A 288,358-nucleotide genomic window follows, 5' to 3' on the forward strand; every position below is an offset into this window, starting at 1 on the left:
TTAATTTAGTGTTCCCTGTACATCATGTGGTGATTAATCGGTTGTTGTTTTTGTTCAGGAATGGATATGATGGATAAAATTAAGTGCACAGGTGAAGGGAAGTGTTTGATCGCAGTGTGTGGCTGTGTATGTTGATATTGGTATCTGGAGATGTTTTTGAGCTGTATACACCAAGGGAAGTGTTTGATCCTAATTTATGCGATCGGGAGCTGCTGTTGAGCTATATAGGTCAAGGGAAGTGTCCGATTCCAGATGATATTGTGTTTAGTGGTACTTAGGGAGTTTTGTGATGTCAGTTTTTTTCATCGTTTTGTGTGGTTTTGTATGGGGGTGGGCGTCTAAATTTGTATATATTTATTTTGCCCCCACCCAAAAACACCCCATTTCCCGCGCATGTCCCGTTAGTGTAATTATGCGTTTTGTGGAAAGTGTGTTTGTTTTTCGATGTATTTTCGTCCTCATAATGTGTACGTACCGACTTTATATGCGCCATAAAGGAATCGTGGTTTATGGTCATTTCCGCCATATTTGTGACATCATGGGTCAAAGCAGACGGGCGGGATCGTACACTTCCGTATTTCCAATAATTTGGTAACAAAATTCTATGTGGCATGAAGAAAGGATAGAGTGGCATAGCCAAGTAAATATGTAACATGTGTAGCATATCTAAGCAGAAGCAGACATACTAAACTTTAGCATGAAATTTAGGTTGAACGGTGTAGCCTTACACCTGTTCCCGGTGGCTCGATTTGGGATGAAAGCCATATTACAGATCAACCTGCCGAACACGTGGAAAGACAATATACATAAAATGGCTCATGCTATTCATATTAAACTGCATACGAAACGGAAACCATTTTCTCGATCTTTATTTCACTGGGTAACACTTCTGTTCCGCATCATGCTTAAACTCTTTCGGTCCTGAACATATGTAAGTAGTAGTGCTAGAATTCTACATTATCCTAAATCGGAAATAAACCATGTGTATACCTATGCTGCTTTACAGCTAACGTACTGTGCACAAAATGCAGGCGTCTGTTCATGGAAATACGTAACTACAACTGACGCTACATAAAATACCAGATGCATACTACTTAAATCTACTAGCAATGCATTCTCCATCACTAAACAGACTCTGCTGTCTAAACTATTTGCAAACCATTACCATCAGCCATCACAAATGCGTTATTCAGTTATCAAACACTCAGACAGCAACTGCGCTCCTTTCCTCGCCTGAGGTAATTGACTCATCTTTGTTTCAGCTGTGCCAACATTATGACTTCCTTACGCCATGTTTTGTGGTATAATCGATTACATGCTGGATTATTTTGCACCAACAGTAAGTAATGAGCATAATAGACAAATTCGACAACAGAGCAAGGAATAACTGATGACAGGAAATTCACAGAACATGAAATTCTGCTTTAAAGATATAAATCCCTATCCGCAGCGGTAACGGGATAATAGTGAAGTATTTTGTCGATTGTTCAACCTGTTCCCGAAATATGGTACAACTATCAACATTTCCTTAAAAAAAAAAAAAAAAAAAAAAAAAAAAAAAAAAAAATTGGAATGCAACGGAAACAATACCAATAGTAAACCATTTGAACAATGAGCAGTGTACGAAAGATAATATTATGGCCCGATTAAATTTTATGTACCGCAGCCACGGCGTAGTGTGATTAGGCCTATGTTGTTAGCAACCTTTGAATGCAGGGAAATATGTGGCATTTGTGTTAATTCTTCGTATTACCGCAAACGATTACTTATAAGATGTTTCATTGACGAGAATAATTAATTTACTGAGATGATGATGGTTTGCCTAATGAGCTATTTGTAAACTAAAGCGAGAGTGACAAAAGAAAATTGTGCATTTTCTTTTCTCGAAAGCTCAACAACGACCAACACGGGTGTAATCGACAGAGAAGCACCATAGTTGCCACTGACAAATTTCTTAAATACAATCCGGCGTGAGTGTCATATGATAGCGTGAGAAGGAAGTTTATCTGAAACTGGTCACGTGACAACCCTCGCGCTGCGGAGAGAGATCTTTGTCTAGACCGCCAAATTCACGAAAATGTTGCTAAGAAATAAGAATGCTATGAGAATCGCAATGTATAAGTTCTCTGACACGAAGTGTGATATAATTAACAGTTAACTGTGTAGTTTTTCTGGTAAAAATGAACTGACACATGTAGAAGACCTCTTAACAATGTTGGTCTTCTGCGTTTTGTTTCAGATCATAGTCGAAATACGGATTTGTGGAAGGCACTGTGCGGAATATGTTGTTTCAGTTTTAGAATCAGGGTGGATTTGTACAGACATTTGAAAGCTTTCCACGATATCGACGTAAATTAAAAAGCGAATAATGAAATATGTAACATGCCAATATATGCCAGCTCCTCAAAAACTACTAAATAAAATGTGAGATAGTATTATGGTGTAATGTTTTTTTTTTTTCCAGATTTATATATTATAAATTTTATCAGAACGTGTTACCCACTCATTAAATAACATGCTTTTAGTTTTACATTTCTTACCGCACTTTTCCTCCCCCCATGAACCATGGACCTTGCCGTTGGTGGGGAGGCTTGCGTGCCTCAGCGATACAGATGGCCGTACCGTAGGTGCAACCACAACGGAGGGGTATCTGTTGAGAGGCCAGACAAACATGTCGTTCCTGAAGAGGGGCAGCAGCCTTTTCAGTAGTTGCAGGGGCAACAGTCTGGATGATTGACTGATCTGGCCTTGTAACATTAACCAAAACGGCCTTGCTGTGCTGGTACTGCGAACGGCTGAAAGCAAGGGGAAACTACGGCCGTAATTTTTCCTGAGGACATGCAGCTCTACTGTATGATTAAATGATGATGGCGTCCTCTTGGGTAAAATATTCCTGAGGTAAAATAGTCCCCCATTCGGATCTCTGGGCGGGGACTACTCAGGAGGACGTCGTTATCAGGAGAAAGAAAACTGGCGTTCTACGGATCAGAGTGTGGAATGTCAGATCCCTTAATCGGGCAGGTAGGTTAGAAAATTTAAAAAGGGAAATGGATAGGTTAAAGTTAGATATAGTGGGAATTAGTGAAGTTCAGTGGCAGGAGGAACAAGACTTTTGGTCAGGTGATTACAGGGTTATAAATACAAAATCAAATAGGGGTAATGCAGGAGTAGGTTTAATAATGAATAAAAAAATAGGAGTGCGGGTTAGCTACTACAAACAGTATAGTGAACGCATTATGGTAGCCAAGATAGACACAAAGCCCATGCCTACTACAGTAGTACAAGTTTATATGCCAACTACCTCTGCAGATGATGAAGAAATAGATGAAATGTATGACGAGATAAAAGAAATTATTCAGGTAGTGAAGGGAGACGAAAATTTAATAGTCATGGGTCACTGGAATTCGTCAGTAGGAAAAGGGAGAGAAGAAAACATAGTAGGTGGATATGGATTGGGGGGAAGGAATGAAAGAGGAAGCCGCCTTGTAGAATTTTGCACAGAGCATAACTTAATCATAGCTAACACTTGGTTCAAGAATCATAAAAGAAGGTTGTATACCTGGAAGAATCCTGGAGATACTAAAAGGTATCAGATAGATTATATAATGGTAAGACAGAGATTTAGGAACCAGGTTTTAAATTGTAAGACATTTCCTGGGGCAGATGTGGATTCTGACCACAATCTATTGGTTATGAACTGCAGATTGAAACTGAAGAAACTGCAAAAAGGTGGGAATTTAAGGAGATGGGACCTGGATAAACTGAAAGAACCAGAGGTTGTAGAGAGTTTCAGGGAGAGCATAAGGGAACAATTGACAGGAATGGGGGAAAGAAATACAGTAGAAGAAGAATGGGTAGCTCTGAGGGATGAAGTAGTGAAGGCAGCAGAGGATCAAGTAGGTAAAAAGACGAGGGCTAATAGAAATCCTTGGGTAACAGAAGAAATATTGAATTTAATTGATGAAAGGAGAAAATATAAAAATGCAGTAAATGAAGCAGGCAAAAAGGAATACAAACGTCTCAAAAATGATATCGACAGGAAGTGCAAAATGGCTAAGCAGGGATGGCTAGAGGACAAATGTAAGGATGTAGAGGCTTGTCTCACTAGGGGTAAGGTAGATACTGCCTACAGGAAAATTAAAGAGACCTTTGGAGAGAAGAGAACCACTTGTATGAATATCAAGAGCTCAGATGGCAACCCAGTTCTAAGCAAAGAAGGGATGGCAGAAAGGTGGAAGGAGTATATAGAGGGTTTATACAAGGGCGATGTACTTGAGGACAATATTATGGAAATGGAAGAGGATGTAGATGAAGACGAAATGGGAGATAAGATACTGCGTGAAGAGTTTGACAGAGCACTGAAAGACCTGAGTCGAAACAAGGCCCCGGGAGTAGACAACATTCCATTTGAACTACTGATGGCCTCGGGAGAGCCAGTCATGAAAAAACTCTACCATCTGGTGAGCACGATGTATGAGACAGGCGAAATACCCTCAGACTTCAAGAAGAATATAATAATTCCAATCCCAAAGAAAGCAGGTGTTGACAGATGTGAAAATTACCGAACTATCAGTTTAATAAGTCACAGCTGCAAAATACTTACGCGAATTCTTTACAGGCGAATGGAAAAACTGGTAGAAGCCGACCTCGGGGAAGATCAGTTTGGATTCCGTAGAAATGTTGGAACACGTGAGGCAATACTGACCTTACGACTTATCTTAGAAAAAAGATTAAGAAAAGGGAAACCTACGTTTCTAGCATTTGTAGACTTAGAGAAAGCTTTTGACAATGTTAACTGGAATACCCTCTTTCAAATTCTGAAGTTGGCAGGGGTAAAATACAGGGAGCGAAAGGCTATTTACAGTTTGTACAGAAACCAGATGGCAGTTATAAGAGTCGAGGGGCATGAAAGGGAAGCAGTGGTTGGGAAAGGAGTAAGACAGGGTTGTAGCCTCTCCGCGATGTTATTCAATCTGTATATTGAGCAAGCAGTAAAGGAAACAAAAGAAAAATTCGGAGTAGGTATTAAAATTCATGGAGAAGAAGTAAAAACTTTGAGGTTCGCCGATGACATTGTAATTCTGTCAGAGACAGCAAAGGACTTGGAAGAGCAGTTGAACGGAATGGACAGTGTCTTGAAAGGAGGATATAAGATGAACATCAACAAAAGCAAAACGAGGATAATGGAATGTAGTCAAATTAAGTCGGGTGATGCTGAGGGAATTAGATTAGGAAATGAGACACTTAAAGTAGTAAAGGAGTTTTGCTATTTAGGGAGTAAAATAACCGATGATGGTCGAAGTAGAGAGGATATAAAATGTAGACTGGCAATGGCAAGGAAAGCGTTTCTCAAGAAGAGGAATTTATTAACATCGAGCATAGATTTAGGTGTCAGAAAGTCGTTTCTGAAAATATTTGTATGGAGTGTAGCCATGTATGGAAGTGAAACATGGACGATAACTAGTTTGGACAAGAAGAGAATAGAAGCTTTCAAAATGTGGTGCTACAGAAGAATGCTGAAGATAAGGTGGGTAGATCACGTAACTAATGAGGAGGTATTGAATAGGATTGGGGAGAAGAGAAGTTTGTGGCACAACTTGACTAGAAGAAGGGATCGGTTGGTAGGACATGTTTTGAGGCATCAAGGGATCACAAATTTAGCATTGGAGGGCAGTGTGGAGGGTAAAAATCGTAGAGGGAGACCAAGAGATGAATACACTAAGCAGATTCAGAAGGATGTAGGTTGCAGTAGATACTGGGAGATGAAGAAGCTTGCACAGGATAGAGTAGCATGGAGAGCTGCATCAAACCAGTCTCAGGACTGAAGACCACAACAACAACAACCGCACTTTTAAGTAATCGCACACAGAGTGGTGTTTTTTTGTATGCAGTACCAGAGAAGAGTTAAAACTGTAATGGATTGTGAACATGGAATGAATCTGAAAACACAAGAAATGTAGTTTGATTCGTTGGGACAAAAACGGAGAAATGTGCTCTGATCTTAGGCCTTCAAAGATGATATGCATAGGGCAAACTGACTGAACTGCTTCAGAAATGAATATGCTGGGTTCGCTTGGCTTGTTTAGGGAAGGAGATCAGACAGCGAGGTCATCGATCTCATCGGATTAGGGAAGGACGGGGAAGGAAGTCGGCCGTGCCCTTTCAAAGGAACCATCCCGGCATTTGCCTGGAGCGATTTAGGGAAATCACGGAAAACCTAAATCAGGATGGCCGGACGCGGGACTGAACTGTCGTCCTCCCGAATGCGAGTCCAGTGTGCTAACTACTGCGCCACCTTGCTCGGTGAATATGCTGGGTATCCAGTACTTTTAGTGTACTGTCACAAAGCAGATCTAGGTCTTTTGCAATCAGATGGGGCACATTGAACCATAAAAAAAAAATTCTCCGTGTTACTCACCCAATAATTTTACTACAGAATTGTGATTTACAGATATTACAGTTTAATCATTCAAGTATCAAATGGCCTTATTTGATTGCATTGTCATTAATTGTTTTTTAGCTGCATGCCTTTGAAGAAAATTTGGTAAATGGTTCATTGTGCCCCACATGTGGGGTACAATGAACCACTTTAAACAGGTTCCTTGAGAGAACCTATTTAGCATACAGAGTAAGTGTAAATGTACTTTAAACATAATGTTTACATATATTCCACGCGTGAATCATATTGTCTCTTTGTCACACCATCAGTAGCAGGTTGTGGGAGCACGTAAAGTGTGTTGCTAGCTGGAACAAAAACTTCATTGTTTACCTGAGGAAAATAAAACTTCCCTCTCATTTTTCACTTTTTCTCAAAAATGTCTCCGGCGTCATGCTTTGGTTTGAAAATCTTCCCCTCATAGTAAACCGGTGTTTTGTTTTTCAGTTCAAATTTGGTCAAAACGAAATCATCTGTTTCTGGTAATTTGTCCAAGTCTTCAAAGTTGTACTCAGATTCATCAGACACATCCACGTTGGTATTGCTCTCTTCATAATGCGCCTTACTAATGTCGTCATCTGATTCCTGCTCATAAAGCTTCCGGTTGACCTTTTTATTGGGATGTTTTGTGGCTTGCAACAAATCTTTCTCCGGTGTATCAGTTGCAATTAATCTTTGTCCTCTCTCACATTTATTGTTCTCTGCTTTTGGAAATCCTCGAATTATTTCAGGTGAAACTCCATTAGGGAATAGATGTTTGTGTGTTAAGCACTGCAGATGGTCCTGCTTGCTGCAGATCTTGTGACTGGTTGGCATCGACTGAGGCTTGTCCTGCAGATGGTGCATCCTTGATATGATGGAGAGAATTAACATCTGAAGTTGTTCTGTTTGCCTCCATGACCCTGTCTGTTACTTTGCTGCCCATAAAGTCTTCGTCAGTGAAGATGTTTTCATCAGATGGAAATACACTCCTCGAAATTGAAATAAGAACACCGTGAATTCATTGTCCCAGGAAGGGGAAACTTTATTGACACATTCGTGGGGTCAGATACATCACATGATCACACTGACAGAACCACAGGCACATAGACACAGGCAACAGAGCATGCACAATGTCGGCACTAGTACAGTGTATATCCACCTTTCGCAGCAATGCAGGCTGCTATTCTCCCATGGAGACGATCGTAGAGATGCTGGATGTAGTCCTGTGGAACGGCTTGCCATGCCATTTCCACCTGGCGCCTCAGTTGGACCAGCGTTCATGCTGGACGTGCAGACCGCGTGAGACGGCGCTTCATCCAGTCCCAAATTGCTGGCCAGGGTAGTTGACTTACACCTTCTAGAGCACGTTGGGTGGCACGGGATACATGCGGACGTGCATTGTCCTGTTGGAACAGCAAGTTCCCTTGCCGGTCTAGGAATGGTAGAACGATGGGTTCGATGACGGTTTGGATGTACCGTGCATTATTCAGTGTCCCCTCGACGATCACCAGTGGTGTATGGCCAGTGTAGGAGATCGCTCCCCACACCATGATGCCGGGTGTTGGCCCTGTGTGCCTCGGTAGTATGCAGTCCTGATTGTGGCGCTCACCTGCACGGCGCCAAACATGCATACGACCATCATTGGCACCAAGGCAGAAGCGACTCTCATCGCTGAAGACGACACGTCTCCATTCGTCCCTCCATTCACGCCTGTCGCGACACCACTGGAGGCGGGCTGCATGATGTTGGGGCGTGAGCGGAAGACGGCCTAACGGTGTGCGGGACCGTAGCCCAGCTTCATGGAGACGGTTGCGAATGGTCCTCGCCGATACCCCAGGAGCAACAGTGTCCCTAATTTGCTGGGAAGTGGCGGTGCGGTCCCCTACGGCACTGCGTAGGATCCTACGGTCTTGGCGTGCATCCGTGCGTCGCTGCGGTCCGGTCCCAGGTCGACGTGCACGTGCACCTTCCGCCGACCACTGGCGACAACATCGATGTACTGTGGAGACCTCACGCCCCACGTGTTGAGCAATTCGGCGGTACGTCCACCCGGCCTCCCGCATGCCCACTATACGCCCTCGCTCAAAGTCCGTCAACTGCACATACGGTTCACGTCCACGCTGTCGCGGCATGCTACCAGTGTTAAAGACTGCGATGGAGCTCCATATGCCACAGCAAACTGGCTGACACTGACGGCGGCGGTGCACAAATGCTGCGCAGCTAGCGCCATTTGACGGCCAACACCGCAGTTCCTGGTGTGTCCGCTGTGCCGTGCGTGTGATCATTGCTTGTACAGCCCTCTCGCAGTGTCCGGAGCAAGTATGGTGGGTCTGACACACCGGTGTCAATGTGTTCTTTTTTCCATTTCCAGGAGTGTATTCCACATTTCTTGAAAGGCGAACTTATGTCAGTGGGTGTCATTGATCTGTCATGAGCAATTTTGACACATGCAGATATATCATAAATAGTGAGAGGAGTGCCTTTCCTGTGTAGGAGTTTTGAATTTAATGCTGAGTAATAAGTTCCCAACACCTAGAGGCTGCAGTTTGTTTAAGGTATGTGGAGGTATAGTTAGCATAACCACCCCATTGGCTTTTGCTACATCTATTATCTCAATTGACAGATGGCTTTCATGATTGTCTAAAATTAGAAGTGCAGGATTGTCTTTGCTACTACTGCATTTGTGGATGAAATGTTTCACGACATCCACAAAAAGGTCGCTGTTCATCCAGCCAGTCTTTGTTGCTAATCCCAGGGTGCCTGTTGGTGCATTAATTGCCATATGTTGTTTAAAATGTGCTCAAGGAAATATCATTGCTGGGGGCAGGAAAGTACCACGTGAACTGATTATGCAACAGGTGGTCACTAAGACACCACATTCTCCACTAGTAGCTTGAGAAATCTGTTTACTTTTCTTTTGTGCCACTATCTTTGGAAGCAGTACAGTTGAGGTAATGGTTTCATCCAGATTGAAAACCCTTGTACCATCAGCGAAAGTAGGGTATCTCTGATAAAGGTCTTTCAAGTTTTTGAAGAAATACAAAACAGTATACCGATTAAAGGATGTTGCTCTGGATAAGCTCTAGCCCTCTGGGGTTTTGATACATAAACTGGGGTTTTGTTTCATGAACCCACAGAACCGGTCTACACCAGCTATTCCCTCCATCCAGTTCTCAGGACATTTCAGACCATTTTTCAAAGCCAGCTCACTTGCTGAGTGCCTGCATGTTTTAGTGTCAACACCAAAGCATATCTTACAAGAATGCAACAAATAATCCACTAATTCTTTCTCCTGCTCCACAGAAAATACCTTAAGATTGTCATAATTTGGTGTTAATCTTTCACTGGAACCACATTTAATGTTTTGAACATATCGTCAAAGAGTAGGGTAAGGTACTGAATGAGATTTAGTTGCTTGGCGAACTGCCATGCCCTTATTAAGAACATCCTGTACAGCTTCTTGCATAACATCGTGGTCAGTTTTACCTCTGTCTGTCTTCCTGCGGTATGAACGAACCATCTTCAAACCTGATAATATAAAACAGGACTGCTGAATGTCTGTAATTTAAAAGCCTTAAATAACTACACATATGTTTTTACCCATGCTAAGGAAACAAAGTACTGAGTGCTTGTACTGGATAATTAAAAGATTCCTGGGGCACAACGAACCATGGCTCATTGTGCCCCGGGAGAGCTTGGTTCAATGTGCCCCAATAGTACATATTTCAAACAAAGCTCATGTGAGGTTATGTATGAACATTGTTAATATTTGAAGGTCTATATAATTAAAATACAGTACTGATATTGTTATAATGACTTACTTTCTCTAAAATTTGGTAACAAAGGACTAAACAAAATTCAATCTATCTACGTATCCAAAAATTACTTCACTGTCGCGAAAATAACATATTACCAGTACAACACTAATGGTGGAAACTATATCCTGCAGAAAACAAATGGCATTCGGTAGAGCAGTACTGACAGCATATGCACAGAGGAAAAAATAATTACCACCTTATACTGAAATTATGCTACCTGATTCATTGTGCCCTGTGGTTCAGAGTGCCCTACTCTCCCCTAAATCAAGCTCACTAATGACTGTGTCTGTACCAAATGTTTTAAAAGAATATTCACATTGTAAGGCTAATGTCCTCCCTCAATGTTAATAATTGGTGCTACAAAAATTATAAGATTTGAGTAAGTCCTAGCAAGGCTATAAACTTCTAAAAATTTTTATCACCTACTGGCTGTGTCAGAACATCAGCTTGTTGCTCATTTGTGCTAACATACATTAACACAACTTCTTAACAAAAGCTTCCCCCCCCCACAAGCAAAATTTTGACATATATATGCTTAAGTTTGATGGAGCTGTGGGTTCTTGCAAAATCTTGTTATAGGCATATTATCTTCATGCAGTACAACAGCTCTTTGACTGCCAGAAACACTGTGTTACATAGTACTGTGCTGACAGCCTTCACTAGTTGCCATATTTAAGGGTAAAAATTCTGATTCTGTTGATGACAGAGACATTGTAGGTTGTTTCTTAGATGCCCAAGAAACTCTGCAATGCAAAACTATGAAAAGATAACCACTTGTGGACTTCTATGTCCTCTGTGACCAGCCCAGTCAGAGTGCACATAACCAATTATGGTATAAGTATATTTGTTATCCCTGGCACACAACAAGCTCATTTTATGGTTCACGTAATTTAATGCAACACAAATTTTAAAACATTCCATAGACACAGACTAGCTTATGGTTGGTACCTGATCACAACACTTATTGCTACACGAATATCTGGTGTGGAACCTAATGTGACATACATCAACGATCCCATTAACTTCTTACATCAGTTCTCAATGTCTTCATTTTCATATTACTCTCTTTCTCAACACACTTTGCTACATGGTAATTGAAACAGAATTACATTGATATATATCAAACACTTTTAATACTTCATCAAGACAGGAAACTTCATGATAGTAACAGTGCCCTTCATTAAATTTTGAAAAATTTTCATTCCCAGATAGTTCCTAATCAGACCTTAATCCTTAATTCTGAAGTTATCATTTAGTAACATCTGTAAACCATCTATTCCACTTTGGGAAGTTGAAGCTACCAGCAGATCATCAATTTAAACAAGTACGTTTTATTGCTCTTTTCAGACTTAAATACAAGCAATCCTCATAATCACTGCTCACAGATCCTAAGTCAGCTATTACTTTGTCAAATTTAACATTCATAATTTCAGGGAGTGCTTTAAACCATACAGAGTCTTTCTAAGCTTACAAACATTACCATCCATTTTATTGCAACATACAGTAGGTAATTTGAGGCAAGTCTTCAACTATCTCCCCATATTGAAGAGCAATACAAACATCCAGGAGATACCTGGTAGAGTTATTCTCATTTGTAGTGTCTCTACAAAAGGGTTCACAGAAGTCCCACAAAACTACCAAAAAAAATTTTTGATGTCCTTTGATTTACAGAACGTACAAAAAATCCGTCAACTAGTCTTACCTTTAAATAATGTTAGTCACATACATATAATTAACTCTGAAGTAAATTTGTAAGCTCTACAGTTACTATATCCTACATATACCACATCAAAACTACCACAGGAATGAAACAGTAAAGGTGAATATCAGTTATGGAATATATTCTGAACAAAACATGAGGTACAATGACTTTCTCTGTGCCAAGCACCATTTTCGAAACCATCAGTTGCACAAAATCTGATGTGTGCTTTACTCACATTGCATCTTGAAAGCCATGAATCGAAGCAGCTAAGCCTAAATCACAACAGGTTTTTCACCCAGGAAAAACTAAATTGAAATGGGCATATGTGTTGCCACATCTGAACAAATTTATGTACAATCTTGAATGAAAGTAGCAGGAACTTTTGTTCATGTATTCAGAGTTGATTTACATGTATTCCTGAGGTAACTGGAGTAGTTGAGATACATTTATCCTGTAAAATCTGGATTCTTCTTAACTGTCAGCCAGCCAAATTTTCCTGAGTTATATAACCTTGTACAGGTTTTTCTCTCTAAATTTTACAACAGAGATCATGTCACGTATGTGAAAATGGGAGAGGGAAGAATAAGATGTCATGTATAAATCCATCATTCAACCATCACTTGAATATTGTTTCTTGTTGTGGGAACTTTTCCTAAATTAACTGTAGAGGCAGAAAAATTCAGAGAAGAGTTGCTGTGCTTGTCTCATGTTTGCTTGGACAGCATTTCAGTGTCACAGGAATGCTCAAGAAACTGCAGAGGGAGACTTCACAAGAAAGACATCTAAGCAAAAGAAGCCTTACTCTTAAAATTGCATTACTTCATGCTCCAAAATGAAAACAGAGGTGTGCTATTCCAACATAAATACAACATAATCAGACTGACCTCAAAATTAAAATAACTCAGGCTCATACAGTGTTGTAATGACACTCTTTGTATATTACAGTAATATTACTTTTCCGGTCATTCAGATAAAAGGATTGATTTGAGAATATTGCTTACCACTCAGAACATGACTTGTAATGTTAACTTTCCACCAGAATTACGCGGAAAAGCAATATAATAATATACAACATTTTCATAAGTAAACATTTAATCAGTGACATAAATGTTATCCAATAGTGAATGATCTCTCTGACCATGATGCACAACTAGTCATACTAAATTGTACCATACAGAACATTCGAATAAATGACCAAACAACAGAAACTTTCTATGCAGTCTTACAAAAGATTCTTTAGAAAGATGTATATAATGTGAAAGACATCAATTCCAGTGAGTTGAATGTATTTATATGCTGGATTCGATCAAGCTCTAGCAGCTGCTTTCCCAATGAAATGACAGAGTATGGTTCAAATAAGCCCTGGATTATAAAAGGAATCAAAATATGAGCAAGGGAAAGTGTTTGAAATGATAAAGTAGAGTGACTTTGTATTGCGAGAAACACTATACTGTACTCAAGAAAGTGATCAAAAATCTCTGTATACTGACTAAAATCAACTCCTGAGATAATAAAATTAAATCTACATGAGCAATAGCTAAAGGAGAAATCAGTTGAGCAGTATGGTGACTTTAATAACAAAGAAAGTAGTCCATTAATACAAGATAGCCAGAGAGGGAATGTTCTTAACAATCACTCCCTTGAAGTAATGAGGGTTGATCGAGAGGTAAGGTTCCCTTCATTTTTACAAACAGACAACATTGATTATTATCATAGAAATTTACACAGTTCAAAAGAATAAACTTTTTAGCTCTATTTTTCCACACAAATTCCACTCTTTCTATTCTTGTAGATGGTGCTTCAATTTGTGATTCCCCATGCCATAGAGCACTGCCACCAACCCGCTGAGGCATTTCACCTCTTCTTTCACTTCATTGTCACTCCAATAGTGGTGGCCATCCACATGTTCCTTTAACTTGGGGAATAAGTGTTAATCACAAAGCACATGGTCTGCACTCTAAGATGGGTGGGGCAAGAAAGTCCAACCAAAGTTTGTCTTATGTTCCTGTGTTCCTGGGTTTGGTGGGAGACATGAGGTCGGGCATTATTGTGAAGCAGCATTGCACCCTCTGCCAGTTGTCCTCTCTGGTGGTTCTGCATAGCTTGCCTGAGTTTCCCTACTGTTTCAATATAACTGTATGAGTGATTGTTGTCCCAGGTTCCTTGAAATCCATCACCAGTATTCCCTTACAATCCCAAAAGACAGTCGTCATGAATTTCCCAGCAGAAGGAGTTTGTTTAAACTTCTTTGTGTCTGTTGACCCTGAGTGATGCCACTGTTTGGATTTTTCTTTCGCTTTGGGGGTGAAATAAGCACCCACATTTCCTATTCCATGCCTATGGAGTCCAACAATCCGCCCTTATCTTCTTGACACTGTTGAAGAAACGGGCCATCACAGCAAAGTGATATATCCTTGAGTTCTGCTGTCAGAATACATGGTACCCATCGAGGGCAACAATTGTGATACCCCAATTTTTACATCAAAGCTCTTTCAACTGTCCGTAAGAACTCCCAGGAATCTCAGCAAAAGGTTCACGCATGGTGAACCTCCTGTTTTGAAGCTTTTTGCGTTGGACCATCTTGATAACTGCCTCAGAAGCTGAAGCTCTTCCACTTTGTTCTTCATTGTGGACCTCCTTCTGACTGGCACTAAACTCCATGCACTATTTTCAAATGCATTGAACAAACATACACTTGTCACCATACACTTGCATCAACTGATGATGAATATGCATGCATGGAGTCCCTTACATGTGCATAAGCGAATTATGAATGAATATTGCACTTGCAGGAATCAATGGTGGGCACCACCTTTGCTGACGGCTCCTGAGCCAATACAGCTGCACACAGCAGTGTTGACAGTGTTTCCTAGCACCTTCCAGTGCAGCTGGAGATCTTTGGGAATGTTACTTCAGGATCAACCCTCATAGTTCGTAAGATCTGCATGGAAAGTTCAATACTGCAATTCCATCTCCAAATTTCTTGTTGCTTCCCTATATCCCTTGCTCAATGTACAAACTGAACAACATACAGGGTAGGATACAATGCTGTCTCACCCCCTCTCAACCACTGCTGCTCTTTCATGTCCTGTGACTCATAGCTACAGTCAGGTTTCTGTACAAGTTATAAATAACTTTTCACTTTCTGTATGTTATCTCTGTTATATTCAAAATACCAAAGAGTGTATTGAAGTCAACATTATCAAAAACTTTCTCAAACTCCACAAATGCTATAAATGTATGTTTGCCTTTCTCTAACTTGTCTTTTTAGACAATTGTAGAGCTGGTATTGTCTCACATGGTTCCTACACTTCTCAAAAACCCAAATTGATCTTGCTGAAGGTCGGCTTCCATCAGTTTTTCCTATTCTTCTGTAAATAACCCGCATCAATATTTTCCAAAAATTACTTATTAAACTCGTAGTTCAGTAATATTAACACTTGTCAGCATCTGAATTCTTTAGAATTGAAATTATTGTAGTCTTCTTGAAGTCTGTCTTGTATATCTTGCACACCAGGGAAATGAATATTCAAAGCCCTTATCATCACAGTATTATTTCATATTGTAACAGTACATTACACCTACATCTCTGCAAAGCACAATGGGGTCCACAGTGAAGGATATGTCCAGTTTACCAGTTATTACCATTTCTTCCTGTTCCGTTAACATGCAGAGTGTGAGAAGAATGACTGTTTGAATGCCTCTGTGTGTGTGCAGTAATTATTCTAATCCTATCTTCACAATCCCTATGTGAACAATATGTAGGAATTTGTAATATGTCCCTGGAGTAATAATTTAAAGCCAGTTTTTGAAACTTTAGGCCGACTCCAGCAGTGAATCATTGATATTATACTCATAGGATGACTCTCCACCCAAATCAGCACACTGCGTCCTCCCTACCAAAAAGTCCTCAATCCAGTCACAAAATTCACTTGATACTTTTGGCAATAAGTATAGATGTGGTACCAAGTGAAATGCTTTTCAGAAGTCAACAAATACTGCATCTACCTGATTGCCTTGATAGAAAGCTTTTAGTACGTCATTGGAGAAAGTGTGAGTAGGGTCTCACACGATCAATGTTTCAGGAATACATGCTGGTTACATTGAGGGGATCATCCTGTTCAAGACATCTCATTACGTTTGAGCTTCAAGATTCTACAACAAATAGATGTCAAGGATACTGCATGGTAGTATTGTAGATCACTTTTACTGCCCAGTGCATTTTTCCAAAAAAGGGGGGCACTGTTCCTTGCTTGAGTGAACTGCAATAGATTATAGTTGGAAGAGTGGTGTTGTGTCAGCAGGGGGGAGGGGGGGGGGGGGGCGCAGGAAATAATCTGAAAATTCAGTATAGAATCCAACAGGGATTCCATTGAGCCCACGATCCTTGTTCATTCTTAATGATTTCAGCTTTTTCTCGACATCACTGACACTAATACTTATTTCACTCCTCTTTTCATTGGTACTAGGATTATAATGGGGTAATTCTTCTGGGATTTCCTTTGTACAGGAACATTTGCATACAGAGTTAAGTGTTTCAGCTTTTGCTTTTCTTCCCTCAGTTTCAGTTCCTGTCTCATTCACTAGCGACTCGACACTAACTTTGTTGCCACTAACAGCCTTTACATATGACCAGAATTTCTTTGGATTCTGTGAAATATCACAGGTCAGTATTCTGCTATGGCACTGAAGGCTTCACACATTTCCCTCTACACTACGTTTCATTCCGTATCTCACTATCTATAGCCCTAGGCTTTGTTTTACACCTATTATGCATTAATCTCTGTTTCCTTCTGATCTTTTATGTAGTTCACAGGACATACATAAATCTTTCTGCTTGTTTTAGTTGTTATTTGTTCTTTGGTAATCATTGTTGACACAAGTGCATGACAGTCACTGATACAATTTTTGATGTGAGTATCCTCAAAGGGGTCAGATCTACTTGTTGCCATTAGATCCAATATATTGGCATGATGAGTGGGGTTCCAAACCATCTTTTCTCAGTAGGTTTCAGAGAAGGCATCAAGTAAAATTTCACAGGACATCTTATCATGCACACTGCTAATTAAACTGTAATTTTCCCAATTAATTATTGGGTGATTAAAGTGTCTGCCAATGATTACAGTATTATTGGTGAACTCATACATATATAAACATACAACATATCTAACACAACATTAGTACTCAATATTATTTTGTGGACCAATATTAAATTCTTGCATTGAATAAAATGCCTGCTGTCTAAGCCAGTTCTTTGTGGTGTTTTGAGTACACTATCAGACCTCACACATGTGCTGGCAGCCTGTTAAACATTAGTAACTGTAAACCTAAGTGTATGTACCCAAGTCTGGAAGCTGGGATGTCCGTCTGCTGCTTTTAATTCCTCTGATGTTGATGAATTGTCATTGTTCATGATGCTGCTCCCTCCCTATGTGTGTACTGAATAATTTAGAATACACGAGAGAAGAGAATACTAACAGTGTCTTCATAACTAACTGTGTACTGTCTGCTCCAAGGTGATTTTCACTTTGATACTTGAGTGTGGCTAAGTCTTTTCCAGGTATAACATAGATATTGTGGCATATGCGTATAGAGTGGACACATACAAAATACCACTTGACAAACAATTTGCACTATACCCCTCGTGACATCCAGAACATTTGGCCTCCTATTGTTGAACCATAATTTTTTTTTTTTTCTATCCCTCTTGTATAATCATGGATGGTGCGAATATCCAAAGAAACCATCATTTCAAGTAGAAGTAACTTTATTTCTCGATACAATAATGATACCCCTCTTCTCACTAACATGAAGTTTGTGATGGTTGCCCATTTATATACTATGATCTATGATGGCAATGGACTTTCTGATCGGTCCAGTAATTTTACTCAGGATTATTACTGAGAACACCACAGAAAATCTCGTATCCTCTCACTGTGTTACTGTATTTTTGGAAATCTATTATGGTCAATCAAGGGAAAGTGAAAATGAAATAATGTTAAGTGGAAGTGGATTGTTTAAGATAGTGAACAGTGTAGTAAGTGGCATTTTAGTGTGTTATGCAAGATTAAGATTTATCCGGATGCTGTTATGTAACAGTGGAGAAGATACTGCCTGTGGTGAACTGATAGGAAAGAAGCAGAGCAGTGAAGAAATGAAACAAATCAGGAGTGAGAAGTGTGTTTAGTTTCACAACCTAAGAGAATGAATGGGCTGAGAGAAAACAGATGAACAAAATGAAATTAAGAATGAGGATCAAGTGAGACACTCAGCAAGCTGACACAGAAACTGCTGAAGAAACAACATTATGAAACAAAATATGTATAGTTACAATGAGTTAAGTTCATGAAAAGCATCAATCCCAAGCACAGGAGCAGAATATTAGTGTATGAGAAATCAAAAGGAGATGTGGAGATTATGGTTTGGCAGATGGATCATTCCATTATGATACCACTGAATCTCAAGTCAGAACATTTTCTACAAAATATAGGAGCATACAATACTTCCTTTGAAATGGCATAATTTTGTGTTACTTACATGATCAGTGAAGAACATCCCTCTGTTTTCAGTTATTGGGGAAGTGTCATGGAGTGAGATCATACCACTGCCAAACAAATATTACACATTTTTGCAAGTATATACCATTGGCAATGACCAAATGGAAATTCCACAGCCCTATTTCACATTTTTACATTTCCTGAATGTTTTAGGATGATCTCAAATATTTTGTAATATTCTTGTCATTCTGTAAAGAAATGTGTAATAACCAAGTAATACACAAAAACAGTTGAAGAAACACAAATATGGTTTTGTTCATAACCTCACCGTACAACATACTCAGATCCCAACAACCTCCTAGACTTCACATCCATTTACTCCCACTTTATTTCACTATGCCTCCTTTCCACTCACCATCCATTTTTCTTGTCCTTCCTCAAATCTCTCTGTTTCTTTTAGATTAGAGATTAGATTAGATTAGTACTTGTTCCATAGATCATGAATACGACACTTTGTAATGATGTGGAACATGTCAGGTTAATAAAAGGTGTCTATATGAGATATTAGACAAAATATTACATGACACTCAATATTCTCTCTCTCTCTCTCTCTCTCTCTTTTTTTTTTTTGTGGGTTGGTAAATTACCCACTTACTATATACAAAAATTCATCTAATGAGTAGAAGGCGTTGCCATTAAGACATTTTTTAAATTTCCTTTTAAATGCTATATGGCTATCTGTCAGGCTTTTGATGCTATTAGGTAAGTGACCAAAGACTTTTGTGGCAGCATAATTTATCCCCTTCTGAGCCAAAGTTAGATTTAACCTTGAGTAGTGAAGATCATCCTTTCTCCTATGGTTGTAGCCATGAACACTGCTATTACTTTTGAATTTGTTCGGATTGTTAATAACAAATTTCATAAGTGAATATATATATTGTGAGGCTACAGTGAAGATTTCTAGCTCTTTAAATAAGTGTCTGCATGATGATCTTGGATGAGTTCCAGAAATTATTCTGATTACATGCTTTTGTGCAATGAACATCTTTTACTGAATGATGAGTTACCCCAGAATATGATGCCACACGAAAGCAGAGAATGAAAATAGGCATGGTAAGCTAATTTACTCAGATGTAAATCACCAAAATTTGCAATGATCCTAATAGCGTAAGTAGCTGAACTCAAACATTTCAGCAGATCCTCAGTGTGTTTTTTCCCGTTCAACCCCTCATCAATGCATGCACCTAGAAATTTTGAATAGTCTACCTTGGCTACCGATTTCTGGTCGAAGTCTATATTTATTAATGGGGTCATTCCATTTACTGTGTGGAACTGTATATACTGTGTTTTGTCAAAGTTTAATGAGAGCCCATTTGAGAGAACCACTTAATGATTTTCTGAAAAACATCGTTTACAATTTCACCAGTTAATTCTTGTCTGTCGGATGTGATAGCTATACTTGTATCATCGGCAAAAAGTACCAGCTTTGCATCTTCATGAATATAGAATGGCAAGTCATTAATATATATTAAGAACAGCAGAGGACCAAAGACCGAACCTTGCCTTAAAACCCACATCCTTTCGTCTTTCCCTCTCCTTCTCTCTTTCCCGATGAAGCAACCGTTGGTTGCAAAAGCTTGAATTTTGTGTGTATGTTACATCTTCTTTGTTTTTAAATATATTTTTCCCACATGGAATGTTTCCCTCTATTATATTCATATCATAAATTATTTAACAGTTACACTGCAGAACCATACACATTCCCTGATACACTTACACATGGAATAACTTATCTGAAACCTAAAGATTAAGCAGACACAGCAAACCCAGCTAAATATCACCCCATAACATGCCTACCAACAATATACAAAATACTAACTTCAGACATTACACAAAAATTAATGACACATACAACACAGAACAAAATTATAAATAAAGAACAAAAAGCCTGTTGCAAAGGAGCACGTGGATGTAAAGAGCAACTGATAATAGATGCAGAGGTGACATATCAAGCTGAAACTAAACAAAGGTCGCTACACTACGCATACATTGATTACCAAAAAGCTTTTGATGTGTATCCCACTCATGGTTACTATAAATATTGGAAATATACAAAGTAGATCCTAAGTTGATACAGTTCCTAAACATAGTAATGAAAAATTGGAAAACCACACTTAATATCCAAACAAATTCAAATAATATCACATCACAGCCAATACAGATTAAGCGTGGAATATACCAAGGAGACTCATTAAGTCCTTTCTGGTTCTGCCTTGCTCTGAACCCACTACCCAACATGCTAAATAATACAAATTATGGATACAATATTACTGGAACATACCAACACAAAATCACACATTTGCTATACATGGATGATCTAAACTACTGGCAGCAAAAAAATCAACAACTCAACCAATTACTAAAGATAACAGAAGTATTCAGCAATGATATAAATATGGCTTCTGGCACTGACAAATGTAAGAAAAATAGCATAGCCAAGGGAAAACACACTAAACAAGAAGATTACATATTGGATAACCACAGCGACTGCATAGAAGCGATGGAAAAAACATATGCCTATAAATATCTAGGATACAGACAAAAAATAGGAATAGATAATACTAATATTAAAGAAGAACTAAAAGAAAAATATAGACAAAGACTAACAAAAATACTGAAAACAGAATTGACAGGAAGAAACAAGACAAAAGCTATAAATACTTATGCTATACCAATATTGACCTACTCATTTGGAATATTGAAATGGAGTAACACAGACCTAGAAGCACTCAATACACTTACATGATCATAATGCCACAAATATAGAATACATCACATACATTCAGCAACAGAAAGATTCACATTAAGCAGAAAGGAAGGAGGAAGGGGATTTCTTGGCATAAAAAATCTATATTATGGACAGGTAGACAATTTTAGAAAATTCTTTATAGAACGAGCAGAAACTAGCAAAATACACAAAGCAATCACTCATATACACTCCTGGAAATTGAAATAAGAACACCGTGAATTCATTGTCCCAGGAAGGGGAAACTTTATTGACACATTCCTGGGGTCAGATACATCCCATGATCACACTGACAGAACCACAGGCACATAGACACAGGCAACAGAGCATGCACAATGTCGGCACTAGTACAGTGTATATCCACCTTTTGCAGCAATGCAGGCTGCTATTCTCCCATGGACACGATCATAGAGATGCTGGATGTAGTCCTGTGGAACGGCTTGCCATGCCATTTCCACCTGGCGCCTCAGTTGGACCAGCGTTCGTGCTGGACATGCAGACCGCGTGAGACGACGCTTCACCCAGTCCCAAACATGCTCAATGGGGGACAGATCCGGAGATCTTGCTGGCCAGGGTAGTTGACTTACACCTTCTAGAGCACGTTGGGATACATGCGGACGTGCATTGTCCTGTTGGAACAGCAAGTTCCCTTGCCGGTCTAGGAATGGTAGACCAATGGGTTCGATGACGGTTTGGATGTACCGTGCACTATTCAGTGTCCCCTCGACGATCACCAGTGGTGTACGGCCAGTGTAGGAGATCGCTCGCCACACCATGATGCCGGGTGTTGGACCTGTGTGCCTCGGTCGTATGCAGTCCTGATTGTGGCGCTCACCTGCACGGCGCCAAACACGCATACGACCATCATTGGCACCAAGGCAGAAGCGACTCTCATCGCTGAAGACGACACGTCTCCATTCGTCCCTCCATTCACGCCTGTCGCGACACCACTGGAGGCGGGCTGCACGATGTTGGGGCGTGAGCGGAAGACGGCCTAACGATGTGCGGGACCGTAGCTCAGCTTCATGGAGACGGTTGTGAATGGTCCTCGCCGATACCCCAGGAGCAACAGTGTCCCTAATTTGCTGGGAAGTGGCGGTGCGGTCCCCTACGGCACTGCGTAGGATCCTACGGTCTTGGCGTGCATCCGTGTGTCGCTGCGGTCCGGTCCCAGGTCGACGGGCACGTGCACCTTCCGCCGACCACTGGCGACAACATCGATGTACTGTGGAGACCTCACGCCCCACGTGTTGAGCAATTCGGCGGTACGTCCACCCGGCCTCCCGCATGCCCACTATACGCCCTCACTCAAAGTCCGTCAACTGCACATACGGTTCACGTCCACGCTGTCGCGGCATGCTACCAGCGTTAAAGACTGCGATGGAGCTCCGTGTGCCACGGCAAACTGGCTGACACTGACGGCGGCGGTGCACAAATGCTGCGCAGCTAGCGCCATTTGACGGCCAACACCGCGGTTCCTGGTGTGTCCGCTGTGCCGTGCGTGTGATCATTGCTTGTACAGCCCTCTCGCAGTGTCCGGAGCAAGTATGGTGGGTCTGACACACCGGTGCCAATGTGTTCTTTTTTCCATTTCCAGGAGTGTAAATACATCGGCTACACCACTGCAATTTCATAACCACTTCTACAACCCTTTAGATCACATAACATCAACAGATACGAAGAAAGTAAATTGGAAAAAGAAAACACTACATGGCAAGCACCCGTATCATCTAACACAGCCACACATCGATCAAGACGCATCCAACACCTGGCTAAGAAAAGGCAATATATACGATGAGAAGGAAGGATTCATGATTGCAATACAGGATCAAACAATAAATACCAGATATTACAGCAAGCATATTATTAAAGATCCCAATACCACAACAGATACATGCAGACTTTGCAAACAATAAATAGAAACAGTAGATCACATCACAAGTGGGTGTACAATACTAGCAAATACACAATACCCCAGAAGACATGACAATGTAGCAAAAATAATACAACGACTTGCCATACGACATAAACTAATAAAACAACACATTCCCACATATAAGTATGCACTACAAAAAGTACTGGAGAATGATGAATACAAATTATACTGGAACAGAACCATTATAACAGATAAAACACCACCACATAACAAACCTGACATCATACTCACCAATAAAAAGAAGAAATTAACACAACTAATCGAAATATCCATACCCAATACAACAAATATACAGAAGAAAACAGGAGAAAAAATTGAAAAATACATCCAACTGGCTGAGGAAATCGAGGACATGTGGCATCAGGATAAAGGTGACATGGTGACATTGTACCATACTTTGAACTACAGGAGTAATACCACACAATATCCACCAGTACATGAATGCAATACAGCTACATCCAAACTTATATATACAACTACAGAAATCTGTAATTATTGATACATGTTCAATTACCCAAAAGTACCTAAATACAGTGTAACATATACCATACAGTTAATAGGAAGTCACGCTTGATCAAGGTCCGCGTCACTTTCCATTTTTAACCAGACATAACGTCTGAGAAAGGAAAGAATAATAATAAATGACGTATAATTAATTTGGAAAAAATTAAAGGATAGTATAATCGCATTATTAGTAAATGAACTGTGTGTATGAAATTGTGCTATTCTTCCTTCACTTCCATCACTGTATTATGTATATTTGTCGTCTTCTGAAAATTGTTACTTCTGTTAATCTTATGAAATAGGACCAAGGACTTGCTCTCTTCCATTTCAATTGTAGATGCAGGCAGCTGACTCCAAGGACACCAGTGCCTCTCAAGGTGAAGGAAATCCTCCCAACTTGGCTCCACTTCACTTCAATAAAAATACTTAATACTCTTACTAAGTCTTCTCTTATTCAGAATCACATCTAATACACAACACTTGTAGCATGCCATACTTCGAGCAATACATCTCAACCATCCTTCTACATATGAGAGAGTGAAATAAAATCATGTAAAAAGAAAAGTGAATGATGTTCTTTGTTCGTTTGTCTGCTCCTTGTATTGCTAATGCCATTTACTTACCTTCCCACCTTCATCTTGCTTAAGGTTTTGCGTGATATTACTCCATCCGCGATCTTGCTGTTGTTTAATTTTGATTTGCTTACAAAACTTATGGTAATCATATGGTTGTGTTGTACCTTGACTTTATAACATTTTTAATTTCTTTATCTTGCTCTGTTAATTCACTAAATTACTCAAAATCTTGTGGTAACCTAGGCATCTGCATCAACATCCTTTAATATAAATGATCCTGAAACCGAATTCTTGTAAAATATAGACACCACCTAGTAGACACCATGTAGCTAATCTATGGTACAATTGTTTACATGTTAAAAGAAATGACAGTGACTTATCACAGCATACTTTGGTATTTGTACCCCACAAAAAATATTCACCTTCTTCTAAAATCTGGAACAAGCAGGCCCCCAGTCCCTGAGATGATGCATCTGTGCATAGATAAAAATTATTGGTCATGTAAGGGTTACTAAGAATGTTTGCATAAATTAATGCCTGCTTAATGTTATTAAATTCCTCCTGACACTTATCATCCCATACCCAAGGCCAGGATACTAGTCCTAAATAAGCTTTTAGTAGTTTTTTATTCCTTGGAGCTGGACAATTGCATATGGCATGAAGTTTTTCTCAGGTCAAGTAATAAAGCTTGTTCTGACAACACGTCCTAAAAATTTGACTTGTTCCTTACCAAAATTAGACTTTCTTAAATTGGCTGTTACTCCATAATCTGCCAATCATTCAGCTACCAGTTCAGTCTGCCTGATATGTTCTAACCTAGTGGGTGTGGCTATTATCATGTTGTCTACATAAACAGTGACATTGCTAAGCAATTCTGGTTCTAAGACCTTGTCCAGTGCCAATATAAACATGCCTGCACTGGTGTTCGGTCCAAAAGATACAACACAGAATTCATACCTCCTCCCACCACAAACAAATGCTGTATCTTCTCGACTTTCTTTGTGGAGCTTTGTTTGCCTGTAGGACACCTTGAGGTCAAGTATACTATAGTATTTTGTATTGTAATACTTTAAAAGCAATTTGTCCAAGATGTCTGGTCCCATACACACTGTTACTAAAATCTTATTGATACCTCTAGGATCGAGGACTAACCTTCAGATCCATCTGGTTTAATTACTGGTAATATAGGACTCCAATACGGTGAAAATGAAGAGTATATAATTACCCATTTAATCATCTGATTGATCTCTTCCCTTACTGCCTCTCATTTTGCCCATGGAATAGGATTACACAAAATGTTTCATGTGGATAAACTTCAAATTTATATGCATAGTGTTTGATTACTCCAGGCTTCTTACTGAAAACATCTGCATACTTCATCTGTGATTTACACAGTGTCTGCTCTACCATTTCGTTACTAACATCAGTGTTTGCTTCTCATTCACGATCAAATTTGTGAAATTCACTGTTGGAAATGAATATTGTACTATCACATTTGTTACTTTCCTCAGGTGTTTTCACTAAATCAACAGCAAAAACTCTAATCCTTTACATAAATGTGGCACTTACCATTACCTACGTCAATGTGTGTTTTGTATGTTCTAAACATGTCTGTGCCAATATGACAACTATAAGCTTGTTAATTATAGGGAAGTTGTACTTGTCTGTAAAATGTTCAATTTGTAATGGAATAAGTGCCTGATGTGTCAGCAGTGTATTCTTAGTGCCCGTAACAGTCGCACCTTGCAATTTTGGACAGGGTAGGTTGGAAATTTGCCTCTCTTCTTCGATTCACAGAAAAATGATTTTCACATTAGGTTTGTATATGAAGCTGTATCTAAAATTAACTGTGTGTCAATATTAAATATTTTCAGCTTAATAATTGCTTGTACTTGTTCTTCCTGCATATTATTCATTGTGTCTAACTCGTGCTGTTACAGATCATCCTTGACGTCGCCTCATTCGTCAAATCTTATGAAACAAGTTTGTAGTTTTCCTTAGCAGAAGTCAATAGCTGGTGCTTCACAATGACCTGTTGGGGTTTCCCCGACAGCTTACTGTGACTCACTTCATTACCTGGAGTGCCAGTTTGTGTTGTTGGCTGCTCATGACGTTTCTTTGTGAGTGATTGTGTTACTAGTAGAAACTGCTGTGCCGTTACTTTGCTGTCTAGAAGTTGGCTGTTGTACAGAAAAAGCATCTCGTTGTTGCATGTCGGCCACTGCTGTGGCTGACTGTTTCTGTTTGTATTCAGCGTATGACCTTGTGGTGGTGAATTTTAATTTGATCATGTATTGAATTTAGTCTTGTTTTCAAAAATTCTTTTAAATCTTTTGTATTTTCCATTTCCGTATTCATTACTTCTGGGTATGTAACTGTACTGTTATGCGTACCATCACTGCTATGTGTTTAGATCATGTTCCATGGCCTAATTTATGTAAGCTATGCTGTTGTGCCCGATTTTCTGTTGCTCTATTCAGAACAGGTCTTCCTTGATATATTAAGTCGATAGAATCAAGCACTGATAGAAAATATGCAGTGTCATGCTCTGGCATTGTGACTAATTTTTCTCTAATGTGCCATGGTGAACGACTTCAGAATTTTTAATGAGGCTACCTGTGATATTGGGTTCATCCAGTAGTGCGTCTTGCTCAGGTATTGTTCAAAATATTTGTGTAGACTACCTTGTTTGCCAATGAATCATGCAGGGTTGAAAACCTTGTGTCCGAGTCTGTCTTGTACTGCCTCGGACCAGTATTTGTCAAGGAAAGCTTATTCAAATTGCATGCAAGTGCTGCAACGTTTGGCCATTTCAGTTGCCCATGAAAGTACATAACCTCATGTATACCCCACAACAAATCTGATTTTCTGTGCTTCTGTCCAGTTGCATGGAAATACATGACAGAAAACCCTGAGAAATACTACCTGATTCTTTCTTTTACCTTTGGTAGTGAATGTAGGAAACTGTTGATGTCTCAGCAAACCATCATCTGCAAAAATTGTTGATAGACATGTGGCATTTTCGGTCATATTTATGTTGTTATTGTAGTTACCTGTAATTCTGGTTGGTGATTGCTCAGGTGTTGGAGTTGTGGTTAAGTTTACATTTTGCACTATACAAGTGTCACAGGTATCTGCTATAGGACTTAATTTGTGGATAAGTACCAATTGGTTGTGGTGTGCTCCCTAGCCTGTGGCTTATTTACATGCATATTGCAAGATCTGGTAATATTTTCTTCTAAAAGATTGCCGATCCTACTTTCCATGGCTCATAGGTTAATGGTTAATGTTTACCTTGCTCACTATTTCATTTTATTTTATTTTTTCTGAATAGCTTTTCCTATTACATCTATGTATAACTTACAGTCGGTTACTGACTAATGTGTAGACGTCCGTTAATTGGTAGGAACATTTTGTATTATATGATTCTTCCGTAGTTAGTAAATATAGTGTTTAGTCCCCCTTAAACATCCCAACAACCACCACCACCACCACCAAAGTAAATACATCAAGTGTATTGTTAACATTTGATACGTAAGTGTTCATACACATTACAATTAATTTATGGACTAGAATTCACTTATGTGTTTAATATAGAAGAATCTAGGTAATCACTGAAATGTGTCATTTGTTTTAGGATGAGAGTTTCATTTGTTAATTAATCAAATAATCATTTTAAACAATTCTGAGGATTGTTTGGGTTTGTTAAGAAAGTATAAATAGTTACAGACATGTTGGCAATGTAGGTCAGTCTGGTTTTGGTTTTTGAGCAATGAGCATGTAGCTGTTCCTCTTGTATTTTAAGTATTGTAGGCTAATGCAGTAATACTTTGATTTTCCTTTGAAAGTATAATAAAAATGATGAAAATTAATGCAGGATTGAACTAAATTAACTCTCCAATAGTTAATTTACGGTGACTGTCAATCTACTCAGGACGTTGACTGCGGCAGATGATGGGTAACTATGAACAACCCCATTATTACAAGTAGTTAAGAATGTTATAACTGGTGGAGGAGCTGGGATACAGTGTAATTCTGTAAACTAATCTTGTATTTTGTTTCAGAATTGGCCTGTGTGTTGAAATAATAGTCCATTTTTTGAGACCAGTACAAAGAAGAAAGTGAATAACACTATGAAGGACGTAATGATGCTTATGTGAAATCACAAGTAGGAGGAAGAACTGTAGGTACAAAAATTATTTGTATTTTTGCTTTTTGAAATTGTTTTTCGCCTGCATTGTCATTATGGAGGACAATAGGGAGGTTAACAACAATAGGGAAGTTGAGAATAATGGGGAGGGTAATGGAAAATTGCAAAACAGTGTAGACATTATTGATAATAATGAAGTAGATCGAGACAATGAATTCGAAGAGGAGAGTGATCATAGTAGTGGATGTTCACCTTTTCATGGATTTGAACCTAATGTATTAGCCTTGGATAGGGTAGTTCAACTTATGGAAGACAAAAAGATCAATCGAAGAACAGAAAAAGACAATTGAAAAATCTTTTGATGAACAAAAATGGTCAACTGACGAGCATAGAATCACTCTTGATCAAGAGGCTGATTCAATCGATAAAAATTAGACAAGTATGGAACCCAGATTTGTGAGACAAAAGAGTTTAGAGAGATGCTGAGAAAAAGTAGACGAGAATACCAAAAATGTGTCGACTATAGCAGGGAAAATTGTTTTACCTTAAAACAGAAATACCAAAAATTCAAAGAGAGGCTAGATTCCATGGAAAATTTCGAAAAAGTTTTTACTGTAGAAGTGTTAAAATTGGAAAAGCTCAACAAAGATTTCATAAAGAAGTTCACAGCAACTGACCAAAATTTCACTAAAATTGCAAATGAGAATTTCGCAGAGTTAAAAGATGAAGGCACTTGTTTAGACAAAATTTTGAACTTCAAATCTAAATTTCAAGAAATAGAAGATTCCGTTGCTGTGAAATCTTTCTGTAGTTACAGTCCAATGTCGAACAATGTTAACATAAAAACATTTTGAGGGGAGGGCAATATACATACAGTTGATTTCATGTACCAGATGAAAGGCAATTTCAATGATGAAATGAGCGATAATCTGAAAATTAAATTTTTTAAAAAGTTTTTACATGGGCGAACCAAGCAATCAAACCCGAAATGTCGTTTAATGAAGTAGAACGAGATTTCACGAACAAATTCTGCTCAGAAACTAAACAAGCCAGAATTAAGTCGGAATTTTTGAATGGGCCAAATTTCAAACCGGATAGTGGACATATGAAGACCTTTTGTGAACAACAGTTAAGAACTTTAGTACATCTTGATTAACCACTCAATGAAATGGTCCAAATATATGCATTAAAACGTAGATTGCTGAGAAGGGTACTGTGGAGTCTTGTCTACAGACCTGATGATACAATTGAACAATTTCTTAGATATATAGATAAATTGGATTTAGCATGGGAGAGAAATGACAGACCTAATGATAGCAGACGTAACAATAACAGAGCTTTCAATGATAATTTCAAAGGCAGATTCAGAAATGATGACAGAAGAAATGGGGAAAGGAATGATATGCAGAGACCTGCGAACAGGAATTTCGAACCAAGAAATATGCAGTGGGGGCAAAATCAGGTAAACAATAGCAACAATATTGAAAATAGAAGAAAAGATTTCGTAAACTAAGACCTGCCCCTTTCGGAGCCTGGCAAAATGGGGCAAATAGACATGGGAATTACAATCAGGCACACTGCAGTTATTTCAGACAGGGAAGGGCAGAACAAATCAGGACATACAAAAATTTTGTACCCAGAATACAACCTGAAGTGAATAGAATTAAATTTGATAGGGAATTTTGGGAAATTTTTTATCTGAAAACAAAGATGAATGAAAACGTAAAAAATCTGAATTAGAAGAAAACACTTTGACAAATTTCCTTAATAATCGTAATGCAGTAGTAGTTGCTGATAGTGATGAGAACAGATCCAATGAGTTTGGTTTAGTGAGAATGTTGAGTGACTGAAATGTGCTGTATGTGTGGAAGCTGATGTTCATCTTCTTGGTAATGGAAATGAGAATGACAGTATTTCCAGATGAAATTGCAGTAGATAATAGGCAGGAAAATTAGGATTTTTTTTTTTTTTTTTTTTTTTTTGTGGTTTTAGGGCGCACAACTACAGTGGTCATTAGCGCCCAGACTAAGTTAGGAATGCACCGCGAGGCACAAGGTTAAAACAGCAACTAAAAGGGACAACACTATAAAAGACATTAACAGGCATAGGACTAAAAATAGCATAATCAAATGTCCATAGACAGGTTTGTCAAGTGGATAAAATGAAGAACGCGAACAGCTGCTCCTGGGTCATCCGCTAAAATGGCATCCAGACTACATGGCAGGCCAAGATCAATGCGCAGTGTATTAAAATTCGGACAGGACGTTAAACTGTGGCGTACCATCAGCAATTGCCCACATGGGCAGAACGGCGCCGGCGCCGGCGCCGGCGCAACCGTTAGCAGATGGCGATGGCTCAGCCGGCAGTGTCCAATTTGTAACTGGACCAAAACAACCTCCTCCCACCAAGAAGGGCGTGAAGAGGTCGTCCAAGCCGTGGGAAGAGGTTTCAACGCTCGAAGCTTGTTGTCTGTAAGTGTAGCCCAATCGCCATGCCACAGCAATAAAATGCGTTGATGAATGACCCTGCTACAATCTGAGGAAGGGACACAACAAGAAGCTGTCAGAGGCTGGAGGACCGCAGCCTTGGCCACGGTGTCTGCAGCTTCATTCCCAGGGATGCCGACATATCCAGGAACCCACATAAAGGTAACCGGAGAACCGTCATCCGCCAGCTGCTGAAGAGAGCGTTGGATCCGGTGCACGAAAGGGTGAACTGGATACGGATCACTGAGGCTCTGGATGGCGCTCAGGGAATCAGAGCATATGACATAAGCAGAAAGTTGATGGCGGCAGATGTAAAGACCAGCTTGGTGGACGGCAAATAGCTCAGCTGTGAAGAACGAACAATGGCCATGGAGCCGGTATTTGTAACTGTGTGCCCCGACAATAAAAGAACACCCCAACACTGTCATTGGTCTTAGAGCCATCTGTATAAATGAAGATCATATTAAAGAACTTCGAATGAAGTTTGACAAACCGGGAGTGGTATACCGAAGCTGGGGTAACCTCCTTTGGAAGCGAGCTAAGGTCAAGGTGAATGCAAACCTGAGCCTGGAGCCAAGGTGGCGTTTGGCTCTCGCCCACTCGAAAGGTTGCAGGGAGTGAAAAATCAAGGTGCTGAAGGAGGCGACGAAAGCGAACTCCAGGGGGTAGCAGGGCAGAGACATGCAACCTGTATTGATGGTCGAGAGAGTCGTCAAAATAGGAATGATAAGACGGGTGGTCGGGCATTGACAATAGCCAGCAGGCATACCGACAAAGCAGTATATCGCACCGGTTGGTTAGTGGCAATTCACTCGCTTCAGCATGAAGACTCTTGACAGGACTAGTGTAGAACACTCCAATCGCAAGACGTAAACCCCGATGTTGTATACAGTTGAAGTGGCGTAAGATGGATGGCCATCCAGAGGAGTATACAAAGCTCCCATAATCCAGCTTTGAGCTGACGATTGACTGATATAGGCGAAGTAGGATGATTCGATCTGCTCCCCACGACATACCGCTGAGAACATGGAGGACATTTAGAGAACGGGTACAACGGGCAGCCAAATACGACACACGTGGAGACCAGCTAAGTTTCCTGTCAAATCTAAGATCTAAAAAATTTTGTTGTCTCCACGAATGGGAGAGCAACGGGACCGAGATGTAGGGACAGTGGGAGAAACTGTTTGTAGCACCAGACGTTAATACAAACCGTCTTTTTGGCAGAAAAATGGAAGCCATTGGCGACACTCCAGGAGTAAAGATGGGCAAGACAATGCTGAAGACAGCGCTCCAGGAAACAAGTACGCTGCGTGCTGCAGTAGATGGTAAAATCGTCTATGAAAAGGGAGCCTGATACATCAGCTGGAAGGCAATCCATTATTGGATTAATCGCTATGGCGAAGAGAGCGGCACTCAAAACTGAGCCCTATGGCACCCCATTCTCCTGGCGAAAGGCATCGGACAGGACAGGACCCACATGTACCCTGAACTGTCGATCCATGAAAAAGGCCCCATGTATGGAGGGTGTGGAGAATGACTGCCCTCCAACAGGTGTCTATGCTGCGAATGTTCCAATGAAGAAGTGCCATCATGAGAAGAAAAAGAAAAAGGAGAAGCAAGAAGGGGTCACCTCGAAGGTCACTGAGGGCCTGGCTTCTAGCGAGCACTACCGCTGCTATCAATAGTAGAGAGTCATCGCCCATTGGTTCAATAGGTTCGTCGGCCATCTTGTTAAGATAGCAGGGAGGGGGAGCTCCCTCCGCCACTGAACGGTCAGATGTTCAGGTACCAGCAGTGCGGCCAAGCGAAACTGATGACGGCCTGGGGCGGCAATGGCTAGGTGGCGCAAGAGAAGAAACGCGCTGTGGCGGAGAAGGAGAAATTTGCTTCCTATGAGCCTTCTTGGAAGGTCGTTTAGTGGAAGTACTGGTTGATGGTTGGGAGTTCGAGGTACATAGGAAGTATACATGGGATGGTTCCTTCTTGAAGGCCCGTGCATATGACTTCTAGGTCTTAGTCTTGGCAGAAGCTGATGAAGGTGCTTGTGTCTTATGGGTGATGGGAGGAATAGGAGATGTCCTAGCACTACCGAAAGGACGACTGTAGTGCTGAAGGTCAGATCGCATGTCTGCATCACCACCTCCCTGGTAGTCCGAGGAGAGGCGAGGACAGTACTGTATTTCCCCACTGGGAGCAGCGTGGGCTTCCTACTAGCATATAGCTTGCGAGCAGTCGAGGTGGACACTTTCTCTTTGACCCGAACTTCCTGTATACAGTGTTCATCCTTGTAGATGGGACAGTCGTGGGAGGACGCTGCATGGTCACCCTGACAGTTCACGCAACGTGGAGACGGAGGTGGACAGTCACCCTCATGGGCGTCCCTGCGACAAGTGACCCATTGAGCCACATTAGAACAAGACTGGCGAGTGTGATTAAAACGCTGACACTGGTAGCAGCGCGTAGGTGTTGGGACATAGGGGCGAACATAAATAACTTCATAGCCCACTTTGATGCGCGACAACAGCTGAACACTATCAAAGGTCAAGAAAATCGTCCGGGTCGGTACAAGGTCATTGATGACCTTTTTCATGACCCTATGGACAGCCATCACGCCCTGCTAAGCGAGGAAAGATTGAAGCTCCTTGTCAGTCAATCCGTCGAGTGATCTAGTATATACCACACCATGTGACGAATTCAAAGTGCGGTGAGCCTCCACCCGGACAGGGAACGTGTACAGGAGTGTGGCCCAAAGCAGTTTTTGTGCCTGAAAGGCGCTCTCAGTTTGTAACAACAAGGTACCATTACGCATCCTGGTACAAGACTTGACATCTACGTCCTTCTGGATAATGAAAGGGTTTACAGATGAAAAATCCTTTCCGTCTTCAGATCGAGAAACTACGAGGAACTTTGGGGCAGGCAGTAGTACTTTTGTCACTGGTGGCTGATCAAGTTTCCGTTTTTGAGCAGAAGTCAAGAGAGAAGAAGAGAAATCCATTGTGGAGGAATCCCCCATGATTGCCAGTGTCTCTAATGGCGCGCTCCTTCCTTGTGGGGACCCTCTCAGAGGGCACTCCCGCCTTAGGTGAATGTTTACACCTTAGGTCACACCTCCCGAGAAACGGACGGAGGGACCAATCGGCATGGTCGGAAGGTGTCAGCTCAGGCAATCACCCCTCCCTGGGCCTGGCCTTTACCAGGGGGTATGTGCGTGCCTTACTTGTCTACCCAGGGCGATAATGATGATGATATATTACTTATAGAATTAGTTGGGATGGTATATGTAGAAGTTAAAGTTGATGATTTGATGCTGAATGATTCTGCAAATTCAGAGGTGTGTTCGAGTAATGAGTTAGAAACCTGTAGAGCAGTGCCTGATTGATTAATGTTACCAGTTGATGTTAGTGATGATGTATCTGAATGTGTTTGTGAAAATGGAAAAGAAGATCTAATTAGTGATAGAGTAATGAGTGTAGTCAATGACTATAGTGATCGAAAGTGTAAGGTCTTAAGTGAAATTTGTCGAAGTGTGTACTCAGATGATAAAATTGCCATGAAAAATATGGAACAGTCTCCAGGTGGTAATAGGATTAGTAAATGTGTAGAATCTGTAATAAAAGCTAGTGACGGAAATAAAGGGACGAGTTTTCAGGACATAGAATAGGATTTGTTATTTGAAAGTGGGGTCAATGAAATGAGTAAAGAATTTGGTAGTCCATATATTCTAGTACAGATTAATTATTGGATAAGAATCTGTCTTCTGGATACAGGCAGCCCAATTACAGGAATATCGAGAAAGCTAAGAGGCAGAATCAAAAATAATAAAAATTTTACAGAATTTCCAGTAATAGGAGTAAGAATGAAACGGAGCAACAGAAAAAAGCAGTAAGTTGATTACTAGACAAGTCTTAATTCAATTTAAGATTAATGATGTACAAATTATACAAGGATGCTTAGTAATTGATGATTTGAAAGAAAACTTGATACCAGGTATGAACTGGATTGTTGAGGCTGAAGTAAATTTTATCAGGGGTGACATGAAAATAACATTTGTAGAACCAAAAAGTGGAATTCACGGTGAAATGAGTATTGTATTGGAAGATCATGGTCTAAGTAGTCTGATTAGAGGAATGCAAGAGACTAACAGTGATGGTTATTGTGAGGAAGGGGAAGAATTTGGGATTGATGAGGGTAGTGTTAATTATTCCTGTAAATTAGTAGCTAAAAAGGTATCTGAAACAAAGCCTTAATGCAGAGAACAGAAGAGAGCTTGAATTGTTTTGTGGGATTATAATGACATATTTGATATAAAACCAGGGAGACTAAAAGGGTATCAATGTAGACTAAAATTGAAAGCTCATGACCCTTTATTCATAGCATGTAGCTGCTCCTTTTGTATTGTAGGCTAATGCAGTAATACTTTGATTTTGTTTTGAAAGTATAATAAAAATGATGAAACTTAACACAAGCTTGAACTTAATTAACTCTCCAGTAGTTAATTTACAGTGACTGTCAATGTACTCAGGACATTGACTGTGACACATCATCAGTAACTACGAACAACCCCATTATTACGAGTAGTTAAGAATGTTATAAGTTAGAGGTACATCTTCATAGTTGTTTATTTTGTTTAACAACATGGCAAACGTTTTTACTATCGAACACAACTCATTTTGTGTTGCTTCGATATCTGTCTTCACATCTGCGATTTTCTTTATCTGTTGCTCTACTAGTCATGATGGTCATTAAAAGAATCCATCTTCTGTTGTAAATCCGTAATGTTATCCTTAACTTCATAAAGTACTTTAAGCTTTGCTTGTCTTTTGTATCATTCAATATTTTGTCAATTTAAGTGTGAAAATTCTTGGTTAAGCCATTTAACTTCTGCGAGACTGTGACTCGCAAATACTTGTTTTTGTTCTTGTTTCATTGTATTACATCACACTTAATTGTAATTTACAAAATGTCAAAGCCTGTTTTACATCTATTATGATATGCAAACTATTGCGTTGCAATTATTAATGTTTTACTGACAATGTGTATCACACATGCGTATTCCGGTACATTTTCACAGTAAAATTCAATGAAGAGAATAATAAGGAAAAGCTATGCATCTACATCAAAAGAGATGCTACCAAGCCTAAGTATAGATGCAACATGGAAAGCCATCCTATCTTTGCTGCATCGAACAAAATAGCTTACTATGGAAAATTTTACATAACCTGGGTCCAATTCTTATTTCTTTTTAAAATTTTCTTCCTTCTTGCTTTACTTGCTCCCCATTGTGATTGATGTAAACAGAAAATACAGATGATTAGTCTTTATGACTAATAACAATATCATACATTGAAGAAGCCTGGAGATACTGACAGGTTTCAGATAGATTATATAATGGTAAGACAGAAATTTAGGAACCAGGTTTTAAATTTTAAGACATTTCCAGGGCCAGATGTGGACTCTGACCACAATCTATTAGTTATGAACTGTAGATTAAAACGGAAGAAACAGCAAAAAGGTGGGAATTTAAGGAGATGGGACCTGGATAAACTGAAAGAACCAGAGGTTGTACAGAGTTTAAGGGGAGCATAAGGGAAAAATTGACAGGAATGCGGGAAAGAAATACAGTAGAAGAAGAATGGGTAGCTTTGAGGGATGAAGTAGTGAAGGCAGCAGAGGATCAAGTAGGTAGAAAGACGAGGGCTAGCAGAAATCACTGGGTACCAGAAGAAATATTGAATTTAATTGATGAAAGGAGAAAATACAAAAATGCAGTAAATGAAGCAGGCAAAAGGGAAAACAAACGTCTCAAAAATGAGATTGACAGGAAGTGCAAAATGGCTAAGCAGACATGGCTAGAGGACAAATTTAAGGATGTAGAGACTGATCTCACTGGGGGTAGGATAGATACTGCCTACAGGAAAATTAAAGAGAACTTTGGCGAAAAGAGAACCACTTGTATGAATATCAAGAGCTCAGATGGAAACCCAGTTCTAACCAAAGAAGGGAAAGCAGAAAGGTGGAAGGAGTATATAGAGGGTCTTTACAAGGGTGATGTACTTCAGGACAGTATTATGGAAATGGAAGAGGATGTAGATGAAGATGAAATGGGAGATAAGATACTGCGTGAAGAGTTTGACAGAGCACTGAAAGACCAGAGTCGAAACAAGGCCCCGGGAGTAGACAATATTCCATTACAACTACTGACAGCCTTGGGAGATCCAGTCCTGACAAAACTCTACCATTTGGTGAGCAAGATGTATGAGACAGGTGAAATACCCTCAGATTTCAAGAAGAATGTAATAATTCCAATCCCAAAGAAAGCAGGTGTTGACAGATGTAAAATTACCGAACTATCAGTTTAATAAGTCACTGCTGCAAAATACTAACGCAAATTCTTTACGGTCGAATGGAAAAACCTAGTAGAAGCCGACCTCGGGGAAGATCAGTTTGGATTCCGTAAAAATATTGGAACACATGAGGCAATACTGACCCTACGACATCTTAGAAGAAAGATTAAAAAAGGCAAATGTACGTTTCTAGCATTTGTAGACTTAGAGAAGGCTTTTGACGATGTTGACTGGAATACTCTCTTTCACATTCTGAAGGTGGCAGGGGTAAAATACCGGGAGCAAAAGGCTTTGAGGTTCGCCGATGACATTGTAATTCTGTCAGAGACAGCAAAGGGCTTTGAAGAGCAGTTGAATAGAATGGACAGTGTCTTGAAAGGAGGGTATAAGATGAACATCAACAAAATCAAAACAAGATAATGGAATGTAGTCAAATTAAGTTGGGTGATGCTGAGGGAATTAGATTAGGAAATGAGACACTTAAAGTAGTAAAGGAGTTTTGCTATTTGGGAAGCAAAATGTCGAAGTAGAGAAGATATAAAATGTAGACTGGCAATGGCAAGGAAAGCGTTTCTGAAGAAGAGAAATTTGATAACATCAAGTATAGATTTAAGTGTCAGGAATTCGTTTCTGAAAGTATTTGTATGGAGTGTAGCCATGTATGGAAGTGAAACATGGACGATGAATAGCTTAGACAAGAAGAGAATAGAAGCTTTCGAAATGTGGTGCTACAGAAGAATGCTGAAGATTAGATGGGCAGATCACATAACTAATGAGGAGGTATTGAATAGGATTGGGGAGAAGTGGAGCTTGTGGCACAACTTGACTAGAAGAAGGGATCGGTTGGTAGGACATGTTTTGAGGCATCAAGGGATCACAAATTTAGTATTGGAAGGCAGTGTGGAGGGTAAAAATCGTTGAGGGAGACCAAGAGATGAGTACACTAAGCAGATTCAGAAGGATGTAGGTTACAGTAGGTACTGGGAGATGAAGAATCTTGCACAGGATAGAGTAGCATGGAGAGCTGCATCAAACCAGTCTCAGGACTGAAGACCACAACAACAACAACACAACAACAACAAACGTCATAGCAGTCTCTTTCTATAACAATAGTTAACAAACCCTACTTACAACTGGTGGACTGAAGTAGTGGCACTTATCTCACCAGTTTTATTATAACAATAATAGAAATGGAATAAAATTAATCGATAGTACAATTTGCATTATTAGTAAATGATCAATGTGTATGAAATTGTGCTAGTCTTCCTTCACTTTACCTTGCTCCCTTTTTTTATTTATTTATTTATTTTTATTATGTCATCTTATGAAAGATCTTATACTTCTGTTTATCTTACAAAATAGGACCGTGTACTTCCTCTGACATTTCATTTCAATTGTAGATGCAGGCAGCTGACTGCAAGGACACCAGTGCCTTTCAAGATGAAGGAAATCCTCCCAGCTTTGCTCCAGTTCACTTCAATAAAAGTAGTTAATGCTGTTATTAAGTCTTCTCTTATTCAGAATCACATTTAATACAAAGCACTCATTGCACATCTTACTTCGAGCAAAACATTGAAGCAATCCTGCATATAAGGGATTGAAACAGAAAAATTTACAAAGAAAAGTGAATGATGTTTTTTGTTCATTTGTCTGCTCCTTACTGACCACTCATAATTAATGGCTTTGCTGACGTACATAATCATTGCTTCTGTCATAATCGCTGTTTCATTTTTTTGTTCTATAATAAATTCTAACTTTACCACATCCCAGAGGTCTTTCACGATGTACCTACACATTGTTATCCTGACAAACTTTTGAAGGCATGAGCTCAACTCATTGAAGCGTATCAGCTTCAATGCAATTGGTCAAGTGCTATAAGAACAAACAGAAGAAAAACAAAGATGTAATTCATCTTTATAGTTGTTGTATTTATGTATGAATGAATAAAGTCAAAACTAGAAAATTATTCACAACACAGTAATATAAGACAACCAATCATGCAAACTGATCCTTTCCACAATCTGCTCTCTTCACATCGCAGTTTGCTGCACTGATACTGAAAGTGTTTCAGTTCTGTAGCAATACTACTGGAATAGACATATTAAAAAGGTTTGTCACTTTTTTAAAGTTTCCAGCTTTCTCTTCTTGCTACCTTTTGACTTAATGCCTGGTGTGTATTTTTTATTACACCAGTAACAAATTTGTTGTAACACAGCGGGAAAGGAGAAGAAAGAAGACTGTGAGAACTCTTTTTTCTTTTTTATGGTTTTAGGGTGCACAACGTCAATGATCATTAGCGCCCAGACTACGTTAGGAATGCACCGCGAGGCACAAGTTTAAAACAGCAACTAAAAGGGAAAACACGATAAAAGACAGACTGACAGACATAGGATTAAAAAAAAAAAAATAAAGCATAATCAAATGTCCTTAGAGAGGTTTGTCAAGTTGATAAAACGAAGAACGTGAGCAGTTGCTCATGGGTCATCCGCTAAAATGGCATCTAGAGTACATGGCAGGCCAAGATCAAGACGCAGTGTAGTAAAATCCGGACAGGACGTTAAAATGTGGCGGACCGTCAGCAATTGCCCACATGGGCAGAACGGCGCCGGCGCAGCCGTCAGCAGATGGTGATGGCTGAACCGGCAGTGTCCAATTCGTAACCGGGCCAAAACAACCTCCTCCTGCTGAGAGGGGCGTGAGGAGGACGTCCAATCCGCGGGAAGAGGTTTCAAGGCCTGAAGCTTCTTGTCCGTAATTGCAGCCCAATCAGCATGCCACAGCGATAAAATGCGCCGACAAATGACCCTGCTACAATCTGATGAAGGGACACAACAAGAAGCTGTCCGAGGCTGGAGGACCGCAGCCTTGGCCGCGGCATCTGCAGCTTCGTTCCCAGGGATACCGACATGGCCAGGAACCCACATAAAGCTAACCGGAGAACCGTCGTCCACCAGCTGCTGAAGAGAGCGTTGGATCCGGTGCACGAAAGGGTGAACCGGATACGGATCACTGAGGCTCTGGATGGCGCTCAGGGAGTCAGAGCAGATGACATAAGCAGAATGTCTGTGGCAGCAGATGTAAAGAACAGCCTGGTAGAGGGCAAAGAGCTCAGCTGTGAAGACCGAACAATGGCCATGGAGCCGGTAATTGAAATTGTGTGCCACAACAATAAAAGAACACTTGGCCCCATCATTGGTCTTAGAGCCATCTGTATAAATGAAGGTCATATTAATGAACTTCGAACGAAGTTCGACAAAACGGGAGTGGTATACCGAACCGGGGGTAACCTCCTTTGGGAGCGAGCTGAGGTCAAGGTGAACGCGAACCTGAGCCTTGTGCCAAGTTGGCATGTGGCTCTCACCCACTCGAAAGGTTGCAGGGGGTGAAAAATCAAGGTGTTGAAGGAGGCGACGAAAGCGAACTCCAGGAGGTAGCAGGGCAGAGACATACAACCCATATTGACTGTCGAGACGGGTGGTCGGGCATTGACAGTAGCCGACAGGCATATCGACAAAGCAGTATATCACTCCGGTAGGTGAGAGGCAATTCAGCAGCTTCAGCATGAAGACTCTCGACGGGACTAGTATAAAACACTCCAATCGCAAGACGTAAAGCCCGATGTTGTATGGAGTTGAGGCGGCGTAAGATGGATGGCCGTCCAGAGGAGTATACAAAGCTTCCATAATCCAGCTTGGAGCGGACGATCGACCGATATAGGCGAAGTAGGATGGTTCGATCCCATGACATTCCACTGAGAACACGGAGGACATTTAAAGAAAGGGTACAATGGACAGCCAAATATGACACATATGGAGACCAGCTAAGTTTCCTGTCAAATGTAAGACCTAAAAATTTTCTTGTCTCCACGAATGGGAGAGCAATGGGGCCGAGTCGTAAGGATGGTGGGAGTAACTCTTTGTAGCGCCAGAAGTTAATACAGACCGTCTTCTTGGCAGAAAAATGGAAGCCATTGGCGACACTCCAGGAGTAAATACGGTCAAGAGAACGCTGAAGACAGCGCTCCAGGAAACATTTACGCTGCACGCTGCAATAGATGGTAAAATCGTCCACGAAAAGGGAGCCTGATACATCAGCTGGGAGGCAATCCATTATTGGATTGATCGCTATGGCGAAGAGAGCAACGCTCAAAACTGAGCACCCCATTCTCCTGGCGAAAGGCATCGGACAGGACAGGACCCACATGTACCCTGAACTGTCAATCCATGAAAAAGGCACGAATAAAAAGAGGGAGGCGACCGCGAAGGTCGCATGGTGCAGATAATGCCTGCCCTCCAACAGGTGTCGTAAACCTTCTCCAAATCAAAGAACACAGCCGCGGTCGGGCACTTCCGCAAGAAGTTATTCATAATGAAGGCCGACAAGGTAACCAGATGGTCAACAGCAGAGCGGCGCCTACGAAATCCACATTGTACATTGGTCAGTAGGCGTCGAGATTCGAGCAGCCAAACCAAACGAGAGTTAACCATTCGCTCCATCACCTTACAGACACAGGTGGTAAGCGAGATGGGTCGATAACTGGAAGGCAAGTGCTTGTCCTTCCTCGGCTTAGGAATCGGGACAATAGACTCGCGCCAGCATGCGGGAACATGTCCCTCAATCCAGATGCGATTGTATGTACGAAGAAGAAAACCTTTACCCGCAGGAGAAAGGTTCTTCAGCATCTGAATATGAATAGAATCAGGCCCTGGAGCGGAGGACCGTGACCGGGCAAGTGCATTTTCAAGTTCCCCCATGGTGAATGGGGCATTATAACTTTCACGATTCTAGGAGCGGAAGTTAGGTGGCCTAGCCTCCTCTGCCTGTTTTCGGGGGAGGAAGGCAGGGTGGTAATGAGTGGAACTCGAAACCTCTGCGAAAAAGTGGCCGAAGGCATTGGAGACATCCTCAGGGGCCACAAGGACGTTATGTTGTGAAAGCAGCCCAGCTGGCTTTCTTGCTTTCTTTAATAATACGACGACACTGTGCACGTAATCGTTTATAATTGTTACAATTCGCCACTGTAGGGTGGCGTTTAAAGGTGCGTAAAGCACGTCGACGAGCACGTAAAGCGTCTCTACATGCTGCGGTCCACCAGGGGACCGGTAAGCGACGTGGAGAAGAAGTAGGGTGAGGGATGGAATATTCAGCAGCAGTGAGAATGACTTCCGTGAGGTGTGCGACCTGACGATCGCAGCTTGTGAAGGTTCGATCCTGAAAGGTCGCCCTCGAAGAGAAGAACCCCCAGTCTGCTTTGGAGATGTTCCAACTAGATGAGCACGGAGAGGGGATATGATGCAGGAGATGGATAACACACGGGAAGTGGTTGCACGAATATGTATCAGAAAGTGCATACCACTCAAACCGGCATGCAAGTTGGGTAGTACATATAGAGAGGTCTGAATGGGAATAGGTGTGAGATGTGTCCGACATAAAAGTAGGGGCGCCAGTATTGAGGCAGACAAGATTGAGCTGGTTGAAAAGGTCTGCTAACAGGGAGCCACTCGGGCAGGATGCTGTAGAGCCCCAAAGGGGATGGTGGGCATTGAAGTCTCCAGTTAACAAAAATGGTGCAGGTAGCTGAGCAATAATTTGCATCATGTCTGTCCTGGTAACAGCAGACGACGATGGAGTGTAAACGGTACAATTGGAAAATGTAAAAGTGGGGAGAGTAATTTGGATGGCAACTGCCTGCAGGCCGGTGTGCAATGTGATGGGATTGTAGTAAGTATCATCCCGGACCAGCAACATAACCCCTCCATGTGCCGGAATACCTACCGCAGGGGGTAGGTCAAAACGCACAGAGGTGTAGTGTGCCAAGGCAATTTGATCGCATGGGCGTAGCTTCGTTTCCTGGAGGGCTACGATGAGCAGACAGTGCAAGCGGAGCAGCACCTTCAAGTCCTCTCGGTTGGAGTGAATGCTGTGAATATTCCAGTGAATAAGTGCCATCGTAAGAAGAAAACGAAGATGAAAGAAGGGGTCACCTCGAAGACCACTGAGGGCCTGGCTTCGAGCGAGCACTGCCGCCGCTATCAGTAGGTGGACAGTCATCGTCCATTGGTTCTATAGGTTCATCAGCCATCTTGGTAAGATGGCTGGAAGGGGGAGCTTCCTCCGCCGGTGAACAGCCAGATGTTCGGCTGCCAGCGGTGCGGCCAGGCGAAACCGATGACGGCTTGGGGCGGCAACCGCTGGGTGGCGCAGGAGAAGAAATGCGCCGTGGCAGAGAAGGAGAACTTTTCTGCCTATGAGCCTTCTTGGAAGGTCGTTTGGTGGAAGTACTGGTCGATGGCTGGGAGTTCGAGGTACATAGGAAGTCTTCACAGGACGGTTCCTTCTTGAAGGCCCGTGCATCTGCTTTCTGGGTCTTCGTCTTGGCAGAAGCTGATGAAGGGGCTTGTGTCTGTGGGGTGACGGGAGGAAGAGGAGACGTCGACCACGCAATCTTAGCACTGGCCGAATGGACGACCGTAGTGCTGAAGGTCAGATCGCATGTCTGGGTTGCCACCTCCCTGGTAGTCCGAGGAGAGGCGAGGCCACTACTGTATTTACCCGCTGCGAGCAGCGTGGGCTTCCTACTAGCAAATAGCTTGCGAGCAGCCGAGGTAGACACTTTCTCTTTGACCCAAATTTCTTGGATACAGCGTTCTTCCTTATAGATGGGACAGTTGCGGGAGGATGCTGCATGGTCACCCTGACAGTTCACGCAACGAGGAGACGGAGGTGGACAGTCACCCTCATGGGCATCCCTGCCACAAGTGACACATTTAGCTGCCTTGGAACAAGACTGGCAAGTGTGATTAAAACACTGACACTGGTAGCAGCGCGTAGGTGTCGAGACATAGGGGCGAACAGAAATAACCTCGTAGCCCGCTTTGATGCGCAATGGCAGCTGAACACTATCAAAAGTCAAGAAATGTGTCCGGGTTGGTACAAGGTCATTGTTGACCTTTTTCATGACCCTATGGACAGCCGTCACGCCCTGCTCAGCGAGCAAAGACTGAATCTCCTCTTCAGTCAATCCATCGAGTGATCTAGTATAGACCACACCACGAGACGAATTCAAAGTTCGGTGAGCTTCCACCCGGACAGGGAACGTGTACAGGAGTATGGCTCGGAGCAGTTTCTGTACCTGAAAGGCGCACTCAGTTGCTAGTAACAAGGTACCATTACGCAACCTGGTACAAGACTTAACAGTTCCGGCTAAGGCATCAACGCCCTTCTGGACAACGAAAGGGTTGACAGAGGAAAAATACTTTCCATCCTCAGATTGAGAAACATCGAGGAACTGTGGGGCAGGCGGTAGTACTTTTGTCACTGGTGGCTGGTCACGTTTCCGTTTATGGGCAGAAGTCGAGAGAGAAGAAGAAGAGAAATCCATTGTGGAGGAATCCCCCATGATTGCCACCGTCTCCGATGGCGTGCCCCTTCCTTATGAGGACCCTCTCAGAGGGCACTCCCACCTTAGGTAAATGTTTACACCTTAGGTCACACCTCCCAACAAACAGACGGAGGGACCAATCGGCATGGTCAGAAGGTATCAGCTCAGGCAATCACCCCTCCCTGGGCCTGGCCTTTACCAGGGGGTACGTGCATGCCTTACTTGTCTACCCAGGGCGGGGAATTACGCGTTACCCCGTCACCGGCTACTTGTGCGAACGCGTGGGTCGGCCTTCAGGCGCGCACTGGGAGGAAGGAAGAAGAGGAAAAAGAAGAGAGAGAGAACAGACTGTCTCAAACGCTAAGGCGGAGACCAGAGAAGGCAAGGAGAAGAAGGCAAGGGAAAGAGTAAGGAAGACATTGAGATGGAGAAGAACAAAGAAAGGAACCAACCAAAGGAAGGAAGAAACGAGAAGAAGTGAAAAACCAAAATGACCACAAATATAGGTCATGGAACCGTCTGTTTCCGGACGCAGGCGCTAACTACCCCCTTGAGGGGGAGGGACTCCTTTTAGTCGCCTCTTACGACAGGCAGGAATATCTCGGGCCTATTCTAACCCCCGGACCCGCAGGGGGAGTGCGCACTTGTGGAAGAGTGCTGTTTAGTGCTGTAGTGGGAACAGGAAAGGGGATAGGAGGGTAGGGATATTCTATGGTGACATGACAAGCGATAAGCTGTCTGCATGAATGCTCACCAACAAACTATGGCCAAGAAACAGCTGGACCACTCAGTTGTGAGCATGCTGCCAACACAACCTCCTTCATTTCAAGGACTGCTTCGCAGTCTCTGTTAAGTGGATTCTACCCACCAATGCGAGCTTTTCTGAATTGCACAGGTGGGAACTCTTCCTGCATCTCCTGTGTCTTTGAAACCCTCCTACCCTCAACCTGGGTCAGCCACCTAAAATGTTAACATCTGTCTTGGTGAAAATTCTTTTAGTATTCACCACAATAACATTTTTGTTTATGAAGTTCATGCTTGATAATCATTTGATCAACGTGTAATCATGATCAGTATCAGTTTCAAAAGACTCAATATTTATTGGTCACAGCAATAATGAGCCATCCACATTGGCTACATTGTCTCCTATCACAAGGAGTGTGTACTTTTACTTGCAACAAAATTATTTACTCAGACAGACAAAGATACCAATGCTGCTTTCAGGAACATTTCTTCTCTTGGCAGACACAGTAGCTTATTTGCTTTATTTATTTATTTATTTATTTTTCATTGGATCCATACACAACGTACATTTTATGGATCAAGTCAAATTTGTATCGCAAGAATTGAAGTAGTATAATATGCTTAATAACCAGCATTTAGCAAATTATGAGTGTATACCTCAATATTTGAGTACCATACCATACATTTTAATTACAATTTGCTTACATCATCTAAAAGCTCTTTCAAACTGTTTCTTTGCAACCTGTTATAAACGTAATGTATTCAGACCTTAATAGCACTTGCCTATGAAATTTTAATAGTTCCCTTTCCATAAAGGCATTGGTGCATTAGCCAGGAATGTACAGTTTTGGCCTAAAATACGATTTTAGTACCACTACATTGCTGGAAAATCGCTCCATCACATTATGCTATGTAACCAGTTCAGAGTAGCACAGGGAATGGAGTTTTTGACACTGGGTCTTTGGGGCAAGAACCAGACATGTCAATAGCTTGCACTGTCACTGCAACAAACAGTAGCCATTCTGGCATGTGAAATACATCCAAGGAGTTCACTGTGGTTGATGTTACACAAGATGTAGTTTTACACTTCTCATCTCCCTCAAAACAGCTCTATCAGCTTAACACTAAGATGGCTGATAACGAGAAGTTTACTTCTCCAAAATAAAGGGTCCGTAAGTACTCCATTGCAAATAAGCATGTAGTTTGCTGTAGTGCATCAATATGACAACCCGTCAATCATGATTTCATCAGTCAGGAAGCCCCATCTACATTGACTGAGAAGGAAGTTTACGAAGTGCCTCTGCTAGTTAAATCAGACAAACAAACAGAAACAGATCACGAGGCTGGACAAGAACTTGCCAGCATCAGACATGGATTATATGACAAGGTCATCTGTGATTGAACAGTTACTGATGCCACTTACAGTTCGTCAGAAAGAGAAGCATAATGAACTTGTGTACCATACATACTTATGATTCCACTAGGGTACCAATTCATTTTAAGCCACATAATATTCAGTCAGCTTTCAACTGCCAATAGTTGTTTGTTTTTGTTACTTTAATTTTTGAACATTAAAAAGAACTTTTTGATCCAAAATCGATATTAGTCCAATTCCTTCAATTCAATAAATAGACAATTATAATTGTGTTGGTAGTCAAAATAAAGTTGGATAAAGACAACACCAGTTAATGAAGTTCTTCTATTGCAGGAATTAGTGTTTTATTTTGAAGTATGAAAAATGTAACATATGGTTATTGCACCAATGCATTTGTCTGTCTGTGCATTTGCAGCAGAAACAGAAAAAGTGAAAGAAATGGACCTAGTATTACAGTACCTATAATTTCAGTTGTTGCAGAGGGTATGAACCATGTTATACTGAATTTCATGTTCTTAACAAATTGCCCTTAAATAAATTGCTATTTCTTCCTACATGGGGTTGAAAGTTATTTCCAATCCCTCCTCGATTTTATGCATGATGTATGTACATCCACCAAAATGAACAGTGCATTGGATATGGCATAAATGTAGACATCAAGCTATGTTACAAAGCAATTTGTAAACACAATCATTACTTCCATATCAGATTTGTTGGCTGTGCAACAATTTTTTCACCTTTCAAACTTATCTATACCTGGGTCTGAACTATGGATTGGTCTGACACCACAACCACGAAAAAGCAGACATTAGTGAGCGTAACCCCACATGAAGTTTCTGATAACCAAGTTAATTTGGCTCTGGCATTTCAATAAACAGAGCTGATTTAGTGGAACATGGCACACTGATAATCTTAACGATTATTGATGCAAATGACTAATCGTCAGGGTCATTACTGCTACAACAGAAACTTCAATGTTAATCCAGGCATTTGGTTCAATTAATTGCCTTTCACAAGGTCAGCAGTCAGTTACTTTCAGGAGTGTCTCTAAACTGGCAGAGGCTGGTAGCACCACTTCTGAAGGTTCTACAGAATAAGATAACCATAATATACTGATCACTTTATACAGAAACTCTCAAAATGCTTCAACTGTTTCACATTATTATTGCAGGTGGCAGAATGAAAGCACCAACATCTAGAAAGCTACCGGCAGCATCCATGCAGTACCGTAAATACATATTCCATCTTGTATAACAAGTATTCACTTAGGAAAATGAAAAACCATTTACACAGTCTGAAATCTCATTAACATTATGAATGTTTAAGAAATAGCTTTTAGACCAATGTTACTGGAGAATGGTGAAAATTTTATGAATAAATTTAACAGCTAGTGAGGTGGTACTCAATCTAGTTGAGGAGGACAATTTATGGCATCACCTGACTAAAATATGAGATCAATTTATAGAACAATGTTGCAGTACAGGGTATAGACCTGGAATGGTGATGAACAATGTATTACAGTGTTCACAATACAACATTTTGTGGGACTTCAGTGGATACTGACACATGTGAACGGCAGTGAGGCCACTGTCACAGGAAAATACTCAGTCTAGTTAATAATGAAAATTAGGTATGTATTTCAGTTGAGGCTTGTTAGTTACACATAATAGGATAAAGATGTGAACAATGAAGGTGAATTACACAAATTATTTACCTTATTAACACCACCTGGATTTCCACATCACCATAGAGGTACCAAGAATGATGCATTACTCTATATTTTACATGGCAAGTTCCCCAGTAGGCCTATAAACCATGATAAGCACACAATCAAGAAAATGTGTGTTTTGAAGATACAAGAAAATACCATGTATCAGCAAAATGTGTCACCAAATATGAATAAGAAAGGACAAAGTTAAATATTTTCAGATATCTATGTAAGAAGCTTTGCAAGTGTTATGGCTACATTGAAAATCAAATATAAAGGAAGTGGCATTAACAAGCTTGGTGTCCTACAGGAAGCACTAAAACCATGAGACAGGGATGAAAAGGATTCAACCATCATTAATGGTGGAGAAAAAGGTGTCTATAAAAATCCGAACAGCAATGCAACCAGGGTTCTAAAAGAAACTTCAGAAAGAATCCCACATGCAGCAAGTGTTTTTTCCGGTAAGCATTCCACAGAGGCATGGTCTAAATGAAGCCTGATGTGTAAATAAAGACTAACAGTACAAACAGAAAGTTCAAGAAGATATGTAGCTATGTTCTTTCCTGGAGCTACAAGCTCAGAAAAGGAGTATTTCATGGTACATGTGCTGCACAATAATGATAAAAAAATAAAGAAAAACGTTTCGTGCAAGGAAATGCCAGAAAGTATAAGCTGTCCAAGAAAAACACACAGACCAATCCCACTGTCAACAATGAAAGAAACAGCAATCAATATCTCCATGAGAACCACCACAGACTCATGAAAATGAAGGAGAAACATCATCAGCCCTGCAGAAGAAGACATCACTGATCCCACCAGAAAAAGCACTGTCATCCACAGAGCACATGACAGGAAATCGGGGAGGGAGGAGAAAGAACCAAGAAACACAAACATCTGAATGACCACGTTTTCTGCACCAGACTCAGGAGGGGGGAGGGGAATACAAATATTTTACTGTCAATATTTTGCACTACAGTATAAAGTATGCATGAAGTAAAATAGATGAAACTTAAGTACTAGTAGCAGCAGAACTAACAAATTTTACTATTATAGTACATGATTATTACTTTATAACAAACATAACTATGAAAAGGTGTCCGATTTATGTAGATATGAATAGAAATGTGGAAGACCTACAGCACATGAAAGGAGGAATTGCACTCCATGGTCAGTAGACAAGTGAAAAGAAACTTAATTTGAATTAGCAGCAATACTGATAATGCTGAAAAAAAAAAAAAAAAAAAGAAAGAAAGTGTTTCACATTGGGGCTATACACATCACCAGTCAGTCAGGTAAGTGGGTTTCTAAAGGAGCTAGAAGCGGTGTCACACGGGACTGTCAGGGAATTCTCTTGCATAATGGCAACAGGTGATGAAAATATGAACACACTGAAAGACGACTGTTAAATTGATCTTAAACTAACAGCCCCACAAGGTGCAGTAAAATTACAGAGAGACAGATCATGTAATTATCAATTTACCACTTTACAGCCGAGTTATAGTTCTTAAACACAGCCACTGCTGATCATTATGGGGTATTTACTGAAGTACCAGACAAGACAGAAAGGCCACACAACAGCTTTAATGAATTGTGTCAAAGACAGCAAGCCTACACCAACTACAAAGATTATTTAATAGTAAACAAGAGGATGATAATCAGTTTGCAGAACATTGGCCTACAACATAAATCTTGCATGTCCAGTAGTAAGCAGAAATAGAAACGGTAAGTAAAGCACACACTAGAACACAAAACACATAATGAGGAAGAAGGAAGAACTAAAAACTACAGTTAACAGTTGTTGGATGAAACACACAAGCAAACTGTGATACCTATAGGGACAAGAAGAAATCATCCAATAAAGTGTTCAATGAAACCAAATTGAATCAGAAGAAAATGGGTTCCACTAATATCACAGAGGCTGTATAGTCCCACAAAGAAAGAGTAGACACAAGGAACAATGGGAACATAGCCATAAAGAATAATGGGAAGAAAATCGTGGACTCACAGTAAACCAGTGACATCTTAAACTAACATTATAACCAATTAATTATGTGAAAGTCTACTATCACAAAATGCACACAAAGTACTTCTCACAAGACAATGTTTACTCATTGTCTGACTCAGTAAAAATAGAACACAGTTTAAAGACAATCTACTGAGGTACTAAACAATATGTCTACTCAACTATTTAAATGCTGTCTGCAGTGGCTAGCAAAGCCTACAGCTCTTCTTACAATCTTAGCTATGGAAGAAGGAATATTTACATTACGTTTAAGCGAACAATGTTGAGTGATATTTGTACAAAAAGATGGCAGTCAGGAAAATGCAGGAAATTACAGAACAACTATTACACCTACATTGTCTAGAATAACAAAATGTAACTGAAGCGAAAAATTAAATAGGAGAAAGATGTTCAGCATGGGTTTAGGAAGGGTAGATCTACAGAACAACAGCTGTCTGGTTTTTGTATCACTGGGTTAACAGAAAGACGTTTGTGGTATATTTCTCGACTATTCAAAGGCCTTTGTGTGTGCCACAACATATACTACTAGATATTCTACTTGTTTGTGCAATGGGGAAAGGAGCCATTATAAAATTATCCATGGAAAATGTAGACGTGTGGAAATAAAAGTGAACATACCTATTACAAGTATCCACTCAAATTCAGAATTTATTTAAACAATGGAAATCCCATGTCAGAATATAAACATTTTTATGGAAAGGATACACTGGTACTCACTGTGAAGACTAAACATTGAGATCCAGACAGACATGATGAAAAGACTGACAAATCAGCTTTCGGCCAAAACCTTCTTCAGGAAAGAAACTGTAGTCAGTATTTCACGATGCACCTAAACTGTAGACCTGCGCGTCAACGCCCGAACTGTGCATATCTGTAACTTACAGGCAGGTTCACATGGACCTGTTACACCATCCACGTGGGATATACTTGGCATGAATGCACAGTAGACAGAACTATCTGATCTCTTGTAAAGTTGTTCGTTCTGCCACACGAAACAAGGGGGACCATGTGACTTACTGGAACGTCATCCGTTCGAATCATTTATGTGACTCAAGATTCCTATTTCATAAAAAAAAAGTTTACCATTATTTATTAAGTAATTGCTATCCTCTTATGTAGGTTACTACTGTTCTGAATTACAGACTCAACAGTTAGTTTTATATTACGACACTCGGTTGCACAGGTATATGTATTTATACAACATTTTGCACATGGAGTACCCATCTGCGTTTGGAGCTATTGCCCTGGTAGTGACAGTAAATCTTCGGATTAGGGCAGAAAAATCCCGCCAGGACGAAAAAGCTTTTGTTTTAATGCTTACATCTCCGACTCGTGTATGATACCTCAGATAACTGTTCAAACAAATTGCGGGATTGCATCCGGTCGTCGATCAATACTTCGCACGATATTTCAACTGGGCACCTGCCAGTCATCTTCAGGTGAGCCGTCGCAGACTGGCGAAAACGTCCTCCGTTTCGCAATATATAGCGTACTGTAACCGTTCTGCGCATGGGTCGAAAACTTGATAGAAGAACCACACTGCCCGCCGGCAGCGCCCTCGCTGGTGGAATGGCGGAACTCAGTCGCCCTCTCCGTTGGTGTTTGCCCCGGCCGTCGGCGTACTCTGTCGTCTTCGCATAAAATTCACCTCAGATAATGTTTGCCCTATTTCCTGATAACACAAAACGAGTTGCCCTTCTTTGAACTTCCTCTATGGCATCCGTCAATGTTATCTGGTATGGATCCGATCCGTGCACCAATACTCCAGAAGGGGACGGATAACAGTGTAGACAGGTTCTTTAGCAGATCTGTTGGATATTGTAAGTGTTCTGCCAATAAAACAGTCTCTGTTTCGCTTTCCTCACAAAATTTTCTGCGATCATTCCAATTTCAGTTATTCGTAACTTTGATTCCTAAGTACTTTAGATTCGTGTGACTGCGAGATTTATCTCGAGTATAGAATCGTTTCCTTTCAGTAAAGTACAACGTAATGAACACGAGAATTTATTTTGTGATATCAGATACCACGAAAATTACCAATCAGGTCGCCCCATGCTGGGCGCCAAAATGTAGTGATATTGAGAAATTGTTTTGTGACACCAGATACCATGAAAATTACCAATCGGGTCGCCCAACGATGTTGTTGTGGTCTTCAGTCCTGAGACTGGTTTGATGCAGCTCTCCATGCTACTCTATCCTGTGCAAGCTTCTTCATCTCCCAGTACCTACTGCAGCCTACATCATTCTGAATCTGCTTAGTGTATTCATCTCTTGGTCTCCCTCTACGATTTTTACCCTCCACGCTGCCCTCCAATACTAAATTGGTGATCCCCAGATGTCTCAGAACATGTCCTACCAACCGATCCCTTCTTCTAGTCAAGTTGTGCCACAAGCTCCTCTTCTCCCCAATTCTATTCAATACCTTCTCATTAGTTATGTGATCTACCCATCTAATCTTCAGCATTCTTCTGTAGCACCACATTTCGAAAGATTCTATTCTCTTCTTGTCCAAACTATTTATCGTCCACGTTTCACTTCCATACATGGCTACACTCCATACGAATACTTTCAGAAACTACTTCCTGATATTTAAATCTATACTCGATGTTAACAAATTTTTCTTCTTCATAAACGCTTTTCTTGCCATTGCCAGTCCACATTTTGTATCCCCTCTACTTCGACCATCATCTGTTATTTTGCTCCCCAAATAGCAAAACTCCTTTACTACCTCTTTAAGTGTCTCATTTTCTAATCTAATTCCCTCAGCATGACCCGACTTAATTCGACTACATTCCATTATCTCGTTTTGCTTTTGTTGATGTTCATCTTATACCCTCCTTGCAAGACACTGTCCATTCCGTTCAGCTGCTCTTCCAAGTCCTTTGCTGTCTCTGACAGAATTACAATGTCATCAGCGAACCTCAAAGTTTTTATTTCTTCTCCATGGATTTTGATTCCTACACCGAATTTTTCTTTTGTTTCCTTTATTGCTTGCGCAATATACAGATTGAATAGCATCGGGGATAGGCTACAACCCTGTCTCACTCCCTTCCCAACGACTGCTTCCCTTTCATACACCTCGACTCTTATAACTGCCATCTGCTTTCTGTACAAATTGTAAATAGCCTTTCGCTCCCTCTATTTTACCCCTGCCACCTTCAGAATTTGAAAGAGAGTAATCCAATCAACATTGTCAAAAGCTTTCTCTAAGTCTACAAATGCCAGAAATGTAAGTTTGCCTTTCCTTAATCTTTCTTCTAACATAAGTCGAAGGGTCAGTATAGCCTTGTGTGTTCCAACATTTCTATGGAATCCAAACTGATCTTCCCCGAGGTCGGCTTCTATCAGTTTTTCCATTCGTCTGTAAAGAATTCGCGTTAGTATTTTGCAGCTGTGACTTATTAAACTGATAGTTCGGTAATTTTCACATCTGTCAACACCTGCTTTCTTTGGGATTGGAATTATTATATTCTTCTTGAAGTCTGAGGGTATTTCGCCTGTCTCATACATCTTGCTCACCAGATGGTAGAGTTTTGCGAGGACTGGTTCTCCCAAGGCTGTCAGTAGTTCTAATGGAATGTTGTCCACTCCGGGGGCCTTGTTTCGACTCAGGTCTGGGCTGCAAAAATGTGGTGAACTGTGACTTCTTCTCTCTGCTGTCGGACGTGAAATGACGAGCAAATGATTGATGAGATTGTGCCACGTTAGGAGCCAGTAATTAATTGATATCAATTATTAAATGAAATCAAACACAAAGGGTACAAAATTAAGGTGTCCACGTATGAATGCAAAAGATTGCTTATGTGATCAAAACACGAAAGAAATGTATTTATTTTAGTGCTGTTTACACAAACCGAAACAAAAATACAAATCTCGGGGCCGATTTGACTGGGCGTAGTCACGACTCAGTTGTCAAAGGGAAGGAGGAGGAGACGAATCGATCTTAGCATTACTCGCTATCGTTCGGTTTTGGCGCGTTGCCTCGGAGCTGTGCGGCGCCAGTCGGCTGCCCCCATCAGCAATCGCGGTTTTGCTGCGAGGCCCAGCTGCGTACAACCTCCGCGTTGTCTGCCCGTTGTCGGTTGAGTGGCCGAAGCTGTGATATCACATTGTTGGAAGGCGGATATTGGTGATGGGTAGAAGAGCGTCCATGTGCTCACGCTTCGGCGGTGTCTGCACGACTCCCTTCTCGCTTCTCATCCATCTCTCAGCTCAATTCCTCTTCGAAACATTCTTCCTTTCGGCGTTGTCATTTGCGGACGAAATTTTCAATGCCGCCCAATGGCAGATCGCCGTTTCATCGCGACGCCTCTCCGTGTGGGGTGGAAATTTCCTATCTGGCGTGGGCTGGCGTGTGCCTCGTGAATTGGCATATTTCTCACAATTTCACATTCTTAAGCTGTTTTACTGCATTCCGAGGTTGTTGGGAGACCAGCTACACAAGTCTTTATAACCGCTCACTCTGCGTGAGCTCTGGACAGACTCACATTTCGGCTCCGTCTCAAAATCTGTCGGCGCCCGCGATTTATAAGGAATTGAAAGATTACCGTCCAACCTCTTTGTCTAGGGACGCCAGATGAAAGTTGATGTCGTCAAGCGCTGAATGAAAATTGCGCAACGGATAACTGGGGAGGGGAGCTTGAGAGCGCTACCTACAGAGCGTGCCCTTTCTGTATGATACTAGGCAAGGGGCTGGAGGGCTCAGACGCTGATGTGTGGTTCCCTGCATTCTATATCTTCTATTTTTAAATGAATTCCTTTAACTGGACTCCTATCTGATTTTTTTAAAGGTATGTTAAAGATTAATGACAATTGATTACCTATTTATTTTAAATATTATCACTCGATTTTACAGCGATTGCAGCAATTGTTCCAGTTTACAGTTATTACAATTTTACGCCCGCATCTCGTGGTCGTGCGGTAGCGTTCTCGCTTCCCACGCCCGGGTTCGATTCCCGGCGGGGTCAGGGATTTTCTCTGCCTCGTGATGGCTGGGTGTTGTGTGCTGTCCTTAGGTTAGTTAGGTTTAAGTAGTTCTAAGTTCTAGGGGACTTATGACCACAGCAGTTGAGTCCCATAGTGCTCAGAGCCATTTGAACCAGCCATTTACAATTTTACAACTTATAGTTCGGGTACATTATATACTAATCTGCACGTACATTTCTAAAGGCAAGACGGAATTGCGTTGGCCAAATGTATACCACCAAAGTCTCCCAATATTTTACATAGGACATTCACTAAGTGAGGAGGATAATGGGCAAACTGGGGACCAGATACATTAACACAGGGGGTCAAATTTCCGGAATTAAACGAGAACATTCATTTCCTTACTCAATACAAAGCTGGAAATAAAAGAATTAGTACAAATATTCAAATACCTCTCTTCCATGCCTGAACATTGAGACAGACGCACTGAGGGCACGTCTGCTCACTTACCCGTCTTCTGTAACACTCTTGCCGGCCGCGGTGGTCTAGCGGTTCTAGGCGCTCAGTCCGGAACCGCGCGACTGCTACGGTCGCAGGTTCGAATCCCGCCTCGGGCATGGATGTGTGTGACGTCCTTAGGTTAGTTAGGTTTAAGTAGTTCTAAGTTCTACGGGACTCATGACCACAGATGTTCCCATAGTGCTCAGAGCCATTTGAACCATTTGTAACACTCTTAGAATATGGCGGGCACCCGGAAGTCTTCCTTGGCCCAGCGGAGGGGGTGGTCGAACCACTTGGCCGTGACCAACCTCTCCACCCCAAATCTTGTGACACTGGAACGTCTTTGACTTTTACCTGCCTGTGCTGTCTCTCTGAACCCCTACCCAGGAGTAAGGTTGGCACTACTACACTTCAGAACTACTTTCCAACTAAGATTTGGCCACGCTTTACGGAAAGGTGTGAGGAGCATCAGGAAAGTTCATGTGCAGATTCACATTCACGTACAAGAAATGCATAATACACGACGCATATAAATACGTATTATGAAGCCTGACACATTTCTTTCCACCCGTCCACTTGGGTTCTGTTGCACCCGCGGCCGGCCGCGTCGTGTAATATAATTGGCTGTGGAGCCCCCTTTGTTTGTACACTCCTGGAAATTGAAATAAGAACACCGTGAATTCATTGTCCCAGGAAGGGGAAACTTTATTGACACATTCCTGGGGTCAGATACATCACATGATCACACTGACAGAACCACAGGCACATAGACACAGGCAACAGAGCATGCACAATGTCGGCACTAGTACAGTGTATATCCACCTTTCGCAGCAATGCAGGCTGCTATTCTCCCATGGAGACGATCGTAGAGATGCTGGATGTAGTCCTGTGGAACGGCTTGCCATGCCATTTCCACCTGGCGCCTCAGTTGGACCAGCGTTCGTGCTGGACGTGCAGACCGCGTGAGACGACGCTTCATCCAGTCCCAAACATGCTCAATGGGGGACAGATCCGGAGATCTTGCTGGCCAGGGTAGTTGACTTACACCTTCTAGAGCACGTTGGGTGGCACGGGATACATGCGGACGTGCATTGTCCTGTTGGAACAGCAAGTTCCCTTGCCGGTCTAGGAATGGTAGAACGATGGGTTCGATGACGGTTTGGATGTACCGTGCACTATTCAGTGTCCCCTCGACGATCACCAGTGGTGTACGGCCAGTGTAGGAGATCGCTCCCCACACCATGATGCCGGGTGTTGGCCCTGTGTGCCTCGGTCGTATGCAGTCCTGATTGTGGCGCTCACCTGCATGGCGCCAAACACGCATACGACCATCATTGGCACCAAGGCAGAAGCGACTCTCATCGCTGAAGACGACACGTCTCCATTCGTCCCTCCATTCACGCCTGTCGCGACACCACTGGAGGCGGGCTGCACGATGTTGGGGCGTGAGCGGAAGACGGCCTAACGGTGTGCGGGACCGTAGCCCAGCTTCATGGCGACGGTTGCGAATGGTCCTCGCCGATACCCCAGGAGCAACAGTGTCCCTAATTTGCTGGGAAGTGGCGGTGCGGTCCCCTACGGCACTGCGTAGGATCCTACAGTCTTGGCGTGCATCCGTGCGTCGCTGCGGTCCGGTCCCAGGTCGACGGGCACGTGCACCTTCCGCCGACCACTGGCGACAACATCGATGTACTGTGGAGACCTCACGCCCCACGTGTTGAGCAATTCGGCGGTACGTCCACCCGGCCTCCCGCATGCCCACTATACGCCCTCGCTCAAAGTCCGTCAACTGCACATACGGTTCACGTCCACGCTGTCGCGGCATGCTACCAGTGTTAAAGACTGCGATGGAGCTCCGTATGCCACGGCAAACTGGCTGACACTGACGGCGGCGGTGCACAAATGCTGCGCAGCTAGCGCCATTCGACGGCCAACACCGCGGTTCCTGGTGTGTCCGCTGTGCCGTGCGTGTGATCATTGCTTGAACAGCCCTCTCGCAGTGTCCGGAGCAAGTATGGTGGGTCTGACACACCGGTGTCAATGTGTTCTTTTTTCCATTTCCAGGAGTGTAGATATTTGCCCACCCACTCATTACTCGTGTACACTAAGGTGACGATTCCCGTAAGAGTTCGGGCAACTGGTGCGCATTCGCACAGACGAAGGTCAATGGCTGGGTAGCCTTTAACTATACAGGGTGTTACAAAAAGGTACGGCCAAACTTTCAGGAAACATTCCTCACACACAAAGAAAGAAAATATGTTATGTGGACATGTGTCCGGAAACGCTTACTTTCCATGTTAGAGCTCATTTTATTACTCCTCTTCAAATCACATTAATCATAGAATGGAAACACACAGCAACAGAACGTACCAGCGTGACTTCAAACACTTTGTTACAGGAAACGTTCAAAATGTCCTCCGTTAGCGAGGATACATGCATCCACCCTCCGTCGCATGGAATCCCTGATGCGCTGATGCAGCCCTGGAGAATGGCGTATTGTATCACAGCCGTCCACAATACGAGCACGAAGAGTCTCTACATTTGGTACCGGGGTTGCGCAGACAAGAGCTTTCAAATGTCCCCATAAATGAAAGTCAAGTGGGTTGAGGTCAGGAGAGCGTGGAGGCCATGGAATTGGTCCGCCTCTACCAATCCATCGGTCACCAAATCTGTTGTTGAGAAGCGTACGAACACTTCGACTGAAATGTGCAAGAGCCATCGTGCATGAACCACATGTTGTGTCGTACTTGTAAAGGCACATGTTCTAGCAGCACAGGTATCCCGTATGAAATCGTGGCGGTGAATCGAGGAAGTACTGTACATACTGACGAAACTAAAATGAGCTCTAACATGGAAATTAAGCGTTTCCGGACAAATGTCCACATAAAATCTTTTCTTTATTTGTGTGAGGAATGTTTCCTGAAAGTTTGGCCGTACCTTTTTGTAACACCCTATATAGGGTGATCAAAAAGTCAGTATAAATTTGAAAACTTAATAAACCACGGAACAATGTAGATAGGGAGGTAAAAATTGACACACATGCTTGGACTGACATGGGGTTTTATTGGAACCAAAAAAACAAAGTTCACAAAATGTCCGACAGATGGCCCTGGACAGCAAAACGTCAGTGACTGCGCATGCCAATCGTGTATAAAAGAAGCTGTAATGAGAGAGAGAATCAGACGCGCCAGCAGTCGCAGCATGTTGACGTTACCTGAAAAGGCGCTTTTAGTGAAGCTATATTACCAGAATGGGAAATGTGCTAGTTCAGCGTTACGGTCCTATCGCCATAGGAAGGGGATTCGAACGGGTAAAGGTCCGTTGCAAATGCAGCTGTGGCGAGAATGATTTCGAAGTTCGAAGCCACGGGTTGTTTAGACGATAGACCCCGTAGTGGCCGACAGAGCACAAGGCGTAATGCTGCTGAGACAGTTCATGAAGAAATGGAGACTGTAGCGGGTTCGTCTATGCACGGGGAAGTCAGCGCTCGTGCAGTCGCACGTCGCACTGGCATTCCATACACTACTGTTTGGTTGGAACTTAGGCGTACCCTCGGATGCCATCCGTACAAAATCCATCGGCATGATGAACTGTTACCTGGCGATTTAGTGAAGCGGAGGGCATTTGCGGTGTGGGCGTTTCAAAAGATGGCGGAAGATTACGATTGGTTGAGTAACGTGTTGTGGACCGACGGAGCTCATTTCACGCTCCGAGCGTGTTTCAATGCCCACAACTGCAGAATTTGGGCTACCGAAAATCCTAGCACTGTCGTGGAAACTCCATTGCACGACGAGAAAGTCACGGCATGGGTTATATTTACCACATATACCGTTATCGGGCCTTTTTTCTTCGAGGAAATGCGTGATTCTGGTTTTGTAACTGCTACCATGACGGGTGAGAGGCACGCCGATGTGTTACAGAATCGCATCATCCCCAGCCTGGCTGATAAACACCTGCTGGAACGTACGATGTTTATGCAGGATGGCGCTCCACCCCATATTGCTAGACTCGTGAAAGATCTCTTGCGCGCGTCGTTTGGTTATGATCGTGTGCTCAGCCGCCACTTTCGTCATGCTTGGCCTCCCAGGTCCCCAGACCTCAGTCCGTGCGATTATTGGCTTTGGGGTTACCTGAAGTCGCGAGTGTATCGTGATCGACCGACATATCTAGGGATGCTGAAAGATAACAACCGACGCCAATGCGTCACAATAACTCTGGACATCCTTTACAGTGCTGTTATCAACATTATTCCTGGACTGCAGCTATTGTTGAGGAATGATGGTGGTCATATTGAGCATTTCCTGTAAAGAACATCATCTTTGCTTTGTCTTACTTTGTTAGGCTAATTATTGCTACTCTGATCAGATGAAGCGCCATCTGTTGGACATTTTTTGAACTTTTGTATTTTTTTGGTCTAATAAAACCCCATGTCATTCCAAGCATGTGTGTCAATTTGTACCTCTCTATCTACATTATTCCGTGATTTATTCAGTTTTCAAATTTATACTGACTTTTTGATCACCCGGTATATGAACATAGTAAATGTTCTCGAAAGAACAGGTACCACTGATGACCGTGCAGCTTCTCTGGAAGAGGTATATCAACAACACCTGTCGGCAGCTGAGGGTTTCAATTAATTATCATTTATTCTAGATAACAGTCACTATCTTCATATTGACAGTGATAGTTTCGTTACATTTCTGTTTTTTAGCGTCCACGTGACAGAGAGCGAATTGCTATACCAACATTATTCGAAGTAACGGCCGCCTCGTCGCGCCTAGTACAGGAACTCTGAAACTGGTGCAGGTGGAGATTGTCTCACAGAGACAGTACGTGTTGTTCTCGTAACTGAAAAAATAAAGGATTTTCTTGTTCAGCCGCGTAATCGTGAACTTGCTGTGTGCATGTTATACAGGTTGAGTAATGGGTGTAACTGCAGCTATTTCATATAAACATCCAATAAGACGTATTGCTCTCGAAAATGGCTCTGAGCACTATGGGACTTAACATCTACGGTCATCAGTCCCCTAGAACTTAGAACTACTTAAACCTAACTAACCTAAGGACATCACACAACACCCAGCCATCACGAGGCAGAGAAAATCCCTGACCCCGCTGGGAATCGAACCCGGGAACCCGGGCGTAGGAAGCGAGAACGCTACCGCACGACCACTAGCTGCGGGTTATTGCTCTCGACAGACGGCAATTACATACTTTTTTTACTTTTTTATTTTCAACGATAGGGCTGTATAGGGATGCACCCATGGTCAAATCTTTTCTTTGGTTTTATTTTCTTTATTTTAAACTAACGGTTACATATTGCTGCGAAGTAAATTTCATTTCCAAATGGTCAGAAGCTACCATCACAGAAGAAGCAACTTTCCTTCCTTTTCTGTACTTTTGTTTGTTGTGAATAGCATTCATGCACAACATTCATTAGGATACTAAAACAACAAATCCACTACATTAATGTGACACCCTCCTCATATTCTGATACACCCAAGCTGGGACAAAGGATCTTTCAGAGCGCGACGCTGAGATTTCAGAGAAGATGAACAGAGAAACCCAAATTATGGAAACCAGGGTGTGGATACATACCTGACACCAAAGGAAAACCAAGGAACTACCCTTCGAGAAGACCAACTTGAAGCAGTCACTGAGCTGGGATTTCTCGTGCAGCGAAGGCGCGCGTAGAGGGCCGCGGCTACAGTTCACACGGATACAATTCATACCTGATCGACGGCTGTCTGTAAGAAGCTGCCTGAAACTGTACATCTCCTGCAGCGGTTGCGATCTTACTATGAAATACACTCCTGGAAATTGAAATAAGAACACCGTGAATTCATTGTCCCAGGAAGGGAAAACTTTATTGACAAAATCCTGGGGTCAGATACATCACATGATCACACTGACAGAACCACAGGCACATAGACACAGGCAACAGAGCATGCACAATGTCGGCACTAGTACAGTGTATATCCATCTTTCGCAGCAATGCAGGCTGCTATTCTCCCATGGAGACGATCGTAGAGATGCTGGATGTAGTCCTGTGGAACGGCTTGCCATGCCATTTCCACCTGGCGCCTCAGTTGGACCAGCGTTCGTGCTGGACGTGCAGACCGCGTGAGACGACGCTTCATCCAGTCCCAAACATGCTCAATGGGGGACAGATCCGGAGATCTTGCTGGCCAGGGTAGTTGACTTACACCTTCTAGAGCACGTTGGGTGGCACGGGATACATGCGGACGTGCATTGTCCTGTTGGAACAGCAAGTTCCCTTGCCGGTCTAGGAATGGTAGAACGATGGGTTCGATGACGGTTTGGATGTACCGTGCACTATTCAGTGTCCCCTCGACGATCACCAGTGGTGTACGGCCAGTGTAGGAGATCGCTCCCCACACCATGATGCCGGGTGTTGGCCCTGTGTACCTCGGTCGTATGCAGTCCTGATTGTGGCGCTCACCTGCACGGCGCCAAACACGCATACGACCATCATTGGCACCAAGGCAGAAGCGACTCTCATCGCTGAAGACGACACGTCTCCATTCGTCCCTCCATTCACGCCTGTCGCGACACCACTGGAGGCGGGCTGCACGATGTTGGGGCGTGAGCGGAAGACGGCCTAACGGTGTGCGGGACCGTAGCCCAGCTTCATGGAGACGGTTGCGAATGTTCCTCGCCGATACCCCAGGAGCAACAGTGTCCCTAATTTGCTGGGAAGCGGCGGTGCGGCGGTCCCCTACGGCACTGCGTAGGATCCTACGGTCTTGGCGTGCATCCGTGCGTCGCTGCGGTCCGGTCCCAGGTCGACGGGCACGTGCACCTTCCGCCGACCACTGGCGACAACATCGATGTACTGTGGAGACCTCACGCCCCACGTGTTGAGCAATTCGGCGGTACGTCCACCCGGCCTCCCGCATGCCCACTATACGCCCTCGCTCAAAGTCCGTCAACTGCACATACGGTTCACGTCCACGCTGTCGCGGCATGCTACCAGTGTTAAAGACTGCGATGGAGCTCCGTATGCCACGGCAAACTGGCTGACACTGACGGCGGCGGTGCACAAATGCTGCGCAGCTAGCGCCATTCGACGGCCAACACCGCGGTTCCTGGTGTGTCCGCTGTGCCGTGCGTGTGATCATTGCTTGTACAGCCCTCTCGCAGTGTCCGGAGCAAGTATGGTGGGTCTGACACACCGGTGTCAATGTGTTCTTTTTTCCATTTCCAGGAGTGTAATAGAATGAATAATTAATGTCATGTACGTCTTCAAAAGTGTAGGCTGTCTGCTGTTGGCCACTCTTGTACGACTTTCACTTTAATGGTATGATTTGTAACATTGTTAAGGTGGTCAAGCTCTGTAATATCGTTGGTGTGAATAAATAAAGTTCAAAAAGGGGAAACGTCTTTGGTTACAAATTAAAACGTCCTAGATCCCGGGTTCGAAACCCGCTACCTATTAAATTTTGATTAATAATCAATACTGGCGGCCGAGGACTTCCGGCATAAGAAGTTCAAATGGCCCTGAGCACTATGGGACTTAACAGCTGTGGTCATCAGTCCCCTAGAACTTAGAACTACTTAAACCTAACTAACCTAAGGACATAACACACATCCATGCCCGAGGCAGGATTCGAACCTGCGACCGTAGCAGTCGCACGGTTCCGGACTGCGCGCCTAGAACCGCGAGACCACCACGGCCGGCGCATAAGAAGTCAGCCTCATTCTGCCAACGGCCTTGTCAAAGAGGGCGGAGGAGCGGACGGAGGTTCAGGGCACTCTCGTCCTAGGGGTCGGAAACTGCCCCTAAATGCGTAAGAACCAGCAATATAGAAGGCAATGGAAACCACTGCATTAAAGACACATACCGTGTATCCACAGGACTTGTAACTGAGAAAGTGTCATGATGATATCGCGAGTGGCAAAAAATTTCGGAAAAGTCCCCCATTCGGATCTCCGAAAGGGGACTGCCAAGGAGGAGGTGACTATGAGGAAAAAACTGAATAACCAACGAAAGAATAATGCTCAACATGTAGAGAGATGGAACGTCAGAAGCTTGAACATGGTAGGGAAGCTAAGAAACCTGAAAAGGGAAATGCAAAGGCTCAGTCTAGATATACGAGGGTGGTTTGAAAAGTTCTCGGAACGGAATAGAAAAAAATACTTACATCACTGAAACTTTTTTTATTTTTCAATGTAGTCTCCTTGTAGATTAATGCACTTGGTCCAACGATGTTCCAGTGCCTTCATCCCATCTCTAAAATGAGTTTCCTCCAGGCCTGCAGAATAGTTGTCAACTCCGGCTACCAATTCTTCATTTGAAGTGGATCTTCGTTCACCAAGAAAAATTTTCAGTTTTGGTAACAGATGGAAATCTGACGGAGCCATATCAGGTGAATAAGGCGGGTGTGGCAACAATTCATACCTTAGTTCGTGTAATTTTGCCATGGCGACGGTACATGTGTGCGGGCGCGCATTGTCTCGATGTTAGATGACTTTCTTCCTTGCTAAACTTGGCCTTTTTTCGCGTATCTCTTGTTGAAATTTGTCCAGGAAGTTAGCATAGTGTTATCCAGTAACTGTTTACCCACTGGGGAGATAATCAAACAGAATTCCCTTCGCACCCCAGAATACTGATGCCATGACTTTTCCCACCAAAGGAATTGTCTGTCTTTGCTTTCTTTGGTGGCAGAGAATCAGCATGTTTCCACTGCTCTGACTGTTGTTCAGTCTCTGGGGTACAGTAGTGCACCCAAGTGTCATTTGTGGTCACAAGCTGGCGCAAAAGATCTTGTTCATTTCTTCTAAAACGGACCAAACATTGTTCAGATGTGACCATTCTCCTGCGTTTTTGATCCAGCATCAGGAGTCGCGGCATCCATCTTGCAGATATTTTTTTCATTTCCAATTCTTCAGTTAAAATGTGATATACCCTTTCAGATGGCATATGGCAAGTGTGAGCAATTTCACACACTTTCCGTTGGCGATCCTCCATGACCATTTTGTGCACTTTTGCAATGATTTCTGGTGTAGTGACACAGCTTCATCATCTAAGCTCTCCCGACCAAATTTAAATTTATTTGCCCACTTGGCAACAGTTGAATGTGAAGGAGCAGAGTCCCGCAGTGTATTCTGGAAAAAGGCATGAATGTGCTTTGCTATCATACCTTTCTTTGCGAAGTACTTAATCAGAAGCAGCAGGTATTTTCTGTGATTTGTCAAAGGCATTTGATTGTGTGAACCACAACATCCTTTTAAGTAAATTAGAATTCTACGGTGTCATGGGCAGTGCTGCAAAATGGTTCAAGTCATACCTCACTAACAGGAAACAAAGGGTGTCAGTGCAAGGGACTAGTGAATTAAGTCATCAGTCATCATTAGAGTGGGAAGAAATTACATGTGGTGTCCCACAAGGATACATCTTAGGGCCATTGCTTTTTCTTGTGTACATTAATGATCTCTCATCAGTTACACTGCCAGAAGCTGAGTTCGTTTTGTTTAAGCTGAGTTCGTTTTGTTTGCAGATGACACAAGTATTGCAATAAATATTATGTCGAGTGCAGTTCTAGAAAGATCTGATAATGATATTTTCATGGATATTAATAAATGGTTTAAAGCCAACTCACTGACATTAAACTACGAAAAGACTCTCTATATGCAATTCAGAACCTGTAAGAGGTTTCCACCCAGCATATGCATAAAGTACAAAGAAGAGCAGATAGAAGAGGTTGACAGTCTTAAATTCCTGGGATTACAACTTGATAATAAATTCAGTTGGGAGGAGCACACCACAGAACTGCAGAAACGCCTTAACAAATCTGAATTTGCAATTCGAGTGTTAGCAGACATAGGCGACATAAAAATGAAAAAGCTTGCATACTTTGCCTACTTTCATTCCATAATGTCATATGGTATAATATTTTGGGGTAACTCTTCAAGTAAAACAAAAGTTTTCAGAGTCCAAAAGCGTGTAATACGTATTATTTGTGGAGTAAATTCACGGACGTCCTGTAGAAACCTCTTCAAAGAACTGGGTATACTAACTACTGCTTCTCAGTATATTTACTACTTAATGAAATTTGTCCTAAATAATGTATCTCTTTTTCCAACAGACAGCTCAGTTCATACATACAATACCAGTAACAAAAATGATCTGCACAAGGACTTAAAAGCACTTACTTTAGTTCAAAAAGGGGTCCACTACTCAGAAACACTCATCTTCAATAATTTGCCAGTAAACATAAAAAATTTAGTTACAAATAAAGATCAGTTTAAAAGGAGCCTGAGAAACTTACTAGTGGCCAACTCCTTATACTCCATTGACGAATTTTTTAATAGGAACAAATGATGAATTGTATATATTCATACTATTAGTATTGTTATTTCAGCTTTAAAAAAAAGAAATGACATGTTCCACATCCACGAGGATCTCCTCAGCACGGATCTATGGAACGAAAAACAAATCTAATTTAATCTAAGCTGCTCGGATCTAGATTTTTTCCATCTTCGCAAATCACTAGGCGGGAACAACAGAGCCACGTCACTGCCACACCTCTCTTCCAAGAGCACTGACGTGACACTTGATTACAGACAACAGTCCAATGAATGTCACGTGAACAATTCATTGCACTAGCGCTGACCTCTCGTGGTGATTTCGAGAAATTTTCAAACCACGCTCGTAGTAGGGGTAAGTGAAGTGAAATGGAAGGAAGACAAGGATTTCTGGTCAAACGAGTATTGGGTAATATCAACAGCAGCAGAAAATGGTATAACGTGAGTAGGATTCACTATAAATAGAAAGGTAGGGCAGAGAGTGTGCAGCTGTCAAGAATTCAGTTATACGACTGTTCTTATCAGAATCGACGGCAAATCAACACCGACAATGATAGTTCAGGATGAATAGATAGACAAAGCAAATGAGGATATTGAAAGGGTAATACAGTACATAAAGGGAGATGAAAGTCTAATAGTCATGGGGGATGGAATGCAGTTGTAGGGGAAGGAGCAAAAGAAAAGGTTACAGGAGAATATGGGCTTGGGACAAGGAATGAGAGAGGAGGAAGACTAACTACTTGGAAAACGCCGAGTGATACTGCAAGATTTCAGTTAGATTACATCATGGTCAGACAGATATTCCGAAATCAGACACTGGATTCTAAGTCGTACCCAGGAGCAAATACAGACTTGATTACAATGTGGTAGTGATGAAGAGTAGGCTGAAATTCAAGAGATTAGTCAGGAAAGGATCAATACGCAAAGAAGTGGGATACAGAAGTACTAACGAATGATAAGATATGCTTTAAGGCTGTAGATATAGTAATAAGGAACTGCTCAGTAAGCAGTACAGCTTAAGGAGAATGGACATATCTATAAAGGCAACTACAGAAGTTGGAAAGAAAAACGTAAGCACAAAGAAGATAATTGCAAAGCAACCATGGGTAACAGAAGAAATACTTCAGTTGATCGTTTACAGAAGGAAGTATAAAAATGTTCACAGAGATTCAGTAGTGGAGAAATACAAGTCGCTGAGGAATGAAATAAATAAGAATTGCAGGGAAGCTAAGGCGAAATGGCTGCATGAAAAATGTGAAGAAATTGAAAAAGATGTGACTGTCGGAAGGACTGACTCAGCATACAGGAAAGTCAAAATAAAGTACGATGAAATTAAAAGCAAGGGTGGTAATATTAAGAGCGCAACGGGAATTCCACTGTTAAATGCTGAGGAGAGAGCGCATAGGTGGAAAGAGTACATTGTTGGCCTCTGTGAGGCAGAAGATTTGTCTGAGGTGACAGAAGAAGAAACAGTAATCGATTTAGAAGAGAACGGGAATCCAATACTAGAATGAGAACTTACGAGAGTTTTGGAGGACCTAAGATCAAATAAGGCAGAAAGGATAGATAACATTCGGTCAGAATTTCTAAAATCATTGGGGAATTGGCAACAAAATGACTATTCACGCTGGTGTGCAGAATGTATGAGTCTGGCGACATACCATACGATTTCTAGAAAAATATCATTCACACAATTCAGAAGAGTGCAAGAGCTGACAACTGCAAGAATTATCGCACAATCAGCTAAAAAGCTCACGCATTCAAGTTGCTGACAAGAATAATACACAGAAGAATGGAAAAGAGAACTGGGGATGTGTTAGATGATGATCAGTTTGGCTTTAGGAAAGATAAAGGCGACAGAGAGGCAATTCTGACGTTGCGGTTGATAATGGAAGCAAGACTAAAGAGAAATCAAGACACGTTCATAGGATCTGTCGACCTGGAAAAAGCGTTCGACACTGTAAAATCGTGCAGGATGTTCGAAATTCTGAGAAAAATAGGGGTAATTTACAGGGGCAGACTGGTAATATACAATATGTACAAGAGCCAAGAGGGAATAATAAGAGTGGACGACCAAGAACGAAGTGCTCGGATTAAACAGGGTGTAAGACAGAGATGTAGTCTTCCGCCACTACTGTTCAATTTGTACATCGAAGGAGCAATGACGGAAATAAAAGAAAGGTTCAGGAGTGGAATTAAAATTCAAGATGAAAGGATATCAATGATACACTGGTATCCTCAGTGAAAGTGATGAGGAATTATGGGACGTGTTGACTGGACTGAATAGTACAAGGGGTTCAGAATATGGCCTGACAGTAAATCGAATAAAGACGAATTTAATGTGAAGTAGCAGAAATGAGAACAGCGAGAAACTTAACATCAAGATTGATGGTCGCGAAGTAGATGAAGTTAGGAATTCTACTACGTAGGGAGCAAAATAACCAATGATGGACAGAGTAAGGAGGACATCAAAAGCAGACTAGCACTAGCAAAAACGGCATTCCTGGACTGGAGAATTCTACCAGTATCATACATAGGCCTTAATTTGAGGAAGAAATTTCTGAGATCGTACTTTTGGAGCACAGCATTGTAAGGTAGCGAAACATGGACTGTGGGAAAACCGGAATAGAAGAGAATGGAAGGATTTGAGACGTAGTGCTACAGAGAAATGTTGAAAATTAGGTGGGCTGATAATGTAAGGAATGAGGAGGTTCTGTGCAGAATCGGAGAGGAAAGGAAAATGTGGAAAACACAGAGAAGGAGAAGCGACAGTGTGACTGTTGGACATCTGTTAAGACATCAGGGATAGACTTCCATGGTACTAGAGGGAGCTGTAGAGAGCAAAAACTGTAGAGAAAGACAGAGATTGGAATACACGCAGCTAATAATTGCGGACGTAGGTTGCAGGAGCTACTAAAAAAAAGATTGTAAAACGAAAATACAATTTTTCATGCTAGAAGAGAAAAAGGAGAGTGAAATTTCATGTCCTCTCCAGTAACTAGAAAAAAAAAGGTCTGCAAGAACGCATCATATTCGTGGAGTGCTTCATCTACAAACAATGTTAATATCAGTTCTACTCTGGTTTTGTGGTCCCTGGCAAGGGGTATTGGTTAGTTACATGAAAGTCTTTGTTAAACATTATTTTCCGGGAAGTAAGTTGAGCTACAATTGGCAAGGCTGCGGCCGAGGTCTGTGCGGATAAGATAAATGCTATCAGCATTTGCAGCTCTCTTATTACACCACCAAGTCTTTCATCATATCCGCTTCAAACCGTCTGACACGCCCGAGATCTGACGTTAAGGATCGCGCCTGGCCTGAATTTTCGCCGGTTGATGTAGCAAGTCATAACTCACACTGCATAGACTGAGAACGTAGAAACCGATCGTGAGCACATTTTAGTACAACTCTTTCTGCCATACTCTTGGTATGTACCATAGCTCATAGGGTGTCTGTTGCAGTTACTGAAACATATTTTGTTACATTTTCTACAGAATGTTACTGAAAATGGAGAAGTCAGCAAAATAGTGCTGCAAGTTTTCGCCATATATGTTCTTATGGACGACAAAACAATCGTTGGCGCTGTGATGGGTTCTTAGATTTACTTCTGGAGGTGTCCCAGTTGTTACTACAGCACACAAAAAATATTAGATCACTTTATAATAACTTCGAAAAGATGCAATACTTATCTTTGAAACAATCTATGGCCACTGGAATGTCAAACTTATTTGCGAATGTCACTGATCACCTGATGCAGAACAAGATAATTGTCTCTTCTCTTGAAGTACAGTTGACTATAAACTGTGCTACATACTTCTGACTAATGTAACTCTGGCATTGCTGGCTCTGTAGTGAGACGATGTGTGCAGAGTGGGGTGTGAGTGGCCTCTGCTGTGTCGTAAGTAAGCATTTGCATGGTGCCCCCGGGAAATACGGGCCCCCGCAACGAACGTTTGACGTCATACTAGCTGACTTGCCCGATTACCACTCAAAGACAAAAAAAAGGTATGAATGATGACTAACTGACAACCTCAGCTGCCGACAGGTGTTGTTGATATACCCAGCCATTGACCTTCGTCGCTGCGAATGCGCACAGGTTGCCCAAACTCTTACGGGAATCGCCAAAGTGTGCGCGAGTAATGAGTGGGTGGGCAAATGTCTATAAGGAACATTACATATGTAGAATTGTGGGCAGTTGGGAATGTGAGTCTCACGGGAAGCGTGCAAGGGATAAGTCCCTGCAGTCACGCTATTCATCTGTGTCCTCGGTGGCTCAGATGGATAGAGCGTCTGCCATGTAAGCAGGAGATCCCGGGTTCGAGTCCCGGTCAGGGCACACATTTTCAGCTGTCCACATCGAGGTATATCAACAACACCTGTCGGCAGCTGAGGTCAGTTAGTCATCATTTATTCCAGGGAAAAGCTGCACGGTCATCAACAGTGACTGTTCTTTCGACAACAAGTTACTGTCTTCGTATACAAAAAAAAAGGTACGTCACTCAGAAATTACCAGAATGGGATGGAAAGCAGTAGATGTGGTGTATGTGTAGAGACAATTAAATAATTACAGTTTTAGAAAAAGTGAATGATTTATTCGAGAGAATGAGCGTCAGAAATTGAGCAAGTCAATAACGCGTTGGTCCACCACTTGCCCTCATGCTAGAATTTATTCGGCTTCGCAATCGTTGACAGAGGTGTTGGATGAAACTTACTGGCAGATTAAAACTGTGTGCCAGACCGAGGCTCGAACTCGGGACCTTTGCCTTTTTGCGGGCGAGTGCTCTACCAGCTGAGCTACCCAAGCACGGTTCACGACGCGTCCTCACAGCTTTAATCCCGCCAGTACCTCCTTTCTTCTAGAAGTGCTAGTTCTGCAAGGTTCGCAGAAAGGCTTGTTGAAGTTTGGAAGGCAGGAGACGAGGTACTGGCGGAATTAAAGCTGTGAGGACGGGTCGTGAGTCGTGCTTGGGTGGCTCAGGTGGTAGAGAACTTACATCTACATCTAAATTTATACTCCGCAAGCCACCCCACGGTGTGTGGCGGAGGGCACTTTACGTGCCACTGTCATTACCTCCCTTTCCTGTTCCAGTCGCGTATGGTTCGCGGGAAGAACGACTGTCTGAAAGCCTCCGTGCGCGCTCTAATCTCTCTAATTTTACATTCGTGATCTCCTCGGGAGGTATAAGTAGGGGGAAGCAATATATTCGACATCTCATCCAGAAACGCACCCTCTCGAAACCTGGCGAGCAAGCTACACCGCGATGCAGAGCGCCTCTCTTGCAGAGTCTGCCTCTTGAGTTTGTTAAACATCTCCGTAACGCTATCACGGTTACCAAATAACCCTGTGACGAAACGCGCTGCTCTTCTTTGGATCTTCTCTATCTGCTCCGTCAACCCGATCTGGTACGGATCCCACACTGATGAGCAATACTCAAGTATAGGTCGAACGAGTGTTTTGTAAGCCACCTCCTTTGTTGATGGACTACATTTTCTAAGGACTCTCCCAATGAATCTCAGCCTGGTACCCGCCTTACCAACAATTAATTTTATATGATCATTCCACTTCAAATCGTTCCGCACGCATACTCCCAGATATTTTACAGAAGTAACTGCTACCAGTGTTTGTTCCGCTATCATATAATCATACAATAAAGGATCCTTCTTTCTATGTATTCGCAATACATTACATTTGTCTATGTTAAGGGTCAGTTGCCGTTCCCTGCACCAAGTGCCTATCCGCTGCAGATCTTCCTGCATTTCGCTACACTTTTCTAATGCTGCAACTTCTCTGTATACTACAGCATCATCCGCGAAAAGCTGCATGGAACTTCCGACACTATCTACTAGGTCATTTATATATACTGTGAAAAGCAACGGTCCCATAACACTCCCCTGTGGCACGCCGAAAGTTACTTTAACGTCTGTAGACGTCTCTCCATTGAGAACGATATGCTGTGTTCTGTTTGCTAAAAACTCTTCAATCCAGCCACACAGCTGGTCTGATATTCCGTAGGCTCGTACTTTGTTTATCGGGCGACAGTGCGGAACTGTATCGAACGCCTTCCGGAAGTCAAGGAAAATAGCATCTACCTGGGAGCCTGTATCTAATATTTTCTCGGTCTCATGAACAAATAAAGCGAGTTGGGTCTCACACGATCGCCGTTTCCGGAATCCATGTTGATTCCTCCACAGTAGATTCTGGGTTTCCAAAAACCTGCGAAAGGCAAAGGTCCCGAGTTCGAGTCTCGGTCCGGCACAGAGTTTTAATCTGCCAGGAAGTTTCATACCTGCGCACTCTCCACTGTAGAGTGAAAATTTCATTCAGAGTTGTTGGATGTCCTCCTAAGGAATATTGTGTCAATCTAAGTCCAACTGGTGCGTTAGATAGTTAAAATTCCAAGATAGTTGGAAGTCCCTGCCCTTGATGCCTCAAACATTCCCAGTTGCGGAGAGATGTGGCGACCTCACTGGCCAAGGTAGGATTTTGTAAAGCGCGTAGATAAGCAGTATAAACTCTCACCGTGTGTCGGCAGGCACTATCTTGCTGTAATGTTGAGGTGAGCGTACTGTAAGACATTCAGTACACACACCATCAGATTATTTGACTTCTCGCTCTAACGAAGTAGGCGAGTGTCAGCAATATGTCTCGTGGTCTTATCGTGGCGTGTTTATCTTCTGCCGTTAGGTCAGAGGATAGAAATGCCACTTGCACGCTTAGAGTAGCAGATTGAAGGCGACCAACTTTAAACAGAAGTTGATTAATTTTCACACACATTTATTAATATAATAACAGGCATAAACATTACTTAACTTGGTTCTGGATGCTATTTACAATTGACAATCTGAAGTTCCTTTGGTATTGGTACGTTAATCTTATTCTCACATATATCTCTGATACTTAACAAAAGTGTCTATACATTTATTGTTGTGGGTTGGCAGGAGAGCCAACACCGGTTATGAGAGGAAGCCGAAAGGCACGCGTTTTAGCTCACGCAGGACTGGAACAGGACAAGGAAATTAGACTTTATAAAAATGGACGTAGCTGGTGGAATACTTAACTTTAATCCATAGATGGTGAACGTCGCTCTTGACGGTACATGTTTTACAGTATCAATAGTAACTGGTAATGGCGCCTTGCTAGGTTGTAGCAAATGACGTAGCTGAAGGCTATGCTAACTATCGTCTCGGCAAATGAGAGCGTATTTTGTCAGTGAACCATCGCTAGCAAAGTCGGTTTTACCACTGGGGCGAGTGCTAGGAAGTCTCTCTAGACCTGCCGTGTGGCGGCGCTCGGTCTGCAATCACTGGTAGTGGCGACACACGGGTCCGACTTATACTAACGAACCGCGGCCGATTTAAAGGCTACCACCTAGCAAGTGTGGTGTCTGGCGGTGACACCACATTTATCTTCATGGCTATGTACAGGGATATGGTAATCTTATTAGGGCAGACTGAAACTTGACTATAGACTGGTACAGACAAATGTAGAACTCGTACAGACTGGTACAGACTAATGCAGACTGTTACAGACTGGTGCAGACAAATACAGACTGGTACAGACTGGTGCAGACAAATGCAGACTGACTAATCGGAGGTCTATACACTCGTTATAATACCTCACGCGTTCATGTATTGCTGCACGAGTGTGATCCGTGAGGAGAATAGGTTCTACGTTAGCAGCAATCTCATTGGCTGCGTTACATATCAATACGCGCATCGGCGGAAGCAGAATTTGGTCCGTCTCTATGGCAGCGCCATCTCGTAGTGCGGAGACGGACGAGCGCTGCGCCTGCGCTGTTGTGCTTAGTGGGGCGCGCTCTAGTGGGAAAGTTGTGTACGCGCTGACTACGTGGAACTATGTATACAAAAATGTAAACCCAGGATGGCCTGACATGAAGAACAACAAAATGGGGACAGAATATCGTCAATGTACCAGGTGGCTGTCGGCCACCAAAGGCATGCTGCCATGAAGTGAAATGGCAGTCCATATCATCACTCCTGTTTGTCAGGCTGCATGGCGGGACCGATTGAGATGGCACAGTGGTTACAAAATGGACTCACATTTGGGAGGGTGACAGTTCAAATCTCTATCTGGCGATCCAGATTTAGGTTTTCCGTGATTTTCGTAAATTGCTTGTGGCAAATTCCGGGATAGTTCCCGTGCAAGGGCACAGCCGATTTCTATGTGCCCCATCTCTGATGGACTTAACGTCAACGAGACGTTAATATCAGTCTCCCTTCCGTATAGTGGGAGACATTCAGACTGGGGCCCATTTTGTTCTCATCCACAACACCCTTAGAGCACAATGGTATGTCGACGATATCCTACACGGCTCTTTGTTGCCCTTCGCGGTAAGCCATGCTTGTCTTACATTTCAGTAAGATAATCGTCGCTCGCACACAGTGAGAGTTTCTGCTGCTTGTCTTTGTGTTTTCCAAACCATACCTTGGCCAGAGAGGTCGCCGGATCTCTCACCAACTGAGAATGTTTGGAGCATTAAGGGCGGGGCCATCCAACTGTGTCAGGACTTTAACGATCCGACGCTTCAGTTGGACAGAATTAGGCATAATGTCCCTCAGAGGGACATCCAACAAGTCTGCCAATCAATGCTAAGCCGAATAACCTCTTGCACAATGGTCAGAGGTGGACCAACGTGTTACTGACTTATCAATTTGTAAAGCTTTTTCTCTTGAATAAATCGTCCAATTTTTCTGAAATTATCATTCGCTTCTCTGTGCATGATCTTCGTCCTACTCGGATAATTCCTCCGTGGTGTGCCATTCTTTTTGTCTTAGAGTGTACATCGTGAACGCTGGGTTACGTCTGGGGCCGCTGACGCTGAAAAGACGAGCGAATCCTTGGCTCGAGGTGTTGCAGTTTAGACAAGATTTGTCATTCCTGCGGTTCCTATAAAAGAGAGAAAGATATATTACCACTCTTGTTGATTGGTCCTAGCTGGTGTAACCTGAAAAAAAAAGAAAGACACACTCTGTTCAGGGATTAGTAAAACTTAACCCCTCAGCAGGTCAGGCCAACGCGTGGTTGGCCCGTGATGAGGTTGTTGGCCCAGTCCACGGATGAGCCGGTTGCGGGAGCGTCCCGTCTTCTCATACAACTTCCTGGCTATGGCGCGAAACCTGTCTCGGTGAGGCAGGATCCCAGTGTCCTCGTGGAATTGGCGGGTCGAGAAGCGCCTCGGAAGATGCATAGCAGTATTCAGGGCGCGGTTCTGTATCCGCGGCTTTCCCCCAGACCACGGCCGCATACTCTTAACAGTGGGCGAACCAATGTTAGGTAAAGCGTGATGCCGTGTTGCGGTGGCAATGACGATTTCGGGTTTAGCAGCGGATACAGGGCGCGAAGGCGTCCTATTGCTTTCCCTTTCACATCACGAATGTGATGCTTCCAGGTGAGCCTGCGGTCTAGGGTAAACCCTAGGTACTTCGCCGTCCCATTCCATGGGATAGGTTCTCCCAGGATTTCGACCGACGTAAGCCTTGGCGGCAGAAGTCTCTGGGTGAAGACGGCTGCCTGGCTCTTTGTGGCGTTAAATTTCAGCCGCCACTTTGTTGCCCATGAGCCCAAGGCATCGCACCCGCGTTGGAGGCGGTTTCTCAGCACTTGGGCGCTCATGCTGCGAGTGAACAGGGCTGTATCATCAGCATACAGCGCCAGTTCGACTCCTGCCACTTTCGGAGCGTCGGCAGTGTACAGGGAGTACAGCGAGGGGCCGAGAACCGACCCCTGAAGCACCCCTGCACGTATCTGCCGGTCTGTTGACGTACCGTTGTCAGCCCTCACGTGGAAGGTTCGGTCAGATAGGTACTACCTAGAGATGGGGGATCCGCTCTTGAACTAATTCATAGAGTTCAATCTTTCAAAGGAGTGAACAATCAGTGATTCAGAAAAAAAGAACGGTAGCTCCAAACGTTTCCCAGGGCAGAGAGAGAGAGAGAGAGAGAGAGAGAGAGAGAGAGAGAGAGAGAGAGAGACGGAGCATATCAGCAGCGCCTCTGCTGGTCACAGCACAGTGCACGCCACACAACACAGCCAGCGCCGGCCTCTGCCCTGCTTCTAGTGTCTGGCGCAGCGTAACTTCGCATCGCACTCTGTCGGCGATCGTTTCAGTCGCACGTCCTGCCCTCTGGGCAGTTGATGCGAGCAACAGGACAGAGAGCCACCTAGCGGATAACATAGGAACTACTTGCAAAAACCCGCTCGCAAGGGAACGAACTATTTGTCTCGGAGCGGGTGAGTTCACCGCTACCCCTCCCTCGGAACTCGCCCGCTCAACGCTCGCCCCACCGTCTCGACTCTAGCCAGAGCGTCGAGCAAAGCGACTCAGGTGTCACTGTGGTCTCTGCGGTCTCAGCTCACGCAGTAATACAGCTCGCGGCTCGACCTGCTCGACTCAGCGCCTCTGCATCGGAGTTCGTCCCCACTGTATATTGTTCTTCGTAGTAATGCCGCTATGTATATTACATTATTATGTTATGTATACATCAATTGTTTTTATTTTATTTTTATTTGTTTAAACTGATTAGTTTAGGTTCCTGATGACTCCTCTTACTATAGGATTTTTATTATAGACACTCGAATTTACGCTTTAATTACGAGCGAACCGATAAACGTATCGCAAAATGTGATACACCAATATTTTCCTTGTTTTATTCGGTGTAAGGCTATATGCAGCACTTTCGTTTTACAGTCAAATTTATGTTTTTTTTTCTTATTCTGGTACGGATTTTGCGATTTTAGGCGTCTTCGAAAGGAAACGTTCACTTTAAAAATATATGGCTTGCAATGTATTTGTATGAGGTTAATGAAATTTTAATACGTTATAGCCAAATATATTGTTAATGTAAATCTCAAGTTACAACATTTTCCGATCAGCCAAAAAACCACGATAGTGCAAAATAAATCAATAATCAAAAACTTTGTCATATCGTGGAAATTTCAATAAACAATACAAAATTCTTACTCATTATCTGTGTTACTTCAAAATAGGATCAAATAAGATCAAAATACAGGTATAGTACTGGAATAAACCAAGTTTAAAGGGCAATGTGCCTTCCATTTATTTTATATTGTAAATGAGTGGTGAGTCATGAAAAAGAGCTAATTCATTTCAGGGAGTGAACAGTTCTGATCCAATCTCTGAAAAGAACAGTTTTGCCCATCTCTAGTACTACCGCAGCAGCGTCATGTGGGACGTCGATATCCCTTGTTCAAAAAGTTTGAATTCGAGACCGTCATGCCACACCGAGTCAAACGCTCGGGACACGTCGAGGAACACTGCCCCAAAGAATTCCCTTGTTTCCAGTGCCCTCATCGCCGGTTCTACCACCCGCAAGAGCTGGTGGGAAGTGGCATGTTCTTCTCGGAACCCTAACTGATCGTCGGGGTTGATGCCCTCCTGGGTGACGTGACGCATCAGTCTTCTCGCGTACAGCCTCTCGAAAAACGTCCGGGGCCAAGCTGGAAATCAGTACGTCGTATGGCATCGAAAGCATGAGTCTATTTAAACACGCAGCACCGAAGTATCAAAGTCGTCTGAAATAGTAACTCGCTTCCCGCTGTAGGCGGTCCCTGCAAATCATAAGACCTCTACTGCCACAGTTCCGTACGTCACATGGCCCCTATACCTCGTTGGGCCCAGCATTCTATAGAGGCGACGTATAGAACTCTTCAGGGTGTGTCTTCGCCGGTGTCTCTCGTTCGTCATTGCATCTGGCTGCGACTGTACTTACTTGTCGTCACGTGGCGAGGCACCAGGTTTGTCACGGGACATCGTTCTTCGGACGTTTGTGAAGGGCACGTTCTTCGGACGTTTGTGAAGGGCACAGTTTTACATTTCTGGAAATGTGCATCACATCTAACTTTTAGCAATACCTCAATGAATAATTAGGCAGCTTCTTTCAGACAGTACTTCATTACAGATACCTGCACCACTGCAAAACTGATATTACTATTAATATTGTTGGTAAGGTAACAAAAACAAACATGAACAGGGTCTCGAAACACTACCTGCGATACACCCGAATTTACGTCAACATCTCTTGATGACTCTCCATCCAAGACAGCTTGCTGCATCTCCGCTAGCAAAAACTCCTCAATCCAGTCACAAATTTCACTTGATATCCCATATGATCATACTTTTGATAATAAGCGTAGGTGTGGTACTGAGTCAAATGCTAGTCGGAAATCGAGAAATACTACACCTACCTGACTGCTTTATTTTGGGCTTTCAGTATGTCATATCAGAAAAGTGTAAGTTAGGTTTCACATGATAGATGTTTTCGAAATCCGTGCTTGTTGGTATGGAGAAGGTCATGCTCTTCCAGATACCTCTTTATGTTTGAGCTCAGAATGTGTTCCATGACACAACAAATTCACGTGAAGAATATTAGTTAGTTACTAGTTTTGTGGCTGACTTCTCCTAACCTTCTTCTGGATGGATGTGACCTTATGCTTCCTTCCAATTACTGGGCACGGTTTTTTGTTAGAGGGATCTACGATAGATTACATTTAGAAGGGGGTAATTATACTGCAATAGCCGGCCGGTGTGGCCGTGCGGTTCTAGGCGCTTCAGTCTGGAACCGCGTGACCACTACAGTTGCAGGTTCGACTCCTGCCTCGTGCATGGATGTGTGTGATGTCCTTAGGTTAGTTAGGTTTAAGTAATTCTAAGTTCTAGGGGACTGATGATCACAGATGTTAAGTTCCATAGTGCTCAGAGCCATTTGAACCATATACTGCAATATAAAATCTGATAGAGTTTCCATCGGGTCCTGGGGCTTTGTTCAATTTTAAAGAGTAGATAAACTCTTTACTGATTGCAAACGTTAAGTATACAATTTCTCATAGGACAGGAGCCATTTCTTTAAACTGTATGACGGTCATTCAGTAATTAAAGAGACAAATTGGTCTGTGGAAAAAACCGTTAGTAGGGCAAGTTTGGTACTTATATGGCTTTATGTTGGCATCACTGGGATGAGCACTGATCATCTGATGTATCAATAGTGTTTTGTTTATAGCCTCAAAAATACATTTCAAGATGGCGAGTCTGCTTCAAACGTCCACACTACTTGAACAACGTTCTGCTATTCTGTTTTTACTTGCTGAAGACGAGAAACCAGTGATATATACTGTAAAATGTCCAAAAATGGTTCAACTGGCTCTAAGCGCTATGGGACCTAACATCTGAGGTCATCAGTCCCCTAGACCTAGAACTAGTTAAACCTAACTAACCTAAGGACATCACACACATCCACGCCCGAGGCAGGATTCGAACCTGCAGCCGTAGCAGCCGCGTGGTTCCTGACTGAAGCGGCTAGAACCGCTCGGCCACAGCGGCCGGCTTTTTCTTACATGAAGTTCGATTTTCTAAGTAGTGCTTTCCGTTTTGATCACATGGTTGCTTGCATGCTTGCTGTAATATCTTTCAGATGCTTTAAGATGTAATATACACTATATAACTTCCAGTACATAGCACTATACTGTTGTGGTGTGCGTACTTAAGACCTTAGGTACACACACCATCAGATTATTTGACTTGTCGCTCTAGCAAAGTAGGCGAGTGTCAGCAATATGTCTCGTGGTCTTATCGTGGCGTGTTTATCTTCTGCCGTTAGGTCAGAAGATAAAAATGCCACTTGCACACTTAAAGTAGCAGATTGACGGTGACCATCTTTAAACAGAACTTGATTAATTTCACACACATTTATTAAAATAATAACAATCATAAACCTTACTTAACTTGATTCTGGATGCTATTTACAATTGACAATCTGAAGTTCCTTTGGTCTTGGTATGTTAATCTTATTCTCACATATCTCTGATACTTGACAAAGTGTCTACACATTTCTTTTCATGGCTGTGTACAGGAATATGATAATCATATTAGGCGCAGACTGAAACTTGACTACAGACTAATGCAGACTGGCTAATCGGAGGTCTGTACACTCGTTATAATACCTCGAGCGTTCAGGTATCACTCCGCGAGTGTGATCCGTGAGGATGAAAGGTTCTATGTAAGCAGCAATCTCATTGGCTGCGTTACATATTAATACGCGGATCGGCGAAAGCAGAATTTGGTCTGTCTCTATGGCAGCGCCATCTCGTAGTGCGGAGACGGACGAGCGCTGCGCCTGCGCTGTTGCGCTTAGCGGGGCGCGCTCTAGTGGGAAGGTTGTGTACGCGCTGACTACGTGGAACTATGTACACAACAACCGTGCTTCATTTTGTGTAACTTACTGCATATGTGAAAATTTAACCTTTTTGCAAAAATATTTGCCATTTTGAACCAGTTTATCAGTGATATTCCTCCTAGCATCGGCCTTCATAATTCTCTTATAATCTGCATTCCCTGTACCGTAGAAGAAGGTGTACTTCCTCGCGTGTTCGATAAGTTTGTTTGCATCATTTCCACACGATCACTGATAGCACGGATCTGCCTGCAGCCGCTGCTGTCTCGGCCGCACCCGTCGGTGTGACAACACGGCAAAAAATGCGTCTGCGGGCGCTCACAGCCGCCATCCAGGGAGGCGAATCTGTATTATGAGACAGACGCGCTCGCGCCGGCGGCTGGCCGGTACCCGCGGCAGCAAGACAGCCCTCTGTGTGTGATCGACAAGATGCAACGACGCGCATTTAAACGACGCAGGTCACAGACCTCGCGGGCAGAACGCGTTCTGTGTGGCAAAGCCTTAAGCCGTCTGCACACGGACCGCGCATCCGAACGTTGAGCGTTGAGCGTGCCGGGTTTCTGACGTCACAGCGTGGAATAGCACGCTCGGGAGTCTTTCCGAACGTGCAGAGCAATATCTGGCATGTCAGATATTCTGAGAGTGCGTCTGAGCGTTGACCAATGAGATGGCACAACGCCACCTACGTCACACGCACGCCTTCTCCCTTCAGTACAGAGTTGTGAGGCGCCATATTGGCATTCATTTCAAGCCTATATGTATATATGCCGTTCCGAGCACCAGCAAATTGAGAATCACTGCAAAACCCGTTGTTAACCGTGTGATTCGTTCTAATAAAATAATGAGAAACATCATATTCGTGGCAAAAGAAGTATTTGTAACTTGCGTATAATGAGAGTAGGCTATTTGAAGGCAGCTACACACTCAAGATCCACCCAAAACGCATTGTTCTTGGTACAATTTCTTATAATTAAATTTCAGTTAGCAACATATCTACGATTAAGGGTTTTAGCAAGCGGTAAGATACTATGATTAGATACGAAAGGTGTTTATGTTCGTTTAGCGTAACAGCCGGCACTGTAGCTCAGCGTGTTCGGTCAGAGGATTAGCTCCCTCCAAAATAACAAAAAAAAACTGAGTTAATCGATCAACAACGAACTTAAACGTATGTCTTACGACGTCCGCCCCGAGCAGATGCGACGAACTCAATCTAACAAAATGAGATTAAAAAAAAAATGCGTAATGAATAGCGTTCCTGTCCCATTGTGAGTTCTTTTGTTGGGGCGGTGGTTCGCGTCCTGACACAACCAATTTTTTTTCTAACATTCGCGTTTTTATTAGGTTCTGATACTTTATTATTAGTTTAATATAAGTATAGAGTATAATATTTGATGTTCTGTAAATCCAATTTCACCTTTTTTTGAGGGGTGACTTTGTTCGATTGGCTTAATCTAAAGGACAGCTTGCGCTACTTGTATAAAAATATTTTGCTCCTTCTTCTTCTACGTTTCGTAATTCACATGTTGCAAAGATTCTGCTACTGGGTAGGAACAGTGATCAAGTAAGACTGACCTTGGGGTTTTACTAAAATGTGGGAATGATGAAATAATGTTTATCTTATGCGGAGAAGTATTCCATATTTGTAACGAACTGTTTGTAATGGAACTTTTATAAGGCTGTGTCCTTATTGATTGGACATGGTACTTTCCTTTTCGTGGACGATGGAAGAAATGTGCGTTTTAATAGAGCTAACGTGGGAATTTTACGCGCGCCCGTTGAGTAAACAGTGTGATTTACGAACTAGAAACATCCCTCAACTGCCGCTGGAGTGCGCTGCGATCGCGTATAACACGTTGGGGCCCACGTACCGTATGCACAAGTCGCATCGTTCCTGAACGTCCAGCAGCACGTTGAACTTGGCACGCTCAAGCCGTCCGTGTGCCGACGGCTTTAAGGCCGTTTCCCTGTAGGCTTGCCGCACGTCAAAAACGCGCACCACAGCCTTGGTTACCACCGAAACGGCATAAGCGGCGCTGCATCGCGGTTTTCCCATCTCGAACCGCTGTAGCTGCCGCGTGCCGCGCTGCAGGTCCGTGCCACCAATCACAGAACGCGCTGAGCGTGACGTCAGGTACGCAACCCCCTGCTATACGAACTTAGCGCTGGTGCAGACGCAGCAGCAGCTATGAAATACGTACACTATGTGATCAAAATTATCCGGACACCCCAAAAAAACACAAGTTTTTCGTTATTAGGTGCATTATGCTGCCGCCTACTGCCAGGTACTCCATACGAGCGACTTCAGTAATCATGAGACATCGTGAGAGAGCAGAATGGGGCGCTCCGCGGAACTCACGGGCTTAGAACGCGGTCAGGTCATCGTGTGTCACTTGTGTCATACATCTGTATGCGAGATTCACACTCTCCTAAACACCCCTGGGTCCACTTTTCCAGATATGAAAAAAATGGTTCAAATGGCTCTGAGCACTATGGGACTTAACATCTGAGGTCATCAGTCCCCTAGAACTTAGAAATACTTAAATCTAACTAACCTAAGGACATCACACACATCCATGCCTGAGGCAGGATTCGAACCTGCGACCGTAGCGGTTGCGCGGTTCCAGACTGACGTGCATAGAATCGCTCGGCCACACCGGCCGGTTCCCTATATGATAGTGAAGGGACACGTACAGCACAAAACCGTGCATGCCAACCTCGTCTGTTGACTGACAGAGGCCGCTGACAGTTGAAGAGAGTCATAATGTGTAATAGACAGACATCTAACCAGACCATCACACGGGAATTCCAAGCTGCATCAGGATCCACTGCAAGTACTATGACAGTTAGCGGGAGGTGCGAAAACTTGCATTTAATGGTCGAGCGGCTGCTCATAAGCCACGCATCACACCGGTAAATGCCTAATGATGCATCGCTTGATGTAAGGAGCGTGAGCAATGGACGATTGAACAGTGGTATAACGTTGTGTGGAGTGACGAATCATAGTACACAAAGTGGTAATCCGATGGTAGGGTGTGGGTATGTCGAATGCCCGGTGAAAGTTATTTGCAAGTGAGTGTAGTGCCAACAGCAAAATTCGGAGGCGGTGGTGTTACGTTGTGGTCGTGTTTTCCATGTAGGGGGCTTGCACCCCTTGTTGTTTTGCGTCGCTCTATCACAGCACAGGCCTACACTGATATGTTAAGCATCTTCTTGCTTCCCACTGTTGAAAAGCAATTCGAGGATGGCGATTGCATCTAACACGATCTAGCACCTGTTCATTATGCACGGCCTGTGGCGGAGTGGTTACACGACAGTAACATCCCTATAATGGACTAACTTGCACAGAGTCCTGACCTGAATCTTATAGAACACCTTTGGGGTGTTTTGGAACACCGACTTCGTACCCGGCCCCACCGACCGACATCGATATCTCTCCTTAGTGCAGCACTACGTGAAGAATGGGCTGCCATTCTCCAAGAAGCCTTCCAGCACCTGATTGGACGGATGCCTGTGGGAGTGGAAGTTGTCATTAAGGCTGAGGGTGGGCCAACACCATATTGAATTCCGGCATTACCGATGGAGGGCGCCACGAATTTGTAAGTCATTTTCAGCCAGGTGTCTAGATACTTTTGCAGGGTGTCTACGACCCGGAACAACCGAGAGATCCGGGAAAAACCCGGGAATTTTTTCATACGGGAGAAAACCGGGAAAAACCAGGGAATTTTTTTTGAATTCCGGGAATTTTTCATTGTTCTTGTTCTTAGTTAAGTTTTTGTAATTTTGACTGGTAAGAACCAATACTCTGACAAAGGATATTACTGTATCCTGCTGCTGCAGAATAATACTACAGCAATAAAACATGAACGAGAGAAAAAACTTAAATAAAACTTAAATTGCAAAGGAAATGCGCCATATACAGCAAGTAAACACAGTGTTCATACAAGCGTCTGCCAACAGCAAAATGTGTCAAAGGCTTTAGGCAAACTATGCAATGCTTCGTAACAACAAACTGCCTCAGACGAGCATGACGTCACAACTGTTAACATTAGATTTGTTTTGGCAGTTACGAGTGGAATCATGCGATCATGCGTATGAACAGTTGCGTAGTACCTTCTTCCGCTTGTGGCTACAGAAACGCGGCTGTTGGCTGTGTAAGCAGTGGCAGAAAAAAAAAAAAAAAAGCAGCTAGGTGCTACCGGGAAAAATTTTACTGGCGCGCCCAAGCTGTCAGATTGCGCAGCAGTCCTGGATCTAGAGAAGTGTGTGTGTGTGTGCGTGTGGCGGTGGAAGGGGGTGGGGGGGGCGGGGGATGCAGTTCATATTCTTGAGGAAAAAAACCTTGTTTCACAAAGCGCCTAGCATCCAGCGCACGTTGGTCTATCGATTATTCGTATGACTTTGAAACGTGTCACTGTCGGTTTTTTAACATTGTTGAACACATTCTAAGTTGGTTTCTGAATGAATCATTAGTTGATTTGTGAATGCGTGCATAGTGTACGTGATGTCTCTGTCAGTGGAATCCTCGTCACATCTAGAAATAAACTTTCCTGCAGACAAAAGGGGCTATACGAGCTGAGCAGTGTACACCCGAACGAAAGAAAGCCAACCACTGTCTGATTATGTGGTTGATTGAGTTTGCTAATGATGAGCGTTGTTATGATTACCATCGAAATCCATTATTTCACTCTACCAGAGTGCGAATAAACGACTAACAGGAATAACAGGTAAGAGGGATTACGTACTATCTACTCGGTGTGTCCAAGAAAATGAAATTTTGACAGAAAATTTTTGGCCAGATCGATATACTAGCAAGGGCCAGTTGTACAGTCTCCGGCTAGCAGCCGCTTTAAGGTCTATTCTGGAAGTAGCGCGGAAGACGCGTTGTACGAACACGTAATAACGCCTAACTCGAGAATAATTGCGGGATAACTAAACTGGTGATTCTGGCAGAGTTAGTGAAGTTAACCGGCGAATAAGCTTTGACACTGGCAGGAATAGATACAGAATTAGTGATGACAACATTGTTTGTTAGAACGAGGAAGGAGAAGAAACGGTGACATCACTTAAATTATGGAAGAATATGACGATTCCAAGTTTATATAAAAATTTCGCACTACTACTTTTCGATCTCATGCTTGAGTAACTGGAGCGTATGAATGAAGTGTAAAACAATTTCCTAACGTAAAGCTTTATGCTTGTAGTAGGCCTAATAGGCATTTGATATTGGTACTTTGTGAATTATATTCTGCCGCGTTATAAAAATGACCATTTCTGCCAAAACAGTCTCGTTTAGTTGGCGTGTGTTACAATTGTTGCAGTATTATAAAGGCCTATTTTGTTTTATCTCGCAGACAGTGACAAAATATAGGTAATCAGGTAGAGAAACCACACCAGTCTTGGGCCTATTTGTAATTACAGTTTTTTCAGTATTAGACAGCGACATTTTGATTTTTCATGTAGCAAAACGTTTGACGAACTTTGATGAGGTAACAAATCCTTTCGCAGAAAGGAAAGCACGCCATGTAAAGCTGTAGCGATAGCAAGATTAGAGAGAAAAAAAATTCTAGGAGCTAAGGATTGAAGAAATGTGTACTGTCTTGCTTGTCTCTTCTCTTTACTGGTTTTATGTATCCTATACTTAATTTTATGTCACACAAAGCAGCAAGTTGTTAGCTAATAGGGAATAAAGAGTGCAAATTTTCTGAAGAGTTTTTTTTTGTTTTTTTTGTTTTTGTTTTTTTTTTTTAAATAAAAGAGGGGCAGGATGTAAAAACCAGCCGACTGGAAGCAGGAGAGGCACCATAGGACATTTCAATTTCCACTGTCCTGAATGTAGTTTGATGGCATCCAGTACAAAATATACACGTTTAAATTCCACAGACCGAAATACAGTGACGTGTGATAGAAGAATGCTGTGTGAAGAGGTGTGGCACTGCACTTTGGCACACTTAAGATCAAATAACATATCTTACAATTCCTCAGACACGTATGTTTTATTTATCAGTCTTCAGAAAGATGTGCGCTACAAAATGAACGTATTTTTTAAAAATTCATTAATTATATATATATATATATATATATATATATATATATTTTTTTTTTTTTTTTTTGACGTCCTATCTCAAACGCTCGAGGGACGCCACTATCTACTATTGCCCCGGTTCGGAAATATCGTAGATACGGGTCTGATTCACAGAGCAGTCTGAGTTATAATAGGGAAGCGGGTAGTCTTCACGTGACCCGTGTATAGTGCACTCACGTCAAATGAAAACAAAATTGATTTCTTTGGCCGGGAGCTAACATGTGAATTAAAATACATTCACATAATTACGGAAGGCTAAACTACGTTATTAGTTTCAGATTTTATTTTATTTCCACCTTTCTGACAGTCAAGCATTAATTGCCATGCAGAACAAAGAAGTTATTTTTATCGGTTTGCTGAAGAAATTTTCTTTTATTAATCTTTTCCGCTGAGGCAGTCAATATATTTGAAACAAAGGGTTTAATTTCAAACTATTGGCTAGTTTCAACTGTTCACTGCATTTCAAGTGTACGTTTTCATCTTCTAACACGTATGGCATAATGCCATAACAAAGAACCAGACATGAGATAATAAAGTACTGGTACCCAAGGAAATTTACATCCAGAAACCACACTGAAAAGTTAAATATCAGGTCGATGCCTACTTCACTGGGAATCTGGGACTCACTTAAAAATCAGCTCTTTGATGACGAGCCATGTAGAAGTATTTATAGCCCATAAGATCAAACTTTTATATCGTTATTAAAAATGTACTGGCATATTTGTGTGATATATCTTAAAATGTAATACGTGCATAAAAAACCAACATTATATGTGAAAGCTTAGCTTGTCTTGCAGCGTATTGGCCTTAGAGACCAATATTATAAGTGAAAGCTTTGTTTTTCTTGTAGCAACATTATATATATTAATTTAAACCATTAACTTCTCCTGTTCGTGTGTTCGCGCAACTTAACAGTGATGTTGGCTGACTACACCATGTGTCCGAAGCTCTGAATATCCGCTGTCATCGGCTGGCGAGATCACGTGACATGAGCTATGACTGGGTTACAAATACGCATTGCAATCTCGATTTCAATGCTTAGGAAAGTACATGCGGTGTTTGGTGGAATTTATACTTTCGTAATACGAAAATATGCAGCGTACATGTTACTGCACATCAATCATCTTTCCAAAAGGTGATTCGTTTTCTAAAGCACCGGGAAATTCTACGCCCATGTATAAAACGATAACCATTCAAAGGATTGATAAGTTATACAGTCCCGAGAGAAAATATACTGTCAATTAACAGGGAAAAAGTATGTTTCCACCCGGGAGAAAGTGTATTTTTAACCGGGAAATCCGGGAATTTTTTTTCCTTGTCCACGTACACACCCTGTTTTGATCATACAGTGTAAGTTAAGTTTTAGTGCGTGCTCCAGCATGTGACCAGATGAGAGAAACGCAGAGGTCAGCCAAAAACTCGATTAACTGTAAGTAATAACTCATTTACATAAAAAAGAAGATGCGAACTGCTTTATAATCTACAACTATCGCATATCAAAGCAAAATTGAAATAGTGTAGATTGCACAGAATATGTCGTAAAACAAAGGGCGAAACGCGTCTGGAACGAAGAAAATAGATTGCAGCAAGTAAGATGCGTTTGTTACTTACAAAACGAAATAATAAATAGTCGTAGATACTTAGCAAATTACATTTTATGACACACCAGCAAATTAGTTTTGGGTTAACTTCTGTAGACCTACATAGTATATTGTAAATATTGATGTGGTCCATGTCACTGCAATCCTCATTTCATATGCTATTAAATGCCGTTTTAAGAAAGTTCATCGATCCATTGAGAAAAACTATAGTTACTTTCAAGTCCCAATAGATGAATAGATTTTGCATACTTACAATGCGAAAAAATACGTGACTCTTTACGAGCAATCATTTGAAAAAAAAAAGTTTTCTACATCTGGTACCGTTTAAAAAATTTGGGGCCGATACAGCCACATGATTTACGACGTGCAGGGCGAAGTATCGGTCGTATCGCGAGCGCCCCGCGCGGTGCGTCCGCCGATATGTCATCCAATATCTCCACAAGTGATAGCTATCGATCTGTTCTCAACTTTAAACATGATTTCGCTATGTTGACTAAATTTCATACACAGTAATATACCACCTAAAATGAACTATACGCAAGTGGACGAAATGTGTTTTTACCTCTGCACACTGAATAAAATTTCGTCTAGTGGTTTACATAAAAGTGATGCAGCAAGTAACCACGACGAATAAGCAAAACAAATTCAGTCCTTTGTCGAGCGAAAATATCAGGCTGTATGATGCAGAAAAATCAGTTTTTTTCACGAAATAGTTTGCTTGAAATGGGATGATACACTATGTGATCAAAAGTATCCGGACACCTGTCTGAAAATGAATTACAAGTTCGTGGCGCCCTCCATCATTATTGTGTTGGCCCACCTATAGACTTCATGACAGCTTTCACTTTCGTAGTCATACGTTCAATCACGTGCTGGAGGGTTTCTGGGGGAATAACAGCCCGTTCTTCACTGAGTGCTGCACTGAGGAGAGGTATCGATGTCGGTCTGTGAGGCCTAGGACGAAGTCGGCGTTCCAAAACATCGCAAAGATGTTCTATAGGATTCAGGTCAGAACTCTGTACAGGCCAGTCCATTACAGGGATGTTACTGTCGTGTAACCACTCCGCCACAGGCCGCGCATTATGAACAGGTGCTCGATCATGTTGAAAGATGCAATCGCCATCGCTGAATTGCTCTTCAACAGTGGGAAGCAAGAAGGTGCTTGAAACATCAATGAAGGCCTGTGCTGTGATAGTGCCATGCAAAACAACAAGGGGTACAAGCCCCCTCCATGAAAAACACGACCACAACATAACACCACCGCCTCCGAATTTTACTGTTGGCACTACACACGCTTGCAGATGACTTTCACCGGGCACTCGACATACCCTCACCCTGCCATCGGATCGCCACGTTGTGTACCATGATTAGTCACTCCACACAACGTTTTTCCACTGTTCAATCGTCCAATGTTTATCCAATGTTTACACTCCTTACAGCAAGCGAGGCGTCGTTTGGTATTTGCTGGCGTGATGTGTTGCGTATGAGCAGCCGCTCGACGATGAAATGCAAGTTTTATCATCTCCCGCCTAACTATCGTAGTACTTGCGGTGGATCCTGATGCAGTTTAGACGTCTGCCTATTACACATTACGACCCTCTCAACAGACGAGGTCGCCCTATAAGCTTTTGTGCTGTACGTGACCCTTCACGTTTCCACTTATCACATCGGAATCAGTTTACTTAGAGATGTGTAGGTGTGTGGATATCTCGCGCACAGACGTATGACGCAAGTGACACACAATCACCTGAGCACGTTCGAAGTCCGTGGGTTCCCATTCTGCTCTCTCACGATGCCTCATGATTACTGAGGTCGCCGACATGGAGTACCTGACAGTAGGTGGCAGCACAATGTACCTAATACGAAAAACGTATGTTTCTGGGGCTGTCTGGACACTTTTGATCACACAGTGTACAAAACGAAAGCACGTGTTTACGTTCGAAATTTTTTTTTCTCCTTTTTCATGTTCTTTGCGCTAATTGGTGTGGAGCGCTATTGTTCGTGTCATTAGCTATATAGGGGTGTACTCAGCTTCGTGATGGCAATTGAGGAGCTACTCGACCGAATAGTAGCGTCTCCGGTCACAGAAAACAATCGTAACGACCGGGAGAGCGGTGTGCTGACCACACGCCCCTCCTATCCGCATCCTCAGCTGAGGATGACACGGTGGTCGGATGGTCCTGATGGGCCACTTGTGGCCTGAAGATGGAGTGCTTGCTTTACTAGCTATGTACCTTTTACAGAAAACTGTGATTTTAAGCTGTAACCACAGTTTGTAGAGTTTATATCTCTTCCTATTTGGTTTGTTTATGTTCATGTTGCCAACCTACAACCTAACGAATTACATACTGAAAAGTAACATGTGTTCATTTCTGTTCTCCTCATATCTGTAAGTGTGTGTGGCTAGTCAGTGAGAGATATAGAAAGTTGGATGTGACAGCAAGTTTTTGTGTTCATCTGACTTGAGTTATGGTTTATATATATATTTTTTTGTGGGTGGGGGGGGTTCATGTAAGAGTAAACTCATTGCTTACATTAATAAATAAAATGGTAGAATATCACTTCAACAGATGATTATTATTAGAACATTAGCATCCAACCCCTTTCTCCTCAATCTTACATGAACCCCTCCACAAAACGTTTAAACCAAAACTCAGATCAGCTGAACACGAAAACTTTCAACCACTATCTGAGAGCTATTACGTTCACATTCAACTTTCTTCAACTCTCCCTAACTACACACACACACACACACACACAAACACACACACAGATGTAGAGACGAGAACGGAAATGAACAGACTTTAGTTTTCAGCATATTCTTCCTTAGGTTGGCACAGGTTGGCAATGTGTACATAAACAAACCAAATAAGAAGAGACATAAATCGAAGACACAGTAGCTATGATTTAAAAATGATTTAAAATCAGTTTTTGGTAAAATACCCTCAGCTAGTGACAGAAGAATAACAGTGTTCCTCACCAATTAGAGGAGAGAACATGAAAAACGGGGAGAAAAATGTTTGTAACGTGAAATTGTGCTTATGTCCCGTACTACAGCCTGCGACCAGATGAGAGGAAACGCAGATGCCAGCCATACTCTCGATTAACTGTACGTTGTCACTTATTCACGTACAAAAATAAGACGTGAACTGTTTTACAATCCGCAACTATCGCAAAGATTCCACTGGAAATGCCTTAAAGTAAAAGGCAAAAGCGTCTGGAGCAAATAAAATATATTGCAGCAAGAAAGAAGCGTCTGTTATTTAAAAAGCGGATATTTCTGTGTGTTGCTGCGGACTATGGCCACGCAAACAAACTTGTTATTAATTATTTCGTTTTGCCTTAAGACATTTTGTTTATTTGCAGCGTTTAGAATACTTCATAATTACATGTAGTAATTCCAGATTGCCAATTAATCTTTCCAGCATGGCTGAAATAGTCTTCACAGACAGAATATATTGCATCTGATTTGTTGATTTCTGTTCCCGAACGATTTTAAATCCCTAATCGAATCTTTGTGTCAAACACCTTGGTATAAAGTACCAAATATAATATTCTGTGCGTCATCTTCAGTATCCTTAAAGTCTCATTGATTCCGGTCCTGCAAGTAGTTACGAAGGATCAGTCATAATAATTGGTTTCATAGTTACTATTTTAGATGTTATGATCAAATTTCCGATTCGATATTTGGTTACCAAAATGCTGCATTCATTTTTTGATTAACTTGCTTTACCAACGCAAACGGCAATTAAAAATAATTTTATACGACGTTAATGCATCCTTTAATATGCCTGAGAAAGATCACATGATATTTGAAGTCAGCGGAAAAGTTTCCACTTCACAAACAACGTATGGCGGCATATGCAGTACTGCATTACGATACATTTGTCATGGATGACTTCTACACAGTTCGAGAACTACCCGGGGATTCGAAAATCATGGATAATACGTAACCGATCATTGGCTGTTGGTCAGAGAGGCCAAAATAGTAATTCAACTTTATCATTTGCTGACAGTCCCATAAGAAAATTGCGTTCAAGTTGTAACTTTTCACGGTAGCGTTCTCGCTTCCCGGCAGGGTCAGGGATTTTCTCTGACTCGTGGTGACTGGGTGTTGTGAAATGTCCTTAGGTTAGTTAGGTTTAAGTAGTTCTAAGTTCTAGGGGACTGATGACCATAGATGTTAAGTCCCATAGTGCTCAGAGCCATTTGAACCATTTTTTTTTTTTTTGTAACTTTTCCCTAACATAAAGCTGTTTGTAATGGGGAATAGAGGTGCATACATAAATACATCACAAGTTATATGTGCTAGGAGCTATATTAAAGAAATATTCTGACAATAAATACTGCTACTGGGTTGCATTAACAAGAAATACAATTCGTCTCACTGTTTCGTTTGCTGTGAGGTTCAGCCTGAAGACTGTGTTGATTCAGTGCCCCCCACGACACTCTCTCTTGTGTAAGCCTCTTCGTCTCTACGTTAACTACTGCATCCTGCAGCCAATCGAAACTGCTTACCGTTGACCAGCCTTGGTCTCTCTCTCTCTGCAATTTAACGACCAAACTGATGATCCCTTTATGCCCCAGGATATTGCCTGTCAATAATTCCCTCTTTTAGACAAGTTGTGCCACAATTTTCTTTTCCTCCACAGTTGATTCAGTACCAATTTAGCTATACAATCTACATACCTAATATTCAGCATTATTCTTTATCACCACGTTTTGAATGCGTCCATTGTCTTCTTGACAGCACTGTACATTGGCCAAGTTTCACTTACACACAAGGCTACACTCCACACAAATACCTTCATAAACTACTCCCCAACCATTTAAATATCTATAGGATGTCAAAAAATTTTCTTTTTCAGAAACGCTCTTTTTGCTGTTGGCAGTCTGCATTTTATATCCCCCCTACTTCTGTCTTCTCAATTACTGCATCCCTTTAAAGTCATTAAAGTTTTACAACTGCAGTGTGATTTCTGTACAAGTTGCAGATATCTTGTGTCTCTGTGTTTTACAGCTGATACCTCCAGAGTTTCGAAGAGTGTCTTTCAGTTAAGACTGTCATTACCTTTCTCTGAACATAAAAATGCCATAAACACAAGCTTCCCTTTGTTTAGTCTGTTTAATAAGCTAAGTGGCAGTATTAGTATTGCCTCGCGTGTTCAGACATTTCGCAGGAATCCAATGTTAGCTTGTATAATCCCTCTCCCTCCCCTCTCTAAATACGAGTACGCTTTTCACCTTCCAGCCTCCTCTTCTTTGCTTAGATCTGGCTTGGCAAATGACCTCTTGACAGTTCTCTCTTGAACAAAGTTTTGTTCTCTCTTGATCTTATTCAATTTCAGCATATATATTCTCCAAGCGCAAAACCACAGTTGCGATTTTGGACTCTCGATCAATGTCATGTTTTAGACATTTCTGTTCCATATGGCCTACTTTATTTGCTGAATTTTTATGTTTTCCCCTGTTGACAATTAAATTCAATATACCGCGTTTCATCCAAGGATTTCTACTGTAACTTCTTCCCATTTACATTCTCTGCTGCCTTCACCACTTCCTCTCTCAAAGATATTCAACTGTACTGTAGTGGATTCCTTCCTCTGTTTCAGTTAGTCGATGCCTAATGGTCCCTTTAAGATTATCGAAAAACGCTGGGTCTTAAATTATTCAGGTTCCATATCCTCAATCTGCTATCATTTACGGTCTCTTTAATTGTAACTGCATTTCATAGCCAATAAAATATCCTCGGTAAGCGTCTGCAATGGGAAATGGATTACAATTTAAAATCGAGTTTCGAAAATTCTACTCCAAATATGCATCCTTCTTTCATCATTCTTAAGCGAAGTGTTGGCGATGATAAAATTGTGCTCTGCGCAGAATTCAATCAGGAGGCTGCCCCTTTCATCCATTCCCCAAGCTCTACCCTTTCCTACTATTTTCTCTTTCTACATCTGCAAACGAATTCCACTGTCTCATCACATTTTAAACTTTTGTCTCGCTTAACTATCTGAATAATCTCTTTTATCGTACATTGCTCCAATCAGTTCATCATCTGTGGTGTAGGTAGGCATGTAAACCTGTATCACCGTGACGGCCGGAGTGGCCATGCGGTTCTAGGCGCTACAGTCTGGAGCCGAGCGACCGCTACGGTCGCAGCTTCGAATCCTGCCTCGGGCATCGATGTGTGTGATGTCGTCAGGTTAGTTAGGTTTAATTAGTTCCAAGTTCTCGACGACTGATGACCCCAGAAGTTAAGTCGCATAGTGCTCAGAGCCATTTGAACCATTTGTATCACCGTGGTGTGAATGTTAGCGTCATGTCTGTCTGGGTAATGATAATGTTATTGGCAGTTTAGAGATGGAGCTGAGTTTTGTGATACTACTTCATTGGCAGTTTCAATAGCTAACACTCACAGAGTGGTTGAAATACATGATCTTAACGTAGAAAATACCGAGGATCAACTGTCAGATATTTTCAGTTATAAATACCTGACTACCACATAACAGGTAACGTTCTATCGTTATAGTAAACTGCGTCTAGGCACTGCAATTTCCAATACTAAAAGCTGGTATGAAAAAAAAAATTAGTTTCTGTTCTGAGGCGATCGGTTTTCTAAATGAGACAGTGAACAATCGTGAACGTTAATCATCAAATCTGTTTATTGTGAAACAAGGAAACACGAATAATGAAACGGGTGAAAGAGTACGTCGTAAAGAAAGTAAAGAATTGCTGTGTCTTGACCCAACTTCGTCTTTCTTCTTGTAGATTCACGGTACGGCTAATCAAATACACGGCGCGTACCTCAGCGGCGGTCCGTCATTGGCTACCGCTATCTTCCGCAGCTTCCAGATGGGAACGCCAATTCCGCGAGCCGCTGAGTCACCGTGGAAAAACGCTTGCCGCTGCTGTTGCTTCGCGCCGCGCAGTAGCAGGAATCAGCATCGAAGAGGAAAACCGCACCGCGCATGCGCGGAGCGCTGACGAAGTCTCGGGCGGGGCGGCCGTTGTGTGAGTTCGCAGTTAGCGTCACGCGGCAAGGTCGGGTATCTCCAAACGTAAGTTCGCTGGGTGGATTATGATTTTTCACGTCATTCTACGTGCTTCTATGCCTGCATGTAACTATACCTGCATATAACTGTAGACTACTCGCTAAGGCCAGTACAGATTTCAAAATTCTGAGACTAGTCGGCTCAACCAAGAGTTCTCAAACTTTTTCCGTCGTGCTTTCCTTCTGAAACAGAAAATTATTTTGCCCTCCCCCTCCTACTTTTCTATCCTCCTCAACACTTCTCGTCGTTGGCACAAAAATAGTCCACTTACTGCGCTCTAATTTTTGCAACTAACAGTTACAACAATAACAATAATAATAAAAATTAGAGACTGCCCTTCAAACATATCAAACATTTTTTTTTTTAAATTACCACACATTAGGGTTATTCAAAGGAGATGAAACTTAACGGTTACTTCTAGTTTATAAATAACCACGACTGTGTGTGGCCGGCCGGAGTGGCCGAGCGGTTCTAGGCGCTACAGTCTGGAACCGCGCGACCGCTACGTCGCAGGTTCGAATCCTGCCTCGGGCATGGATGTGTGTGATGTCCTTAGGTTAGTTAGGTTTAACTAGTTCTAAGTTCTAGGGGACTGATGACCTCAGAAGTTAAGTCCCATAGTGCTCAGAGCCATTTGACTGTGTGTGTTATTAGATCTGAACAAAGTCTTCATTTCACTGAATTTTTTTTACACATTTTTTAGCTTTTTCCGTCTACATTGCTTCTAATTGATTTAAAACGTTTATTATGTGAAATATTACGACGTACAAATGACGATAGAACAGTCAACATTTAAATGCCAATTAAAACTCTCTTGTATTCAAACTGATCATCCAAAAAGGAAATATGAGCAATAATGCACTCGATGAAAATTCAGGCTGTTTCTTTAATTTGCACGTTTATTGTGATGTGTGTACGTGAATTTGTGAAGAAAGCAGAACCAGTTTTGGCGTATCTCTGAAACAGGAACTCGCAGATCCCTTTCCAGCCGCATTCGAGGCCTGTATTTCGTCTTAATACCATTGCGAAAAATGTTGACTCACACATGTAAGTTAATGCGAAGGGTAATAACGTGTCCACTGCCCTTCATCATTCCGAATCTGCATTTAGAAGTTTTTAAGAAACTTCGCTATAAATTTATTTCCAAATTTTTTATTACTTCAGAGTTCTGTTAACTCCTCATGTTCTATTGTTTTAAGTGTGGTTAATGGTGTAGTATGATAGGATCTGACGGGTTGTGGATCAAGTCGTACTCAAATGAAGGTTCTGGAAATCTGTCCTTGAATCGATGACGAAGGTTTTTGAGATAGTAAGCCAATTCTACTAATTTTGCCTAGATGCAAGCCCTTTCCTCTTGACGAATTCAGAGAAAATATCTCGCAGTTGCTATTCTCCATCTGTGTTTTCAAAAGTCCAAGTCTTCTCTTAAACGCATGCACTTTATCGTTTAGAAATATATTATTATTTTGATCTTGAAGTGATATGTTAAGATCATTCAGTTTCTCTTAAACGTCGGTTCAGCTGTTCAACAGGAAAAGACGAACATTATCCTTCAGATCCACAACGCGACGAAGAATAATTCACGAGACAACCGACGTACTTCCGCGTGCGATATAAGCGATCATGGTTAGAACCCGTCTCCTCACAAAGGCGGAAAATGGCCTACTGTTTAAGGCTCGAGCTGCATCGTTCAGCACTCCATTAACTCCGTTCGTACTACTTTATAAGACAATGCATCCCTGTGTACCGTAAAATATGTGAATTTTACAGAAGCAGAAAGGGCGCACTCTTCCTTGAACCCCTTTTCAGTTCCAATAAACGCTGCTACCGCATCGTTACATGTAACAACACAATTTGTCCATCACAGATTGTTGTCAGCAAAAAGTAATTTACAGAAAAGAAACTATCTTCGCCTGCGGTCTCCCCTTTCAGAGATTTACAAAATAGACTGTCCTCGTGTATTTCGCGGTCGTAACACTAGCGTACTGAAACAAGAAGCTGGGAAAGATTTCCGGTATCAGTACTGTCATGTAGTCGCAGGGAGAATTTTGAATTACTTTTTCATGTCACGTTATAGCATTAATATGACGATCACGGTATCATCTGAGAGTGGTATCGATTTCAGACTCGCGCCAAACCTTTCTTTTGTGTTAGCAGAAGAGCCAACACCGTGTTACGAGTGGAGGCCGAAACGCACGCGTTTTAGCTCACGCAGGCTGGCGTGAGGAGGGAAGAACTATACTGACGTGAGGTCTGGAACAGGACAAGGAATGAGAATTCAGAAAGCGGACATAATTAGTTTGATACTTAACTTTAATCCATTAATGATGAACGTCGCTCTTGGCGGTACATGGTTCACAATATTATCTGTTCAGAATACATTCTTGAAGTAATTATAGTAACTGAATATGGCACCTTGCTAGGTCGTAGCAAATAATGTAGCTGAAGGCTATACTAAACTGTGAGCGTATGTAGACAGTGAACCATGGCTTTTTTTTTTTTTTTTTTTTTTTTGGTTGGGTTTAAGGGCGCTCAACTGCTGAGGTCATTAGCGCCCAGTCACTGTTGTTCGAGCACATGGAATCTGGTAAAACTCAAGGGGATGGAGGGGACACCAGAAGGACCCGACAAAGATGCAGACAAAATAAGTAAAAAGATTAAATGTCCTTGGACAAGCCAGTTAAAGTTATAAAACGCAGAATACGAGCAGCTGCTCGAGCGTCATCAGCTAAAACATCCGGTAAAGTAGATGGCAGGGACAGGACAACACGAAATTGACTAAAACGGGGACACGACAATAAAACATGGCGCACTGTTAATGCCTGACCACAAGGGCACTGCGGGGCTGGGTCACCGGAGAGCAGGTAGCGGTGGCTAAACCGGCAATGCCCAATCCGCAACCTGGTCAGAAGGACCTCCTCGCGCCGAGATGGTCGGGAGGATGTTGTCCAAGCAGTTGGTAGCGGTTTTACTGCCCGGAGCTTGTTTCCTTGGAGGGATGACCAAGCATCCCACCACAACGACACAAGCCTCTTACAGACATCCCCACGAACGTCGGATGACGGGACACAATGGGAGGCTGGCCGAGGCAGGAGGACTGCAGCCCTGGCTGCAGCATCCGCAGCCTCATTCCCAGGCACTCCCACATGTCCGGGAACCCACAGAAAGCTGACAGAACCACCATTATCAGCCAAAGAATGGAGGGACTGCTGTATCCGTTGTAGCAAGGGATGGACCGGATAGGGAGCTCCAAGGCTCTGAAGAGCACTGAGTGAGTCAGAGCACAGTACATATGATGAATGGTGGTGGCGGCGGGCATACTGAACGGCCTGATGGAGAGCAAAAAGCTCGGCCGTAAAGCTGGAACACAGGTCGAGGAGCCTGTATTTAAATGTGGCGGCCCCGACGACAAAGGCACAGCCGACACCATCGTCAGTTTTGGAGCCATCGGTGTAAATAAATGTGTGACCGGCAAGTCGAGCACGAAGTTCGGCAAACCGTGAGCAATACATTGCAGCCGGAGTACCATCCTTCGGGAGTGAGCTGAGGTCGAGATAAATATGAACCGGAGCCTGGAGCCAAGGTGGTGTCGGGCTCTCACCCTCTCTGAAGGTGGTAGGGAGGGCAAAATCCAATTGTCGAAGCAGGCGACGGAAGCGGACTCCGGGGGGCAGCAGGGCAGACACATACAACCCGTACTGACGGTCGAGAGAATCGGCGAAGAAGGACTTGTAAGTGGGGTGGTCGGGCATAGACGACAGCCGGCAGGCATACCGACACAGCAGTACGTCGCGCCGGTAGGTCAACGGTAACTCGGCAGCTTCAGCATAAAGACTCTCGACAGGACTAGTGTAGAAGGCTCCGGTCGCAAGACGTAACCCCCGATGGTGGATGGAGTTGAGCCGGCGTAAGAGGGACGGCCGAGCGGACGAGTAGACGAAGCTCCCATAATCCAGCTTCGATCGGACTATGGACCGATACAAGCGAAGCAAACCATGGCTAGCAAAGTCGGCTGTACAACTGGGGCGAGTGTTAGGAGTCTCTCTAGACTAGACCTGCCGTGTGGCGGCGCTCGGTCTGCAATCACTTATAGTGGCGACACGCGGGTCCGACGTATACTAACGGACCGCGGCCGATTTAAAGGCTACCACCTAGCAAGTGTGGTGTCTGGCGGTGACACCACACTTTCTCCGTGTATTTCGACGGCTGTGGGAAGAAGTAATTTCTTACAAACAATGGGTGCTGATTTGCATATTGCAATTAAGTACGATAAATCTTGAATACTCGTATTGCTTTCGTAGAAACTAATACCTGGTTTTTGAGGAATCTGAAATTTCGTTTTAGTTGTTGCTAATTACGCTGTAAAAATTCGAGGGTTTCACTCATACGATTTGGATGTTTTTTTTTTCCAGGTGTCTCCTTAGTTAGACACTCTGCGAGCTATTGTTGGCTAAATAAAAAACACATTACAATCTTCCTCGTTATTCAAACTGGTGCTGCTAAACTGTAGTGCCAGATTATCAACTAAATGTTTAGCACTTTGCTTTAGAACTAACATCGCTGATAAGAACAGAGGAAGACACACAAGATTCGTGAATTTGATTAAATTCGAATCTTTTTCCTTATTAGAATCGCATACTTCCGAAGGAGAAGGCACTCGGTAAATCCCTACCGTGCGATCTCTTGTCCCCACTGCGAATCTTCCATTTATCCATGGCAATGGAGGAACTCGGATTACTTTATTTTTAATCCAATTGACTGCTTCCAATGAACATGCACTAGTACTCAGCTTCTAGCCTACGTACTACCTTTCGACTGGTTTCGGAAGCTTGTCTTAAATCGTGTGGACCGTCACAGTGACTATGATTAACAATCTGCTATTGAAGTCAGCGCTGTAGAGAAGTGGCAGTCACATTGTCCAGTGGTTTATTGTCATTGGTGATTGGTAAATGCTTGGTAAGCAACTACACATCTGCGTGTTTGGTTTGATTCTCAGATTTCCTGCTGACAGGAACTACTGATCAGTTCTTGCGAAATAAATCAGCGAATTACCGATGCTGTCTCCGCCCCCGGTAGCTGAGTGGTCAGAGCGACAGACTGTCAATCCCAAGGACCGCGATTCGATTCCCGGCTGGCTCGGAGATTTTTCTTCGCTCTGGGACTGAGTGTTGTGTTGTCCTAATCATTTCATCCCCATCGACGCGCACGTCGCCAAAGTGACGTGAAATCGAGAGACTTGCACCTGGCGAACGATCTACCCGACGGGAGGCCCTAGACACACGACATTTATTTGCCGATGCGGCAGCTTCCTAACTTGGTTCATGGAAGGAGAATCTGACGCTAACAATATTTGTTGGGCGGATGTCCGTTATAATATGAAATGCAAAGATTTCAATGAAAGCCAGCGCCCCCCTTCTATTACTCTCTGTCCCCCATCCCCCCTCCAAAGTGGGGGGGGGGGGGGGGCGGGGAGGGGACGCATACATCATTATTTAACGAAACTACTAGATGTAATGTTACAAATAACATTTGATAACAGTGAGCTATTTAACATTTGACTCCTCTCCAGGCCAGAGTAACTTTTAAGTGCTAGTCGAATAGCAAAAAACCTCTGTTTTTGTACGTTTTCATGTTTACTTCGGTCAGCAACACAAAAAGTTATAAAAAACTGATAGTGCGCCTTCCCTCTTTCCCAGTGCAGTGATTTATGGCACTGAAATCGATTCTTCACCTCCAGTGCATGGCAGAATGGTGATTTATTATTTTATTTGGCTGCTAATACTGTCAAAACAGGTGACATCCACAAAAATAAAAGACTGGACTGCCGCGGTAGAATTCTATCCTTCTCTGATTAATATTAGCTCTCTGGCCAGTACCTAATGCATATTTTATCCTTTTTTGATAAAATGTCTGCAAGAGTGTAACAGAAACTAACCCCAGAAGAGCATTAAGCATGGATGGTAAACAAAAAATGTGTTGCTTCTCTGGTCCCGCAATAATAAAATGCAGGTACCAGCCAACTAATACCAAGTAATTTCTATAAACCTCTGTGTTACTCACTTACTCTTACGGCCTTCTGCCTCCCCTTCAATTACCCATTTCATCAATGTGTACTCAAATAATTCCCACTGCATCATCAGTAAACATTATCATCTACATCACATAGTCTTGGCTCACCGCAGGAGCTGTTCCTATCTCAGTTGTCCTAGATAAATGAGTGGTCAGCGTGACAGAATGTCAGTCCTAAGGGCCCGGGTTCGATTGCCGGGTGGGTCGGACATTTTCTCCCGTCAGAGACTGGGTTTTGTGTTATCCTAATTTTGTCCCCATCAACGCCCAAGTCGCCGAAGTGTCGTCAAATGGAAAGACTTGCACCTGGCGAACGGTCTACCCGACGGGAGGCCCTAGTCACACGATATTTACATTTAGTTGTCCTAGAAGCCTAGAACACTGACCTAATCTGGCACCCATACTTCTTTCTCTGGTCCTGTGATTCTCTCATGTACTACACCAATCAAGCTTTTCAGCACTTTATACTCTCACGGCCGATATATGCTTAAACGAGGGGGTACCCAAAAAAACGGAATAACATTGCCGTGGGCGGAGCTTGTGTAGTACACATTCGTGCTGCGAGGCGTGTGTAGCGCAACTCAATGCCAGTTCAGTTCCGCCTGTGTTCACCGGGCTCGTGCTGTTTATCTGCAGTGACTGTTTTTGTTAACACTGTTTTGTTCTTGTTTAGCTTTTTTATGACGACAAGTTTAAGTGAACAACGCTGTGAAATTTTGTTTTCTACTCGGTAAAAATGCTGCTGAGAAACTGTTTTAATGTTGAGAACAACTTAACAAGTGACTCTACTGGAGAAACTCAAGTTTACGAGTGGTTTGCTCAATCTAAAAATGGCGCCTTGTCGAACGAAAAACTAATCTAATCTGGGTGAAGCCATGGGTTTTACGACGACACAATAAAAGCATTCAACAAAACTTCTTACGTGAGCTTACAGTGGAAGACGTCAAGTGGTACATCAATTACTTACGAATGGATGAGCATACATTCCTGTATGTGTCAGTGAAGTGTATCCTCATATCACAAAGCACAATATTCACTTAAGAACTGCTACATCTTCAGAAGACAGGCTCACTGTAACACTCCGATTCCTTGCTACAGGAGAGGGTTATGTTATGTTAGGTTAGGTTAGGTTAGGTTAAGTTAGGTTAGGTCAGGTCTCGTCTCCAATCTTCTTATTTTATTTTTGTATTCATGGGGCCTCACGTTGTAAAGCGCCTCATCAGCTTCATACATCTCTATTAATTTTGTAGTTGTCGGCACACACCAATTGTATTTACCGGCAATGTTTATAAAAACACTACAGACGACGGAACGCTGCAGCGATGCTAGCGCTCCATGTGGTAACATGTCACATTGCAGTGAACAGAAGACAAGCGATTTCTTTGATCAAATCTACAGCGAGGCCCTAGATTTGAACAAATATTGGACGACATTTGACAAAGTTCCTATTACACCATCAAATATCTTTGACAAAGATTTTGGATAAAGATATTTGACAAAGAAATTTGATTAGTGTAATATCGGCGTTAGCGGGGCGCGCTCTAGTGGGAAAGTTGTGTACGCGCTGACTACGCGGAACTATGTACACAACATATAGCTTTCAAAAATTGATTCTGCTTTTTTCTTTGTTACCCCCTTGTACTGTTCTTTAGTAAACGTCAGTCACGTTATATGGAAGCAGCCTACTCACGATATATAGAATTCATTTGCTTTCCATTGTGTGGGCACAGTGAACTTTATTTAGAGGCATCACGTTTTTGTTAATCACTTTCTGGTTGCCCACATTGTAGTTAGAGAGCCTGTGTTGAGAATGGCAACAACAATATATAGAAATTTTCCACCCACCGCCCCACAACGTCTTGCACAGACAACAAAGTCTCTCCATCCACACAGAATAGTTTCTTATTATATTGAAACATGTTGCAATAAATTAGTTGCTAGTGGTCTTGCGGTAGCGTTCACGCTTCCCACACACGAGTTCCCGGGTTCAATACCCGCCAGGGTCAGGGAATTTTTCTGCCTCGAGTTCAGTGGGTTTTGTGTGTATTTTACCATCATTTTATCCTTATCCACTCGAAAGTCGCCGTAGTGGCGTTAAAGAACTTGGTTGGAGAGGCGGCCCGTTTCACCCCGCGAGGGGTCTCCCGGCCACCAATGCCATACACTCATTATTATTATTATTATTATATTACCCAAACATAGTAGTACCTCATCAGCGATATATCATCGTTTTATTTTTGCCTTCACTTCTCTCTTTACTGCCAAGACTGAAAAACAAAGAGAAAAATTTAAATTCACCATCATTACAACTTTTTTCCCTGCAAACCACTCTAGACCAAGCAAAAGCACCTGCATTCAAGTTTGCTGTCGACAGTAATGACTGTGTATATTGCATATCCTCAGTCCACAAATTTACTGGAACCTCTTCCTGTACTTAACAGCCATTTGTTCCAGATATTGTTGTAAATACACACAGAAGTTAGAAAGTACTCTAGCCTCTACACTTTACATGCATTTACCCATAACTCTTCTTGAATTAAACAATAACCGTTCCCTCGATCTAATGCTATGGCTACTTCATAATTGTTTAAATATCCCTTGACCACTGGTCGCGACATTGCTTCCTCTTAGCCACGTGCTCTCCTCATAACTACTTCGTGGTCATAATTTAGTGGTCACTACTTACTGCATTTCCTTTATGTAACATACTGTTCCACTTAGGGCTGGACAAACGATACTCGCATTCGAACGGGCTCGAGATTTCTTGAGACGCCTCAGCGTTTGATGCAGTATCGAGCTAGTTCGAACAATCAAGTGACATTTGACTAGCGCAGAGTGAATGCAAGAGAGAGGCAAGAAACTATGTACTAGCCACAACAAAAAGCTATGGCTCTGCTTAAGATATGGCAATTTCTTGAAACACTGGAGTAAATAGCATTAAATCCTACCACTGCACAAACTCCTGTTGTTTTTGAAGAAATTTACAATACGAGTTCTCATACACTACCGATCTGTAAGGCTAGATAAACATTTATGTTGATTTCTAAGTAAAGGTAACAAAGAAGAAACTATTGTCCTCTAGAAAGTATTACTTGACTGAGCTCACTAAAATATTTTATTTGTCTATGAGAGGCAGTAATGATAGGTTGTAAGTGAGCAGTTAAATCCCTGGTCACATAATAGAATAACAGACAAAAACATTACCAGCTTTTAATCAGTTTGAACACAAGACTGCAACATTCAGATGAAACAATGGAGACTGTTAATCAAGAATTCAATGCCGAACAACTGAAATGTATCGTAATGAAGTAACAGTCACATCAAAGTAACAGTAATTTGTATCGTGAGAATGATTCACAGCCGCAAGACCTGTCTTGGAGATAGTACATTACATCTCACTAGATGGCAGGACGAGCGAAAGCTCGAGAATTGGACAGATCATGATTGAAGTTTTTTATTTGTTAGTTGCTGTTGTTACGCGTGAGCTGCACCTTGGAAGATATTTCAGTCAGTGTTTCACAGTTATTTTTGTAACTAAAATCCACAGTGCATTATGAAAAGATCGAACATAATCTGAGATTTCCTGGACTGTTGCCTAAACGGCTCGAAAAATTCGAGTCATGTTCAAATACAGTCGTAGATCCAATGTGACGGAACAACAGTTGCGTAGTAATATTTGTGTGGTAAATTGTCGCTACTTCATTTGTTAATACGCAGAAGCGACAATTTTGACAGCAACGTTACTCCTTGTGGGCTACTGCAAGTAAAGAAATACTGTCAGCGGTCCAACACCTCCTTGTGCAGTAGCTAGGAGCAGATCTTAGTCGGTAACCACTTCTTGTATTGTTTTACCTAGAGTGGAATTCGGGAAGCAGTTAACTTTAAGCAGTAGTAAATTATACAAAATTTATACCAGTGTACGCTTCTTACAATAAATACCACTTATAATTTAAGAAGCAGTCTATAAGTCACCACCTATCGTGTGACCCAGTGTGCTACTAATTCCTACACACAACGAAATTGTTACTGTGTGGAAATGTCCTGACTATTCGTCTAAGGTTACTGCGTTCCAGAATAAGATGTTTTTACTTATTAAGTGATTAAACTCTTGCAATCATATATGCGCACGCATCTGGATCGACAGTACTAAGATTAACAGTTCTTGCACAGTAATTAAACTTCCGGGCTAAGAGGCCGTGGTCCAATAGTAGAAATACTTCGACGTTTCGTTGCCAGCTGCGGGCAACATCATCTGAGATGAATCTACAACTTGTAGAAGTATTTCTACTATTGGACCACGGCCTCTTAGCCCGGAAGTTTTAATTACTGAAGACGCCGGCCGTGAAAGTCTACACGCTATGATTAGTTCTTGCACACTTTCTTTGTAGGCATAAAATCGTAAGTTTGGAATCGATCCTAATATTACGGTTAAAGCCTGCACGTTGATGTATACGCTACTTACTTTTTGTGATTTTACGCACGTAATATACCTTTATGATGATCACCAATAAAAATGAATTCTCGGCACATAACGAACAAGGTTGCGTGCACCACACTGTCGTTATTATCACAGCGAAAACCTCACAGTAGGTATCTGCAGTTATCTAGCAAATGTAATGAATTTCAACGAATTTCCTTATCATACTCAATCTTTTGATAAATAAACCTTCAAAAATAATTTTTTTTTTGTTGTCTTCAGTCCTGAGACTGGTTTGATGCAGCTCTCCATGCTACTCTATCCTGTGAAAGCTTCTTCATCTCCCAGTACCTACTGCAACCTACATCCTTCTGAATCTGCTTAGTGTATTGATCTCTTGGTCTCCCTCTACGATTTTTACCCTCCACGCTGCCCTCCAATGCTAAATTTGTGATCCCTCGATGCCTCAGAACATGTCCTACCAACCGATCCCTTCTTCTAGTCAAGTTGTGCCACAAACTTCTCTTCTCCCCAATCCTATTCAATACCTCCTCATTAGTTACGTGATCTACCCACCTTATCTTCAGCATTCTTCTGTAGCACCACATTTCGAAAGCTTCTATTCTCTTCTTGTCCAAACTAGTTATCGTCCATGTCTCACTTCCATACATGGCTACACTCCATACAAATACTTTCAGAAACGACTTCCTGACACCTAAATCTATATTCGATGTTAACAAATTTCTCTTCTTGAGAAACGCTTTCCTTGCCATTGCCAGTCTACATTTTATATCCTCTCTACTACGACCATCATCGGTTATTTTACTCCCTAAATAGCAAAACTCCTTTACTACTTTAAGTGTCTCATTTCCTAATCTAATTCCCTCAGCATCACCCGACTTAATTTGACTACATTCCATTATCCTCGTTTTGCTTTTGTTGATGTTCATCTTATATCCTCCTTTCAAGACACTGTCCATTCCGTTCAACTGCTCTTCCAAGTCCTTTGCTGTCTCTGACAGAATTACAATGTCATCGGCGAACCTCAAAGTTTTTACTACTTCCCCATGAATTTTAATACCTACTCCGAATTTTTCTTTTGTTTCCTTTACTGCTTGCTCAATATACAGATTGAATAACATCGGGGAGAGGCTACAACCCTGTCTCACTCCTTTCCCAACCGCTGCTTCCCTTTCATGCCCCTCGACTCTTATAACTGCCATCTGGTTTCTGTACAAATAGTAAATAGCCTTTCGCTCCCTGTATTTTACCCCTGCCACCTTCAGAATTTGAAAGAGAGTATTGCAGTCAACATTGTCAAAAGCTTTCTCTAAGTCTACAAATTCTAGAAACGTAGGTTTGCCTTTTCTTAATCTTTCTTCCAAGATAAGTCGTAAGGTCAGTATTGCCTCACGTGTTCCAACATTTCTACGGAATCCAAACTGATCTTCCCCGAGGTCGGCTTCTACCAGTTTTTCCATTCGTCTGTAAAGAATTCGCGTTAGTATTTTGCAGCTGTGACTTATTAAACTGATAGTTCGGTAACTTTCACATCTGTCAACACCTGCTTTCTTTGGGATTGGAATTATTATATTCTTCTTAAAGTCTGAGGGTATTTCGCCTGTCTCATACATCGTGCTCACCAGATGGTAGAGTTTTGTCATGACTGGCTCTCCTGAGGCCATCAGTAGTTCTAATGGAATGTTGTCTACTCCCGGGGCCTTGTTTTGACTCAGGTCTTTCAGTGCTCTGTCAAACTCTTCACGCAGTATCTTATCTCCCATTTCATCTTCATCTACATCCTCTTCCATTTCCATAATATTGTCCTCAAGTACATCGCCCTTGTATAAACCCTCTATATACTCCTTCCACCTTTCTGCTTTCCCTTCTTTGCTTAGAACTGGGTTGCCATCTGAGCTCTTGATATTCATACAAGTGGTTCTCTTCTCTCCAAAGGTCTCTTTAATTTTCCTGTAGGCAGTATCTATCTTACCCCTAGTGAGACAAGCCTCTACATCCTTACATTTGACCTCTAGCCATCCCTGCTTAGCCATTTTGCACTTCCTGTCGATTTCATTTTTGAGACGTTTGTATTCCTTTTTGCCTGCTTCATTTACTGCATTTTTATATTTTCTCCTTTCATCAATTAAATTCAATATTTCTTCTGTTACCCAAGGATTTCTATTAGCCCGCGTCTTTTTACCTACTTTATCGTCTGCTGTCTTCACCACTTCATCCCTCAGAGATACCCATTCTTCTTCTACTGTATTTCTTTCCCCCATTCCTGTCAATTGTTCCCTAATGCTCTCCCTGAAACTCTCTACAACCTCTGGTTCTTTCAGTTTATCCAGGTCCCATCTCCTTAAATTCCCACCTTTTTGCAGTTTCTTCAGTTTCAATCTGCAGTTCATAACCAATAGATTGTGGTCAGAATCTACATCTGCCCCAGGAAATGTCTTACAATTTAAAACCTGGTTCCTAAATCTCTGTCTTACCATTATATAATCTATCTGAAACCTGTCAGTATCTCCAGGCTTCTTCCATGTATACAGCCTCCTTTCATGATTCTTGAACCAAGTGTTAGCTATGATTAAGTTATGCTCTGTGCAAAATTCTACAAGGCGGCTTCCTCTTTCATTCCTTCCTCCCAATCCATATTCACCTACTATGTTTCCTTCTCTCCCTTTTCCTACTGACGAATTCCAGTCACCCATCACTATTAAATTTTCGTGTCCCTTCACTACCTGAATAATTTCTTTTATCTCGTCATACATTTCATCTATTTCTTCATCATCTGCAGAGCTAGTTGGCATATAAACTTGTACTACTGTAGTAGGCATGGGCTTTGTGTCTATCTTGGCCACAATAATGCGTTCACTATGCTGTTTGTAGTAGCTAACCCGCACTCCTATTTTTTTATTCATTATTAAACCTACTCCTGCATTACCCCTATTTGATTTTGTATTTATAACCCTGTAATCACCTGACCAAAAGTCTTGTTCCTCCTGCCAGCGAACTTCACTAATTCCCACTATATCTAACTTTAACCTATCCATCTCCCTTTTTAAATTTTCTAACCTACCTGCCCGATTAAGTGATCTGACATTCCACACTCCGATTCGTAGAACGCCAGTTTTCTTTCTCCTGATAACGATGTCCTCTTGAGTAGTCCCCGCCCGGAGATCCGAATGGGGGACTATTTTACCTCCGGAATATTTTACCCAAGAGGACGCCATCATCATTTAATCATACAGTAGAGCTGCATGTCCTCGGGAAAAATTACGGCTGTAGTTTCCCCTTGCTTTCAGCCGTTCGCAGTACCAGCACAGCAAGGCCGTTTTGGTTAATGTTACAAGGCCAGATCAGTCAATCATCCAGACTGTTGCCCCTGCAACTACTGAAAAGGCTGCTGCCCCTCTTCAGGAACCACATGTTTGTCTGGCCTCTCAACAGATACCCCTCCGTTGTGGTTGCACCTACGGGACGGCCATCTGTATCGCTGAGGCACGCAAGCCTCCCCACCAACGGCAAGGTCCATGGTTCATGGGGGGCAAAAATAATTAAGATGACAAAATGTGTCTACGTGCGCCGTTGATCAATTTGTATCATCGTTTTCTGCCTTAAAATGACGTAAAACGACTTAACTGATCACTTGTTACTTACGATACTGGTTTGTTAAGGAAGCCTAAATTTCATATATTATATCTGGCGTCAAATTAGTATCCAGAGATGTAACTGGGTGTTCAGTCTGCGATATAATATTCTATCGCCGCAGATTGTTTTTGTTTTTTCACGTAAAAAATATTAATGTCCTTGCTACATATCTATTTAGTCTTCAAATAAATAATCCAGAATTATAGTCTTCACATCTCCTGCCTTTAAACTAAACGAACTGTTTTGAAAGTTTCTGGACTTCAGTAGTAATTATTTTCAGACAGTATCTCAAACATGATGTTAAAGTGCTAAATCTTTGAACTTTGCAAACTCAAATATTAGCATCGAAGAAAATATCTGTCTGGTAATGTCCAGTACTATTCCTTGTAATGAATCTTATTATTTTATTTCGTATAATTCCCTTTATTTCATCAGGAAGAAAAAAGGTCTTAAAGTGTACTTCTTGTAGTGGGGATATTTTCATTTCTCTTTATCCGCAGCTCGTGGTCTAGGGGCTAACGTCGCTGCCTCTGGATCCCGGGTTCGATTCCCGGCCGGCTTGGGGATTTTCTCTACCCGGGGGCTAGGTGTTTGTGTTGTCTTCCTCATCATTCGTGACAATGGCTAGATAGGACTGTGAAAGAATTGGGACTTTGTACGCGCGCTGATGACCGCGCAGTTGTGCGCTCCACAAACAAAACATCATCATCAGTTTTCTTTGAAATTAAGAGTCGGTATTTTATTTCAGTTTAACACACCTTTGCTTTATTTGAATTCTGTGTCCGGTAATGAACGATTGAAAGTAATGCTAACCCGCAAGAATGCTATTCGACACTGAAAATAAAAAAAAGAAATGCTTGCCACAACCATTTTGTGCCATACACTTAATAATAAGAACAAAATTAAATCTCTTCCAGTGTTGGCTAATAACTACCTACCTTTTCCTACTTTAAAGGCCACCCGTCACACAGAAAAAGCCTTGAAGGTGATAAGTAAAAGATTCCAGCTGATTATTGATTGACTGTTAAAGTAAGATCTTGTCGATAAGTCAACGATTTTAATATTGTACGACCAATCATGATGTCCCAAAATTCTTTAGTGCCAACAAAATACCAATCGTCGCTAGATAGGTTTCTATTCCGCAAAGCGAAAACCAGTCAGCTTTTTTACAACAATGACGCAACACACTATTCTCTCGACGAGTGCATAATTCTATAACTCTCCACGTCGATCACTCGATTCTATCAATGTGAACCAAATTCCTATCCCAAATGATTATAGCAACACTCAGTCATAAATGAATTTGCGGACTGGGACACTAATACGATTTTAGAGAACCAGTGAGATCAGATCCGTTTACAATCACGACTTATTGACTACAATCTGGTCTCCGTACTGTCTACACAACACTCGCTTCGAATAAATATTTAACCCACTCCTCACTATCAAATAGCCAGATCTCTTTCCTTACGTTAAACGTTCAACTCTTTAACCGTTTACTAAGAATTCACTAGGGGAAACAGTATCAATCCTCCGACTATATAGAGTTAATCAGTACCACCAAGAGCGAGCAGCACCATATCTCTAGGAAGACAGAGTTCAGCGCCCCCTGTCAGCCCTGATTTAATTAGCTTCCCATCGGTGGTCGGACCAGTTCTGTCGCAGACTTCGATAGCATCAGTACTTAGTAATAGGAACACGATACGTAACCTGCGCTCTGCGAGTAGTAATAGTGTGTAATGGAGCAAGCTGTTTGTTGTGGTTTGGCAAGACAGCCAATCCACTATGACAGGAAGCCGAAAGGCACGCGTTTAAGCTCACGCAGGCTAGCGTGAGGTCTGGAACAAGTCAGGGAAATGAGACTAGCAAAAATAGTACGTAGCTGCTGGAATACTTAACTTTAATCCATAATTGGTGAACATCGCTCTTGACGGTACATGTTTTACAGCATCAATAGTAACTGGTAATGGCGCCTTGCTAGGTCGTAGCAAATGACGTAGCTGAAGGCTATGCTAACTATCGTCTAGGCAAATGAGAGCGTAATTTGTCAGTGAACCATCGTTAGCAAAGTCGGCTGTACAACTGGGCGAGTGCTTAGGAAGTCTCTCTAGACCTGCCGTGTGGCGGCGCTCGGCTGCAATCACTGATAGTGGCGACACGCGGGTCCGACGTATACTAACGGACCGCGGCCGATTTAATGGCTACCACCTAGCAAGTGTGGTGTCTGGCGGTGACACCACACTGTTTTTCACTTATTTATAGAAAGAAAGTGTCTGTTATTCTTGCAGAGTGTTTTGTACAGATGATTGGATTCCTGTCCGGCTATTGCAACTTCTCTCCTTCCTTGCAGATTCCCACAGCAGCCAATACAACAAACTCCACTCAGCAAGTGCTACTGTTTTGCTCAGATTAGTGCAAACAGAGCTAGCAATAACTATACACGTCACCTGGTACTGAGAATAACCAGTTCAGTTCTTCTGAGTTGAGTCTTCTCCAAAATTATTTTAACCACTGCTAATGTAACCCTTTGTAAAACCATTTAGCAACCATTTTCTAGACAACTGTAGAGCGATACCATTACTTTTAACAATTAATTCAATTTTTAGATGGCCTTCGACTCTTCTTCGCATGTCCGAATGCCATCAAAGTAATATTTGACACTCGAACCGTTCATGCTGCCTGCACACTGTAAAAGGTTTCTTCGAAGCTCACGTTTGAATTCAGCCTCGCATCAGCACTGGTACAGTATAACGTATGGTTCGAAAGGATGCGTAAAAGTAACATATAATAATAACATCAAACACACATTTTATACATATTCTTTACAATACAGCCACTGCGACAATATATTGAGACGAAACAGACTACTGTGACGACACTTTAAGTAATACAATTTCCTTTCGACCGGTCATACTGTCTATAAGAATCCCTAACATTGTCTTATATTCATTGCGCAACTACCCTAATGCCAACCAAACTTCTCGCCCCTGAGACTTAAATTTTACTTCTCGACTCCTTTTTTGCTCTTGCGGGCTAGCACTACTTTCAGTTCGTACTGCTGTGTACAACTGCTCTCCATCGTGGCGCGAATCAGCCACATACCTTTTTAAATCGCACACACTATACGGTCCTCATTGTTATCCAACACTGGGTCTTCAATGACTGCTGCAATGGAATCTCAAATTTCCTTCAACTCAATTTCCCAATTTGTCTTCCCATTTTATAATTTTTCTTGTGGACACATAACACTACTCTTTCTCCTACTTGTTTTCTCAAACAGTCCTCTTCCTCCCACGCGTATTTTGGCGACACATCGGGTGGACTCAGAGGTAATTATGTACTTTGGTCTGGAGGGAGCAGCGGGTATGTCTCCTATGTGTATTATATTTCTGAGTGCTATGTAAATCTTTTAATGAGGCTGATCGTTTCCTTCATGAGGTATAGGAGTTTTGAATGTGGCAGTCCTATAAGTGTCCGATTTAATTGAGAGAATTCGTGCCACTTTCCTCGGCACTGAATCACATGACTGTAGGTCAGTTTATTCGTGCTGTAATACCATTAAATGTTTCCAAACCACTTTCACTCACTGTTTAAAATGTGGCGGAAGTTTTTGCTCCACGCGTTTCAGTCATCTTCCGATTTAATGATTGAATTCATTCCACTACCTATCTGCAAGGGACTGTGAATCTTTACGTCAGTTGGCTGTGTTGTGAGCCGATTAAAGCTTTTCGTAACTTTTGTTTGTGGAGTGCACTATGTTTCGCTTGCTTCTGTATCCTAGTAGTGTGCCAATCACGGACGATTCTAGAAATCGGCCAAGAGGGGGTTGGGGGGGGGGGGTTTGGGGGAATAAAGTATCGTTTAACAAAAGGAGAGCTGGGGTCCTCTACCGACAAATTGGGAAAATTTTGTGTTGCTTAAAGTAGTTTTGGTAACTGTTTTGGAGTTCAGGATAAAATCGTGTCTACAGAATATGTGTGCCAGAGAAAATACGAGGGTAATTACAAAAGTAAGGTCACCTATTTTTTATAAGTACATAGACCTGTTTATTTCTGCAATGGTTTACATCAGTTTGCAGCTTGAACATTTAGCTAGTTTTCGACATAATTACCATTTCTGTCGATGTATTTTTTGTAGACGCTGTGGCAGTTTTTGTTTGCACATGTCATACCAGCTCACCGCCATGATGTTATGAACCTCTTCTTTCACCTCGTCGTCGGAGCTGAATCGCTTTCCGGCCAAATGTTCTTTTAACAGGTGATAGTCACTGGGCGCCAAGTCAGGACTATAGGGTGGGTGGGTGATTATGTTCTAATGGAATTGTTGCAGGAGAGCAAAGGTTTGCCGAGCGATGTATGGGCGAGCGTTGTCATTGCGAATATGTGCGCCTTTGCTCAACATTCCTCTTCCCCGGTTCTGAATTGCCTGTTTGAATTTCTTCAGAGTCTCACAGTACCTGTCAGCGTTAATTTTGGGTCCATTAGGCATAAATTCGACCAACAATACCCCTTTCCGATCCCAAAAAACGGTTGTCATGATTTTTCCGGCAGACTGCAAACTCTCTACACCACTTACGAACATTTTTGACATCCATGCACGATTCACCATACACTTCCGTCAGTTGGCGATGGATTTCAATCGGCGCAGTGCCCTTTGCGTTTAAAAACCGAATAACTGCGCGCATTTCGCACTTGGCGGTGACATCCAACGGGAGCTCCATCCTCGACGGCTGCCAAGCCAAGACTGAGCGCCTCAGTGCTGCGTGCGCATGTTTACACACAGCGCGTGAAGCACTCTTCATAACAGTATGACCAACTGCCACACAGACAGAGTTCTGTTCTTACAAAAAAGAATAGGTTTACCCTCGTAATACGATTTGACCCAGATATCCGGCGATTTCGAAGTTCTTGTCTGGGGTCAGTAATTTAAATGTTGGTAGGCATACAGCTAGCTGGCATATTTGGCTTTCATGATTATTGTAAGTGGTACTCGTACATTAATATACATACAACGTATACAATAAATAATAAGATGCCCATTTAAAGTTAAATGATATTTATTGGCTTAGATAGTAAGCTATTTGCCGCTCTTAATGGTTGAAATGGCTCTGAACACTATGGGGCTTAACATCTGAGGTCATCAGTCCCCTAGAACTTAAAACTACTTAAACTGATTGGTCTGTGGAAAAAACCGTTAGTAGGGCAAATCTGGTACTTATATGGCTTTAAGTTGGCATCACTGGGATGAGCCCTGATCAGCTGATGTATCGACAGTGTTTTGTTTATAACCTCAAAAATACATTTCAAGATGGCGAGTCTGCTTCAAACGTCCGCATTAGTTGAACAATGTTCTGTTATTCTGTTTTTACTTGCTGAAGACGAGAAACCAGTGAATATATACTGTAGAATGTCTAAAAATGGTTCAACTGGCTCTAAGCACTATGGAACTTAGCATCTGAGGTCATCAGTCCCCTAGACTTAGAACTAATTAAACCTAACTAACCTAAGGACGTCACACACATCCATGCCCAAGGCAGGATTCGAACCTGCGAACCGTAGCAGTCGCACGGTTCCGGACCGAAGCGCCTAGAACCGCTCGGCCACAACGGCCGGCTGCCACTCTTATTCTTTTGTTAAAATGTGTTTGAAATACATTGCAACCTATATTGCTACATAATTATAAAAAAAGATTGACTCTATTGAAGTAATAAATTCGCTGATTACTGCAGTCATTTTATCCAGTGTAATATGATACTCCATTGGGGAGAGGGGGGCTGTAGCCCCCATAGATCCCTCCCCCCCCCCCCCTTGCCACCGCCCCTGATGACAATAGTTATATACCCAAAGAATGCCGCATAGCTAACAATGGGAAGACACAGGGTTTGGATCACAGACTTTTTGCAAACTTTGTACTTCTTTTGTACATTAGGACTACATAATGTGCAATTAGTAAGGGGTACTACTTAGGCGAATTAGAGACAATCTCAAGAAAAGTTTCACGCGTCTGTGCTGTACCGGTGCACTGCGACCTCCGAGACTGAGCTGGTGGCGGGTATGTGATCAGCATTCGGATTCCGTAATCGGTGGATCGCTGGGTCGAGTCCCGCTCATGTTTCTTTTTTTTTAATTTAAGAATATTTTCTCCAACACTAATATATTATTTTAAGCATTTTACGTCTGAAAGGTAATATTCTGAAACGACATGTGTATATATATGTGCCGGTCCCTGTGGAGAAGCAGTTCTTGGCGCTTCAGTTCATGACCGAGCTGCTGCTGCGGTCGTAGGTTCGCATCCTGCCTCAGGCATGGATGTGCGTGATGTCCTTAGGTTAGCTAGGATTAAATAGGTCTAAGTTTAGGGGACTGATGACCTCAGATATTAAGTCCCATAGTGCTTAGAGCCATTTGAACCATTCATATGAACTTATACTGAACTCCCGGTTTATATGGTTGTTCGCCAATTTTTATTATCACAACAGATGTTACGTTTATAATTATCGACAAGTATGCGACCAAACGCATAAAGTTTTCCTAAAAATGCATGCTTGTTGTGATTTCCGAAATCCTTTATACCTGCGGTCGGGTAAGATACTGATAACTGCTTTGTACCTGGACGTTTCGATCTGTACACACAGGTTTTAAGAACGAGAGACAGCCTTGGATAGCAAACATCGATAAGTAAAGTGCTAATAACTTTATTCAGTATACATTGAGTTACAATATGCCAGAAAATGAGGGTCATGTACGATTAATCGCCGGATGTACTTTCGACATTACAAGTTGCGGGACGATATTTTTCGTACAGACACGGAAAATATAATTTAAAGAGGCATCTACTAAGTGGAATGAAACCCGCCCGGTTAGCCGTGCGGTCTCACGCACTGCTTTCCCGGAGGGAAGGCGTGCCGGTCCCCGGCTCGAATCCGCCCGGCGGATTAGTGTCGAGGTCCGGTGTGCCGGCCAGTCTGTGGATGGTTTCTAAGGCGGTTTTCCATCTGCCTCGGCGAATGCGGGCTGGTTTCCCTTATTCCGCGTCAGTTACACTACGTCGGCGGTTGCTGCGCAAACACTTTCGCCACGTCTCCACGTACGCTTACACCATGATTACCATGCAAACATTTGGGGTCACACTCGTCTAGTGTGAGACGTTCCCGGGGGTTCAATGGTGGGGGGGGGGGGGCAAATGGCACAATAACCCTGGGTTCGGTGTGGGGCGGCGGTGGGGTGGGTGGGCTGCCGTAGCCTGTTGTCAACCACTGATGGCTACGGCGGGGACAAAGCCTCTCAGTCGTTTCTAGGTCCCCAGTTCCATACAATACAAGTGGATCGAATGCAGTTTTCCCGCGTTCATTAGGACTCTTCAGAGTTTCTGGGAAAAAACAAAACTAGCTGACATTTTGAAAAATTTCTCTTTCTTCCGACAATTTGGATACAGACCACGTGTAACGCAACAATGATGTAAATATCGGTGTCAAAAATTGGTGGTGTGCGACAGAATATATTTTGAGAGCATCTTCACGAGAAGCAATTTCTCGTTCGTTGTCAATAAAATATGAACAAGTCTGAAAGGGGCTGGATAAAGTTTTTTAACTTGTAATGACAAAAATTAGTAAACAGTGAAATAACATTGTAAATTCAAAAAGGGTCATGCAAACACACGTGTATTCTCATCGTATTACCTTTCAAATGTAAAATGTGCAAAACAATGACCGGCGTTTAAAAACATATAAATTTAAAGAAATGGAAGAGCAGTGGGTCTCGTTCCGGCGATCTACCGAGTACGGAGCTTAAACGCTAACATGACCGCCGGCAGTTCGTGGTCAGAGTCACAACGCAACAGTACATCATCGACGCGTAAAACTTCGCGTGCGATTTTCTCGAAATCGTCTTAGTACTACGCCTTACTACTTGCGCATTACGTTGTCGTAATGGACTGTTTAGAATGTACAACGTCTCAAGTAAAACCGTTATCCGAACGTCCTGGCCTCCAGTTGTGTGAAATGCAGCTCACTATCACATCTCAGTCTTCTTGTCCATATCTGAAACGTGTGTTCGACTGTTGTGGGTAGTAGGATGTGTTCTTTCCATCTGTTTGGTGTTAATCGTGTGGCTTTTTTAATGGATGTTGTGAGGCATGTTCTTTGTTCAGTGTGACACTAAATCGAAAACTGGTCTGGCAGTTAACCAAATAATATCCATGAAATCTTCACTCTGTTACGCTCCAATCAAGTCCCTACTGTAACTTACTAATAACACAATACTCAGCTGATTGGCTTTGTTTAGGAACGAGATGAATGCTTAAGAATAGCGTACAGTTTTTCTGTAGTGCACACTATTCGCTTGACGTCTTTTTTCAGAAGGTCTAAATAATCTTCTTCCTCCAATGCCCAATCAACACTGATTATCTCAACTCTCGTCGGACATGTTAGGAAATCTCGCTGATCCAAGAGTTCTAATAAGGCTTGTTTATTTTTCCACGTTCTCCCAACAAGCTTCTCTCTAGATGCGTCAGATAAACTGTTAATTAATACTTCCATTAAATGTGCTTCACGTACATCATTGTCACAAATTCTTGATTGGGCAGCATACTGCTCCACAACATTCCAGTATCCTCCCCAAGAATCGGTTTAAACTATGGGCCCAACAACTGTAACTGCAGTTCTACACTTCTACATACCTGGCGAGCAAAATTCTACTTTGAAATCCATTTCAAACAGACTGTATTATTCAAACTGTTCTAAATTCAGTAAACTCCACTAAAGTGCATGTGGTTAGTTGCGAAACGTATATTTCTCTAACCATCTTGGAAATACTGAATGTGTTTCCCCCTATGGATTAAATACGGGAAATTTTTGTACATTCCTTTACCTGTACCAAACATTAACACTTCTTTCGAGTTGCCACATTCTCCTTGATTTACCTCACCCTGGTCTATACTCTTAAAGAGACTGCTAGATGTTACTTCTGTGCCGTCCGTTGTAGCCGAGCAGTTCTGGCATGGACGTGTGTGATGTCCTTAGGTTAGTTAGGTTTAAGTAGTTCTATGTCTAGGGGACTGATGACCTCAGATGTTAAGTCCCATAGTGCTTAGAGCCATTTGAACCATTTGTTACTTGTGTATTCCCTTGTATACTCTTTCCAAGGCCCACAAATTCACTAGTGCCGTCTGGTACCTTACATTGTGGTGGGGCATAGTGAAAACTAGTTGATATATTTTGTTGCCTTTTTGCTATTTCTGTTAATTCGCCGAGCGGTTCTAAGCGCTACAGTCTGGAACCGCGCGACCGCTACGGTCGCAGGTTCGAATCCTGCCTCGCGCATGGATGTGTGTGATGTCCTTAGGTTAGTTAGGTTTAAGTAGTTCTAAGTTCTAGGGGGCTGATGACTTGAGAAGTTAAGTCCCATAGTGCTCAGAGCCATGTGAATCATTTTGAATCTGTTAATTCAACAACAGTTTAACCTATCGACCTACATGTCATTCTCTCTCTCAGCCTTTCTACATCCCTCATCTGAACGTCTGTCTGTGACTACCTTCTTTTTTAATGATGCTAAACCATGCTGGAGATAGTGACTCTCATTTTTCAATAATGCTGGTTCCTGCTCAAACACTTTGGACAGAGTTCGCAATTTGCGAAATTCATCACAGTTCTGTTACTCTTTTGCTATACGCTAGGCGACAGAAGCATTCAGAGTTGTCACTTGCGCCTCCACCATATTTAATACTGAACCAAACCGACTATTAGACCAGAAGGAAGATGCTCTAATCATTGTTCAGCTTTGATGTTTCTCTCTCATACAATTGAAGAATCAGGTTAAATCTCCTTCCCTTTCGTTTTTTCTAATCTCTCTCTCTTCTTGTTTCTGTTTTTCTGGATTGACCATAAACTTAGTAAAAAGTATCGGCACATCCTCCCCCTCCCTTATTCTGACAAGTTTGTTATATTACCGCACCAGGTATCCACACAGAAGTAAACCAATAACCTCCTTAGCGTAGTAAATACACTTACAGGTTACACGACAAATCCGACTCTACTATTTTTACATGAAACCAGTCGTGGGGTAACTTTACACAAGTTACAGCTCTCGAGCTCAGTTATACCAAATACTTGGCTGCTAGTCACTGCCCTGCATACTAGCAACTGAGTCACTGTCCATCCACTACACGTCGTGCGGTAGCGTTCTCGCTTCCCACGCCCGGGTTCCCGGGTTCGATTCCTAGCGGGGTCAGGGATTTTCTCTGCCTCGTGATGATGGGGTGTTGTGTGATGTCCTTAGGTTAGTTAGGTTTAAGTAGTTCTAGGTTCTAGGGGACTGATGACCATAGCTGTTAAGTCCCATAGTGCTCAGAGCCATTTGAACCATTCCATCCACTACACATGTTGTTCCCTTACCTGTCACTCACTCAGTTTCTCACTTCCGCATTTAACTACTCATGCACATGCAGTCCAGGTTTGCAGATTATTTACCTTAGTCCCTGTACTTGTGTGGTCCCTCGTGTTGTTGTGTAACCGTCATCCAAAAAATCATCAGCAGAAGATCAGTCCATCTACAGCTGCAAGTTAAAATTTCTTCTTCTACATTCAGTCGTCCTGTGTAGGTCGTAGTTTACTGTAAAACATAAATTTAGGGCAGTATCATCTCGTATTTATACCTCTTACCTCTACTACATACACTTTGTCCCTGAGGTGACTGTTAATAGTAAGCAAGCTATGTAGAAAGCTTTACCTGAAGCATTGCGAGAAACTAGGAATTGATCTGAAAGTCTGCAGGTCCTGTGACAAGGGTGTCAGTATCTGTGAGTAGCTGTCAGCCAAAGAAAAATATTGCTAATAAATGTAGTTATGGTCTTCACTGGATGGGTACGACTCTATTTAACTGGCCCCTTATTCCATCTACCAGTGCAACTAAATCTGTGTTGCGAATAACATATGATAACATTGTGAGAACAGACTCTGCAATTTTACATTCATGACTGGGCTTTAGGCCAAAGTGTGTTGTATGCCACAGTAATACGAAAAGAAAGCGTAAATAAAGAAACCTTTACTTTTCCTTCTTTGTCAGTGAAGCGATTTACTGGTTTATATCGACCCTTTATCACCACTGTGCAACATGGAAGGGTAATTTATCCTTTTACGAGGGATGGGACTTAAATGGTGGCAACACTTCTGTGGAGACACCATGCAGTGGATTCTAGTATTCTCGCTGATAGCACACGTTGTTGACATATCTACCTTACGTCCAGCTAATGGACTCGCCCGTCCCACGTCGCCGGCGTGTACACAGTCGAGGGAAACACAGTCACTTGTGGGCGAGCGGTCTAACGTAACGGTGTCACTATGTTCTCGAAACAGGAACAACGGAGTTGGATCAAGACTGAATGTGCCAGAGGTCGTACAGCACCACAGTGTCATCGAGGTGTTCAAGAGGCCTGCGGGGAATCGGCGTTGCCGTACAGAACAGTGGCACGTTGGGTAAAAGCCTTCAACGAAGGTCGGCAGACTGTGGCAGACATGCATCGGGCAGGTCGTCCTAGCGTCTCTGAACAAGAAGTGCCTGCTGTTGCCGCGTTAGTGGACAGTGATCGACACCATACGATTCGTGAGCTCACCCACGAAACCGGATTAGCGCATACGACTGTGCTTCGCATCCTGAAGGAACGCCTGGGCATGCGAAAAATTGCTTCTTGATGTGTTCCGCATGAACTGACGGAAATACAGGAATGGATGCGTTACGGCGCTGCTCAGACGCACTTGGAACGCTAGGAGCGTGAAGGAGAGGCTTTATCGTAACAGTGGATGAGACATGGGCCACATAGTGCGAGCCAAAACTGAAACGCCGATCCAACGAATGGCGTCGTTATGGGTCGCCGCAAAAGTCGAAAGTGCGTCAGAGCCCCAGTATGGTGAAACTATGGTGATTCTCCTGTACGACTGGATGGTGTTATCCTAACGCATTACGTTCCTCCACGGCAGTAGGAAATCCAGAGAAGTGGACAGCCGCGAACGGAAGCGAAGTGCTTCTAGCATCGCAACAAGACCCGCAATCATGATACTGCCTCTGTTGGTAATTTGAATAGCCCAGACTTTTGCAAACATGGTACGCAGTAGCGCTTCAGACAGAATCACTGGTTTTGGTGGCGCCAGTGTAGATATATATGGCTTTCGGATACTGTGATAAGAACGCCGCCAGAATTTTATTATTAATGTGAGTCTCATTCTCAAAGGCAATGCCAGTTATTATGTTCACTTTAGGCAGTTTCACTGGAAATGTGTAATACATCTGGCTTTTTCAGCCATCATATTAGGCTCCAGGAAGCTATTCCCAGGGCAGTGGAGATGCAAGAAGCATAGAGATGACGCAATGTGGGATGAGGTACCGGTGACAGATGTTAGATTCGGTACCATTCCCGTGAGAAAGACCGCCTGCAAGATGCTGCTGCTCTGTGATTGGCTGCTGTGTTCGGCGGTAGGGCGCCAAAACGTTAAACTTTAGTTGCTATCATTAATTAAACCTGCCATCCAAATTACCTCATTTTTTTTTAAATAAACGTCTCTCAACAGCCAGCTATCAATCAGTCATTTAAAAATTATTAAAATTAAAATATTACTAAAACAAAAGACTGACGATATTACTGCCGATGCACTTCGGTGGCGTTCGGGTCGCGCCTGGCTGGCTCGGCGCGCGAAGTGTTTCGGGCAGTCCGGCTCTCCGGTTCTGACCGTTCTAGTAGACATGTTGTCTGTTATAGCGGTATTTGTTTCATGCAATTTTATTTACCACAGTTCCGACCGTCGCTAGGCACAGACATGTCGTCTGTAATAGTAGTATCTGATTCATGTAATTTTATTCTCCAGTTCTGACGGTTCCAGTAGACAGACATGTTGTCTGTGGCGGGATGTATTTCACGTTATTTTAGCCAGATATAATGACTGTGGAAAGATATGTTCAATACGTTGTGATCAAGAATAGTTTCTCGTGTCTACATCAATAAAAACGCGAGTGGCATCCCAAATGAGTTATAGTTTATTCGTAGCAGCAGTTCCTTGCGAAGTTAATTACAGCCTCAAGAAAAAGAATCCACGACCTGAGTGCTGTTTTCTGCGCTGGGGACATCATCATCATGAAGACAGCAGGTTAGTGAAGTGTACAAGAACTTATGTATTCCACACAGGGCAGTGGAAACAGCTTGGCACCTCACGTGTACTGCATGCACGGTACAAATGTGCTCAGTGACACGTCATCTGCAGTAATGCAGAGGAGGTAAAGAAGGATGAAAGTATTAACACTATCTCACTTTTATTCCTCTTTTTCTTACCGTAAATGGGATGCTATAACTACTTAGTCTAGGTTCTCTAATGATATTTACGGAAATATCCTGATTATCTACATACATTTGCGCTGCTGGGGAGGGAGTGGGGAGGGGAAGAGCTCTAGTGATCCAGAAACATCCAGTTGCGCACTGCATGGTTAGATTTGTGGCGATCGGTTTCAGATTATTAGATACATATTGGTTCCTTTTAAGGCGAAATTTCGCGCAGATTTACGGCCAGCGTAGATGGATTGGAGGTTCATGCACTTCGACCAAGATGGCATCGGCAGAGGTGAAGCGTATTGCACCCTAACAAGCTTTCAGCACTTTCTGTTGGCATTTATTAATTGTGTTGAGCTGAGTGCCAAGTGCAGATCCATAACAACTTCTACAATCAGTTAATGGACATACCATTGTGCGGTAAATTTTGGTGCAGACGTTAAAGTCCTACCGAGTCCTGCCATACCTCTGATTGCATTGACAACCATATCACATTTCTTAGCTACATATTTTGTGTGCGCCTCTCAGATTAGCTTATGGTCGATTAAGAGACCAAGGTATTTGATTACCGTCTTCAAAAGGAAGGTTGCTATATCACGGACAGATTTACTATTTGCCTCGAACCATTTGATGGACCCTGTGTATTACTCTCATTCATATATAAGGTGTCCTTGTTAAGAATCTTCATTTATATCCAAAGATGGTCTTGTGTATGTTGAAATATGTGCATAGATACCACTAAACCCGCGAGTGTTTAAAAAATCTAGCTCCCGTGCCTCAAACAGCTTCAGTTGTCTGTTTACTTTACAAATGAGTTAATGTGTTAAACATTTGACTTCAAGCATGTAAATGAGACAAAGCTATTTTTGGGAGACGCTAAGTTCTCTTATTCTCATACACCCTAACAAGGAGAGGTCTTCAGTGGTGCACAGTTGGACGAAAAAAGAAATTCGGAATTTTGTGTAATCCACAATAGCATTAAAATAGTTTCATTCTGTAGTCTGGCTGTGTGGTATACTTGATAGGATAATAGCTTTGCATGCAAGAGGTTGTCTCCACAATTCTCCTCATATGAAGTAACTTTTTTTATTTTAAAATCTTTATCGAAATTACTATGATCATTATTTTTATTCAATAAAATGGTTTAAATGTAATCTCTATTCTTTTGTCATATGATTTTCATCACCCAATGAGCTTTTTCATTTGTTTCATTTTTTTCTTTAAACCGTTCTTTTTCCAATCGTAATTGTAGTGAATATGAATTTAATTATATTTATCTCTTATAATATTCAATTGCTTGAAAGTTCGAATCTGTCAGTTAAAAAACAAAAGAGGACATGATCTATTTATGTTATGCAATGGTCTGAAAAATGTATTTTTGTTACCAGATGTGCGATTTTTTTTGCACGATAATTGTCATAGAAATATTAATTAAAACATTTCCTGAATACCTAATGCCCGATGGAAAAAATAACGCAGTTGAAAATTTAAATGAGAGACGGATTAGTAAGTGAAACGAAAGCCGAGCAAAATGACAAATAGATATAATGTACGCAATAATGTGGACGAAAAAAAGAGGGTTATAAAACAAAAGAAATTAAATCAAAATTATTACATAAAATTAATTAAAAACACATAAACAAAGATTTCAAGTGAGGAAAGAAGAAAAATGGGAGCAAATGAAGTAGATATTATGATTAAAATTGTGTGACAAACGAATGGAATTTGAAAAATTACATTTAAATCAATTAAGTGAATAAAAATGGTCAGTCATTTTGATAAAGATTTAACAATGAAAAAACGGATTACTGCCCCTGATTACCCATAGCCTCCTGCATGGGAGGTTCTTATCCTAGCCGCTCCACCATGCAACCAGACTCTCTAATGCACCTTTTTTAACGCTGTTGACTGACACAAAATTCCCATTTTTTTGTCTATTACTCACAAAGGAGGGCCTGCCAGATAGTTTTAAAAAATCGTTCAAATGGCTCTGAGCACTATGGGACTTAACATCTGAGGTCATCAGTCCCCTAGATCTTAGAACTACTTAAACCTAACTAACCTAAGGACATCACACACATCCATGCCCGAGGCAAGCTACGGTCGCGCGGTTCCAGACCGAAGCGCCTAGAACCGCTCGGCCAGATAGTTAAAAAAAAGTCGATCACACGGCTGGGGAGCTCTCCCTGTAAGAAAAAAAATTAAAAAAACGACGCGCCATGAAGTAATTGTATATAAAACATTCTCGGTATTCTTGCCGCGTCAGATCTGGATAAAATCTCGAGCTTTCGACGATTACCTCCATCGTCATCGTCAGGAGCTGACTGTTTTCACCAATGCTGTGGTAGCTTCTTTATAGCCCGTGGACGGCTTCTGATTGGTCGGCGATTACGTACTGCTGTCGCAGACGGGGTCACTGTGTGCGCCGGTGGCGCCACAGCTTCCGTTTGAACGTAAACCTTGGAAGGAACGCCTCTGCTGCTTCTCTGCATCAAGCGCTCGTTTCCATGCACAGCTCAGATGGTATGCGCTATCGCGGATGAAGTTCTTTTGGTACATTCTTATTTCAACAGCCTCCTTAATAAGAGAATCTCAGTACGTGGAGGCATGGGACAGAATTTTTGTTTCATTTAACAACATTTTATGTTTGTTCGTGAGGCTGGGCTCCGCAATTGCCGATTTCTCCATGACCTGTTCGTAGACATCTATCGCCACATTCCTCCACAAACTTACCAACACACTGTCAGATCCCTGATATGCAGAATCAGTGATGTATTTCGTTCCAAAGACGAACAAACAAGCTATTATGCAGGTGGTCTTAATGTTTTGGCTCATCAGTGTATTTTCACTAAGACAACTTGGACGATTAGAGATTTCCGTTATTAATTAAATGGAACTACACTACTGGCCATTAAAATTGCTACACCAAGAAGAAATGCAGACGATAAACGGGTATTCATTGGAGAAATATACACTCCTGGAAATGGAAAAAAGAACACATTGACACCGGTGTGTCAGACCCACCATACTTGCTCCGGACACTGCGAGAGGGCTGTACAAGCAATGATCACACGCACGGCACAGCAGACACACCAGGAACCGCGGTGTTGGCCGTCGAATGGCGCTAGCTGCGCAGCATCTGTGCACCGCCGCCGTCAGTGTCAGCCAGTTTGCCGTGGCATACGGAGCTCCATCGCAGTCTTTAACACTGGTAGTATGCCGCGACAGCGTGGACGTGAACCGTATGTGCAGTTGACGGACTTTGAGCGAGGGCGTATAGTGGGCATGCGGGAGGCCGGGTGGACGTACCGCCGAATTGCTCAACACGTGGGGCGTGAGGTCTCCACAGTACATCGATGTTGTCGCTAGTGGTCGGCGGAAGGTGCACGTGCCCGTCGACCTGGGACCGGACCGCAGCGACGCACGGATGCACGCCAAGACCGTAGGATCCTACGCAGTGCCGTAGGGGACCGCACCGCCACTTCCCAGCAAATTAGGGACACTGTTGCTCCTGGGGTATCGGCGAGGACCATTCGCAACCGTCTCCATGAAGCTGGGCTACGGTCCCACACACCGTTAGGCCGTCTTCCGCTCACGCCCCAACATCGTGCAGCCCGCCTCCAGTGGTGTCGCGACAGGCGTGAATGGAGGGACGAATGGAGACGTGTCGTCTTCAGCGATGAGAGTCGCTTCTGCCTTGGTGCCAATGATGGTCGTATGCGTGTTTGGCGCCGTGCAGGTGAGCGCCACAATCAGGACTGCATACGACCGAGGCACACAGGGCCAACACCCGGCATCATGGTGTGGGGAGCGATCTCCTACACTGGCCGTACACCACTGGTGATCGTCGAGGAGACACTGAATAGTGCACGGTACATCCAAACCGTCATCGAACCCATCGTTCTACCATTCCTAGACCGGCAAGGGAACTTGCTGTTCCTACAGGACAATGCACGTCCGCATGTATCCCATGCCACCGAACCTGCTCTAGAAGGTGTAAGGCAACGACCCTGGCCAGCAAGATCTCCAGATCTGTCCCCCATTGAGCATGTTTGGGACTGGATGAAGCGTCGTCTCACGCGGTCTGCACGTCCAGCAAGAACGCTGGTCCAACTGAGGCGCCAGGTGGAAATGGCATGGCAAGCCGTTCCACAGGACTACATCCAGCATCTCTAGGATCGTCTCCATGGGAGAATAGCAGCCTGCATTGCTGCGAAAGGTGGATATACACTGTACTAGTGCCGACATTGTGCATGCTCTGTTGCCTGTGTCTATGTGCCTGTGGTTCTGTCAGTGTGATCATGTGATGTATCTGACCCCAGGAATGTGTCAATAAAGTTTCCCCTTCCTGGGACAATGAATTCACGGTGTTCTTATTTCAATTTCCAGGAGTGTATTATACTAGAACTGACATGTGACTACATTTTCACGCAGTCCTGAGAAATCAGTACCCAGAACAACCACCTCTGGCCGAAATACGGGCTTGATACGCATGGGCATTGAGTCAAACAGAGCTTGGATGGCGTGTACAGGTACAGCTGCCCATGCAACGTCAACACGATATCACAGTTCATCGAGAGTAGTGACTGGCTTATTGTGACGAGCCAGTTGCTCGGCCACCATTAACCAGACGTTTTCAATTGATGAGAGATCTGGAGAATGTGCTGGCCAGGGCAGCAGTAGAACATATTCTGTATCCAGAGATACCCGAACAGGACCTGTAACACGCAGTCGTGCATTATCCTGCTGAAATGTAGGGTTTCGCAGGGATCGAATGAAGGGCAGAGCCACGGGTCGTAACACAGCTGAAATGTAACGTCCACTGTTCAAAGTGCCGTCAATGCGAACAACAGGTGACCGAGACGTGTAATCAATGGCACCCCATACCATCACGCCGGGTGATATGCCAGTATGGCGATGACAAATACACGCTTCCAATGTGCGTTGCCATTCGTGCACCCAGGTTCGTCGTTGAGTACACTATCGCAGGCGCTCCTGTCTGTGTTGCAGCGTGAAGGGTAACCGCAGCCATGGTCTCCGAGCTGATAGTCTATGCTTCTGCAAACGTCGTCGAAATGTTCGTGCAGATGGTTGTTGTCTTGCAAACGCCCCCATCTGTTGACTCAGAGATCGAGACGTGGCTGCACGATCCGTTACAGCCATGCGGATAAGATGCCTGTCATCTCGACTGGTAGTAATACGAGGCCGTTGGGATCGAGCACGGCGTTCCTTATTACCCTCGTGAACCCACCGATTCCATATTCTGCTAAAAGTCATTGGATCTCGACCAACGCGAGCAGCAATGTCGCGATACGATAAACCGCTATCGCGATAGGCTACAATCCGACCTTTATCAAAGTCAGAAACGTGACGGTACGCATTTCTCCTCCTTACACGGGGCATCACAACAATGCTTCACCAGGCAACGCCGGTCAACTGCTCTTTGTGTATGAGAAATCGGTTGGAAACGTTGTGGGTGTCGCCACCGGTGCCAACCTTGTGTGAATGCTCTGAAAAGCTAATCATTTGCATATCACAGCATCTTCTTCCTGTCGGTTAAATTTCTCGTCTGTAGCTCTTCATATCAAGTTGAAATACATTAAAATATGCACTGTCATTTTTGTTCCCAGTTTATTAATTCACTTCTCCTTTTTGTGAGGTTAATAACTGGCAACATTGCTATTTTTTCCTGTGATGTTCCTGCAGTCATCAGTCAACATATTTATGTAGACAGGAAATGACTACCCAGATCACAAGAAGGTATAGGCGCAAATTTGTGCGAAAATATTTGTGACAGTTTCAGATCAAGTTCTTTTTCACGCTTTCACCATAAAATACCATCTTTATGAAACAAAAGAGTTAGTAATGCAGGTTACTGATTGTGAAACCATCCCACTTCCCTAGGCCACGACTGAAGAATCTCTGAAATTCCTCAGCAACAGGTACTGAGTCTGCCTATGGGAGACACGTGGCTCATTGTAGAGGACAATTTAGAGTAGTTTGTCGAAATGTTAATTACATTCTGCTGCACATTTTTGCAGTCAAATGCTGCTTTTCGATTCTGATACGTGCGGCATCATATGGTGAGTAAACCTACAATGTAAGAAGTATTTGCTTTAGAATTAAATATGCAAGTATTCATTTTATTTCATAGTGATTTAATGGCACCAAAATTATAAGAATAAAACATTACCGCCCCCAATCAAGTACCCCATCTAGTAAGGATAGGCTGATGGGGTAACAGTAACTCAGGCAGAAAATGGTTCAAATGGCTCTGAGCACTATCAGACTTAACTTCTGAGGTCATCAGTCCCCTAGAACTTAGAACTACTTAAACCTAACTAACCTAAGGACATCACACACTTCCATGCCCGAGGCAGGATTCGAACCTGCGACCGTAGCGGTCGCGTGGTTCCAGACTGTAGTGCCTAAAACCGCTTGGTCACACCGGCCGGCTACTCAGGCAGACTCTCTTCGTAATGAGCTACACAGCAGTGGCTTTAAAAATCTCTGTGTAAAACAAAATATTATTTTAAAGTGACTGATTTATTTTGAGAGATTTAGAACCATTAAAATTGAAATATTCGTAAATTTTACACATACTTCTTTAATTAAGCTATGGGGTGGGTGAACCACAGCTCTTAGTCCTGGCAAACTGCAGGGAGTGGGTGTGACCTTGAGATATCCAATTTCGTGACAGGGAGTGGGTGTGACCTTTAGTTGTCCAATTTCGTGACAGGGAGTGGGTGTGACCTTGAGTTGTCCAATTTCGTGACAGGGAGTGGGTGTGACCTTGAGGTGTCCAATTTTGTGACAGGGAGTGGGTGTGACCTTGAGGTGTCTAATTTCCTGACAGGGAGTGGGTGTGACCTAGAGGCAACCAATTTCTTGACAGCCACTCTGGCAGGGTTTGTTCAAATTCCACAAGACAACTCTGCTACTGTCTCACTGTCACGTCAGCCATGGTACCTGACTTAGAAGGTTATATTTACACTGTCGTGAAATGAAAGGCTTGCTGGTTGTGGTTGTGGATAAACAGAGCTGTCTATCACACACGTTCTGCAGAGGGTTGCTTCCTCTTGTGATAATCTTTTCTATTTGTATTATCCTTCCTCCCCCCCCCCCTCCTTTCCCTTCTTCAAGTCCGATTCCTGAAGCGTATATCAGGATCATGGAATGGAAATGAAGTCCCATGCTTCTGTACAGAGCGTGGGGGAACGATGCGGGAGACCCGCACCGCCTTACTAGGCAAGGTCCTAATGGAGGTGGTTTGCCGTTGCCTTCCTCCGACCGTAATGGGGATGAATGATGATGATGAAGACGACACAACAACACCCAGTGATCTCGAGGCAGGAAAAATCTCTGACCCCGCCGGGAATCGAACCCGGGACCCCGGGCTCAGGAAGCGAGAACGCTACCGCGAGACCACGAGGGGTATCTGCACAAAACCATTAAAATATGCATCTGAACTGAAAATATGTGTATTATACACACAGTTAAGCGCAAAGTGCTTTATATGTACATTATGCAGGTATTTGTCCCCAAATGGTCAAAATATGGGAACATGCATGAAAAAAGTCTACATATTTGGAGCCAGAATAGTAATTAAATAGGTAAGTACTAAGTTTCCCCGATGTTAATCAATCTGTATATTGAGCAAGCAGTAAAGGAAACAAAAGAAAAATTCGGAATAGGAATTAAAATCCATGGAGAAGAAATAAAAACTTTGAGGTTCGCCGATGCCATTGTAATTTTGTCAGAGACAGAAAAGGACCTGGAAGAGCAGCTGAACGGAATGGACAGTGTCTTGAAAGGAGGATATAAGATGAACATCAACAAAAGCAACAAAACGAGGATGATGGAACGTAGTCGAATTAAATCGGGTGTTGCTGAGGGTATAAGATTAGTAAATGAGTTTTGCCATTTGGGGAGCAAAATAACCGATGATGGTCGAAGTAGAGAGGATATAATATGTAGACTGGCAATAGCACAATGGCAAGGAAAGCGTTTCTGAAGAAGAGAAATTTGTTAACATCGAGTTTAGATTTAAGTGTCAGTAAGTCGTTTATGAAAGTATTTGTATGGAGTGTGGCCATGTATGTAAGTGAAACGTGGACGATAAACAGTTTGGACAAGAAGAGAGTAGAAGCTTTCGAAATGAGGTGCTACAGAAGAATGCTGAAGATTGGATGGGTAGATCACATAACTAATGAGGAGGTATTAAATAGAATTAGGGAGAAGAGAAATTTGTGGGACACCTGGACTAGAAGAAGGGATCGGTTGGTAGGACATGTTCTGAGGCATAAAGGGATCACCAATTTAGTATTGGAGGGCAGCGTGGAGGGTAAAAATTGTAGAGGGAGACCAAGAGATGAATACACTAAGCAGATTCAGAAGGGTGTAGGTCGCAGTAGGTACTGGGAGATGAAGAAGCTTGCACAGGATAGAGTAGCATGGAGAGCTGCATCAAACCAGTCTGTGGACTGAAGATCACAACAACTAAGTTTCAGCTACGTCCAATGATCCTATTTGTATAGAATTCACAACATGTATAATCTGCCCTATGCTTATTAAGGGGATATTAGCGATCGCAGCATATATAAACAGACAGCGACAGTGTGCTGAAAAACAGCCTCCGCGCATTAAGTTCGCCAAAAAAGGAATTTACACGAGAATTGGCGAGAAAGAAGACTTAGTTGTGACTTTAGCTAACACCAACATAAACTTTGAATAAAAAGAGATCTACTTCACTCATGTGCTTAGTTACAAGTCTCCTTGCGGCAAAGACGTAAGTATCACAAAAACTACAACCTCCTTTTTAACGTACAGCGTCTTTCTAGTGTTCCTAATAACTTTCATACTTCATCAGCAAACCGAGGGTGCTTCAACTGTGCTATTAACAGGTATCACGTGTCCGCTTTCACAGTTCAAACATCTGCTTACGTCCTCAAGGGCCGCTAAGATCAGTTTAGGGAACATGCAATTTTTTTTGACACAGTCTCCAGTTTTGATTTCATTACCCTGTTCAATTATAATGGAAGTCGTCGTATGAACCTAAATATTTAGTCAGTATACTTGCACGGGCGCAGTGCTCTCAGGTGTTGTCATTAAAGATTTTGTTGAACTAAGTGAAGGGCTTTCATACTCATTGCTCTGTTCAATAATTACGTTCATGATGTACAGTCAGGCAGTAGTAGCCGACCGCGACAGACGCAGCAACAGTTAAGTAAACCGCTTTTGTGACATTTACGAGTTCCTAACCAGGAGCGAATTTTATTATATCATCTGTGTGCTTTAATAGTTTAGTTTCTTGAGTTTCTGCGTGTCAATTTAAAATATAATAGCCACAGTTTTCGCGTTTTCGTTTGCGTTAGAAAGTAAACCGATTTTGTGATATATTACAAGTTCCTTGTCAGGGGGAAATTATTTAGTTTCACCTGAGTGCTTCGGTAGTTAGGTTCTTGAATATCTGTGTTTTACTAGACACAGTTCGTGCGTTTTCGTCAGGGTCTGCAGTAGATTTCCGTAGCTCGAGTCGATAGTCCGTTTATCTGCATAGTTTAGTTTTCCACAGTCTTTGATATGGCCAGGTACTGCGATTGTCGTATGCGGATGCGAGCCTAGTTGGTGACACTTCGCTTTCAGCTTCAGGCTGTGATAGCTTCGGCTGCAGTGGATGGGCACCACTGTTGTGGAACGGCCGTGGGAATCCAACGGACGTCCAGCGCGTCAGAGTCCTCCGATCGGCCCTCACCGGTGGCCAATCCAGTTACTGCTGGCACTGAGGCTGACCCCTCACCTGTGGTCGAGTGGGAGGTCACCCCAGGGCGAAGCAGGCGACGTAAGACTTCCCAGGCGGCCGCACGTAAGGCCTCCCCGGTTTGTCTCACAAACAGGTTCCACCTATTGTCTGTGGCTGACACTGTCGCTGAGCCGGATGCCTTTGCCTGTCCTGTTTCAGAGGAAACCACTTAGCCTGCAAGATCCGGGCAGTCGCAGAGGGTGGGATAATTGGTAGTTGGGAGCTCCAACGTTAGACGCATTATGGGGCCCCTTATGGACTTGGCTGACAAGGAGGAAAAGAAAACCAATGTGCACTCCGTGTGCATACCGGGTGGAGTTATTCCAGATGTGCAAAGGGTCCTCCCGGATGCCATGAAGAGCACAGGGTGCAGACAACTGCAGGTGGTCGCTCACGTCGGTACCAATGATGTGTGACACTTTGGATCAGAAGAGATTCTCTCTGGTTTCGAGCGGCTAACAGAAGTGGTAAAGGGTGCCAGTCTTGCTTGCAAGATGAATGCAGAACTGACCATTTGCAGCATAGTCGACAGGACCGATTGCGGACCTCTGGTGCAGAGCCTAGTGGAGGGTCTGAATCAGAGGCTCAGGCGGTTCTGCGACCGTGTAGGCTGCAGATTCCTCGACTTGCGCCAAAGGGTGGTTGGTTTCGGGTTCTGCTGAATTGGTCAGGTGTCCACTATACGCAGGAGGCGGCTACACGGGTAGCAGGGGCTGTGTGGCGTGGACTGGGTGGTTTTCTAGGTTAGAAGGTCTCGGGAAAACACAAGAAGGGCTTCAGTCACAAAGGACGCAGGCTGAACACAGGAAAAACGTAGATACAGGAACCATTGGTATAACAGTTGTAAATTGTTGTAGCTGTGTTGGGAAAGTACCAGAGCTCCAAGCGCTAATAGAAAGCACGGATGCTCAAATCGTTATAGGCACTGAAAGCTGGCTAAAGCCAGATTTAAGTTCAGCCGAAATTTTTTCGAAGAACCTAACGGTGTTCCGAAAAGATAAACCAAACATGGTTGGCGGTAGCGTGTTTGTTGCTGTTAAGAAGTAGTTTAACTTGTCGCGAAATTGAAGTAGATACTCCTGTGAGTCAGTATGGGCAGAGGTCATTGTTGGCAACCGGAATAAAATAATTGGATCCTTTTACCGATCTCCCAGTTCAGATGATTCAGTTGCTGAAAGGTAGAAAGAAAACTTGAGTCTGATTTCAAACACGTACCTGACTCATACGATAATAGTTGGTGATGACTTCAATTTACCCTCGATATGTTGGCGAAAATACATGTTTAATTCCGGAGGTACGCATAAAATATCATCCGAAATTGTGTTAATCGCATTCTCTGAAAATTACCCGTATTTCGAGCAGTTACTTCATGAGCCCACGCGAATAGTAAACGGTTGTGAAAACACACTTGACCCCTTAGCAACAAATAATCCTGAGTTAATAACCAGCATCAAAACCGATATAGGGGTTAGTGAACACAGGGTTGTCGTGGCGAGATTGAACACTGTTATCCCCAAATCCTCGAAAAATAAGCGAAAAATATACCTATTCAAAAAAGCAGATAAAAATTCACTTGACGTCATCCTGAGAGACAATCTCCACTCATTCCAAATTAATGATATAAGTGTAGGCCAGATGTGGCTTAAATTCAAAGAAATAGTATCGATAGCAATTGAGAAGTTTATACCAAATAAACTAACAAACGAAGCAGCTGATCCTCCTTGGTACACAAAACGGGTTAGAACACTGTTACAGAAACAACGAAACAAACAAGCCAAATTTAAACAGACGCAAAATCCCCAAGATTGGCGATTCTTCACAGAAGCTCGAAACTTGGCGCGGAGTTCAATGCGAGACGCCTATAACAGTTTCCACAGCGAAACTTTGTCTCGAAACCTGGCAGAAAATCCACGGAGATTCTGGTCGTATGTGAAGAAACAATCAATGCCTTCTCTGCGCGATAACAATGGAGATACTATCGAAGACAGTGCTGCCAAAGCAGATTTACTAAACCCAGCCTTCCGAAATGCCTTCAAAAAAGAAGACGAAGTAAATATTCAAGGATTCGAATCGAGAACAGCTGTCAACATGAGTAACGTAGAAGAAAATACCCTCGGAGTTGTGAAGCAACTCAAATCACTTAATAAAAGCAAGTTTTCTAGTCCAGACTGTATACCAATTAGGTTCCTTTCAGAGTATGCTGATCCATTAGCTCCATACTTAACAATCATAAACAATCGTTCGCTCGACGAAAGATCCGTACCCAAAGACTGGAAAGTTGCAAAGGTCACACCAATATTCAAGAAAGGTAGTAGGAGTAATCCACTAAATTACAGGCCCATATCGTTAACGTCGATATGCAGCAGGAGTTTAGAACATACATTGTGTTCGAACATTATGAATTACCTCGAAGGAAACGGTCTATTGACACACAGTCAACATCGGTTTAGAAAACATCGTTCCTGTGAAACACAACTAGCTCTTTATCCACATGAAATGCTGAGTGTTATTGACAACGGATATCAGATAGATTCGGTATTCCTGGATTTCCGGAGGGCTTTTGACACTGTACCACACAAGCGGTTCGTAGTAAAATTGCGTGCTTCTGGAATATTGTCTCAGTTATGTGACTGGATTTGCGATTTCCTGTGAGAGAGGTCACAGTTGGTAGTAATTGACGGAAAGTCATCGAATAAAACAGAAGTGATTTCAGGTGTTCCCCAAGGTAGTGTTATAGGCCGTTTGCTGTTCATTACCTATGTAAACGATTTGGGAGACAATCTGAGCAGCCGTCTTCGGTTGTTTGCAGATGACACTGTCGTTTAATGACTAATAAAATCATCAGAAGATCAAAACAAACTGCAATACGATTTATAAAAGAATATCTGAATGGTCGAAAAGTGGCAGTTGACCCTAAATAACGAAAAGTGTGAGGTCATCCACATGAGTACTAAAAGGAACTCGTTAAACTTCGGTTACACAATAAATCAGTCTAATCTAAAAGCCGTAAATTCAACTAAATACCTATGTTTGACATCGAAAAAGTTCAAAGAAAGGCAGCACGTTTTGTATTATATCGAAATATGGGAGAGAGTGTCACAGGAATGATACGGGATTTGGGCTGGAAATCGTTAAAAGAAAGGCGTTTTTCGTTGCGACGGAATCTTCTCAAGAAATTCCAATCACCAGCTTTCTCCTCCGAATGCGAAAATATTTTGTTGACACCGACCTACATAGGGCGGAACGATCACCACGATAAAGTAAGGGAAATCAGAGCTCGTACGGGAAGATATAGGTGTTCATTCTTTGCGCGCTATACGAGATTGGAATAATAGAGAATTGTGAAGGGGGTCCGATTAACCCTCTGGCAGGCACTTAAATGTGATTTGTAGAGTATCCATGTTAGGTGTGCAAATGACGTTCTGTGTTATATCAGCTTCTCAAAACAGCTTTTTAATTTGTTCTGTTCTGTGTGACGTGATAATTTCAATGGATATCTTGTACATTACGAACATGAGGTCGACATGAGTCTTACTTGTTCAGTTTCTTGTGAAAGAGAATAATCACAACGTTGTTCCAGTTTTGGGGTCGTTTAGCGTAAATACGACTCCTCCGACAAGAATTTCGAAGTTTCTGCGGGGATATTTTCTGAGTACCTCGGATTAAGGGACCTGTGGCTCGTCACATAGCAGGCCAATGCGAAACAGAGTAATGCAATATCCCTCAGACAGACCCTATGGTACTGTGCTGTGGGTGCCATCGCTGTGGTAAAATTTCACCACAGTTCGTTGTGTCGCTCTTTCAGTGCACTCAATGAATTCGTACACGTGGTAGACCCTACGTGTCAGTTAAGTCTCCATCAATAAACCTTTCCATTATCGTTAATGCACATTTTACACTGCTGGAAAATAAACCTAAGCAAAAATAAGAAGTGCTGAATGCATGGTTGAGGACATGGAGAAAAGTGGGCGTCTGTTGTCAAGAAGTTCCATGCGTAAGTGGAACAATATTCTTTCCAAACATGGCGCACAGCACACCCCGTCGACATTTGCACTGTTATCATGTTGTTTTAATGGTCTTGCCAATGCTTTGCAATTGCTAAATATGTATGGGAATTGGATGTATGTACCAGTCTCCTTCTCCATTCTCTCTGTACATCTCTTCGTTCTCCTCACGTGCATCATCTCCTTCTCCCTCCTCTCTCTCTCTAATCTTCTCTTCCTCTCCCCCTGTGCATCACTTCCTCTACGTATATCCCCTCCCTCCCTCTCTAATCTTGAGCCTTGTTTTTTGCTATTTGCAAATTCAGATTACATAGTGAACTTTCCCACTTCCGCTGAAAACTGACTGGGAGGACGAAAACAGGACAGCACATTGTTGTTTAGACAGTTTCTGTTTGAAAATATACGAAATGATAAAGAATATATATACGAGGGTGAGTAAAATGAAAACATTAAATTTGTAATAACAAATCGAAATTTCGCACCGTTATCCTGTAAGTTGGTAAACTTGCTACAAACAGCGTGCAGAATGGCCTGTAGGTGGCATCATAGTGCAGATGCACACCTACCGCCGCAGTATCAGTATAAAGATGGCCGCCCCACTTGCGACTTGTACCAGGAAAGAACAGCGTTCTGTTATTCGGTTTTTGCGTAGTGAAGGTGTGAAACCTATTGAAATTCATCGACGAATGAAGGTTCAGTACGATGATGCACGTTTGTCACTGCAGCAAGTCTACGAATGGAGTAGGATTGTGTAAGATGTGCTCCAGTTTCACAAAGTGTCTGCAGGATGGATGCCACGGCAGCTGACTCCAGAAATGAGAGAACGACGTGTTGATGCTTGTGAAGAACATTTTCGGCGCCTTGAACGAGAAGGTGATGGCTTCCTTGCAAGAACCGTTACTGGGGACGAAACTTGGGTTCACTTACACCAACCGGAAACGAAGGGAGCGAGCAAGGAATGGCGCCATTCCTCATCACCAAAACCAAAGAAGTTTCGAACAGAACCATCAGCAGGGAAGGTTATGCTGACTCTTTTTTGGGACGAAAAAGGCGTCATTTTTGAGCATTACATGCCTAGAGGAACCACTGTCATCAGTGCATCATACAGAGATCTCCTAAAAAATCATCTGCGGCCTGCAATCAGATCAAAGCGACGTGGATTGCTGTCACCAGGTGTCCTTTTACAACACGACAATGCAAGGCCCCACACTGCCCGTACAACAGTTGCAATAATCACAGACCTGCATTTTGAGTGTCTTTCTCATCCAACATACTCACCAGACCATGCCCCAAGAGATTTCCATATGTTTGGACCACTCAAAGACGCAATGGGAGGAAAGAAGTTCCGTTCTGATGAAGAGGTACGCCACGTGGTGCATGAATGGTTGCGTGGACTACCAAAAGAATTTTTTTCTAAAGGAGTTTATGCACTTTGTAAGCGCTGGAGGACTTGCATTGGGCGTGGGGGAGATTGTGTTGAAAAGTGATACAGCTCTCTACCACTTCTGCACAATAAATAATATTTAAAAAAATATTTAAGGCTTTCATTTGACTCACCCTCGTATATTGCGTGTGTGCACATGCATGCTTGGGAGAGAGTGGGAGAACATATGATTGCTATGGGGTTATAGTTCTTAATAAAAGAAAAAAATCATGATGCAATTAATACAGCTTGCCATTTCTGTTTCTATATTCCTCTTTTTATTTTCCAGAATGCCTACGCTACAGGACATAGTAACTGCAATGGCATCTGGTCATGAAGGGTGAGTATTCTGTTTACTGTTTATGGAATTTGCAAAAGGTTTGTTGTACCTACAGCAGCTGATTGATATTGCCAGGCAGTCTTGATACACCAACACGAGTGAATTGCCTACAAGGTAAGAGGATGCTAGTTTCACTAATTGTATACTTACCCTGTGGACAATGCTGGTACGGCGCTGATGTGCTCTGGCACTTGGCTCAGAGAGAGCCAATTCAAACACTGGTAGCGGAAGAAATCTCCATAGTAAACATTTGGCCAATAAGGTGAGGTTGCAGTGTACAGTTTCTAATCACCAGACAAGTTTCTAAAATGACAATGAGATCGTTTGTGAATCGCATATTATCAATTAACCATTTACTTTTCAACAATTTTAAATTTACCTTTATTCATGTTTTAATTATTACATTTTATCACTTTAATAAGTTACACACTTGGCAAATCTGCTGTAGACTTTACCTGTTGCACTATTTACTTATTGCATTCTGTACAATTTTATAGACTTTGTAGACTTACAGAAGCGACAGCTAACGAGCTTATGGGACAAACATATGTTGTGTTTCTGTACTGCAGTGTGTTATGAACAGCAGCGCTATTGGTAGCATGACTCCGTCGGAACTGTGGCTTGGTTTACACCGTATTTTAAATGTGTGACAAGCTAAGCTGATTTTGTGAACATTTTACGGCTTTTTCATAGTAGTATATGTGAGAAAATAGGTATGCCTCGTCATATTTTAAGCGCATGTTTCCACATGTATGAAAGTAATAATTTTTCATTATGGAAAATTTTATTGTTTTAAGATGTAATCTGTTAGTTGTACTTCATTTCCAATGTTTCGTTGAAGGTATGAATGTGATCATTTCTGGGCAAAAGTCTTGTGATCATTGACGAAAATAAATGTAAAAGAAATTTACTCTACATTTCCTGGATCACTGTTTTAATTCGCGACTATGACGCAGCTCCGGAAGTTATTCATAGTATCTTCTTGACTCAGTTGCCCTCAAACATCACTTTCAATAATTAACAATCCCAAAACGTTGAAACTTGTCTTCTAAGAAGAGGATTCAAAGCCATTTTATGTTCAGTTTCAAATTTGAAACTGCCATTTTGCAATTGTTATTTGTGATCATAAGTGATGTTCTTAGAGTGTGTCCAGGATTAGGAAAACAATGTTTGATGTCTTATTGGTGCTGACTGGGATGAAGTGAGGTGCGGTAAAAATTGTCTTTTCGTGGAATCGAACTGATATGAAACAGCCAAAAATCCGTTAACCGTTCTTTTAAAACTGTTGCGGTCTTGCCAACTCAAGCGCCACGCGTTACTATGGATCCTACTGCGAGTTTGATGTGATAGAGATCGAAGTCTGAGAGATGAATGTTGCCTCAACTCATCGCAGCTGTCCATCAGGTGATTCAGCCAAACAAGCCATTTACGTCTCCGTCTTGCACGACTGTAATGGAGATGACACAACATAATATTTAATTTTAAATTTTGATGGCGCTGGCCATTAGGTTGCAGACTAGATAGCAGCCGTGATTTAAGAGGCCATCCAGTTACCTCCAGTGAAGGGAGAGGTGGAGCAAGTGAGTGGTTCGTACATCATTTGCTGCTGAAATGAAAAACTTGTTTCTAATTTTCTAATGGTATCGTTAAACTTGTGCAATGATCGACCGATTGCACTGACAAGCAGGGTTCCTATCTAGGAAAATGGTACCATTGTAAATTTTATACTGTTATGATAAATCTGGAAACTATACTGTTTCATGTTCCTTTGTGCTACGAGGGTAATCCCAAAAGTAAAGTCTCCTATTTTTTTATACGTACATAGACCTGTTTGTTACTACAATGTTTTGCATCAGTTTACAGCTTGAACATTTAGTTATTCGACATAATCACCATTTCTGTCGATGCATTTTTGTAGATGCTGTGGCAGTTTTTGTATGCCCATGTCATACCAGCTCGCCGCCATGCTGTTCAGAAAGTTATGAACCTCTTCTTTCACCTCGTCGTCGGAGCTGCATCGCTTTCCGGCCAAATGTTCATTTAACCTAGGGAACAGGTGATATTCACTGGCGCCAAGTCAGAACTACAGGGTGGGTGATTATGTTCCACTGAAACTGTTGCAGGAGAGCAACGGTTTGGCGAGCGATGTGTGGGCGAGTGTTGTCATGGAGAATGTGTACGCCCTTGCCCAACATTCCTCTTCTCTGGTTCTGAATTGCCCGTTTGAGATTTTCCAGAGTCTCACAGTACCTGTCAGCGTTAACTGTGGTCCCAGCGATTGAGCTCCGACGACGAGGTGAAAGAAAAGGTTCATAACTTTCTGAGCAGCACGGCGGCGAGCAGGTATGACATGGGCAAACAAAAACTGCTACAGTGTTGAAAGGGTCCTGTAGCCACCTTTCGTTTGTCCGGTAGCCCATTTTCACTGGTATTTCTCTTTCCTTCCTTGTTTCTCTTTTCTCATAATTATCATAGTGGTGTGATAGAATGGATGTGGTTGTGTGTCACGTTGCTAGACGGTGGCGTAGTCTGCTGCAGAAAGTCTGCGATAGTCGTACAGATTCAGCAGCAGTTGTACAGAATAGCCAACTCTCGTAGTGGTCAAGCAGGCAAACAGGTTTTCGCTACTTGTGAGAAATCCACCTGCGTTAGGTTGGCGGAGGAAGTGGCATCTTTGGGTTTTCCGGGCCACGTGAAGCGTGGAAGAGGCTGGAGAAGAAGCGGAAGGCGGTCTGCCGCCGGTACGGGAAGCGTCCACAGCTGTGCTCCAGTCGAAGAAGGGTGAGTTAGACTGACCGCGTGGCGCGTTGTTACTTGGAGAGAGGAGAGATGTTAGCTTTTGGTCTCGCTTTTCAACTCTGAAAGATTGCTTTGCCTTGTCGCAGCAAGGAATGTAAAACTTTGGCAGATTTTTCTTTTAGTAAATTTCTATAGCAGACGTGGATCCACCGGAAGAGCGCCACACAAAGGTGTCGAGAAGAAGTGAGCACTCGCTTCTGTATGAATGTCTGTTTGCCTTCAGCTCTGCCTGTATAAGCTTTCATTTTTCTAAATATTAATAGCTTTGCCTTATCGCAAATTTTCCTTGCTTTATGTATCTTTCGTCCGTGGGGAGCCGACCACGTGGTTCAACATTCAAGTTTTGTTGGGCTACCGTCATCACTAACTGTCCGGTATCATGTTTGTTTTAAAGAACGTTAACTGTTCATGATTTTATGATGTGATATTGTTGCAGCTTGGCCACGATACCTATAAATTGCGTCTCCACAAACCACGTGGGCACGCGGGTGTACTGCGAAACGTGTACCGTTTCACGAGTTATTGCGATCAGTTACCGGGCAACAGCAGTTGTATGAATGATTCACACCAATGATTGTAGTTGTAGATTATAGCGGTGAACGTATCGACGCTTTTCTTTAATGTTTTAGGAATTAATATTATCAGGAATTGTGTACATGCCTCACATCCTTATCTTTGGAATAATGATTTTATCTACAATTTTCTCTTGTGTTCCGAGATTACTTTTTTGCACCTAAGCCACTCACCTCGTAGCTTTCCCGATAGCACACCCAACGCGTTTCCTTACGCACAGGTCCAGTGATTAGTCTCCCCTTGTATTTTTTAACAAATGCTTTAGATTAAGTCTTATTTTCAGGTGTGTTGCTGCGAGCTGATCTTCTGCATAGTGTTCATTCATGTACTATTTTTTTTTAAATGTTTGATTGTCGTGAACAGTGCATGGGCAATACTATTAATTACATCGTATCCCCCATGAGCGACATCACAACGTATGCATTTTTGTGAGTTTTTGGTCTGTGATCAAATTAATTTATTTTCCGACTCGACCAAACCTTCGATTAGTTGTATGGTTAGAGTCGGTGGCGACCCTAATCTTCTCACGTTAACTTCACAAGCAATAAGTATTTACATTCCCAATAATAACGTAATAACCCGTAGAAACAGAATAGTTACGGTGTCTACACAAATGCATCGACAGTAATGCTGATTAGCTCGCAAAATAGCTAAATGTCCAAGCTGTAAACTGACGTAAACCATTGTAGAAATAAACAGGTCTACTTACTTATGAAAAAATAAGAGGCCTTACTTTTGGGATTACCCTCGTATATGCATACATTCATATACAGCAAGGGTGTTTTACCCTCGCCCTTGAGCACACGAAAACCATCTTCATAATCACTATCATCATCATCATCATCTTTATCATATTTCTTGTTGTAGGTCTGCTGCTCTGGAATACAATAAAGGATCACACTCTACAGGAGAGGGGGACCGGTACGAGGAGCGCATGCTGGCCCTGGTCTACCTCCGCTGCCTGCGGTATGGGCTACACTTCCAGTTGTGTGCCAACAATGACGATGCCGGGAAGTTCGATGACGTGGTGTTGGTATGGCGACCTGAGGGACAAAATGAGGTGAACACCCTGCTCGTCCAGCTCAAGCACAAGACCTCCCCGACGGCCATGACCGTACACAGTGGCGCGTGGCTGTCAGAGGCCACGAAATGCGACTTCGGGCTCAGCATGTACTCCACCTCCTACAGAGAAATTAGCGAGACACTGGATACGAACAGAGTCACATTCGCCTTGTTGACGAACGCCTGTCTGGACGACAGTAGCCTCGACATACTTGAGCGCCAGTATGAGGGCACCTTCCCAGGTCTGGAGCTGCTAGAGGCTGGTGGACACCTGTACAAGCTCAAACCGAACAACGAACAGGTTTGGAAGGCAGTCCATGAGGACATCAGCTTTGTGGAGAATTTCTACCTGCTGTGCCAGCAGAGCAGTTCTAATAACATTGTAGGCGACATTTGCAGGGAGCTGGAAGAATTGCTGGGCGCCGGTGACCTATGCGAAACCTTGTGTGACAGCTTGTGCAAGAGCATCAGGGACTGGATGAACAACCAAAGTGCGTGTTTGACGAGTGCTTGGAGCACATGGCAGGCACTCGTGGACGAATACGTCAGGAAGGAGGTGACCGAGTGCAGAGCAGTGACCACCAGACTCGAGTACTGCAATGTGGAAAATGTGCGGAGCTACGTGGAGTCGTGTAACCCAGCGTGGTTGAGGCCTCCAGAAAGGCAAATGGCGGCTCTCTCTGCTACGAAGATTCACCAGGCACTGGCTAATGAAACGCACATCATGGTGGCTGTGGACCGATTCAGAGTGCTGCGACACCGGATTCTCCGCTGTTGGGGACCGTACTGCCGATGGCTGGTAAGTTTCAGAGTGATGGAAGCTAGTAAGAAATTGTTATTTTAACTTGAGATTTGATGCAATCAAAGAAAATATATTTTGCTAACCAGTCAGCCACTATTGGTCATCATCAAAAAAATTGAACATAGTGTGAGATGGTAATCAACTAATACTTTATCACATGAAATACATATACAGGGTGTTACAAAAAGGTACGGCCAAACTTTCAGGAAACAGTCCTCACACACAAATAAAGGAAAGATGTTATGTGGACATGTGTCCGGAACCGCTTAATTCCCATGTTAGAGCTCATTTTAGTTTCGTCAGTATGTACTGTACTTCCTCGATTCTCCGCCAATTGGCCCAATTAAAGGAAGGTAATGTTCACTTCGGTGCTTGTGTTGACATGCGACTCATTGCTCTACAGTACTAGCATCAAGCACATTAGTACGTAGCATCAACAGGTTAGTGTGCATCAAGAACGTGGTTTTGCAGTCAGTGCAATGTTTACAAATGCGGAGTTGGCAGATGCCCATTTGATATATGGATTAGCACGGGGCAATAGCCGTGGCGCGGTACGTTTGTATCGAGACGGATTTCCAGAACGAAGGTGTCCCGACAGGAAGACGTTCGAAGCAATTGATCGGCGTCTTTGGGAGCACGGAATATTCCAGCCTATGACTCGGGACTGGGGAAGACCTAGAACGACGATGACACCTGCAAAGCACGAGGAAATTTTTCGTGCAGTTGACGATAACTCTAATGTCAGCGTCAGAGAAGTTGCTGCTGTACAAGGTAACGTCGACCACGTCACTGTATGGAGAGTGCTACGGGAGAACCAGTTGTTTCCGTACCACGTACAGCGTGTGCAGGCACTATCAGCAGCTGATTGGCCTCCACAGGTACACTTCTGCGAATGGTTCATCCAACAATGTGTCAATCCTCATTTCAGTGCAAATGTTCTCTTTACGGATGAGGCTTCATTCCAACGTGATCAAATTGTAAATTTTCACACTCAACATGTGTGGGCTGACGAGAATCCGCACGCAATTGTGCAATCACATCATCAACACAGATTTTCTGTGAACGTTTGGTGATGTCTTGATTGGGCCCCATGTTCTTCCACCTACGCTCAATGGAGCACGTTATCATGATTTCATACGGGATACTCTACCTGTGCTGCTAGAACATGTGCCTTTACAAGTACGACACAACATGTGGTTCATGCACGATGGAGCTCCTGCACATTTCAGTCGAAGTGTTCGTACGCTTCTCAACAACAGATTCGGTGACCGATGGATTGGTAGAGGCGGACCAATTCCATGGCCTCCACGCTCTCCTGACCTCAACCCTCTTGACTTTCATTTATGGGGGCATTTGAAAGCTCTTGTCTACGCAACCCCGGTACCAAATGTAGAGAGTCTTGGTGCTTGTATTGTGGACGGCTGTGATACAATACGCCATTCTCCAGGGCTGCATCAGCGCATCAGGGATTCCATGTGACGGAGGGTGGATGCATGTATCCTCGCTAAAGGAGGACATTTTGAACATTTCCTGTAACAAAGTGTTTGAAGTCACCCAGGTACGTTCTGTTGCTGTCTGTTTCCATCCATGATTAATGTGATTTGAAGAGAAGTAATAAAATGAGCTCTAACATGGAAAGTAAGCGTTTCCGGACACATGTCCACATAACATATTTTCTTTCTTTGCGTGTGAGGAATGTTTCCCGAAAGTTTGGCCGTACCTTTTTGTAACACCCTGTATACAGGATGTATCACCTAAAATTTGCACCACAAATATTGCGGAACTGGAAAGTGCTATTGATGTGTGGCTTTCACAGAATGTATTGCTAGTCAGGGGCTTGTATTGTTAGCCAGTAAACCTGTTTTAATGTTACTTAGAAAGTACATTTTTTGTGCGAACATATACGTTTTGAATGGAACAGTGCCTATTGACATTAACAAACTAAAAGTAGTGTAAATCAGAATGTCAGTGGTGTTTGTTGCAGGATTTTAGTGAGAATCTTTTATGAGATATCGTATTTTGCGAAGTCCCTATACCAACACTTGTACGATACCTATGGTAGCACACACTAAACGACACAAGTGTGTACACTAGTTATGTGGATTATGACCAGTATTGAGACAATTGACCATCAAAGGTTGTGTTCAAAACGACAATATCAGTGGCAATACTGCTTCCAGTCTGGTATGAAAAAACGTCTGCACACATGCTAGCATTTCAGCAGACTCGTAGTAATACATCATTGCATATCATCGGGTGTAGTTGCTATGTCCTTGTAGACTACATCTTTCAGCTTTCCCCACAGAATAAAGTCTACAGGCGTCAAATCCATGGAATGGGCCAGCCAAGGTGCAGGTCCTCTGCTTCCAATCCAACAGTTTGGAAGAAGCTTAGATGGCTGACCATCCGGTTTGCCATGCACTGTTGGCAAACGGGGTGCACTCAGCCCTGGTAAGGCAAGCTGAGGTGCTACTTGATAGAAAAGTAGCGGCTTCAGTCTTGGAAACTGACATACAGCCAGGAGAGCGGTGTGCTGACCACATGACATAGGATGCCACCTAGTGGTGTTGCGAGCGCGTGACTTGGTAACAGGGGATCATCCTAGCAAAGATATGGGCTGTAAATGGAGAAATCCATCAAGATAAGTTGCTTTGACCACAAGCCCCTCCATATCCGCATCCAGTGACGCCTGTAGGCTGAGCATGACTTATGAGTGTGTATGTGTGTCTCTCTCCCTCTATATACCAAAAAATGTTTTGCATCACCCAAGTTCCCAGAACTACAGAAGATAGACGTTGACTGTGGATATTGTATCACAGACACAGTTCCTATGACTGTTCAGAGATATCACTAAACCGGCCCAAAGATGTAAACAACCATGCATCTGCAGCACCTATTAGACGGAGGGGGTCCGACAGCCGATCAGTTCCAACCATTCCACCAGGAAGGAGGTACATGGCTCGTGTTGACTGTAGTTCAACCATGCCTAGACGATCATTACCGCGATTCGATCGCGTCCGTATTGTTACTTTGTGCCAGGAAGGGCTCTCAACAAGGGAAGTGTCCATGCATCTCGCAGTGCACCAAAGCGATTTTGCTCGGACATGGAGTAGATACAGAGAGACAGGAACTGTTGATTACATGCGTAGTTCAAGCCTCCCAAGGGCTACTACTGCAGTGGATGACCGCTACTTACGGCTTATGGCTCGGAGGAACCCTGACAGCAACGCCATCATGTTGATTGTTGTGCAGCAACAGGACGCCGTGTTACGACTTAAACTGTGCGCAATACGCTGCATGATGCGCAACTTCACTCCCGACGTCCATGGCGTGGTCCATCTTTGCGGTACAGATGGGCCCAACAACATGCCGAATGGACCGCTCAGTATTGGCATCAAGTTCTCTTTACTGATGACTGTTGCATATGCCTTCAACCAGACAATCGTCGGAGACGTGCTTGGAGGCAACACGGTCAGGCTGAACGCCTTAGATACACTGCCCAGCGAGTGCAGCAAGGTGGGCGTTCCCTGCTGTTTTGGGGTCGCATTATGTGTTATGTGGTGCCGACGTACGCCGCTGGTGGTCATGGAAGGTGCCATATCGGCTGTACGATACGTGAATGACATCCTCTGACCGATATTGCAACCATATCGGCAGCATATTGGCGAGACACTCGTCTTCATGGGCAACAATTCGCGCCTCCATCGTGCACATCTTGTGAATGACTTCCTTCCGGATAGCGACATCGCTTAACTAGAGTGGCCAGCATGTTCTCCAGACATGAACCCTATCGAACATGCCTGGGAAAGATTGAAAAGGGCTGTTTATGGATGACGTGACCCACCAACCACTCTGAGGGATCTACACCGAATCGCCGATGAGGAGTGGGACAATCTGGACCAAAAGTGCTTTGATGAACTTGTGGATAGTACGCCACAACGAATACAGGCGTGCATCAATGCAAGAGGGCGTGCTATTGGGTATTAGAGGTACCGGTGTGTACAGCAATCTGGACCACCACCTCTGAAGGTATCGCTGTATCGTGGTACAACATTCAGTGTGTGGTTTTCATGAACAATAAAAAGCGCGGCAATGATGTTTATGTTGATCTCTGTTCCAATTTTCTGTATAGGTTCCGGAACTCTCTGAACCGAGGAGATGCAAAACTTTTTTGATGTATATACATTGGCACCCCATAGCGTCCCGTATGTGTCCTATCGATTTACTTCAGAACAGGTGCATTTTGTGGCCAAAACATCTACATGAGTTAACTAACATGCTCCTATTACCACTGCAGCACAATTCTGTCCTTGTGACAGGAACTGATATTCTGCTGGAGATGTCACAGCCCTCGGGGAGGACATGTAGCACGAAGGAATCCAGGTGGTCCACAATAGTAACTAGTCCACAGGTCCCATAGTGGTTTGGATTACCACCAGAGGTCCCCTGGAAGTCCAGAGGAACCTCCATCATAGCACAATACTGCCACTACCAGAGTCCTAGCATGACACAGCGAATGTTTCGCACAGGCATTCGCTCGAATGACGGCAACTCTGGACATGACCACCGATTGTGTGTAGTGAGGAACGAGATTCATTTGACCAGGAGATACGTTTCGACTTATCCACGGTCAAGTCTCAATGATCCTGTGACCACTGAATCATAACTGATGATGTCGTTGAATCATCATGATGACCTCGAGCGTTCGGCATCTGTACCAGGTTGGACTAAAGGAAGACATCAGATATTTTCAGAGGTAAGTTGCAAGATTTGTGACTGATAGATTCGAACAACATGCAAATGTACGGAGGTTCTTCGGGAACTCCAATGGGAATCCCTGGAAGGAAGGACATTCTTTATGAGGAACACTATTGAGAATAGAGAACCGGCATTTGAAGCTAACTGGAGAACGATTCTCCCACCTCCAGCACACGTTGCGTGTAAGAACCACGAAGATGAGATGCGAGTAATTAGGGCTGATACGGAAACATATACAGTCGTTTTTCCCTCCCTTTGTTTGCGAGTGAAGCAGGAAGGAAAGTGATTAGTAGTGGTATGGGGTACCCTCTGCCACGCATTATGGCGGATTGTGGAGTATCATGTAGATATACACTACTGGCCATTAAAATTGCTACACCACAGAAGCGAAATTTAACCGACAGGAAAAAGATGCTGTGATATGCAAATGATTAGCTTTTCAGAGCATTCACAAAAGATTGGCGCCGGTGGCGACACCTATAACGTGCTAACATGAGCAAAGTTTCCAACCGATTTCTCTTACACAAACAGCTGTTGACCGGTGTTGCCTGGTGAAACGTTGTTGTGATGCCTCGTGTATGGAGGAGAAATGCGTACCGTCACGTTTCCGACTTTGACAAAGGTCGGATTGTAGCCGATCTCGATTGCGGTTTATCGTATCGCGACATTGCTGCTCGCGTTGGTCGAGATCCAATGACTGTTAGCAGAATATGGAATCGGTGGTTTCAGGAGGGCAATACGGAACGCCGTGCTGGATCCCAACGGCCTCCTATCACTAGCAGTCGATGTGACAGGCATCTTATCCGCATGGTTGTAACGGATCGTGCAGCCACGTCTCGATCCCTGAGTCAAGACAACAACCATCTACACGAACAGTTTGACGACGTTTGCAGCTTCATGGACTATCAGGTCGGAGACCAAGGCTGCGGTTACCCTTGACGCTGCATCACAGACAGGAGCGCCTGAGATAGTGTACTGAACGACGAACCTAGGTGCACGAATGGCAAAACGCTATTTTTTCGGATGAATCCAGGTTCTGTTTACAGCATCATGATGGTCGCATCCGTGTTTGGCGACATCGCGGTGAACGCACATTGGAAGCGTGTATTCGTCATCGCCATACTGGCGTATCACCCGGCGTGAGGGTATGGGGTGCCATGGGTTACACGTCTCGGTCACCTCTTGTTCGTATTGACGGCACTTTGAACATTGGACGTTACATTTAAGATGTGTTACGACCCGTGGCTCTACTCTTCATTCGATCTCTTCGAAACCCCACATTTCAGCAGGACAACGCACGACTGCATGTTGCAGATCCTATACGGACCTTTCTGGATACAGAAAATGTTCGACTGCTGCCCTGGCCAGCACATTCTCCAGATCTCTCATCAATTGAAAACGTCTGGTTAATGGTGGGCGAGCAACTGGCTCGTCACAATAAGCCAGTCACTACTCTCGATGAACTGTGGTATCGTGTTGACGCTGCATGGGCAGCTGTACCTGTACACGCCATCCAAGCTCTGTTTGACTCAATGCTTATGCGTATCAAGGCCGTTATTACGGCCAGAGGTAGTTGTTCTGGGTACTGATTTCTCAAGGCCTATGCACCCAAATTGCGTGAAAATGTAGTCACATGCCAGTTCTAGTGTAATGTATTTTTCCAATGAATAACCGTTTATCGTCTGCATTTCTTCTTGGTGTAGCAATTTTAATTGCCAGTAGTGTAGATGCAGATAACACATAGGGGTCCTTTGCTGTGAAGCTCCGTGTGCAAAAACGTGGCTGAATGGTGAGCTTCCAAACACTTGTGCCTGCACCAGCCTTGTACTCTGTCATCATTTCTGTCCTGGGTGGTCAAGCCTTTGCCCTCTACGTTCTGTGACGAGGCGTGGAGGTCAGTCAGCTTGGCGCCTGCTTGTGGTTCCACAATGGTTTAACCATTTTTCATAGATGTAGTTACGAACAGCCTACCAAGTTTCGCTATTTCCGAGATACGCGTTCCCAGATGCTGGGCCATAGTAACATGCTATTTGTCAGAGTCGCTTACATCGGTGGATTACCTCAACTGCCGTTTGTATCGTCGATATTACAGTTCCCCATTAGTCTCTGTTGCACTAGTAAACTTCGCTCACCCTGTCATATGACTGCAGCGTGATCATTCGGCGTTCAGTCTCGCTGTGGGCAATGGTCATAATGTTTTGACTCATACGGAGGGCGGTCAGGAAAAGTCTGTAAAGCTTGTAAGGGTTCTGCAGGGTAGGTGCGATCCGAAATAACTGCCAAGAAAGAACTTGGATACGTCGCGTCGTATCCGAGTCAATTAGCATTGAAGTTAGCCAACCACAACGCTGAGCGGAAATGCACGCACCCCGTCAGAAACGCTTAGTGTCAGTTATTCTCATATTGTTGGTGACAGCGCACGCGATAGCTCAGCATTTGGCTCTGGTTCGGCCCTTAATATCGTCATGTCCAAATTTTGTATCGCTCTCTTGTTTGGTTTTAGGAAACGAAACGAAGAACACATTTGGCAACACCGTCTACGGCGGGTCGTTTGGCTTTGCACAAGCAACGGGTTGCTAACTTAAATGCTAGTTAATTCTGAAACGTCGCAATGTATCGAATTTTTTTCTTAACAATAATTTTTCAGCACACCTTACCATGCAACACCCTGAAAAGTTTCTCAGATTCTTTCTGACCATCTTGTATAGTCTGTAATTCATCGGTCCTCATAATGTTGTCACATTGCAGCTCCTTAAGCAAACTCTCCATCTGTAGCACTGAATTCCTTAATGAAAATTACTACAGTCTTGAATTACTGAAGGTCTCCAAAGGCCAGCTCATCTGGAAATAAACACGGGAAAGCTGAAAATTAGGCAATAAACACCTAACGACTAGCTGACTACGTGGCCATGAATTTTCTGCTACAAAATTTTCTTTCCCGTTGTGTTTGTTACCTCTTCTTCTTACATGCCTCTTTTACTGCAGTGATCAGTTACATTGTTCCAGTTTTAGCTTAGTTGCGAGTTTTGCAGAACTCCACAGCTTCCCCCAGATATTTTTGGATTTATTCAGTGCATCTGTTTAAAATGAACGTTTCAGCTCCATAAAACACTAGTATTTGATTATCATATTACAGCTTCTTAGCTTTGTCCACTTTCTGATGCATCTTTTATCGTAAATATCTTGCTGTTTAAGTTGTTGCGGTACTGAATTTCATAAACAATATTTTATATGCTAGTGTCTTAAATGATTTCGCCAAAAAATAGGGAAGCTCTCTCTTTTTTTGGATGCCAAACACTTACGTTTCCTTTTATGACGAGGTACGGATTCTTTCCCTTTCTTTTGTTTATTTAAGAATATGTACTCGCTGTGATCTGTTGGAATGTTCCAAATCATAATAATAGGTTATTATGCAAGAGCTAATCTGACTACCATGGTAATGGCTCTTCTTAACTTGATTCTTTGTTCCATTTTAACCTTTGATTTGTTCAAGTTGTCGAAAAGTTTTGAGAGGGACAGACGGAAATTAATGGAGACACTCCACCATCTTATCACATTACTGTATGCTGAAAATTTTCCCTGAACCTTACGTTAGATTTTGCACAATCTAGTGTTTGTCTAATAAGTGCACTGACTTTGAGGTCTAGGCCGAACTCCTTTAGATTTTTGAAGGGGCTGTTACGGTCCACTGAGTCATAAGCTTATTTAAAGTCTACGAAGGTGAAAACTTATCCCCTAGGATACATTTTTTATTTCTGAGTAATAGATTCGAAACGAACATATTCTGGCAAGTATGCCTTTGACCTCCAACTGCTTCATATTTACCGAAATTGTTTTAGCATTACAGTTGTCTATGGCCCACTAAGCAGAGCTGTTTTCTAGTTTACTATTATTAAATACTGTACAATGAAGCGATCATTGTAGTTAGCACTGAAACATTGTAAGATACACTCCTGGAAATGGAAAAAAGAACACATTGACACCGGTGTGTCAGACCCACCATACTTGCTCCGGACACTGCGAGAGGGCTGTACAAGCAATGATCACACGCACGGCACAGCGGACACACCAGGAACCGCGGTGTGGGCCGTCGAATGGCGCTAGCTGCGCAGCATTTGTGCACCGCCGCCGTCAGTGTCAGCCAGTTTGCCGTGGCATACGGAGCTCCATCGCAGTCTTTAACACTGGTAGCATGCCGCGACAGCATGGACGTGAACCGTATGTGCAGTTGACGGACTTTGAGCGAGGGCGTATAGTGGGCATGCGGGAGGCCGGGTGGACGTACCGCCGAATTGCTCAACACGTGGGGCGTGAGGTCTCCACAGTACATCGATGTTGTCGCCAGTGGTCGGCGGAAGGTGCACGTGCCCGTCGACCTGGGACCGGACAGCAGCGACGCACGGATGCACGCCAAGACCGTAGGATCCTACGCAGTGCCGTAGGGGATCGCACCACCACTTCCCAGCAAATTAGGGACACTGTTGCTCCTGGGGTATCGGCGAGGACCATTCGCAACCGTCTCCATGAAGCTGGGCTACGGTCCCGCACACCGTTAGGCCGTCTTCCGCTCACGCCCCAACATCGTGCAGCCCTCCTCCAGTGGTGTCGCGACAGGCGTGACGGAGGGACGAATGGAGACGTGTCGTCTTCAGCGATGAGAGTCGCTTCTGCCTTGGTGCCAATGATGGTCGTATGCGTGTTCGGCGCCGTGCAGGTGAGCGCCACAATCAGGACTGCATACGACCGAGGCACACAGGGCCAACACCCGGCATCATGGTGTGGGGAGCGATCTCCTACACTGGCCGTACACCACTGGTGATCGTCGAGGGGACACTGAATAGTGCACGGTACATCCAAACCGTCATCGAACCCATCGTTCTACCATTCCTAGACCGGCAAGGGAACTTGCTGTTCCAACAGGACAATGCACGTCCGCATGTATCCCGTGCCACCCAACGTGCTCTAGAAGGTGTAAGTCAACTACCCTGGACAGCAAGATCTCCGGATCTGTCCCCCATTGAGCATGTTTGGGACTGGATGAAGCGTCGTCTCACACGGTCTGCACGTCCAGCATGAACGCTGGTCCAACTGAGGCACCAGGTGGAAATGGCATGGCAAGCCGTTCCACAGGACTACATCCAGCATCTCTACGATCGTCTCCATGGGAGAATAGCAGCCTGCATTGCTGCGAAAGGTGGATATACACTGTACTAGTGCCGACATTGTGCATGCTCTGTTGCCTGTGTCTATGTGCCTGTGGTTCTGTCAGTGTGATCATGTGATGTATCTGACCCCAGGAATGTGTCAATAAAGTTTCCCCTTCCTGGGACAATGAATTCACGGTGTTCTTATTTCAATTTCCAGGAGTGTATTTTTGTGTCGTTTATTGAGTCACAAAATATGACTTCCTTGAACATTTAAATCACTTTTACAAGATACTGATTTTATGGAGTGTTATAAGAGCACTAGTGTTAGAAACATATAAAATCTCTGTACAGTATTACTAAAATAGGTGTTGAATGGAATATTTCTACAATAAACTGTTTCGCCTAACACAGACTATTTCAGTGCTCTTGTCCCCCACAAAATCTACACTATGTGATCAAAATAATCCGGACACCTGACTAAAAATGACTTACAAGTTCGTGGCGGCCTCCATCGGTAATGCTGGAATTCAGTTTGGTGTTGGCCCACGCTTAACCTTGATGACAGCTTCCACTCTCGTAGGCATACGTTCAACCAGGTGCTCGAAGGTTTTTTGGGGAATGGCAACCCATTCTTCACGGAGTACTGCACTGAAGAGAGGTATCGACGTCTGTCAATGAGGCCTGACACGAAGTCGCCGTTCCGAAACATCCCAAAGGTGTTCTATAGTATTCAGGTCAGGACTCAGTTCAGGCTAGTCCATTACAGGGATGTTATTGTCGTGTAACCACTCCGCCACAGGCCGTGCGTTATAAACAGGTGCTCGATCGTGTTGAAAGATGCAATCGCCATCGCCGAATTGCTCTTCAACAGTGGGAAGCAAGAAGGTGCTTAAAACATCAATGTAGGCCTGTGCTGTGATAGTGCCATGCAAAACAACAAGGGGTACAAGCCCCCTCCATGAAAAACACGACCACACCATAACATCACCGCCTCCGAATTTTACTGTTGGCACTACACACGCTGGCAGATGACGTTCATCGGGCATTCGCCATACCCACACCCTGCCATCGGATCGCCACATTGTGTACCGTGATTCGTCTCTCCACACAACGTTTTTCCACTTTTCATTAGTCCAATGTTTTACGCTCCATACACCAAGCGAGGCGTCGTTTGGCATTTACCGGTGTGATGTGTGGTATAAGAACAGCCACTCGACCATGAAATACAAGTTTTCTCACCTCCCACCTAACTGTCATAGTATTTGCAGTGGACCATGATGCAGTTTGGAACTCCTGTGTGATGGTCTGTATAGATATCTGCCTATTACACATTACAACCCTCTTGAATTCTTGGTGGCCTCTGTCAGTCAACAGACGAGGTGGGCTATACACGTTTGTGCTGTACGTGTCCCTTCACGTCTCCTGTGGTGTGCATACTGTAAGGCCTTCACTACACACACCATCAGATTATTTGACTTGTCGCTCTAAAGAAGTAGGCGAGTGTCAGCAGTATGTCTCGTGGTCTTATCGTGGCGTGTTTATCTTCTGCCGTTAGGTCAGACGATAGAAATGCCACTTGCACGCTTAGAGTAGCAGATTGACGGTGACCAACTTTAAACAGAACTTGATTAATTTTCACACACATTTATTAAAATAATAACAAGCATAAAAATTACTTAACTTGGTTCTGGATGCTATTTACAATTGACAATCTGAAGTTCCTTTGGTATTGGTATGTTAATCTTATTCTCACATATATCTCTGATACTTGACGAAAGTGTCTATACATTTATCTTCATGGCTATGTACAGGAATATGGTAATCTTATTAGGCGCAGACTGAAACTTGACTATAGACTGGTACAGACTAATGCAGACTGGTACAGAATGGGGCAGACAAATGCAGACTGACTAATCAGAGGTCTGTACACTCGTTATAATACCTCGCGCATTCATGTATCACTGTGCGAGTGTGATCTGCGAGGAGAAAAGGTTCTACATTAGCAGCAATCTCATTGGCTGCGTTACACATTAGTACGCGGATTGGTGGAAGCAGAATTTGGTCTGTCTCTATGGCAGCGCCATCTCGTAGTGCGGAGATGGACGAGCGCTGCGCCTGCGCTGTTGTGCTTAGCGGGGCGCGCTCTAGTGGGAAAGTTGTGTACACACTGACTATGTGGAACTATGTACACAACATCTCCACTTCAGTATGACATCGCAGACAGTGGACCTAGGGATGTTAAGGAGTGTTGATATCTCGCTTACAGACGTATGACACAAGTGAAAATCACCTGACCACGTTCAAAGTTCGTGAGTTCTGCGGAGCGCCCTATTCGGCTCTCTGACGATGTATAATGCCTACTTAGGTCTCAGATATGGAGTACCTGGCAGCAGGTGGCAGCCCAATACACCTAACATGAAAAACCTATGTTTTTGTCCGTATACTTTTGACCACATAGTGTATTAGTTCACTGGGAGTAATGGTGGTTCTTAGTGCCAATAGATCTTATCAAGTTTAATTACTACGAAGTGAAAATGGAATCATACAGAGATAGAACAAAAATGTAATAATTGATTCTTCTGAAGAGAAACAAGGCATTTAAAGCTGTTTTATGTTGTGAATAAGTAGTGTAAATTTCAATATGCGAAAATTCTGAAATAATTATGCAAGCTGTATTTAGAAAAAACGATTTTTGAATATATTTGTGTCTAACTGATCTATTTCAACTATCTTCAGGTGATTGTAGATGATGAGACTGAAGATAGCTCTGCGATTCTGGATGAGCTTACGAACGAGATGCAAAGTGAACGCCGAAGTCAACGCCGCCTCGTCGTCGTGTCGTGGAGGGGCAGGCACTGCTTCAGCGACACTTGCCGCACAGCCGACATCAGCAGCGACAGCTGGAACGACTTCCTGAACATTAGTGTCGCGTTGAACGGGGACCGCTACAGATGCCGCCTGCAGGACCTGGTGGTGGACGTCGACCCCCTCCAGTCACTGCTGGACGGCGAGCCCGCACTCTTGCTGGCTCTGGCGCAGCTGTCGCAGCCTCTGAGGATGGGCCGGGAGTTGGAAACTCTGCCCGCGCACTACGTGCCCAGGAAGCTCGTGGACCAGCGGGTGTTGACGGGCGAGTTTTTCTCCACTCTGGTTAAGATTCGAGAGCGAGAGAAAGAGCACGTCAAAGGTACCGGCAGTAACACAATAATTGTGGAGGGGAAGCCCGGAGTGGGCAAGTCGAAGATGCTGTCACACGTGGCGGAAAAAATAAAAGAGAAGGTCCCTTCCTGCTGGCTATTGAGAGTTAATCTATTTAAGTTTTACACAGTTTTAGATCACAGTAAGAACGGTGTGAGTGCTGCGGAAGACATCTTGAGGGGGACAGTGTTTAACGAGGGTGTTCTAGGTGAATTGGAGTACACCCTGCTTAGACACTGCCTGCTGCAGTCCACGCAAGTCGTTTGTCTCGTGGACGGCTTCGACGAGGTGTGCCCCGACTATGTCGACAAGTGTCTCGAGGTGCTGCCTCTGCTGTCTCCGCGCAACGGAAAGCTCCTGGTGACGACGAGGCCAGAACCGGTGAAGCTCTTAGAGGCTCGTATGGGAGTGTCGGCACACACGCTGGAGCCTTTCAGTGAATCGGAGCTAGAATATTTCTTCACGAGCCATTCCTCGAAGGGAAACATCCCAGCCGTCAGCGGTCTCGACAAGAACTTGAGGAATCTTCTGAGGATCCCTCTGTTTGCTGAAATGTTTGTAAATCTGTCGCAGAAAATAGATGAGACGTATGACATTGTGACTCTGTACGAAGCTTTCTTCCGAAATAAATTCAGGAGGTTGTACGAGGAAAAGTGGGGTGACAACTTTTCCGCTCCCGGGAAGAGGAGAGAGGTCGAGAAGGCGCAGGAGAAGCACGAAGAACAGCTGATGCTCCTCGCGGCGTCGGTTCTGCTGCACAGCGCAGACGTACCGGCAATGTCACCGTCCGATAGGGGAGACTTCGTGAGAGCCGGAATCGTGTACGAGTTCTCCTACAGGAAACCGGAGTTCCTGCACAGGACGTTCGCCGAACACTTCCTCGCCAAGTGGTGCTTCCTCGGGTACGGAGATCGGAGCCGTGCGGAGGCGTACCGTGAGGCCTACCTCAACAAGAGACTGGATTTCTTTCGAGAGTCCTTCGACCGCAGGGCAGCGAGGGGCCGGCCACTGCTGGAGGCGGTGCTGGAGGCCCTGTCGGGTGGCGACGAGGGCGAGATGAGGGCGCTGCTGGCCGGGGGTGCCGACTGGAGGCAGACGGACGCGTGTGGCCGCAACGCGCTGCACCTGGCGGCGGCTCGCAGCTCGCTCCCACTGCTGCGGCGACTGTGCAGGCGCGCGGGGGAGGGCGCGCTGTCCGCGGAGGACGGCCTGCTCGGGTGGACGCCGGTGAGGTACGCCTGGGAGCGCAAATGCTGGTCTGCTGTGGAAGTGCTGCTGATGGCGGGAAGTGAATTCAGCCACCTGGGGGTCGTGAAGGCGGGGCAGCACGACCCCGTACAACTGCAGGCCGCGTTCGAGCAGGGCGGATGCCGGGCCCTGTACCGGCACATCCTGGAGGTGAAACGTCGCGTACAGAATGACACTTACATCTGTATGGTGCGAGAAGAATTAGAGGTAAATTAAGATGTACCGTGCATTACATGTAACTAATCCAGTACTGCTGGCTGGGAACCTTATTCGGAACCTCGGCCTTTGCAGACAAATGCTGTTACCGACTCAGGTGTGAATGACTCGCGCCCCACCCTCGCAGCTTTACTTCCGACAGTACTCTCCCCTACTTTCCAAACTCCACTGAAGTTTGGAAGCATACCAGGGATCGGCACTCTCGGAAGAAAGTACACTCCTGGAAATTGAAATAAGAACACCGTGAATTCATTGTCCCAGGAAGGGGAAACTTTATTGACACATTCCTGGGGTCAGATACATCACATGATTACACTGACAGAACCACAGGCACATAGACACAGGCAACAGAGCATGCACAATGTCGGCACTAGTACAGTGTATATCCACCTTTTTCAGCAATGCAGGCTGCTATTCTCCCATGGAGATGATCGTAGAGATGCTGGATGTAGTCCTGTGGAACGGCTTGCCACGCCATTTCCACCTGGCGCCTCAGTTGGACCAGCGTTCGTGCTGGACGTGCAGACCGCGTGAGACGACGCTTCATCCAGTCCCAAACATGCTCAATGGGGGACAGATCCGGAGATCTTGCTGGCCAGGGTAGTTGACTTACACCTTCTAGAGCACGTTGGGTGGCACGGTATACATGCGGACGTGCATTGTCCTGTTGGAACAGCAAGTTCCCTTGCCGGTCTAGGAATGGTAGAACGATGGGTTCGATGACGGTTTGGATGTACCGTGCACTATTCAGTGTCCCCTCGACGATCACCAGTGGTGTATGGCCAGTGTAGGAGATCGCTCCCCACACCATGATGTCGGGTGTTGGTGCTGTGTGCCTCGGTCGTATGCAGTCCTGATTGTGGCGCTCACCTGCACGGCGCCAAACACGCATACGACCATCATTGGCACCAAGGCAGAAGCGACTCTCATCGCTGAAGACGACACGTCTCCATTCGTCCCTCCATTCACGCCTGTCGCGACACCACTGGAGGCGGGCTGCACGATGTTGGGGCGTGAGCGGAAGACGGCCTAACGGTGTGCGGGACCGTAGCCCAGCTTCATGGAGACGGTTGCGAATGGTCCTCGCAGATACCCCAGGAGCAACAGTGTCCCTAATTTGCTGGGAAGTGGCGGTGCGGTCCCCTATGGCACTGCGTAGGATCCTACGGTCTTGGCGTGCATCCGTGCGTCGCTGCTGTCCGGTCCCAGGTCGACGGGCACGTGCACCTTCCGCCGACCACTGGCGACAACATCGATGTACTGTGGAGACCTCACGCCCCACGTGTTGAGCAATTCGGCGGTACGTCCACCCGGCCTCCCGCATGCCCACTATACGCCCTCGCTCAAAGTCCGTCAACTGCACATACGGTTCACGTCCACACTGTCGCGGCATGCTACCAGTGTTAAAGACTGCGATGGAGCTCCGTATGCCACGGCAAACTGGCTGACACTGACGGCGGCGGTGCACAAATGCTGCGCAGCTAGCACCATTCGACGGCCAACACCGCGGTTCCTGGTGTGTCCGCTGTGCCGTGCGTGTGATCATTGCTTGTACAGCCCTCTCGCAGTGTCCGGAGCAAGTATGGTGGGTCTGACACACCGGTGTCAATGTGTTCTTTTTTCCATTTCCAGGAGTGTATATTGCCAAAAAACGGCTTACCCCAGCTGAGGAGATTGTTTCCAAAGTGAATTTTCACTCTGCAGCGAAGTGTGTTCTGCCTTCGTTTCTTCCAGGAGCACTAGTTCCAAAAGTTATGCAGAATGTCTTCTGTGAAGCTGAGAACGTAGGATAGACGAAGTGTAGTTGTGAGAGTGGTTTGGAAGTCGTGCCTCAGTAGCTCAGTACATAAGAGTATTTGTCTGTGTGGTGTGCGTACTGTAAGACCTTCGGTACACACACCATCAGATTATTTGACTTGTCGCTCTAACGAAGTACGCGAGTGTCAGCAATATGTCTCGTAGTCTTATCGTGGCGTGTTTATCTTCTGTCGTTAGGTCAGACGATAGAAAAGCCACTTGCACGCTTAGAGTAGGAGATTGACGGTGACCAACTTTAAACAGAACTAGATTAATTTTCACACAGATCTATAAAAATCATAGATATTACGTAACTTCATTCTGGATGCTGTTTACAATTGACAATTTGAAGTTCCTCTGGTCTTGGTACCTTAATTTTTATTCTCCATATCTCTGATGCTTAACAAAGTGTCTATACATTTATCTTCACGGCTATGTACAGGAATATGATAATCTTATTAGGTGCAGACTGAAACTTGACTATAGACGGGTACAGACTAATGCAGACTGACTAACTGGAGGTCTGTACACTCGTTATAATACCTCGAGCGTTCAGGTATCACTGCGGGAGTGTGATCCACGAGGAGAAAAGGTTCTATTTTACCAGCAATCTCATTGGGTGCGTTACATATTAATACGCGGATCGGTGGAAGCAGAATTTGGTCCGTCTCTATGACAGCGCCATCTCGTAGTGCGCAGATGGACGAACGCTGCGCCTGCGCTGTTGTGCTTGGCGGGGCGCGCTCTAGTGGAAAAGTTGTGCACGCGCTAACTACGTGGAACTATGTACACAACAGTCTGCAAAAGGAAAAGCTTGCAGGTTCGAGGCCCGGTCTGGCTCGCGGTTTTCATTTGCCAAGAAAGGTGTACACTCCGCAATGGAGTGAAATTATGAGGGACACTTAAATGAAAACCAGGCTCCCTCCACAATGGGACCGTGCAATGGTTCCGTTCAAAAGTAGTCATCACATGTATTAAGACAATTACCCCATTGGGAGACAAGATGATGAATTTCAGTTTCATAGAATGTGATCAGTTAATGACAGATTCACAACATTTCCCACTCTTTTACTTCCTCGTCTGGCTGAATCCGACGTCCACACATCTTTCTTCAAGTCACCAAAGACTTGAAAATCGCACAGTGAAAAATCCAGGCTGTACGGAGGATGTTGGAGTGTTTCCTAATCAAATCATTGAAGTGTAGTCTTCGTCCGATTGGCAGTGTGGGGATGGGCGCTATCGTGCAACAGGATGAATCCCTCTGACAGCATTCCCAGATGTTTTGACTTTATGGCGCACTGGTTCTCTGCAAGTGTCTTCAGAGCATTGGAGAATAGTTGTGATCCCACAGGCGAGGAACTTGATGCGTAGAGGGGCCCTGCGGTTGAAAGAGCAGGTCATCACCACCTTAGCGGAACTTCTGCAAACAGCTTTGGATTTGTTTGGTGCGGTAGATGTGGGATGTTTACACTATCGTCATTGCTGTTTGCCTTTGCTTGTTGGAATGCTCAAAATGGTTCAAATGGCTCTGAGCACTATGGGACTTAACATCTGCGGTCATCAGTCCCCTAGAACGTAGAACTACTTAAACCTAACTAACCTAAGGACATCACACACATCCATGCCCGAGGCAGGATTCGAACCTGCGCGGTTCCAGACTGAAGCGCCTAGAACCCCTCGGCCACAACGGCCGGCTGTTGGAATGCTGTTGCATAAAATCGTCCCGTTGCACTGTAATGCTTACTCCCGACGCTGCCAATCAGACGAAGGCTACGCTTCAGCGATTTGGTTGGGATCCCTCTGCACAGCCTGGATATTTCACCACGCGATTTTCTCAACGTTGGTAACGTGAAGAAAGACGTGCATGTACGTCGGTTTCAGTTGTCTAAGGGTTCTGGAAGTGTAAGAGTGGGTGTGGTTGTGGAAACGCCAGTAGCCGAACGCGTTTTACGAAACAGGAATTGATCGTTTTGTTTCCCAGTGGGATAAATGTCGACGCATGTGGTGAATACTTTTGAATGGAACCATTCCATGTCCCATTGTGGCAGGAGTCCGGATTTCATTGACTACTCCTCATAATAAACATAACTAATATTCTCTTAACACGTGCATGTGTGAATGTCACTAGACCTTTACAATTAGCAATCATGCACGTAATTTTCTCCGCCAATAATAGTGCAGTTTATATGTACGCTGTTTTTTACCAAGTGCGATCCCGCCGTAACAGCTGTCACAATGTGAATAAAGTCATCCCATCGAAAACAGACATTATCTTTAGCAGTAGGCGAAGGCCTTGTTAGTTTACACTAAACCAGACTTGAAAGTTGAACCCAGCTTGACACCCGTCTGCACTGTTATCACGAAAAAAGAAGCATGAAGCACCGTGCCCTGACATGAATTAACATAATGAGTCTGAACATAACAGTGACCACCTCAAATAACGTAACATGTAACGCGTTAGTCTGCTGGACAGGGAGGTGAGTCCGACCTGAATCGAATGCGCGTCGCAATAGCGGTTGTGATAAGGTACAGCGACCACCCTGCGCGTGACTTTCAGGCAACTGTCACGGTCGTTTGCGCAAATGCTGCGCTGCTCCCCGAATTTGACCTAAAAGTATACGATATGCACACAGTTAAGGTACGAGAACACACACAAGAGACTTCACACACAGAGGGTGTACACGACTTCCTCCACTTAGGCTACCTTCACGACTGTGGCGTTAGGAAGAGCATATGCCTGGACTCGAAGTTAAGTAATAAAATAAAATTTTCCAAACTCGAAAAAGCGGGCTTCATAGTAGACAGGGAAACGGAAGAAGAATGATCAGCAGAACACAGACACTCTGCAACTCTGCCTGTGTCTCGTAGACTCGGCAAGACTAACCAGAAATTTAAGACACGTGGATATTTTTTTAAAAATAGATTCGTCATAATATGCTACAAAGATATGTAGTTGCGACCTTAGTAACAGTGGAGGGAAAGTGTGTACCATTATACTGGTATTACGTCGCCCTATCAGCGACAACTTTGGTTTACTTGGTACTAGGTGTAAACGGTATAAGCTACTAAAATTACTCAGGCGGCACATCTCGGTGTGCTTGACAAAAAAGTCTAATGAAATATCGTTGAATCACGTTCTTTATTTTTGTATTCCTAAAAAACAGATATTTATAGGTTTTATGGTAGACGCATTTCTCTTTACATTCTCAACTGATGCGGTCAGAGAAAGGTAACGGACGAACCAGAGAAATGTAAACATTGGATGTGTACGAGACGGCGCGGCGGCTAGGTACTACCGAAACAAGCAATGTAAACAGTCACAGGGTTGTCAAGAACGTGTAATTCGTTTTACATAAACAATGAATTTAGTACAAACAGACGTTTCCTCTTTTACAGCGTTACTATAACGAAGGTTGTGGTACTAAAGAGAAGCTAACATAAAATAAAATGTGTTTCCTTCAGTACAAAATGAACCACTTACCACGTAATTTGTTATGCATTAATTACAATGAACTGTTTCCGATTTTTACAGCAATACCATAACGAAAATTAAAATCAGATTATGTTCCGTTTCTACAACAGTACCGCAATGAAAATGAAACCGAGATTACTTTGCTCCTGTACACAAATATTAAAATAAGTGTTTAAAATGCCCACCATTCGGCATGATGATAATTTATAGCGGAGGGTGCTAAACAGCAAGGTCATCAGCGCCCCCCCCCTACCCCCCACCATTCGGTTCGACAAATGCTTCATTACGGCGCACCCAATTCGTCGCACTCGTTCACACACATGCACATTTGCCTTTATGGCTCTGGCAACCGTGAAAGTCCTCTGCGTAAGTTCGTCCACATTAATTACTTTCTGAGCATGAATAAGTTCCTTCATATGGCCCAGTGGATTTAAATCAGGGCTGCGTGCTGTTTATCAATGTGGACGAAAACGTCCTATCCATCGTCCTGGAAATCGTCTATTCAAAAATCTTCGTACTCTGAGACTAACGTGGGATGCAGCACCATCGTTGAGGACCCACATGTTATAACGTACGGAAATTTTTTGGAAATTTGCGGTAAGGTTCTGTGGGACCAAACTGCTGAGGTCATCGGTCCTTAGGCTTACACACTAATTAAACTAACTTACGCTAAGGACAACACACACACCTGCGCCCGAGGGAGGACTCGAACCTCCGACGGGGGAAGCTGGGCGAACCGTGTCAAGGCGCCTGAGACCGCGCGGCTACCCCGCATGCCATTGACTTACAGTTAACGGAACATTTTCTAATAAAGTTGGTAGCTATGTTTCCTATTGAAAGGTTCGGTAATGGTTACCAGTCTATTGTGCAGGTAAAACGTAAGACGGAATAATCTAAGCATCGACTTTATCCGCTCATACATTTACGGAAAAGTGTTGCTACTATTTGGTGTGGATTGTGTACACTCCATGTCTGCATGTTAAGGAAATTAGTTATTCCGTCGCGTGTGAAACACGATTCATCTGTGACGGGTATTTAGTTTACAAAAACATGCTGCGCGCTTTGTAACAAAAACCACACAGCGAATTGTCGTCGCGGGGGGAAATGTTCCTCTTCCAACGTTTGTACGGGTTAAATGTGGTAAGGCCGCAGACGCTCCTCTTTCAAACTGCGACAAACGACAGTGTGCGATACACCCACCTGACGGGCGATGCTTCTAATACCCTGAGTAGGATCTTCGTGGATGCAGTCGAGAATTTGTTCCTCAGCCTCCAACGTACGTTCTTCGCGTTGTGGGCCTCTGCCATCTGTGTGGGTTAGTAAAGAGCAGCATCTCTCAATCTATTCAAATTAAGTAGGTAGTGTAAGTTGTAGTCTGTGATTATTTATTTGATAATAAAACGGAAGCATATCAGAGCAGACAATCGGTTTCGCATACAGACTTAAATATGAAAAAGTAAAGATAAGTACTGTACAAAATTGTTACGGTTTTCGTGACCTCTTGTTGACAAACTGTCTGTTGGCTTTTGTCCGCCCCAGAAATGGAGGATGAAGCTCAGACAATGCCAGCCATTTGAGCTGGCGAAACGCCAGAAAAATCATCAAACAAACATCGGCCGCAGAACCATAGACAGAAGCCAACGGGCAGTTTGATAACAGGTGTACTGTGTTACGAGTGAATTGCAAAATAATCGACCGAGCGAAGTGGCGCATTTGTTAGCATACTGGACTCGCATTCTGGAGGACGACGGTTCAGACTCGCATCCGGTCATCCTCATTTAGGTTTTCAGTGGTTTATCTAAATTGCTTCAGGCAAATGCCGGGATGGTTTCCTTGAAAGGCCACAGCCGATTTCCTTCCCCATCCTTTCCTAATCCTATAGCACCGTTTGCTCCTCTCTCCCAAATCAACGAACCAATCAAAATAATCGACTAAAAGTAGAGATTCATGATGATATAAACCTTTGGTGAATACCAATAAATATCGATCGTTTGGGAACTCTTCGTCGTGGGAAGCGTTCTCGACAATCTCGTATAGCTGCCCTCGCAACACCTTTTAACTGGCCATAAATTAAATAAATGTTGCGTGGTTCAGTGACAGTAAATCTCCCTTCCACCCTAACCACATTAGGCGGCTGATTTTTTGGGATTTTGTTGGGTGGTAAGAATTAATTAGAATTTAATCAAATTTTGACATCATTTCATTCATATTTCGAACAGTTTTTGCGAATTGTTTCAATAATTTCACCCAAAAATAACAAAGTTACGTTGTGATGTCCGCTGAAGGCCGTGAGTATAGTTCTTCAATTGCGTGCAGTAAAGTCATTCCGATTTTAATCTGAAATCAAAAAGGTTTTCAGTTTACATTAATTACTTATTTTCTAAGAATATGAACCTCAATGCAGGTGAAAATACTGAAAATTAAACGTTTTACAGGCGTTGGAATCATTTTCTTCGATTTTCATCATATTTTTTCTAATTATACAAATAAAAATACCCTTAAATTCATGATATCATCTCAGATTTAGTTCATATATAGTCGTAATTTTGTAAAGAATCATACTATCTATTTTCATGATGATCAGTTCTATACTTTTTGAGTTAGACGGCATGCAAATGTGAAAAGAGTCATTTCGAGATAAACGCGTTTGAAAAATAAATTCACGGAAACTAGAAATTCAAAGAAGTTAACAATAGCGTAAAATGCTTATCGATTAATCTGCGAGTCCAGCATTATATACTAATCCTTCGTCTTCGTCATAGGCTTCGTTTTGCACTTGCAGCAGTGCTTTCGAGCTTAACGACCTTCCTTCGATTGCATCTAACTACGCCGATTCTGCCGACTCACGCGCTGGTTATCCTTTTGTTCGGCATAACTGAAGCTTCGTGTGCCTACTACAATTCCTGCCTCGTTCATCACCATCAGAAGGGATGAATTTCCTTCATTGAATAAGCCCGCTGCTACATACGATGCCAATTCAACGACTTTCAGTCCGGAGTGAAAGTGTTTAGGAGGTGGAATTAAAACTTTCATTCGCAGTTTGAGTGTGGCCACCTAAACATCTCTCCAGTAATTCATCCCTTGCTAAATCTTAATATATTGGAAGAATTTCCTTCTGGACCCGATGTGCACTCGGTTCTATGCTCAGAAAATCTAAACGAATGCGAATTTCGCTTTGAAATTTTGACAGGTATTCTTAGATAGTTAACCTACCGATTTATGCAATTTAAAAAAATCGTATATTTTTTACCTACTAATGTGGTTTCCCCCCTTAACAGAGCTGAAATAACGTCAACACAGGTAAACATGACGACTGCCCAGGATTGGAGCATTGCAGTGACTCAACCACGCAGGCCGTCGTTGCCTACGTGTTTGCGACTCACGCTCGCGATTTCAACATGCGCAGCGGAAAATCTCCACCTACATCATACTCCGCGAGCCACTTAATGGTGTGCGGCAGAGGGTGCTTTCGGTACCACTATCTGATCCCTCCAACACTGAGCACTCGCAAACAGTGCGGGGGAAGGAAGAATGATTGTCGGTGAGCCTCTGTATTGGCTTTAATTTCTCGAACTACCTCCTCGTGGTCAATACGCGAGATGTATGTAGGGGGAAGTAATATGTTGTCCGACTCCTCTTGCAAAGTGCTGTCCCGAAATTTCAGTAGTAAATCTCTCCGTGATGCACAACGCCTCTCTTGTAACGTCTGCCAGTGGAGTTTGCTTAGCATCTCCGTAACGCTCTCTCGCCAGCTAAACGATCCCGTGACGAAACGCGCCGTTCTTTGTTGGATCTTCTGTATCTCCTCTATCAGTCCTCCATGATAGGGATCCCAGACAGATGAACGGTACTCAAGACTCGGGCGAAAAAGCGCCTTATAAGCCACTTCTTTCGCGGATGAGTACATTTCCTTAAGATTCTTCCTATGAATTTGAGTCTGGTGTCTGCTTTTCCCACTATATGTTTTATATGGTCGTTCCTCTTAATGTCCCTCTGGATAGTTACTCCTACATATTTTACCGTAAACGCTGTTCCCAGTTGTTCATCATCAATAGCGTAGCTGTACAATAGTGGATTTCTTTTCCTATGTATGCGGAATATGTTACATTTATTTACGTTCAGGGTCAACTGCCAGAACCTGCGCCATTCATCAATTCTTTGCAGCTCGTTCTGCAAATTCTTGCTATCTTCTAGCGTTGCTACTTCGGTATAGACAACTGCGTCGTCTACGAATAGCCTTAAAGAGCAGCCGACGCTTTCTACTAGATCATTTATATATATTGTAAACAGCAACGGTCCTATCATACATCCCTATGGTACTCCGGATATTACCTTTACATCTGTCGATTTAGTTCCGTTAAGAGCGACGTGTTGAGTTCTATCTGCAAGAAAGTCTTGAATCCAATCGCAGATCTGCTCCGATACTTCGTAAGCTCTTTTTTTTTTTTTTCATTAAACAGCAATGCGGGACGGTATCAAATGCCTTACTGAAATCAAGGAACACGGCCTCAACCTAAGCGTCGCACAAATCTTTTATAACGCCAACACTTTCAGTATTCTGCAAACAGGCAATTCGTTCACTGTGATGCGTCTGTCAGCAGTCACCAATTCGTTAACTCTCTGCACATTGTCTGGAGTGTGTGCCACTGCGAGGACAATCCTAAATATTGCCGTGCCCGCTTTCATCACGTAACCTGCTTGCCCACCGACTAACTGTACTGCAATCGACAGAAGCATCTCCATACACCTTTCTCGACCTCTTGTGGATGTTTCCCACTGTCTCGTTATGACAGCACAGGAATTCTATGACAGCACATTGCTTCTGACGAACGTCAAGTGTAGCAGCCATCTTGAAGAGATGCCGCGACGGCGCCACTCACGGGAGCAAGTTGAACGAAGTTTGAAAACAAGCGGGAATGATGTATCTACACACTGTGAAACTTTCACACATGCGGAATGAAAATCTGTATTTTTAGGAAAATAGTGTGCATTTCTTTTCAGTGACTCTCGTAACAGCAACAGTTAAACACGAAGATTTAACCAGTACTACAGCAGCTACTAACAAGTGCTGCTGCACGCGGTAGCAAACGCAGTGGGCCATAGCGGTGCTGGGGTACTGGCTATTCTTCGTGTTATACTGCCGCCGTTAATACACATCGATAAAAGAAATATCGCACTAGACTAATTTGCGACCGCTCTGCCGATTGGGCACACACAATTTTGTTTGTAATGGGAAATAAACTTACGCTTTCCGTTGACGTTTGGCGGCGCTTACAAAGGTGGTGAGCAGCATTTGTCTGTGCTGACTCCAGCTACACATTGGAAAAAAAGAAATTTGCAGATAACTAGCGAAATGCCACAGAAAACGCGCCTGACGACTCCTAAGAACGGCAACATGTATACATGTCATTAACTATCAGATACAGTATGCCATTCCTGTGTAGCTCATAGTCTAACTCCCTTTTTAATTTACATAATAATGTGGCACTTTACTTCAGTTCTTACCTTGACTAGTGAAATATAGTATGGGCCTTGCAGTTTTAGGTTTTTGTATGCAGTTTCATTTCAGTATTGTTGGTGACATTCTAGGGATATTCGGAATATAATCGCCGTTCGATGAGAGAAAATTGTACATTCATCAGAAAAAATATTTAGCGACGTTTTTAATTTTCTACAAACGTATTTCGCTTTTCCACGTTACCGCCTTTTATTTACAACAAGAGAAGTACCCTGTGACGAACGGCTGCAGTCGAATAAAAATACCTCTAAAATTCTAAGACGAATCAGTTCTGCAACCTATCAAGATCATTTAACTTTCAAACTCAGTTTATATGTGAGAGCTACGGCGAGACGAAGCCTCTCCGTCGTTTGTAGGTCCCTGGTTCAATACACAATACACACTACAGTGTAATGGATAACTATTATATCCATCAGATTCACAAGAGTCATAAATGAGTTATTACTTGGCAAAAAGCCCAGCATTTGCTCGAAACATTGTATGTTACCACTTGCTTATAGACTCATGTTTCCCAAAACAGAAGGTGATGTGTTTCTGTAGGTGCTCCTTTATACATTATCGAAGTGCAAATGTGGAATTTGAGTGAAGTGATTAAAATACAGAGCTATGGAACAGTACACACACTTTGACAGGGTTAACATGTGAATATGTTGCATCATTTTCGACTGCGCTGCTGTAGTTAATGTAAAAAATCTCACTGGTTACTTTACTATCCAGAACTCTACGATGTTTACCGTACAAACGCGGCCGACACTAATAGTTCAGGAGTGCTTTGTGACAAGATTGGGACGAAAGAGTTTTTTCATTGTGGCACAAAATGTAGCCATATCGAAAAACTCAATAACTTCTTAGTGATTATTGTTTTGTTTTATCACAAGTAAGATCATTAAAAATAGAATCCCTACTGACATAGTCTCACGTTTCAGTTTGCTGTAAACCTGATATATGAAGATATCCCAAGACAGTGTCTCAATCTCATCGCCGAAAAGGCCTGGGAGCAAGGACACGTATGGGTAAGTATGATGATTTTTTTATAACAACTGATGCTTTATCTATGAGGGAGGTGTCACATTAAGGTCTGTGAAATTTTTCTGACTGAAAATATTTGGAGGTGTTCTGATTGCGTTATTGCACTATGATATTGTAATTCGATTGTTCAGTGGTTCACGCCTATTGCAAATTTAAGTATTTGGTTTGAGTGGAACTATAAGATTTCCTTTCGAAAATACGCTGAAGAAACTGGTGCACCTGCATAATATCATGTACGGCCCCAGCGAGCGCACAGAAGTCCCACAACACGACGTGCCATGGACTTGACTAATGTCTGAAATAGTCCTGGAGGGAATTGACACCATGAATCCTGCAGGGCTGTTCGTAAAGCCGTAAGAGTACAAGGGGTGGAGATTTCTTCTGAACAACACGTTGCAAGGCACCCCAGAAATGGTCAATAATGTTCATGTCTGGGGAGTCTGGTGGCCAGCGGAAGTGTTCAAACTCAGAAGAGTGTTTCTAAAGCCATTCTGTAGCAATTCTGGAGGTGTGGGGTGTCGCATTGTCCAGCTGAAATTGCCCAAGTCCGTCGGAATGCACAATGGACTTGAGTGGATGCTGGTGATCAAACAGGATGCTTACGTACATGTCATATGTTAGAGGCGTATCTAGACGTATCAGAGGTCCCATATCAATACAACTGCACACACCTCACACCAATACAGAGCCTCCACCAGCTTGTACAGTCTCCTGCTGACATCCAGGGTCCATGGATTCATGAGGTTGTCTCCATATCCGTACACGTCCATCCGCTTGATACAATTTGAAACGAGACTTGTCCGACCAGGCAACATGTTTCCAGTCATCAACAGTCCAACGTTGGTGTCGAGGGGCCCAGGCAAGGCGTACAGCTTTGTGTCGTGCAGTCATCAAGAGTACACGAGTGGGCCTTCGGCTCCAAAAGTCCATATCGATGATGTTTCGTTGAGTGGTTCGCACACTGACACTTGTTGATGGCCCAGGATTGAAATCTGCAGCAGTTTGCGGAAGGGCTGCACTTCTGTCACACTGAATGATTGTCGTCGTTGGTCCCGTTCTTGCAGGATCTCAATCCGACCGAGCGATGTCGGAGATTTGGTGTTTTACCGGATTCGTGATTTCAAGGTCTATTAGTGAAATGGTCGTACGGGAAAATCCCCACTTCATCGCCACCTCGGAGATGCTGTGTCTCATCCCTCGTGCGCTAACTATAACACTACGTTCAAACTCACTTAAATCTTGATATCTTGCCATTTTAGCGGAAGTAACCGATCTAACAACTGCGCCAGACGCTTGTTGTCTTATATAGGGATTGCCGACTGGAGCGCCATATACTGCCTGTTTACAAATCTCCATATTTGATTACGCATGCCTATACCAATTTCTTTGGCGCTTCACTGTAAATCTTTCGGCAACAACGAGGAGGAGTCAAAAAGTAAAGGGACTTTTGCAGTTTGCCACCGAAGGGCTTGGTAACACCGCTAGTATCCAGGGCTGAAGTATGTCGTCTGGAACAGTTCTACACAACGTGTCAGTCTTATTCTCGCGCTAGTTGTGTATTGTAGCAGACCGTGGAACATGGCAGCTCCATTGTCGATCTGCACCAAGGAGGATATTAGGGCAGTCTTGCGCTCTTTGTTTGCAGAAGACGTTAAACCTGTGAAAATTATTCGTCGAATGCAAGTGTAGTGTGGTGACAGCTATTTATAGCGTAGCAAGATCTACGAATGAACAGAGCGCTTGAAACAAGGAATGGCGAGGAAAGATCAGGCAGGTCATCGACGTCAACAACTGTGGACAATTTTGAAGTCGTTGAGGGAGTGGTGATGGAAAACGCAGTGGACGGAATCGCCAATGCTTTACATATCAGCCATGGTTCAGCACATTCCATCTTATACGACAGGCTAAACTTTCGGAAAGTATGTGCAAAATGGGTACCGAATAACTTCCAGCGTAGCGTAAGACGCAAAGGATGGTCATTTCTCGTAAAAATTTGACTCGTTATCATCGCGAGGGAGATTGATTTTTACAGCAAATCGTTGCGGTAGACGAAACGTGGATGCCGCATAACGAACTGGGAAGTAAGGGCGCGAGCATGGTTCGGAAGCCCCCATCATCACCAGAGGTTAAGAAATTTTAACGTCAGCCATCAGCTGGTAAGATTATGCTAACAATGTTGTGGGACATGGAAGGTGTTGTAGCCGTTCAGCTTACCCCAAGACGCGAAACTGTGAACAGTGAGAGCTACTTTGATGTGTTGCGAACTAAACTGAATCTTGCAATAAGATCCAAACGTCGCGGGAAACTGCGAAAAGTTGTTACCCTGCAGCAAGAAAACGCTCGGCCACATTCTTCCAAACAGAGGGCTGGAACAGTAAAGAAGTTGGGATTCGAATTGCTGGAACACCCGCCATACAGTCCAGGCCTGGCTCCAACCGGTTTCCATGTTTGGACCAGTGAAGGAAGCGCTCAGCGGAAGAAGATTCGCAAACCGATGTAGACGTCGTTGATGCGGTGCAAGATTGTTTACAGGCACAACCAGAAAGCTTTTTTCCGACGGAATCAAAAAACTTGTGAAACGTTGCACAAAGTGTGTTGAAGTCCAGGGAGGTTGTGTAGAAAAATAATGTGTGTTTCAATTTTCTGTCGTCAGAATAAATATTTTTTTTCTCAAATGGCTCTGAGCACTATGGGACTTAACATCTGACGTCATCAGTCCCCTAGAACTTGAGAACTACTTAAACCTAACTAACCCAAGGACATCACACACATCCATGCCCTAGGCAGGATTCGAACCTGCGACCGTAGCAGTCGCGCAGTTCGGGACTTCGCGATTAGAGCCACTCGGCCACCGCGGCCGGCTTCTTTTTCTCAAAAATCTCTTTACTTTCTGACTTCCCCTTGAATTTATGTTTTTTTTAAGGAATTTGACACTTAAAATGTTCAAGTGTTACCGAAGATCCAAATTTCAGTTTCTTAGCTTTACCTTCAACAATATCAGCAACAAAACAAATTATTCTGCGCTCACTTATACTGCCAAAGATAATAAGAATTATAAACATCCAAACCGAAACAGTTGAAGAAATAAATGAAATGTTGATATGTGAGATGGAGGATTCGTAAATGAAGCCCACAACGTAAAATTAGGATTGAAAACGTACATGAAATATTTTATGCCTTGTGTGGTATTCTAAAGGGCAAATGTATATATAGAAAAACAAAAACGGGCATCTATAAATCACTTATACTCAACATATGCATGTGAAAATTGGGACTGAAGAATATTCATCAGGAATATAGTAGGCAAAATGTTTGGGGCAGTGAAGGGCCATGTCAGCTGAGGAGGGCGCATTCGAAAAAAATGTGTAAGTATCTGATGAAATGTGCAAACTCGCATTCAGTCACGTATCCCAATACGACAAAAGTCACTTCTTCGACACGACTGAAGCCATTCACTGAAAAAATGTACTATCTTAGCCAGTAAGTGAAACCCTTCTTAGCTCACAATGAATGACTCCAGAGTGTCGAAGAAGAAGCACATATGATCATGAGTACTCGCTGATTGCATAGAAATACCTACTGCTTTACTGTGGATCTAACAATCAATCTTGACGCAGCAAGTCCTTAACTGAATTAATTACGATTACTGAAAGACAATCACATAATTAGCCAATGGAATTTCTCTTTAGCTCATCTACGCTACGTGTGAAACGTACCTCAAGTGGCCCATAGACTGGCGATCATACTGAGCAATATTTCATATTGCACAATAATAATGACCATCTTAAGATGATATTGAAGGTTGCCTAATATAGTGTACAATATACTGACAAATGAACTGTAATTAGCTTTTACTGACCTAACTATTTACAAGTGGTAAAGTCTATGGCTAATATTGCGCGCTGCGCAATAGAATTATAGGATTATTTTTTTCGAAATCCCCTCATTCCGCAGTTATTCCCAATTGCGATGCAAAGGGTTGAAAATGAGATGAGCGTACGGCATTTATTGGCCGGAATATCTCTTTCGGGGTTCGGCCGCCGTATTGCAAGTCTTTTTAGTTGACACCACTTCGGCTACTTGCGTGTCAGTGATGATGAAAATGATGGTGAAGGACACACAACACCAAGCCCCTTGCTGGGAATCGAACCCGGGCCCCCCTAGCGCTGTAGGCGGTAACACTACCCCTGCGCTACGCGGAGGCGGGGTTGAAATTTGGCTAAAAGGTGCCAACCAGCATTTGCCTTGCGGTGTTTCAAACAGCAACGTGTCGACACATGCGAAGAAAAGGCCAAAGCTCAGAACTTCATGTGAGGTGTAAGGTGGGTTAATGGTGTCACATTGGCACCAAATTCCACTACAGCTCTTCCCAACGCCGCCGTCGGCGTGTCTCACGATGGGAAGGTCGCCGCAACCCCTCTTACCCACATTTCATTTCACCCCTTCTCTTGACGCCTCTGCTGTGGAGGTCAGAACCGCGACGCCAGCGTTGAAGTCACGTGGTTTGTTTACGGGTGCCCGAGGGAAACGTTTCACACACACAGCCGCTCAGGATCCACACGAAAGGGCTACGAGGGGGGGGAGGGGGGTTCATAAATGGAACCACCATTTTCCCTGGGGCGTTGATATCCATACAGTTCAGAATGCGATGGGCAACAGGACGAAGTGCTTCACAGCCTTCGACACTACTGACAACCCTCGACGTTTCAAGCCTTCCCTGAGCACACTGGGGGGTTGCACCTCTAATGAACGTGATTGCATTCATTCGGAATGCAGCGCGATCGGCAATTTTACTCTCGTGTAGAGGTTGGCACCACTAGGGACCCGACGGTTCAATCCCGCGTCCGGCCATCCTGATTTAGGTTTTCCGTGATTTCCCTAAATCGCTCCTGGCAAATGCCGGGTTGGTTCCTTTCACGGCCGACTTCCTTCCCCGTCCTTCCCAAATCCGATGAGACCGATGACTTCACTGTCTGGTCTCCTTCCCCAAAACAACCCAACCAACCACTAGGGACCCCTCAGTACCATTCCATGGAATCTGAACGTGACTCGAAGCAGCAGAAGGTGCTTATGATTTTTAAACCTCCTGTTTCGCATCCTCCTGTAGCTTGGTGATGAGGGGGTGCAACATTGACACACATGTGAACAAAGTGGCAAAGGGTTCCTCTAAGACTCTTTGGTTCAGGAAATCCACCTACCTATCTTTACCGAGAATGTTAAACGTGAAACTGTACTGAAACAACCTGTGAAGTATCCAGAATGAGATTTTCACTCTGCAGTGGAGTGTGCACTGATACGAAACTTCCTGGAAGAATAAAACTGTGTACCGGACAGAGACTCGAACTCGCAGTAAGGTAAGAGATGAGGTACTAGCAGAAGTAAAGCTGTGAGGACGGGGTGTGAGTTGTGCTTGGGTAGCTCAGATGGTAGAGCACTTGCCCACGAAAGCCAAAGCCCCGAGTTCGATTCTCGGTCCGGCACACAGTTTTAATCTGCCAGGAAGTTTCAACCTGTCAAGTATTCCTAGGCGCCTACAGGAAGGCACGTGAAACAGAAGGTGTGCCGAGGGGTTGTCTGCCTGCAGGCAACTCGAAGAACTTGGCAGGGTCCGCCGCTCGTGGTCTCGCGGTAGCGTTCTCGCTTCCCGAGCACGGGGTCCCGGGTTCGATTCCCGGCGGGGTCAGGGATTTTCACCTGCCTCGAGATGACTGGGTGTTTGTGTTGTCCTCATCATTTCATCATCATCCAGGAAAGTGGCGAAATTGGACTGAGCAAAGATTGGGTAATTGTACGGGCGCTGATAACCACGCAGTTGAGCGCCCCACAAACCAAACATCATCATCATCATCATCAACTTGGCAGGAGCGAATATTGCAGTCGTGCTGCACTGAAGTAGTATGATCATTTTCGATGGCGAATCAGCCCCATAATGTCCTTTGAGATGGTTTCATACATGTGCGGTTCTCACTACCACACAAAGTGAGTGTCCTCGTGCCATGTTGAGTCATCATCAGATTATGTATCTCATCTGCATGTAGAAATTTGAAGCAAATCGGCACATCAAAAAAAGTTTTGCGTCACCCCGTTCCCAGAACTCCTGAAGATAGACGTTAACTATGGATATTGTATCACAACACAGTCCTGTTGACTATTCGGACATGTCACTAAACCTGCCCAGAGATGTAAACAACCTTGCATGAGCAGCGCCTATTAGATGGAGCTGGTCTGACAGCCGATCAGTTCCAGTCATTCCACCAGGAAGCAGGTACACGGCTCGTATTGTCGGTAGTTCAACCATGCCTATATGGTGAATACCGAAGTTCAATCGCGTCCGTATTGTTACTTTGTGCCAGGAAAGGCTCTCAACAAGGGAAGTGTCGAGGCATCTCAGAGTGAACCAAAGCGATGTTGTTCAGACATGGAGGAGATACAGAGAGACAGGAACTGTTGATGACATGCCTCGCTCGTGGCGCCCAAGTATTACTACTGCAGTGAATGATCGCTACCTACGGATTATAGCTCGGAGGAACCCTGACACCAATGCTACCAAGTTGAATAATGCTATTCGCGCAGCCACAGGACATCGTGTTACGACTCAAACTTTGCGCAATAGGCTGCATGATGCGCAACTGCACTCCCGACATCCATGGCGAGGTCCATCTTTGCAACCACGACACCATGCAGTGCGGTACAGATGGGCCCAACAACATGCCGAATGGACCGCTCAGGAGTGGCATCACGTTCTCTTCACTGATGACTGTCGCATATGTCTTTAACCAGAGAATCGTCGGAGATGTGTTTGGAGGGAATCTGGTCAGGCTGAACGCCTTAAACACACTGTCCAGCGAATGCAGCAATGTGGAGGTTCCCTGCTGTTTTGGGGTAGCATTATGTAGGGCCGACGAACGCCGCTGGTGGTCATGGAAGGTGCCGCAACGGCTGTACAATACGTGAATGCCATCCTCCGACCGATAGTAAAACCATATCGTCAGAATATTGGTGAGGCATTCGTCTTCAAGAGCAACAATTCGCGCCCCCATCGTGCATATCTTTTGAATAACTTCCTTCAGGACAACGACATTGCTCGAGTAAAGTGGCCGGTATGTTCTCCAGACCTGAACCCTATCGAACATGCCTGGGAAAGATTGAAAAGGGCTGTTTATGGATGACGTGACCCACCAACCACTCTGAGGGATCTACGCCGAATCGCCGTTGAGGAGTGGGACAATCTGGACCAAAAGTGCTTTGATGAACTTGTGGATACTATGCCACAACGAATACAGGCGTGCAATGATGCTTATGTGGGTCTCTATTCCAATTTTCCGTACAGGTTCCGGAACTCTCGGAACCGAGGTGATGCAAAACTTCTTTTGATGAGGGTATATACAGAGTGAGTCAGGAGAAAAGGTACATGCTTTGATGGGTGATACAAGTGATGATTCTGAACAAAAAAAAAAACTTCTAATAAACATGTGCCCTTTTCGTAATCGTTTCCGAGTAAACCAATGAAAACTACTAGGAAAGGGAAACGTGCAGCGTCGTCCTTACTAACTATGTCAGTACGCAGTTCACTTGTGCAGTTGTTTACCTCAAGTCTCAGTCCGACAGTGCTTGTCGTAGTGTAAGGTACTACAGTGTTGTTACGTGAACAACGAATACAGTTTTGTGTGGTGAAAATGCCACGGATCTTCACACATGCAGAGTATGCTGACATGGTGTTTGTCTATGGTTTGTCCAATGGGAATTAAAGAGGTGCTGTGCGAGAATACCAACAACGATTTCCGAATCGCAGAGGGCCAGATAGCAGGGGGTTTAGCTGGGTGTTTCACGGATTCCGTGAGCGTGGTACGCTTCCCAACGTAAATGTTGTCTCTGAACGTCCCGTACAACAAGCTCTTAATGTAGCTAAGAACATTCTTCATTAGTGGAACGCAACCCTACTACTAGCTCTAGAAGAATTGCTGCCCAGCTTGGTATTCCACAGACACGAGTGATACGCACAGTACACGAGCATAGTCTGTATCCCTTTTATCGGCAGAGTGTACAACATCTGCATGAAGATGATGCTGCCGCCCGGCAAGAATTCTGTCAATGGATCATTGCGAACGATCGATTAATTCCACATATTCAGTTCACTGATACGTCAGTATTTACCCGCAACGGAATCAACAACACGCGCAACTATCATGTACGGGCAAATTAAAATTTGCACGCTACTGTGGAAACGAGATTTCAACGACGTTTCTCAGTCAACGTGTGATGACGTATTATTGATGACCAACTCATGGCTCCAGTTGTTTTAGATAACTGTCTTACTGGGACACGGTATCTTGAGTTTCTTCAAAATGTGTTATCTGAATACGTGGAGGATATTCATTTGGCAACATGAGCCCGTGTGTACTTTCAGCATGACGGAGCTCCTACACATTCCGTACGGCCAATGACACAGTACCGAGCGAGGTGGCGCAGTGGTAGCACACTGGACTCGCATTCGGGAGGACGACGGTTCAATCCCGCGTCCGGCCATCCTGATTTAGGTTTTCCGTGATTTCCCTAAATCGCTCCAGGCAAATGCTGGGATGGTTCCTTCGAAAGGGCACGGCCGACTTCCTTCCCTAATCCGATGAGACCGATGACCTCGCTGTTTGGTCTCTTCCCACAAACAACCAAGTGACACAGTATGTCAACACAACGTTTCCTGGTCGTTGGATCTGTCACCGTGGAGTCATTGCTTGGCCACCGAGGTCACCCGATCTTACCCCATTGCATTACTGTTTGTGGGGCTGGCTGAAGAGTGACGTCTACAAGCGCAGAGTGGACACAAGAGAGGAACTTCTAGCTCGTATTTTACGTGCTTGTCCCCAGGTAAAGGAATGCGAAACTGAGCTCCGATCGTCGACGCAACACCTGTCTACAAGAGCAGCATCATGCACTGAATTTGACGATGGACTGTTTGAACATCTTCTGCGAGGAAACGTACACAATTAAACAAACCATAACATTAAAGTATCTTAATTTTCCGTCACCTGCACCTTTCCTGCTCCTAGCTGTTTTCATTGGTTTACCCAGAGACAGTTAAGAAAAGGCCATATATTTATTAGAAGTTTTCTTATTCAGAATCACCAGTAGTATCATCCATCAAAGCACGTACCTTATCTCCTGACTAAACTTGTATACATATGGGGAGAGAGAGAAAGAGAGAGGGGGGGTGGGGGGGGGGGAGAAAAAATATGTAGCCTATGTCCGCTCACATGTTCACTAGAGTATCGTTACGAAATTTGAAGTAAATCGGCCAAAAACTTTTTAGAGATTTTTGGCAACCACCTTTCCCCTTTATAGATTACACATGTATATATTTATAGTCAGAAATCTTATGTTGAAAATTGTGGTGCCACCGCCAGACACCACACTTGCTAGGTGGTAGCCTTTAAATCGGCCGCGGTCCGTTAGTATACGTCGGACCTGCGTGTCGCAACTACCAGTGATTGCAGACCGAGCGCCGCCACACGGCAGGTCTAGAGAGACTTCTTAGCACTCGCCCCAGTGGTACAACCGACTTTGCTAGCGATGGTTCACTGACACAATACGCTCTCATTTGCCGAGCTACGTCATTTGCTACGACCTAGCAAGGCGCCATTACCAGTTACTATTGATGCTGTAAAACATGTACCGTCAAGAGCGACGTTCACCATTTATGGATTAAAGTTAAGTATTCCACCTGCCACGTCAGTTTTTTCTTAAGTCTAATTTCCTTGTCCTGTTCCAGACCTCACGCCAGCCTGCGTGAGCTAAAACGCGTGCCTTTCGGCTTCCTCTAGTATACCGGGTTGGCTCTCTTGCCAACCCACAACAAAAATGATCTTCCTCTTGTCTTGAAGATAAAGTACGAAAAACATCATGAAGGTCGGAATAAAACTGTAGTTTTTTTGAATTACAAACAAATAATCAAACGAACACTCTTTTTTATATACCGAATAGTTACAATTGAACTTTCCCTTTTTAACACGTTATAACATGAAAACTAATTACCCTACAAACACCAAAGTTGGTGGCATTAATGTTAAGGAAAAGAAATAATGCAGAATCAATTCAATTGAAACACTTTTAATGCGCTGCTACGGTACATCATGCCAATACAAACCAGTATCATGACTGCTACAAAAGCTGTTCAATATGGCGCCGATCAGTGTCCAGAAGAGTCTGAAAGCGCAGGATTGCATTTTGCACGGCAGAACGAAGCATGTCAATGGATATGGTGGCTACCTCTCTTGATATGCTGCACTTCAGACCAGCACATGTGTGAATGTTCCCCTGGTAAACCCTGTCCTACTGATAAGCCCCACAACCAGAAGTCACAGAGAGTGAGATCAAGTGATGGTGCCGATCAAGCATTTGGAAACGACCGGCTAATAATTCGATCGTTTCCAACTGTGTTTCAGAAAAGCAGGTGAACTTCACGAGCGATATGCGGTGGGGGTCACATGTTGCATGAAAACTGTTGAGTTCAAGGCGCCTCTCTAGTGCAGAGCGGGTATGACATGCTGGAGAAGCATATTGCAGTAACGCTGGCCACTCACACTGCACGTCTTTCATCCTATAGCGCCAATCTCTTCAAAAAAGAATGGGCCAATGATGAACGTAGCTGTGAAGCCACACCATATGCTGACACGTTCACCATACAGAGAACTTCCTGCACAATGAATTGTGGTGAAGATTCCCACCCTCGGCAATTCTGTGTGTTCGCCTCATCCGTCAGAGAAAAATTAGCTTCGTCTGTCCATAAGATGGTCCAGGGCGAGCCCTTGTCAACTTCAATCCTTACGCGAAAGTGGAGAGCGACATCGGGACGCTGTCGTGCGGCCTGAGGTGCAAGCTGCTGTACGATATGGATCTTCTATGGACACCATTTGAGAATGATTCGAAGCGCCTTCCGTACAGTGGACCACGGGATGTTCAACTGTCGTGGAACAGCACGTGTACTGCCTGACGATCGGGAATTTTGAGCCGCCTTGTCTGCCATAGCAACAGCGGTTTCATCAACAACCTGTGGTGCAAGCGGTCGTTGGCCTCTTCCCTCTTCTCCAGTTGATTCAAACTTCTTCATAATGCTCCACACAGCACGTGGATGAAGAACACCCTTCCGTAATCCTTTCAGCCAGCAATATTCCCGAAGTGCAGCTGCAGCATTGCTGTTGTTTTGATAACAGAGCTTCACCAATAATGCCCTGCTCCTTTTGTCCAAGGCCATGTTGACATGTCAAGTGCACTGCGGCTGGTCAGGTGTGTGAGACTGTGAACCACAATGACTGAACATGACACCTGGTGGCCACAGCTGGAACTGGACGGTGGCGCTGTGATGCATGGAAATCGTGAACTTAATTCTCCGGAGATTAATGCTACCAAGTTTGGTACTTGTACGGTAATTAGTTTCTGTCCTATAACGTGTTAAATAGGGTAAGTTTAACTATAACCAGTCAGTATATAGATTATGCAAACTTATTACTTATTTTTGAGTTATAGTACCGAAGTGTGCCCATACGTTACTTTGTAGGGGGAGAGGGGGGGGATAACCAGGTGATACGGAGTACTTTTAATCCACTCTTAAGAAAAAGAAAACGATACAGAGTTATGCAAGTTGGTCACAAATTGTAAATCATGAAGGTATCGACAGAAAATCAAATTTATAAACATTGGCGGCCGATGGATGGATGTGTGATGTTGCAGAGCAGTTTCACCTCACAGCTGGCAAGGATAGTAAACAACAGTCGTGTCGATACCAGGGCATAAAGTTTTTCCAAATTTCGTTCCGTATATTCATATGCACAGTGATTATGCCCCACAGACAGATACATGAGCAATAGGCACAGATATCTGCGTTTGAGAGAGGATGTTGAGTTCAAAGAAGCCAATTGGAGTAATAGGTAATTTGCTCGACATTTTAATGGGACTGATGTCACTATTCAACGACGTTTCCAGAAATGAGTGAACTATGGTCGAATATAATGCCAGGAAGAAAGTGGTCGACCTAGAAACCCACAGAGACCATTAATACGCTCACAAAAAGTGGACTAGCCGGCCGCGGTGGCCATGCGGTTCTGGCGCTGCAGTCCGGAACCGCGGGATTGCTACGGTCGCAGGTTCGAATCCTGCCTCGGGCATGAATGTGTGTGATGTCCTTAGGTTAGTTGGGTTTAAGTAGTTCTAAGTTCTAGGGGACTTATGACCTAAGATGTTGAGTCCCATAGTGCTCAGAGCCAAAAAGTGGACTAAGCTCACAGCGTCTCTTGCACCAACTACCATTGACCTCTCTACACCCACAAGTGAACAAGCCCATTTTCAGTGGTGCCGGGCACATTTGGCCCGGAATCTCATTGATTGGCGTAAAATTGTCTTCAGTAAGGAACCCTGCTTCGAATAGAGCCCCAATGTCCAGCGCAGACGTGTCTGGAGACGCTCCAGACGCCAGCCGCTGTGGCCGAGCGGTTCTAGGCGCTTCAGTCTGGAACCGCACTGCTGATACTGTCACAGATTCGAATCCTGCCTTGGGCATGGATGTGTGTGATGTCCTTAGGTTAGTTAGGTTTAAGTAGTTCTACTGATGACCTCAGATGTTAAGTCCCATAGTGCTTAGAGCCATTTGAACCATTTGAACGCTCCAGACAGTGGTGGGATACCAACCTGACTGTCACCCAACAACCAGGAGTGATGATCTGGGATGCCATTTCATTTCATAGCGGGACCTTTTTGGTTGTCCACTGAGCTGCCTTTAAAGCACAGTGGTATGTCGATATGTCGACGATGTTCTATGGCCAGGCTTGTTGTCCTCCATAGCAAGCCATCCTGGGCTTACATTTCAGCAAGATAATGACTAACCACACACAGCGAGAGTTTATGCTGCCTGTCTTCGTGCCTTTCAAACCCTATCATGGCCAACAAGGTCGCCACATATCTCCCCAATTGAGAAGATTAGCGTTACTGGAAGGGACCAGCTCGAGATTTTGAGTGTCTAAAGCGCCAGTTGGACAGAACTTGGGACAGTACCCGTCAGGAGGGCATACAACAACTCTGTCAACCAAAGCCACGACGAGCAGCTGCTTGCATAAGGGTCAGAGGTGGACCAACGATTTACTGACTTGCCCAATTTGTGAAGATCTTTCTCTTGAATATATCACCCACTTTTCCTGAAATTGCAATCACTTGTTTGGCTGTATATGCACATCACAACTACCCATTTCCATCCCAGTCGGATAGTTCCTTTGTGGTACTTTTTTTTTTTTGTCTTAACGTGCATTTTGGAAGGTGAACGGTGACTTGTAAGTAGCCATAAAAAAAGTTCCAGTTCCGACTATGTTAAAAACCTCCGTAATACCGATATTTAAATCATTTCCTCATTAAATCAAAGAAAAACAGCTGACTACACTATAATACTTCTCCTTTCCTGAGAATTAGGGGTTGGACACGGTCCCACGTGCCCCCAGGCAAGGGTACCTAGTACTGCAGACAGCACAAAACAGTTACTGTTCTTATTACATTATCACTTTGTTGTGATTATATTCTAAAGACAGGTGTTATTTTTCAGGTGCCCATTTTCATTGACCCTCACAACTTCAGAACAGTAGGAGTTTTGAGCTATCTTCGCGAGAAGAGAGGAAATGGCAGCAACAGCAGCAGCAGCCCCTGTCGTGCCACTGACGATCCAGATGGGTGTACCACACCCCTACCAGAGGCTCAGGTGGGGTCTCCAGCAGGCTCCAGTGGCTGTGGGCAAACAGCGAAGTGGTATGAGTACTGGCTGGATAGCGACGAGAGCACCAGGTACTCGTTACTACATTATTATGACAATTTTGAGGCACAAGAAATGTATCTCATTTCAAAGAGATGTAAAAAAGCTATAGTTCTAAACTGTCTCACTTATTCATTTACTTAAAAATATTTTTTCGTACTTCTGCTGTTACATATCAATATTCGGTTGACGTCAAAGTTTCTCCATTTTAAATTTGCACTTCGGATATATGAACAACTACTTTTTGATTTGAATTTTTGAAATTCTTTGTATCGTTTTTCGCTAGTTTTCATCCATCACTCATAATATTTCTTCTTCTTCTTCGTCCGCCGCTCGTGGTCTCGCGGTAGCGTTCTCGCTTCCCGAGCACGGGGTCCCGGGTTCGATTCCCGGCGGGGTCAGGGATTTTCACCTGCCTCGAGATGACTGGGTGTTTGTGTTGTCCTCATCATTTCATCATCATCCAGGAAAGTGGCGAAATTGGACTGAGCAAAGATTGGGAAATTGTACGGGCGCTGATAACCACGCAGTTGAGCGCCCCACAAACCAAACATCATCATCATCATCATTCTTCTTCTTCTTCTTCTTGTGCTTGTGGCGGGGTTCTACAGCTCTCGACACATGTCACATCTCTGTCGCTAAATGCCTTGATCTTGCCGTTCTTCCTCTTTCCTCTCTATTCCTCTCCTCTACCATCGCTTCTTGAATATGCAGGCATATCCAAAGGATGAATGTGTCATTATTGACAACACAGACACTGCAATAGTGTGTTTATCCACCGACACCAGGCAGCAACTTTCAATTAAAATGTCCTCTCCAGTATGGGAGTTACATAATGTGTGTATGAATATATGTCGCGACAGAAACGACAACATATGGAAGGTTGGTTCTGGCCATGTGTCGTACACAGATAGCCAAAGCAGTTAAGGCGACCACACACATAAAACGAAAAATTCGAGCTCGAGTCCTGGTCAGGCATAAATTTTCATTGTCATCATTCCCATATACAGCTGATGGTTTTCATAACGGCTGTAGTCGCCACAACACCTGTTCCTTCGATCATACATGCAAGTCTGAAGGAACTAAGCATCGTTCTTTTGAACGCTACAGGCACTGCAATATCGTATTTTAACTTTTGTGTACCTCCAGCCACGGCCGCCCCCCACCCCCCGCACTCCTCCCCCGCCTCTCCCGCCGAGATGTTTTCGTACCACAGATATGCCCGATATATACCAGTTCTTTGGTTCAACAAATAGAAGGACCACAGACTGACTGCTCTCAAAAGAATGAACAGGTAAACAACAGTTAATCTAACGGGTGGCCAACAGAAAGACTACAGAATAGTTTCACTTGAAAAGAAATAACTAATAACTTAGTCAATATGTATAACTACAACAGAATGTACCCCCTGTTTTCATTCGGTTTCTGGTTTCTCTCAAAAGAAATGAATGGCCACAAAACAACAGCTAGCTAAATAAATTATTTCCTTTTAGTTGTCTCCATAGACTGGTTTCACTCAAAAGGATGAATGAAGCATTCAATCGATACATCAAACTACAATCAAATACGAGTAAGTCGAATGTTTTCTAACAAACCACTGAATCGACTGTTTTACTTCGTTGTTCTCATCAAGCTTCTTATAATACCTTGTTAACTTAGTTGTTTTAAGACGTCACTTTCATTACTCAATGGTGTCAAATCGTTGAGCCTTGTGTTATAATATGAAGGTTCGAATCCGTCTTCTGATATATTTCAATTTTCCACTGTTCTTTGCGATTATAAGGGGCAAGTACGTCATTTCACAGCAGTGATATTAGGGGAACAGTGTTTGATGCCTTATGGGGCCAACTTTGGGATGAAACGAGGAACGGAAGATATCGACTTTCGCTGGATACCAACTCATCTGAAAGTCCTTTAAAACTTCTTTTAAAAGTCTTTTGAGTATGTTAATTCATGTGCGATTCGTTTGTCTGGGAACCACTCGGAGTTTGTCCTGATGGAGAGCGAAGTTTGAAAAGTGAATGTGTTTAGCACAAGCAGTCCATTCAAAATAATTACGTCTTCGTCTTGCAAGATTGTAAGGAACCCCACACCAAACTATTGGTATTAATTTTAAATTTTTGACGGAGCTGCCCACCCTGTTGGAGCCCAGACAGCACCTCTAATTTAAAAGGCTGTCAGTTCTCCTCCAGTGAAGAAAGAGATTTTGGAAGGGAGTGGCGAGTAAATCCCATGCTGCTCAACTGAGAAACTTGTTTCTAAAGGTACTGGAAAACTGATGCAGCGATAGACAGAAGATGTTGGCAGGCAGGGTAGGGTGTCTATGTTGCGAAATTGTGCCATTGTAGATTTTATAATGGTGTTCTAATATATTAGAAAGGTGTTGTGTAGATACTTTTTGACTTACTTTCGTACTAAATAAGTACATTCATATTCAGAAAGGTTGCTGCTACCCTTGCACTTGAGTACCCTAAAACCAACACCACCACCACCACTATCATCATCATCATCATCATCCTGCTTGTTGTAGGTCTGCTGCTATGGAGTACAAGAAGGGAGCACTCACTGCAGCATTGTACGAGAAGCGTGTGCTGGCCCTAGTCTTCCTCCGCTGCCTGAGGCGTGGGCTTCTCTTCCAGTTGTCTCCCAACAATCGCGATGCAGGCAAGTTCGACGATGTGGTGCTGGTGTGGCGACGCGAGGAACATTCTGAGGCGCACGCCCTGCTCGTCCAGGTCAAACACAAATCCTCTGGGAGGAAGACCATCCCCAGCCGCATGTGGCTGACCCTGTCTCCCAGGCCTGACTTCAGTCTCAGCAAGTACTGCACCTCCTACAGAGAAATTAGCAAGTCACTGGTGAAGGGCAGAGTCACATGCGTCTTGCTGACGAACGTCTGCCTCGATGACAGTAGCCACAGCATGTTTCAGCGCCAGGATGTGGGCAGTGTCCCAGGTCTGGAGCTGCTAGAGGCTGGTGGGGACCTGTACAGGCTCAACCCTAAAAACGAACAGGTGTGGAAGGCAGTCCATGAGGACATAAGCTTTGTGGAGAATTTCTACCTATTGTGTAATCAGAGGGATTATGTGAACATATTGGGCGACATTTACAGAGAGCTGGAACAGTTGTTGGGCGCAGGTAACCTGTGAGGATCCATCTGGTAAGATATGTGTGATGACCTCATGTCTTGGATGAACAAATAGTGTGTGTGTTTGACGAGTGGCTGGAGCAATTGTTGGACACTTGTAGTTGAATACACCAGGAAAGAGACTGAGTGAAGAATGGTGACCACCGGACGTGAGTATTGCAGTGTGGCTGTTGTTTCGGGTTAAGTAGAGTTCTGTAACTCTGCAAACATGAAGCCTCCAGAAATGGGAACGGTGGTTCTCTCTGCTACTAAGACTCACCAAGACTGGCTCACAAAACGCACACCTTGGTAGCTATGGACAGGTTCTTCGCTGCTGGGTATGAAAGAGTTAATTTTTTGAATTGTACAAATTTTTTATGTGATCTCAGAAAATATTTTGCATCATTATGTACAATTAGGCACCATTGGCCACCATCAAAACAATTGAAATCAGCATCAGATGATAACCCAGAAATGCTTTGTTGTAGCAAATGCATATATTGCTGAGCCAAAACAGAATTACCATGTGCTTAATAGCGCGTTCCTCCACTATTGGAACGCAATACAGCTGCGAATGTGCTTGACATGCGTTCGATAATTGTTTGGTAGTTTTCCAGACTATGTGGCTGAAGGACAGTTTCAGAGAGAACATCGGGAAACACTGGACTGTAACAGGTGAAAGGAATACGATTGAAGTTGGATGCATAGCTTTCAGAGATGAAATAGTAAAGGCAGCACACGATCACATAGGTAAAAAAGCAAGACCTAGTATAAGTCCCTGAATAACTGAGTTTATATGATGAAAGGAGAAAATATAAAAATGCAGCAAGAGAATACAAATGTATAAAATATGAATTGACAGAAAGTGCAGAACAGGTAAGCAGGAATGGTATGCAGAACTAGGGGACGGATGAGACCTTTGAAGAAAATAGAAGCGACTGTGTGAATATCAAGAGTTTTGCAAGTACTAAGCAAAGGAGACAATGAAAGGCGGACGGAACATATAGAATGTCTATACAAGGGAAACTTCAAAAATGGTTCAAATGGCTCTGAGCACTATAGGACTTAACATCTGTGGTCATCAGACCCCTAGAACTTAGAACTAATTAAACCTATCTAACCTAAGGACATCACACACATCCATGCCCGAGGCAGGATTCGAACCTGCAACCGTAGCGGTCATGCGGTTCCAGACTGAAGCGCCTACAACCGCTCGGCCACTGAGGCCGGCGTGAGAGCTAACCATGACAAAATTATTGCATCTGGTGTGCAAGATATATGATACTGGGGAAATACACTCACTCACACTTAAGGAAAAATGTAATAATTGCAATTCCAAATAAGTTGTGAATTATATCGAACCATTAGTTTAATAAGTCATCAATGCAAAATACTGACACAAGTTATTTACACAAGAGTGGAAGAACTGGTAAAAGGCAACAATGTGGAAAATCAGTTTGGGTTTCAGAGAAATACAGGAACACAGATGCCTGATCGTACCACTTATCCAAGAAGATAGATTGAAGAAAGAAAAACCTATGTTTATAGCATTCCTAGATTTAGAGAAAGCTTTTGACAATGTTAAGTGCCCTATAATCTTTGAAATTTTGAAGAGAGTAGGAATAAAATACAGGGAGTGAAATGGTATCTATAACTTGTACAGAAATCCGTCCGCATCTATAAGAGGTGAGGTGCATGAAAGGCAAGGAGTGATTCAGAAGATAGTGAGACAGGATCGTAGGTATCTCCAATATTATTCAATCTGCACATCGAACAAGCAGTGAAGCAAACGAAGGAGATATACAGGAAGAGAATTAGAGTTGAGGGAGAAGGAATGAAATCTCTGCCGTTTGACGATGACACCGGAATTCTGTCAGAGACAGAAATGGGCTTGGAGGAGCATTTCAACGGAATAAACAGTGTCTTGAAAGTATATAAGATGAACATGAATTAAAGCAAAACAAGGGTAAAGGATTGTGATCGAATGGTGAGGGAATGAGATTTCGAAATGAGACGCTAGAAATAGTAGAAGAATTTTTGCGCTATGGGTCGTAACATAACTGATGGTGGCCGAAATAGAGAGGATACAAAATTTTGACTGGCAATAGCAAGAGAAGTATTATAAAAAAAGGAGAGTTTATTAACATCTAATCTCAGCTTAAACCTTTCACACCTGTATTTCTTCTGGACGAAGAAACAATTTCTTTATGCTGTAACGCTCTTAGGTGATCTTTCAGTCATTTTAGATGCAAGATTTATACAAAATTATGTACCCACTTCCAGAAAGTACTTTGTCACTTCTTCTTTTTATGTACTAAAATAACTAATTTTGAAATATTCACTGCTGTAATAAATAAACTGATCATTCAAGAATTACCATGCAAAATAACAATAATAATATTCATTTACACTGTAGAACACAAGTACCAAAACACGTCTGTGTATTCTGGCGGCCACAAGTTGCTGTGCACTACTACGGTGCGTTGTTGAGATTTTTACAGTGAAGACCAATAGTTGGCAGTACTTGTACATGATAAAAAGACTGAACATTCACAAAAGTGTTCGTGAGGTTTCCACGTAGGAAAAAAATTGTTCTGTTGCAACGAAGAGACAGCAAAATTTAATCTACACAATTGCATCAGTGAGTCTGAAACGGATAAGTGTTAGGAAGTCTTTTCTGAAGGTATTTGTCTGGACTGTAGCCTTGTGCAGGAGTGAAACTAGTTAGATAAGCAGTTCAGAGGAGAACGGAGTGAGAGCTTTTGAAATGTGGTGCTACAGGAGAAAGATCACAACGACAACAACGTGGCACCAAATATCTAGTCACGAATTACGCAATTGCCATAAATTAAGAGCCAGTGCTCTGTGGATGTGGAGCTGGCGTCCAATACCATCCCATATGTGTTCCACCGACTCCAGAGTGAACGAATTTGGTGGCCAAAATGTCAACATTCATTATCTCATGTCACAAGGCAAAAATCGCGCTGCAGTGGTTAGAGAAGCATAATTGTGAATGTTGAGGTTTTGGATGGAAGATTCCATCGCTTTCATCGATGGAATGAATCCTCGTTCGTCACTATTCTTCTCATATACTTTCCTTACTGTGTTTCATTTGCAAAACGCCACCAGTCAGCATTCAGTCTCGTAGTGGCTTGTCAGTGCAAGTGCAGAAAACTACATTGTCTGTTGCTCATTGGTCCTCTTAGTATTGCTAAATTACGGTTCCGTAAACTAACCTTGGCGACACCCATCAGCTGTCATTCTCCAATGGTAGCTTTGAATTCCTTGACGAAAGTTATTATATTTTTAAATTAGTGGAAGGTTCGAAAGCCAGTTCACCTGAACGAATACTGTAAAGCTGGAAACGTAGCTTAGCTCATTTTAAATAGTGGTAACAATAAACATGTAACGACTGAAGACAGTTTTGTCATTATTATTATTCACGTTTAGACCTTACTGAATTGTCTTTTGCCCTTTCCTTGCCCCCATATTACAGTCACTTCTTCAGCATGAGCAAGTAGTTTAAGTCGGCTTTGGTTTTACTTCTTGGATAACTGCTCATTCCTGAATATTCTACCCAAATTCTTCTTTTCGCGGTTGTTACAGGTCTCCTTTTACTGCTGTGATTCATTTCATCGGTCGGTGCACAATAGCATACGTTATCAATCTGTTCCAAAAAGCCACCAGCAAAAACGAGATTTTGCAGAGCGTTATATGTCAGGTTCTGTTGATCATAGAAATAATGAGTTAAGTAATTTAGATAGCCCTTGGTCTCATGATCATTTGTCTACCTATTGGAAGAATGAGTTTACTGTATCTGTCCTGCAGTACAAGGTCAAAATTTACACATTACACACATCATCCAGTCAAGGCAATTTGAGTAAATCAGTTGCTTCTTTTGCATTACGTGTAGTCTAGAGTGGACCTTAAGTGGCTTATGAAAGGCTGCAGAACTCCTCCCTTGGGATCAAAGACGATTTGCCTGTTAAATCACCCATAGTGACCTCAGAGAATCTTGGTCCTCGCGAATCAGAGATAGAAAAGATTATTATGGTTTTAGTAAACTGCAGGAGCATCCAAGGAAAGGTCCCAGAATTAGTATCGCTTACTGAAGGTTATAATGCACAGATGGTATTGGCCACAGAAAGGTGGTTGAAACTAGGCGTCAATGACAACAAAATTCTAAGTTTAGATTGGAATATTTATCGTAAGGGTAGGTTAGTCGCCAATGGTGGCGGCGTGTTTATTGCAGTAAAAAATTCGACAAAATATAGCGAAATTATCACGGATACGGAGTGTGATGTAATCTGACTGAAACTGAGTATCAAAGAACGGTCAAAAATGGTGATAGGATGCTTTTATAGACCACCAGTGTCAGGTAATATAGTTGTAGAGCGCTTCAGACAGAACTTGCAGAATAGCATTAGTGATTTTCCTGATCAGGTCGTTGTAATAGGGGGTGACTTCAACTTGCCAGGTATAGATTGGGAGTGTTATACCTTCAAAACTGGTGGCAGAGACAGGGATTCGTCTGGCATTGTTCTGGATGTCTTGTCTGAAAATTACCTTGAGCAGATAGAGAACCAACTCGTGAGGGTGACATCTTAGACGTCCTGGCAACAAACAGACCTGAACTTATCGAATCAGTTAACGTAGAGGAAGGTATCAGTGATCACAAGGCTGTGACAATATCTATGACGGACTGGATACAAAGTTCACAATATCTCAGCAGTCAGCATCAAATATTCTGTGATGAGGACGAAGATGTGGAGAACAAACGGAAAAGATTCAAAGGTGTCCTTCATTATGCTCTAGACAAGTATATTCCGGTAAGGTTTTAAGAGATGGGGAAGATTCATCATGGTTTAATAGCCGTGTTAGAAAAGCGCTACGTACACAAAGAGAACTTCATCTCAGATTCAAGAGAAGTAAAAACCTAGCTGACAAACAAAAGCTGAACGAAGCGAAAATGAGCGAAAGGAGAGCAATGAGAGGAGCGTTCAATGATTTTGAAAGTAAGACGTCAACCGACCGGAGTAGAAAGCCTAAGAGACTTTGGTCGTATGTAAAACCAGTAGGTGGGTCAAAATCATCTATTCATTCTCTCGGCGACCACATTTGCAACGAAACGGAAGATAATAGAGAGAAGGCCGAAATACTGAATTCGGTCTTCCGAAGTTGTTTCACCGCGAAAAATCGTAACACTGTCCCTCATTTCAATCGTCGTACGAACGTCGAAATGGCAGATATTGAGACAACCGAAGCGGAAATGAAAAGCAGCTACAATTGCTTAGTAGTGGAAAGGCGTCATGACCAGATGAGATACCTGTAAGATTCTGTAAGATTATGCGAAAGAACTCGCTCCCCTTCTAGCAGTATTTTATCGTTGATAGCTTGAGCAACGAAATGGTACCTGACGACTGGAAAAAAGCGCAGGTCATTTCCGTTTTTTAAGAAAGGCCGTAAGACAGATCCACACAACTATAGACCTATATCGTTGCCGTCAATCTGTTGTAGAATTATGGAACATGTTTTATGCTCAAGTATTGTGACGTTCTTGGAAAATGAATATCTCCTCTATAAAAATCAGAGAGGATTTCGCAAACCTGCGAAGCTCAGCTCGCTCTGTTCCTACACGAGACCCACAGCGCAGTGGACAACAGTGCTCGGGTTGATGTTGTGTTCCTTGATTTCAGTAAGGCATTTGACACCGTCTCGCATTGCTGTTTAATGAAAAAAACACGAGCTTACGGGGTATCGGTGAAGGCTTCCAATTGGATTATAAAGGAACTTATATTTTTTCTCTTATTGATAAGACCCACGAAATATGCAGTGGCAGTACCTAATTAGTAATCAATCTTATCAGTCACAAGCGCAAATTAATATTACGCCTATAAACTCAGGACAGAATTATGATCGGAATGTGCAACAGAGGAACAACACGTCGGCAGTGAATATTATAAAAATGACAAACGAAACACCTACAAACACTAATAATGGGGCGTTAAACTAAACGTGGCCTGATTATGCTCCCCAATGTTGATTACAGATAGTCGTGGGGGCGATCCAAGGTAAGACAGGTATTGATCTCCAATACAGAACAAGCTCAACGCCGTAACAAACACTTTGACAAACAGCTATATTTGTGGTTAGAGCAAAAGTATTACTTAAGACCCATGTGAAATCTTCTCTTAGCCGGGAAAAACGCTAAGTGGCAAATAAGGTATACTGGTCCGTACATTATTGTATATATTCCGCACGACGGATGTTATTTACTTGCGTATCCTCACAAAGGTAAAATCAAAGGACTCTACGCACACAGAGACTTCAAGAAATTCTATCATGTTTAAGTATCACATTTCACATCTATTTGTGCACACAAATGAAATAAGTAACCTATGGAAAAAAGAAGAAATACGATCAGGGTAAAGTAAGTATATTTCATGCAGCTACCTGAATCAGAGCATTTCACTACCTTTATTTAGATTTGTCAGTCATTGTATACACAATACACAAGCAAGCTAGGATATACACATCAATTGATGACTAACAATGTAAGCACAGGGTGTACTTGCAAGGTTTGACTGAATAGTTTATGATCACAGTGGTATTTTAGTTTTAAGTTTATGTACGAAGGATTCTAGAGCGAACAATTAACACATACCTCAGAACAATGTAGCTGTAAGTTTTTTTTTTTTTTTATGCCACTTGTGCATCAAGATTGTAAAGTACTGGGTAAGATACAGAAAATATTGGACTCCGTAAGGTACTACATAAGTATATGGTCCCGAGAGAGAATATTTTTTTCTGATATATCCACACCACTAGGCATTATCTGTGAATACATCGTGAAAAACGGTATTAATTTTTTTTTAATGCTGAGATGATGAAATGATTTCTGGCTGCTAATGAAAGTTCAGCGCGGTATATACCATCCGCATGACAAGCTAATCTAAGCGAAGTGCATCTAAAGATATAACCTATGAATAAAAACTAGTGTGATCTTACTGAAACACAAATAGTTTTTCAACTTTATACACATGTTAAAATGCAAATACGCTTTTGAGGTACGATTTGTAAACGTTATCTGAGGCAAAATTAACACCCTCTCTCATACTAATAAAAAAAAGAAAGAAAGGAATATGTACGATGTAACTTACAGGAAACTGACCGGCAAAGAAATTAGGTAATGCCAAAACAAATACAGTTCTTTAGAGGTGGCGTTCATCAAGATGCTACGAGACTTCAACCGGCGATGAGAAGCAACTAAGTTACACTAATGTCACTACGATTTACAATCGACGTTATAAAATATTTCCAATATCACTGAGAAGAACACTGCCTGAAGCTCAGTAACACCAGAGATTTTCTTCGGCATGAAAGTACTAAGAATCTATGTTGACTTTGGGAGAATACGTACACTGATTTTCTCTTGCGTTTGTAACATTTTATCCAATCTGAGTTGAAGATATTTTGTGGAAGAAGTAAAGTGGGAAGTGACTAAGATCACGTTCAGTATAAAAAAGTAGCCTATATAAAAAAAAAAAGAATTGTGCACATACCAGTGATACAATGATGTACACACGAACATGAAAAGATGTACAAACACAGACAGACTTAGGAAACAATATAACGTACAGCAGCCAGATTTCATTATCAGTCTGTTGTTCGTATTACCTAACATTTTAATTTCCTATTGTAAATGTCGTGTGACTACGGCCCCCTGTCGGGTAGACCGTTCGCTGGGTGCAAGTCTTTCCATTTGACGCCACTTCGGCGCCTTGCGCGTCGATGGGGATGAAATGATGATGATTAGGACAACACAACACAACACAAACGGAAAAAATCTCCGACCCAGCCGGGAATCGAACCCGGGCCCTTACGTTTGACATTCTGTCGCGCTGACCACTCAGCTACCGGGGGGAAACAATTATCTCTTAATGTGTGAATATAAGTGTAGTGATTCGTTTATTTATGTTTTCATTTCATTCTACTTGTTTTTGATATATGTACTACGCGTTGTTACAATGTTGGGTGATATAAAGATGAAATTCCCCCCCACTCTCCACCCCCTCAGTAACTCACGGGCAGTTAATGCACAGATTTTGCCTCATTTGGGGACAATTTCTAGAAGTACTTTTGGTACATTCATTTTTTTAGTCGTTTAGATGTGTAAGTGCATTTGTAGCACGATCCTAAGTTAGGGAAGTGCTGTTGTTCTCGAAAATGTGTTCTCTTATGACCTGTGAGATGTAAGATATGACCGCAGTCAGGAACTGTACTACCAGAGGCACGTATTTTCTGAGAACACATTCACCTACCAACTTGTATAATGAAATATTTTGAGCAATTTATACACCGATAAAGCTTTGAAAGAGAATACAGGAGCAAATAACGAACGTGGGCATAAACTACTAAAAACTAGCCAGTGGTCTCATGAGCTACTGTATTTTTTAACGGTAAAAATGAATGGGACATTGTATAGTTATTCAGTGACAGTGAGTTATTCAGTGACAGTGATTTATACGCATAGAGGGAAGTGAGAACAAGTTTTATACCACGAGCCTTCTGCTTGGAAATAAAGGAGAGTTGGTGAATCGAGGAAGCCTGCTACGGTACGCGTGTTTGTCACTAGGACAGTGTGCCGTTGGCAAGGTAAACAACAATAAAGTGCTGTACTTACCTTCGTGCAGTGAGCGTGGGAGGTGCCCTGTGGTCCCTTCTCGCATCTAATGTGTACGACGAGTTAAAGCGGTTGCAGTAGTTTCGCAAATGCTGCGAACGCTGCACAAAACACTTCATAAAGATGTATTGACCGGCATGCGCGACGTCGCTACCCTGAGGTGGGTTCACGGCTACTGGACGCCAAACGGTGAGTAGCGTGCTGCCAGACTCATTGTTGCGTGTGTGGTTGTTATTATTGACTGACGGCGCGAAGCAGGAGGACAATTTGAACGGAAAGCAAAGTTTGCCTTCAAATGGACACTCACCAAAGTGCAAAGAGATCTAGAGACACAATTTCCTGACCCACCTCATAAAGTCTTACCACTACAGCTCATGATCTACGTCCCACGTTACGAAATAAAAACCACACCCATGTAGCAAACTCTGAGGTCATCAGTCCCCTACAACTTAGAACTACTTAAACCTAACTAACCTAAGGACATCACACACATCCAAGCTCGAGGCGGGATTCGAACCTGCGACTGTAGCGGTCGCGCGGTTCCAGACTGTAGCGCCTAGAACCGCTCGGCCACTCCGGCCGGTTGTTCGTTGAACTTAAGGCAGAACAGTACCTATGTTTATGTATAATATATGTTAGTGTCAAGTTAGACTAAGCACTAATCTCTGTGAATTTTATTTGGTATATGTTTATCTCGCCTGTGATCAGACAACAATAAAAAGCCATAAAGGACATATACTGGGACGCTATCAAATAGATACTTGTATAAAAGAGGGACGTAGAGGGGAGCATAAGCAATTTTGAGGAAGAATTTATCAGACTTACCACTCCAGATACTCTTGCTAATCCTATACCCTGGATCGATACTCCAAAATATGCGACGTTCTTGTGATTTTTTTTTTTTTCGTTTTCAGGAAAAATGTAATTGTAGAATCATAGAAAAGACTTGTGAAATGTAATTTTGTTTTCAACGTGCTACGGAAAATGTTATTTGTACACATTATCAATGACGCTGCAAACAGTCGTAAAGAACTGAATAATGGACTTGTATATAATGTAATGTAATAATAATGTATTTGACGTTCTGTTTTCATTGCTACGTGCCAGGGCCAGAACCAAAACTATGTAAGCAAAGTTATGATGAGACATCCCTTAAAAGACACTTCAGTTACGTGTGTAAAGGAGTGAAATGACTATCAGTGTGTAAAGTGGTTGGGTTTATTGCCCAGAAGTTGACATTTCTTGAGACAATTCGCCCAAGGGGGTGATATAAGGGAATTTAACAATTTTTTTCTCATTGATAAATGCATACATAATAATTCGACTCTCATACCAAAGATAAATTTGAAAAGTATTTAACACTGACGGACATAAGAAGATTTACGCTCTTCGTTTTTTGGTTCTGGTAATAGTTACCTTTTGTTGCTCTGATGTCCTGGTGGTAAGACGTGCTGTGTAATTACTAGTAATATTGTGCTAAATAATGAAAGCAAGTGCTGAAACAAAGGGACTTTTTTATTTACGATACCATGGATCCCAACTCCTGTAACTCTGGAAGGTTATTATTATTTTAATTTTCTATGGAGAATTTAGATGGAGGCGACGATCTCCACGACGGCTCTACTCAACAATGGAAGTACGTCAATTTTAATATTTTGGTCTTATCTGCGGCGACATTCAGATCCTGCAGTCTTCCTTTTCATTTAATTACTTTCTTTCTGAGATGAGTAAATGCATTTTAACCACAATTATTTTTACCCAGTCCACAGGGAATGATGGTACTTAGAATGTACGTTCCTCTATTGTGATTGTACATTCGCGTACAACCGAGTGTGTACCGACGTAACTATACGTATAATCCATTTCTCTTACAGTATTATTTCTTATTTGAACCACTCACTCGCGAATGTACGTGCCCTCTTATTTTGAGTAGTCAGTTGGGTGTATTCCTTAGTAAAATTACTTTTAATATTCAGTGACTTAGTTTCTACAATTGACCTTTGCCTCTGTCGGAACGGTTCTTCATGCGAAATATTTATCACGCGACATCCATACGAAGTCTCATTTCTAAATTACGACGCTGACTGACTAAGCTTTTAAAAATTTAACAGGGCGGTTACAGATTGAAGACTTTCTTGCAGATAGAGCTCAACATGTCGTTCTTAACGGAACAAAATCGACAGATGTAAAGGTAATATCCGGAGTACCACAGGGAAGTGTGATAATAATTAAAGTTAAGCTTTCAAACCACTGTGGAAATAACTCCACTGGTCAGAGTAATGTCAAATTGCACCGGTATATTATCAGAGAAGGGAGAAAACGTATGGTAGAAGAAAAATAAATAGTTACAAAATGTAGCAATAGATGGAGCTGTAAGCACCATAATTTAATAGTGGTCGACTACAAATGACAAATGAATCATACAGCAATGCCTAAGGTGTACGTTTGACGTTAAACAAACTGTACCACTCAGTGTGCATGGGTGTACAGGCGTGGTACTGTTAGTTACGTAAGCCCATACACCACGGTAAGGTCATATCACATGGGATGGGAAAAATCGGTTTTTAATTGTCCTGAGGCCAAAAACCTCATAAAAAGCATCGATCAAAATCAAATCGGATTATTAATGTCCGTGTGATTGGCGCAAAACATGTTCAATATGCTGTCCACCGTTTTCTACAAGCTGAAATCGAGAAATTGCGTGTACCACAACTGATCGAAGAGTTTCGGAGTCACGTTCAGAAAGTGTTGCGCAATGCGTGTTTCAGACAGCCCCACAGCCAGAAGTCACACGGATTAAGATCAGGTGATCGGGATGGCCAGGCTGTAGGGAGATGACAGCTGATAATTCTAGCATTTCCGAAATGGCGCTTCAGCACTTCCTTAACTGAATTTGCATAAAAACGATCCCATCTAAGCTGTTCGAGAGCTGGAAAGACGTGGTTACTCATAGTTCTTACCAGTGACGGTACAGGAAATAGGAGCGGAAGCATCTGTATCTTCTAAAAAATATGGCCCTATGAGAAACGATGCCGTAAACCCGCACCACACAGTGACCTTATCAGGATGAAGTGGTACTGGCTGATTTGCGTGTGGATTTTCCGTTGCCCATTTTCGACAATTCTGTCTATTGACATATCCTGTCCACAAAATCTTCCACAGCCAATCATTGTCCACTTCCATGCGAGCAAGAAATTCTAAAGCAAAGGTCAACAGGAAGCAACTCGTGCACATGGGTAATTTTGAATGGATAGCATAGAAGGTTGGTTGGTTTGAGGAAGGAGACCAGACAGCGTGGTCATCGGTCTCATCGGATTAGGGAAGGATTGGGAAGGAAGTCGGCCGTGCCCTTTCAGAGGAACCATCCCGGCATTTTCCTGGAGTGATTTAGGGAAATCACGGAAAACCTAAATCAGGATGGCCGGACGCGGGATTGAACCGTCGTCCTCCCGAAGATAGCATAGAAGGATGTTTCGTAGGATTTTACGCACCGTGTCACGGGTATGTCCAATGTTCGGGCAATTCTCCGTACACTACATGTTTGCACACCACCACTCCTCTCCTCCCGCATTTCTGTGACCACTGCTTCCACTGACGTCGAATCAATTCGTTTCCTCCCTCTATCAGGCTGCACACTAAAAGAACCCATCTTTTCGAATTTTCGAATCATTTTCTCCAGACCCACGGCAGTCATCGAACCAACGCCGTTTTTCAAACCCTACAGTGTCCGTAACTTCTGCAGAGCGACGTGTGCAGTCATCATTCTTGTAATACAGCTTTACAAGCAGCACGCGATCCTGCATTGGGACTGTCATGGCGAACGTCGCAGGCGCGAAAAGAGGAAAAGCCGTGTACCCGGCCTGTTTATACCAACTTCAGTGGGTAGTGCGCATGACAGGTGTTTTAATTTACGTATTATAACACATACAGCGCCATCTATTGATAAATTTTCAATTTTTTTCTTCTTGCTCCATACGTTAGCCCGCTTCTCCGATAATATTCCATTGAAATTTGACGCCATTCTGACCAGTGGTGTTTTTTGAAAGTTTAACTGTAATTATAATCACCTTGTGTATAAATGATTTGCTAGAAAGCGTAGGCTGCTCTTTAAAGCTATTCGCAGATGGTGCAGTTGTCTGTAGCAAACTAGCAACGCCAGAAGATAGTAAGAATTTGCAGAACGGCATGCACAGACTTGACGAATGGTGTTCTGGCAGTTGACTATGAACGAAAATAAATACAGTATATTGCGCCTACATAGGAAAAGAAATCCACTACTGTACAGCTACACTACTGATGACAAACAGCTGGAGACAGCGTCTACCGTAAAATATCTAGGCGTAACTATCCAGAGCGACCTTAAGTGGAATGATCACATAAAACAGATAGTGGCAAAAGCAGATACCAGACTCAGATTCATCGAAAGAATCTTAAGGAAATTTAACTCATCCACGAAAGAAGTGCCTTATAAGACGCTTGTTCGCCCGATTACTGAGTATTGTTCATCTATCCAAACTCTGCTGGCAGACGTTACAAGATAGGCGTTGTGCATCACAGAGAGGTTTACTATTGAAATTTCGGGACAGCACTTTGCAGGAGGAGTGGGACAACATATTACTCCCTCCCCCCCGGTCACACATACATCTCGCGTATTGACCACGAGGAGAAATTTAATTTCGAGAAATTAGAGCCAATACAGAGGCTTACCGACAATCATTCTTCCCACGCACTAGTCGCGAGTCGAACAGTGTTGGATGGATCAGATAGTGGTACCAAAAGTACCCTCCGCCACGCACCATTAGGTGGCTTGCGGGGTATGATGTAGTAGATGGAAGCACCATTTGTTCATGGGCGGTTCCTGAGAAAAACTCGGAAAACGACGATTCTTGGGTACAAAAAGTACCAATAGCGGGGATGGCCACTTCTATAGATTCTATTAATGATAGATAGTCGAAATTTGACCACACGTTCTTAAGGTGATATTCTCCAGGAACCTAGAAACTTTAATCGATATCATTATTCGTCATCGAAATCCAGAGGTCAAAATTTATTATACATTTCCACGTAAGATATGCATGATGATATAAAATGTAGCTTAAATTGACATAATGAATGCATGGCAAGCGTTAGAGTGCAATCACAAGGGTTCTCAGGTCACAAATATCTGTTTTTAGTCAGCTTTTTTTTCAGCAATAAAACTTTGACGCGATGTCTCTCCATGTCATGCATTTACAAATATGCACAAAGTGGTACCACAATGACAAAAATGGAGTAAAATGACTCCCAAAAATTACATAAATCTGCAAAAATTTGCAAATTAATAACAATATGTCTGACAATATTTTTGCTCTTTTAAAGATACAAAACTTAAGCTGAGCGTTTTCATTGAACTGTGATATAAGAACAAAGTAAAGCAAACGATTGTGTGTTACCCTTGTGTTATGCATACTTATTTGCTGTTTATATATGTCAACGTATATAAATGTGTCGAAGTATATAAATAAAATGCAAAAACTTTAGTGATCTACAAAATTCATTTTGTATAAGTACTGTACCCTGCTGTAGATGGGAAAAGAATGAAATCATTGGAAAAATGTTCCTGTTGGAGGGTAAAAGAAGGTGAATATGGTACTTTTTAAAAGACTCTTAACAGAAAAGTGGGCAACTAGCTGCCTCAATCCTTATGCTGCCTTGTTCGCCAGAAGTGTTGGCATACAAACACATTTGCACTTCTTTATGCTGAAAGAGATAGTAGAGAGCGAGTGACAGTGAAAGAGAGAGGAGGCAGTGCTAGTAGGAGAGAAAGAGAGAAAAGACAGCGAAAGCAAGAGTGTCAATGAAAGAGAAAGAGACGTGGGTGAAGACAATAGCAGCAAAATGAATGAGAGATGGGTGAAGGTAGTAGTAGTGGGAGCAAATGAAAGAGGAGACAGGGGAAATGAAAAGTACAGATGAGTGGAGACCATACATAGTTTAGGTGGTCTGGACCCCCACAGACAGCGAACTTTAACACATAGGTGTAGGGAAGGGCGCATTTTTACCAAAATTTTAAACTTTTGGGTATTGGGGGATAAAATAAATTCAATGTCCTCAGAATTTTTAGCTGCCATAATATGCTGGCGACAATGGCAGGGGAAAGAAAGACAAAAGAGGACAATGCAAGTGAAAGAAGAGACAGTGGCAACATAACACACTGTAAATGAATGGGAGAAAACTGAGACGTATATAGACAGTGGCAGAGAGAGAGAGAGAGAGAGATGCAGAGTATGAAGGATTAACTGCAAAGAGAGACTGGCTAAAAGGATTTGTTCGCATCCCAAATTTTTTCTTGGAGAAGACAAAAAAATGGTTCTAATGGCTCTAAGCACTACGGGACTTAACATCTGAGGTCATCAGTCCCCTAGACTTAGAACTACTTAAACCTAACTAAACTAAGGACATCACAACATCCCTGCCCGAGGCTGAAGAAGACAGACTGAGGCGCAACTGTTTCCCCACTTCTCTGTCAGAATTTAGTGAAAGTAGAACATATTCGCCAATGTGCTCCGAAAGAAGCATGTTTTCCGCTGGTTGTTCCTTTTTTATCTTTGCTGCGAGGTTTGTAGAACTTCACAACTTGCCTAGTTCTCTTTCGGATTAGTTCAATGCCTATTTTTTTAAAAAACGCATATTACAGAATCACAAGAAACTATGATTTGATGATCATGTTATAGAGTTTCTACTGTAAATTTCTTCCGTAAGGTTAAGGCTGTTTGAATTTTGTCACAATGAATCTCATAAATAATATTTTAGAGGCTTGTCTCTTTAATGGTTTTGCTGAAATATAAAGAAACTTAAGCTCTTTTTCCATACCGTATAAAACTTTGGGTTCAAAACTGTTGTGGGTTGGCAGGAGAGCCAACACCATGTTATTAGAGGAAGCCAAAAGGCACGCGTTTTAGCTCACGCAGGCTGGCGTGAGGTCTGGAACAGGTCAAGGAAATTAGAATTTAGAAAAACGGACGTAGCTGGTGGAATACTTAACTTTAATCCATTTATGATGAACGTCGCTCTTGACTATACATTATTCACAATATCAATAGTAACTGAACATGGCGCCTTGCTAGGTCGTAGCAAATGACGTAGCTGAAGGCTATGCTAACTATCGTCTCGGCAAATGAGAGCGTATTTTGTCAGTGAACCATCGCTAGCAAAGTCGGTTGTACAACTGGGGCGAGTGCTAGGAAGTCTCTCTAGACCTGCCGTGTGGCGCCGCTCGGTCTGCAATCACTGATAGCGGCGACATGCGGGTCCGACGTATACTAACGGACCGCGCCCGATTTAAAGGTTACCACCTAGCAAGTGTGGTGTCTTGCGGTGACACCACAAAAACGTGTACCTGTCCTTTTATAAACAAGATTAGAATAGTTACTCTTTTTGTCGTGACACAAGCTTTTTTTCGGAGGGGAGGGGGGGGGGGGGAGGGATTAGGCAATACGAGTACGAAGCCCCATTAGTGGTCTATTTCCTCTACCGAATCTCTTAGGAACAAATGCCTCCTATTGGGTCTTCTTCTATGATATGTCGGATGGTGGGCAGAAAATAAAACTTCAGTGTTCATGGCTGCGACGACCATCATATTCATCCATAATGCAAATGACCATCTTCTTCTGTAGAACTTTTTTGCGTGAGTTTGATAGATGTCTTTTTTGTGATACATTCTGCTAATGAAAACTACTCATTTTTTTATTTTTAGCAACATGCCTCACCTCTGAGATTTCACTCTAAAGGCAAAAAATGAGAAATGCACTTCCCTGACAGCGACGGTTTCAGCTCACTGGGAATTTCTGCTTTATTTTGTTTGAGGGTTCCCACCATCGTAATTTGCTTCTGAAGCATCTCTTCTGCTAGCTGAATACTGTCAACTGCAATATTTTTGGAAGATCTTTCTATACTTTTAGCAAGATCTTCCACCAAATTCAGTCTAAGATTTTTCTAAACAGGTTCATGTGGCTTCCTTCCCATGCAGACTATTTCGTCTAAAGCATATGAAGACATAGCAGTACATAACCAAAAGCTGGAGTGGGTGCCTTCTGTATGAAATTGTGAAGACGCTTATAAGAAGTTGCAGGAGGATCTAAATTCCAAATGGTTCCATTGAGATTGGTGTTTGTGCTGGTATCGTCGAGTTGTTGATGTGGAACTTCATTTTCAGTCTCTGATGAAGTAATACTATCTGAAATAATCTACTCTTACAGAACATTCGTATCTGCATGTTCAAAGTCTGATTCTTCACTACTTTTATCTTGAAAAATACTCCCTTCTTCGCATGAATTGGCTTCTTCAAACCACTGAGTGGGAACACTATCAAAATTAGCAGCTGTTGCACACAATGAGTCTCTTATTTTTCTTGATAAAGCAATAAAAAAATATGTGTTACTCGAACGACCGCTAATGCAAAACTAAACAATTCACGATGGGAGCATTACCAGCAATGAGGCAACAAATAAACTAAATTAACCATGCTGGTGACCATAACAGCACAGAACAAAAATATTGTGTAACAATAAATCATGTGATTGCGAAAAGCTCAAAGGTTTACTGACATCTCTAATAAATGAAGGTGATTACTATGATTTTGTCCCTGATACTAGTACTATATTTACTACTGCTGCTGCTACTGGTAATACCACAATTGCCTCTACTACAATTATTACTCAATTAGTAATGGCTCCTAAATGAATGTAGAAGTCAATATGGAATTCAAAACATGTATAACTGTAAGGGGCTTCTAAAGAACTGCGTGTGCATTAATTGTGTTTTGGAAAATATTTTGAACTGAGCAAAAATCCTGAAAAACAATTTAGTGTGGATTTGATAAGAGGGATGCCAGATGGTAAGCAGAAGAATACTGGAAAGGAGTTTGAAATTAAATCAAGAATTACAATAAAATTTTAGAAGTAAGACCTTCAAGGACTTCCAAGGCTCATTACATGCAATGCACAGTTAAGAATATATATTTTTTTTCGTTCTGTTTGTATGTTCAAACACGGAATTACTAGTTTGTATGTAAGAGCTAAGCAGATTATTATGTTATTAGCTCTTAACTTGAATGATTGGTCCATTTTAAGCTCTGAATTGGTCAAGTTTTCGATTCTTATGAGACCAAGTTGTAAGGTAACAGAGACACGCCACCTCCTTGTCACATTCTTGTTTAAATTGCAAACTTTCGTGAAAATTTTGCCTAAACTTTACATTAGACCAGTATTATTTAGTTTTTCTTTAATAATTGCACTGGTTTTCTGGTATACTTACGGTCCACTGAAACATTAGCTTATTTAAAATCTGCAAAAGAGAAACCTTATTCCCTAGTATAGATATTTTGACTTCAGAAATACAGATTCAGAAGAAACATTCACTGGAAAGTATGTCATTGAGCAAATTCCTGCTTCATGTAAGTATTTACCGAATTTGTACTAATACTATTGATGTGATTGGTCCATGAGGCAATCATATTACATGGAAAGTGTTTCAAAATAATTTTTCAAGTTATTGTCAACCAATATTGTCCATTTAAGAATCATTGTAGTTATCAGTGACACAGTGTAACAGTTTCTTTTTGAAATTCACTGAGACATTAAAAAAGACTTCCTTATGGATGAAAATCGTATTTGCAAAATGTATATTGTACAGGTTGGCTTGAGTGTAGTAGTACTACAAATATATAAAAATTCTCTACAGCATTACTTCAATAAAAGGTGAATGAAATGTTATAGACAAGCATATTGAACTATAGGATTTGTGTGATACAGAGAATATGAATCTATTTCCATATTTTTCCTAGTAGATATGTAGTGGAGCTAACCTAGATTTTAGTTTATTCACTTTAGTTGAGTGTTGTGAGGGAAAGTGTATGAATCTAAATATTTTAATTCCTTACTTCTATTCAGAAAATTCAGTTTCTTCAATAAGTACCTTATACCAAGTAGTACAGCGCTGTTGAATCATAAGTTTGCTAGAATTATCCAATGATAGATATCCCCTACAAAACCTATTATTGCAGTGGAAATAACTAGTAGTTCCTACTGCCATTGCATATTATCAAGCATATAGTTTTTCAAAGCAAACTCAAAAAAATTCAGTTTTATCAAGAGGACTGATAGAATAAATGTATGCAAAAAATATTTTTGAAAATAAACCAGAATAATCAATATTTTTAATGTAGGCATGTTACCAAACGCGAAAAAAATTAGGTGAATGCATTTCACAATTTCTGGAAGGATACTCAATGCCCTTTTTAAAAAAAATAAAACCTTGAAAATTATTTGTGTTAACTAGTCTACTTCACTCATCTACAGGTGTGACAGAGAATGTAACTCTGTCTTTTGGATGAGGTGGTGATGCATATACAATCTGAACGCCATCTCATCATTGTGTCATACAGGAAAAATAATGGCTTCATCCAGAGCTATTGATCAACTAATAACAGGGACGACATCTGGAATGTTTGGCTGGGTGTCAACATCAGAATGCATGGGGACTGCTACAGTTACCTCCTGAGGGACTTGGTGGCAGGTGTTGAAGCTATAAAACTCCTGGGCAGTAAAGCAGCAGTCTTACTATTACTGGCTCTGACACAGCTGTAGCAACCACTGAAGATGGGCGCAGAGCTGAAAACACTGCCCTCGAACTACGTGCCCAGGAAGTTGGTGGCCCGAGGCTGCTGATTGATGTGTTCTTTCTACTTTGGTTACAATTCGAGGTTATGAAAGAGAGCAGGGGAAGAGAGCTCAAAGGATTACTTACCGCTAGTAGCAGACTAATTGGGGAGCAGATGCCTGAAGTGGGCTAGTCAAAGGTGCTCTCACATGAGACAGAGGAAATAAAAGAAGACGACGCTATATGCTGGCTATTGAGAGTTAATCTTTTTGAGTTTTACACAATTTTAAATTACAGTAAGAATAGTGTGAGTGCTGTGAAAGACATCTTGAGGGGTACAGTTTTTAACGAAAATGAGCTGGATGAACTCAGATACGCACTTTCTCGTCACAGCTGCTCCAGTCCCTGAAAACGGTCTTTTTTGTGGATGGCTCTGACGAGGGTTGTACGAACTACATCGATAAGTGTCTCGAGGTGCTGCCACTGCTGTGACCAGGCCAGGGCAAGCTGCTGGTGGCAACGCGACCAGCAGCGGTAGGGTTCAGAGGCTTGGTTGGAAGTGCCGGCATATTTGCTGGAGCCTTTCAGAGACTCAGGGACAGGAAATACCTTCACATATCACTCCTCGAGGAAAAACGTCCCACCCTTCAGTTGTCTCAACTGGAGCACAAAGGGTATGCTGAGAATCCCTCTGTTTTCAAATCTGTCACAGGAAATACAGGAGACATACGATTCTGACTGTATGAATATTTCTTCTGAAATAACGTCAGGAGCGTTTGGAGTGCGAAATGAGGTGGCAAATTTGTCTGCTCCTGGGATGGAGAGAGAGCTTGAGGAGGCCGAGGAAAGGTACGAAGAAATGCTGATGCTTCTTGCAGCATCGGTTCTGTTGAGGAATACGTACATACCAGCAACGCCATCGTTTTACATGGACTACTTGATGAAAGCTGGAATAGTGTAACAGTTCCTCGATGGGAAAACCATATTCTTGCACTTGTTTGCCAAGTGGTACGTCTTCAGGAGTGGAGAACGGAAACGTGCAGCAGTGTACTGTGAGGCCTACATGAACCAGTTCTTTATGGAGTCCTTCACTGTACTCTTAAAGGAGTTGTACTCATTGAAATGTATCGCGTTTTGCCACCGTTAAGCGTTGTCACACTGTGTACAGTTTATTTGTAGTTGCTGTTCTTTATATCACAAACAATGATACATCTATTTTAGTAATTTCAGTGAAATCTGCTGTCTGATATAAATGTTATTTTTTACACTTTGAGAGGTAACATCTGTGACTTGTTTACTGTGATCATTTGGTGCAGTTGGTTTTTTGTTCTGTCGTTCTGGAAGTTAATGCTTTCACTAGAAGCACGTCAGCTCATATTCATGTAAGTCTGTTGTATTTCGAGTATGGGAGAAGCGGAAAAATACTTGAATACGATATTTACCTGGAGTCTAAAAATCATTTTGCATCAGTAGAGCACAGTCAGAACAGGATAACGCCTGTTATTGGTAGAACTGAAGATTTATCAGTAGACAGGCTTTCAGTAGATACCTTTTGTAGGTTCAGGACCACTAGACCAATTTCATAAAAATTAAAAATTGCTCATTAACACTCACAATTTTGTTATTTTTCACAAAATTGATCTAATTATCCAGAACCTACAAAAGGTATCTACTTAATTCATTTATTAAGTAGAACCTTTACTAAATTCTTTACTGAGTAAAATCATTTTAGTAAAGTACTAAAAAATCACTTATTTTACTTACATTTCCCATAGGTGAATCTAATATATATATATATAAAATAAATTAAATGTATAAAATTATTTACTTTCTACTTTTAGTGGTCATTAGATTATTATGATTTGTTGTTTGTAAATGTTTCTTGAGATAATACTTCTTTACAGTTCTACCACATTCATATATGTAAGAAAAATACTTTACTTTGCTTTCAGATATGTAAGAAAAGCACTTTACTTTGCTTTCATCTACCTAGTTTCAGCTACTTTTTGAAAACAATTTTTATGAAAGTAATTAAAATACATTAGTTAACAAAAGTAAATTATATTAAAAGTGAAATGGACAACAAAAAACGTATAACAATAAGAAAATAAATAAAATGAATTAGTTAATAAAGTACATTATTTTAAAAATCGCATTGTGAATGTAAGTAAATAATTAAAAACAAATAGTTAAAAAAGTAAGTTATTTTTAAAAATCACTTTTTATTTTTATATCTTTCTTGGAATGTTTTAGAAATATATATCAACATGAAGTTAACATTTTTATAAATTTTTAAGTTTTTCATTCATTTATATAGAAGCAAATGTTAATAATGAAAAATTTTCAGTAAGTATTCTATGTTGTGCATCATATGTAAGATTCTTTTTAACATACACAATTACATAAGCAAGCGTATCATTTGGAATTTTATCATTAAAAGTTGTACAAAGTTTCATAGTTGTTTTTTGTGTAGTTACAACATTCTTTCTACATGTCATATTGATTACATAAATTGGATAATTAGTTGTAAAACTAAATGGACTCATATCAATATCTGATTTTAGTAAAGTAATTCGTTTAAAATCTAAAAATGCATAATATGCCTTTAGAAAATTATTTAGTGGATTAATGTTCGGCATTTCTTGAGGAAATACTTCATTTCTACCATTTTTTAAATACATATTACATAATTTATTTTTCTGTATTAAGAATATGACCCTCTAAACTTATTTTATCAGTAACAGATAAAGTTAAATGTAATAAACCAGTTGATGAAATGAAAGAATGTTCAATTCTAATTAACATATAATTTCTTTTTTTTGTTGTTGTTGGTACAATGTCAAACAATACATAATTATAAATTAATAATTACAGAATTATAAATTAATTTTTTATTTGATTTTCCATCATAAGTTGGATAATCTGTACCATCATTATTAATAATACTAAAATTCATGTATAATTGTGCATGATTTGGATGTAGCCAACCATCAGCAATATTTATTTCAATTTCTGTAGCTTTGTTAGGAACATTTACATTATTTTTAGTTTTTTCATTAACAGGCAATGAGTAAAACTGATAGCTTTCAATTTTATTCATCACACGGTCTAATATAGTTTAAGAAATTATTATTTATTAAGGAAAAGATTTATTACTATCAGCTAAAGCAGACTTTAGTCTGCGACTAAGATATTTTTAAAATAACTGTTACAGTAGCACCATTAAAGTCAATTAAAATATCATTTTCATCAGTTATAGTAACTACTAAATTCTGAATTGTATTAAAAATGGGAACATTTACAGGATATTTCGTTTCATAAATTATTACTCCACCAAATTCTGCATTATGTTAAAATGAAGCAATAATATTAGTTCCTTTATCAAAATATTCATTATGTTTTACATACAATTCATTAGCAAGTTTAAAATTTATATTTATTAATTCAAAAGGAAATATTTTAGGAACACCTGTAGCTATAGCTTGATTATTAAAACCAAGTAAACATCCAATACTATGTTTTATATCCATATACAGTTTTACATCACTTTCGATAACAATTCTGTTTAAAATTTTATCTGCGTTAATGTGTATATTAGGTTTTTTTAAATGTATAAATTTTTTTAAAATTTTAAAAACTATTTTGACCTACAGAAATTGCTATGGTTTCACCATAACAATTAAATTTATTATTTTTTGTTGAAATATTTTGTGTTAAAATAGTAGAAAAAAACAACTAATGAAACATTAGTATAATTATAATGTATTGGAACAGTTAATCTTTTTCTAGGTGTAGAAGATTTATTAGTAAGTTGAAATAAATGGCTCATTTACTACTGAAAAATTATTAATAAATATAAAAATAATTAAATAATGAAAAATATAAATCAATGTAAAAATATAGATAACTGAAAAATATAAATAAATAAAAAATTATTAAATAAATGAACAAAACAGATTGGGAAGCTACAGTAAGATTTCCAGAAAATAATTCAAAATACAAACATGGAAAACTTTTATCAAATACTGTAAGATGTGCATTAATTGGACAAGTGGTGTAGAAAAACAAAATTAATGACTGACAATTATATTTTTGCTCCACATTGGTTAAATTGGAATAAAATTAAACATTTGTCTATTTATTCAAAAAGTTTAGAACAACTAAAGTATCAAGAATTGATAAAAAAATGAAAAAAATTGAAGATAGAATTAAGGAAAATATTGTTAGTTTATTGAAAATAATGAAGAAATTATCCCTTTAGAAAAATGTGAAAGTAATTCAGTTGTTGTATTTTATGATTTTATTTTAGAAAATTAAGATATTGTTAGAGATTATTTTACTATAGGCCGCCTCAAAGGTATAGCTTGTTTTTATTTAGCTCAAACATATTCAAACATACCAAAACAGTTGGTTGAGACAATTTACATTTTTAACTATATTTGGACAAGATCATACAAATTTAAATCATATTTAGCATGAGTTTGTTGGTGGAGATTTAAAGTTCGATAATTTTAAAGAAATTTGTTGAAAATGTTGTAATCAGGAATTTGGTTTTTTAATAGTAGATATGTCTAGACAACCAATGAAGGTAAGTTTGGAAGTCAAATACAAAATTTCTTAAAAATGTAATCACTAAACATTAAAACATCAACATTAATATTAAATATTAAAACAAAACAAAAACATAAACATTAAACATAAACGTAAATGTTAAACATAAATGTTAAATATAAGTATAAAGATAAACATAAACATTAAATATAAACATAAACGATAAACATGGATGTTAAACATAAACATAATTAACGGTTTTTCTTCCTTAATAAATGTTTGCAAAGTATGTTGAGAAATTTGTCAAAAAAGCTAAACAAAATAGAAAGAAAACTGATCAATTAAAAGAAAAATTTAAACTTTGGAAAAACCATCAAAGAACACACTATGAAAAATATAAAAAAGAAGATTAACTTGTTATTGCTGCTATTGAAAAAGTAAAACAAGGTATTGAAGGTTTAGGTGATAATGATTTAAAAGCAATTGAAGAAAATAGGGAAGTTGAAAAACAAATTAGTCCATATCGCCATGATATAGAAGATTTTGGAGTTTTGTCACGAATTAAACCATTAAAACATTGGTCTGATGATATTCCGGGAAAATATAATTATACATTAAGTGGAACAGAAATTACTGATATATTAAATAAATATGAAGAAGTTAATAAAAATAAAAGTATAAATGAAAATAGAAATAAAATATATATGAAAATAAATATAAAAATATAAATGAAAGTAAATATATAAATGTTAGTTGAAGAATGTTAAAAGATATTAATCATATTGAAGATAAAGTATTTGGTTTAAAAACTGATGGAATATTTAAATACACTCCTGGAAATGGAAAAAAGAACACATTGACACCGGTGTGTCAGACCCACCATACTTGCTCCGGACACTGCGAGAGGGCTGTACAAGCAATGATCACACGCACGGCACAGCGGACACACCAGGAACCGCAGTGTTGGCCGTCGAATGGCGCTAGCTGCGCAGCATTTGTGCACCGCCGCCGTCAGTGTCAGCCAGTTTGCCGTGGCATATGGAGCTCCATCGCAGTCTTTAACACTGGTAGCATGCCGCGACAGCGTGGACGTGAACTGTATGTGCAGTTGACAGACTTTGAGCGAGGGCGTATAGCGGGCATGCGGGAGGCCGGGTGGACGTACCGCCGAATTGCTCAACACGTGGGGCGTGAGGCCTCCACAGTACATCGATGTTGTCGCTAGTGGTCGGCGGAAGGTGCACGTGCTCGTCGACCTGGGACCGGACCACAGCGATGCACGGATGCACGCCAAGACCGTAGGATCCTACGCAGTGCCGTAGGGGACCGCACCGCCACTTCCAAGCAAATTAGAGACACTGTTGCCCCTGGGGTATCGGCGAGGACCATTCGCAACCGTCTCCATGAAGCTGGGCTACGGTCCCGCACACCGTTAGGCCGTCTTCCGCTCACGCCCCAACATCATGCAGCCCGCCTCCAGTGGTGTCGCGACAGGCGTGAATGGAGGGTCGAATGGAGACGTGTCGTCTTCAGCGATGAGAGTTGCTTCTGCCTTGGTGCCAATGATGGTCGTATGCGTGTTTGGCGCCGTGCAGGTGAGCGCCACAATCAGGACTGCATACGACCGAGGCACACAGGGCCAACACCCGGCATCATGGTGTGGGGAGCGATCTCCTACACTGGCCGTACACCACTGGTGATCGTCGAGGGGACACTGAATAGTGCATGGTACACCCAAACCGTCATCGAACCCATCGTTCTACCATTCCTAGACCGGCAAGGGAACTTGCTGTTCCAACAGCACAACGCACGTCCGCATGTATCCTGTGCCACCCAACGTGCTCTAGAAGGTGTAAGTCAACTACCCTGGCCAGCAAGATCTCCGGATCTGTCCCCCGTTGAGCATGTTTGGGACTGGATGAAGCGTCGTCTCACGCGGTCTGCACGTCCAGCACGAACGCTGGTCCAACTGAGGCGCCAGGTGGACATGGCATAGCAAGCCGTTCCACAGGACTACATCCAGCATCTCTACGATCGTCTCCATGGGAGAATAGCAGCCTGCATTGCTGCGAAAGGTGGATATACACTGTACTAGTGCCGACATTGTGCATGCTCTGTTGCCTGTGTCTATGTGCCTGTGGTTCTGTCAGTGTGATCATGTGATGTATCTGACCCCAGGAATGTGTCAATAAAGTTTCCCCTTCCTGGGACAATGAATTCACGGTGTTCTTATTTCAATTTCCAGGAGTGTATGTTGGTCATTAACATGTAGAATTTAATGCTGATAATTTAAAAATTGGTGATGAGACATATGAAGGTACAAATGGATTAATGAAACTCTTAACTGAAAAACATATTACTATGGAAGTTTTAAATAAAAAGTTTTAATGCTGTAGATTTATTAAATTATGCATATATATTATTTAATGCAGGTGCATTATATTCTGATAATAATCCAAACTAGATCAAGTAGAGGTAATAAATATAAGTGTTATTAAAAGGATTTGTTGATGTTAATTTTCCAAATTTAAGAAAACGAACTATAGATTCTACACATAGTAGTTCTCCAGAACGAAAAGGTAAAGGTTTAATTAAAAAATATACTGATAAATGAATTGAATATGTTTGGTTAAATGATGATAGACAATTAATTGATAGATTAGTAGTAATTCATGGGGAAAAACTTGCTGGAAATAAAAATTATCATAATGAAAAAGTTAGTATTGCACAAATGTTAAAAAATAAATTTAGTGATTGTAAATTGATAATGCAAAAGGAATTCCATGTTTAATTACTTTTTTGGATAATCATCCACATACATTTTGGAAAAGAGATAAATATGGAAAAGAATCACTAAATACTTAATTAACAAACTACCATTTGAAATGCATCTTCTAGGTTATAATTATTATTAATATAATTATTATAAATAGATTATCTATACATGATAAAGGTAGAAATCCACTAGATGAAGATTGTAAAAAACATGAAATTGCTTAGAGAGATAATAAATTTTTACAAAGAAGACATATAGCTGATAAAGAAGTTCAATTAACTGCAAAAGAAGGAATGTATGCAAATGGTACTTCCTTTGGTGAAATAGTAGCACCAACAGCAGTGAGAGGAATAATGTATGGAAAATGTAAATTAGGTATGGGTGCAGCTATGACTGCTTCAGCTGGTGCTGGAGTCAATGTGGATGAAAATGGTGGGGGGTTATAAATTTTTAAACTATGTAAAAAATCATTTTAAATTATAAACTATAATAAATATCACAATAAATTTAAACTATACAAACTTTTAACTATATAAAAAAAGCATTATTTAATTTTTAACTATATAAATGAATAACTTTACAATGATTATAATTTGCTACCTTGTGGAAAAACTAAACCAAAATCAATAAAATTGAAGTTAAATAATGAATAATTGAATCCAATTGAACCATTTTTAAGTGAACCACAAAAACATAAAAAAGAAAAGAAATTTGGTGGAAATTTAATTATTACATTAGCTATTCCTGTTAATTATTAAAATTTATTAAATTATTGAATATTTAACAAAAAAGAAAGGAGGTACAGGATTAACACAGCATGAAGGTGGATTTTTACCATTATTATTAGCTGCATTACCATATTTAGGAACAATTGGTTCTTTAGCTGGTGGTTCTGCAGCAATTGCAAATGCAGTATTAAATAAAAAGAAAAATGATAAAGAATTAGAAGAACAAAAAAGACATAACTTAGAAATGGAAAGGAAAGCAGGAACTGGACGCAGTCTTAAGCCTGCTTCAGCTGGCGCTGGACTAAAGAAAAAAAAAATTACAAAAAATAATAAATAAATATCCTAATGCATTAAGCAATTTTGATATTTACAATTAACTAAACAATTAAAAATTAAAAACTGTCGTTGTGTATTTATGATTGATGAACTGCCAAATAAGACATTTAAAATTGAATGTTGTACAATAAATTTAGATAAATCTGATAATCCTGGTACATATTGGATTTGTTGTTACAAAAATAATGAGCAAGAGCTAAAGCAGTCTTCGGGCAGAATCTATAAAAAAGTTGTTTTTGATTCATTTGGCGGTAATATACCAAAACAATCAGTTAACTATTTAGGAAAAAGTGAACTTTGATACAATACAGAAGGAATACAAAATTTTGATGAATTAATAGGTGGTCATTTATGTTTATTTGTTTTAAGATTTGCTTTGTGAAATTTATAATTTTAATGATATTTTAGATTTAATAAATGGTCATTTTTGGAAATAAGATACATCTAATTAAACAAAATGAAAAGGTAGCTAATACAACTTCATTAAATATAGAAAATGTTAAAATAGTATTAAACAACTACAATCATCAAAGATCAAAAGATAACTAATGCAATTCAACAATTTCAAAAAGAATTTAATGTTATTTTTAAAATAACTAAAGGTTATATTGGTTTTAAAAATAGAAGACCTGCTAATGTAAATGATCCAATTGATTTAAAAGATGTAGTTAACATAACATTTTCAGATAAAGAATATGTTACAAAACCAGAGAACATTAACAATTTAATATAATTTAATAATTATGAAACCAATTTGCAGTTTAATGAAAAAATGAATCAGATTAATCAAAATAACAACCTGACTATTAATAATTTCATGTAAGTAGAAAAATCTTTTTCAGATTATTTCACAAAAAAGGAAATAGAGAAAGCTTTTTGAGATTATTTTTCAGAAACAGATTTAACTGCATACTTAGAACAATTAAGTTATCTTCAAGAAAAAGTATATGATAAATGAATGACTGAATTTACTTTTATATAATAGGTGGTGAACAAAAAATGTATATTTTTGAAAATGGTTTCAGACCTAAAAGGTTTATTATTGTTGATCAAAGTATAAATAGAGATTTAAACTTTGTTGATTTTGATATACCAGAAAGTGTAGCTGATAAGCTATATCAAATGAATAAAATTTATAAATCAATAATGCTACATAAATCTAGATTTATAACTGTAATACTGAAAGATTCTGTTAAAACTGTTCCTGTAAATTAAATATAATTGTATTTGGTGAAATAATTTAAAATTTAATAAATCTTTTAACTATATAAATGGAAAATCATACATAACATGACTATCATATTTATTGTTTCAAATGTAAAATCCACATAGAATATTAACTAAAAATGGAAGACCATGAACTGAAGGCCTGTACATTATCTACATGTCAAAAAAGGAAATTTGTTAAGAAATTTTGTATACGATGAAAGTTTAAATAACAATAATAATAATAATAATATCTGTGAAAATATAATTAATGTATTACATAAACCCATTAGAAATAATTTTAACCTATTAAAGATAAAACAAGTAAGAATGTAGTGGATGTTTTTCAAAAAGATTTTATAGAGAGAAAGCCAAATAATTTTCAAACGATAATGGTAAAGAATTCAATAACAAAGAATTTAAAGATTTAATGAAGAGATATAACATTAATATTTATTCAACTTTTTCAGAATTAAAAGGATCTATTGTTGAACATTTTAACAGAACACTTAAAGGAAAAATGTGGAAGAAATTGGCTTTACAAGAAATTATTAATGGTTAAATTTAGTAAAAAATGTAATTCATTAATACAAAAATACAAAACTTTCTACAAAAGAAATGAAACCAGTAGAAGTAAATGAAAATAATTTAAAAATAAGTAATATTATATCTAATGAAGAACCTAAATTTAATAAAGGTGATAAACTTAAATTATTGCACACTATTGGTACAGTTCTGTATGTATGGAGTCATGATTATGAGTGTGGCTGGAGACTGTAGATTGCTCTTAACGAAAACAGCAAAACAATGCATACATTTTCAGAAAAACAGCATTCACTTAAGAGTACAGGCATTTGTTTCATAATTTTTTTTTACGTTTTTTTAATAGTCTTTTTAAATAGTCGTCCGAACATCCACATTCAATTCTGAAATACCAGATACAGCATGGGAATGAATGTTCTAAATGATATAGTGACATGGTCGTTTCATATATACAGCAGCAAATGTAGAGAAAGAACTCTTTGAGTCTGTGGCAACTTTCGTTTTTTAATCATACTTCGATGAATTATTTTGCAACAAACCAGTTAACGCGTTTTTCGATTCTATATGAACTTTTCTGGATTATGTCTGTTAATATGGCACTTCATTAATCGACTAGGAAAAGCACGTAAAATTTGGCAAATACAATGACTGAACAGACACAGTATAGTTAATTAGAATACAAGAGAAACCTCAATGACTTATCTACATGTTAACTACATATTTTTATTGCGTGGTTAACACAGTCTATTTTCGCGGAGACTCCATGTAAGTCTGCACCTGCAACGTAATGCCCACGGCTGGCCTAAGATTTTATGTCAACTTGATTTGTACTCGCCGATCGATGAACTTAATGTAAGCTATGTCCTTTTGACATCACTTCCTTAGCTCGTTCGGGTGAAAAGAAGGTCTACGGTGAAGCATTGGCAAAGTCGCCTGCAACTTCTGCTTTTGAAGAAGAGCAACATAACGATATCAGTCAACAATTCGATAACGATACACATATTTTGAATGTTGCGTCCCACAAATCCCACAGCACACAGGGTCCAGAGTATATGTGCCTGGGTATGCACCCTGGAATTTCTTAAAAACGTGTGTGAGCAAGCGCAAATCTGTCTTTATGTACAATTTTGCATATCCCTCTAAGCCAGAGATATTGAACTCCTGCCAGATATTCACCACATGTCTACCCTCTGCATCTGAAATGGCAGTGTTTGTGAGTTTGCTGGTGAATGCAGTTATATCAGGCAGTGTGGTTTCGTGGAGTCCCTCCACGGAATTATGGTATTGAATATTGTGAAAAGGAAGTTGCTACACACAGGGTGTACACGACCCGGGAGACGTGGGAATTTTTTCATCCAGGAAAAACCCGGGAATTTTTTACAATTCCGGGATGTTTTCATTGTTTTATTTTTCTGTTAAATTTTTTTAATTTTGACTAGTAAGAACCGATACACTAACAAAGGATATTACTGTATCCCGCTACTGCAGAATAATACTTCAATAATAAAACATAAATGAGAGAAAAAAACGAAAATAACTTAAATTGCGAAGGAAATGCACCATATACAACAACGACACACAGTGCTCATGCAAGTGTCTGCCAACAGCGAAACGTATCAAAGGCTTTAGGAACACTATGCAATGATTCATAACAAAAAATTGCTTCCGATGAGCGTGAAGTCACATCCGTTTACACTAGATTCGTTTTACCAGTTACGAGCAGGCTAATGCGCTTGCGCAGTTGAGTCGTGTTTGAGTTGTAGATTCTCCCACTTCTGACTGCAGGAATGTGGCTGTTTGTGGCTGCTGACTGTGTAAGGAGTCTCAGCAAGCAGCTAATGCTACCGGGAAAAAAAACTTGTATCACAAAGCACCTAGCATCCAGCGCACGTTGGTCTATCGATTATTCATATGATTTTGAAACGCATCCATGTTAGTTTTTGAATATTTTTGAATACATTTTAAGTTGATTTCTGAATGAATCATAAGTTGATTTTTGAATGCCTGCATAGTGTACGTGATGTATCTGTCAGGAGTATCCTCGTCACCTCTAGAAATAAACTTTCCGCAGACAAAAGAGGATGTGACTATACGAGCTGAGCCTAGAAAAGCTGAACGGATGAATGCCAACCACTGTCTGATTATGTGGTTGATTGGATTTGCGAATGATCGGCGTTGTTGTAATTACAAGCGAAATCCATAGATTCAGACTACCAGAATTAAAATAAACGACTAACAGGAATAACAGATGTGAATGATTACGTATTATCTTCTCCGTGTATGCGAGAAAATGAAATTTTGACAGAAAATATTTGGCCAGATTGCTACACTAGTAAGGACCAGCTGTATAGTCCCCAGCTACCGTCCGCTTATGCTCTATTCTGGAAGTAACTCGGAAAACGTGTTGTACGAACACGTAACAACGCCTAACCGGAGAATAATCGTGGGATAACTAAACCGGTGATTCTGGCAGGGTTAGTGACGTTAATCAGCATACAGATTTTGAAAATGGCAGGAACAGTTACAGAATTAGTAATTACAAGGTCGTTTGTTAGAACAGGGAAGGAGAATAAGCGGGAACATCACACAAATTATGGAAGAATAAGACGATTCCAAATTTATATAAAAATTTTGTAATACCAGATTTCGATCTCATGTTTGAGAGTCTGGTGTGTGTGAATGAAATGTGAAACTATTTCCTAACATAAAGCTTTTTTCTTGTAGTAGGCCTAATATGCATTTGACATTGGTACTTTGTGAATTATATTCTGTCATGTTATAAAAATGACCATTTGTGCCAAAACAGTCTCGTTTATTTGGTCTGTTTTACAAAATTGCTGCAATAGTAAGAAGGCCTATTTTGTTTTATCTAGCAGTCAGTGACAAAACAGATGTAATCAGATCGAGAGACCACACTGGTCTTGGGTATTATTTGTATTAACTGCTTTTTCAGTATTAGATAACATTTCGATTTTTCATGTAGAACAACATTCCATGAACTTTGATGAGGTAATTGATTCTTTCGCAGAAAGAAAAGCACACTATGTAAACCTGTAGTAAGATTAGAGAGAAAAAAATGCTAAGAGCTAAGGTTTGAAGAAATGTGTACTTTCTTGCTTCTCTCTTGTGTTTATTGGTTTTATGTATCCTATATTTAATTTTATGTCACACAAAACCATTGCAAAATATCACATGGTTGTGTACCACAGAACGACATACAGTGACGTGCGATAGAAGAATGCTGCATGAAGAAGTGTGGCACTGCATTTTCGCACACTTAAGACCAAATAACATGTCTTACATTTTCTCGAACACATAAGTTTTATGTTTCAGTCTTTTCAGAAGGATGTTCGCTACAAGATGATCATATTTTTGAAAATTCGATTTTTTTTAGTATTGACCCATGTTTACATTTAGTGATTTTGCTGTTTCCCCTTAGTTTACTCTCACATCAAATGAAAACAAAAGAGATACGTGTGGCCAGGACCTATCAAGTGAATTAAAATATAGTCATATAATTACGGAAGGCTAAAATATGTTATTAGTTTCAAATTTTAGTTTATTTCCATCTTTCTGACAGTCAAGCATTAATCGCCTTGCAGAACAATGAAGTTATTTTTTTCTGTTTACTAAAGAAATTTGACTTTTATTAACCTTTTCCTCAGAGGCAGTCGTTTAATCCCGCAGTACTGGCTAGTTTCAACTGTGTTCGCTGCGTTGCAAGTGCACGTTTTCATCTTCTAGCACGTATGGAATTATGCCATAATAAAGAACAAAACATGATGTAATACAGAACTGGTGCTCCAAGAAAATTTACATCCCAAAAACCACACTGAAAAGACTAATATCAGGTCGAGGTCTACTTCGTTGTGAATCTGGACATACGAATGTGCACTTTAAGTATGCACTTTATACGTGCGCATTTTAGTATGGTTCATGAAATTTCTGATGCTCTTGGAGTGTCCTCTGATGTCTTGTTTATTTTATGACATAATGTATGATCTTTCAATGATTTACACGTATGTACGTACGGGCTTTCTACGTCATGGCCGGCCGTGGTGACCGAGCGGTTCTATGCGCTTCAGTCCGGAATCGCGCGGCTGCTACGGTCGCAGGTTCGAATCCTGCCTCGGGCATGGATGTGTGTGATGTCCTTAGGTTAGTTAGGTTTAAGTAGTTCTAACTTCTAGGGAACTGATGACCTCAGATGTTACGTCCCATAGTGCTCAGAGCCATTTGAACCATTTTGATTTTGAGCCTATGTCATGGTAGCTGCGCAAGCGCAGTGTCGTCTGTTATCTGCACTCTCTGGCAACTGCTGAAACGAACCCATTTCTAACAGGTCGCGGGAAAATATTGCGAATGGTGGTCTGAAAAGCGTTATTTTCCAAGTAAATATCCTTTTATGTAAGTTGAACTATGTGCAAGAATGTACCACGAATTTCTTGAATCACAGGGCGTTTGACTTTCATTTAAAAATCAACTCTTTGATGACGAGCCATTTAGAAGAATTTTGAATCTTGAAGATCAGATATCTACGTATTTTTAAAAATATTACTGGTACGCTTGTGTGATATATCTTAAAGTGTAATACGCGCAAAAAAGATCAACATTAGTTGCGATAGCTTAGCTTCTCTTGCAGCTTATTGACCTTAGAGACCAATATTATATGTGAAAGCTTTGATTTTCTTGTAGCAACACTGTGTATATGAATTAAAACTATGGACGTTCCCTGTTCGTGTGTTTGTGCTACTTAACAGTGATGTTGCTGTTGGCTGACTACATCACGTGTCGTGTGCTCTGAATATCCGTTGTCAACGGCTGGCGAGATTACGTGAAATGAGCTATGACTGGCTTACAAAAGCTCATGGCAATATCGATTTCAATGATTCGGAAAGTAACATGCGGTGTTTGGTGGAATTCCAATGCATACTTTCGCAATAGGAAAATACGCAGTGTGCATGTTGCTGCACATCAAATATATTTCCAAAACGTGCCTTTTTCCCTCAGTTTCGTTTTCTAAAGTGCCAGGAAATTCTACTCCCGTGTATAAAACCATAACCATTCAAAGGATTGATAAGTTTTGCAATTGGAGGGAAAATATGCTGTCAATTAATACGGAAAAAGTGTGTTTTCTCTCGGGAGAAAATGTATTTTTAACCAGAAAATCCGGAAAAAATATGGGAATTTATTTTCCTTGTCCGCGTATACACCTTGTACACACCATGTAGTGGAGATGCTGAATCGCAGATAGGCACAGCAAAGAGAATGTCACAAATATAGCTTTCAGCCAGTAAGGCCTTGTCGAAATCAGGCAACACACACACACACACACACACACACACACACACACAAGACTGCAGTCTCCGGCAACTGAGGCTACACTCAGTTGTCCCCAGCACGACGGGAGTGGTTGTCTACTCGATGGCTCCTTCCTGCACTATCTGCTCCACAGTTGAGGCAGTGGCTGGGGCTGGCTCCACTTCTGCCTCTGCTGCCGGCCAATTCGTGAGAGCGGCGTGCAAACGACGCAGTTTGCGGCACGCCTCCTCGGTCTCCACTGTGAGGACGGCCACGAAAGCAGCCCTCTCTGCCACTGTGGCGGCCTCGAAGGCTACAGTCACCTGCTCGGTAGCAGCCGTCAGCAAGGCACGCGTGCCTGCTGCAGGCAGCATCCGTTGCTCCTCTGCTAGTGGCCAGGCCTCCACAGCTCTGACCCTGGTGGGATGTTCCGGCCTATCGTGGTCGGCAGTTGGCTGCTCGCCTCTCAGTCGTGTTGTCGCCGTCTACCAGCATCTTTCCTTCAGAGGGATTTCTTCTTTGTTGGGGTCTCCCTTTGTCCGTGGCTCGGCTGTGACCAGAGAAGGCCGGGCAGCCACTTAGTGACATGTGAGTCAGTGTAGCGAGCACTTGTCAGAGTGTCTTCTCTTCATCTGTCACAGGTGCTCTTGTGCCCACGAGAGTACTTGATGCGTCTCGGGGTGTGGCGGTAAAATTTAGCCCCATTATCGTCATCCTGTCACCTGAAGCACTGGGTCTTAGTGTCCACACCTGAAGGAGGCCTCCTACCTGAATTGGGACGCCTAGGAGCTTGCTTCTTCAACATGAAGACGTCGCCTGCTGTTCGCACAGCTATGACAGCCAGTGGCAGCTACTTAATGTTTGTCTGGGATTGCAGCTTCACTGCCACATCTGTGAAACCAGCATGCAAGGGCCCTTCCTCGGTGTCGCAAAGCAGCTTCAATCACTTGATGAGGGCAAGGCTTCCAGTCCAGATTGTATAGCAGTCAGGTTCATCTCAGAGTATTCTGATACAATAGCTCCATATTTAGCAATTATATACAACCGCTCGCTCACAGAAAAATCTGTACCTAGAGACTGGAAAATTGCCCAAGTCACACCAATACCCAAAAAGGGAAGTAGGAGTAATCCGTTGAATTACAGGCACAAATCACTAACGTCGATTTGCAGTAGGGTTTTCGAACATATACTGTATTCGAACATTATGAAGTACCTCGAAGAAAACGATTTATTGACACATAGCCAGCTCGGATTCAGAAAATATCATTCTTGCGAAACACCACTAGCTCTTTATAAACATGAAGTAATGAGTCCTATCGACAGGGGATGTCAAATTTATTATATATTTTGAGATTTTCAGAAGGCTATCGACACCGTTTCTCACAAGCGTCTTCTAACCAAACTGCGTGCGACTCGAATATCGCGTCAGTTCTGCAACTGGATTAGTGATTTCCCGTTAGAAAGATCATAGTTCATAGTAATAGACGGAAAGTCATCGAGTAAAACAGAAGTAATATACGGCGTTCCCCAAGGAAGTGTTTTAGGTCCTCTATTGTTCCTGATCTGTATTAACGACATAGGGGACAATCTCAGTAGCCTTCTTAGATTGTTTGCAGATAATGCTGTCATTTACCATCTTGTAAAGCCATCAGATTACCAAAACGAGTTGCAGAATGATTCAGATAAGATATCCGTATGGTGCGAAAAGTGTGAAGTTATTCACATGTGCACCAAAATAAATCCACTAGATTTCGATTACGTGATAAGTCACACAAATCTAGAGACTGTAAATTCAACTAAATACTTAGGGATTACAATTATAAATACCCTAAATTGGAGTGATCACACTGATAACACTGCGATTCATTGGCAGAACACTTAGAAGGTTGAATAGGTCTATTAAAGAGACTGATTACGCCACGCTTGTCCCCCGTATCCTAGAGTATTTAGAGTATTGCTGTGCGGTGTGGAATCCGCATCAGGTGAGACTGATGGATGACAACGAAAAAGTTCAAAGAAGGGCAGCTCGTCTTGTATTATCGCGAAATAGGGGAGATAGTGCCACAGACATGATACGTGAATTGAAGTGGCAATCATTAAAATAAAGGCGTTATTCGCTGTGACGGATTCTCGTGAAATTTCAATCATCAGTTTTTCCTCCGATTGCGAAAACATTCAGTTGGCACCCACCTACATAGGGAGAAATGATCAACACGATAAAATAAGAGAAATCAGGGCTTGTACAGAAAAATTTAAGTGTCCGTTTTTCCCGCGCCGTTCGAGAGTGGAACGGTAGAGAGACTGTTGAAGGTGGTTCATTGAACCCTCTGCCCGGCACTTTATTGTGAATAGCAGAGGAATCACATAGATATAGATGTTCTTTGAGTGTCTCTTCCCTACAGGTGCACGGCAAACCACAGAGCAGTGCCTCAGTCGACTAACTGCGATGTGTCATTGGCATCTTCTTCCCCTCAGGTGTCTCGAAGATGTGGGCGATCACATTGCTCTTTAGTGCCCTCAAGTCGGCCACACTCACTGTTTGCAGCTCAATCGTAGCATCATATTTGACAGTCGCGATACCGATCTTATGCTTGCAGCAGCTGGATCTGTCGTCGTACGTCTCTGTCCGACCTGTACCTCTGCAGCCGGTGTACAGATGAGCGACGGGTGTACAGTCGTCTTCGGTCTTCTGCCAATTGGCATGCTTGCTGAGTTGCATGACAGAAGGCCTCTTTGTAGCCACAGATTTCTCTGCTTCTTTCTGCCTGGTTCTTTTGCCCATGCTGCAGCTCAAAACGTGACAATCTGCTTCTGAACAAACGCCACAGCAGGAACACATCACCTCAGCTCTCCTTCAGACCCAGTAGCACAGCAAACGTCAACAGCTATGCGCATGCCTCGCTCGCTCAGCGTGCACTCGTGATTTTTATATGTTTGTCTCTACGCTGTGAGGATTGGATAGGCGCACATGTGCGATAATTTGATCCTTGTGGTCTGATGACCAAATGTTGCTGTCTTTCTGTAAAGGACACATCATTTGTGCAACCCTGACAACAAACCTATACTGTCAATCATGGACACGAATGAGTACAGGTCCTCAGCAGGCATGTAAATTAATTTGACTAATCTGCTTTCAGCACATCATCTTTCATGATAGCTTTAGTAGTAAGGTAACATTGTTTCTGAGCCACTTTCTTTATCAGTGTTGCAACCATTCGGGAGGACGTATAAATTCATTGACTAACCTATTGTTCTGTTAATAGATTTATGGCTCCAGATGGTCGATTTATGACCCCATGGGAATAATCCCACCTCTAGAGAACACCCACCCCCAAGCCACACCCTCTGGGAAATCACCATCCCCTCCCTCTGCTCCTCACCAATAGAAGCGCCATTTTAATATGAAATTAATGGATTAATTAATTAAATTCACCAATTAATTCACCCCTCCCCCTCTCGGAAATTTCCAAGTCCTCCCCACCAACACTTCCCACTACGGCTCCTCTTTCTGAAAATTGGTGGGAAAAGGGCTCAGTCTGTGCTGGAGAGGAAGGAGCTCATGACATAAAGTTCAGATCAGTAACAACAATAATGATATATTGATGCTTATTCTTCATTTAATCTGTTTGTGAGAGCCAGAGTTCCCCGACATGGGTAGAGCTCACATAACAACAAATGAGCCAGATATGGTGGATGGGGTCTGCATGAGGACACTATAGAGAGATCCATTATGTGTTACCCATGTATCTCAATGAATTCCTCTTCACCCACATCACACATTCAATTATGACAACTGCGAGCAATGAGCACAACATACTGTGCACAAGACACAATCAATTTGCTAAGGGAGAAGAGATGATGTAATTGAACTCACTATCATGTAATGCTTCTCACTATGAAGTGACAAGTGATACTCTAACTCTTGAGCAAGTGAAGGGACACTATTATCTGCTTAAGGTTCCTTAAATTTAACAATATTATTGAAAGACTGGACATTTATTAACTAACAATCTCCTATACAGTTAGAACAAACAAGAACAGTGGTGACCAAATCTTAGACTAGAATAATTTGAATACAGAGAAGGGTGTGGTCACAAACAATATGAACACCTAAGTGACTTAATGTACACTGATGGATGACAAGAAGAAGACAGGGGAAACTTTGTGCTGAGATGAAACTCTTAAGTTTGACCAACAATTATGGAAAATCTATTCCACATCGCAAATGAAAATAGCTTCATACCAGTGAACTGTGACTCCTTAACATTAGTTGTGATGAACAAATTGAAAAACTCAAATTGGTAATAAATCTGAGTAATGAACTTCATATGTGCTGCACGTTTTGGTTCACAGGTACTGGACTGTAGGTTTTAATAATGAACCAAAAGTATGTCAGGAACTGACAGTCTTATGACGAATTAATAGTCAATGCAATAATCATTGCAATTTAGTGATAAAATCTAACATGAATCAATAATATCATTAAATCTTGAGAACCACATGGAAGAAATAAACATTGCACAATAATTTGGCATAATGCTCATATTATACATACACATTATCCAAAAGTGTGAATGATAGTGAATATTTAATTGTATAAAGTATGGGTTTCAGTGCTTTTAAGCAATTTGTGTTCAATAAGGATTATGCCGAAATTAGTTCATAAGCGATTAGTGAGTGAGTGCTAATATTGAGGCATTGCAATTTTCATAAAGCAAATGAGTGTGAATGGGAAATTTAAGTAGACAATAAGTGTAAAATTGATATAAAACGATGAATGAAAATCTGTGAGAGGGGGGCAGGGTTCAGCCATCATTAGAGGAAGCTGCAGTCCTCTAAAAAAGATGACACCACCACTGTCACATGGGGATGAGGAGACAGGAACAAATATGGAACCAGTACACGACACGAGTGCCAAGCTTCACTGGCAAGTTGCCACCTACTTTGTATCCTAAATGACAGTACGGTAATACACTGTTTTCAATGTGGGAAGTCTGCCGGTGCCAAGGAGACGCACGACGAGCACACAATGATAAGGAGCACGTTACTGAAGTGCCCTGCACTCTGCAGAAAATGGGAAATGCCGGACGTGGGGCAGTGCAAAGATAAGATCTCTGGCGTGGAGCAAGAGAAGAGGTCACCTGAATCTTCTGCATTTGAGAACACGGCACTGACAGCTGTCACACTGGTGCTAAGTTAACTGCCTTGTTGTTGAGAAACTGTAAGAGCAGCTCCCACTGGGTAACGTTGAGATGAAGACTAGGGCAGATGGTGGGGATCAGAAGCTGCACGTTCTGAACTCTAGCAAAAAACCTACTGGTTAATAATGATTACGCTGAGTACGGAAGCACAATTGTTGCATTATTAGAATGGACCTTACTTGTCAGTAATGGGAAGAAACGCTGTCATTTGTACTCAGAGTTATGCACGAGGGTCACACACAAAAATGCTTCTTTTTGCTGGGAGAGCAACATGGAACTACTTCCATTCCACATTCGCCAGGGGATACTTCTGCTGAGAGAGAGGCTTCAATTCTGGGCCCTGAGGGAGAGCAAAAAACCTACTGGTTAATAATGATTATGCTGAGTACGGAAGCACAATTGTTGCATTATTAGAATGGACCTTACTTGTCAGTAATGGGAAGAAACGCTGTCATTTGTACTCAAAATTATGCACGAGGGTCACACACAAAAATGCTTCTTTTTGCTGGGAGAGCAACATGGAACTACTTCCATTCCACATTCGCCAGGGGATACTTCTGCTGAGAGAGAGGCTTCAATTCTGGGCCCTGAGGGAGAGCAGCCATCAGTCAAGCCAGATCACTTACACTTGTCTGCCACCACTCGTACAGAATGGCAATGCCAAGTACGGTGATCAACTGCAGAGTTCACAAATTGACTGATGGGATGAACACCAAGTTTTCAGATTGACATTAGCACTTTAACATTTCTAATTTAATTACATTTATTACCAGCCTCAAACTCAAAATGTGCTCCATGCAGATAATGGGTGCATACATGATTCTTTCTATAGTTCTTCCTGTTCTCCCTGAGTAATGTTAGACAATCACTATGACATTTTTGTGAATTAAACTGTCACCCTAATGTATTCAAATCACGTATTAATGTTTTCAAATCAACTTCAACCTAATTTTTGATTAAGGTTTAATAAATGTAATGATTTCATGTCTTTGTGTACGTATGTTTAAACTGAAGTCTACAATAAATTGGAAGAAGTGGGGTCTAACATTGACCATTTTTTCATTCAGTAGTTTCATGAATCTTCCCATTTTTATCATTTTGTGAGTTACAACATTCATCTTTAATGTACACTAAAGCTACCACAGTTTAAGAAACAAAATTCAGTAAGATAATCCATTGCATGACACGTGTAATTAAGTTCAGTGGGGAGCAAACTCATTAGCAGTAAGGTCACCAGGTATAGATTGGTTTGATATCCACACAGGCTTATCAGTGGCTCAGCCATTGCCTCACACATGCTCATTTTGTGGAGAAACTGAGGAGATTCAAATCCTGATCAGGCAAAGAATTCATGGAACTGCCTCATCACTAAGACATGAAATCCTGCAAGTTCAAAGACAATGTCTGAGTCCATATCGAATATACTTAACATCTCAAGCTCAAATAAAAGATGAGGTGAGAGTCCTGAATCATTACACGACCTTTAACTAAAATAAAATTACAAGTGTAAGTAAAGTAACTGGTGCAGAGTTACTACATCTTGCCACTTGCACACGTGTTGTGGCTCAGTAGCGAAGGGGCATCACGTTTTACTTAAATCTGGAACTGTGGTGCAATGTTACATTTTTGTTGTAGGAGGCTAATAGAACCTTTTTGTGCCTATTAATATCCATTGCTGAGAAGGGAATCGAACCCAGATACTATATATACAAACCTACCGTCGACACATTGGGCCACCAAACACTACACGTAGTCTGGTAAGAATGTTGTCATAATTGAATTACACTACACTAGATAAGAATTCTGACTCCCTGACTCCTTTCAGTGGATTAGCACCTGTTCAATACAGTCATTTCCGTATTTGATCAAATCACAATTACACAGCTGTCATAGCTACCCAATGTGTAAATCTGACTTGATTTTGAAATTACTGAAATAAAATCACATAATGGTCAGCTACACAAACAGGTGACACAGTAGGATAAGGAAATTTTCACAGATTCTATTGTCCTCCACTCGAGCCACTCTGCCGAACTAACTGCTCATGGTAAATGTCACACACTACAATTTTTTCTGTAATTTAGTAAACAAAACCTTGTCTGTCAGCAAACAGTATCAATCTGTTGGAAGATCAGATACAAATTACTTAACTTTCTAACCTACCAGTAACAGTAAAACTTTGGAAAAGAGAAACAGCTCGTTGCTGCCTGACCTTATCAGAACAGTTTCTGCTCCACTGGCCTCTGACTGCCGGACACCAATATATATTTCTACATAATTGTAATTGCATGTCACTTCAAAGTGTAGTTACTCCCACAGTGTTGTCATGCACATTCTACAATGTTGCCAAGTCCCAATGCTTCCAAGCTGACAGAAGCCTATTATATGACAGGTGTAAGGAAATGTGTATAAGCCACACTAAAACAAATTAAAAGCACGGAAAATTAATTGGATGCTCCTCCTCATCATAGCAGTCATTGTGTCATTTTTGTTGTAGTTTCTACATTATCAGCATATTCATATGAGAATTATCGAGGAGTAAGTGCTACAATAGACTTTTAAGTTAGGCATAAATATGAAAACAACTAATCATACTGACGCAAGGCTCAATGTCGGCAAGTCCTTATATAAAAAGGGTTTCGACCCCTCAACATGAAATCCCAAGCTACCTCATTTCTATTATTCTAAGAGAAATTTAAAATGCTGAGTATACTCGGGCAACTTAAGAACAGACCTCAGAAAAACTAAAACCCCACTTACATCCATTTCAGCACTGATAGTTACGAGTTTGGTCACTAGCGACCAGCTGATCCTACATTTTTCGCCTGACTGTGGCTCAGGTGGTTGCCACCAGATATTTTCTTTAATGTGCACAGCTTTGTATACTGGACAACAAAAAGTACGCTTTCAGTCTCTCCCTCCTGTATTGTCGTTTAGGCAATACTTTCAAAAAACTTTGTTTTAAGTTTAATAATCAACACCCTCAATTGCACCATTTACCTAGAATTTTTGTAGGTTTCAGTCGGGATAATTCAACCTTCGTCAAAATAACAGTAACTACCGTTTGTCCATAGTGGACATCGTCAAGCTAAAACTACAAATCTATAAATTATCATCAGACTATAAAACTTATCTGGAACTGCCTCACTCCCACTTTGCGACCACGATTCTGCAGCCACGAGTGCTGTACAGTTCCAGTTCCAGTACAGCACTGCGGAACTAATTCAGCCACTGAGGCATCATCTCCTAAAACCAGGAGTAGCAAGTCGGGCAGATTGAGAGTCTGCCGCAGCGTCGCTAGGTTGGGACAATTGAGCAAAATGTGGACCACTGGCAAATGGGAACCACAACAAAGTGGTGGATCCGGGTGATAGAGTAGATGACCACGAGTCAGCCGAGAATGGCCAACCCAGACGTGGTAGAGGACAGTAGCATCCTTACGAGAGGCGGCACGAAGGTCCTCCACGGATTCGTAGTCTCCGTTATCGACCATGCGTAGTTTGGTGAAGTCAGATTGAGCCGTTCTGCACTCCAGATCCCTAAAATGTGACAGTGTATTACCAATCGAAGATCCGACTTGGCTTACTGGTAGCCAGTTTGGCTAAGCTTTCAGCAAGTTCATTCCTCAGAATCCCAACACGGTCCAGTGTCCAAACAAAGGTCACCGAGTGTCCACACTGTTCGAGGGCGTGCGAGGTATCCCAGCTAGCCATTAACAATCGATGGCGAGGGTAACAATGGTCGAGAGTTTGCCGACTGGTTACAGAGTAACTGTAGATGATAAAGCACTCACAAGTGCAGGAACAGATATGCTCGAGAGCATGAGAGACAGCTACCGACGCCACTGTGAAAACACTACAGTCGTCCAGTAGGGAGCACAATTTGGTATGTCCCATATGAGTATAAGCAAAGCCTACGTGACCGGCAACCGCCAGACCGTCAGTATAGATTACTTCTGAACCCCGGAATGCGCCAAGAATGGAGAAAAATTGGTGGCAGAGGGCCTCAGGCTGAAATGAGTATTTTGGAACTCGTGATAGGTCGAGATGAAGTGTGGCCGAGGGGTTCAGTGTGGAGATGCACGTGAGTGGGCCTGGAGAAGAGGTGGTAGTAGGAAATGACTGGAGCTCGAGAGATGAGGTACCAGATGCAGGTAGCTAATATAATCCCTGAACTAGACTGCCACTGTTTGGAAAAAGGAGATAGTAGTTCAGATGCTTAGGAGAGCTGCAGAAGTGTGTATCATACTCGACGAGTTGTTCTCGGCACCCAATCCACAATGAAGGGACCCCAACCTCCAAAAGTAACCTTCTCAGAGGGCTCGACATATATAATTATTCCTTTTTATTTTTTTGTGTTATTTCAATGCAGTGGAAATGGTTGGATGTACCCCCTGAGAAGAATAACTTCGAGACTTGCGCCAAATTTAGTCAGAATTGGAAATGGAACCATATTGCAACTTGGCCGTATGTCAAGTGAAATTGGTAAGTATGCCTCAGGTTATATAACTTACTGTGAAGAAATTATAAGTTTCTGAGAAAGAGTATCAGAAATTTTCTGGTATTTCTGGTTTTGGCACAAGAGAGATAATTTAGGAGTAAAGATGACCACTAATTGAAATGAAAGTTAGTTAGTATTTTTTTTTTTTTTTTTTTTTTTTTGCTAATGCCTACGCTTAATAACCTTCTTATATCCGTGCATCTGTGGAGGTTTGCATAATTTACAGAGAGGAAATTGGGAGATACACAATTAACTGACACAAACACATACACGTGTATCCTACCCTACTATTCCGTCACGTCCGTAGCGTCCTGCGAACAGATCGGGATTAGAGCTGACCGGTGCTAAATCCCAGTCGCAGTCTCGCCCGACTCGCAGTCCAGGTGTGTGAAATTACGAGCTGGAATATTTTCAGTCTAGGGAACTTGGTTAAAAAGGATGAAGAAGCTCTGAAACATAACTGAGACTGTGCAAATATATAGATAGTTTGTGTGTTGGTGCCTTGTGGTATTTGATAGCATTTTATTATCCTAAGTTGTACAATCCTAGATCTGCCCTGTGCAGCAAAGTGTCAGCCTGGAGGCAGAGTAATGCGGACCCGGTGAGCTGCCACCTGAATCCCCCACAGCATCAGTCGTGTAGGCTGTGCTACGAGACACCTACACAACGAGCGTCAGCCTTGTCACCTAATCCTTCTATCCCAGATTTTTGTTTATCGCCATGTAGTCTTGCTACCACAGCTTAAAAGCACTATCTCCGGCTCCTCGGGGTCCCAGTTGCTATTAAGTTTCACTTCCACGTGCACCTGTTGTAAATATTTTAATTGTCTAAAACAAATAGTTATATCTTGACTCATCAGTGCCTGCAATACGACAAATGATTAGCGTGGACTCGAATATTCTAATTGTGGTGTCACCGCCAGACACCACACTTGCTAGGTGGTAGCCTTTAAATCGGCCGCGGTCCGTTAGTATACGTCGGACCCGCGTGTCGCCACTATCAGTGATTGCAGACCGAGCGCCGCTACACGGCAGGTCTAAAGAGACTTCCTAGCACTCGCCCCAGTGGTACAGCCGACTTTGCTAGCGATGGTTCACTGACAAATTACACTCCCATTTGCCGAGACGATAGTTAGCATAGCCTTCAGCTACGTCATTTGCTACGACCTAGCAAGGCGACATTACCAGTTACTATTAATGCTGTAAAACATTGTACCGTCAAGAGCGATGTTCACCAATTATGGATTAAAGTATTCCAGCAGCTACGTACTTTTTTTGCTAGTATAATTACCTTGTCCTGATCCAGACCTCACGCAGCCTGCGTGAGCTTAAACGCGTGCCTTTTGGCTTCCTCATAGTGGCTTGGCTGTCTTGCCAAGCCACAACACTTATTCTCTTAGAATGAAAGATTGCAGTTGTCGTATCATCTGTTGACCACTTCATCAGCTGTTCGCCTGTAATATTTTTCTGATATGTTAAATAGTATATGAATATTTTTATGTTATTACTTTTTGTGCCGAATTACTAAACTTTCCATAGAACTAATGTTAATTATTACATTTGCCCTCATAATTAATTTTGTGAACATGTGCGTGCTTCTATTTGTGTTTGTGCAGTTATTATTCCAAAAATTCATTTTTAATATTACCTTTCTGCATATTTCTCTTTATTACAAAATTATATTCTCCCTAGTTTTATCATTTGAGTACCTCGATAATACGAATTTGTTTCATTGCTCCTTCTCCCTTTTACAAAGAGTTAACAGCAATTTTTTGTTTATCTAAAATACTTTTAGGCGAGAGATTGTGGAAGCTTCAGCTACCTGTGTCCTACTGCTACCTTTAAAAAAGTCCACTAACAGCAGTTTTCCTTTTCTGACGTTAGGTGTAGTAATTTATATAATAGAATTTATACTTTCAGTTAAAGATATGACATTCATTTGGTACTGCTATAAAATTAAGTTATTAATATGTTTTTGAGTATTACTTTTGTCCATATAACGTAGTAACAAATTGTATTAGTGCCCTGTCCAGTTCGTTTTGTGAAAGTATCGCTTGTTAAAGATGAAAAGTTCACAACAGTGGAAAATGTGCACTCAGGTGTAAATTAGTTGACAATGAACTTGTGATCAACTTTGTCTTGATTTTGTTTTTTGTTCCTTCTATTTCATTTAAAGTGCTAAGTACCAGGTCACTTTGTATGTTTCTGTAGGAGTTAATGTAGGTTTGGTTGTTATTGACTGTTGAAAATATATCTCCATTTCATTGACGCAAACATTTGTAATCCACATGAACCATGCTTCTTTATTAATTTTAATCCGCCCTACCCTACAGGACGGAAAAAATTGTTGAATCTTTTCTCCACTCTGTTTTAGTGAACACACTGTATAAGGAACAGGTAATGACTGAAAGGATTTAATTACAGACCTTGGAGAAACCAATAAATGAATTTATTGGTGTCACATTGGAGAAACTGATAGTATTGGAAAAGACATTTGTTTATTTGTAGCAAAAAGAGTACAACCAAGAAACAGCCTGATAGCAACAGAAATTCCAATTTTAGAGGTTTTTTTGGAAAAATTGCTAGTTTGAGGTTCCTGAGTTTCATCAGAACAGCCAAGTCACTCTAAATCCTTTTGTGCAGCCTTTTGGACCAGCCCACTTCATGGGTATGATGACTTATCAACAAAGTTAATTAAGGAATGCGACTCTGAGTTAAGTAACATATTAAGCTGTCTGTGTAACTAGTAGTTTATCACTGGAATATTTCATGAATGGTTGAAATCTGCTGAAGTTAAGCCACTGTTTAAGAAGGAAGATAAAGAAATAGCATCAAATTTCCGTCCAATTTCACTTTTGCCAGCATTCTCAAAAATTTTAGAAAAGGTTATATATAATTGGCTTTCTAACCATCTTACCACAAATAAATACTGTCAAAGTCGCAGTGTGGATTTCTAAAGGGTTCTGATATTGAGAAGGCTATCTACACTTACAGTGAAAATGCATGTAATTCATTAGACAAAAAATTGCACGCAGCTGGTATATTTTGTGATCTGTCAAAGGCATTTGACAGTGTAAATCACAATATCCTTTTAAGTAAATTAGAATATTATGGTGTAACAGGAAATGCTGCAAAATGGTTCAAATGTTATATCTCTGGCAGGAAACAAAGTGTGTTATTAGGAAAGAGATATGTACTAAGCTATCAGGCATAATCCAGCTGGAAACTAATTACATCTGGGGTCCCACAAGGTTCCATTTTAGGGCCTCACTTTTTCTTGTGCTTGTGTATATAAATGACCTTTCATCAGTAACATTACCAGATGCCAAGTTCTATTTGTTTGCTGATGATACCAAAATTGTAATAAATATCAAATCAAGTGTAGTCTTAGAAAGATCGGCTAATAAAATATTTGTGGACATTAATCACTGGTTCTTTGCCAATTATTTGTTACTAAACTCTGAAAAGAAAAACACACTACATGCAGTTCAGAACTTGTAAGGGGTGTCCCACGAGTATATGCCTAACATACGATGACAAGCAGATAGATGAAGTGGACAGTATTAAATTATTGGGATTACAGCTTGATAATAAATTCAACTGGTAGGGGTACACCACAGAACTGATGAAGCGCCTTAACAAAAATGAAAAAGCTGGCATACTGTGATTACTTTTATTCCATAGTGTCATATGGGATTATTTTTTGGGTAATTGATCAATCCAAGCTAACGTTTTCTGGGCACAAAAACATGCAGTAAGAGTTATATGTGGTGTGAACTGAACAACATCCTGCTGAAACCTGTTTAGGGAATTAGGGATAGTAACTACTGCATGTTCTACATCCTGGAGGACCTCCTCACTACGAATCAATTGGAATGAAAGTAAATCTAATCTAATCTAATCTATGCTATAAACTGACGATTAGAGGTGAACCTGACTTTGAACCACAGATTTTCGCCAGTCAAATGTGATCAGACTTCCCGACGATAATATCTAGGATTAACGTTTATACAACGCAGATTTCCAGGCTAACTCAATCTGAGGTCATTTTCTGTGTTGACCTAAGAGTAAACGCTTTATTAACTGGCTATTAAAGTAATAGGTGAGTTTTGCTACTTGGGCGACAAAGTAACTGATGATTGTCTAGTAGAGAGGATATAAAATGTAAGACTGGCAGTGGCAAGAAAATCATTTATGAAGAAGAGAAATGCAACACCAAATGTAGATTTCAGTGTTCAGAAATTTTTCCTGAAGAAATTATATGGAGTGTAGCCATGTACAGAAGTGATGCACACACAATAAGCAGTTTAGAGAAGAAGAAAACAGAAAATTTCGAAATGTGGTGTCACAGAAGAATATCAAAGATTACTTGGGTAGATCTCGTAAATAATGAAGTAGTGCCGAATGGAATTGGGGAGACAAGAAGTGTGTGGCACAAGTTGACTGATTGCATGGTAAGATGCATTTTGAAACATCGCAGGATGACTGAAGTGATGTGTTGTTGTTGTTGTTGTGGTCTTCAGTCCTGAGACTGGTTTGATGCAGCTCTCCATGCTACTCTGTCCTGTGCAAGCTTCTTCATCTCCCAGTACCTACTGCAACCTACATCCTTCTGAATCTGTTTAGTGTATTCATCTCTTGGTCTCCCCCTACGATTTTTACCGTCCACGCTGCCCTCCAATACTAAATTGGTGATCCCTTGATGCCTCAGAACATGTCCTACCAACCGATCCCTTCTTCTGGTCAAGTTGTACCACAAACTCCTCTTCTCCCCAATCCTATTCAGTACCTCCTCATTAGTTATGTGATCTACCCATCTAATCTTCAGCATTCTTCTGTAGCACCACATTTCGAAAGCTTCTATTCTCTTCTTGTCCAAACTATTTACCATCCATGTTTCACTTCCATACATGGCTACACTCCATACAAATACTTTCAGAAATGACTTCCTGACACTTAAATCTATACTCGATGTTAACAAATTTCTCTTCTTCAGAAACGCTTTCCTTGCCATTGCCAGTCTACATTTTATATCCTCTCTACTTCGACCATCATCAGTTATTTTGCTCCCCAAATAGCAAAACTCCTTTACTACTTTAAGTGTGTCATTTCCTAATCTAATACCCTCAACATCACCCGACTTATTCGACTACATTCCATTATCCTCGTTTTGCTTTTGTTGATGTTCATCTTATACCCTCCCTTCAAGACACCACCCATTCCGTTCAACTGCTCTTCCAAGTCCTTAGCTGTCTCTGTCAGAATTACAATGTCATCGGCAAACCTCAAAGTTTTTATTTCTTCTCCATGGATTTTAATACCTACTCCAAATTTTTCTTTTGTTTCCTTCACTGCTTGCTCAATATACAGATTGAATAACATCGGGGAGAGGCTACAACCCTGTCTTACTCCCTTCCCAACCACTGCTTCCCTTTCATGTCCCTCGACTCTTATAACTGCTATCTGGTTTCTGTACAAATTGTAAATAGCCTTTCGCTCCCGGTATTTTACCCCTGCAACCTTTAGAATTTGAAAGAGAGTATTCCAGTCAACATTGTCAAAAGCTTTCTCTAAGTCTACAAATGCTAGAAACGTAGGTTTGCCTTTCCTTAATCTTTCTTCTAAGATAAGTCGTAAGTGATATGTATCACCAACTTATTTACCTGAAATTAAGAAAATTATAGATTCTCTCAAAAATACAAGTTATTCTGGTTTTGATGTTTTTTCTAATTGAGTACTAAAACTTAGTCCCTATGTAATAATCCCAGTATTATCCGAAATGTGTAACACATCACTGACTAGAGGCGTTTCTCCAGAGAGACTCCCCCAGGTGGCTCACCACTGTTCGCTGAGGACACGCTCGGCTGCCACGAAGCCCGGACCTTTGGAGCACTACTTGTTCATTCTGTTTTGTAAAAGTACTCTTAGACTATCTCTTACCTCCTCACTTTCTGTGCAAACCCTGCCCGAAAGCAGTTCACAATTTTGTTCACTGATTTAGGGTATCCATTGTTGTGTTGGCCTGCCATCTTTCTCAAATTTTACAGAAGTGTGTGTCGTCCAGGAAAGGTCCCTCACTGTTGTGTCTGCTTTGCCTTAGCCTTGCACCCTGGCACTCTTCCATCCCGATTTTGTAGTACACCCAAAACCCAGCATGGTAGCCATCCCATTACCCATTGTGGTATGGTGGGGGTCGTCAGGTACCTGGATGGTGGTAACCTATGACCATGCACGTATCACACTGTCGATGCCAGCGCTGCACATTCCCCATGGATGCCACAGAGAATGTGCCCGCCACTATTGTGGCACTGGGGTTCCAGGCAGTGTATTACTGGCCAGGTAGCCTTAGGTGTGCCTTGGTGGCAACAATGGGGATACTCCCATTCAGAGTGGATGGCACTGTGGCGGATAGTTCGCACATTTTCTACTGCTGGTGGTCACATAGCCACAGCAATTTTCGAATGCTTGACTAGACAACCAGAAGCAAGATCCTCCCCCAAATACCTAGTCTCCACCAGCACCTATTGTGACACCTTGTTGACCACAAAACCTTTATTTTTTTGTAGAACACATTGTAGACAAATATAAGGAAGTTGCAGCCATAGTTAAGATGAAGGGCTGATCCCTCCCGGTTCAAGAAACCTTTCGTCCCAAGGGATAGGCCGACTCTGCTCCACCTCACTCAAACCTCTCCTTACACCAGCAGCATTATTGCCAACTTTCTGTACCATCTTGTTACTCGTGTAGTGTTCCCATCTGTCCCCTCTCTTCCATTTTCTGTTCTTATATCCTTGTTTCTATGTGTAGCAGCGTCCCAGAACTCAGTTACTTGATTCATAGATACGTTATTCGTGAAGGTGGGTAATGTGAGAATGTTTAGTGTAGTTCAAACGGTTAAGGCCGCACCTGGGAACTGCTGTGGGTAGGCCACTTGGCAGGAAAACGTGGAAATGTGTGAATCTTTTCCAGTCTTTATCTTGTCGAGCATCTGCTTGTGTTTGACTGCAAACTGTAAATATATATCTTCACGGTGTGAGTGCACCAGTATACAGAATCGCTATGGTCTCAATTAAAAACATTGACTGAGAGAACTGTTATTTACTGGTAAATTCCTTCCCAAAATTATATAACTGGGGTGTATAAATGATTGGAAATCTAGGAAAATGAGGCAATGTTTTTTTCAGAACTCCTGACCTCTTTCATATTTTTTTTGTTTTCAGTTATATTTTCATAACTTTGCTTGGTTTGGTTTGATACTCTAACAAAGAATTTAACTGCAGTCCTCTACTGTAGAATAATAGTGCAACGATAAAAGAAATGAGACAACAACAATAAAATAGACCGTTTACAAGAACAAGACACAGTGTGCACATGAGTGCCTGCCAGCAGCAAAATGGGCTGAAGACTTTAGGACAAAGACTGTGCAGTACTTTCTAACAACAAACTGCTAATGATGAGTGACGTCACAACTGTTTACATTTCTAACAGGTCGTGGGAAAGTATTGTGAATGGTGGTTTGAGAAGCGGTGCTTTCAAAATAAGACTCCTTTACACAAGAAGAATTGTGTTACGTGTGAGAATGTGCGATGAATTTCTTATATCGATGTGTGCCTCTCATTCAAAACATCTGTGAAAGCTTAAGTTTTCTTACAGCTGATCTGTGCGCCTATTAATCTAAATAATTAACTTTGGCTAATTGTGTGGCTGTCGCACTTTTTTGCTACTGCTTTTGGCTAAGTACTATATCACGTGTCCAACGCTCTGAATGTCTGGTGTCACTGGCTGGTTAGATCATGGGACGTGAGCTACTATAGGCTGAAAAAAACGGGTTACACGTGGATTTTCGATTTCAGCGCTGCGGAAGCCTCCGTGCAGTATTTGGTGGAATTTGTTTGCGTATTTCCACAAACTGCATGATGGACTTGATTCTGGTCAGTATCTACATGGCGATCTGTAGAGGCTATACCACATGCGAATATGGATTCTTGAGAATTAGTGGATACGTGGATCTCAGGACTTTTAGTGCTATTGATCTGGAAATGTAATCACTTCATGAACTCCATAATCCACATGCTCTGTTGCAGCAATAAATATTGAGTGAATTGGGAACCTCTCAGATGTGTACTAACATCTTTTTCCAACAGTGTAGTTGTAAAACAAGGTGCAGATGATAGGCAGAGATATGCTGAATTAAGTGCATTTGATTGTTAAGAGAGCAGCGAGCCAAGTCTTCAGCGGCTACTGTAATAGAACATTGTTTAATACTATTTCACCAAGTCTGAAGACATTCTGGTCACATGTAAAGGCTGTTAGTGGCACCAGTTTTACTGTCTAGTCACTTTTTGAGACAGGAAGTGAAATTCAGAGTACAAAGAAAAAGCAGAAAAATTTAATCTATGTCCTTTGGGAAGGAAAATGGAAGAGAAGGGCCCCTATTTGTTCGACGTACAACTAACATCGTCGGTGAAATAAATGTGTCAAGAAACAGCTGAAATTGCTAGAACTGACAAAAGCTCTAGGGTCCAATGGAATCTCTGTCGGTTTCAATACTAAATTTACAGCCGAATTAGCCCCTATTCCATTTTTAATCTGTCAGAGATCCTCAAACGAAAAACCATTTCCAGTAGTTAGGAGAAAACACAGGACACACCTGTTTAGGAGGAATGTAGTAGAAATCATCCACAAAACTACCGTCCAATGTTTTCGATGTTTAGAAGATGTAAAGAAACAGTATTTATTTCTGCACATGATACAAAACATGAAACTCAAATCTTCACTGTGCTTTTAATAAACTGGTCTAGTGTTCTGTGTAGACTTCATACACAACAGTAAGGAGAAGTGGGCTGCAGAGTGGTGCAGGAAACGTCGTCGTAGGAAACCTGAACGGGAGCAGAAGTGATCGGCGAACAAGATATCACAGTTACCAGAAGATTTACGTAACTTGTGTTTCTCCAAGTGCACGAAGACTCTTTAGAAATGACGCAGTAAGAAACAGTCCAGGTATCACGTTGTGTATTTGGAAAAGACACTCTGAAGTATTTATGAGCAGTGGTCTCGTGATTAAGTGGCTCAGAGTGGTAGTGAGCTGAGTGGCTGGCGCCGGCCCTCCTATATTACAGCGGCAGAGAGCAGCCGGAGCTGTGGTTCGGTGGATGCGCACAATTGTCCATCAGTTCGGCGTCGGACGGAAACTTGGCATTCCGTTACCAGCCTTGATAAGTTGTTGGGTTGTATCGATGCACAATATTGCATATTTCAAAAACTCAATAGTTTTACTGCAGCAAAACACACGGTTTCAGGGGATAAAAGACTGTGCCTCAAAAGTTTTGTTTCTGTGTACACTAGAAAGAAGGTAATGTTGTGCTCTTTTAGAAAAAGAAATTATAAATCTACTTACTTAATTTCCTCAGTCAGAAGAGTTAGCTGACAAATGCCAGGGAAAATGGTGGCATGACAGAAAGAATGGGAAAAAAAAGGAATAATTGCAGAAGAGACTAACACTGTTCAGTCTAGAGGAACTCCCTGTAATTAGAGGACAAATATCCTAGCAGTAAGATGGATTCCTCAACACTGTCACAACTCTTGACTATGTTTCTGTTTCAGTGTGATGTGGTGGCACGCACTCTGTCAGGAACTCTTCCCTTAAAAATGTATCACCATTTAATTAAGGGAAACATTGGTAGTGCACGTCAACTGTGCTTCCTATTTAATAAATATAAAATGTGCCCTGCCGTATAGGACTGAAAAAAATGTTGAATCGGTTCTCTACTCTGTTTGGGGGACACAATGTATAAGGAGTTGATAATGACTGAAAGAACATAATTACAGACCTTGGAGAAACTAATAAGAGAATTTATTGGTGTCGTAATGGAGAACACGACAGTATTGGAAAAGACATTTGTTCATTCTTAGCAAAATTAGTACTCCCATGAAACAGTCTGATAGCAACAGAAATTCCCATTTTAAAGGTTTTTGTGGGAAAAATTACTGATTTCTACCCAATATGAGGTTCCTGGGTTTCAGTGGAACATCCAGGTCACTCTAAATCCTTTTGTGCAGTGTTTCGTACCGGCCCAGTTCAGAGTCCGTGTGCAGAGGCTGGTGAATCACCACACTGGTTTTGACGACTTATTCTTTCAGCTCAGCAGCTAGTGAAAATCTTAGCATCTCCACAGTCGTGGCCATTTAATGCAGTGGCCCAAACTAAATTTCAGGAATGAGCCCCCGTGCAACCGAACCATTCAAAATATGTGCAATGGATTGTCCTGAGGATCTGGATTTATCAGACCTCGAAATTCACAGCTGGGGATGGAATGCGTTGCCGCCTCGGTGGCTTTGGATGACCAAAGTGATTTTAAGCTTGATATGGTACAAGAAAACGTGTATTCCAGACTATGCTCTTACAACTTTGATTTTTTCCATTTTAAGTTTGTACCACAGTTTCATTGATGTTTATGCAGATGGGTGCCAGTGAGAGAAAGCCGTTAGTTGTCCCACTGTTTTTCCTGGTAGGGTTTTCAAGGTGCGTTTTATGGAACAAGTTACAAATCGTGATGCAGAGTTACGTTGTGTTACGATGGCACTGGAGAGGATTCACAAGTGTCACCATATAAGGTTTCTTGTCTGTTCAGACTTGCTTGGTGCACTACAAGGACCTTACCGAATGTATCCAGTAGACAAGTTGAATCAATTCATCCACTACTCCTTACAAGGTCTCCAACGCTGTGGCGGGGAAGTGATCTTATACTGGGTACCTGACCACATTGGGATACTGGAAACGACGCGACTGAGAAAGCGGCTGAGGAGGCATGTCGGGATGGTGGTCTCTGGCAAGTCCTATCTCGTTGCACACCATCATTTTCTGATAGATGCATCGTGAATGCATCAGTGGGAGACTGAACGGTTGCAGGTGACCGAAAACAAACTGCGGTCTATCATATTGACCACACAGGCATGGCGGACTTCATGTCACCTTTACCACTGGAAGGAGGTTCTGCTTACCAGGATGCACATCAGACATAGCCCTTTAACACGTGGCTTTCTCCTCCGACAGAATGGTCGACCACTTTTAAGTTAGTGGAGTGCCACTTTCAGTTCAGTATATTTTGGCGACATGTGTCCTGCATACTGATATCAGGGCAGCCCTCAGTCACGATGGAGATCTGCCCACCCTCCTCACTGACACTGAGTCCAGTGTTAAGAGTGGTGACACTTTGTGGACTGTCAGGCCTCATCCCTAAAATGGTGGGGAAGGGAGGCAGACTTTAATGCATTATAAACTGCACAGCATGTGGAGACAGCCGTTGTCCCCACCCGTGAGATTGCCATGCCGACTTTGTCAGGGCGCTGATGACCGTGATGCTGAGTGCAGCTCACCTCAAAACGCCGCCACCGTGTAAATGCATTTGTGATCCACTACAATGTTTGTGGTTTTGTCAGTTGTGTGTTACTTGCTGCAATTTACAACTATTTAAGCAAGATATTGTCACAGTTCGCTTGTTATGGAGATATTTAATAAAATTCGTCAAAGATAGGTTTCACAATATAGCTAAAATTGTTTTTTCTACTGGTGCTGCCTTATCCTAATATAAAAATTGTTAAAATATTTAATATTTATGCAGTTACACAGAATAGTTTGCAATAAATGCAGAATGGCACGTTTTTTGCAACCTCTCATGGAAAGGGGTCATGCAGTGGTGTTACAGAACTTTCAACAGACTAGCAACTGGAGTAAATCTCAAATGTCCAAGACAAGATCAAATAACATCATCTTATCAATTGTATCAATGGGCATCAGCAAGTTTGACAAGTGTAACACTGTTTGTTCTGAAGGAGTAGTACAAAGTTGAGGAACAAATGCTTTGTACTATGTTCGAACATGCTCACATAGTTCCAGGGACCCTAACACATGGGGGCATTCCACTTTCGAAATAATGTTAAAAGACATTATTCTTATGCAGCGCGACTAGTTGTGAAGCCCCTTCTGTTGTTAAGTGGTATATTGCAAGCCATCACAACCCGAGTACAGTGTGAGCTTGAATATTTATTATCTTTTCCACATTTCAGACAAGGGGCTGCAAAAAATGTAGTACAGAAATCAGTATATAACAAAGAGGTTCAAACTTATGTAAGTTTAATTTTTATGAAAATTGTTTATGCTAAATACATGGAAGAAAGGGGTTTCCAAACATTATATTAGTTATTGTTATGGTATTGCTGTATACCTTCATAAACATTCAGCTTCAAAATGAATGATACTTGACTGAAATCAGATATAAGTTTTTCGCACATAACATTGAAATCTAGTTCTGCCTTGAGGAGATGCAGTTCTTGTTGTTTTAATACCCAAACGCATTTTGGAGGAGGTTCTCCATCTTCTGTGAGTTCATTTATTCTATCAGATAATATAAAAAGAATTTTTGCATCATAACACACAAGTTTTGAGGTTATGATGTATACATTAATTGCGTTAACTACTCCTTATTGACGGCGCAAGATGGTGTGGTGTAGTGATTAGTGTAGTGGACTGACCCGACAGCCAATCCACTAGGACGGGTAGCCGAAAGACATGCGTTTAAGCTCACGCAGGCTGGCGTGAGGTCTGGAACAGTTATACGAGTTGAGTCTAGTAAAAAAAGGAGGTAACTGGTAGAATACTTAACTTTAATCCATAATTGGTGTACATCGGTCTGACGGTACCGGCATGACAAGATAAATAACCAATGTTAATGGCGCCTTGCTAGGTCGTAGCAAATGACGTAGCTGAAGGCTATGCTAACTATCGTCTCGGCAAATGAGAGCGTATATGTCAGTCTAGCATCGCTAGTAAAGTCGGCTGTACAACTGGGGCGAGTGCTAGGACGTCTCACTAGACCTGCCGTGTGGCGGCGCTCGGTCTGCAATCACTGACAGTGGCGACATGCGGGTCCGACGTATACTAGCGGACCGCGGCCGATTTAAAGGCTACCACCTAGCAAGTGTGGTGTCTGGCGGTGACACCACAATTAGCACATCCCACTTGAATTCTGGAGGATGGTGATCAAAACTCGTGTCTGGCCGTTCCGATACAGGATTCCTGTGATTTCCCTAAATTGCCCCAGGAAAAACTTGTGACGTTTCCTTCGAAATGGCATGGGAGATTTCCTTCCCTATCCTTGACACAGTCGGAGCTCGTCCTGTCCTTAATGATCTCTATGTCTATGGACTTTAAACCCAGTCTTCCTTCCTACTAAACACTGATGTTCGTGTAGCTGCCTGACATTCACAGTACAGATGTAATTGTTGAGCTGCAGTGACTCAGCTGCAATTAATCAGGTTTTTTTCCAATGTTCCGTAATTTAGCAATTTTTTTTTGTGTTCCATAATATAAAATTTTCGCAGGAGGCAGGCAACACTGCATTAGCTGTGCTTTTAAGCAGACTTACAGCTGACATAATGAGAAGGGTCAGAATTGAAAACCCAAGTGATTTAGCTGTCACTGTCATAGTTGCAGTGCAACTTGAATAAATAGTTGTTTCTCCCTGGGACTGAAGTGTGTTCGCCTCTGAGGTAAAAAGTTACAGGTGTGGATGTACAGGCCACGTTCAGAAGCAATAGTACTGACCCTCATGTTACAGGCCATGTTCAGAAGCAATGGCAATGACCCTCATATTACAAAAGTGGTTCAGAACGGTATATGTGCATGTGATTGCGGGGTAAGAAGTGGGATAGGAAGTGTCGGTATACATTGAACAAAAATTGTCAAGGTCTTTTCAAGGAAATAAAGGTAACAGGAAACAAATGAATTATACTAACGCTATTACTCTGTAACAAGCTCTTGGAGACTGTGGGACCATTATACAAAGATATTCAGACGGTGCCCCTAGACAACGACTGGAAATTTGTCAGAGCTCTGGTTCACCCTGTATATTATCTCCAACACTGTCAGCTTAGTTGATGTAATGTTTCTGATTCAGAAAAAAAAGTAATTAATAGTTACTATTAAAATCAGTCTTGATCGCAAATTTATTTATTCTGGTAACCGGTTTCGACCGAACCTGTGGTAACCTTCAGACCTAGAAGTCAAATACAAAGTCTGATCAGAGGGCTACGTACATTAAAGAAAATTATATGAAATTACAAAGTTATGAAACGATGAAATACCAAATGCTGTATGAGCAGGAGCCTCCGTCTGGTGGAAAATCACTGCTAGGTAGAGTTTTTTTTTCCTTTATTGGGTTTCGATTCCCCCTAAAGGGGGCGGGCTGGCAGCAGCTTATTACGCCGCTCTTCAGCCTACAGAATTTGTTTTAAAAAGATGAAGATAATAAAAAATAATAACAGTTGGCGATAAAATCGGTGACTTAAAGGTAAAAATGGCAGAAAATTCTGGAGCATAAAACATAAAACACAGGGTCGATCTAGGTAGAGCAGTGCACGTCTTACTTATATACTTGAGGCTCCGCCCACATCTTGACAGAATGATGCCATCGCTAAGCAATGGGTTAAAAGTCAACTAACAACATAAATGTCGTAATTAAAATAACAATGACAAAGAATGAAAAATAAAAATACATGGAACTAAGCTGGTTCAACAGCTATTGTCAGATGAAATAAGTAAATATATTAAACATCTGAGATAAATAAAAGTCGTTTCAACAGTACATGGGTTGCCCTCTCTGGGCCTGTTGGAGAACCATTTAGAAGCTACTGGTTGGCATGGTAAATACAGATGCCATTCCAAAGATGTGGCAGCAGGCTACTCTCCAACGAGGTTGTAATATCGAGAGGCAAACACTGCCACGTCAGACGACGTACCATGAACAGCAGCATGTTGTTATGGAAACGATAGATGCTCTACCAGTGTCGCTTTAAGACTGCATAATACAATATTTAAATCCTTTTCATATCCTGACACTACGGTTTTATTATTGTATTTGTAAATTCCCTCTACTTTTTGACTAATGGTATTATGTTTATGTTTCTTTTTTCATAAACATTTTTATATACTTGTGTGCAAGTGATGTTATTCTATGATAACTTAGTCTATCTCATAAGTTAATTAGCCACTCTTCAGTTTTTCCTTTTACTGTACATTTTGCAAAGAAACAAAGGTTAAAATAAACTGTTATTATATATATATATATATATATATATATATATATATATATATATATATATATATATATATATATATATAATTTTGCGCAGATATTTTATTGACCAATAATGCATGTCACCTGCTTCAGTGTTTGTCACAGGTACCTGTTGATTCTGTACCTTACTCTGATTATACGACTGGAATGTAAAATAAAACATTGCAATGCCGTTTGATACTGTTAAATATAAAAATTTGCAATATATATAGGAGTGCCGTAGGCAGTATTTTTAGAATATGCACAAGTACTATGCCCTCTCGATTACTTTCTTTCTCAGTTTTCAGCTGCAGGAACTAATTATTATGTATCGAATAATCTACAGAAATGGATGTCTCTTGTTACACCTCAGTTTTCAGCTGCAGGAACTAATTATTATGTATCGAATAATCTACAGAAATGGATGTCTCTTGTTACACCTTGAAATAGTATCTGTGCAGCATTTACTAGAACACATCACTCAACGATTTTTGCAGCCTCCTTAATGGAAATTGCCTTGGTAGAGCGTCTATGGTTTACATAACAACATGCTGCTGTTCATGGTATATCATCTGACATGACAGTGCTTGCCTATGGATATTTCAGAAAACTCGTTGGAGAGTAGCCTGTTGCCACATATTTGGAATGGCGTCTATACTTACCATGGCAACCAGTAGCTTCTAAATGGTTCTTCAACAGGCCCAGAGAGGGCAACCCATATACTGTTGAAACGATTTTTATTTATCTCAGATGTTCAATATTTTTACATATTTTATCGGACAGTAGCTGTTGAACCAGCTTAATTTCATGTATTTTTATTTTTCATTCTTGTCATTGTTATTTTAATTACGAAATTTATGTTGTTACTTGACTTATAACCCTTTGCTTAGCGATGGCATCATTCTGTCAATAAGTGGGCGGAACCTCAAGTATATAAGTAAGACGTGCACTGCTCTATCTAGCAGTGATTTTCCACCAGAAGGAGGCTCCTGCTCATACAGCATTTGGTAATTCATCGTTTCATAACTTCGTAATTTATATAGTTTTCTTTAATGTATGTAGCCCTCTGATCAGACTTTGTATTTGACTTGTACGTCTGAAGGTGACCACAGACGTGTTCGAAACCGGTTACCAGAATGAATAAATTTGTGATCAAGACTGATTTTAATAGTAACTATTACTAATAACATTCATCACTGTATGCTCCCACGATGTATTCAAAACTAAATAAAAAGTAATTAGTTATCTTAAATGTCTATAGTTCAGAAATTAAGGTATGTTTTCAAGTCACACACAGCACGAAACTACCAGTAGCACCATCCCCTTAATCAACCAACCAACCACAAAGTTACGGCTCGCTAGTTGAGGGAGAGGCTAGAAATAATCTGGATCAGGAATGGACGGTGCAGGTGCGCAATGTAGTCACAAAAGTACACACTGTATTCGTTACAAGGGTGAAAACTGATACGAAATTAGTGAAGTGTGTCCTATAGGATTACCATAAAAGTAAGTATTTACATTCTAAACTGTTAGCATCTTATGTACACAAAACTGAGCAATAACCAGTTACTGTGGACCTTCCCTCTGTTGGGGTGGCTTGTGTGCCTTAGAGATACAGACAGCTGTACGGCAGGTACAAGAACAATGGTGGGGAATCTGTTGAGAGTCCAGACAAATGTGTGGTTCCCGAAGGGGGGCAACAGCATTTTCAGTAGTTGCTGTGGCAACAGTCTGCGGCATACGCAGATCTTACCCTGTAACATGAAGGAAAGTAGCCTTGCTGTTCTGGTACTGCAAACAGCTGAAAGTAAGGAGAAACTGCAGTTGTAATTTTTGCCGAGGGCATACATTTGTTCTGTATCGTTAAATGATTGCATCATCTTGGGTAAAATATTTCAGACATACAATAGCCCTCCATTCAGAACTCCAAGCGGGGACTACTGAGGAGGATGTGGTTTTTATATAGGGTGGTCCATTGATCACGACCAGGCCAAATATCTCACGAAAAAAGTGTCAAACGAAAAAACTACAAAGAACGAAAATTGTCTAGCTTGAAGGGGGAAACCAGATGGTGCTATGGTTGGTCCACTAGATGGCACTGCCATAGGTCAAATGGATATCAACTGCGTTTTTTTAAAAATAGGAACGACCATTTTTTATAACATATTCGTGTAGTACGTAAAGAAATATGAATGTTTCAGTTGGACCACTTTTTTCGCTTTGTGATAGATGGCACTGTAATAGTCACAAATATATGGCCCACAATTTCAGATGAACAGTTGGTAACAGGTAGGTTTTTTAAATTAAAATACAGAACGTAGGTACGTTAGAACAGTTTATTTCGGTTGTTCCAATGTGATACATGTACCTTTGTGAACTTATCATTTCTGAGAATGCATGCTGTTACAGCGTGATTACCTGTAAATACCACATTAATGCAATAAATGCTCAAAATGATGTCCGTCAACCTCAATGCATTTGGCAATACGTGTAACGACATTCCTCTCTACAGCGAGTAGTTCGCCGTGCGTAATGTTTGCACATGCATTGACAATGCGCTGACGCATGTTGTCAGGCGTTTTCGGTGGATTACAATAGCAAATATCCTTCAACTTTCCCCACAGAAAGAAATCCGGGGACGTCAGAACCGGTGAACATGCGGGTGCTTCGACGACCAATCCACCTGTCATGAAATATGCTTTTCAATACCGCTTCAACCGCACGTGAGCTATGTGCCGGACATCCATCATGTTGGAAGTACATCGCAATTCTGTCATGCAGTGAAACATCTTGTAGTAACATTGGTAGAACGTTACGTAGGAAATCAGTATACATTGCACCATTTAGATTGCCATCGATAAAATGGAAGACAATTATCCTTCCTCCCATAATGCAACACCATACATTAACCCACCAAGGTCGCTGACGTTCCACTTGTTGCAGCCATCGTGGATTTTCCGTTGCCCAATAGTGCACATTATGCCGGTTTACGTTACCGCTGTTGGTGAATGACACTTCGTCGCTAAATAGAACGCGTGCAAAAAATCTGTCATCGTCCCGTAATTTCTCTTGTGCCCAGTGGCAGAACTGTACACGATGTTCAAAGTTGCCGCCATGCAATTTCTGGTGCATAGAAATATGGTACGGGTGCAATCGATGTTGACGTAGCATTCTCCGACTTTTTTGGGATTCCCGATTCTCGCGCAATTTGTCTGCTGCTGATGTGCGGATTAGCCGCGACAGCAGCTAAAATACCTACTTGGGCACCATCATTTGTCGCAGGTTGTGGTTGACGTTTCACATAACTATATGGCGAATGGTCCAGACACTTGGATGATGACGTCCAGGATACCGAGCAGCATACATAGCACACGCCAGTTGGGCATCTTGATCACAATAGCTATACATCAACACGATATCGACCTTTTCCGCAATTGTTAAACAGTCCATTTTAACACGGGTAATGTATCTCGAAGCAAATACCGTCCGCACTGGCGGAATGTTACGTGATACCACGTACTTATACGTTTGTGACTATTACAGCGCCATCTATCACAAAGTGGAAAAAGTGGTCCAACTAAAACAGTCATATGTCTTTATGTACTACACGAATATGTAATAAAAAATGGGTGTTCCTACTTAAAAAAAAAACGCAGTTGATATCCGTTTGACCTATGGCAGCGCCATCTAGCGGGCCAACCATAGCACCATCTGGTTTCCCTCTTCAAGCTAGACGTTCTTTGTAGATTTTTCATTTGATGCTTATTTCGTGGGATATTTGGCCCGGTGTTCTGTGGACCGTGGGATGTTACGTCCCGTAACTGCACAGGTAAGTTGGAAAATTTAAAAAAGGCAAATGGATAGGTTGAGGTTTAGGTATAGAAGGAGTTAGTGAAGTTTGCTGGCAGAAGAATGGTGCTTCTGATCAGGTGAATATAGGGTTATAAATACAAAATCAAATAGTGGTAGTGCATCAGTAGGTTTCTTAGTGAATAAGAAAATAGGAATGTGGATAAGCTACTATGAACAGCATAGTGAACACATTATTGTAGCCAAGATAAACAACATAAAGCCCACATCCACCACAGCAGAACAAATTTATATGCCAACTTCATGAAAGAAGGTTGTATATGTGGAAGAGACCTGGAGACACCAGAAGATATCACACTGATCATATAATGATAAGACAGAGGTTTAGGAACCAGATTTCAAATTGTAAGAGATTTCCAGCAGCAGATGTGAACTGTAACCACAATGTGTTGGTTATCAAGAGCTCAGATGGAAACCCAGCACTAAGCAAAGAAGGGAAAACTGAAAGTTGGAAGGAGTATACAAAGGGTCCTCACAAGAGAGATGATCTTGAAGGAAATATTATTGAAATGGAAGTGGGCATAGATGAAGATGAGATTGGAGAGATGATACTGTGAGAGGAATTTGACAGAGCATGAAAGACCAAAATTAAAATGAGGTCCCTGGAGTAGCAACATTCCATCAGAACTACTGACAGTATTGGAAGTACCAGCAGTGAAAACTCTTCCATTATGTGCAAGATGTATAAGACAGGTGAAATACCCTCCTACCTCCAGAAGAATGTAATAATATCAGTTTCAAAGAAAGCAGGTGCTGGCATGTGCGAAAATTACCAAAGTATCAGTTTAATGAGTCATGGTTGCAAAATGTTAACAAGATTTCTTTACAGAAGACTGGAAAAACTGGTAGAAGCTGGCCTCAGAAGATTAGTTTGTAGTCCAGAGAAATGTAGGAACGTGCAAGGCAATACTGATCCTACGACTTACCTTAGAAGATAGGTTAGGAAAAGACAAAGCTACATCTATAACATTTGTCGTCTTAAAGCTTTTGACTGTGTTGACTGGAATACCCTCTTTGAAATTGTGAAGGTAGCAGGGATAAAATACAGGGAGCTATAGGCTGTCTGCAATATTTACAGAAACCAGATAGCTGTTAACAGTTGAGGTGTATGATAGGGAAGCAGTGGTTGAGAAGAGAGACAGACAGAGTTGTGGCCAATCCCAATGGTCTTTAATCTGTACATTGAACGAGTAGTAAAGGAAACTAAAGAAAAATTTGGCATAAGAATTAAAATTGAGGGAGAAGAAGTAAAGACTTTGAGGTGTGTAATGATATTGTCATTCTGTCGGAGACACCAAATGACTTGGAAGAGCAGTTCAACAGAATTGGGAGTGTCTTGAAATGAGGATACAAGATAAACATAAATAAAAGCAAGACAAAGATAATGAAATGTAGCCGAATGTTATCTGGTGGTGCTGAGGCAATTATTTAAGGAAACGAAACATTTATGACCTGTTGTGTAAATGTAGATGACTGGAGGTTAAATTTGATGTAAGGTTAGAAACTGATCTGTGATCAGGGCTCAGCTCTATAATGCAATGCTGAACTTGGATCCACTGAAGCAGGTTCAGATTCGATCTTAGGTAGCATGTAACATACTTGGCAACATGGCTACAATCCACTATCGATACGTTTATTGCATTTCGACCACAGATATTTATTGTACGTTGTAAACACGCAGAATTTATTACCGAAGGTGTCACACTATAACCGTGGGAGAAAATAACTATAAAAAGGAGTGTTCGTCAAACTTCTCAAAATGAGAAAGATTTACTGCTAGAAATAGTGTGGGGCTAGTATAAAGACGTAACCGAGTGTAAAAAGAGAGAAAAAAATTTCTGTGGCCACAAAATTAAAAGCGTGGGGAGAAGTCGATATTAACTTTTTTCATAAGGCCAATACCTTATGGACAGCTCTGCAAGCAGTTGCTGTGCCTACTTTAAACAGATCTCAACCACTATTTGAAAGGTTCCCGTGGCGTAAAATCTTAATGTTAACAGCAACATGCACATTGCAGTCAGTGGTTCGTTTCTTTTGGGTGGTTTCACTGGATAGTCTGTTCCACCTGCTCTACAGTACCTTTCTCCAAATGAAACCTCAGCTTACATAACGTTATTTCACTCCAAGAATGAATTCACCCTTTCACGGTTTCCTGTGGGAGCTCGTCAGATATCATTGTCATCGACCTCAGTTAACACATCCAAATGCTCAGATATTTGTGAAGTAAACGAAAGGAATCAATGTGATTAGTATCACATAGGGTTGTTGCACATGGAATTTCGCCCTACAGTGGTCCAGAGAGCTCAGAAATCAGAGCACAATATGGTTTCAATGGTATGGAATGCCAGGTAATGTGGTTATAATTATGTTTATAACAAATAAAGTACAGAAAGTAGTAACAAATGGACAAAAATTAAGGAGTTCCCACAGGTTCGAACAAGTGATCATCTGCGATGAACTCCTCAACACAACCTCTGCACCACAGATACGAATGAAACAGGGTTGTTGGTCTTCAGTCTTGAGACTGGTTTTATGCAGCTCACCATGCTACTCTATCCTGTGCAAGCTGCTTCATCTCCCAGTACGTACTGCAGCGTACATCCTTCTGAATATGCTTAGTGTATTCATCTCTTGGTCTCCCTCTACGATTTTTGCCCTCCATGCTGCCCTCCAATACTAAATTGGTGATCCCTTGATGCCTCAGAACATGTCCTACCAATCGATCCCTTCTTCTAGTCAAGTTCTGCCACAAATTTCTCTTCGCCCCAATTCTGCTCAATACCTCTTCATTAGTTATGTGACCTAGCCATCTCATCTTCAGCATTCTTCTGTAGCACCACATTTCGAAAGCTGCTATTCTCTTCTTGTCCGAACTATTTATAGTCCATGTTTCACTTCCATACATGGCTACACTCCATACAAATACTCTCAGAAATGCCTTCCTGACACTTAAATCTATACTCGATGTTAACAAATTTCTCTTTTTCAGAAATGCTTTCCTTGCCATTGCCAGTTTACATTTTATATCCTCTCTACTTCGACCATCATCAGTTATTTTGCTCCCCAAATAGCAAAACTCCTTTACTACTTTAAGTGTCTCATTCCCTAATCTAATTCCCTCAGCATCACCCAAGTAATTCGACTACATTCCATTATCTTCGTATTGCTTTTGTTGGTGTTCATCTTATATCCTCCTTTCAAATCACTGTCAATTCCGTTCAGCTGCTCTTCCAGGTCCTTTGCTGTCTCTGACAGAATTACAATGTCATCGGCGAACCTCAAACTTTTTATTTCTTCTCCATTGATTTTAATACCTACTCCGAATCTTTCTTTTGTTTCCTTTACTGCTTGCTCAATATACAGATTGAATAATATCGGGGAGAGGCTACAACCCTGTCCCTTCCCAACCACTGCTTCCCTTTCATGTCTCTCGCCTCTTATAACTATCTGGTTTCTATACAAATTGTAAATAGCCTTTCGCTCCCTGTATTTTACCCCTGCCACCCTCAGAATTTGAAATAGAGTATTCCAGTCAACATTGTCAAAAGCTTTCGGTAAGTCTAAAAATGCTAGAAACGTAGGTTTGCCTTTTCTTTATCTACCTTCTAAGATAAGTCGTAGGGTCAGAATTGCCTCACGTGTTCCAATATTTCTACGGTATCCAAACTGATCTTCCCCGAGATCAGCTTCTTCCAGTTTTTCCATTCTTCTCTAAAGAATTTGTGTTAGTATTTTGCAGCCGTGACTTATTAAACTGATAGTTCGGTAATTTTCACATCTGTAATACCTGCTTTCTTTGGGATTGGGATTATTATATTCTTCTTGAAGTCTGAGGGTATTTCGCCTGTCTCATACATTTTGGTCCCCAGATGATACAGTTTTGTCAGGACTGCCTCTCCCAAGGCTGTCAGTAGTTCTAATGGAATGTTGTCTACTGCTGGGGCCTTGTCGACTTAGGTCTTTCAGTGCTCCATGAAACTCTTCACGCAGTATCATATCTCCCATTTCATCTACATCGCCCTTGCATAGGCCCTCAATATACTCCTTCCACCTCTCTGCTTTCCCTTCTTTGCTTAGGACTGGGTTTCCATCTGAGCTCTTGATATTCATACAAGTGGTTCTCTTTCCTCCAAACGTCTCTTTAATTTTCCAGTAGGCAGTATCTATCTTACCCCTAGTGAGATAAGCCTCTACATCCTTACATTTGTTCTCTAGCCGTGCCTGCTTAGCAATTTTGCATTTCCTGTTGATCACATTTTTGAGTCGTTTGTATTCCTTTTTGCCTGCTTCATTTACTGCATTTTTATATTTTCTCCTTTCATCAGTTAAATTCAATATTTCTTCTGTTACCCAAGGATTTATACTAGACCTCGTATTTTTACCTACTTGATCCTCTGCTGCCTTCACTACTTCATCCCTCAGAGATACCCATTCTTCTTCTACTGTATTTCTTTCCCCCATTCTTGTCAATTGTTCCCTTATGCTCTCCCTGAAACTCTGTACAACCTCTGGTTTAGTCAGTTTATCCAGGTCCAATCTCCTTAAATTCCCACCTTTTTGCAGTTTCTTCAGTTTTAATCTACAATTTACAACCAATAGATTGTGGTCAGAGTCCACATCTGCCCCTGGAAATGTGTTACAATTTGAAACCTGGTTCCTAAATCACTGATTTACCACTATATAATCTATCTGATACCTTCTAGTATCTCCAGGCTTCTTCCATGTATACAGCCTTCTTTTATGATTCTTGAACCAAGTGTTAGCTATGATTAAGTTATGCTCTGTGCAAAATTCTACCAGGCGGCATCCTCTTTTATTTCTTGCCTCCAATGCATATTCACCTACTATGTTTTCTTCTCTCCCTTTTCCTACTATCGAATTTCAGTCACCCATGACTATTAAATTTTCGTCTCCCTTCAATATCTGAATAATTTCTTTTATCTCATACATTTCATCAATTTCTTTGTCATCGGCAGAGCTAGTTGGCATATAAACTTGTACTACTGTAGTAGTCGTAGACTTCGTGTCTATCTTGCCCACAATAATGCGTTCATTATGGTGTTTGTAGTAGCTTACCCGTACTCCTATTTTTTTTATTCATTATTAAACCTACTCCTGCATTACCGCTATTTGATTTTGCATTCACCTCACCAAAAGTCTTGTTTCTCCTGCCACTGAACTGTACTAATTACCACTATATCTAACTTTAACCTATCCATTTCCCTTTTTAAATTTTCTAACCTACCTGCCCGATTAAGTGATCTGACATTCCACGCTCCGATCCGTAGAACGCCAGTTTTCTTTCTCCTGATAACGGCGTCCTCCTGAGCAGTCCCCACCCAGAGATCCGAATGGGGGACTATTTTACCTCCAGAATATTTTAGCCAAGAGGACACCATCATCATTTAACCATACAGTAAAGCTGCATGTCATCGGGAAAAATTACGACAGTAGTTTTCCCTTGCTTTCAGCTGTTCGCAGTACCATCACAGCAAGGTCGTTTTAGTTAATGTTACAAGGCGAGATCATTCAGTCAGCCAAACTGTTGCCCCTGCAACTACTGAAAAGGCTGCTGCCCCTCTTCAGGAACCACACGTTTGTCTGACCTCTCAACAGATACCCCTCCGTTGTGGTTGCACCTACGGTACGGGCATCTGTATCACTGAGGCACGCAAGCCTCCCCACCAACGGCAAGGTCTATGATACATGGGGAGTTACGTGGTTATTTCGTTTCAACACACTTGGTTATGTTCTTGTTATCAACGTACGTGGAATTGCTCCTGAACAGTAGTATCCCCATTGGTGCCACTGAGCCACACCAATGGCTACCTTGTCAGTAAATCACTTCCTGGAGCCCCGTACCACAATCGTGATGGGCACACTCTCCATGGCATACGTGGCGAGTGTGCAACACAGGACCCGACAGTGTGATACCTGCACGGTCAGGGGGGTACCACCATCCAGGTACTTGACGAACCCCCACCCTCCCACAATGGGCAATGGGATGGCTACCGTGCTGGGTTTTAGGTGTACTACAACATTGGGACGTGCCAGGGTGCAAGGCTGAGGCAAAGCAGACACCACAGTGAGTGACCTTTCCTGGACGACACACACTTCTGCACAAAAGGATTTAGAGTGACTTGGTTGTTCAGGTGAAACTCAGGAACCTCATTTTGGGGAAGAAACTAGTAATTTTTCCCAAATAATCCTCTAATTTTTCTACGGATGAACAAATGCCTTTTCCAATACTATCAAGTTCTCCAACACGACAAAAATTCATTTATTGGTTTCTCCAAGGTCTGTGATTATGTTCTTTCAGTCATTACGTGTTCCTTATACAGCGTGTCCACCAAAACAGAGTGGACAAAAGATTCAACAATTTTTTCCGTCCTGTATGGCAGGGCGGATTAATATTAATTAAGAAGCGTGGTTCATGTGGATTACAAATATTTGCGTAAATGAAATGGAGATATATTTTCAACAGTCAATAACAACCAAACCTACATTAACTCCTACAGAAACATACAAAGTGACCTGGTACTTAGCACTTTAAATGAAATAGAAGGAACAAAAAACAAAATCAAGACAAAGTTGATCACAAGTTCATTGTCAACTAATTTACACCTGAGTGCACATTTTCCACTGTTGTGAACTTTTCATTTTTAACAAGTGATACTTTCACAAAACGAACTGGACAGGGCACTAATACAATTTGTTACTACATTATATGGACAAAAGTAATGATCAAAAACATATTAATAACTTAATTTTATAGCAATACCAAATGAATGTCATATCTATAACTGAAAGTATAAATTCTATTATATAAATTACTACACCTAACGTCAGAAGAGGAAAACTGCTGTTAGTGGACTTTTTTAAAGGTAGCAGTAGGACACAGGTAGCTGAAGCTTCCACAATCTCTCGCCTAAAAGAATTTATTTTAGATAAACAAAAAACTGCTGTTAACTCTGTGTAAAAGGGAGAAAGAGCAATGAAATAAATTCGTATTATCGAGGTATTCAAATGATAAAACTAGGGAGAATATAATTTTGTGATAAAGAGAAATATGCAGAAAGGTAATATTACAAATGAAGTTTTGGAATAATAACTACACAAACACAAATAGAAGCACGCACAGGTTCACAAAATTAATTATGAGGGCAAATGTAATAATTAACATTAGTTCTATGGAAAGTTTAGTAATTTGGCACAAAAAGTAATAACATAAAAATACACTCCTGGAAATTGAAATAAGAACACCGTGAATTCATTGTCCCAGGAAGGGGAAACTTTATTGACACATCCCTGGGGTCAGATACATCACATGATCACACTGACAGAACCACAGGCACATAGACACAGGCAACAGAGCATGCACAATGTCGGCACTAGTACAGTGTATATCCACCTTTCGCAGCAATGCAGGCTGCTATTCTCCCATGGAGACGATCGTAGAGATGCTGGATGTAGTCCTGTGGAACGGCTTGCCATGCCATTTCCACCTGGCGCCTCAGTTGGACCAGAGTTCATGCTGGACGTGCAGACCGCGTGAGACGACGCTTCATCCAGTCCCAAACATGCTCAACGGGGGACAGATCCGGAGATCTTGCTGGCCAGGGTAGCTGACTTACACCTTCTAGAGCACGTTGGGTGGCACGGGATACATGCGGACGTGCATTGTCCTGTTGGAACAGCAAGTTCCCTTGCCGGTCTAGGAATGGTAGAACGATGGGTTCGATGACGGTTTGGATGTACCGTGCACTATTCAGTGTCCCCTCGACGATCACCAGTGGTGTACGGCCAGTGTAGGAGATCGCTCCCCACACCATGATGCCGGGTGTTGGCCCTGTGTGCCTCGGTCGTATGCAGTCCTGATTGTGGCGCTCACCTGCACGGCGCCAAACACGCATACGACCATCATTGGCACCAAGGCAGAAGCGACTCTCATCGCTGAAGACGACACGTCTCCATTCGTCCCTCCATTCACGCCTGTCGCGACACCACTGGAGGCGAGCTGCACGATGTTGGGGCGTGAGCGGAAGACGGCCTAACGGTGTGCGGGACCGTAGCCCAGCTTCATGGAGACGGTTGCGAATGGTCCTCGCCGATACCCCAGGAGCAACAGTGTCCCTAATTTGCTGGGAAGTGGCGGTGCGGTCCCCTACGGCACTGCGTAGGATCCTACGGTCTTGGCGTGCATCCGTGCGTCGCTGCGGTCCGGTCCCAGGTCGACGGGCACGTGCACCTTCCGCCGACCACTGGCGACAACATCGATGTACTGTGGAGACCTCACGCCCCACGTGTTGAGCAATTCGGCGGTACGTCCACCCGGCCTTCCGCATGCCCACTATACGCCCTCGCTCAAAGTCCGTCAACTGCACATACGGTTCACGTCCAAGCTGTTGCGGCATGCTACCAGTGTTAAAGACTGCGATGGAGCTCCGTATGCCACGGCAAACTGGCTGACACTGACGGCGGCGGTGCACAAATGCTGCGCAGCTAGCGCCATTCGACGGCCAACACCGCGGTTCCTGGTGTGTCCGCTGTGCCGTGCGTGTGATCATTGCTTGTACAGCCCTCTCGCAGTGTCCGGAGCAAGTATGGTGGGTCTGACACACCGGTGTCAATGTGTTCTTTTTTCCATTTCCAGGAGTATATTCATATACTATTTAACATATCAGAAAAATATTACAGGCAAACAGCTGATGAAGTGGTCAACAGATGATACAACAACTGCAATCTTTCATTGTAAGAGAATAAGAATATTCGAGTCCACGCTAATCATTTGTCGTATTGCAGGCACCGACGAGTCTAGATTTAACTATCGGTTTTAGACAATTAAAATATTTACAACAGGTGCACGTGGAAGTGAAACTTAATAGCAACTGGGACCCCGAGGAGCCGGAGATAGTGCTTTTAAGCTGTGGTTGCAAGACTACATGGCGATAAACAAAAATCTGGGATAGAAGGAGTAGGTGACAAGGCTGACGCTCGTTCTGTAGGAGCCTCGTAGCACAGCCTACAAAAGCAGCACGACTGATGCTGTGGGGGATTCAGGTGGCAGCTCACCGGGTCCGCATTACTCTGCCTCCAGGCTGACACTTTGCTGCACAGGGCAGATCTAGGATTGTACAACTTAGGATAATAAAATGCTATCAAATACCACAAGGCACTAACACACAGACTACCTATATATTTGCACAGTCTCAGTTATGTTTCAGAGCTTCTTCATCCTTTTTAACCAAGTTCCCTAGACTGAAAATATTCCAGCTCATAATTTCACACACCTGGACTGCGAGTCGGGCGAGACTGCGACTGGGATTTAGCACCGGTCAGCTCTAATCCCGATCTGTTCGCAGGACGCTACGGACGTGACGGAATAGTAGGGTAGGATATACGTGTATGTGTTTGTGTCAGTTTATTGTGTATCTCCCAATTTCCTCTCTGTAAATTGTGCAAATCTCCACAGATGCACGGATGTAAGAAGGTTATCAAGAGTAGGCATTAGCAAAAAAAAAATACTAACTAACTCTCATTTCAATTAGTGGTCATGTTTACTCCTAAATTATGTCTATTGTGCCAAAATCAGAAATACCAGAAAATTTCTGATACTCTTCCTCAGAAACTTATAATTTCTTTACAGTAAGTTATATAACCTCAGACATAATTACCAATTTCACTTGACATACGGCCAAGTTGCAATATGGTTCCTTTTCCAATGCTGACTAAATTTGGCGAAAGTCTCGAAGTTATTCTTGTCCACCCATTTCCACTGGACCGAAATAACACAAAAAAATAAAAAGGAATAATTATATATATTCACATACATTACAGACAATATACATGCAATAAAAGAATATGCTGAAAGAAAATATAGGTATAAAATACTTCAGAAACTTAGTAGTTACAAAACCAAAAATTTCAACAGGCCAAAATATGTTGTGGTTGACATCACAGTAAAATGTAGCCGTCTCCCTAACCCTTATATATGTACAAACTGTAAAGTGAGCGTTAAATAAAATTGGTCATTTTATATTTGATTGTCAACTCATTCGAAAATGGTGTAGAGATAAGGCTAGAGAAGAAATGCCGAGGAATGTTGCCTGTCAGATGTCTCCAGTCGAGTCCTTTGAGAAGGTTACTTTTGGAGGTTGGGGTCCCTTCATTGGGGCTCGGGTGCCGAGAGCAGATGGTCGAGTATGCTACACACTTTTGTAGCTCTCCTAAGCATCCGAACTACTATCTCCTTTTTCCAAACAGTGGCAGTCTAGGTCAGGGATTATATTAGCCACCTGCATCTGGTCCCTCATCTCTCGAGCTCCAGTCATTTCCTTCTACCACCTCTTCTCCAGGCCCACTCACGTGCATCTCCACACTGAACCCCTCGGCCACATTTCATCTCGACCCATCACGAGTTCCAAAATACTCATTTCAGCCTGAGGCCCTCTGCCACCAATTTTTCTCCATTCTTGGCGCATTCCGGGGTTTAGAAGAAATCTATACTGACGGTCTGGCTTTTGCGGGTCAAGTAGGCTTTGCTTATACTCATATGGGATATACCGAATTGTGCTCCCTACTGGACAACTGTAGTGTTTTCACAGTGACGTCGGTAGCTGTCTCTCGTGCTCTCGAGCATATGCGTTCCTGCACTGGTGAGTGCTTTATCATCTACAGTTACTCTGTAACCAGTCGGCAAACTCTCGACCATTGTTACCCTCGCCATCGATTGTTAATGGTTAGGTGGGATACCTCGTACGCCCTCGAACAGTGTGGACACTTGGTGACCTTTGTCTGGAGACTGGGCTGTGTTGGGATTCTGAGGAATGAACTTGCTGATAGCTTAGCCAAACTGGCTACCAGTAAGCCAAGTCGGATCTTCGATTGGTAATACACTGTCACATTTTAGGGATCTGGAGTACGGAACGGCTCAATCTGACTTCACCAAACTACACACGGTCAATAGCGGAGACTACGAATCAGTGGAGGTCCCTTGTGCCGCCTCTCGTAAGGATGCTACTGTCCTCTACCACGTCTGGGTTGGCCATTCTCGGCTGACTCGTGGTCATCTACTCTACCACTGGACCCACCACTTTGTTGTGGTTCCCATTTGCCAGTGGTCCACATTTTGTTCAATTGTCCCAACCTAGCGACGCTGTGGCAGACTCTCAATCTGCCCGACTTGCTACCCCTGGTATTAGGAGATGATGTCTCAGTGGCTGACTTAGTTCCGCTGTGCTGTACTGGAACTGGAGCTTTACAGCCCTCCGTGGCTGTAGAATCGTGGTCGCGAAGTGGGGGCGAGGCAGTTCCACATAAGTTTTATAGTCTGATGATAATTTACAGATTTGTAGTTTTAGCTTGACGATGTCCACTATGGACAAACGGTAGTTACTGTTATTTTGAAGAAGGTTGAATTATCCCTACTGAAACCTACGTAAATTCTAGGTAAACAGTGCAACTGAGGCTGTTGATTATTAAAATAAAAATAAAGTTTTTTGAAAGTATTGCCTAAACGACAATGCAGGAGGGAGAGATGGGAAGCGGATGGGAAGCGCACATTAAAGAAAATATATAGTGGCACCTACCTGAACCGAAAGACCACAGTCAGGTTACGAATGTAGGTCCAGCTGGTCGCTAGAGGCCAAACTCGTACTATCAGTGCTGAAATGGATGTAAGTGGGGTATAAGTTTTTCTGAGGTCTGTTCTTCAGTTGCCCGAGTATACTCAACATTTTAAGTTTGTGTTAGAATAATAAAAATGAGATAACTTGGGGTTTCATGTTGAGGGGTCAAAACCCTTTTTATATAAGGACTTGCCATCATTGAGCCTTGCATCAGTATGATTAGTTACTTTCTTGTTTATGCCTAACTTATCAGTCTGTTGTAGCAATTACTCCTTGATAATTCTCATATGAATATGCTGATAATGTAAAAACTAAAACAAAAATGAAACAATCGCTGCTATGATGAGGAGGAGCATCTAATTAATTTTCCGTGCTTTTAATTTTTTTTAGTACGGCTTATACGCATTTCCTTACACCTGTCATATTTAAGGCTTCTGTCAGTTTGGAAGCATTGGGACTTGGAAACATTGTAGAATGTGCGTGACAACACTGTGGGAGTAGGTACACTTTGAAGTGACACGCCGTTATGTAGAAATATATATTAGTGTCCGGCAGTCGTAGGTCAGTGGAGCAGAAACTGTTCTGATCAGGGCAGGCAGCAACGAGCTGTTTCTCTTTTCCAAAGTTTTACTGTTACCGGCAGGTTAGAAAATTAAGTAAATTGTATCTGATCTTGATTGATACTATTTGCTGACAGACAAGGTTTTGTTTACTAAATTACAGAAAAATGGGTTAGTAACACAGCTTGCCTTTTGTAGAATGCGACATTTACCACCAGCAGATAGTTCGGCAGAGTGGCTCGAGTGGAAGGCAATAGAATCTGTGAAAATTTCCTCATCCTACTGTGTCACCTGTTTGTGTAGCTGACCATTATGTGATTTTATTTCAGTAATTACAAAATCAAGTCAGGTTTACACACTGGGTAGCTATGACAGCTGGGTAATTGTGATTTGGTCAAATAAGGAAATGAACGTACTGAACATGTGCTAATACACTGAAAGGAGTCAGGGAGTCAGAATTCTCATCCAGTGTGGTGTAATTCCATTATGGAAACTTTGTTTCCAGACAACATATGGTGTTTGGTGGTCCAATGTGTCGACGGTAGGTTTCTATACATAGTATCTGGGTTCGATTCCCTCAATGGCACAAACAGGTCCTATTTGCCTCCTGCAACAAAAATTTAACATTGAACCACAGTTCCAGATTTAAGTATACGTGATGCCCCTTCACTACTGAGCCACAACACGGGTGCAAGTGGCAAGATGTAGTAACTCTGCACCAGTAACTTTACTTACACTTGTAATTTTATTTTAGTTAAAGGTCATGTAATGATTCAGGACTCTTGCTTCATCTTTTATTTGAGCTTGAGATGTTGAGTATATTCGATCTGGACTCAGACATTGTCTTTGAACTTGCAGGATTTCGTGTCTTAGTGATGAGGCAGTTCCATGAATTCTTTGCCTGCTCAAGATTTGAAACTCCTCAGTGTCTCCACAAAATGAGCATGTGTGAGGCAATGGCTGAGCCACTTACAAGCCTCTGTGGATATAAAACTTATTTATACCCGGTGACCTTACTGCTAATGAGTTTGCTCCCCACTGAATTTAATTACACATGTCGTGCAATGGATTATCTTACTGAATTTTATTCCTGAAACTGTGGTAGCTTTAGTGTACATTAAAGATGAATGTTGTAGCTCACAAAATAATAAAAATGGGAAGTTTTATGAAACTACTGAATGAAACAATGGTCAATATTAGACCCCACTTCTTCCAATTTACTGTAGACTTCAGTTTAAACATAAGTACACAAAGACATGAAATCATTACATTTATTAAACCTTAATCAAAAATTAGGTTGAAGTTGATTTGAAAACATTAGTATATGGTTTGAATACATTAGGGTGACGGTTTAATTCACAAAAATGTCATAGTGATTGTGTAACATTACTCAGGGAGAACAGGAAGAACTATAGAAAGAATCATGTATGCACCCATTATCTGCATGGAGCACATTTTGAGTTTGAGGCTGGTAATAAATGTAAATATATTAGAAATGTTAAAGTGCTAATGTCAATCTGAAAACTTGGTGTTCATCCCATCAGTCAATTTGTGAACTCTGCAGTTGCTCACCGTACTTAGCATTGCCGTGCTCTATGAGTGGTGGCAGACAATTGAAAGTGATCTGGCTTGACTGATGGCTGCTCTCCCTCAGGGCCCAGAATTGAAGCCTCTCTCTCAGCAGAAGTATCCCCTGGCGAATGTGGAATGGAAGAAGTTCCATGTTGCTCTCCCAGCAAAAAGAAGCATTTTTGTGTGTGACCCTCGTGCATAATTTTGAGTACAAATGACAGCGTTTCTTCCCATTACTGACAAGTAAGGTCCATTCTAATAATGCAACAATCGTGCTTCCATACTGAGTGTAATCATAATTAACCAGTGGTTTTTTTGCTAGAGTTCAGAACGTGCAGCTTCTGATCCCCACCATCTGCCCTAGTCTTCATCTCAACCTTACCCAGTGGTAGCTGCTCTTATGGTTTCTCAACAACAAGGCAGTTAACTTAGCACCAGTCTGACAGCTGTCGGTGCCGTGTTCTCAAATGCAGAAGATTCAGGTGCCCTCTCCTCTTGCTCCACGCCAGAGATCTTATCTTTGCACTGCCCCACGTCCGGCATTTCCCATTTTCTGCAGAGTGCAGGGCACTTTGGTACTGTGCTCCTTATCATTGTGTGCTCACCGTGCGTCTCCTTGGCACCGGCAGACTTCCCACATTGAAAACAGTGTATAACCGTACTGTCATTTAGGATACAAAGTAGGTGGCAACTCGCCAGTGGAGCTTGGCACTCGTGTCGTGTACTGGTTCCATATTTGTTCCTGTCTCCTCATCCCCATGTGACAGTGGTGGTGTCATCGTTTTTAGAGTACTGCAGCCTCCTCTAATGATGGCTGAACCCTGCCCCCCTCTCATAGATTTTCATTCATCGCTTTACATCAATTTTACAATTATTGTCTACTTAAATTCCCCATTACACTCATTTGCTTTATAAAAATTGCAATGCCTCAATATTAGCACTCGCTCACTAATTGCTTATGAACTACTTTGGACATATTCCTTATTGAACAAAAAATGCTTAAAGTCACTGAAACTCATATTTTATACAATTAGATATTCACTATAATTCACACTTTTGGATAATGTCTACGTATAATATGAGCATTATACCAAATTATTGTGCAATGTTTATTTCTTCCTCACGGTTCTCAAGATTTAATGATATTGTTGATTCATGTCAGATTTTATCATAAATATGCAATGATTATTGCATTGACTATTAATTCGTCATAAGACTGATAATTCCTTTGTATCGGGTTCATACTTTTGGTTCATTATTAACACCTTCAGTCCAGTACCTGTGAACCAAAACATGCAGCACATATGAAGTTATTACTATTAAAAACAGTCTTGATCACGATTTATTTAACAAGGTGACCGGTTTCGACCACTACTGTAGTCATCTTCAGACTATTGAGTAGGAACCTCTTTCAGTTGGAATTGATTCTCCAACAGAAAGAGGTTCCTACTCAATGGTCTGAAGATGACCACAGTAGTGGTCGAAACCGGTCACCTTGTTAAATAAATCGTGATCAAGACTGTTTTTAATAGTAATTATTTATAAGACATTGATCACTGCTGTTCCCGTAATGCATTCAAAAGTAATACATATGAAGTTCATTACCCAGTCCCTGTAAGAAAAATATAACAGACAAATTTATTACCAATTTGAGTTTTTTCAATTTGCTCATCACGTGAGATAACAACTAATATTAAGGAGTTACAGTTCACTGGTATGAAGCTATTTTCGTTTGCAATGTAGAATTGATTTTCCATAATTGTTGGTCAAACTTAAGAGTTTCATCCCAGCACAAAGTTTCTCCTGTCTTCTTCTTGTCATGCATCGGTGTACATTAACTCACTTAGGTGTTCATATTGTTTATGACCACACCCTTCATTCATATTCAAATTGTTCTAGTCTAAGATTTGGTCACCACTGTTCTTGTTTGTTCTAACTGTATACGAGATTGTTAGCTAATAAATGTCCAGTCTTTCAATAATATTATTACATTTAAGGAACCTTAAGCAGATAATAGTGTCCCTTCACTTGCTCAAGAGTTAGAGTATCACTTGTCGCTTCATAGTGAGAAGCATTACATGATAGTGAGTTCAATTACATCATCTCTTCTCCCTTAGCAAATTGATTGTGTCTTGTGCACAGTATGTTGTGCTCATTGCTCGCAGTTGTCATAATTGACTGTGTGATGTGAGTGAAGAGGAATTCATTGAGATACATGAGTAACACATAATGGATCTCTCTATAGTGTCCTCACGCAGACCCCATCCACCATATCTGACTCATTTGTTGTTATGTGAGCTCTACCCATGTCGGGGAACTCTGGCTCCCACAAACAGATATCATTATTGTTGTCACTGATGTGAACTTTATGTCATGAGCTCCTTCCTCTCCAGCACAGACTGAGCCCTTTTCCCACCAATTTTCAGAAAGAGGACCTGTAGTGGAAAGTGTGGGTGGGGAGGGCTTGGGAATTTCCGAGAGGGGGAGGGGTGAATTAATTGGTGAATTTAATTAATTAATCAATTAATTTCATATTAAAATGGCGCTTCTATTGGTGAGGAGCAGAGGGAGGGGATGATGATTTCCCAGAGGGTGTGGCTTGGGGTTTCTCTAGAGGTGTGATTATTCCCATGGGGTCATAAATCGACCATCTGGAGCCATAAGTGTATTAACAGAACAATAGGTTAGTCAATGAATGTACACGTCCTCCTGAACGGATGCAACACTGACAGAGAAAGTAGCACAGTAACAATGTTACTTACTACTAAGGCCATAATGAAAGATGGTGTTCTGAAAGCAAATTAGTCAAAATAATTTACATGCCTGTTGAGGATCTGAACTCATTCCTGTCCATGATAAACAGTATAGGTTTGATTGACGATGTGAGGGTCGCACAGAGTATGTGTCCTTTACAGAAAGACAGTAACATTTGGTCATCAGACCACAAGGATCAAATTATCGCACATGTGCGCCTAGCCAATCCTCACAGCATAGAGACAAACATATAAAAAATCACGAGTTCACGCTGAGCGAGAGAGGTATGCGTATACCTGCTGACGTTAGCTGTGCTACTGGGTCTGAAGGAGAGCTCCGGTGGTGTGCTCCTGCTGTGGCGTTTGCTCAGAAGCAGTTTGTCACGTTTTGAGCTGCAGCATGGGCAAAAGAACCAGGCAGAAAGAAGCAGAGAAGTCTGTGGCTACAAAGAGGCCTTCTGTCATGCAACTCAGCGAGCATGCCAATTGGCAGAAGACCGAAGACGACTGTACACCTGTCGCTCATCTCTACACTGGCTGCAGAGGTACAGGTCGGACAGAGACGTACGACGATAGAGCCAGCTGCTGCAAACATAAGATCGGTATCGCGTCGGTCAAATATGATGCTACGATTGAGCAGCAAACAGTGAGTGTGGCCGACTTGAGGGCACTAAAGAGCAATGTGATCGCCCACATCTTCGAGACACCTGAGAGGAAGAAGATGCTAATGACAGCGCAGTAAGTCGACTGAGGCACTGCTCTGTTGCCTGCCGTGCACCTGTAGGGAAGAGACACTCAAAGAACATCTACATCTATGTGATTACTCTGCTACTCACAATAAAGTGCCGGGCAGAGGGTTCAATGAACCACCTTCGAGAGGGTTCAATGAACCACCTTCAACAGTCTCTCTACCGTTCCACTCTCGAACGGCGCGGGAAAAACGGGCACTTAAATTTTTCTGTGCAAGCCCTGATTTCTCTTATTTTATCGTGATGATCATTTCACCCTATGTAGGTGGGTGCCAGCTGAATGTTTTCGCAATCGGAGGAAAAACTGATGACTGAAATTTCACGAGATTCCGTCAGAGCGAATAACGCCTTTGTTTTAATGATTGCCACTCCAATTCACGTATCGTGTCTGTGGCATTATCTCCCCTATTTCACGGTAATACAAAACGAGCTGCACTTCTTTGAACTTTTTCGTTGTCATGCATCAGTCTCACCTGGTGCGGATTCCACACTGCACAGCAATACTCTAGGATACGCGCGGACAAGCGTGGTGTAAGCAATCTCTTTCATAGACCTGTTCAACCTTCAAAGTGTTCTGCCAATGAATCGCAGTCTTTGGTTTGCACTACCCACAACATTATCTGTGTGATCAATTTAGGGTATTTGTAATTGTAATCCCTAAATATTTAGTTGAATTTACAGTCTTTAGATTTGTGTGACTTATCGCGTAATCGAAATTTATTGCATTTATGTTAGTACTCATGTGAATAACTTCACACTTTTCCTCATTCAGGGTCAAGAGCCACTTTTCACACCACACAGATAACTTATGTGAATCATTCTGCAGCTCGTTTTGGTCATCTGATGGCTTTACAAGACGGTAAATGACAGCATCATCTGCAAACAATCTATGAAGGCTACCGAAATTGTCTAATAAGTCGTTAATACAGTTCAGGAACAATAGAGGGCCTAAAACACATCCTTGGGGAACGCCGTATATTACTTCTGTTTTACTCGATGACTTTCCGTCTGTTATTATGAACTATGATTTTTCTGACAGGAAATCACTAATCCAGTTGCAGAACTGAGGCAATATTACATTCGCACACAGTTTGGTTAGAAGACGCTTCTGAGCAATGGTGTCGAAAGCCTTCTGGATATCTCAAAATATACAGAGTGTTTCAAAAATGACCGGTATATTTGAAACGGCAATAAAAACTAAACGAGCAGCGATAGAAATACACCGTTTGTTGCAATATGCTTGGGACAACAGTACATTTTCAGGCGGACAAACTTTCGAATTACAGTAGTTACGATTTTCAACAACAGATGGCGCTGCAAGTGATGTGAAAGATATAGAAGACAACGCAGTCTGTTGGTGCGCCATTCTGTACGTCGTCTTTCTGCTGTAAGCGTGTGCTGTTCACAACGTGCAAGTGTGCTGTAGACAACATGGTTTATTCCTTAGAACAGAGAATTTTTCTGATGTTGGAATTCCACCACCTAGAACACAGTGGTGTTGCAACAAGACGAAGTTTTCAACGGAGGTTTAATGTAACCAAAGGACCTAAAAGCGATACAATAAAGGATCTGTTTGAAAAATTTCAACGGACTGGGAACGTGACGGATGAACGCGCTGGAAAGGTAGGGCGACCGCGTACGGCAACCACAGAGGGCAACATGCAGCTAGTGCAGCAGGTGATCCAACAGCGGCCTCAGGTTTCCGATCGCCGTGTTGCAGCTGCGGTCCAAATGACGCCAACGTCCACGTATCGTCTCATGCGCCAGAGTTTACACCTCTATCCATACAAAATTCAAACGCGGCAACCCCTCAGCGCCGCTACCATTGCTGCACGAGAGACATTCGCTAACGATATAGTGCACAGGATTGATGACGGCGATATGCATGTGGGCAGCATTTGGTTTACTGACGAAGCTTATTTTTACCTGGACGGCTTCGTCAATAAACAGAACTGGCGCATATGGGGAACCGAAAAGCCCCATGTTGCAGTCCCATCGTCCCTGCATCCTCAAAAAGTACTGGTCTGGGCCGCCATTTCTTCCAAAGGAATCATTGGCCCATTTTTCAGATCCGAAACGATTACTGCATCACGCTATCTGGACATTCTTCGTGAATTTGTGGCGGTACAAACTGCCTTAGACGACACTGTGAAAACCTTGTGGTTTATGCAAGATGGTGCCCGGCCACATCGCACGGCCGACGTCTTTAGCTTCCTGAATGAATATTTCGATGATCGTGTGATTGCTTTGGGCTATCCGAAACATACAGGAGGCGGCGTGGATTGGCCTCCCTATTCGCCAGACTCTTTCTGTGGGGACACTTGAAAGACCAGGAGTACCACCAGAATCCAGAAACAATTGAACAGCTGAAGCAGTACATCTCATCCGCATGTGAAGCCATTCCGCCAGACACGTTGTCAAAGGTTTCGGGTAATTTCATTCAGAGACTACGCCATGTTATTGCTACGCATGGTGGATATCTGGAAAATATCGTACTATAGAGTTTCCCAGACCGCAGCGCCATCTGTTGTTGAAAATTGTAACTACTGTAATTTCGAAAGTTTGTCTGCCTGAAAATGTACTGCTGTCCCAAGCATATTGCAACAAACAGTGTATTTCTATCGCTGCTCGTTTAGTTTTTATTGCCGTTTCAAATATACCGTTCATTTTTGAAACACCCTGTAGAATCAATTTGACATCCCCTGTCGATAGGACTCATTACTTCATATTTATAAAGAGCTAGTTGTGTTTCGCAAGAACGATATTTTCTGAATCCGAGCTGGCTATGTGTCAATAAATCGTTTTCTTCGAGATACTTCATAATGCTCGAATAGAGTATATGTTGCAAAACCCTACTGTAAATTGACGTTAGTGATTTGTGCCTGTAATTCAACGGATTACTCCTACTCCCTTTTTGGGTATTGGTGTGACTTGGGCAATTTTCCAGTGTTTAGGTACAAATCTTTCTGTGAGCGAGCGGTTGTATATAATTGCTAAATATGGAGCTATTGTATCAGAATACTCTGAGATGAACCTGACTGGTATACAATCTGGACCGGAAACCTTGCCTTCATCAAGTGATTGAAGTTGCTTTGCGACACCGAGGAAGGGCCTTTGCATGCTGGTTTCACAGATGTGGCAGTCAAGCTGCAAAACCAGACAAACATTAAGTAGCTGCCACTGACGGTCATAGCTGTGCAAACAGCAGGCGACGTCTTCATGCTGAAGAAGCAAGCTCCTAGGCTTGCCGATTCAGGTAGGAGGCCTCCCTCCAGGTGTGGACACTAAGCCCCAGTGCTTCAGGTGCCAAGATGACGATAACGGGGCTAAATTTTACCGCCACACCCCGAGACGCATCAAGTGCTCTCGTGGGCACAAGAGCACCTGTGACAGATGAAGAGAAGACACTCAGACAAGTGCTCGCTACGCTGACTCCCATGTCACCAAGTGGTTGCCCGGCCTTCTCTGGTCACAGCCCAGCCACGGACAAAGGGAGACCCTAACAAAGAAGAAATCCCACTGAAGGAAAGATGCTGGTAGACGGCGACAACACGACTGAGAGGCGAGCAGCCAACTGCCGACCACGATAGGCCGGAACATCCCACCAGGGTCAGAGCTGTGGAGGGCCGGCCACTAGCAGAGGAGCAACCGATGCTGCCTGCAGCAGGCACGCGTGCCTTGCTGACGGCTGCTACCGAGCAGGTGACTGTAGCCTTCGAGGCCGCCACAGTGGCAGAGAGGGCTGCTTTCGTGGCCGTCCTCACAGTGGAGACCGAGGAGGCGTGCCGCAATCTGCGTCAGTTGCACGCCGCTCTCACGAATTGACCGGCAGCAGAGGCAGAAGTGGAGCCAGCCCCAGCCACTGCCTCAACTGTGGATCGGATAGTGCAGGAAGGAGCCATCGAGTAGACAACCACTCCCGTCGTGCTGGGGCGAACTGAGTGTAGCCTCAGTTGCCTGAGACTGCAGTCTTGTGTGTGTGTGTGTGTGTGTGTGTGTGTGTGTGTGTGTGTGTTGCCTGATTTCGACATGGCCTTACTGGCTGAAAGCTATATTTGTGACATTCTCTTTGCTGTGCCTATCTGCGATTCAGCATCTCCACTACATGGTGTGTACAAGGTGTATAAGCTGACACGGAAAAAAAATTCCTGTATTTTTCCCGGATTTCACGCTTAAAAATACATTTTCTCCCGGGTGAAAACACACTTTTTCCGTGCTAATTGACAGTATATTTTCCCTCCAAACTGCAAAACTTATCAATCCTTTGCGGTTTTATACATGGGCATAGAATTTCCTGACACTTTAGAAAACGAAACTGAGGGAAAAAGGCACGTTTTGGAAGTATATTTGATGTGCAGCAACATACACAGTGCGTATTTTCTTATTGCGAAAGTATACATTGGAATTCCACCAAACACCGCATGTTACTTTCCGAATCATTGAAATCGATATTGCGATGCACTTCTGTAAGATAGTCATAGCTCTGTTGTGTCGTGGATTAGTAAAGAGTTGGAAACGTGGAATATTGTCAAAGTTTCGTTGCCTATGCCGAGAGCCAGAGGCCATAGGTTAGCCAAGAGGTAAGAGGATTGCACATGTATCGGAATGTGTCATCACGCAGGGGCAGTGGCCTGGTTACACACAACAGGCGAAAGAGAATTGCATAGCACTCGGGTTTGTGTTAGACGGAGACTTTCGTAGAGTGTAAGACAGAGGTATAGCGTCAGCTGTACTGCATTTCATAACTTCGTGTAAGGCTGCCGTAACAACACGTAACTCTGTCACAAGAACACCTAAGGGGCGAGTACGACAGATGAATCACCAGTATAAGTGGAACGAATGCATTCATTACAAACGAGCAGGACGTCAGGACATCGCTCGTGCTTCCTTTAAATATGCCCACCTTGACAGCAACAAGCCACTCGCAGTTACACTTGCAGTTAGATGTGTACTGGGTCACCGTGCAGCGCTCAGCTCAGTGATTGACATCTTAATCTTTATTAAGGAGATGTGGCAGTAAGGGCGGCCCATTCAGCAGCAGACGTGACGGGACAGTACCAGCTCTGGTCCTCTCTGCTGCCGCTGTCAATCATCGACCCAGGATTAGCAGACATTGCGGCAGATTCCCTCGCCGTCAATTCTGACGACATCAGTGAGCCATCGCCGAGTTCGTGCGAGGCCTAGGCCCTGTGCATCTGCCGTCACAACCGGGTGAGCCGACGACGCTGGGGGGACTGCAGCCCGTTCCGCCCGTCCACCGCGGACGAGCCGCCAGGAGGAGCAGGGAAGAAGACGGGGTGGGATAGAGTACACACCGCACTACGAGAACGCTTCTCGTGCCGACAGCACTACTTAAACCTAACTAACCTAAGGACATCATACACATCCATGCCCGAGGCAGGATTCGAACCTGCGACCGCAGCAGCCGCGCGGTTGCGGACTGGAGTGCATAGAACCGCTCGGTCACAGTTGCCAGCCATGACGTAGAAAGCCCGTATGTACATACATGTAAATCATTGGAAGATCATGCATTATGTCATAAAATAAACACGACATCCGAGGATACTCCAAGAGCATCGGAATTTCATGAACCATAGTAAAATGTGCACATATAAAGTGCATATTTAAGGTGCACATTCGTATGTCCAGATTCACAACGAAGTAGACCTCGACCTGATATTAAACTTTTCAGTGTGGTTTTCGGGATGTAAATGTTCTTGGAGCACCAGTTCTGTATTACATCATGTTTTGTTCTTTATTATGGCATAATTCCATACGTGCTAGAAGATGAAAACGTGTACTTGCAACGCAGCGAACACAGTTGAAACTAGCCAGTACTGCGGAATTAAACGACTGCCTCTGAGGAAAAGGTTAATAAAAGTCAAATTTCTTGAGCAAGCAGACCAAAAATATCTTCATTGTTCTGCAAGGCGATAAATGCTTGACTGTCAGAAAGATGGAAATAAACTAAAATTTGAAACTAATAACATATTTTAGCCTTCCGTAATTATATGACTGTATTTTAATTCACTTGATAGCTCCTGGCCACAGACATCTCTTATGTTTTCATTTGACGTGAGAGTAAACTAATGGGAAACAGCAATATTACTAAATGTAAACAAGGGTCACTTGGAGACTACCCACTATAACTCATAACACTATAACACATCAGCCCTGGATCTACGATATTTGCTAACCGGGTCAATACTAAAAAAAATCGAATTTTCAAAAATATGTTCATCTTGTAGCGAACATCCTTCTGAAAAGACTGAAACATAAAACTTATGTGTTCGAGAAAATGTAAGACATGTTATCTGGTCTTAAGTGTGCCAAAGTGCAGTGCCACACCTCTTCATACAGCATTCTTCTATCGCACGTCACTGTATGTCGTTCTGTGGTACTCAACCATGTGATATTTTGCAATGGTTTTGTGTGACATAAAATTAAATATAGGATACATAAAACCAATAAAGGCAAGAGAGAAGCAAGAAAGTATACATTTCTTCAAACCTTAGCTCCTAGAATTTTTTCCTCAATCTTGCTACAGCTTTACATGGCATGCTTTCCTTTCTGCGAAAAAATCTATTACTTATCAAAGTTCGTGGAACGTTGTGCTACATGAAAAATCGAAATGTTATCTAATACTGAAAAAGCTGTTAATACGAATAATACCCAAGACTGGTGTGGTTTCTCGATGTGATTATATCTATTTTTGTCTCTGACTGCTAGATAAAACAAAATAGGCCTTTCTGATATTGCAGAAATTTTGTAACACAGACCAAATAAACGAGACTGTTTTGGCACAAATGGTCATTTTTATAACACGACAGAATATAATTCACAAAGTAGCAATATCAAATGCATATTAGGCCTACTCCAAGCAAAAAGCTTTATGTTAGGAAATAGTTTCACATTTCATTCACACACACCAGTTTCTCAAACATGAGATCGAAAACAGGTGTTACAAATATTTTATGTAAATTTCGAATCGTCTTATTCTTCCATAATTTGTGTGATGTCCCCGCTTATTCTCCTTCCTCGTTCAAACAAACAACCTTGTAATCACCAGTTCTGTAGCTGTTCCTGCCATTGTCAAAATCTGTACGATGATTAACTTCACTAACCCTGCCAGAATCACCGGTTTAGTTATCCCGCGATTATTCTCTGGTTAGGCGTTGTTACGTGTTCGTACAACACGTTTTCCGAGTTTCTTCCAGAATAGAGCGTAAGCGGACGCTAGCTGGGCACTGTACAGCTGGTCCTTACTAGTGTAGCGATCTGGCCAAATATTTTCTGTCAAAATTTCACTTTCTCGCATACACGGAGAAGATAATACGTAATCTTCCGCATCTGTTATTCCTGTTAGTCGTTTATTTCCATTCTGGTAGTGTGAATCTATGGATTTCGCTTGTAATTATAACAACGCCGATCATTCGCAAACCCAATCAACCACATAATCAGACAGTGATTGGCATTCATCCGTTCAGCTTTTCTAGGCTCAGCTCGTATAGTCCCATCCTCTTTTGTCTGCAAAAGTTTATTTCTAGATGTGGCGAGGATACTCCTGACAGATACATCACGTACGCTATGTACGCATTCAAAAATCAACTTATGATTCGTTCAGAAATCAACTTGAAATGTGTTCAAAAATGTTCAAAAACCAACATGGATGCGTTTCAAAATCATATGAATAATCGATAGACCAACGTGCGCTTGATGCTAGGCCCTTTGTGAGACAAGGTTTTTTCCTCAAGAATTTGAATTTGGCTCCCCCTTTTCCCGGTAGCATCTAGCTGCTTGCTGAGACTGCTTACACAGCCAACAGCCACAAACGGCCACATTCCTGTAGCCAGAAGCGGGAGAAACTACTACTCAAACGCGACTCAACTGCGCACGCACATTAGCCCGCTCGTAACTGCCAAAACGAATCTAATGTAAAGAGCTGCGACTTCACGCTCATTGGAAGCAATTTTTTGTTATGAATCATTGTATAGTCTTCCTAAAGCCTTTGACATATTTCGCTGTTGGCAGACACTTGGATGAGCACTGTGTGTTGTTGTTGTATATGGTTTATTTCAAAAAATGGTCCAAATGGCTCTGAGCAGTATGGGGCTTAACATCTGTGGTCATCAGTCCCCTAGAACTTAGAACTACTTAAACCTAACTAACCTAAGGACATCACACACATCCATGCCCGAGGCAAGATTCGAACCTGCGACCGTAGCAGTAACGCGGTTCCGGACTGAAAGCCTAGAACCGCGAGACCACCGCGGCCGGCTATGGTTTATTTCCTTCGCAATTTAAGTTATTTTCGCTTTTTTCTCTCATTTATGTTTTATTGTTGAAGTATTATTCTGCAGTAGCGGGATACAGTAATATATTGGATTGTAAAGTTACTATTATGTTATGGGATGAGCAGAGAGGATGACTGTGTATGTGTGTGTGTGTGTCAACATGCCTTGCATTCAACAGCAGAGACGAGCGACACCTGGAGATGCCTCGAATATGAGACTGGTGTGAGCGCTGCTTGGAATGCAACTTTCACCGGTGTTCGGTGGCAGCGACTGGCGGGTGCAAGCTGTGGCTGCCTCAGTTCCTGGGGGTTGTGGCGCGCGCGGTGAAGCATCAGTCAATCATCACTTATGGTCCGTTAGAATCAGTAAGAGGGGAAAGCAGGCTCTGCTATTGTGGAATGGAATTCTGAAGCGTCTTCGCCGGACCGAAGTTAGATTGAGGAAGGCCGAACGCGCGCAGCTCTGATTGGAGTGCGCGTTGTGTGTGTAAATAAATGCTTGGTCATTAAGGGCGCCTACATCCAACTTTGGCCTGCATTCGGCTGAAGCTCGGGGTTGCACTCCCGCCCGATCACATCAGCACGTGTGTGTAGGCGAGCGCGTATTTGGATAGGAATTTCACAGGTATTACTTATGAGGGAGGTGCCGCCACCTCATGTTTGCGGAAGGCGAGCAGGGGCTGTGCGCGGTTCGACATCTGAGGTATACGTCACTTATTGCTGCCTCCTGTGCACTCAATGGACTGTACTTGCGCGCGTTGATTGCATTATTTCGGTATCTGGTCGGTAGGCCTTCATATGCGCCATTTGAATTGTTTACGAGTACTTAGCGTGTCTACATATCATTGTTCTGTATTGTTTAGGAGCATTTTGCAGGTCTGCTCTGAAATTATTTCCGAAAATTAGGAGTTGTTTGGCTATTTGGACGTAAATGTTTTGCATTATTTACGAGCAGTTCGAAAGTCTGTAGGCTGTACTATGGGTTATATTTAACTGATTACAATTAGCAAGCGTGTGTCTAGAGCATTATAAATGAGTTATGTAGGAGTGGTTTGCAGATCTTGTAAGTAGGCTGTTTATGTTTTCTTATTGGCAACGTTACGTAGCGCTCTGTACGAAAATCACTCGCTGTGCTGTGTGCAGTCTGTGGCTAGTTTGCATTGTTGTCTGCCATTGTAGTGTTGGGCAGCGGCAGCTGGATGTGAACAGCGCGTAGCGTTGCGCAGTTGGAGGTGAGCCGCCAGCAGTGGTGGATGCGGGGAGACAGATGGCGGAGTTTTGAAATTGAACTGCTATATATATTATGATTATTAAGCTGGCAGTAGTGGCGCTCGCTTTATTGCAGTAGGCTCGCTGTATTGCAGTAGTTCGAGTAACGAAGATTTTTGGTGAGGTAAGTGATTTGTGAAACGTATAGATTAATGTAAGTCAGGGCCATTCTTTTGTAGGGATTTCTGAAAGTCAGATTGCGTTGCGCTAAAAATATTGTGTGTCAGTTTAAGCACAGTCTTGTATAATTGTTCAAAGGGGACGTTTCATATTACGACCCTTAGCCGAGGATACTTCACTGGAATCTTCTGATTTTTTCTTGTAGTTTGTGTAATTAGTGTAGATTTTGTTTATTGCTAGCGCGTAATTGTAGAGAGAATCTCCTTTGTAGTTGCAGCCTTTCATTGTTGTACAGTAAAACAGTTGTGGCATGCATGTAGATTTGCACCAAGTATTTCGTAGCTGCAATTAACTAGATATTATTTTCAGTTCTATATTAATGTGTTCCCCTACTTTTGCTCTTCAAATTGTGTTTTTCTGTGTTATCGTGTGAAATATTGTGACAATAATGGCGTGTGAAAAACGTAATACTAGGCTCCAAAGTAAACTGAGAAATGACAGTGAAGACGAAAGCAGTGTGTTAGCGCCACCGAGTAATGAATTAACTAATGTTCAAAGTAGTAATTTGGTAATTGTACATAGGGAAATGGAGCGGGCTGCAAACAATGGTGTAGACAGTGAAACAATTAGTGAACAGGGAAGCATTATCGATCGATCGGTCGGCAACAGCTTGCCTCAGGAATCCGAAATGACAGGACACAATCTTGCAAATATTGTAGATTCAGGTTTTGCATCCTCACCCTTTTCTCAAATAAGTCAAGACACATTTTCTGCTTTTCAAACTGCGAATATTGCCGGTTCAAATGCATTGCCGAATAGCACTGAGGAACATGTTTCAGACACCAGTGCATTGTTATTACAATTAATGCAACAAATGGGACAAAAGCTTCAAAAGTTAGACACAATGGAACAAAATCTTCAAAAGTTAGACACAATGGAACAAAATCAGAGACAAACACAGCAAAAGTTAGACACAATGGAACAAAATCTTCAAAAGTTAGACACAATGGAACAACACCAGAGACAAACACAGCAACAGTTAGACACAATGGAACAAAATCTTCGGAAGTTAGACACCACACTTGAACACACACGTGAAGATTTAACTACTGAGTTACATAACATTGAATCGAAATGTCAAAAAGTCTGTAATGATGTAAAAACACAAATTTGTGAGCATTTTCAACCTATTTTTTCGCGGCATGAAAATGCATTACAGAATCACGAAGCAGCCATAAAAGAACTGCAAACCATTGTTCATGAAAATCATGAGACCTTGTGGGCTAAAATTGACTGAGTTGCATCTACCGTTTCGGTTACGCAACTTGCAAAAACTCAGGAACACTTAAAGGACACAGTAGATTCGATTTCAACACAAATGGACACTCTGAAACTTGGTTCAGAAAAACACACTGAGGAAATGTGTTCACTATCGGAGAAAGTAGCCGAACTTACGGATCAGGTCACTAACTTACCTGCAAAGGTAGATGATGATCTGAATGACACAAGACCTGTAGCCATCACTGACACAGAAGAGTATGAACAAATTAAGAAATTCAAACAAAATCAGAATCAAATTAATACGCAATACAAAAGAGAAATGCGGGAAGTACAAGATCAGTTGGCACAAGTAATACAAAAATTTCATATTTCAGAGGACACTCGCGCTCCAACACGGGAAGAGGAACTTAGAAATACGGAAAAGCCACAAAAAAATAACACAGGGCATTTCGGAAATTATGAAAGAAATTGGCAAGGTGCACCGAATTTTGAGATGGAACCGCCGACACGACGTAACAATGACCGATATGCTACTCGCCGACACGATGATTTTGACTATAAGTTGTTCATTACTACACATAAATTCAAAACGTTTAAGAATTCTGCCAACGACATTCATCCACAAGCGTGGCTCCATCAATTCTCTCATTGTTTTCCTCCCAACTGGTCATTGGAGCTCAGGTTAGAATTTATGTGCGGCTACTTAGAGAATGAACCAGCTGTAAGAATGCGATCGGTCATTCACGATTGCCACAGTGAAGGAGAATTTTACCATGCCTTCCTCTCAGCATATTGGTCTCTAGCCACACAAGACCGAGTAAAACATGGCATCATAATGATAAAACATTTCGAACAATCTGAATTTTCCAGTCTTGTGAAATATTTTGAAGACATGTTGCACAAGAATCAGTACCTGTCAAATGCATACAGCCCCTCAGAACTCATCCGCATTTGCTTAATCAAATTACCTGAACATTTACAGCATATTATTTTGGCAGGACGTTGCAAAGACGACATTGAAGCTTTTCAGGGGCTCTTACAATAACTGGAAATTGACACAGACAGTTGCGGGATGCGAGAACAGGAAAACAATCACTACAGATCACATCCGTCACAATTCCGTGACGACAGAAACAATAACTGGACACGACAAGTCTATTCTTACAACGCAAATCGTGACCAAAACAGACACCACCCATATGACAACCACTGGCAGAGTAATAATAGTTACAGAGAAAGATCGCATTTCCGTACTAATGAATATAACAGAGATTACCTTAGAAACAGACAATATGGGAACCAAAACAATTATTATCAAGCGAGACAGAATAACTTTAGACGCACCGGTCCAGTGCGCAGTTACGATTCAGGGAGAAACTCTCCACCACATGACCGACAGAAAAAAATTATGAAATCTACCGACATGATGACAGACGAGGTAATCATAACGACAGACCTGAATTTCATCAGAACTGGCGGGATTCAAACAGAGCAGGGCACTCTCGACAACGTGAATTTGTGGAAGTTAAGCCTCCTAATCCCAGTAATGACGCGCGCCAACAAAGAAACAGACAATGACTCGCACCGCAGGCTGCCACGTGCGCCGGCTGGCTCAGAGAAAAATAACATTGACGCTAACCTTGAGCAAAATTCCAGTATTCTTTACAGACGTATACAACATGATAATTGCTTTGAAGTTGAAACTCTGCGCGCTATAAAGGGTAAAAGATTGCACCACATTTCACATGTAAAACCGTATATTAAAAAATAATCTGCTTTTTAAATTTGTCTTTGCCATAAAACGTTTCGCTTCACATTTCTAGTATGCATTGTCAGACTTAGAAACTGTTACCATGCAACAATGTTTAAAGTTAAATATCCAGTCAAGAACCAAGAGAACTTATTTAAACAGAAATTACGAATGCATGTTATTGTGGACAAATGACACAGTGTTATTGTGTGTGTACATTCTTGCTTGTTAGTTGCACGATTACGTAACGACTATAAGGCTCACATACTTAGAACATACACTGTTACTGCTAATGAGATTCTAATGCAACATTTTGGTTTACTTGAAAATACATTCTGGATTTAAAATACTTTCTGTGAGATACCAGATGACACAGTGGTTAGTTTATGTGACAGCTACAAGATTTTATCACGACGCTACTAATGAGTGACAATTTACAATGTTGCTTTTGCGGTGTATCTGTTTTATATCTGCACAGTTTTTTCTGAATTCTTCTGTAAAGTGAGACATGTTTTAGTGTTGACTTTTGTGCTATAGCTACAAGGAGACAGCCTTTTCCGTAGCACAACAATACATTACAGCACAGTAATTTCTTCATTACGGCAATAAGCGTAATAAGTAAGATATCTATACGCAAAGATTTTCACTTTCGTTTATGATGAGGTAAGTACATTGACTTCTGCAGAACTTAGCTTTCGGAGGACGATAACTACGACACTTCCACAGAGATTATCTTATAACAAGACGCACAGTTTAGCACTACAGTACACGTATTTGAGTGATTAATTTTGTACTTAAAACATTTATTTTTAAAGATATTTGAAGTACAATGATACAAAAGTTTTCCATGATACATTTCATTCCATTGCTGTAATTTGTAACACCTGAGGGTATCATTACATTAATCCTCAGGGGGGTACACGCTTACTTTGTGTACCATGTGTTTGGCAAGCACAAGGAGCCCTAGCTAATATGGTATTTGCTTATACAAATTTACACGTCAGTACCATATTTCTCTAAGATACAAATTACACAGCTATCTGATCATTTAACTGAGAGATAAACATTTTTTTACATCAGTGACACATGTTTACGCAATTACACAGTTGGGTAACTTCACACTTACGAAATTGTATTTTGTCTGTACTTTCTGAACTGTTCATATTTTTTCGGACCCATTGCGATACTATAAGAGCTTTGAATGATGTATTTGGAAAGGGAGCATGATTTTAAAGTACGTTTGAGGTAGATGACACTACTGAAATGAGCAGAGAATTTTCTGTAGGTTTTGAAATTATTGCAGAAAGCTACGACGTTTTTGAGATTTGACTGAGGTGTTATGATGTTATTTTTACGACAACGATGTGTATTATGCTGTTGAGGTATGTTTATGATCAATAAGCTGATGTTATATGAGGAATCTGATTATGCTATGTAGTTATTATGATGAAATATTGAAGACGTGTTGATGAATATGAATATGTATATGTGTAATAAAGTAAGGAATAATGAGTAGTGGTTAGGGACTCTGGTTTGTGAATAAGGATGTTGGAAACCAAAAATCGTACTTTAAGAGTTATGAAATGTGTGTAAATACGTGAATGTATCACAATGCCGGCGAAAATTTTTTGGACACTGCTATATTCATAAGATTTTGCTTCTACACATTTGCAACGCAAATTCTCGACCCGTGAAATTTTGTATATGAGACTGTCACTGTAGCGGAAACTGCTGTCGTAAATATTTCCGTAAGAAAGTTAAGTGACCACCTGCACGTAATGCTTTGTGGGCACCCAGCTGTGTCAGATGCCTGGAGAAAAAGCCATTAGGGTGTGCCTTTCCAGAGGCACAGGTTGAAATAAAAAGGGAGGCCATTATCCTCGCTATCGACATTCCTTTGTAGAAAGCATCATAAATACGACACCCTCAAACTTGAAAACATGATAACACTGTGGAGCTCTTAATTTATGATATTTACTGCAATGCCTAATGAAATGACGAGAAATATTTTTATGTCTATACACCTGATTATGACTACTGTCTTTCTAGTTGAGAGAAATGCCATATGGCTTGCTTTATGTATTTATTTACTCATTTTGTTTAATATCTAGTTTCTAGCTGCACTGCAGCATTGTTTAAAATAAAATTTTATAAATGTACTAATATAAATATTTTATGCCTACAGATCCAGTAAATAATTTTATGATCTATTCAAAAAAACGAAGGAGCATAAAAAGACGTTTCCCTTCACAGGAATTGCATACGGAATTTTCTTTTCAGCTACTTGGTAATATTTTTCATAGAATAAGTTGTGGTGCACCGCTTTAATTACATAGACACTAAGATGTGAATATACATTTCACTTGTCTGCATTGTTGTCTTTAGTGTAATGTTTTTTTCTGCTTGAGCTATGTCATATTTAGATATAGGTTATTTCTGCTGCTGTTTGCCAGGCATAGTGTTACTGAATTTGACTTTGTGTTACTCTTCTAAGCTAGTTTTACTACTGATTTATTTTTCTTGTTGCTGCACATTGGCTCATATTAGTTGTAATGTTGCATTTTCTCTGTTAATTTAGATTTACTGCTGCTGCCAATTTGCATTTTTTTGTCATTGCTGTTGGCGTTAATTGTTTTGTGCTGCTGCATTGCCTCGTCCCTTAGTTTAGCATCTGAGCTCAGTAGATTTAAGTTAGCTTAAGAGGGGGTAGCCTATAAGAGAATGAGTTGCGATGAATTTGAAGATATGCACTGAGAGGTTATACGAGAAAAATACAGAAAGCATGCTTGGATAGGATTTTTTTGGTGGAAGCAAAGGTTGAAATAAGACGAAAGATCTATGGAATGAAGTTTTGGGATGGACTACAATACCAAATGTTACACTGAAAACGAACCCTGTCCTTTCCTTTTGTGTTATCCCACTGTGTGTTTGTGTACCCTTGTGTATTTGTTTTCTTCCTGTCTCTGTGTAGTTTCATAGAATTTTTTCTTCTTCTAATACTAAGCTACATTCACTATGATGAGGAATACTGTTATCCTCAAATATAATTGGCATTAATAATATGTTATTTACCTTGTAAATATGCTTGGACATTATTTATTCTATTCTGTTTTAATGCTCATGTGTGAAGTTGATGTTTCAAACGTTATTCTGATCTTTTATGTATGTACTTATGTCATAATTCCTGTAACACTAATGTATATGTTTATTTCTATTCTTTTGTAAAGCCTGTCTTTTACAGCCCGCATCTCGCGGTCGTGCGGTAGCGTTCTCGCTTCCCACGCCCGGGTTCCCGGGTTCGATTCCCGGCGGGGTCAGGGATTTTCTCTGCCTCGTGATGGCTGGGTGTTGTGTGCTGTCCTTAGGTTAGTTAGGTTTAAGTAGTTCTAAGTTCTAGGGGACTGATGGCCATAGCTGTTAAGTCCAATAGTGCTCAGAGCCATTTGAACCTGTCTTTTACAAATGTTATCTGTATTGTTATGTTCTTTAATGATGTATTTTGTACCTTTGTAATTGTATTCTTATGTTATAAAATAGTAATTGACATCAGTTCATCATATTATTAACTTGTAAGTTCCATTTCACTGCACACGTTTCTGTTGGTCATAGTATGTGGACAATATGTGAGAAGTAGGGACTGTTAGTGTTTGCACGTGTGTTAATAATTCAGCAACGGACTGGATAACAGCATTGCTGGTTCTGAGGACAATTCCAAAAACTTCGTGAGTGTACAAGTGGTGGTTTATAGACTTGCTATCTTCTCTGCAAGACTCTTCTATGGTGATTGAGCACCTGCACAGTCGCAACAGATGGCTGCTGGCCATCTCTACAAGGACTACAGTGGGTCTGCACCTGTGATGACTCACCAATATCATTATTTCTACAAGGACTGCAGTGGGTCTGCATCTCTGGTGGCAAACCAGTACCATACTCTCTACCAGGACTACAGTGGGTCAGCTCTGTGATGACCTACCTACCAATATTCTTCAAAACGTCGAATGACTCTGCTGTGGGTTTGCTCTGTTGTGGCCCATTACCTGTCTGCATGTCGAGAGTCAGCACTGTCTTTCTGTTGCAAGGACAACACTACTTCTTTAAGACTGCATGGAAATCCACTACTTCCGTGTGCATTTTCCTACAATTTTACAGTGATGAATGATCAGGACTGTCTTTATGGACTGTGAGAAAATTTTAGCTTTCGACCAACATTGTATCAATAAGTGTGTGCATTTTATATCTTTCTTACTGTAATTATAAAATTTTTTTTCAAATCTGTATTGTCCACTGCCCAAAACAATTTGTAAAATTTTTTGTGGGGAGCATGGGGGCTATGTAAGTAGGCTGTTTATGTTTTCTTATTGGCAACGTTACGTAGCGCTCTGTACGAAAATCACTGGCTGTGCTGTGTGCAGTCTGTGGCTAGTTTGCATTGTTGTCTGCCATTGTAGTGTTGGGCAGCGGCAGCTGGATGTGAACAGCGCGTAGCGTTGCGCAGTTGGAGGTGAGCCGCCAATAGTGGTGGATGTGGCGGAGTTTTGAAATTGAACTGCTATATATATTATGATTATTAAGCTTGCAGTAGTGGCGCTCGCTGTATTGCAGTAGGCTCTCTGTATTGCAGTAGTTCGAGTAACGAAGATTTTTGGTGAGGTAAGTGATTTGTGAAACGTATAGATTAATGTTAGTCAGGGCCATTCTTTTGTAGGGATTTTTGAAAGTCAGATTGCGTTGCGCTAAAAATATTGTGTGTCAGTTTAAGCACAGTCATGTATAAATTTTTCAAAGGGGACGTTTCAATCTGTATAGTGTGGGACATGTCGGTACGTGTGTTCTGTGATACATATACCCCATCCCTAAATAAGGTACACTCCTTCCCCTCTAAATCGGCCTAGTGCAGGATGAGTCCTTTTACCACCCACCCCCTAGGCAGTAGTGGTGGTGGTACGCTTCATTTTCAGCGACATTCTTACGTTGGTAGTGAATACACAAGTGAGCTTTGTTTACTGGCAGATTTCACACTTAGCCCTGATCCTAGGATGAAGTGGTGGTTGGGTGGATGAGGTTAGTACAAGTGTCCTTTCTTTACGCGCAATTTTCTTAGGTTGGTAGCGAAAGCAAAAGTGACCTTTCTTTACTGACACAATTCAAACTCGGTGAGAGTTCCTAGGAAGAGGTGGGGGTCTGGTCCTCGAAAAGTAATTGACAGTATGTAGTTGAATACCTTTGCATATGTATATGGAATTGTAAATTAAATTATTTAATGTGATTAAAATTGAAAAGGAATTAAGTACTTGGGTAATTGATAGGTTGGATGCGCAATGTGGGTGTTAGCATATTTACAGAAGACTATGTCACATCCATGGTTCAGCGGCATGGCACGTGTCCAGTTATAACACATGCATGCATGAGAGAGAGTCAATTAACTTAGTGAGGGGTCTCGTGGCGACCAAACGTGCTGTTGTACAGTCATGACGGGTTCCACTCTCGAGCAAACTTTGGTGGCAAAAGTGTAACACGGCATTCCCGGTCGCACAAAGACATGTGGTGGATGACGAATGGTCAGCATCGACAGGTTTGGCGCCAGCTGGTCGGTGGGGGCAGACTCCACTGTCCACGAAAACATGTTTACATCGCCGGACCAGCGTGGGCCTGCGAAGCGAGTTGGTGCCAGTGGGCTGTGATGTGAGCGAGTGCTCACTTGCTGGTGGCGCACAGGCCGGCGCGGGTCAGCAGCGACCATATGAAATAATTCAGTTGGACTGGGGACCTCGTCGTGACTGGACTGCGATCTCTCAGATGTGTACTAAGTCTGTTGGAGAACAAGTGATGACTGTACTGCTTGAAATAAAGACTTCAGTCCTTTTTCCTTGCAAAATCAGAGGATCTGAATTAAGTTAGTACAAGTGCGATTTATTATTTGACGCGATTTTGATAGGTTAGCAGTGAAAAAAGATAAGCGACAGTCAAAGTTCGTAGGACGTGGACTGTTCCGTACGTGTGATCGATTACGGTGTTGGAATTTGAACCTGTGACAGATTATTTACTATGGATGTCTTCCAAATGGCTTTCCTTCCACCGAAATCAGACATCTTGAATAAATAATAAATGATAATACTAATAAATAGAAGTACAGTTTTCGATACATTATTGTGTTGGAATTTGAATTTGGCGAAATTTTCTAGTGGAGGTAGGCCAATAATAAAAATAAATAATAATAATAATAAATGATAATAAATGAATAATAATAAAGATGAGTACGGTTTTTGAAGGCATTATCATGTTGGAATTTGAATTTGGCGCAAATTTTTTCTGGAGGGTTAGGTTAGTGGAGGTAGCCCAATTGGCTATCTTCCCACCAAAATCCACCATCTTGGATGACGCCATCCGCTGTTGCCAAGTCTATACGCCACCATCTTGGATGACGTCATCGCCGCCATCTTGAATAAAATTGGCAACAATGCAGACTGGCTGACATACTATCTAAATGGGTCTGAGCACTATGGGACTTGACATCTGTGGTCATCAGTCCCCTAGAACTTAGAACTACTTAAACCTAACTAACCTAAGGACATCACACAACACCCAGTCATCACGAGGCAGAGAAAATCCCTGACCCCGCCGGGAATCGAACTCGGGAACCCGGGCGTGGGAAGCGAGAACGCTACCGCACGACCACGAGCTGCGGACTGACATACTCTGTATTTCTACTTGTTCGTTTCACCTGTCGATGTTAAATACTGTATGCCAGCAGAAGTGGCCGAGTGGTTAAAGGCGCTACAGTCTGGAACCACAAGACCGCTACGGTCGCAGGTTCGAATCCTGCCTCGGGCATGGATGTGTGTGATGTCCTTAGGTTTAAGTAGTTCTAAGTTCTAGGGGACTTATGACCACAGCAGTTGAGTCCCATAGTGCTCAGAGCCATTTGAACCATTTGTTAAATACTGTATAAATATTGTCGGTATTAATGACTTGCACACCTTAAGGGACCGCGTTAACTGTTTTTCTTGATGAACGATGTGTCCAGTGAGACTGAAGAGTTTTCCTTTGAATGAAAGTCCATTTTGTAGAACACAAGTCAATTTTTCTCTCAACCCCACTCATGGTACGCCATTTCCTTGCAGTTTCCTTGCAGACCTTGTAATAGAAAGAACATTCCACTAGGAAATGTTTGGCAAAAATACAAACAAACATCGTTCCTGTATCACTGTGTCGACGTCTTCGCATTAATTCCGTTGCGCATTCAGTCAATGTACAGCAGGGCCAGCCGCCAGTGCTCGACCGCCAGCCGACGATTCACTTCACCTACAGCCACGTTCGCGTTCGATGCACTATCGTAACTATTACAGCACAACAATGCAATGAATAATTACAGCACGCCGGAAAGTCTCATAGTATTCGAGCAATCATTGCACTTCGTAGGTATCGTTAAAGACCAATTTTGTGTCACACAAAAATGCCATCGACTGCAAAAGTAAAAACTTAAACTCCATCGACAGGCCCTGGCGGACCCAGCGGTACGCATCGGCCGCCGTGTCGTACTCAGCCCACAGGCATCACCGGATGCGGACACGGAGGGGCATGTGGTCAGCTCACTGCTCTCCCGGCCGTAATTTTCCGAGTCTGGAGCCGCTAATTCTCAATCAAGTAGCTCCTCTGTATGCTGAGTGCATCCCGCTTGCCAACAACGCTCGACACAACGGATGGTCACCCATCCAAGTTCTAGCCCAGACCGACAACGCTTAACTTCGGTGATCTGACGGGAACTGGTGTTACCACTGGGGCAAGGTCATTGGCCGAATGTAAAACAGCTAATAACAATTCTGTCGCGAAGAAAAGCAAATGAATTTACTCTAGTTTCCATGATTTTATGCGCCATCTGTACACATGAGGCACTGCATGTCAGTTATTAGATTGTAAAACAGCCCAGTTGTTTTCCTGTGTTTGTCTGTGACTGAAATTTAGTTTTGATATTTTCGTTGTGCGACCAGCTCGTACTTCATGTTCCACTTTTTCTGAGCGAGAGTGTACCATTCCACTCTCGTCTGAAACAAAAAAGCAGCTATACACATGACACCAGCAGAGGACTGATTAGCGGTTGGCCCTGTGCAGAGCGACAGAGAAAGAAATAAAAATTGTGGTGTCTAGGAAGCCTGTGTACTCGTTTCGCTAGATAAACAAACAAATCGTATTAATAAGTTCATAACAAAAAGTAACTGACAATACTTAAGTT

The 288,358-nt window shown here is 42.2% G+C and overlaps 1 protein-coding gene, 1 non-coding gene and 1 pseudogene across 2 annotated transcripts; 2 read left to right on the forward strand and 1 right to left on the reverse strand.

Moving 5' to 3' along the window:
- Positions 1 to 70,481: 70,481 nt before the first annotated feature.
- On the forward strand, positions 70,482 to 70,556 carry Trnat-ugu (transfer RNA threonine (anticodon UGU)). The gene has a single exon. It is a non-coding gene; the product is annotated as a tRNA-Thr (tRNA).
- Positions 70,557 to 95,067: 24,511 nt separating this feature from the next.
- On the forward strand, positions 95,068 to 187,357 carry LOC126143349 (uncharacterized). Its single transcript, XM_049915365.1, has 7 exons — positions 95,068 to 95,169; positions 138,130 to 138,180; positions 142,420 to 143,413; positions 156,058 to 157,974; positions 169,697 to 169,783; positions 183,379 to 183,614; positions 186,113 to 187,357. Exons 2-7 carry the CDS (start codon positions 138,131 to 138,133, stop codon positions 186,729 to 186,731), a joined length of 3,903 nt encoding a protein of 1,300 aa, XP_049771322.1. The 5' UTR covers positions 95,068 to 95,169; position 138,130; the 3' UTR covers positions 186,732 to 187,357.
- A 100,447-nt stretch (positions 187,358 to 287,804) lies between these two features.
- Positions 287,805 to 287,922, reverse strand: LOC126143350 (5S ribosomal RNA; annotated as a pseudogene).
- Positions 287,923 to 288,358: the final 436 nt, after the last annotated feature.

Source organism: Schistocerca cancellata, unplaced genomic scaffold, assembly GCF_023864275.1.
Source record: "Schistocerca cancellata isolate TAMUIC-IGC-003103 unplaced genomic scaffold, iqSchCanc2.1 HiC_scaffold_792, whole genome shotgun sequence".
NCBI lineage: Eukaryota > Metazoa > Arthropoda > Insecta > Orthoptera > Acrididae > Schistocerca > Schistocerca cancellata.

Excerpts from the sequence above, each read along its gene's own strand:
- LOC126143349 (XM_049915365.1), top strand. The coding sequence starts at position 138,131 with ATGCCTACGCTACAGGACATAGTAACTGCAATGGCATCTGGTCATGAA. Across the intron at positions 138,181-142,419 it reads ATGGCATCTGGTCATGAAGG|GTCTGCTGCTCTGGAATACA; the intron begins GTGAGTATTCTG and ends TTCTTGTTGTAG. Across the intron at positions 157,975-169,696 it reads TGGTGCGAGAAGAATTAGAG|TTTGCTGTAAACCTGATATA; the intron begins GTAAATTAAGAT and ends CTCACGTTTCAG.